We start from the raw sequence: 288,358 nt of genomic DNA, 5'->3' as shown, positions 1-288,358 counted from the left end.
CTTCTTCCTCACACAAGTTTCGGAGGGAATGGAAAGGGCCCTATCAGGTCATAGAGGTACTCGGAAACACCACGTATAGACTCCAGATATCACCGGCTAGGAAACAATGTTTCCACATCAACCTATTAAAGAAGTTGTTGGGGCCTATACCCAGAAACACCCATTTCGGTTTGCCTTCTACCTTGGAGTCCTCTACCTCGAGTACTTCACCGGTAAACGCCGAGCTGTCACCAGAAATGAAACTAGAACTGGACTCTACTCTTAGTAACTTTTCGGAAATGTTCTCTGACCGCCCAGGACGCACGACCTTGACAGAACACAGGATCGACACTGAACCTGGAAAACATGTAAAGATAAGACCATACAGGATCCCACCTGCGCGACGCGCAGAGGTACAAAAAGAGGTACAAGACATGTTGTGATTACCACCCCGCAGTAGCTGGTCATCTCCTATTGTGATGGTGCCAAAACCTGACGGTACCACCAGGTTTTGCATGGACTTTCGCGCCCTCGTCTCCATATCGTCCTTTGATGCCTATCCCATCCCAAGGGTGGATGAGCTGATAAAGCGCATAGGGGAGGCACATTTTATAACAACGCTAGACCTTACCAAAGGATACTGGCAAGTGCCTCTCCGAGAGGAGGACCGATGCAAAACGGCTTTCTCGACGGATGACGGTCTCTTTGAATTTAATGTACTGCCGTTTGGGCTTCATGGGGCCCCAGCCACCTTTCAGAGGTTGATGCATGAAATACTCCACACGTACCGCTCCTTCTGCTCAGTGTATTTGGACGACATTGTCATATTTAGCGGATCATGGCAAGAACATTTAAGCGGGTAAGTTGTGTGATAGTATTATCACAAAGGGCGCGCTCCTTTAACATGAAACTCAATGGTTTCTTTAATAGCTTTCTTGTGAAGATATATTCATCAATCAAAGTCAATCATTTGATGTTTATACCTATTCTTTCTTTATTCAATCACTTGGTATTTATCAATTCAAAGATTTTGATAATTCATTCTGATCATGAATTCATAAATTGCGTTTCATTATACCCAATGCATTTCGGGTTATCCAACTAACCCTTCATCAGAGGTCTGGGGGAAAAACATATAGGACCTTAGTATTCAGAACATAACATATAAATATCATGCATACATTCTGATTTAGAAAAACAATACAGGTCATATTATTTGCATTCTTAATAAGTCCAGTCGTATGATGCAATCAAAATTAAAGTGATTCTGTAAAATTTACATACACAGTGTGGTAGTCTACGTGAGTTATAGAATTTTGCCTCTGTTCATGAGTGGTAATGGTGGAAACATGGAGCAAGCCTAAAAGTATTGCTTAAGATGAACGCGAGGTTAAGCTGAAGGATGTGGCTGAGATATGAGACGAAACCATGTTAAGCGAAAGCGAACCTGAATTGGAGTGTGAATGCTGGCGATATTATTGTTGCGGAAATCACTGCATTAAAACGAAGTTAACGATAATGCAGATACGGGGAAATCTACATTTGTAAATCGAGCTGGTTACGCTGGTTTTCTACACAATAACAAAATTCAATTGTCCCTCAAGGAATCATTTGATTCAATATAATTATTCAAAACAATGTCACCTTCGTGATCAACATTTAACTTTGAGCAGGAAACAATCAACCAATGCCAATAGTATCAAAAAACAAGTTTTATTCTTGTATTCACTTTTTTCTCGTTATATTTTCTTTATACAAGGCAACACACACATAACTGAAAATTACAATTGATTACAGTAGTGTGAGATCACCTTTTGCCAAAACTGTGGACTTTTGAAATACCACAATATGTGAGAAAATCACAGTCATACGTGTATTTGTGTGCACTCCAATTACAACATATTAGCAAAATGGTGATAGAGTGTCGACGTTTCTGTCCTCCGTTGGTCTATACGATCCATAGGACTATCATCAGGACGATGTAGTTGCACATGTATATATCTAATGAAAAAACAAGCTTCAACTTTAGTAATTCACCTGCATATCAATATATAATTATGTTGCTTCACACAGCAGGACAACAAATGAAACCACGTAAACCGGACTACCCAGTGGGTGAGATAGACAAAAACACTCCAGTGTCACACACCAAACCAGGTGAAAAACCACGTGAAAGCTTATTACACACTGATTAAAAACGTATTAAAAACATGTCATCTGAACTTAATGTAACGTGTATTCACCTTATCCTTAGTAGTCCTATCCCAATGGAAAACCGGGATTAGTTACCTCGGCAAAGCTTCTCAGATATAGTTCTGCAACATAACATATTGTAATTAGAATCAAACTGATCCCATATTTTGTTTGATACCGTGGGAATACATAAAACCTCACAGATTCAGAGGGTACTTACACCAAGGATTCACAAATCATCCGTGACATACAGGGACATGAATCAAGGCGGAACTCCAGGTGGAGAAGCTGCCTAGAGAAACGCTTCTCAAATCATCAATTCAAGTGGCCACACAGAAAACAGTGTGCGCATTCAAATATTCAACAGCGTCCCAAAGGTTCAAAAAAGCAATCAATCGACATTGGGATTTAATCAAAACTGAACCCGATCTACAAAACCTATACAATGAACGTGTTATATTTGCTTTTCAAAGATCTAAAAACCTGAAAGAGATTTCTATCCACCAAAAAAGGAAGCAAAGCCACTATTTAAAGGAATGGTCAAATGCCAAAATTGCATCCATTGCAATAATGTAATTACTGGCAACGTTTTCATGCACCCAACTAAAGGCCACAAAATTGATTTGCAGTATTCAGGAACAAGTGACTCTACCAATGTTATTTACGCAATCAAATGCCCTTGTGGCAAGATTTATGTTGGACAGACAGAACGCAAAATCAAAGTGAGAATGTCAGAACACAAAAGCAATATCCGAACCTTCAACAAGAAACCTACTGTAGCTATGCATTGGCTCCAAGCTAACCACCAAATATCGCAGTTGAGATTCACAATACTTGAGATACTCCCACATCGCTGCAACATGGATCCCATTAAACAACGTTTAAAGGCTGAATTTGTCTGGATCAAAAAATTGAATTCCTTGCAGCCTGCAGGGATGAACGATCGAATCTAATTTTCATGTTTCCTATGATGTATCTCTTAACCATGACTGTACAGTACCACCACAGCTAAGGCCTCTGGCCCTTCTCAGCCCAATATACTCACTATCGGACCCCTTCAAGTAATGGTGAACAGCACCCAGGATGTGCCACTATTATAATCATTCATTTTGGTTACATTATGATGCATTTTTATTAACAATTTTGTAATTTTTTTTTTCATTTGGAAACCTTTCACCATCCGTTACTTAGTGATAAATTTGTGTTGAGAATGTACACACAATATGTAAAAGTATACCGCATTTTGTTTAGTCACATGAGCTTCTGACATACGGGTTATTGCTTGAAATAGACAGCGTTGCAATCTTTATTATCCCCTCGACCGGTGACACGCAATATCACGTGACCGGAGCTCAAACAGTGCCATCCAATCAGAACGCGTCTCCCAGTCTCGAAGGAAACGCAGCTTGACAACAGCACCGACTGAACGTGGCTAGTTACTATTACAGGGCGTAATATGTGTTTGGTAGCAATATGCAGTTGTAATACCACCAATATTTTTTAATCATGTACCCTTACAGATTAACAGGGTCATGATACACTTACCACACTATCGCATGTCGTCATAGCACGTGACACATACCGCTTTTAGAAGAAGCACCGTGATTGGCTTCTTGTTTAACCAGCCAACACCGATCTTGAGGTTCTGTAAATTGCGAATTCGTTCGTGCTCAGCCTCCATTTTGTGTTGCCCTCACTCAGGCTCTTGATTTGCATATAGCCAGTGTCTGACCTAGGGTGGTGTGGAGAGCAAAAAATCGATGGATTTAGGCTCAGATCTTTGTACTGGGGTGAATGTAAGACATTGTTCTGCATTCTGTCCATCAACTGTGTTTTTTGCAGCCCTCACTCAGGCAGCACGGCTAGCGCCATGTTCTTGTTGTTTCTGCATTTACGTGTCAGGTGGTTTCTTCGCCCTTGTTTACTAACGAGTGTCAGGGTCTGGCCGAGTACACTAATTCCCGTCTGGGCTGATTAATCCCTGTCCGTACTATTTGTTGGTTCGCACCATTCTTTCCTGTAGATTATCTTATCTGCTGTCCTTCGCTACACATCTCATGCATTCTCCTGTTTCATGACAGTCCTTCTAGAGAATACAACTGTGTTTTCTCTACTTGTAAACTGAATTGTGCGGATTCATTTGTAATTTACTTAAGGGGTTGAGTGACAAACATAACCACGGGAACTTGGGTTACTTTAGACTTAAAGTATTGTCTATAACATTTGCCTATGCCTCGTGCTTTTGTGTGTTTGTATTCTGCATTGTATCGTACCATATATAAGCCTGTGCGCCACGGAGTTAAGTGGCAGTCTCTTTTGAACCTCGTTATATCAACGACTTCTAAGACCACTGTACTAGCTGCAGCTAATAAATACGATCTTCTATGCCAGACGAAGAGTCTGTGTCTCTGTATTTGACAAGGCAGGTGAATTCCGGAGATTTCAGGCGTACCCTGTGCCGCCGAGCCTTAAGGCTATGGTTCTCCAACTGGCGCCCAATGTGGGGCGACTTCAGCGGTAGCAGTTGAGCCAGAGGGTCGTGAGGAGCCCCGCAAGAAAATTCCGGAGGAAGCGCACCATGTGATCGAGCCCTGTATGACCGAATGTCATTTACAGCGCGGCTACTCCTTTCTGACGACTGCTGCCCTGACTGTCGCCCTGCCTTGGACCCTTTGATGAAGTTTGGTAAAGCGAGACGATAGACAGACCTCCGCTGGTGTAGGACGATTCTTATTTAAGTATTTGGTGGGTCGCTCCCACAAACTTTGTTTTGTTTTTGGGTTTTTATTCAGTTATTGCAATACCTGAAGCCAAGGGGTGAGTAAGTTTGTGCGGTTTTAATAATTTATACCCCTTGTTGTTTGTGAGCAGTCTAGAGAAGTAACGATGCCTGGACTGAGTAAGTTTAAAAAAAATTCTTGTTTAGGTTGTACTAGGGATTCCCAGTTGAAGGATTCATGTCCGATTCCTCCAGTTGGAACTCCCACTTATGAGCGATATTCGAAACATGGTATTGGCCCCATTACCTTTAATAAGACATGGGTCCGATACACGAAAAATAGTGGAGTTTTAAGATGGCCCCAAAATGGTAGTTTTGACCCAGCCATATTAGATAATTTGGAAGCGATTCTATTTAGGAGGAAAGCCCGGCCGGCAATGTTGGACTCTTTTCGCCTTTGGCGTAAGGAAGCCAAACAGAAAGAAATTAAGCAAGCAAAAAAAGATAAGAAAGCACAAGACATGTCAATTATACAGGCTGCGCAGCAGTTTAAAAATAATGAAGTAGATGGTGCGAATGAGATATTGGAAAGACAACATCGCATGGCGATAGATAGATGCTATCCGATGTTGCCTACTTCTCCTTTAGATAAAAGTAAGGAATTGGAAGAAGATTCCCTAAGGTCTTGTTTATTGAATTCACCTCCGCCCTATGTCCAAACTCCTAGTGTACCTTCATTACCCCCTCCTGTTGCTCAACAAGTGGTTGCTCCATTTCCGGTTGTTCAGCAACTGGCTCAACCTACAAATGATCCTTTGCCTGCCTCTGCTTCGCCTTCACACTCTGTAATTCAGCCCCCACCTTCTCTACAATCCCCTGTTCCTGTTCCTCGATCGGCTACGTCTCAGTCTCCGTTGCCTTATACATCTGTTATGTCTCTTGTTCTTTTTAGGGATTCTCCTACCTCACAGAGGAGAATAGCAGATGCTGTCTCGAACTTCATCTCTCCTTTTCTTGGGTCCTTGAATATGTCTCCAGCTTTTTCTAGACGACAATCTCGCTGTCAACTTACTCTTACGGACGAGAAAGTAGTTTTGGGATCTCTTGCTCGTAAATGGATTGAGAAAGGACTAGAATATAGTACAGAGGACATTATGAGTTCTTTTCATCAGTGGGTGGAGCCAACACAGATAGGTTTTTAATGTTATGTGTCAAACTCTTATTAAAGGATGGGAAGATATGGAGCTAGATTCAGTTCCTTCGGAGCTACTGAAGTTGCAAGCTGATTTTGATAAAGGTTTTATTGTAGGACTACAAGTTGCAGACGCAGTGAATAAACTTGTTGTGTTTTGGGCCATGTTTTTGTGACTCTTTCTGAGACTGATTCTGTTCATAAACCGGGTATTAAGAATTATCCGATGCGTGAAGTTCCTCCCGTATGGAGAGAAGAGGTAGTTGGTCCACCACAGATACCTGCCCATTTCCAGCGTATATGGGTCCACGAACCCTGGAAAAGGTCTGAAGTATTGGAGCTTAAACAGTCTCTTCCGGACCCCCGTAAAAATCCTGCTGGGTATTATAAAGAATTGTCTCAAACAGTTGAGGCTTTTATCATGAATTTGGCTGATATTGATATGTTATTTGGGAATGTTGTTCCGCAAGCATTATGGGCACGGATTCGTAGAGAGAATCATGTTGCTGAATTAGGTGGTGATTGGGCTGCTCTTGGAGCCGCCGATTAAGGTCAAGTGGGTGGTGCGAAGCCCGATGATCTGATTACGGTCTTACCTGGCAGAATAATCGAATTGATGAAGACAACGATGTCTGCGGTGCGAGTAAATTGGGATAAGCTGGCCGCATGCAAGCAGAAGAAAGACGAAAGCGTTTCGGATTTCTTCACTCGTTTTGAAGAGACGTTTATTGACCATAGTGGTCAGGATCAGCGATTGTTTGTGGATAAGTTTGTATATAATCTGCTTCCTGAATTATCGAATAAATTAAAGAGTTCTGAAAGTGCATGGGCCGTTTCTTCCCCTGCCAAAATATTGGCTACTGCACAGTATTATGAGAATAGAGATAAGGAGGAGAAAGAGAAACAAGAGAAGAAAAATAAAGATTTGAAAACGAAGGTTCTTTTGCAGCAGGCTTATCCTCCACGTCCTGCACAGTCTCAGTTTTCTCAACCTCCACAGTTTCAGAAGGTGTTCCAGAAGCCTGAGCCTTTTGTACCGCGATCTTTGGTAGGTCCTAATCAATGTGCGTACTGTAAGGAAGAAGGACATTTTAGGAATAGTTGTCCGGTTTTATTACAGCGTAATAATGGGACATCTGCTCCACGAGTTCGTGGTAATTTTCAGTCAGGATCTAGAGGTAAAGGACGAGGTGTGTCCTCTCAGGAGCAGCGTTCTTTCCCTCCATCTGCTTCACATTTCTTTGATCAGCAGAGAGTTCAGTCTGCGCAGTATTATAATGATGATTATCGTGTTGAAGATAGGATTGAAGATTTCCATACTGAATAGGACAGCCAAGGATGAAGCAAGGGAGTTGTGTCGATTCCAGTAGATCAAAAAGGACTGTATGTTACTGTCAATGCAATGGGTGTTTCAGAGCCGTTTCTTTTGGATACTGGTGCAATGAGAAGTTCTATTCTTCATTCTAAACTCCCTGGGGCACCTTTGGCTTAATAAATACTTCTTTAGGATTTTCTGGCGCCCCAGTTCGTAACCCAGTTTCTTGTCCCTTACCTGTTTCGATTGGTCCCTATGAATTGGATGCTTCACTTATTCTGACAACTGGTTGTGGTGAGCATTTATTGGGTCTGGATTTCTTGAAAAGGCTACATGCAACATTGTATTGTTCTCCTTCTGGTGTGCATCTTACGTTAGGGAAGAAATTGACATCTTCTATGTGTTGATCCCAAGATCAGTTTCCACCTGAGTTGCTCTCTCTTCCTGAAAGTCTTTGGGCTACGGGTTCAAATGATGTGGGTTGTCTTGCGATCCCACCGTATGTTGTCACAGTTAAAGAAAACGTTAGAATGCCACGCATTCCCCAGTACCATATTTCTAGCGATGGTGAGAGACCGCTTTTGGCTATTGTTGATGACTTTATTCAGAAGGGCGTGGTCGAAGAAACTAGAGGCAATGTTTGTAATAGTACTGTTCTCCTAATTCTTAAGAGAACTGATCCTTCACAGCCCCCTGTTTATCGATTTGTTATTGACCTTAGGGAAGTCAATAAAATTGTTGTGCCACGGTTTCCTGTTGTCCCAGATATTACAGCCTTTTGACGATGATTCCTGCTTCGGCAGCTTGGTTTTCAGTGATAGACCTCAAGAATGCTTTCTTTAGTATTCCTATTGCTAAAGAAAGTAGGGATATTTTTGGTTTCTCTCTAGGTGGCCGAAGTTTCCGATTCAAAAGAGCACCTCAAGGTTATTGTGAAAGCTCCTCCATCTATAGCAAGGCTCTTAAGTCACAACTTGATGCTTTTTCCTTGCCTCCAGGTGCTACGCTCATTCAGTATGTGGATGATTTGTTGGTGGCTGCTGATACGGAAGATGTGTGTAAGAGTGTGACTGTTGCATTGTTACATCATTTGTCTGCTCTAAATCATAAGGTGTCGCCCTCTAAGTTGCAATATGCCTGCCAAGAGGTTACCTATTTAGGTATCTCTTGTCGAAGGAGGGACGGCGATTGACCCCAGAACGTATTCAGACTATTTCTCAGATGTCTGTACCTACTACGCAGAGAGAAGTGCGTGCCTTTTTGGGTATCACTTCCTACTGTAGACAATGGATTCCTAATTTTTTACTCTAGGCCAAATCATTGTTGGCACTTATGTTGAAAGACACGCCCCATCCGCTCCCTTGGACGGATGAATGTCAGAAAAGTTTTGTTGACCTACGTACTGCTCTGTGTTCTGCTCCGGTGTTGGGTACCCCAGATTATTGTAAGTCCTTTACACTGTACGTTCACGAGAGAGAGGGTTGCGCATTGTCAGTCCTGACACAGCAATTTGGAGATAAGCAGAGGCTTTGCGCCTATTTCTCCGCTACATTAGACCCAGTAGCTAAAGCTTTGCCCAGTTGTCTCAGAGCTACAGCAGCTGCGGCGATTTCTATTAGACAGTCTGCTGGATTAGTGTTAGATAACACACTCATTGTCATGGTTCCACATGCAGTGGATACCCTGTTGAATAGAACAAGAACACAGCATCTCATGAGTGCTTGGTTGTCTGGATACGAGCTGACACTCTTAGCGAGTCATGTGCATATCAAAAGATGTAATACATTAAATCCAGCTACACTGTTGCCACTCCCAGATGAGAAAGACGTTCAGGAAAAACATGATTGTTTTCTTCGTACGGAAGAAGAAACGAAGGGTAGGATTGATTTGAAGGATACTCCGCTCAAGGATCCGGATGGAATCCTATGGTTGGACGGTTCTTGTTTCAAGCTTCCAAATGGGGAAACTACTTCTGCCGTCACCACATTATGCACAATTGTTGAAACGGCACGTATCGGACATAATTCAGCCCAAGCAGCTGAATTAAGAGCCTTGACTAGAGCGTGTGTGTTATCAAAGGGAAAGAGAGTGAATGTGTACACTGATAGCCAATATGCTTTTGGCGTTGCACATAGTTTCGGTAGATTATGGAGGGAGAGAGGATTCTTTACCTCTCACGGGACAAAGATCCAGCATTGTCAGTTGGTGACTGATCTTCTTGAGTCACTTACTTTACCTATACAGATAGCAATCATAAAGTGCAGTGCACATAAGAAAGTTATAGATGATGTTGGTCGTGGAAATGCGTTTGCAGATGAGGCAGCAAAAACTACAGCTAGACACTACTAGTCGAATGTATGTGGCAGGTCCTGCGAATTGGGTTAAGGAAATTGGAATGTGTGAAGACACGATTGAAAGCGTGAAAACGATTCAGGGAGAGGCTACTGAGAAGGAATTGAGTACGTGGAAAGAAAGTACAGGAATGTTAGATTCAATGGGTTGTTGGGACAGAGTTGTCGGAACATCAGCGATGGTTATTACCGGACACTTACGTGTTTAAAGGCATATGTAAGCTTTAGGCTCCTGTGTGGCAGAATGAAGGAATTCCGAAATGTGCTGAGAATGTGGTTAAGCATTGCATTGTTTGTTTAATGCATAACCCAGGAAAGGGTACCCCAACTGCGGCAGGTCATTTTGCTCCCCGTCATATCGTTTTGAGGTGTTGCAGATCGAATACATTCATATGGATCGATGCAACAACCTCAAGTATGTTCTGGTGGTGGTATGTACCTTTTCCCGTTGGATAGAGGCCTACCTCTTGAAAGATAACACTGCTTTGTCCACTGCTAAGGTTCTACTTAAAGAGTTCTTTCCCAGATTTGGTTTGCCGCGAATTGTCTGGAGTGACAATGGAAGTGAATTTGTGGGTCAAATCATGCAAACAGTGTGTTCTGGTCTAGGTATCAGACAGAAGTTCCATGCGGCAAACCATCCACAGTCAGCGGGTTTGGTTGAGTACTACAATGGTACACTCAAGCTTAAACTAGCTAAGATTCAAGCTAGCACAGGTCTTGCCTGGCCTGATGCCTTGCCCCTAGCTCTTTTGTCAACCAGAACTACTGTGGACTTAGCCCATCTGAAGTGGTATTCGGACGCCCAGATAATGTTGGGGGTGTCCCTCGTCCCAGGAAATATTCAGATATACCATATCCTTTGTTAATTGACTACTTGCATGACTTGACTGCTAAACTGAGTGTTATTCGCCAACAGGTACAAAGTGCTTTGCCAGAGGCTTCCACTGACCCAGATCACACCATCTTGCCCGGCGACTGGGTCTGCGTCAAGAATTTTCAGCGGGCTAAGAACTTAGAGCCTCGCTGGTCAACGCCTAGACAAGTTCTGCTTGTCACTCACACAGCTGTGAAAGTGGTCGGCAAGAAAAATTGGGTTCATGGCATGCACTGTAAGAAAGTGCCTCTGCCATTACCCTTTGATCAGTGGATCCGCAGAGGCATAAGAGAATACGAATCTGCAGCGATTCCTTGTTTTGTGCCTTTCAGTGATGCTCAAATTTATGGAACCCAGTCTGAGAAAGTTGATGACGACATTCTTCAAGCCGCTGTGCCTGCGCATCTTCGAATAGACACTACCAATCTAGAGACTCTGTTTAAGGACCAGACTGTGTCGAGCAAAACACGCTACAATCTGAGGTCGAAAATTGGCCAGAAGAATTTGACACTTTGACATTTCCTTTTTACCCAGAGACATTTCTTTTTTATCTTTTTGCTCCCTTGTTTCTTATGTGATATTTAGTATTAGATGTGCCATCCGTCTCCGTCGTAGTGTCACGGTAGGAGACTCAGACTGTAACCTGGTTTTTGTTCTTTTAGTAAGTGGCTAGTGCCTCAGGATATACAGAAGTGAGTAGCTGAGTGATTGAGGAAGATTGCCGTGAGCGACATTTTTTTTAGACAAAGATGGATGGTGCAATAATTGTAGGTAGGGAAAATAGGAAGCATGAAATGAGATTGAAGTATTGTAAATTATTACGTAGTCGTTTTGGCGTAACTTTGTGTGTTTTTATGCTTTTGTGTATTTTATTAGCTTGCACAGGTTGGAACGTAGATGCTCTGCAGCAGAAAAATGTTGTTAATTCTACGACTTCTTTGTCTACTCATCTTTCTGTCCTTTCACATAAAATGCATACTCTACCTCCGCATGAGCAGATAAGGAGAGCTGAATATATGAACAATACGTTTGTCCAGCTGTTACACCAGCATCAGTTGGCTATTAATACGACTGATTGTTGGGTGTGCGGACTTATGTCACACAATGCACATAAGGGAATGCCATATCTGGTTCTTCCTTTTTCATATGAGGGTTCAGCTTGGACCTCCCTGGCTATGTTTTCGGCCGCATACCACAACAGACTTAGAAGTTCCGTTAAACCTTTTGGGAATGGATTGGATTTTAGCCACAGCTCTTTGATTAAGGGTATAGTGGTGATGGCTAAGATCGTAGAGAAGAACAAGATTCCATTAGACGAGAGGAGAGCTTATGAGGGATGGAATGTTACCCATTATGTTTCTAGACTTGGCGACAAAACTAGAAAGGGTGGGTCTTCTCCAGTATGGACCGTACCCCATCAAGGTAATTTTTGTCTCCAAGTTAATGATAAAAAGACTGACAGCAAACAGAGTTGTCTGTACACTTACATTTTCTCGTCTCCTGACTTCCCTCCGTTGGTTCAGTCTCAAGGAACATATTTTGTCTGAAATGATAGAGCTTATACGTGGCTCTCTTCTAACTTTTCTGGAACTTGTTATATAGCTTTTCTCCTTCCCCCTACATATATGGCTCGGTCAGACCATCACAGAATTAGATATAGCCGAGGTATATTTGATGCCAAAGACACAGCAGAATAAGAGGGAGGAGACTTTCTTAAAGGATTCCTTCCCTTTTGGGGTCCAATAGCCAAAGCAGACACATCAGACAATTGGTTCGCGTGGTTGAGACCACCATTAATGTTACTGCAGGTGCGCTAGGTAACATTACAGCAGAGCTTCAGGCTCACCGTCTTATGACATTGCAGAATCGAATTGCGCTAGATATGATCTTAGCAGACCGAGGAGGTGTCTGTAGATTGATCGGATCTAGTTGCTGCATTTATATTCCAGATGATGCTTCAACAATATACCAGGCCATTTCCAGATTGCATACCGTCTCCGGGTCGATTCATCAGGACGAAGGAGATTGGTCTTTTATGGGATGGTTTTGGGGAATATTGTCAATTTGGGGATAGAAGATCCTAACGTTCCTTGGAGCAATTTGAAGTACCGGGTTTTAAGAACCCAGCGGTGCCAGGGTACACGCCCGAAGACTTCGAGTCATTCCTGTTTCAGACTACAGAAACACAGAGTCTTCTAGGTGAAGTCAAAGATCGTATTTATTGGCTACAGCCAGTAACAGGTATCCTAGAAGTACAACACAGTGTATGTTCTCAGGAGACTGCTCAATCTTACAAAGCCAGCCTTCTCTTTTTATACAAAATATTATGCTTTAGGCAAACATTCCTTATTTTACAGTTGACCATTCACATATTTCTACCACAAAGAAAAAGCAGAGTCATGATGACAAGCCCATATTTCAGTTTGTCCAACCCAGAATCAACTATCCGGCAAGACCCAGTATTTCCATCAGATATCGACGGACCCCTAATAAAAATGGACACCTCCTCATCGTAAAGCAAGCCATAAAAAAAAAAACAGAGACAGGTGTGTGTGAGATTAGACATAGCTTGTGTGCGATGAAAGGTTTATGACATGTTGTGCTTCAATGCTAATCTCATTCGGCCACTGGGAAAGGAACTGGCCGAACAGGTTTGGCTTCAGGCAGTGAACTCAGCTCGCCCAGGTCACAGAGGAGTCAGCGAAGGTATACGTGTCCTTCTGACTCGATCTCGGCTTCAGTCATTGAGCCTAGGTGAGGGCAATCACAAAATGGCTGCCGTTCACAAAATGGAACCCGAGGGTTCAAGACGGAAACTCCGATTTCGAGGTGATTTCGTCACTCAAATATGATGGAAATGCTTGTGCATAGTATCTCAATCACAACCGGTCTGCCGATACCAAAATCGTCATTATAACACGGGTCCAGAATCTTCAGTACTACAAACCCTCCTTTTGCCCTTACATAGGCAATAACCTATACTCACGCTAATCTGAGCCCAGGTCTGTATTCATAAAGTCATTGAGATGCTGCTGTAGCATCATCCTATTACTTAGCTCGTTTCTTGATACAGGTTTCCTTACACACGATGTAGCACAGAGGCCACACATTGCAGGAGCACACTGTACACACAGACAGAACAGAAAAAGAATGGCTAAGATCATCCCAATGACTATCAGAATCATCCATCCCCAGGCGGATATCAGTTCCCAGAACCACCCCATCAATGACCAATCCCCTTTATCCATGTGGATAGATTCGGAGATCTTATGCAATTTGGAAATGGCCTGGTAAACCGTCGGAGCGTTGTCGGGGATGAAAATACAGCAACTTGATTGGATCACTTTACATACCCCACCTCGGTCTGCAAGTATGACATCTAATACGACCCTATTCTGAAGAGTCATAAGGCGATCCGACTGGAGCTCAGCCATCAAATTACTAAGGGCACCAGCAGTTTCAACTACGGTGGATTCAACCACCCTTGTCAACTGCCTTATGTTCCTGCTGTTAACCATAGGTCCCCAAAACGGCAGAAAACCCTTCAAGAAATCTCCAAATTCTTGTCCTGCAGTGTCTTCTTTACTCATGACACCTCTAACTATCCTTGTCCTGTGGTAAACTGCTGTAGCCGTGTAGGTGGGAGGCAACAGGAACGAAACAAAACATGTGCCCGAGAAGTCAGGGGGCAACCATGTATAGGCTCCATCATGGCAGATGAAATAGGTACCCTTAATTGCTAAAAACGGAGGGGAAGTCTGAGACGCAAAAACATATGTCTCAGTACAGATACTTTTCCCTAACTGAGCTCTGGGATTCTTGACATTACCTTGCAGACATAGGTGACCCTGATGGGGTACGATCCAAATCGAGGAGGATCTCTTCGCTTGCTGGTTCTCACTCAAACCAACTCCATATTTTGTCACATTCCATCTAACGTACGCTTGCAACTCCTCTCTAGGAATTGTTCTGCTCATATTTGCGATTCCTACTACCAATGCTTTGTGGCTCGAGTTACTTCTAGTGGAACGCGGAGGATATGGTTCGATAGCATATGTGAACATCGTCTGAAACGCCCACAAAGAACCATTGTAGCTAAATGGTAGGACCAAGTATGGGATACCTTTATCCGTTGTATGTGGCATAAGACAACACACCCAACAATTAGTTGTGTTCACTACCAATTGGTGTTGGTGCAAAAGCTGGATGAAAGAGTTATTGATAAACTCTAGTCTTCTAGTGGACTCATGCTCAGGCAGAGGGTGAAAAGAATGCGAAGAAACAGTCGGAGGAGGTATGGGCTGTGTAGTGGATGCAAAGGTCACTTGAAGAGAATAAAACATATCCTATTAAAAACATCATTACACTAAGCAACATAAAAATGCATAATATCAAAAATCTTTTCTTTGTCATTATTGTACACATTCTGGCTTTAAAGTTCATCTGTTTGGCAGGTCTCTTCATCTCGAAAAACTCCATCCTCTCTAAATAGCTGCCCGCGGCGGTAGGGTGTTCCATGCTGAGGAATGCTTCTGTCAGTCCAGGGCAACTCCCTTAGACCAACCAGAACTGTCGACTTAACGTCTTCAGCTGCACTCCAAAGACTTAAACAACCGCGACCCTAGCAGCTGAACCCGGATGGTGGTTCGAAAATCAAAAATAAGCACGTTTCTCAGATGAGAGCGCTGCAAATTTCAAAAATAGAAAAAAAATAATTTTTATTTGTCCATAGTTCTCGGCCTCAAATTATAGCGGCTTCTTCCAGGTACTGTCTGGTTCTGAAACAAAAGTTCAGGCTCTGTAGTGTTCAATTAACTTGACGGTGGCAAGGCTTCTTGCAAGATATTGACGCTTTCTTGTTCAGAAATTGTTCCTTTTACACGTGCATCGCTAAAGGGCAGAAAACGAAGCACAGTCTCAGTTTCAGAGTCAGCGATACTCTCCTGGATCCTACGGTCGTACGGGAGAGGCAGTGGGACCCTCTTACAGTGTACCCCGTGGATCCAGTGCTTTTTTCCTTCTACTCGAACAGCTGATCTCGTTGAGAGAAGAACAAGGTGAGGTCCGGTCCAACGGGGCTGGTCATTCTTTGTCTGCTGGAAGTTCCGGATCAGCACCCATGATCCAGGATCAATAGGATGTCCTGGAGCATCAGAAACCGGAGGCAGAGTATCATGAACCTGTTGGTGTAAAACACGCAATTTAGCCGTCAATTCGTACAAATAATCAAGCAGTACAGGATGTTCGAGTTCACTATATTTTTTCGGCCTTGGCACTCCCCATATATTGGCCGGACGGCCTATCACAATCTCATAGGGACTAAGTCCCACTCTCGAGTGAATAGTCATTCTCGTTGACAGGAATGCTAAAGGCAGAGCGTCAGGCCATTTAAGACCAGAACTCGCTTGAATCTTTGCCAACTTCAATTTCAATGTGCCATTATAGCATTCTACTAATCCAGCTGATTGGGGGGGATTTGCAGCGTGGAATTTCTGTTGGATGCCTAGCCCCTCACATACTTTCTTCATCACTCGACCCACAAACTCACTTCCATTGTCACTCCAGACCATTCTTGGCATTCTAAATCTACGGAAGAATTCCTTGACAAGGGCTTTAGCTGTGGATATGGCAGTGTTGTCTTTTAAAGGATATGCTTCCACCCATCTCGAAAAGGCACAAACAACAACCAGTACGTATTTCAAATTGTTGCACCTTTCCATATGAATAAAATCTAGCTGCAAAACCTCGAACGGATACGTTGGAGCCGCAAAATGACCAGCTGGAGTTGGAGTTCCCCTACCAGGATTGTATTTCAGACACTCCATACAATTCTTCACCAAGTTCTCTGCACATTTTGGAATTCTGGCATTCTGCCAAACCGGAGCCAACAACTTACAAATCCCTTTCACACTAATATGTGCCATTCCATGAGCCATCGTCACCACTGCAAGCACATACGCATCTGGTAACAACCATCTCTGATGCTCTGACAAATCAGTCCAACAACTATTCAAATCCAATCTACCCTTACTTTCTCTCCATTGATTCAACTCTTTCTCTGTAGCTTCAGCTTGAATGGATTTCACGCTCTCAATCGTATCTTCACACATTCCAACATCACCAACCCATCTTGCAGGGCCTGCTACATACATTCGATTCATTACATCTTTTGCTGTTTCTTTTGCGATCTCATCAGCAAATGCATTACCACGACCAACATGATCAGTAACCTTTTTGTGTGCACTGCATTTCACAATCACAACTTGTAACAGTAAGATCAGTGACTCAAGAAGCTCATTCACCAACTGTCCATGCTATGAGCTAAATAATAATAATAGAGAGCTTATAGAGCGCTCAGTAACGCCATCTCGGCGTGTCCCCGCGCTAAAGCTACCAGCGATCACCATGAGAGCCTATGACCTACACAGTGTATAGTTGTGTTTTAAGCTTGGCCCTGAACATCGCTTCACTGCTCTCCAGTCTCAGAGCAGGAGGAAGTTTGTTCCATTGTTGAGCTGCTTGGAACGCAAAAGATCGTCCACCCATTCTAGCCTTCCTTATCCTGGGGACTGTCAGCAGCCCGGCACCCTCCGACCGGAGGGTCCTTGTTGGTTCGTAGCGGCTGACTAAATCCCTAAGGTAGGCGGGCGACCTGCCCCAGACAATTCGGTGACAGAAGAGGAGGCACTTAAACAGCACACGTTTCTTCACAGGCAGCCAGTGAAGCGCATCCAGCGCCATTTGAGAATTAGCCCTCCTAGGTCTTCTTAGCACCAATCTAGCGGCGGAATTCTGGATAACTTGCAGGCGGCCCAGGCAGCCCTCGGTGGCCCCTAGGAACAAGATGTTTCCATAGTCCATCCGAGAGGTCACCAATGCCTGCGTCAGTGTCCTTCTGGCCGCTATGGGTAGGAGGTCTAAAGTTTTGTTTAGGGTCTTTAGTACTCCAAAACATTTGCCCACAAGACGCCTTATGTGGCCATCATAGGAGAGAGAGGGGTTAATCCAGACTCCTAGATTCTTAGCCTCCTCACAAGGTATGGGGGTAGGGCCAAGGCATGGAGGCCACCACTCGGCTGACTAGTTTTTGTTTTTTCCCCCCACCACCAACACCTCTGTCTTAGAGCCATTGAGTTTTAGGCAGTGGGAGTCCATCCACTCAGCTAGTGCCTGCATACAGGACTTAAAGTTGGTGGGGGTGTTGGCGGTGTTCTGCGATAGGGAGATCAGCAGCTGGGTGTCGTCGGCGTAAGACACCAATTCCACCCCAAATGATTGTACAACCTTCGCCAGGGAGGCCATGTAAAGATTAAAAAGAGTAGGGCTCAAAGCTGAGCCCTGAGGCACTCCCTGATCTAGTGGCATCTCGACCGAACGACATGTCCCTTGCTGTACCTGGAAACATCTTTCAGTGAGAAACGACTGTAACCAGTACAGCGCAGGACCAACGACCCCAGCTTCGCTCAGACACCGTAGCAGGATGGAATGCGCTACGGTGTCAAAAGCCGCGCTGAGGTCGAGCATGATCAGGGCCATTGTATGTCCTGCATCCGCCCCTGCTCTTAAAGTCTCAGTGGCCCGTAGGAGAGCTGTCTCCGTAGAGTAGCCCGCCCTAAATCCTGATTGTGAGGGATGAAGTAAGTTCCCTCTCTCCAGGTGCTCAAAAGCGTATTGGCTGTCAGTATATATGGTCACTCTCATACCTTTTGACAACACGCACGCTCTCGTAAGTGCAATCAATTCTGCTGCTTGTGCTGAATTATTTGGAATATGTGCAGTTTCAACAATCGTATGCAAAGTCGTAACTGCATATGCCGCAGTCATATCACCATTCGGCAACTTAAAGCACGAACCATCAACCCACAAAGTACCATCACATTCAGGAAGAGGAGTATCCCTAAGATCTATTCTCCCTTTCGTTTCTTCTTCAGTTCTCAGAAAACAGTCATGCTGTTGTTCATTATCATCATCTGTCTCAACTGAGATCGGCAACAACGTGGCTGGATTCAACGTGTTGCATCGTTTAATGTGCACATGACTCGCTAACAACGTCAACTCATAACCTGACAACCGAGCACTAGTTAAATGCTGTGTCTTCGTACTGTTCAACAAGGTATCCACTGCATGTGGAACCATAACAACTAACGTGTTATCCATAACCAAACCAGCAGACTGTCGAATTGAAACAGCCGCTGCCGCCGTAGCTCTCAAGCAACTCGACAACGCTCTAGCTACCGGATCTAAAGTCGACGAAAAGTACGCACATGGACGTTGCTTATCGCCAAACTGTTGAGTCAAGACTGACAATGCACATCCCTCTCTCTCGTGGACATACAATGTGAAAATCTTACTGTAGTCGGGAGTACCCAACACAGGAGCCGAACACAACGCATTGCGTAATTCAGAAAAACTCGTTTGACATTCGTCAGGCCAAGGAATAGGATATGGAGTATACTTAACAGTAAGAGCTACCAAAGGCTTCGCTAACAAAGACAAATCAGGAATCCACTGTTTACAGTACGACGTAATACCCAAACACGCACGTACTTCTCTCTGTGTCGTAGGCACACTCATTTTTGCAATAGCTTGAATTCTTTCTGGGGTCAGTTTCCTTCCCTCCTTCGATAAGAGGTGACCTAAGTAGGTTACTTCTTGTCGACAAAATTGCAACTTCGAGAGAGAAACTTTGTGATGGCAATCAGACAAATGATGTAGTAACGACAAAGTGGCTTCCCTGCAAATCTCCTCAGTGTCAGCAGCGACTAGTAAATCATCTACGTATTGAATAAGGGCTCCACCATCAGGTAAAATCAACAGATCAAGTTGTGTCTTCAAAGCTAGACTATAGATCGATGGACTCTCGCAATAGCCTTGAGGAGCGCGTTTAAAGCGAAAACTGCGACCTCCTAAAGAGAATCCAAAAATGTCCCTACTCTCCATGGCAATCGGGATGCTGAAGAAAGCATTCTTCAAGCCAATCACCGAAAACCATGTGGCAGTAGCTGGAATCAGAGTCAACAAGGCTGTAATGTCAGGCACAACTGGAAATTGGGGAACAACAATCTTGTTTACTTCGCGAAGATCAATGACAAACCTATATACAGGAGGCTGTGAAGGATCAGTTCTCTTCAGAACAGGCAAAACAGGACTATTGCACACATTACCTCTCGTTTCCTCAATGACACCCTTTTCGATCAGATCATAAATAATCGCTAAAAGTGCACGCTCACCATCACTCGAGATGCGATATTGTGGAATGCGCGGTAACTTAGCATTCGCCTTCAGTGTCACGACATATGGAGGAATGTCCAATAGACCCACATCATTCGGACCAGTAGCCCACAATGAATCTGGTAAGACAGATAATTCAGATGGAAGACAATCTTTCGACACATACATCAGAGAGATCACTCTCTTACCTAAAGTAAGATGTACTCCTGATGGAGAACAGTACAATGTCGCATACAATCTCTTCAACAAATCCAATCCCAACAAATTCTCATTACAACCTGTAGTCAAAAGAAGGGGTGCTTCGATTTTACACATACCAACAGAAAGAGACAATGGAGCAGAAACCGGATTCGTAACGGTGAGGAAATAAAAAAATGTAGGTAGCCAGTGTGACCCCCACTCACACCCTATCCATGCACCCGTGCCCCATGTATGTCATGTAATTCCCTTCCCGTGCCCGTCATGATAATGCTTCTGCATTTCCGTCCAAAGTTAGCATGTCAGTTACTAGGCCCTTCATGGTTCTAATGTCAATTCCGCATCCAGGCCTACGTTTCCAATGCATTTACATGGTGCACTTTTAAATATTGCAAAGCTCACGTTTTCCACGTTTTCTGGCTCAGTCGAACCAGGCCCTTAATTGAGGCTCCGAGCCTCTTCTGTCTCTGAAAGCTGCAGTCTAGGTATGCATCCCTGACCTCTACCTTACTTCCTGCTCAGCCGAGCGGTGCCCGGCTCGGCCTGGCCTGCCTGCCAAGACGGTATTTTGCCTACAGTTATCTGCTCAGCCTCCGCAAAAACACATTCCAGTCTAGTGAAATAGGTAAACATATTCCAGCCTGCAGAGCAAAGGGCCCGGCCTTCCTGTCTCCTTACAAGTAATTTACTGCACCCGTTACCATGGTAGGCCCATGGCCCCCGCGCATTGCACCAAGACACGTATGCACCCACTAGCATTCAGTGATGTACGGCCTCTGCCCGAGAGACCTTTTACTTCAGACAACACATCCTCCAAACACAAGATATCAGATATGCTATAGGTGCAGGTCGTTCTGACATCCCAGACACCAGACTCCTCTACTAGTGCTAAAGTCAAGCCCCCAGCTCTCCCCAGTTGCACGTCAATACCACGTCACGTTCAGTTGCGCACGCATCCATGGTACCGGTTTCTGCTGACCCTGCAGAATTTCTCTTTGCATCCACCCACCTCTGACACTTCTGTGACGTTTCCAGCACACACCTCCGTGTACGCCTCTGTACACGCCTTCTTTTACGCCCATGTGTTCTTATCTCTTCTCTTTTTCACTGGTTACGCCTACTGTATTCAATGCAACTGTTCAGTTTTACTATATATAATGTGTGATGTTAATAAAACGTTGAATATCCCTTCCTGAACCTTAGTGGTGATGGAACTCGATGTCCAGTGTCTCGAGCCACTTAATTAAAGCCCGTATGACTCAGATACCACGGACTCTGCCTCTCATTTTATCGAGCTATCCTTATTGTCATTTAATGTATAGAAAAATAGTCCCCGTAATTTTATTTACCACATAATCTGGCGCCCGAATAGGGACCCCTCCCCTTCCCCACGCGCCGGCGATGTAACGCAGGCCCCTGACCCCTTCAACAGCCGTGACGGACTCCTGTGTACACCTGCGGGTTTTCCTGCTATCTCCCTCAGGCCCACGGAGGAGACGGAGACTGCGGTCCGGCATCCAGACGAGGCGGTGAGGAATGCGGAGAGTCCCGACCAGAGCCCACGCCGAGAGAGCAAGGTCCGAGGTATCCGGAGGCCCACCTGTTCCGAAGCGCATGCGTAGTAGCAGCCAGACGCCGTAGCAGTCCAGTCCAGTCCAGTGTCGAGTTTCCAAGGCCTTCAGTTTTGCTTCCCGGTGAGTACCGTTGTTGGGAACGCATCTAGACGGGTTCATTAATTTGTGCCCGGTCCAGACGGGTCTGGGTACGCAGACCCGGTCCAGACGTGTTCACTTAGGTGGATACGGTATGACGTGTCTCTTTATGGGACCGGTATGTCTGTACTGTTTTAGCAGTGCATCCAGTAATTCAGTATTCTAGTATTGTTTTTCAGATTTGTGTTATTCCATGTACCAGGTAGTATCTGTCCGAAATGTTTTAATGTATTAATGTCGTGGTATGAATGACTGTTTGCAGTTTATTATTGTGTTTAATGTGTTCTTGTTCAAGCCAATTCAAATATGCCGCTGTTTTCGAAATTACGTCAGATAGGAACCAGGAAAGGGATACTCGAAGAAGCAGTTCCCGTCCCGCCTAGGGACACTCCCGGACATTTTATGTATCATAAACATGGCTTAGATGCCATACTGTACTTAGACTTATGGGTTGACTATACCAGAGATCTGGAAGAGAAATATAGATGGCCTGTCTCAGGGACATGGGATGCTGATTGCATCATGAGAGTAGAGGAAGCATTGTGGAAAAAGAAAGCCAGACAATCCCAGAAAGATGCCATAGAATTGTGGCGTAAAGAAGCCCATAGAAGAACAGAGAAAGAAATCAGGAAAGCAGAAAAAAGTAGAGAATCATCAGAAAAAGCCCAAGAAAAAGAACTACTAGAAGAAGGTGAACAAGTTAGAGCAGAACAGTTAGACCGACAAAGAAATGCCCTTATGAAAGGCATGTACCCCCTTCTCGCCGAGGGCCTACCTAAGGCTACCCCGGAAGTACCCCGTAATTTACCGCCACCACTGGTTCCAACTAAACTCCGTCATAAACAGACCGCAGCGGAAATTTTCCTTTCTTCCTATTTAGATGACAGTGTCCCAGAGTATGCAAATACAAATCCTCCTCCAAATATTAATCCTCACAACCCTGTTAATGACACGATGCCCCCCACTGTCTCTCCTGGCACTGGTCCTGGCAATCCTTTTAATGCACCTGTAACCCAGAACCAACCTACATTACCTACACCTACTTTACCAGCTACACTACCACCAGCGACAGCACAGCCAGTAATAGTTGATGATCACATTTCAGGAGGAGCAGTAGGAGGTATCCCTATCACCCCGCCTCAAGTAAAACGAATAACACTAAGAGAAGCAGCATTACAACGCACACCAAAAGTAACTACATACGCAGCCCTTAAACAGTACCTCACTGATTGCAGATATGATCCAGTACCAGGCGAAGACCAGATGATATTATATTCCATACGTCTACGACGTGTTACAAACTATTGGACTATTTTACCAGACATGAGGGAACATTTAGACAACATATATCACTTTATCAGAACGGGGGAGAGACCAGAAAGTATTCACGAGGCCATGGCACACAGGAAGGTGGACACTCAAAATATGATCTTACAGTTTTTGATAAATTGTTTGATAAGGGAACAAGACCAGCCAGGTAAAAGCAAAGAAGAGATGAAAGTCCTGACAAAATGGAGTGACAACATGGCTGATGGAAAACATAGTAAACAAGGTTGTTTAGAATCCATGTATAGAAAGATTCGTAAAGAAATTCTAGACATACACGACAGGGAAAGAGCAACGAGAGAAGCCGAGAAAGCGGATGATGAAGTCTCAGAAGACGATGATGTAGAAACTGGGAGTGCAGGTAGAATAGCATACGTAGGTAGGGCGAGACCCTTTGACAAACCCATACGTCCAGAATATAAGAAAAGTATTCTTTCTCCCATACCAGAACAATGTTCTCTTGAACATCTATTCCAAGCCACTGATAAAGTACTGAAACAACGAATAGGTTATAGTGAACTTAGTACCATGCATGAACAGGAACTAGCCCGGTCAGCAGTACAATGGGCTGGCAATACTAGCGTATATAAAGATGACATAGTAGCACAAACATTTCTGAATCTTTCCCCAGACGAACAGCGACTAGCTGGTATGTACATGATTCAACATCTCATTACACTGTATGAAAGTCAGCATTCTGATCCAGGTCCCCTATATAATATATTGGAAGAGTTACTCCTAGGTAGATGGAGAGGCCTAGGTACCGATTTAATTAATGTCATTCTAGAACAGCGACACAAATACAGGACTTTCCTGACTCCACATTTCGTTCCTGTTCCACCCCCAGTAAGGAAAACATTTTACATAGACAGACAGAATCCCTTACGAGAAGTTCACCCTGTCCGGACAACAGGGGGTGAGCTTGAACGAGTATTCGTATACACACCTTTGACCATAATGGAATTATTGGAAATGAAAAAATTAGTGCCCTGTCATGATAAAGATCCAGCAGGGTTCCACCGTGAATTGAAAGACATGCTCCGCACGGGGGAGTATACGTATCCCGATATTATTAAAATGTTAAAGGTACTGTTGCCAGCCGGCATTTACGAAAAACTTAAAGAAAAAGAATGGGAGGTGGGAGAGAAAAAGATTGATTGGGCAGAATTAGAACACGAAGAAAATACACGAGTCCCTGGTACTGGTCTTGGGGAAAAAGCTAAAGCATTACCAGAGTTATTAGTACAGGTCCTGCCGAGGTTATTGACAACTAAAAAGGAAGACTGGGATGCTATCTCAGCCTGCAAACAGAAACAAGACGAAGACACTAGCGATTTTTATTCCAGATTCGAAAAATGTTTCATTATTAATAGCGGTCTGAAAACAAGTAGTGAATCGTATCCACATCTGTTTGTGACCAAATTAGTAGAGAATTCCTTACCACAAGTTAAAAATAGAGTACTTAAAGTTGAGAGTACCTGGCAAGCTAATACCCCTTCCCAAATGTTACAAATGTTACAGTACCACCAGAACCGAATTAGAGAAGAACACGAACATGAACAGAGACGCATGAAAGACACGAAAATGAAAGTACTAGTTGCTCAGTCTGTCCCAGCTGATGGTCAGAAGAGAGGTATGGCACCGACCAGTCAATCTACGGCTCCTGTTAAAGGGACGTGCAATTATTGTAAACAGCCAGGTCACTATATAAACGAATGTGCCGTCCTGAAACACAATATAGCTACCGGCAAAACGAAAGAAAGACCGCGTCCACCTAGACAAGAACATGTTCCACAAAATGTTCCGCAGAACACGCAACCTCCTCAGAACACACAACAGACAGTAGCCGTACCCCAACCCATCGCCGCCACACAACACGTTACACAGCAAATGTACCAGTATGCAGTCAGATTACCCCGATTATCAACAGTATTCATGAAACAGCCTGGAGAGGGAGGTTGGCTTGCCCCTTATCGAGGTTCCTGTAGATCAAGAGGGTCCCTATGTACATAGTCAGGTATTAGGGAAAGATAGAAAATTTTTGATTGACACAGGGGCGAGCAGAACTACCATCAGTCATGACGAGATTCCAGGGGCACCCCTCTCAGGCTCACGAAATGTTTCCCTGGGATTTTCAGGAAAGCCTATTGTTAACGAAGTGTCAAAGCCAGTTTCCCTAGAAGTTGGTCCATTGTCCCGCACTACTGACTTGTTACTTACGAAATGATGTCCAGAAAACTTGCTTGGTATAAAAACATTGAAAGAATTAGGAGCAGTGATTTGTTGTTCTCCGGAAGGAGTGAGATTGTTTTTACGTGATTTTAAAGGACATTATGTGTTAAGAGATTTTGATCCAAGATTGCAGAATGTACCACAGCATTTATGGGCGCAAGGTCCAACTGATGTAGGTTGTATGCACATTACACCTTATCGTGTTAATCTCAAACAAGGAGTTGTACTGCCCCGAATCCGACAATACAAGTTACCACCTGAGGCTGTAGTGGCCTTACTGAAAATTATTGACGAGCTCATTGCTCAAGGAGTGGTTGTAGAAACTGACTCCAATGTGTGTAATTCTCTAATCATCCCGATTCTTAAACGAACTGACCCGAATGCACCGCCGGTCTACAGACTGGTGATCGACCTTTGAGAATTAAACAAATGTATAATACCCCAATACCCAGTGGTCCCAGACATTTCTTCCCTATTGACTGCCATTGATTCCGAAGCTGCGTTCTTCACTGTAATCAATCTCAAGAACGCCTTCTTTAGTGTCCCCATTCATCCGGAAAGCCAGTATCATTTTGGATTCTGTTTGAATGGTCGAAGCTTCAAATTTGCACGTGCTCCTCAAGGGTTCACAGAAAGCCCTAGTATTTACAGTCAAGCACTGAAACAACAACTAGACAGCATTCACATGCCTACTGACACTGCCCTACTCCAGTATGTCGATGATCTATTGATCACAGCACGAACAGAACGTGATTGCGAACGTGCATCACTGACAGTCTTGTATTTTCTGGCCGAAAAGGGGCATAAAGTGTCCCCTTCGAAGCTACAATTCTGTGCTCAGCAAGTGGTTTACCTTGGACACTTGCTGTCCAAGTGGGGTAGACAGCTGACACCTGATCGTATTCAGTTAATTGCACATCTTCCACAACCCAAGACACAAAAGGAAGTACGGGCCTTCATTGGCCTCACCTCTTACTGTAGACAATGGATTCCCCAGTACGCATATCTAGCAAAACCACTCATACAGTTGACAACACAGGAGGCAGCGACTTTGACTGTCCTCCCTTGGACTCAGGAACATACACTTGCTTTTGATGAACTGAAGAAAGCCCTATGTCAAGCACCTGTTTTAGCGACACCATGTTACAGCAAACCTTTTACACTTTTTGTCACTGAACGCGATGGCACAGCATTATCTGTTCTCACACAAGATCAAGCAGGAAAACACAAGCCTTGTGCTTATTTTTCTAGTACATTGGATCCAGTAGCCCAGGCTCTGCCTGCGTGCCTAAAATCAGTTGCAGCAACAGCTCTAGCTATCAGACAAAGCAACTCTATAGTGTTAGGACATCCCCTGACAGTACAGGTTCCACACTCCGTGGAAGTTCTCTTAAACAGGACACAGACTCAGCACTTGACTATAGCACGACTGACAGGATATGAACTGACACTGTTCCAGCCACACATAGAGATCAGACGTTGTAACATATTAAACCCTGCTACTTTGTTACCCTCAATAACAGCAGACCCTGCACCACATGACTGTGTGGATGCCATTAATACCATGACGAAGCCAAGACAAGACTTGACAGACATCGCATTACCCGACCCAGACCTGACACTTTATGTGGATGGTTCATGCATGAGAACAAGTACAGGAGAGTTAGTGGCCGCATATGCAGTGACCACTGAAACTGAAGTCATAGAAACACATCGTATTGACACATTGTCTGCTCAAGCAGCAGAGCTCATCGCTCTGACCCAAGCCTGCATACGAGCCAAGAACCTGAAAGTAAATATATACACAGATTCACAGTATGCATTCGGAGTCGTTCACGACTTCGGTGTCCTCTGGCAGGAGAGAGGTTATTTGACTTCTCATGGAGCCAAGATACAGCATGGTCCCTTCATTCAAGCTCTGTTAGACGGAATACACTTGCCTACAGCCATAGCCATCATGAAGTGCAAAGCACATACTAAAGTCACGGACACTATTTCCCAGGGTAACGACCTGGCAGATCGAACAGCCAAGCTTACAGCTCAGACTAATACAGACATTCCTGCTAACACGACAAACACCGAGGTACCATCACTGACGCATTGCATGACCGTCAAGGATCCCACACAAGACGTACTCGACATACAGGCACATGCTACTCCAGACGAAATCAAGAAATGGACTGAACAAGGAGGGGTCCAGACAGATCAGGGATGGATGACGAAGGGAAAAGCCACATGGTTTCTCCCCGACTCTATGGTTCAAGTTATCATTAATACAGCACATAGTCCCGCACACTTAGGAGAAAAAGCCATGTTAGACAGTATCCAGAACCTTTGGTCCAACAAACATTTACGTGCAGCAGCAAAACAGAAAGTACGTACCTGTATGATCTGTTGTCAGTTCAATCCAGGAAAAGGCATTCCCGTGGAACAAGGTGGACTTCATCCTCCTGACCATCCTTTCGAAGTCCTCCAGATGGATTATATCCAGATGGACAGATGCCGAGGATTCAAGTATGTCCTCGTAGTTGTATGTGCCCTATCCAGATGGACAGAAGCTTACCCAGTCCCAGATTACACTGCCGTGACCACTGCCAAACAGTTGGTTCGTGAATTCTTCCCGCGATACGGCTTGCCCCGTGTCGTGTATTCAGATAATGGACAGCCATTCTCGTCCGAGCTCATGAAACAGGTATCACTCCTGTTAGGGTACCAATGGAAATTTCACTGTGTACGACACCCCGAAGCAGCTGGTCTCGTTGTGAGACATAATCAGACTCTGAAAACATGGTTAGCGAAGGTCTGTGCAGAAAAAGGAGTAGATTGGATGGTAGCCCTGCCGGTTGCCCTCTTTTACATGCGTATGGTAGCTCATTCCAGAACTGGACTACCCCCATACGAAGTGGTCTTTGGAAGACCACCGAATATGTGGGGTACGCCTATGTCGCGAAAGATCACTGATGTTGATAGTAATATGCTGACAGATTACCTGGCTTCCTTGATGTCTGCACTATTCTCTTGTCGTTCACAGGTCGCGGCTGCCTTCCCGGACAACACCCAAGTGAAACCGCATGAAATCGTTCCGGGTGACCTGGTATGCATAAGGAACTTCGACCGCTCAAGCCCTCTGGAGCCCAGGTGGAGGGAACCGAAACTGGTGTTGATGACCACGAGGACCGCAGTGAAGGTTGAGGGAAGAAAAGGGTGGCTCCATTCCAGCCACATCAAGCGTTTTCATGGACTGTGTCCAGAGACATTTCCCAAGGACTGCCCCGATACTGATACCGACACTAAACTCCCTCTGTTAGAGAAAAGTCCACAACAGGAGTATAAAGCAAAGTTAAGGTCTAGTAAGTCAGACAGCGTTTAATTGTTTAAGTCCCCCTCGGGTGAAGCGGTTAGACAGGTTTCTGACATGTATGAGATAGACCCAAATAGTGAGAGAGATAGACAGAAAGTCAAGAAAAACAAATACTGTAAAAATCTACGTAGTAGATGTATCATTACACTGCTTTTTATGTTTTTTCTGAGTATTATGATCATATGTATAAGCTGGACGTTACATGTTTTCTTTCCTCCTCTTGGTTCACATGTACATTCTTCTTTCAATGACACCATAGAGCACACATTCAGTGACCTGCCCCCTCACGAACTATCCTATCGACTAGCACTGCGCAACAACACTTTTATCCGTATGTTACACCATTCTCACCAGACCAGCAATGTCACGAATTGCTGGGTATGTGGCCGACTCTCCCCTTACCAGAAAATGAAGGGAGCTCTGCCCCTCTTTCCCTATCCGTTTACACATAATGGTTCGTGCGGAGCATGGTTTACTTTAATGTCCTCACTAGGCAGTAAGTCCACAGTTTCCCAAGGCAATTGGATATGGGGGAACTTGAATACAGTTATGAATCAAGCATGTTTCCCAGACAAGGACGGTCTTCCCCAAAGGACAGGGACCGATCTAGAAAATGAAGTGTATGGACTAGGAAATTTTACCCTTAACCTCATGATTCTGAACGTTCAGTCGGAGACTAATTCGGACTTGCCGTTTATAACAGTTTTACCAGTGAAAGGTGAATTATGCGTCAGGAAAAATGGTTCAGTACACCTAGGACACAGTGATTGTAATACTGTGGTTGTATTCAGTGATAAAGGAAAGTCTACTTTCAAAGCTCCCCGCCATTCTTATTTTATTTGTGGTCAGACCGCTTATGTACGTCTGCCAGTAGATTGGGATGTAACGTGTTATATTGCGTTCCTACTGCCACCTGTTTTTCTAGCCCCATCCAATTATCATCGAGATACCCGTCTTGTGCATGTTAAACATAAACAAGACCTTCCCCCCGTTATCGACTATTCTGAGTCAGCGTGGGACCAGTATAAAGATTACATTAAAGGATACTTCTGGTTCATAGGTCCCGTCCAAAACAGTAAGATAATACGAAGATTGACCAGAACTCTTGAAGCAGTAGTGAATGAGACTACTTTTGCCTTAGGAAACCTGACCGAAGAGCAGTCTGCTATGAGACTTGTTGTTCTTCAAAACCGCCTTGTTCTTGACGTCATCCTGGCCGATAGGGGCGGGGCTTGTAGAGTGATCGGCTCCAGTTGTTGTGTGTTTATTCCTAATAACGCACCATCAGTATATAAGGCAATAACAAGGCTTCATAAAATAGCTCACCAGATACACCAGAATCCTGGCACCTGGACTTGGTCCGGTTGGCTCTGGAGTGTAATATCCGCCTGGGGATGGAAAGTACTGTCATTCCTAGGAATAATACTGCTTGTAGTATTCAGTTGTTGTCTCTGTCTGCAATGTGGGCCAGCGATTTGCGGCTTGTGCGCCACAGCCTGTATTCCCCATCCACGTTCACGTTCCCGAATGAAAAAAGATGAGCAAATGATGTTATACGAACAAATAGATGGTCTCATGAAAAAAGATATATCCTAAAGGGCGCCGTAGGGGCCAAGGAGGGAATGAGGAAATAGAAATTTTTAGGTAGCCAGTGTGACCCCCACTCGCACCCTATCCATGCACCCGTGCCCCATGTATGTCATGTAATTCCCTTCCCGTGCCCGTCATGATAATGCTTCTGCATTTCCGTCCAAAGTTAGCATGTCAGTTACTAGGCCCTTCATGGTTCTAATGTCAATTCCGCATCCAGGCCTACGTTTCCAATGCATTTACATGGTGCACTTTTAAATATTGCAAAGCTCACGTTTTCCACGTTTTCTGGCTCAGTCGAGCTAGGCCCTTAATTGAGGCTCCGAGCCTCTTCTGTCTCTGAAAGCTGCAGTCTAGGTATGCATCCCTGACCTCTACCTTACTTCCTGCTCAGCCGAGCGGTGCCCGGCTTGGCCTGGCCTGCCTGCCAAGACGGTATTTTGCCTACAGTTATCTGCTCAGCCTCCACAAAAACACATTCCAGTCTAGTGAAATAGGTAAACATATTCCAGCCTGCAGAGCAAAGGGCCCGGCCTTCCTGTCTCCTTACAAGTAATTTACTGCACCCGTTACCATGGTAGGCCCATGGCCCCCGCGCATTGCACCAAGACACGTATGCACCCACTAGCATTCAGTGATGTACGGCCTCTGCCCGAGAGACCTTTTACTTCAGACAACACATCCTCCAAACACAAGATAGCAGATATGCTATAGGTGCAGGTCGTTCTGACATCCCAGACACCAGACTCCTCTACTAGTGCTAAAGTCAAGCCCCCAGCTCTCCCCAGTTGCACGTCAATACCACGTCACGTTCAGTTGCGCACGCATCCATGGTACCGGTTTCTGCTGACCTGCAGAATTTCTCTTTGCATCCACCCACCTATGACACTTCTGTGACGTTTCCAGCACACACCTCCGTGTACGCCTCTGTACACGCCTTCTTTTACGCCCATGTGTTCTTATCTCTTCTCTTTTTCACTGGTTACGCCTACTGTATTCAATGCAACTGTTCAGTTTTACTATATATAAAATGTGATGTTAATAAAACGTTGAATATCCCTTCCTGAACCTTAGTGGTGATGGAACCCGATGTCCAGTGTCTCGAGCCACTTAATTAAAGCCCGTATGACTCAGATACCACGGACTCTGCCTCTCATTTTATCGAGCTATCCTTATTGTCATTTAATGTATAGAAAAATAGTCCCGGTAATTTTATTTACCACAACGGGGGCGCCAGAAAAACCAACAGAAACATTATCAAAGCCAGACAAAAGTGCGCCAGGGAGTTTAGAATGCATAATAGAACTCTTTGTAGCACCAGTATCCATCAGAAAAGGCTCTGACACACCTGATGTAATCACTTCAACATAAGGTCCACTCTGATCTACTGGAACTGAAACAACTCCCTCTCTTTGTCCATGGCTGTCCTAACAATCATTACCGTTTGCTCCATCACCTTCAACATAGTAATCATCCACATAGTACTGTGCTGTCCTACCAGACGAACTCTGCTGTTGATCAAAACTATTCATCGAGTTCTGCGGAGGCAAAGGACGTATATTCTGTCCACGACCCCTACCTCTAGGCACTTGTTGAGCACCTCTACCTCTCACACCAGAAACACCATTTGTGCGTTGTAACAAAACCGGACAACTATTCTTGTAATGGCCCTCTTCTTTACAATATGCACACTGATTAGGCCCATACGGAAAACGCTGTTGAGACGACTCATTTCTTTGCGAGTTTCTCGAATACTGCTGAGGCTGCTGATAATCGCGCTGACTAGTAATACGGGGTGGATAAGCTTGCTGTAGAAGAACTTTAGTCTTCAATTCCTTACTCTTCTTATCCACTTTCTCTAACTCATCTTTGCGCCTATTTTCATAGTACTGGGCAGTAGCCAAAATTTGGGCTGACATGGAAACAGCCCAAGCACTTTCAGAATCCTTCATTTTATTGCATAATTCAGGAAGCAAATTATGTACAAACTTGTCAACAAACAATCTCTGACCACCCTCGGTAGCCATATCCTGACCACTATGATCTACGAAGGTCTCTTCGAACCTCGTGAAAAAGTCAGACACCGTTTTGTCTTTCTTCTGCTTACATGCAGACAATTTGTCCCAATTGACACGCAATTCGGGCATTAAAGTCTTCATATACGTAATAATTCTCTCAGGAAGTTCAGTAATCAAATTCTCAGGCTTAGCACCGCCTACTTGTCTATTGTCGGCGTCTCTAAGATTAACCCATGTATCACCTAATTCAACCGCATGATCCGCATGACGAATCTTACTCCAAATAGGTTGCGGAACGACATTGCCAAATAACATGTCGATGTCCGCCAAATTCATAATACACGAACTCACAGTTTGAGTCAACTCTTTATAGTACCCTGCTGGATTTTTGCGTGGATCGGGCAAAGACTGCTTAATAGCTAAAACTTCAGCACGTTTCCCCGGAACATGTACCCAAACACGCTGAAAATGAGGCGGTACAGCTGGCGGATTATTACCTACACCAGCAGGCACTTCTTCCTTCCACACCGGAGGAACTTCTCTCATTGGATATTGTCGTGCCTTTCTCCCAACTGAAGAATCAGACTCAAACAATTGTTGAGAAGGAGACTCACTCCTAAATGACAACGTTGCAACCGCTTTCTCAACATCAGATGGACTCCCAATCGTTCCTTTCGCAAATTCGGAATGTATGTTATACAACTTGTCAGGAGCTTGCCCTACGTCCTCATCCCATTTCTCAACGAGAAAAGCACACATCGTATCGAAAACGTACCGTTGCTTCGGTGCTTCCCATTGAAGGAAAACATGCATAACACCCTCAAGATCATACCGCGTATCGTACATAATCCATTACACGCTACATGGTCCAAAATTGTACACTCATCCATATTCGGCAACTGACTACATGACTGTCTACGCTCCATAACAGGGGACATACCCAACTGTCCCAACAAAGGAGAAAAGAAACCCGTAACTGCAGTTGTCATTCATTGTCTAGCAGAAGGAGAAGTTGAAAGAATAAGAGAAGACTGAACAGTAGCAGAGGAATTTAAAGTTGGAATGGAGGAAACATTAAGAACAGGCGCAGAAGTAGCAGACAGAAAAGGAGACAAAGGTGGCGGCCCCGGAGGAGGCTGCGCCAAAGGAAGAGTAGCCAACGGAAAAGGAGCTGGCTGTGGTGGAATCACAGGTGGCACAACAACTGGGGGTTGTGCAATCACAACTGGTGGCGGTGGTGCCGTAGCACTCTGTGCATAAGGGGGTGGTGAACTCAAGAGATGTGACATTAAAGGATCTTTCTCAAGATCTCCCCTTTCTTCCTGCTCTTTACGGGGCAAAACTGGGTAGCATCTGTCTACCGCTAACTTCTTCATCCTAAGCATTTGTTCGCTTTCTTGCTCTTCCTCATTATCCCTAAACGCAACCGCTGCTTGTACCATAGACATACCTTGTTCTCGTTTATTTTTCTTCGCTAACTTAATTTCTCTCTGTTTGGCTTCTTTGCGCCACATGCGAAAAGAGTCAAACATTGCCGGCCGGGCTTTCTTCTTAAAAAGTTTAACCTCTAAATTATCGAAAATCTCCGTATCAAAACTAAGATATTGAGGCCATTTTAAAACACCGTCTTTCCTGGTGTATCGGATCCATACTTCATTATATGCGATAGGGCCTACCCCATGTTTCACATAGAGTTCATAGGTTGGAGTTTCAATTGGAGGAACCGGACACGAGTCCTCCAATCGGGAATCCTTACTACAGCCAAAACAAAACATATTTCCAAGTCTGCTAAAACCAGGCATCTACGCTCTATAGTCTAGCTTCAAACTTCAAAGGAATATCGAATACGATAGTCTCGCGAATACACAAGTCCTTCTGCTTTGGGATTTGCAAATTCCAAATCAAAGCGATCCTGGAAGGATACCAAAACTAAGAACCAAACTAAGGAATGGGAGACGCTCCACTCATACTTAACTGAAGGTCTCGATGACGTCACCAGAAGACTCGTCTACCGTTTTGCTCTACCAATCATCAAGGGTCCAAAAAAGGGCGATAGTCAGGGCAGCAGTCCTTCGTAGCCGTTGGGAAGCGGGGAACCTCGCAGCAAAGACTTTCGGACCACGTCGACATACAGGGGTCGATGAAGTGGCTGGCCTTCCTTCAGAATTTTCACACGAAGCTCCTCACGAACCTCTGGCTTGGACCAGTACCGCTGAAATCGCCCCACATGGGGCGCCAAACTGAAGTACCGGGTTTTAAAAACCCAGCGGTGCCAGGGTACACACCCGAAGACTTCGAGTCCTTCCTGTTTCAGACTACAGAAACACAGAGTCTTCTAGGTGAAGTCAAAGATCGTATTTATTGGCTGCAGCCAGTAACAGGTATCCTTCCTAGAAGTACAACACGGTGTATGTTCTCAGGAGACTGCTCAATCTTACAAAGCCAGCCTTCTCTTTTTATACAAAATATTATGCTTTAGGCAAACATTCCTTATTTTACAGTTGACCATTCACATATTTCTACCACAAAGAAAAAGCAGAGTCATGATGAGAAGCCCATATTTCAGTTTGTCCAACCCACAATCAAGTATCGAAGGACCCCTAATAAAAACGGGCACGTCCTCATCGTAAAGCAAGCCATAAAGAAAGAAACAGAGACAGGTGTGTGTGAGATTAGACATAGCTTGTGTGCGATGAAAGGTTTATGACATGTTGTGCTTCGATGCTAATCTTATTCGGCTACTGGGAAAGGAACTGGCCGAACAGGTTTGGCTTCAGGCAGTGGACTCAGCTCGCCCAGGTCACAGAGGAGTCAGCGAAGGTATACGTGTCCTTCTGACTATCTCGGCTTCAGTCATTGAGCCTAGGTGAGGGCAATCACAAAATGGCTGCCGTTCACAAAATGGAACCCGAGGGTTCAAGACGGAAACTCCGATTTCGAGGTGATTTCGTCACTCAAATATGACGGAAATGCTTGTGCATAGTATCTCAATCATTACCGGTCTGCCGATACCAAAATCGTCATGATACGACGATGTTTATAACACGGGTCCAGAATCTTCAGTACTACAAATTTTGGCCATCATATTCTCTTGTTGTTTGTGTATTCAATGTGGTCCTGCAGTTTGTGGCCTACTGGCTACTCTATGTGTTCCACAGTCCATAACTCCAAAGACAGAGAATATTAGGATGATGGTGCAGCAACAGCTTGAGGATTTTATGAACATTGACGTTGATTCCGACTCAGATTAGCATCAGTTGGTTTGTCTTTGCCTGAGTAATGGCAAAAGGAAGGTCTGAGGTTCTGTAAATTGCGAATTCGTTCATGCTCAGCCTCCATGTTGTAGCCGCCTCTATTTTGTGTTGCTCTAACTCAGGCAGCACGGCGAGCGCGATGTTCTTGTCGTTTCTGCATTTACGTGTTTCTTCGCCCTTGTTTACTAACGAGTGTCAGGGTCTGGCCGAGTACACTAATTCCCGTCTGAGCTGATTAATCCCCGTCCGGACTATTTGTTGGTTTGCACCATTCTTTCCTGTAGGTTATCTTATTTGCTGTCGTTCGCTACACGTCTCATGCATTCTCCTGTTTCACGACTGTCCTTCTAGAGCATACAACTGTTTTCTCTACTTGTAAACTGAATTGTGTGGATTCATTTGTAATTTACTTAAGGGGTCGAGTGACAAACATTCCCACTGGAACTTGGGTTACTTTAGACTTAAATTATTGTCTATAACATTTGCCTATGCCTCGTGCTTTTGTGTGTTTGTATTCTGCATTGTATCGTACCATATATAAGCCTGTGCGCCACGGAGTTAAGTGGCAGTCTCTTTTGAACCTCGTTATATCAACGACTTCTAAGACCACTGTACTAGCTGCAGCTAATAAATACGATCTTCTATGCCAGAGGAAGAGTCCGTGTCTCTGTATTTGACAAGGCAGGTGAATTCCGGGGATTTCAGGCGTACCCTGCGCCGCCGAGCCTTAAGGCTACATTTCTCCAATCTCGGAAACCTTCAGCGCGTTTTATGAAGTAAGTTCGCCCCGTGTCTGTCCCGACTCTAACAAACTTTAACGACTTGTGTAGAAAACCAGCGCAACCAGCTTGATTCACGAATGTAGATTTCCCCGTATCTGCATTATCGTTAACTTGGTTTTAATGCAGTGATTTCCGCAACGATAATATCACGAGCATTCACACTCCAATTCAGGTTTGCTTTCACTTAACATGGTTTCCGCTCATATCTCAGCCACATCCTTCAGCTTAACCTCACGTTCATCTTAAGCAATACTTTTAGGCTTGCTCCATGTTTCCACCATTATCACTCATGAACAGAGGCAAAATACTATAACTCACATAGACTACCACACTGTGTATGTATATTTTACAGAATCACTTTAATTTTGATTGCATCATACGACTGGACTTATTAAGAATGCAAATAATATGAGCTGTATTGTTTTTCTAAATCAGAATGTATGCATGATATTTATATGTTATGTTCTGAATTCTAAGGTCCTGTATGTGTTTCCCACAGACCCCTGATGAAGGGTTAGTTGGATAACCCGAAATGCATTGGGTATAATGAAACGCAATTTATGAATTCATGATGAGAATGAATTATCAAATTCTTTGAATTGATAAATACCAAGTGATTGAATAAAGAAAGAACGGTATAAACATCAAATGATTGACTTTGATTAATGAATATATCTTCACAAGAGAGCTAGTAAAGAAACAATTGAGTATCATGTTAAAGGAGCGCCCTTTGTGATAATACTATCACTCAACTTACTCATTATATGAAGGCACTGAGAGACACAGTGCGTCAAGGACAGCGCCAAAATTAATTGATCTATAAATGACACAGCTGAAATAGGTGTGCACGGAGACAATAAATTTATACAAGAACATTTAAGCCACATACAAACCATCCTATCCGCCTTGAGAACAGCAGGCCTGCACATAAATGCAGCCTTCTCCAAGGTTAAATACCTGGGGTTCATGTTAGGAGACGGGGCAATCGCTCCACAAGATGAGAAAGTAAAAGCCATTAGGGAGACCCCCTTCCCTGCTACCAAAAAGGACCTACGAGCCTTTTTAGGCCTCATAGGGTATTATAGGCGGTTCCTCCCCAACTTCGCAGAAGTAACCAGTCCCCTAACCAATCTCCTCAAGAAGGATGTGAGCCCAAAACAGCTAAAAAAAACAAATGGCCAGACAGGCTTTTGAGAAATTGAAGAAGGACCTCACCACCAGTCTAGTGTTGATTGCTCCAGACTTTGACTAACCCTTTATAGTGGCCACAGACGCATCAGACATTGGGATTGGCGCAGTCTTGTCTCAAATAGGCAATGATGGGCTTGAGCATCTCATATTGTTTATAAGCAGGAAGCTATACCCAAGAGAGAGGAAATACCCCACAATTGAAAGGGAATGTCTGGCCATACGCTGGGCAATAGAGAAACTGAAATACTATCTGGAAGGAAAACCCTTCACCCTCCTGACAGACCACGCACCGCTGCAGTAGATGTATAGGCAAAAATCGCAAAATCCCAGAGTATTGCGATGGTTCTTGTTTTTGCAACCCTACTCCTTTACCATCCAACATAAAAAGGGCAGGGACCACTGTAATGCCGATTACCTCTCTAGGGCCTATCCTCTCCACGATCGGAAGAAACCAAGGGGGGAGGAGTGTGGCCGGATGACGGGACCTGATGAGGGTACGAACAATTGTAATGACTGGCGGATATCTGACGTACGTTCCATCCCCTCTCTTCTACCGTATCAGGGTGCATGGGAAACCGAGTCCAACGAATAGTGGAACCAGCATCGACAAGGAATGGAGGTCGGCGCGTTTTAACAGTGTCAACAGCGAGGACGGGAATACGCCCCTTAATGACACGCTGCTCTGCGGATTGGACATAAGCCCGGAAGAAGGACCGGTGTGTTCCTACACCGGGAGGAGTAGAGAGAAGAGTGAAGAGCGAGCGGAATACGGAGAAGACGAAGCGAGAAGGAGAAGACCTGAAGCGGAGGGGACGAGAACGGAGAGAGCTGTGCCTGGAGGCCAACTGTACCACGAACCTCCCAGCCACGCTCACAGAGGAGTGTGGCTCAGCCAGGTACGTCAGAGGGTATCGGGCTGGCTGGGGAGGAGAGGTGACGCTGTGTAAAAAGTGTAAATACCCCTCTGGCCCCTTTTTACCCTTCCTCCCCATTTACCTCCTTCCCTCACAAACTACTCCCTCACGTTGTAACTCACTGAAGAGGATTGTATATACACCAGCACCGGTTTCCTCACTACCCGGGTACCCATTGGGATTTAGATTCAAGAGAACACTCCACTAATAGAGTCTTCTTTCCTCCGCATGTGGCACTGGGACGCGACGAGGGGAGGAGTAGCAGCAGTCCGCGAAGACCCCGGACAAAGACCGACAAGCCCTAGAAGAACCCGCTCCCTACAAACTTCGGTAGATCCGGCTGCAGCATCACGAGAAAGGCAGTCTTTACGGAAGAAAAAGACATTTGTAAAAATATAGCCTTATATACCACGTACCTGTCTCCGTGCCCCTTCATGAACCCCGCCACATATGTAGTGCCTGGAAGCCTTTGATGGGGTGTGACGTTACCGTCCACGTTTCTTGTAGGCATAGGATAGCTTCTGTTTTGAGCAGATTCGTGGCTTCCTTATTTGCCAAGAACGATTTGAGGCCTTCCACTTTCCAGCTTATTAGTCTGAGGTTTGTTCTTGCTTCTTGTATGCTAGGGATTTTTCTTCCTATTGTTGTGCAGAGCCGTTGGTCAGTCTTCTGAGATAAGTGTCCTGGGGTGCTCTTGTCTCCATGCATTGTCTGGTAACGTCCCCCTTCATGAGCTTAATTTTGATGTTATTGCAATGTAGACTCGGGATTGATTTTATTCCCCTTAGAATGCTTTTCTGTGATGCTTTTGCAGGTTGTTTATGCAGCCTCTGTAGTAGTATTTAAGGATACTTATCAATTGACTTTTGTCTACGCGGATCCCCAATCCCTGAGGAGATCTTTTTCTGCCATCATGTTTTGAATATACTGTTTGTTGGCCCACTTTGGGTTGACTCCCTATGACTTTTCCAGGGGTAAATTTTTGAAGTGCACCGATTCAAGATGGGCCGATTTTAGGTAGGCCAATGAGGATATGCATGACAGGAGATATAGTATGTTTGGCGATTTAAGATGTCGCCTCGGCCTCTTGTCTCAAATTCAGGCGTGAGGATCACTGTATACTCCGTGTATCAGACAGGTGACCATTTCCAGGGTTGTTTCCCTTATACTCATTACTTTGCTCATCATACGCAGCTGTTTGATCAGGGAGCCCTGTTTGGCCTTTTGGCCTTTATTCCAGCAAGAGTGGCTTGTGTTTTCCCATCCAGGTCGTTGTTAAAGGGTTGCTCAGAGGTCTGACGTTGGTTGTCCAGTCCATGCTAATGTGGATTGAGAAGTTGCTGTGTTTTGGCCAGGCCATTGCATTGTGTTTCTGTTACGGGTGGGTGTACTTTCAAGGAGGAAGACTTCTCTATCTTCTCGCACGGTTGTATTTCCGCGGCCTTATGTTCTATCGCTGGGCTGTTTGTTTTTTCGGTGGTCTTGAGTGGATGCTTTGCCTTTCAGCCTTCTTCTCTTTGGATGACGTTATAATGGTTGGCATTCACCACCTCAGCATAAGTTTCTATTTGGGGATAGGTAGCGGTATGGGTTTTGTGTAACGTGATAGTCACCTTAAGAATGCTTTATTATTGACTATTATGCATTTACTAATATGAAAATGATCTTATATTCATGTGCCTGTTTGAATATTAGGTGATCTTTGTGGAAACATAACTTAGGTTGTAGAATAGCACTTGAGTTAAGTACATATTGATTTGTGTCAGATTGATTTAAATTGATGTGTAGAAATAATGCTATGTAAGAAATAAGTATATGCTTTTGATATAAAGCGTAGATTTTGATTATTGCTCGTTAGGGAGAATTTTCCTGGCTATTGTTCGCCGGTGAAACCTCGGCTATGGTGCTGTTTCTCATTTTAAAAATGGAATAGATCATTGGGCTCTTGTCGGGGCTGACTGTGCCCATGTCTGGCATATTGCACGTTTGTCTGTATATGGTAGGCCTTTCATTCTTTTATTGTATGGATGTCATTGCACTTTTCCTTTTGTTTGTTTTCAGAGATTTTCGTATTTTTGCTTTTGCCGTCTGGAGAGCTGTCCTTCAATTGGTCTTTGATCTGGTATCCTGCCATCATGTCTGATCTCAGAGCCGGTTGCTGGACTCCAGCTCTTGTCCGGAGACATTTTGTTGATTGTAGTTGCTGTGCCATCTATTGCTTCTGGTACATTAGGTGCTGTTGCTAGTCCAAAATGTAGTTCCCTTTTAAGGTTTTTCCTGTTTTGTATGTTGCTCGTTCGGGCTAGACTGCATTTGTTTATTAAAGTTTTTAATAAGTCAGGCAGGGTGGCACATTTTTCCACTATTGATTCACTAAAGTTTTTAGTTAGACTTGTGGTCCCCCTTGACCTTTTTCTCTGGTAGACCACTGGTCCATTTTTGAGTTTATCATGTCCTCTCATCCTATACATCTATAGATATATCCTCTACATCCACCTTCTCATTTATCCCAAACCCCATACCACTACTATGATCCCCCCAAAAAACTTTCTAGACTCTCTCTAACTCTACCCCTCCTTGCATCATCTGACACCTTTTTTACTATACCGATCCCCTAACACAAATCTTTCTAAACTCTTCCCTCTGACTCCTCCCCTCCAAAACTCATTTTTACTCATCGAAAAGCCTCCTCCTACTGCCAAGTCCTAAAAAAAAAAAAAAATCACCCTTCACTCGTTTATCCCTCAACTATCCTTTTCAATCAAAATTAACAGACTAACATGTTCACTTCTCAAATTTCATATTCAAATATACTAATTCACCACTAATCCTTTATGGGTTACAGAGTAGTGTGCTACTCGCCAATAAAATGTCTCAATACCCAATCAGGGTTACAAGCGTTATATAAATGTAAACCGTTTCACTTTTCTACCCCTCCCCAACCCTTTTCAATCCAAATAACTGACTAACATATCCACCACTAACATTACTTTCATGTTTCACCATTCTAATTCAACACTAATCTTTATGGGTTCCAGAGTAGCATGCTACTTGCGCTTCAAAACCCCATCAGGGGTAGCAAGCTCTTTATAAATACAAACCTCTTTCCCTCTTCTATCCAGCCACCTACTCTTCTCTACCCAAATAACTGAATAACCTATCCACTACTCAAATTACTTCATATTTTACTATACTAATTTTCAACACTAATCCTTTATGGGTTCCGAAGTGGCGTACTACTCGCCAGAAAAGCGCTTCAACATCCATCAGGCGTAACAAGTACTATATGAATGCAAACCTTTCTTCCCATTTTATCCCTCTGCTATCCTTCTCACTCCAAATAACTGACTAATATCCACCACTGAAATTACTTTCATATTTCAACTTATTAATTCACCACTAATCTTTTATAGGCTTCCTGAATAGCGTGCTTCAACACCCCATCAGGGGTAACAAGCGCTATATAAATACAAACCTTTTTTCCTCCTCTATCCTTCTGCTATCATTCCAAATCCAAATAACTGATTAACCTATCCACCACATGAAATGTACTTGCATGTTTCAATTTACTAATTCAATACTAATCCTCGATTAAGGGATTCTTCACTTAGCGGAGGTCTGGGATAGTTCCCTTTTATCTCTGTATGGCACCTCTTGCCAAAAGCACTACCTCTCAGAGACCCCTCTGAGAGAGTCCACTGCATAAAGGGAACCTCTCGCAACAGAGATGGGAAAATTATACCACTTCCCCTGGGATCACAACTTACTGGACTTCGGACGCAGCTTTGCCTAGTCTACCGGTTTGTGTCCCCGTCACTCTCCCCCTCCTCTTTCCATGCTGTGTCTCTCACCCTCCCCTCCTCTTTCCCTCCTTCACTCTATGTCTACCTCCCCTGCTCCTACCCCCCTCCCCGTGCCTGCCTTTTCCCTTATGTATATGTCATTATTGTCTATCTCGCCCTTACATGTAACTATGTTGCCATGTTCTAACAACTGTGTAACCTTTATAACAATGTAACCAGCAACTATGGTCTGATACTCATGTAAAGCGCTCTGATACCTCGGGGTCTAGCCAGCGCTATATAAAAGCTTTTTAAATAAAATAAAAATAAAAAAGTTTACTGCTTCTGGAACAAAGTCGGAGAACAATGGTATTATCACACTTTCAGGTAAAAAAAAAAAACTTCCCTTGGTGGCTGTTTCTCAAATCATTCAACCCCTAGTCACCTAGTCACTCTTACTCAATTCACAGTCAAAATTCTGTATACCCCCGGTTGCATAGATGTTTGAGTACCACAAATATGTAATATAAAAAGTTCTTGTCGCTTTATTTATTATAACCAGTAACTCTAATCTAAAACATCTCATGAAAATATCACAGACAGGAGATCTGGACACAATCTTCTATCGGACAATAGACACGAGAAGAAAGCACTGGCCAGAAGTAGTGACAACAGATGTGGAGAACGACAAAAAGGTCAGTGATGGTAAAGGGGAAAGTGATCAATTTGTAAAGTAATGGGTGAGGTGTGTTGTGATGGAAAAGGGGGACACTGACGTGCCGACTGGATTCTTATGGATGAAGTACTGGGAGAGGTGAACAATGATGCAAAAAGTGTTCTACTCTTCATTAATTTTGTTTTAGGTATCCCCCTTTGAATTATGCATGTTTGTTTATTCATGTGTGTTATATACATCAATGCATAATTATGAATTTGTTATTCAGTACAATGTGATAGATAATTCAGCTTACCCAAATATATTTAACTTTATTTTTGCATGGTTCTGAATTGCTTTTCCTGCTATTGTTTTAAATAATGAACAAGGATTCATAGAAATAGACATCTTGATTTCTCAGTTACTGTTTTTAAGTAATAAGAAATATTTCTCAATAAATAAAAAACTTAAGGGACTTAAATATTGTTTATTTTGAAAAAGGTCAAATATGTTCAGACAGAATATATACACTGGAGCTAAGTGTTATTAAAAAGAAAATATATCTTATCAGGAATCAGAGACTGAGGCTCATCCAGTAGCCCTAAATAGCTTTCTTTGTCGAAGGCTACTTGGAAAATAAATCTATTTCTCAGATCGGCTTATCTGTTTACTTGAGGACACAGTCCCTGAGACGCAGATAGGAAAAGCAGCTGCTGTTACTTACTTCTGTAATGATATATTTGTAAGAAACATAGGTTAGCTATAGTTTCCTTACTTTAGAAGAATCCCTTGTCGTCAGACTGGATCCAGAAAATTTTTAGTCAGCAGTACCCCTGCACGTCGGTAGGTGGCATCGGTCGACTCTGCGTCCATTGTCGTGGTCACCGTGATGACGTCGCGGAGGTTACTTAGACGCCGCCCTCGCGTGCTGACGTCAGTTCTGTATACGACTTTCCGTGCCAGGAACGCAGGGCCATGCAAGACACTGACCACTGGTGCACAAAACTAGGGCCCTGAAAGGATGTCCTTAACCCTAGAAATCAGTTCACAGAATAGGGAGGATGGGTGGGCGGTAAAGAATCTATAACTAACTTACGTTTCTTACTGATATATCATTACCAAAGGTAAGGAACTTGTTCATTTGAAAGCAACAGCTGTTTATAGATTCCCTATCTTAGAATAGATACCCCAGCAATACCAACCCTGGAGGTGGGTCCGCGAACCAAGTTCACACTGGAAAGTCCTGGAGAACAGAATGGCCAAAGAAGCAGTCTCTCACAACTTGGCTGTCCAGGCAGTAGTGCTTGGTGAACGTGTGCAGTGATGCCCACGTAGCTGCCTGACCGATGTCATTTAGGGGGACTCCTCGTCCCAAAGCAGTAGTAGTTGCCGTCTCCCTGGTGGAATGGGCGTGCAGCCCCACTGGAGGTTCGTTCTTTGCCAAAGAATAGGAGGCCTTGATGCACAGAACGGCCCACCTGGAGAACGTTTGTTTATGCACGGCCAAACCTTTTTTGCCACCGACGTAGCCAACAAAGAGCTGGTCATCCACCCAGAATTACTTTGTGCGATCCAAATAAAAAGAAAGCGCATGTTTTGGGTCCAGACGGTGGAGCCTCTCTTCCTCTTTTGAAGGATGTGGAGGCGGAAAGAAGGTGGGCAAAGTGATGGTTTGGCCAATATGAAAAGAAGTGACCACCTTTGGAAGAAAGGAAGGTTGAGTTCTGAGGAAGACCTTGTCTGGATGAACAGCCAGGAAAAGAGGCTTGAAAGAGAGCTTGTAGCTCACTCAAACTGCACGAAGACGTGATGGCCACCAGAAAAGCAGTTTTTAGAGTGAGGAGTCTGAGAGGACAGTTATGTAGCGACTCAAAGTGAGCGCACATCAGAAAAGTAAGAACCAAGTTAAAATACCACTGATGCATTACGAAGGTAACAGGAGCAAAAAGATGAGTAATGCCCTAGAGAAATCTATTTACAACAGGGTACTTGAAAAGTCTGATCAAGGAGCCTGACTAAGGCTGAAATGGCAGAGAGGTAGCCTTTAAGAGTGCCCACAGCAGAGCCCTGCTGGGCCAAAGACAGAAGGAACAAGAGAACCTCAGAAAGAGGGTCAGAAAGGGGATACACAGCCTTTGCTGTGCACCATGCCACAAGTTTATTCCATCTGCAGATGTATACAGTCTTAGCGGAGGTACGCCTTGCTGCCAAGATTACATCACAGACTTCGGGGGGCAAGTCAAATGACATCAACCGCCGTCCTCAATCTCCTCGCAAGGAGGTGGAGGCTGGACAGGTTTGGGTAGAGGACCGTCCCCTGCTGCTGCGACAGAAGATCCTCCTGACGAGGCAGTCGGATCGGGGGATCGATGGCCATGTTGAGCAGCTCGGGATACCAGACTCTGTGCCCAATCCGGAGCCACAAGACTGACTTGGGCCCGGTCGCGCTTGATCGTTCTCAGAACTCTGGGCAGAAGTGGTATAGACAGAAGGGCGTATAGAAGACCGAAACTCCACTGGCGACGAAAAGCGTTGCCTAGCGACTGCTGCCTTGGAATTGCTGATATTGCGCCTTCTCTTCACTGGCAAATAGATCTAACAAGGCTCTCCCCAATGTTAAGAGACCTTGCACCACTTCTGAGTGAAGACGCCATTTATGATCTATCATGCATTCGCGGCTGAGTTTGTCCGCCATGGCGTTCAGTGAACCTGCCAGGTGTTGAACCACCAGGGATATGCCCTGATGTTCCAGCTAAGTCCAGAGACGGAAGGCCTCTTGACATAGGGTCCATGATCCCACCCCGCCTTGTTTGCTGCAGTACCACATGGCGATGTGGTTGTCCATGAACACCTGCACTAATCTTCCCTTGGACAGAGGGAAAGAATGCTTTTAGTGCCAGACAGATCGCCCGATGCTCAAGAAGGTTGCTGTGGAGCTCGGACTCGGACTGAGACCAGGGGCCTCTGATATCCGCCTCTCCCATGTGGCCGCCCCATCCCAGAAAGGATGGGTCTGTCACCACTGTGTGGTCTGGTTGGAGAAGGGAGAGGGATCTGCATTTGACCCAATCCTGGTTCGTGAGCCACCACTAGAATTGACATGCAGTGCCCTCCGAGATCTGGACATAATCGGACAGCTACTTTGAGGCCTACTCCTCTCATAGCCTAGCATTGGGAATTCTTTAAAACAATTTTTAACTGTAATTCCTGATTTGGAACGAGTAGCTAAATCAGGTTTCATATTTTTGGAATGGAAATGACAAATCCTCTTTAGTGGTAAAGGTGGATTTGACATTACTATTTTAGAAATGCCACTTTTAGAAAGTGTAATCACAAAAGGGGATAGGCCCAAACTGGACAGGGTCAGGTAGGGCCGTTTTTAAAGTACAAACACAATAAAGTACCAAGCCCTGTTCTGCTTTATGCTCTTCAATTTAAAGAGCTTCAAACAGACAAGCACCCTATTTATTTGCATGGATTATTTATGTATCCACTTCTGTTCAATTTATTTATTTTTAAATTCTTTTACGAAAATTCAATGTACAGAAAAGAAAATGCTTCAATTTCTAAAAACATCTCATCAATCATCAAAAACATTTTTGTTAACACAAATTACATAAATACAAACAATAATTCACAACCCACACTGGCTCATTTCACTCATAACCATCATCCACCCTACAGCTACTCTACCTAACCTCTACCACTCACTCTCTTAAATACGGGGAAATATTCTTTAGTGCAACTGGGGGATAAAACTCATCACCATCCCTCTCAGAATACACAGATTAATTAGTATTTTTTTAAATTCTCTGTGGAAAAATTGCCAACGTGTTTCCAGACCCGGGCAACAGCTGCCGGGACTCTCCTCAGGGCTCCCTCTTAGTGGAAATCAACGTTTTCTGGGAACCGGCCTGTAGGTCCGACTCGACTCAGAGGTTATTAGAAAAAACAATAAGAACTACATTCCATGTAAGCTTTTTTGAAAGCTGCTCATCAAGCACACTCTGTATTTGGAACACAGCCGCACCTTAACTTAGAGTGGCTTCCTGTACGGTCAGTGCCTGTACGTCACCACGCAATCTTGCACCCTAATCCTCTGTACTGCGTAGTCTTCCTCGCCACATGACTAACAAAGTGAGCACATACCAAAGCCAAGCGGTTTGATGGAAACTCAAAAGAAACCAATGGACTAGGAGGAGACACTCCATGGAAGAGGGCAAAATCCAACAGGTCAGTGAGTGGAAGAACCACCCTAGAGAGAGGCAACCACGAGCAGGAAGACCAGCCCGGGACAGAAAGACACCAGGAGGGACGAAAACCGGACCCCAAAGACACGAAATGTCAACAGAAAACGTGCCCAAACCAAAGAACAAAGGAGGACAGAGAAGGCACGACACCAGACCACACGGAGCAAAAAAGCAACCGCCAACAGGCCCTTGAACAGAAAGCAGCAAGCAGGACCCAACAAGCCAAAACCGCCCAAAGGACAGCCCAGAGCGAGAGGGGAGCAAAAACCCAAACAGACCATGAGCCACCGGGGTACCATAGGAACAGAAGAAACAGTGGGCAACCTCACCACAGCGACCCAACAAAAAGGCTACAGCAGCAAGAGACACTGCCCGACCAAAGTCCAACCACACGCACGGCGTACTACCAACAGCGAGAGCCTCGAACCACCCCAAACCAAAGACCGGAGGGGAGAAGAAAATAAAAACCACCAGAACCGGCGGCAATCAGGGGCAGAAGCAAAAGGAACCAGAGGGAACCCAGATCAGAGTTGCAGAAGGGAAACCAGCACCCCACCCGAACAACATAAACGAAGGGCACCCAAGCCCCACCCGCAAGGAGAGGCAGGTGGGAAACGGATCACAGCCGCCCAAAGGATCCAAAGGACGGGAGCAAGACAGCAACGTGAGAGCCCAGGAAGATGCAAGGTCAAACAGACATTGGGGCCCGCAGGAAACCTCAGCAAAGCAACACCGACAGCAAGGGCACTGAAGAGGACCCGGGCCAAGGACAAGCCCCAAACAGGAAGGCTATCACCCACCAGGGGACCCACGCAAAGGAAAGCATAATGAACCCGGAAGGAAGGGGAATGCAGAACGAATGAGCGAGACAGCCCAGCGCAGGGGACAAGTAAACCGCCCGCAACATTCCACATGCAACAAAGGAGCAGCCAGGAGGCAAAAACCAACCAACCTCGGGACACGAACCCATGTGGAAGAGCCTGCCAACATAAACACTAGGCCACAGTGATACAAACCCGCACCCAGGACCGACCCAGACGAAAAACGGAGATCCGACAGTAACCGGAGGGAACACGGGGGAAGGCCACAGGCAGAAACCCAACAAAGGCAAGAAAGACAGAATAGTCTGGCGGAACGAGCCCTGAGAAAGCCAACACCCCCAGGGAGAAAACCCGAGCCGGAAGGATCCAGTACCCCCAGAAGGGAAAAAGAAGAACAGGACCCAATCCGCACAAGGAGCGTCGGGCCCTGACCGGGGAAGAGAACCGGGAAAACCAGCAGCCCCGTAAAAATACAAGCATAGCGTGAACCTAAAGCCCCAAGGGGTAAGAAAGAACTGCGGCAGGACATGAAACCCCAGAACCTAGGGTGCCAGAGCCCACTAAGGCCCAACACGGACCACGGAGCAAACCCGGAGCCACCATCCGCAGGAGCAGAATCGAGAAGCACCTAGGCGAGCCCCACCAACAGGATGAACATCCTGGACAGGCCCACAAGCACAGGCGTGAATCAGGGAGCCCGGACAAGAAGGCATAAAAAAAACAGCAACACAAACCGGAAGAGAGTGACTGAGGCAAACCCGCAAACCCCACAGGGAACGAGGCAGAGCACAAACCGCCCAGGAGAGCAACAAGAAGCCCCCGTGAGGCAGGGGCAGAAACAAGGAAACCAGGAAACGGCCAACAGAAGGCAGACGAGATACTGCCAACAAACGCACCAACCGACCCAGCACAGACCCAAGTACTCCCCATAGGCTTAGAGGTCGCCAACCCCCGGGAAGGGGAGCCACAGAGCACAGGACCAACCAGACGGGGAGGACCACCAAAGGACAGATCGGGCAAGCAGTCACCCAGGCACAAGGAGCCCAAAACCCACCCGACGGAAGGACACACCCAGGGAGGACAACCCAGCCAGGGGGCCACACAAACCTAGACGAAGAGGGAAAGCTATCCAAGGCCGGAGATCAACCTCAAGAATGGAGAAGACCGAAGGAAGGACCCCAGCTCGCGCATGCGGCCAGCTGAGACAAAGGTGACCAAGAAAAACCACCTTGAAGGTGAGGAATACCGGATACACCAACAGAAGAGGCACAAAGGGAGGGCCCAGCAGAGCAAGCAGGACCAAGGGAAGATCCCAAGGAGGAGCCAGGCACACAGCCCAAGGCCGTCACAGAGAACAGTACTGCAGAAAGGGACCAGACCCATGCCGCCAGGAATGCTGGAAACCAGTGGCAAGGAGAGCACAGAAGATGGACAGCAATCAGAAGAACAACATGCATACACTCCAGTACAAGAGAACTAGGTCTAAATCCTCTGTACACATTTGCACACCATGCCATTCCAGCGAGGAACAGCAAAACACCACCAGGTCACACCAGCCATGTGCACGGGAGCGTGTGGGGAAAACAACATTGCACACCACTCGCAAACTAGCATCCCCAGAGCCCTCAGGAGAAAGCAGAAGCGAACACGCACCATGTGCACCCGCTGAGAACCTTGAACCACACAACAAGGAAGAGGGTGCAAGGGACGCCCCCCGAGCTATGGAGCAGGAGGAGGAGGTGATACCACTGCCACTGTCCATGGAAGAAAAGCTAGACAGCAACAGGAGCAGAAGCCAAAAGCCAACCCAGAGACCATGGAAGCAGCCCGAGAAGGAAGACCAGGGGCAAACAGAGGACCGCCCCCATCAGACATGCAGGCACACACAGCCCCCGGAAAACCCTAAGGCCACACCAACCAGGACCGACCAGGAACCACCATGGAGAGCAGGCGGCTACAGGAGAACACAGGAAGGAAGGACGGCCCAAAACCCGGAAGTGAAGCCTTGGAAAGGGAAACACACTCCCCACCGGGCCCAAGGCCCAAGAATGCGCGGAGAACCAGCACATATATGGCAAAAAACACAGCTCAGCAAGAGGAACTGAGAACCACCATGTCGACAGCATCAGGGACACCAGGCGGAGTCCCATCCAGGAACCAACCAGCCCTGACCATGCCTAACATCTGAGAACAGACGAGAATAGGTGCATACAGGGTGGCATGGCCGAAGTGAAACGGCGGAAGACAGACCGCCCGGAAGAGCCCAACACTATGTCAAGAAGTGCACGTAACACGTCATCAAACCCGGGAAAACTGAAGACCACAGCATCCCAAAGTCCCACAATCAACACAGTATTGGCAAGATAAGAACCCTGGCCTGTGAGGGCAGGACAGACTAAAGAAACGCTGAGTGTCGCCAAGAGGAGAGCCCGAGACCCAAGAACACAGGCCTCCACAGCGGAACACTGGGAGAAAAAGTGAAGTGCACAGAGACATGGAATGTCAAGCACTGGAGCCGAGATGGGAAACCTAGTCACTCTGCGACAATAACGCCCAGTGCAGACATCACAAAACAAAGTATCAATATATAATATTATTTAATGAATTTATTCATATTCTTTTTGTAAATAAATACACTGTTTGAAAATGAACCACCTGGGGACACGAATACAGCATTGGCAGGATACGAATCCTGGCCTAAGAGAGCTGGAGCCACCAAAGGCACACGACTTCCCTTTGAGCCATAGCACCTTCAAACGAGCGAGGTACTGGCACGGCAAACGAGTATATGGAACCACAACCGCTACCAGCCCCAAACAGCGCGAACTTGACCTGAAGGAAACAAAGTGCATAGCATCAGCCTAGACCGCAGTGAGTCGCCCAGAATCATAAACTCAAAGTGACAAGCAGCACACAGAACACAGGGCCACCACGACCCCAAAAAAAACAACGTAAACGTGGGGCCCCTGCACGCCACCATTGCAGTCGCCCAAAAAAACAAGCAGTTGCAATGCAATAGGCCCCGCATTACGAAAGTTTGAGCTATTGGTATTGTAAATGACACATTTTTATTTATGTTTTGTTTTTGAAAAAAGCGAAATTATTAGCTTTGTCATTTACAATGCCACTAGTTATAACTTTCGCAAATGTGACACCTATTGAATTTGTAATGCAATGTGTTGTATTTACGTGACTTACATGTATTGATATTACAAGTAACAATGGCTTTTAATTTTTTTTCAATAATTAATACTTAAATAAAAGTTATTGTAATTTTTAATGGCAATAGCTTAAAGTTTTGTAAATACCTTTTGTGAAGATTATGTTCAGTGTATTTTATTGTGACGAAAATCCAAGAACAGAAGTGAAATATCAACATCTTTTTGCTACATTTGTAATAAAGCTTGAAACATACAGAGAACATACTTGAACCAGGTGTTGTTGAATGGTTGCACAGATTGATGCTGTGGTGGCGCTGAGTGATGTTGTGATGGAGAACGAGTGATGCTGTGGCGTTCAGTGATGCTGTGGTAGAACATAGTGATGTTGTGGTGCCCCTGAGTGATGCTGTGGTGGTGCGGAGTGATGCTGTATGCTATGCTATTCTTTGTTTTGGTATCCTATGTTTTGTTTTGTTATGCTAGGTTTTGTTGTGTTTTGCTATGCTTGAGAGGGTGAGTGAGGGTGTGCGAGGGTGAGGGTGTGTGAGGGCAAATGGGTGTGTAAGGGTGAGAGGGTGTGTAAGGGTGAGGGTGTGTGAGGGTGAGAGGGTGTGTGAGGGTGAGAGGGTGTGTGAGGGTGTGTGAGGGGGTATGAGAGTGAGGGTGTGTGTGTGGGTGAGAGTGAGGGTGTGTGTGTGGGTGAGGGTGAGGGGGTGTGAGGGTGAGGGGATGTGAGGGTGGGTGTGAGGGTGTGTGGGGGTGAAAGGGTGTGTGAGGGTGAAAGGGTGTGTGAGGGTGAAAGTGTGTGTGAGGGTGAAAGTGTGTGTGAGGGTGAGAGGGTGGGTGAGGGTGAGAGGGTGAGTGAGGGTGAGGGGGTGTGAGGGGATGTGACGGTGAGGGGATGCGAGGGTGAGGGGGTGCGGATGTAGCATTGCAGCTAGCAAGTAGAGTGTTTTCAAGCTGAGTGTCCCTAGAGAGATGGCCACACAGCAACAGCATTTGAGGAGGTAGGCTTTCACTTTCGTCCAGAAAAAAAACAACGAGAAAGGTACAGAGAACGCCGAACAAAACACAGCTTCCCCGCGAAATGGATGCAAAAAAACCCACGCTCTCGGCATTGCTGTGGCTGGGGAGCGGGAGCGCATTCCTTTGAAGTCTGATGCCGAGGCTCAGACAAATCGTGGTGTGCGATGTGCATGCGGGCGGGGGAGCGGCAGCCTTTGAACTCTGATGCTCAGGCACAGACACATGGTGGTGTGTGATGTGGCTGGCTCTGTGCACGCGAATAGCTCACATGAACTGTACGGGATTCGCAGGCTAGGTAGACTTTTCTTTTCTGCATACTATAATCTCGCCTATTCATCCCTGCAGGATGTAATAGGCGAGACGTAAACAGTCAGGCTCCCGGATCCGCCGCACTTGAAGGAAAACAGCCCCGAGCAAAGCCGGGGGAGCCAGGCCCCGACCCCGGAGGCCGACCAGCGAGGAACGCCCGCTGCCGATGGCCGAACCAGGAGGAGAAGCCAACAGCCTGAACTCAACCCTCGGAGACATCGGGAAATGCACCTGCTGTGCCGCAGACACATGGAGGAGCTCCGTCGCCAACAGGAAGCCGGCATGCAAGGGAAAACCCAGAACGGTCCGCCGAGCGTGACGGAGCGGGAGAAATGGAGCGCCGCCACCCGCCCGTGCAGGAAGCCTGGGCGGGCAGAGAGGGAAGCGATGTGCGGAACGGCACTGGGAACTGCCACCGTCCCGGACGCCGACTCAGGAGGGAAGGCCAGGACCCGTGAGGTCCATGCTCAAACACGGCCCCTCACCGCAATCTCCAACCAGCAGCAGAAAAAACGCCCGCGAGCACTCTACCATATTGAGTGCATCTGGAGGCCGGTTGACACTACTACCAGAAGCCCATTGCAGGGCAGGACGAAACGCAGTCAACCCCAGAAGGGAAAAAAATGCAACCGCACCCCCGGAAACCAGGCAGGAAGCCTCCACGGCTGCAGGGGACAAGACGGGAAATCAGAGCCCAAGTCCCCCGCGGCCGCCCCGTATTGACCCGTGACTCGCTACAGCAGAGCCTAACCGCCCCCAAGCAAGTGGAAACAGGGGAAGGAAGGGGTGAGGATCCACACGCCATGGGCCCGCTAGAGCAGGGCCTCCACCCAGGGACCCATGCTCCGTGCTAAAGCAGGAACACACTTACCTGAACACGCCTCAGAGTCTGCGCAGAACTAAAAAAACAGGCTGAAGGGTTGGGCCGGCCCTCCTCTTATAGAGGTCAGGGTATAATCGGTCGGCCATATTGGGAAGGGATGGGAGACATGGGAGGTTGACTTTTTGCTTTGGAGGGTTCTGGTGTGGAGCTGAAGCTCACTCTGTTAGTCATGTGGCAAGGAAGACTAACAAGGAGGTAATATGTATCCAATTATCAATCTTCAACTCAATGCTAGTAAGACAGAGGTCATCCTCTTTGGTAAGGCACTCGAACTTTGTTCTAAAAACTGGTGGCCCCAGAGTCTTGGTACCTGTCCCTCTCCTAAGCCTATGGTGCGGAACCTTGGAGTAAAGATTGACAACCAGCTGTCCATTAAAAAATCACATAAATCATATAACTGGTACTTGCTACGGATTAATGCGTAGCTTAAATAAAATCTTTCAATCGAATCAAGGAAGCCGCTGGTCCAGGGACTAACCATAAATCGGCTCGACTACAGAAATGCCCTACTGGCATCTATTAAAGAGGAGCTCTATTCCCAGACTTCAAGTCCTGCTGAATATTGCTGCTAGGCTGGTACTAAATCTCCCATTGAGATCCCCATTTGCGTCCAGTTTGAAGACTCTCCACTGGCTCGCCATCAGGAAACAAATTATTTTTAAAGTCCTCTGTCTGGTATACAAGAACATGTATGGGAATGGGCCAAGCTACTTTGCCAAAAAACTCAGTTGGTATCAGCCTAACAGGACACTTCGGGCGAGCACCAAATTTCTCCTTACCCCTCGTAGGATCCACACTGCCAGGAATGGTGGTGGATCTTTTTTCTACCTGGCTCCTGCTTTTTGGAATGAGCTTCCATTACAGCTCCGCACTATCACAGGCCACAAGTTGTTCCGCAGGGAATAAAAAAGCTGGTAATTTGATCATCTATAATGGCCCTCTCCGTTTCAGTTGGTTTTCAGCCTTTACCCCTTTTACCGTGGCTCAAATTCCACTGCGGTGCGGGTGAAATAAAGAGTGGGCGTGGTTCAGACAGCCAGGGGCCATCCTCCGGTCTCGTCCACCGTGACGTTAGATGGCCGGGGCCGTCCGATGCATCGAATGGGTTAAAGGAGATTCACGCTAGCGCCATGAGACCCATGGGTGATATGTGAGCTCAATATATCTGTTTGACTTGACTACATCAGTACACTACTGGACTTAAGGACAGCTGTACTACAAGGATTCCCATTCTGCTTCCCTGACTGTTCCAAGGAACTGCTTTACTGCTGTTCTGAGCTGCCCCCGCTGATCTCTGCCCTGCCTAGGACAAGGACTAGACCCATTTCACTTGAACCTACAGTGACTCCAAGTGCTTACCTCATGTTATTTGAAGTTTCAGGGTCATAAAAGACTTCCTATAACTTTGCTGGACTCTGCCATCTGAGAGTCATACCCTTGCCTCAGGTGCTCCTCCAATCATGGGCTGAAAAAGTGGTTACTTCCGCGATACAGCAGTGACTTTGCACCGATCAGAACCAACACATCCCCTTCAACACCAAAACAGTGGCTGCTTGACTACAGCGATCCTACAGATAGCGCAGCTCGATGCCAACAGGCAGCGCAGCTCGACGGCGATGCAGCACCTGCATCACAAAGGTGTTCGACACCGAAGCTTCCATCTATGGCAGAGATTGACATGGACGCTCACCTCTATCCACAAATTGGCAACACTGTGCCTAGTCAATACCTTGCTCCATCCAAGGTACTTTGTTAGCAGGACCTGTCTGAGTCCTGTAGCCGGTCTGCCCTTCATCGAGGACATACTGAAGTTTGGATTTACCCCAGTCTAGCCCGACCTAAAGTAACCTTTCTGTGCCATTGATTTTTAAGCATTATTGTTGGTTTATACTTAAAAAAATTCATAACACCGGTTCTACTTATTGGCTTTTGTTGTTTTGGCCTGGATTTACTCAGTTACACATTGCTGGTTTCGATAAGCCCGATTGCTCTGTGCCAAGTTATCAAAGAGTGAGCAAAGGTTATCATTTAGTGTGTATCTAGCTTACCCTTACTAGGATATTGTCCCTACTTGGGCAGGGTGCATGCATACCTGTGTCAACTAGCGATCGAATTTCTAATAGGTCCCTTCTTGGTGGTTAGATTAACTTTGTTAACCTAGGGAAAGGAGGGTTTGGGGATACGGATGTAAAAAAATCCTATAATCATCATAATGTTACAACATTTTATAGGATTCTGCCTTCTAGCAAGTATCATGCCCACTATATATTCCATTTACTTTTATAATAGTTACTATTAATATTATGTGCACTAGGATAGAATTTTGACTTAAATCATTCTTGAAAATATAGATTGTGCCCCTACATGATGAAAGGAGGCTGGGGTTCCCTAACTATCCCCTGTGAAACCTTACATTATCATTATCTAAAACGCACATCACTCAAGTAATGCCCAGTAGATTGTGGGCTAGTTGTTATCCAATGGATTCTGTGTTTCATGTTTGTACATTGACCTTTGTTCCAGATGCTCTGGAAACCCAACTCCAGGCTGTGTTCTGGGGAAAAAAAAAGTCTAGAAAAAAATTCAAGAAGGGTAGTGTGCAGTGATGTAAGAGTGACAGGAACGGTATACTGTCACTCATGATAGGACTGTGACCGGAGAGGGGGCCCAGGTGTGGCGTGAACATGAGAGCAATGGAGGAACGAGAGAAGACGACACAGAATGTAAAGGTGGAGCAAGATGAGAAGAAGGCCTCCGTCCTGTATCCTGTATGTATGTGTCAGATTTGTATCCTTTAACCTAACTAGCAGGGGCGGATTGGAAAGGCGGGCATTCGGGAATGGGCCGAAGGGCCGGTGCCTCAGTGCCCTCTGTGGGCCGTTTTTTTTCTCCCCTGTCCCAGTCCACAGAGAGTGGACTAGGAAAGGGGAGAAGAAAAACCGGCCCACAGAGTGCACGGAGAGAGAGACAGAGACGATTGTCAGCTGTGGCCTCTCCTTCACCCCTGCCCTGCCAAGCAATCAAGCTGAGGCTGGGCTGGGGAGGGGTGATTGTTTGCAATAATCGGTCTCCCTGGGGGCCAGGTGTTTCTCAGGCCTTTGAGCCATTTGCACCTCGGCCCCCTGGCGCCCATGCAGCCCAGAAACGGTGTTAGTCTTAACACCTCGCCCACAGCCCTTCACATTCAGGGCATAGTGGGCGAGGAAGAATGGGTCTTGCTGTGGGGGCCTGGTGATGTTTGGAATTTTTTTGTTTTATTTATTTATTTATGCGATTTTATATAGCGCGGACTTTACCCGAAGGTGTCAGAGCGCTTCACACTAGGAACAGCAATAATACATGAGGAGAAAATTACAAGTGGACAAATTACAAAAGCAAACGTTAAGTTACATGAATCAAAAGTGACAATAGTGAGCAACCAAAATACAAGAGGAGCAAACGATACATTACAGGAGGAAAAAGAGATATGTGTGCAGGTTACAAAAGCGTACAAAATACAAGTAGAGGTATAATACTGCAATTAATGGCAGACACTCCAGCACAAGAACAAACGTTACGTAGGCAATGGTGGCACTTGTGCAAGTATCTAAAGCAAACAAAAGTGAGAGGTAGCAAACAGTGTGTTACAAGAGAAAAGTGACTTGTGCAAGTTACAAAAGGGTACCATACACAGGTACAAGGGTAATACTACAGTAAATGGTAAATACTCAAACTGCCAGAACACACTGGGAAGGCACTTCCCATGCACCAGCTTCACCTCAGCCTCCCCCTGGCTACCTGGCTACCTTGGATGGCCCAGAAAGCTGTGTTTAGTGCTCCCCTGCCAGGACATTTTCCCAAGGGTTGGAGGGTTGATTAATTTACTAATTGCAGGGGCCTTACCTCTGTTCATGTGCTCCTGAGCTGAAGATCTGGGGAGGGCTGAATAGGTTAGTAATAGCAGGGGCTTTGCTGCTTTTCAGGTGCTCCTGTGCTGGAGGGCTGGAATAATTTTGTGACAAAAAGGGGCCTTGCTATTTTTTTTAGTTGCTCAGCATGTAGGCCATTGTCACCTTGGCCATGTGTCGTGTGCAAGAACAGTATCCTCCCACTTTCATTCCTTGTCTGTGCAAATGGTGTTTCATGAAAGGGCACGCCCCTTGAATGCGGGCCACACCCCTTAAATATGGGCCACGCCTCTTGAAGGTGGGCCACTTTTTTCGTCAGTGCCCGGGCCGAATTGTGATCCCAATCCGACCCTGCTAACTAGTACCCCTTAGACTAGATGTCCACAGGCTGCTGGTCTTCTACTATATTGTGGGAACCTAGGTTGCAGCGCAGTAATACATTTTAATGGCTATTACAGGGGGTGAAACTTTATTTGAACTTCTCATTCCACAAAAGAGGTAATAAATCAGATCCTAAAAGCAAAATAAATAGAACTGGTGGTTGTAAAGGATTATAAACACACTCAGGCAATAGTGAATTCTCAGATAATTTTTCCATGCTTGAGAAACCCATTTTGCACAACACATTGCTGCTCCGTAGTATTTTTGGGGTAAAACTGGTGCTAGGGTGTATTCGTTTGCTCAATTAAATGAGTGCTGACTCATAACTGCTAAAGAAGATTAAATGTTACAAACCTCTATTCTTCACTGTTGACATTTTACAAAACGAACAGGGGCAAAACTAAAGTCATAGCGTGTTCCAATGCGCAATAACTAGATAATATCAATAAAATTCTTACTGAGGAGTCAGTGGACATGACTACTTTTTTAGTGTTATTTTGCCCACACACTCAGAAAACCAAACGTCAATGGCAGTAATGTCTGGGGAATTTATTGTACATTAAGTATGTTACAGTACATGAACAGCAAATCCAGGGACATTTAAATAATTTTAATAAAAAAAAAAAACAACCATGCACCATAGGTATAATAACAAAAGATTAGTATAAACTGGCTATTTGTATGAAATACATATATCCCTTGTTTTGAAATCGAAGTCTTGGTAATACATTCAATTAAAATTCTGAGGGCACACCTCCTTTAAATAATGGTAATCCGATAAAGAACTTCAATTAATTCTTAAACCTGGCAAAGTGTTCACGGGCAATAATTAATCTTTGGATTTGAGCGGTACCTTCATAGATCTAAAAGAAATTATAAAAAAAACAATGTTAATAGAACACACATTTAAATAAAATTAATATTGTGAATTTAAGTCATACAAAAACAAAATGTTGCTTGGTTTCTTGATAACACTTTACATAGTTGAGAATCCCTACACAAAATACATCTATTTGTACTTTTACATACTACTGTTCAGAAATATATCAAACACCAAATAAAAAGAACTTTTATACTAATGTAAGCATGCTTCCTCGATGACCTGCCGCTCCCATGCCTTATGGAGGTGCAGGCAGATGGACTGAGTGAGGAACTCAGACTTGATAAGTTGCAGGAAGCGATTCGGACCATAGCACATTGTAAGAACCCGGGGCCGGATAGTCTTCAGGTAGAGTTCTTCCAGATGTATGCCAAACTCCTCCCTTCCCCCTTATTGGAGACCTAAGCGAGCAGGAGTTCTGCCACCATCAATGCAAGAAGCTCAGATTCTTATGCTACCCAAGCAGGGAAAAGACCCACTTGACCCTGGCTCTTATCGACCTTGTTCTATGCTGGGGTGGATGCCAAATTGCTGGCAAAGGTGTTAGTGACGCGTCTGGGCAAGGTAGTAACACATTTGGCTCACAAAGACCACTGCGGGTACATGCTGGGCAGAGGGACACACATGAATCTGCGACAGCACTCATGTGCTGCATTTGGTCAGGGATGCCGATATGCAGGCAGTAGTAGTTGCTTGGGATATCGGAGAAGCCTTCGACTCCCTATGCTAGGAGGTCCTGGGGAAGCTGGGTCTGGGCAGAGTCTCATCTTGGGTCCATCTCCTTTACTGTCAACCAGTGGCCCGTGTCCGCAGTGGCGAACTGATCTCAGCAGGTCTTCCTATTAAGAGGGGCACAGTGCAGGGCTGCCTGTTGTCCCCGCTCCTCTTTGCCCTGGCGATGGAGCCTCAGGCAATTCCGCTGAGGAGGGACATGGTCCGATGGGTTAGAATGAGGATTCTTTATACGCGGATGATGCATTGCTGTATATCCGTTACCCGGAGATGGCGCTGCCTGCACTCCCGGTCCCATTTGGAGTGGCGTCAGGGCTATATGTTAACTGCCAGAAGTCGGGTATGTTCCCATTGGCGGCTCTGGCTAAGGGGGATGCAGCGGCCCTTCCGATTGCTGAATTCCGGTGGGAGTGTGACCATTTTAGTTACTTGGGCGTTCAGTTGGCCCACGCCCCCGCTACACAGTACGTCCTGAACATGGGAGCGGTCATTACAGGTCTGGAGGCATCTATACGGTTCAGGAACCACCTGCCCCTCTCTGTCTTGGGACGCGTTGCGCTGGCTAGGATGGTTATGCTCCCCCGCTGTCTGTATTCTCCCTAGAGGACCTTTTGCAATATCACCAAATCCAGGTTTGATGCCCTAAACTGTCTCCTGATCTCCTTGGTGTGGGCTGGGAAGGGTATCAGGGTAAAACTGGAGGTGGTCAAACTGAACATGGACGCTGTGGGTCTGGATCTGCCAAACCTTGGTATCTATTATCTTGCAAGATTTCTGCAGTATCCGTCGCAGTGGTGTGCGGAGAGTCCGAATGCTGAGAAAACACTATTGGGGGACTGGGGTGTGGGGGTGGGGCTCCCGAGAATCCTCATGATGGGCTTGTGGACCCCCCTCAGTTGCCCTTTTGTGGCCAGTCAGGTCGCATGGGCCTGGGAGCCGTAGTCACCCTGGTTCTGTGCAGGGCTCCCTAAGCTTGGTTGCTCCCCCTCCGTTGGATTCAGGGGTTCCTTCAAATACAGACCTCAGGAGGTAGCATGAAGGGGTCTGCGTGACAGCGGGTGACCTATACCATAATGGGACCTTCCTTTCCTTTAATCACGCAAAGAAGTGCTTTTAGGTGGCTGATGGCCACTTCCTGCAGTACTCTAAAATATAACCCACAGTCCACTAGATATGGACAACGTCCCCAGATGAGCTCAAGGAGACACAGATCTGGTTATTGCTGGACCCGGGCTCCTCCAGAGGGCTAATGTCCTGCATGTATAAGGCCATGAAGGAAGATCGGAGAGTCGTTATATAAAAAATGTGTGATAGATAGGAGGATGATCTGCCATTGCCACTCATGGAGTGGGAGTGGAAACAGGCATTCGCACAGGTCTGGGAGGTTGTCAGCAACACATGCTTTTCAACTCACGCTGTTAATTTTACCAACATCACACATAACGGACACCCCAGAGGCCGTCTTGATTTAATGGTGCACCCCAATTGGCATGCCCCTGGTGCAGTGTGGAACCTGTGAAGTTCCTGCATATCACTAGCAACTGTGCCTGACTCCGGATATATTGGACCGAGCTATTGGGCGTGCTGCGTGAGGTTCCAATCAAACAAGTTAAAGCGGCGGTCAAACGCGGTCTCCTGGGCCTACTTCCAAACCCTGAATCGGGGGCTCACATGTGCCATATATTTACTCTCCTGCGACTCGTGCTAGCTATGCACCACATTGCCTTTCACTGGACGCACCCCATGCCCCCCTCTCCCGTCTGGACATGGAGGGCTGACCAGAGTGAGTGCGGAGTAGCTGAGGAACCCCGTTTGCAACAATGAAAATGCAGAACGCTACTTGGCCTAGGGAGGCATGTCGGGAGTGCCTGCTGTCTACTGGGGAGTCGGATGGGGAGACTGGGGCTTTCCTGTGCATGGTGGACTCCGCTACCCCCACGTCGAAACAGTGGGGTAGGCGATTTATGTGGCGAGGAGCAAACGTAGACCGCACAGAGTGTGGGATGGGTCGTGTGTCTCAGTTGAGCATCGGGGGGATGTATGTGAGTTGCTTTACCATTATCCCCTAGCAGTCACTGCGGCCAGATGGGTTGCTTGTCAACCTCTGCAGCTTCAGTTGCCAACACTTACCGCCTCACACATGCATTACACATGCTCCCGACCCAGGCGTCACATCCTCCCAACCCAGGCGTGATGGCACCTAGCTCAAAGGCTAGGGGCTTCAACCAAGCACATGGTTGATCCCTGACCACTGTTTAAGGATCTCTTGAGGGAACACCGCCCATTTGCCTGCTGCTTCCAAGTTTGTAGGTTTATTGTTATGTCTTTCGTTTGTGCATAACTCACTCATACTGGAGCGGTCTTGTTTGTTGGCCATAGTGATTTATGCCTTGCCACGTCATTCGTTGTTGAGCACGAGGACAAATAATTGAGATTATTTACTATTCGGCACCGAAGACCTGTAATGCAAGGTACCATGAGATTCTAATTCCACTGCTTTGGGATTCTGTGGGCCAATCTGTATTGTGCTTTTTCTGCAATCTTTGAATAAAAACGTTAAAAAATTAAGCTAGCTAAGCACCGGATCTGCATATCTCACATTCTTCTTCTGCTTAGACATGTAAGAGAATGGGATTGTACAGAATAAGTTACTCACCTTTGGTAATGTTCTTTTTGATGGATACTCTATATAAGCATAGATTCATCACTTTGTGAATATTCCCAGGTGTCAGACAGAATGTGGAAACTTGCAACAGCTCCTGCTTGCCGACAGGTTGTATTATCAACCTCGATCGAGACTCATTATGGTCATATCTGGACATGGTAGAGTGACAGGACGTCACTTTATCATTAGACATTTGTGGCCAAGGACGGCTAGCTTAGCTAACAGGATTGATTATTCACTGGCAGTGTGTGACAGCCAGATGATCAACAGCTCCAGAAGATTTATGGAATGACATGGTGCATCTGAGGCCACAGACATCTGATCTCCACCTCGTTTAGGTCACCTTCTCAGCCTAGAGATGAGAAATCTATCACCAGAGTCAGCTCAGAAAGAGGCAAGGAAAACAGTTTGCTGCATGTCCAACTGGCAACTGTCAGCAATCAACTAAGACCGTGGGGAACTTAGTCAGAGATGCAGATTCTGCCCAAAGGCATCTCCATTGCTGAGCAGACTACAGCTGTAGATTCTCATGAGGGTCCCACATATGCCGAAGAACGTGCAGTACCAGCTCCAGGATGCTTAATGCCAAGAGTTCTAGCAGCATCAGAAACACCAAGACTGGAACAGATGTTCTTAACCATACATCAAGATCAGAGCTTGACGTGGAAGTGCCTACTGTGAGACTTGTATATGAAAGTGCACATCATGCAGGTTTAAAAACACTGCCCCGTCGCACGGAACAAAGGCTTGCAAACCTGAGCAGGGGTCAACTTTTACTCCTTCTTAAAGTCTAGAATCTGTTCATAGTCTCAAGTTATTTTTGGGGGATCAGAAAGTACTGGAACATTCAGACCTCTCTCCACCTCTGGTACCAGTGCCACTGCCCCTTTGGTGAGCAAGATCATCACTTGCTGTAACAGAATCACGGCTGTATCAATCAGTGTCGGAGTAAAATGAAGGAATGTAAGAAAGGTGCATCCAAAAGTGTTACGCTGCAACCAACTTAATTAATGTGAAAGACCGATTGGTCTTATATGATGGAGCACCAGTAAGTAGACTATGTTGGGTTCTGTCACTAACTGGTTATCACAATGGATAGGAGGGTGAACTGAAAAGGTTTCGTGACAGTAACAGGATAACAGTAGCACGAGGTGTGTTTCTGCTGTTGGACTAGTCCCTTGGAACTTTCCCAACCGTTGTATCCTTGCGAACAGGGGAAAGTAACCTCAGTAAGCAGGCCATAGCTCAGTGGTTTTAAATGTCTCCAAGGCTGAACCAGTCATCTCACTAATAAACTTAGACCTATCAATTAGCTTGTCGGTTAGGGAAACCAAGATGCAACCAGGCATCTAAAAAACACACTGTATCCAACTGAGTAAAATATACTTTGGAGCATCTTGGCCATCATTAACGGTCTGATCAAAAGCACTAAATATATCCTCTGGTAAGTCTAGCAACACTTCAAATATTCCAAAGCCCAAAAGGCGTGAGCGCAATGACCATGAGACCAACTGCCTTGAGGGCATAACGGTAAACTAGCTGAAGAAAAAGCTTTACTTCCCACAGCATCAATTTTTTTACACTGTCCGGTCAGGAAGCATGAAAAAAAAAATCAGATTTACTTTGCTCATCGACGTCTGCACCACAACGCTAGCCAGGCTGAATTGTTTGTCAAAACGTTTGATCATCTTGAGCTGGCCTGAGACGCCTTGCTGTGGCAGGGCTCTACTGGGGCCCAAAATGGCTAATAACGGTCTGACAATCTTGAAAGGCATGAAGGGCTCAGAGGTCGACAATCCACGTTACATAATTTGTATGAGGAGATTAAACTTGGTCTCCTAACTGGAGAGGTGGAAACTCAGGACCTCTGCAGCCCTCTGAACCAGAACTGCAAAAGTAGGAACTTTCCTCCATAAGAGAGGTCAAAGGGAAATCCAACAGGCTTCAGAGAGGTGTCCAAGGCACTGGCATTCTGAAAATCAAGATATAGGCCAGCATCTGTGTAATGAGGTAGAAGGAATTTTCTTGCCCTCTCATTGTGTGAGACATGCTGAAGGTCTGAGCAGTCTTCAAACATTTTCTCTATCTTCTGGAAGTCTTGCTGCCGAGGCAGGGGATCTGAAGGACAACCCTCTCACAGTTGTTGAATTTGTTATGGTAATTGTGCACCTCCGCTTCGGACTGGCTGTAGCTGAAGATGGTTTTAAAATGGAGATCAGATCCAGTGACTTACCTGTAGCTAGCACTGAAGGTATTGTAGCGGGGGCAGACAGAAAACCAGAAGGCATAGCCTGCAGCACAAGGGGGAGGCACAGTCTAGTGTGATCGGCAGAACTTCCAAACTTCAACCGAGTTCAGTCAGTTCCTGGGGTCTACTGGCAGAAGTCCACCTAAAGACCCTATGGTTCCATGGAGTCAGAAGGTGCACAAGTGGGGACTAGAAGGAGCTCGGAACGCTGCAGCATGGCCTCCCTAAGGGCCGTAACCTGCTGCAGAGTGGACAATGGCCCTAGGAAAATCAGGGAACATGGTCTCCAAAGTTGGTATGGGATAGAATACTATGTCATACTCTAAGTACTTCCATGCCCAACCATGTCACATCCAGGGGATAGTCGCCTCCTGGTTTTAGAGCACTTTGTCCTTAGACGTGTCTTTTCACTTTTTACAAGTACCAGACATGGGAAACTTTGACTAGGACTATTTAGGCATGGAAAAAGAGGAACTGATATCCATGCACATGAGTGGGACCTTTATGTGGTTCTTTGTCCTCCTGTTTGGAGGTAGGATGGAGACTTAATGAAAGATGATAGCACCACCTGCCAGCATGCAGGCCCTGTTGCAAGAATTTGCGGTACCAGTCTGGAGTCTGAGAAAGTAACAAAGTGACTAATATTCAATTAGGAGTATCCATCAGAAATAAGGGTTCTAAAAACTGACAGTCTGCACCCCTTTGTTGGTTACGAAGAACTGTGATCGGAATCATTTACTAGTGCAGAGTAGCGAATGTTTTTTCCCAACCAACTTGAGAATGTTGAAAATTGAGGTGGGGGTGGGTTTGTCAGTGGAACATTTGACACGTCACTCTCGATCTGGATTTAATGAAGGTGAATGGGGCCACATCAATGAATAGGATGGTTTAGCTTAACATTTTTAATCTGCCAATACTTCAATTGGTATTGGAATCAGCAACATAAAAGAGTACATATACTACATGCAAATTTGACACAATCAAACTCCCACCTTGTTTTAATGGCGATTCACATCTAAGCATTAGACTCTCCACTGAAATCATGATGGAAAGATAGAGCTGCCACTGTTGATTCGGATTTAATAAATGAAAGTCTCCAGTTTACAAACTAAAACAAGGAAGTGTCTTGAACACTAGAATTAGGACACTTGCAATAACAAAGCCAACTGTGTTGGCGTTATTATTGTGAACAGATTTTAGGAGAGGAAGAGCATCTTTAACAGCAATGCAAAATTCCATAATAAAAGAAAAAGTACCAAATAAGCTCAGCAATAATATGTACCACACATACACAAGCAGCTGCTGGACAAACTTTATATATGTGTACATAAACATATTTTCACGTTTGTCTAGCTGCTCAAGAAGTTATGATGATAATAATAAAAGGTACTGTATGTGGCAGAAATAACAAAAAAAAATACCAAATTGTGCACGATCTGGAGTGAAAGTTTGTTCTAGCCATTTGGAAAAACAATATGAAAGTGCTTTGCCTCCGATCGTATTTTGTGCATAGAAGGAACTTCAAGCCTAAATCTGAAATTCTTAAAGGCAAGGATTCATGTATTTTTGACTGCAGAAAGACTGGCCATTTTTATGTTTGGCCATGTGACAAATGAAAATCCATACAGTGTCACTCAGCACCTCAATTGTTAGAAGGCCCTCCCCACTACACTTCCATCAGGCATGTTGGGATATTTCTTCTATCTTCAGGCAAGATGGCAGTCTGCTCAAAACTGCATATATCCTCTCTGGCAGGTGGTATAAAAGACAGATGCAAGACAGGTAAACAAAGTCAGACATGAAAGAAGTAAAACAAGCACTGGCGAAGTCAAAAGGTCGGTCACTAGCTGCCAGCCTTTGGCTTGGAGAATGCTTCTTATGTTTTGTCGCACAAGCTACTTACCTTCAGTAACGATATATCTGTAAGAAACAGTAGTTAGTACTAGATTCCTTACCTTAGAATATCCCCAGGCATCAGACTGGATCTGGAAAATGTTGCTTAGCAGTACCCCTGCGCGTCGGTAGGCGTCGTCTGCGGCTCCGCGTCCGTCGTCGTCGTTGGGATGACGTCAAAGTACTTAGACGCCGCCCTCGCGCGCTGACGTCAGTTCTTATACACAGCTTTTCCGCGCCAGAAACGCAGAGCCATGATCAAAACTAACACTGGCGCCATGAAACTAGGGCCCTGAAAGGGGATGACCTTAACCCTAGATATCGGTTCGCAGAATGGGGAGGATAGGTGGGGTGGTAAGGAATCCAATACTAACTACTGTTTCTTACAGATATATCGTTACCGAAGTTAAGTAACTTGTGCATCTGAAAGAAAAAGGTTAGTATTAGATTTGTTACCTTAGAGTAGATACCCCAGCAATACCAACCCCAGTGGTGGGTCTGCGAACCAATGACCACACCAGAAAGTCCTGGAGAACAGAACGGCCGAAAAAGCCATCTCTCCGGACTTGGCTGTCCAGGCAGTAGTGTCTTGCGAACGTGTGCAGCGAGGCCCACGTAGCTGCCTGACAGATGTCCTGCAAGGGGACTCCCCTACCCAGGGCAGCAGTAGCCGCCGTGGCCCGAGTGGAATGGGCACGTAGCCCCACAGGAGGCTCCTTTTTAGCCAGAGAATAACAAGCCTTGATGCAAAAGACGACCCATCGAGAAATGGTCCGTTTGTGCACCGACCATCCCTTCTTAACACCCATGTAACCAACAAAGAGCTGGTCATCCACCCGGAACTGGCAGATAGTAAGAGAACGCACGTTTTGGGTCCAGACGGTGGAGACTCTCTTCCTCTTTCGAGGGATGCGGAGGCAGAAAGAAAGTGGGCAAGGTGATGGACTGCCCGATGTGGAATGCTGTGACTACTTTGGGCAGGAAAGAGGGTCGCGTCCGCAACACAACCTTGTCCGGGTGGACAGAAAGGAAAGGAGGTTGAGAAGAAAGAGCTTGGAGCTCACTCACTCTCCTGACAGAGGTGATGGCAACCAGGAATGCAGTCTTAAGAGTAAGGAGACGAAGAGGACAGTTATGAAGTGGCTCGAAGGGAGCGCACATCAGATAAGTCAGAACAAGCTTCAAGTCCCACTGAGGCATCACGAAAGGAACAGGAGGAAACATATGAGTGATGCCCTTCAAGAACCTATTTACAACTGGGGACTTAAACAAAGAGGTCTGATCAGGGAGCCTTAAGAAGGCGGAAATGGCAGAGAGGTAGCCCTTGATAGTGCCCAGAGCAGAGCCCTGCTGGGCAAGAGAAAGAAGAAAGAGGAGAACCTCAGAAAGGGGGGCAGAAAGCGGATCACAGCTTTTGCTTTGCACCATGATACAAATTAGTTCCACCTGCAGGCGCATACCGATTTTGTGGAGGGACGCCTGGCTGCCAGAATCACATCATAGACTTCAGGAGGCAAGTCAAATGGCTTCAACTGTCGCCGCTCAATCTCCAAGCATGGAGGTGGAGGCTGGACAGGTTCGGGTGGAGGATCGTCCCCTGCTGCTGCGACAGAAGGTCCTCCTGAAGAGGCAGACTAATCGGGGGATTGACTGGCAAGCTGAGTAGCTCAGTATCTTCCTGCCCAGTCCGGAGCCACAAGGATGACCTGGGTCAGGTCGGGCATGATCTTCTTCAGCACTCTGGGCAGAAGCAGTGTAGGCAGAAAGGCGTACAATAGACCGCAACTCCACTCGCGACGAAAAGCGTCTCAGAGCGAGTGCCGCCTTGGAAATTCCAACACGCAGAACTGATGACATTGCGCATTCTCTTCGGTGGCGAATAGATCTAACCAAGGCGTCTCCCCACTGCTGAAAGAGACGTTGCGCCACGTCCGAGTTCAGACGCCATTCGTGATCCATCATGCACCGACGGCTGAGTTCGTTCACCCTGGCGTTCAGGGAACATGCCAGGTGTTGAACCACCAGGGTCACGACCTGATGTTCCAGCCACTGCCAGAGGCCCCAGCCTCCCCGCCCTGTTTGTTGGAGTACCACATGGCGGTGGTGTTGTCCGTGAACACCTGCACTACACTCCCCCGAACAGAGGGGAGGAATGCCTTCAGTGCAAGCTGGATCGCCCACAGGTCCAGAAGGTTGATGTGGAGCCGGGACTCCGCCGGAGACCAGAGGCCTCTGATCTCTGCTTCGCCCATGTGGCCCCCCCAGCCCTCGAGGGACGCGCCCGTCACAACTACGTGCTCCGGTTGGGGTAGGGAGAGGGATCTGCCGCTAACCCAATCGCGGTCCGTGAGCCACCTCTGCAACTGTCTTGCAATACCCTCCGAGATCAAGACATGGTCGGACAAGTTGCCCTGATGCTGGGCCCACTGAAACTTCAGGTCTCACTGCAGAGCCCGCATCAGCCACCTGGCGTGATGCACCAGAAGGATGCAGAAGGCCATCAACCCCAGAAGCCGCAGCGTCAACCTGACCGAGACTCGGGATAACGGCTGAAAGATCGGAATCAGAGCCTGAATATCCCGAACCCGCTGTTCCGGAGGATAAACCCGAAACTGGGCCGAGTCTAGAACCACTCCGATGAAGAGGAGCTTCTGAGAGGGACACAGGTGCGACTTCGGCAAATTGATCGGAGAACCCCAGCAGGTACAGGAGGTCGGCCATAGTCTGGAGGTGGCTGACGACTGTCTGGGGCGAGCCCGCATTCAACGACCAGTCGTCGAGGTAGGGGAAGACTGAAACCCCTAACCTGCGCAGATGAGCTGCGACCACCTCCATCACTTTCGTGAACACCCGTGGGGCGCTGGTAAGGCCTAAGGGGAGCACGGTAAACTGAAAGTGCTCGTGGCCTACTGTGAACCGCAGGTAGCGCCAGTGGGCCGGAAGGACGGGTATGTGAAAGTATGCGTCCTGCAAGTCCAACGCTACTATCCAGTCTTCTGGGACCAGGGCAGCTAAGACCTGAGCCAAAGTCAGAATCTTGAACTTCTCTTTCCGGAGGAAGCCGTTGACGTTCCGTAGGTCCAAGATAGGGCGTAGGCCCCCTTTGCCCTTCCTGGGAACCAGAAAGTAGTGGGAGTAACAACCACGTCCTACTTCTGGCCCAGGAACGCGCTCGATAGCCCCCTTGGCCAAGAGGGCCGAAACTTCCTCTTGCAGAAGTTGCAAGTGATCCCCCGACACCCGGTGGTACTGTGGTGGCAGGGCTGGAGTGGTCGCCATGAAGGACAATTTCAAGCACCCACCTGTCCGATGTGATGGTGCGCCAGTGGAGGAGGAGATGGCGAACCCTGCCCCCACTGGCGTCAAATGGGCCTGAAAGCTCTGACTAGGAAGGCTTTGACATGGATGCTGCGGGGGTAGATGTGGACTGGCCGCGCCGTTGTCTCCCGTTACCGCCGCAATGGTAACCACGTCTGCCACCATGCTGAATGTTAGTCTGCGGCCCGTGGCTGGCGGGACGTGTGGGGGCGCTCCTCCCGTGGCCACCAAAGGAGCGCTGGGCAGAAGATTGCTGGCGCGGGGCCTACAGGTCCAAGGACTTGGCCGTAGCCCTGGAGTCCTTAAAGTGTTCCAGCGCACTATCTGCCATGCCACCGAATGGCAAGTCCATAAGGGTGTTCTGGACATCTACCGAAAAGTTGGCGGACCTCAGCCAGGCATGGCGGCGAACAGCCACAGATGTGGAAATCGCTCTTCCTAGCGAGTCCGTTGTATCCAGCCCACATCTTATTGAATACCGCGCTGTGTCTCTTCCCTCTGCGAGGGCTTGAGTGAGTTTCGCCCGGGCTCCCTCCGGGCACTCAGGCAGCACGGCCGCAATCGTATTCCACAGAGAGTGGGTGTAACGGCCCAAGAAGCACGCGGTGTTGACCAACCACAACCCCAAACTAATGGTGGAGAACATCATCTTGCCGAATTGTTCATACTTCTTGGATTCCCGATCTGGTGGAGCAGTCGGGAATGCGGATTGGGAAGTAGAGGCCTGGATAACCAGGCTCTCGGGGTGATGTGGGTGGACAAGAAACTAGGGTCGCCCGGGGCAGGGCGGTGGCGCCTAGCGACGTTCCTATCTACAGGGGGACCTGTAGTGGGCCTGGACCAAGTGCCCAACAGGACGTCCGTGAGAGCCTCATTCAACGGCAGTAGAGGCTCTGGGGAGCTTATCTGTGGTTTAAGGACCTCCGTGAGGATGTTAGACCTCACCGTTTCGACAGGGAGCTCAAGAGCCAAGGCCTTAGCTGCCCTCATCAGCACCACACTATAAGCAGCCCCCTCCTCCTTAGCCTTGGTAGGAGGGGAGACAAAACCAGTGTCTGGGGAGGCATCTAGGCCACTGGCTTCCCCTAGTTCCTGTGTCCAGTCCTGAAATGACTGGCACTCACGTGCCAGGGGGTCCTCAGAACCCCCCCCAGTCTGCCTCGTCGTCCATGTCCTGAAATTCAGGGATAAAGGATGGACCTAGATCTTCGAAGAATTCCTCTTCGGCCGGCGCCGAATGAGTCGGGCGGGGACAACGACGGGGATGACACCCTAGGGGCCGACGCCAGCGGGGTCGTAAGGTCGACCAGCGGCGACCCAGATCTGGAACCGGATCCAGTGGGGCCTTGCAGCGTCGAAGTCGCCAGGGCTGAAGCACCCGACGTCGCCAGGGCTGAAGCACCCGACGGCGCCGGGGCCAAAGCACTCGGCCCGCTTGGGCTCCGAGTCGGGCCGCGGAACCCAACGGAGAAGAGAGTGACCTCCTGGCCACGAGGAAGGCTTCGATCTCCTCCGGTGTTGCATGATGCCCAGGAACCGGTGGGTATGGAGCAGGCCCGACGCCTGCGGCTTCGGCGGAGTCGCGTGGGCGGTGTCACCCAAAATCCCGGCCGCACTGCACGAGCGTCTACGGGAGTCAGAAGAGCGATGTCGCCTCTTCGACTTCTTGTGCCTTTTACCTGAAGACTTGGAGTCTGACGAGTGTTGTCGACTCGCCGAGCTGTGATGACTCCGGCCCCGCGACCGGTCCCTCGACCTCCTTCTGGGCCGGGACCTCGGACGGCGCAGGGCTGACTGCCAGAGCTCGAGGCGCTTACGGGACCGCTCCCGCCTAGCCTTCGACATAGAGGCCCGACAGTCGGGGCATGACTTGTCATCGTGGTCGGGCCCCAGGCAATGTAGGCACCGGCGATGGGGTCGGTTGGAGTCGGCACAGAGCTTGAACCCAGGCATCCCTACCGGCACCAATGGAGTCGTACGACTCGAAACGGATCCAAAAAGGATCCAAAAAGCTTAGTCAAAAAGTGACTAAAGGGTACCACTTTCTCCGGACCTGCGCTTGCTGGCACAGAAAAAAGAAGAACTGACGTCAGCGCCCGAGGGCGGCGTCTAAGTACTCCGACGACGTCATCCCGGCGCCAACGACGCCGCCGACGGACGCGGAGCCGCAGATGACGCCTACCGACACGCAGGGGTACTGCTACGCAAAAGTTTCCGGATCCAGTCTGACGCCTGGGGATATTCTAAGGTAAGATATCTAATACTAACCTTTTTCTTTCAGATATGGCTTTTACAAACCTTATTGTTGGGAAAGCTGCTGGGCCATCATTGAACAAAAGCGCGCACTTCCATTGTAGCCTTTGACTCTTAGGGGAACTATTTAGTGTGTATGTATACTCTTTGCGTAGGAGCAAAATGCTGTTACAATTAAGTAAGTCAAAAGCTCAAGTGGGCTGAACCATTACCCTATGCTGTATGCTATAGTGGAAGGAAGAAAAATGTGAATGACAATAACAGACTCATGGATGGAGAGAGCTGACTGAAAGTGTCTATAAATATATTATGAACACAATTTTAGTAAAATCAAAATGTCTTTCCTAACAATAGACCTAAAAAAGTCACTGCCGTCACGGATTGCTGCCCTGACGCAATTTGCTGAAGCCTCCGGGCTTTACATTAATAAAGCAAAATCACAACTATACACAATTGGATCGGAGCGCGGATGGGACGGAGTCCAGCTCCCAGAGATGGAACTTCCACGGGCAGGGGTCACACTGCGCTATTTGGGGGTAGGGATCTGTAGGAATGAGACCACCTTTTACCAACACAACATGGGGAGGATACTCCGGGTTCTCCGGGGCAATGTTGCCTTCTGGAATACACAAACTCTTACGGATGGGAAAGATCGCCTTGATAAAGATGGTGGTCCTGCCTCGATGTCTCTCCACAATGCAGTGTTCCTTCTTTGAACTCCTGCATCGGGTATTTAGGGAATTGGATGAACTGCTCAGCCTACTGCTATGGAACAGGAAGCAATGTCGGATTAGTCTAGAGGTCACGAAGCGTAGGTGGGGCAAAGGAGGTTTAGAGATCCCAGATCTGGAACTTTATTACTTTGCCTCACAACTGCAACATGCTATAGCATGGTTGGACACAGACCCCTACTGGGAAAGGTCATTGCTGGCCGACACCTATTGAGACCGACAGTTAGGAGCACTTCTCTGGCAGGGAGTGGAGGTGGCATCGGGAATACATTGGTGCGGCTATGAGCTGCAATGTAGAACAGAGTGGACCGAAGATTTATCCAGGAACGTCCGTTTGCCCCAGAGGCGGATTTCTGGCTTATGCCGCCCTTCGCTCAAACTGAACAGGTTATGTCAACTGACAAATGGAAATATGGGGGCTGCCTTATGCTGTCTGACCTCTATGGGCTCTAGGGGCGGGGGGGGGGGGGAACCACCCCCCTCCCCCCCAGGTTATACTGGAAAACCTCCACAGACGCGAGTAAAGGTTTAGTTCCCTGAGTTTATTGTTGGAATTTTCACTGCCTCAGCTGAGGTAGATGAGATGTATAATTGTTTATGTACATGGTCTGCAGATTTGGAGGAACAAACTAATAAAGAAATTTATAATAAAAAAAAACAAAAAACAATGGACCTAAAAAGTTATAAAGAGAAATTAAGAGAGAAAGGGTGCGAGTCTTATAAGAAAGCACTATTTTTCAGGTGTTCATATCCTCAAAATGTTGTGGGCTTATACCAACAGTGATGGGCAGCAATCTTTAGCCAATGCCTAAAGTCAGATGAACTGGAGAGGCCAATGGCTGAAAGAGGCCATCCAAAAGTCCCCTTTCTGTGTATTAAATAGAAAAAAAGTTTATATACAAGTATTGCGTTGTGAAATATTTTGTGCGATGACTGTAGGCTCCTGCACACTGCGAAGGTAGTCTATAGGAGAGACATAAAATGAGTTACAAGCTGCACCATGTGAAATTAAAGTAAGCGTATTCTCAAAAGCCCTTATGTTAGATATCAGTACAGCTGTTTCGAACAGGACGTTGAGCCATAAACAGGCCTAAAAGTTTGTCGTACTTTGGATTCTAAAGCTAATGTTTGCAAATTTCTCTTATAACCTTTCAAAGAAGAGTTATATAGAACTGAGGGCTAGGTGTGCCCAACTCTATGTACTTAGGACAGAACTATAAAAGACCAGGTGAAAGGTTTGTTTAATTTAACCTGGTTCTGGTGATCTAAACCCTGTTCAGGCAAATCCTCTATTGACTATCGAATGCTTTATCAAATTATCATCTACATACCTTGCTCCACATGCCTGAAAAGCCCACTGGAAAACGTGTGACAAAGAGAATATACCATTTTATGACTATACATAATCTTTGCCTGTTGCAGGATTTCTTTCTATCCACACCGCAGAGACAGAAGTTCAATTAGCAGCTCAATTTGTTTACCGCACAATGAATGGTGGAGGTACTTTATTTTTATTTCATGGAATTTTTCAGTGGTTTTTGATACAACGGACCATCAAAATTCAAGACCACATGGCATTGAAGGACCAAGGTGCCTGCCAGTTTTCTTTATTACCCTTTCAGTTGGGAGAAGAGGCAGGCAGGTACAAATATATAAAACCCCACTAGGAACTAGGTGTGGACAGCTCATTCTCAATGTAGAATCGGACTCCGCCAATTGTCACACACAGAATCTAGGCATGGAAACAGAGGACATAATCGGAGCATGTAGCACATACCATTTGATATGTGAACAACATAATTCTTTTAAATTGAAAATTAAGGCAAAGCTGTCTGCCCAGATGACCTTGCTTTACCAAGGGATCTTCCCAGGCTCACATTTGGTTCTATTTGTAAATGGAGATAAGAGTTCCCAATTCAAGGCATATTCATGCACCCATGTGGACCTCACTCAATTAAATGACTACCTCAAAAGCTATACCTGCTTGGCTTCTTTTTTGTTTTTAACTGTATCCAGCAAAGATTGTTTCTTCAACTTGACGAGATGTTGTGCACATTGTCAGACTAGCTCTGGTTTAATCAAGCTACCCTGCATGGACCATTCATCTGTCTCTTCCGTGAAATCTTCGGGGCCCAGCCCAGACCGTACACCCAGCCTATAATCAAGCACCTAAAGGACACTATCAACTTCCCTTCCTTTGAATAGTGGTACAGGCCTTGCTTTTAAGATCTTGCTGAGCCAGCGCATGCACTGCGAGACATTTAGTGTGTGCGCTTTTAAAAGTCCTCCATAACAAAAGAGGAAGCATAGAGGCGCTGATAGAATCACCCTCCTAGCAGTATTATATAAACAATGAGATTCTATCAATGTGAAGTGGTGATAATTTTTAGGTGTTTTTATTTTTGGGTCTAGTGAGATACTAGGCTCTCTCTTAGGTCTAGAAAGACAAGAGCACTATGTGCTTTTTAAAATACCCCTCACACACTAAAAAGTCCTTTAGTGTCATGCTTCATCATAGGGGTCTTCCCGTCCCTATAACGGGGCGGGGCGTGCTACGACCAAACGGACTACGCGGGAGAACTTATGTTGTGACAGAGGCTAGGTGTAGGGGTGTCAGTGAAGTGTAGGGACCTAACAAGTGAGTGCAAAAATACAAAAAGGTTAAAAATTCCCTGGCTAGTAGAAAAAATACATGTTATTCACTTCTCTAGCTGGGAACATTAAGAAGGGGATTTTGAGGTAGAGCAATAGCTTGCTACCAAGTCGACATGTTTCGTAAGCAGTCCCCTACTGCTTACTCATCAGGACCATATAGTGATCCCTACTACAGATAGCTCAGTTCTAAAGTGGTAAGCCTACTGTCCTACAAACAAGGCAGCAAAAATAGGCTGACTGTTTGAGCTTCAGGGCATGAGCTGGCCCAAGTGAAGCGTGGTAATTTACAATGAATACCGAAAATATTGACCTATTGCGGTCTTCTTTTCATAAGTGTTCAATGCCCCATGAGCTTGCAGGCGAAGGGTGTTCAGCGCGGTAGAATCACCGGCACAAGAACGTTTCCTTATTCCTACCCCCATGCTGCTCCGAAGACACTTCACTGACACCCCTACACCTACACATAGCCTCTGTCACAACATAAGTGCTCCCGCGTAGTCCGTTTGGTCGTAGCACGCCCCGCTATAGGGACGGGAAGACCCCTATAATGAAGCATGACACTAAAGGACTTTTTAGTGTGTGAGGTATTTTAAAAAGCACATAGTGCTCTTGTCTTGCTAGACCTAAGAGAGAGCCTTTTAAAAGTCCTACCACACGCTTTTGGCTGGCATCGAGCGTGCGGTTACAAGCACAATGACTAGCAGAGGCGCCATATGGCTTTACTCTCTCATCATGGTGCGTGCACACCACTCGCCAGCTTGCGTGTTTTTTTTAAATTTCCTTTTTCTTGCACACGCGTGCACACAACTCCCAGTAGCGGCCGCACGTCTTGCTCGCGATCACTTTCGCGTGCACCATTTGCTTGTTTGTTTGTGCTATACTTCCTACTGACTTTGTTTAAAAAAAAATCATACTTCCGAAACATTTTCAGATGATTCTGGATTAAATTAAGTTGTAACAAAATATTTACATTTTAATTGTTTTTATACAGTTAATTTACTGTGCATTCGAGGAACTGCAGTCATCTACGCATAAAACAGCCCTGAAAGGTTATCACAAGAGCCACCACTGCTTATTACATCATTTCTCTTTTTCAAAATCTCCATTGGCTGCCGGACAATGCCATCTAGTGGCCAAGCAATGAATGTTTCAACACTGCAAAAGTTGAAATAAGCACTAGAAAAGCCAATAGGCATCGGGCTCCAATACGGAGTTATTGGCTTTGCTAGTGCTTTTCGCTGTTGTCTAACTGCGCAGGCATATAGACGTGTGCTCCCAGGGCAGCCAATTTTAGCAAGAATTATCTTTAACCCCTTCGAGGCTAATGACGAGCTGGGCTCGTCATGGCGCTTACCTGCCGTGCGCGGATGACAAGGCCAGCTCGTCATAAAACAATGAAAAATAATAAAACCCAGCGCAGGACGGGAAAACGCCTAGCAGCCATGGGGTTAATAGAACGAATGCCGCCGATGCTGATTAAGGTGTTGTGACACTTGCAAGCGCCCTGCAACGTGCATGATATGAGACGCTGTAGATACTAAAAATCAAACCACACGGTTCATAGGTTCAGGGGCGCGTCTACAGGCAACAAAAAAAAAACATCTAAAGCAGCTCCATCCACCCCGTGTAGCTGACAGCTCATTTACGCTCCGTCAATAACTGGAGCCGCTTTGCGAGAAAATTGTTTTTAAACTAACACGGATTTGCCAGAGTCCTACCACTCCAACCTCTTATGCATTCATTGTTCTTTCTACAAAATGTTACTAGCACGTACTAGTCTAGTCCTACTACTTGGCCGTCCGGTGTAGACTCGTCCTCTTTCGATGTCCATGCCTCTCCCACAGAGCCTGGGTTTCACGCCCCAGCTCCACTTCCTCGCCCACAGGACCTGGTTGCGGTTCGGCCTGCAGGGATGGCTCATTCGCCGTCCCCCGAACCTCTGGCCCCTCCTCCTTGAGGGTCCTCCGCTTCGTCAGAGGAGGATTCCTCTACACCTGCACTTTCCATGCCTGTTCTAAACATGACGGAACATTTACTTTTCAGTGTTCCGCGTACGTCACTTTCTGTATTACATACCCTAATTATGCATAAGTGATGGGCTCATATTGCCCTTAAATCTCTACCCGTGTCCAATACCTGTCCGGAAGTGTCAGTGTCGCACAGCTCTCTTTTGTGACTGGACTTTTACATAGTGCGACTGCTAAGGGTTGCGCAAAGAAACTCGAGAAGAGTTCATCTGAATTATATGATTTTGAGACCAGGGATGTGTCTGGCCGCTGCTAGTGTTATAATACAGGTACTAGTTCCCAACCTTCACCCTCCAATTGTTTATGCCCCCTCAAAAAAAAAAAAAGCTTTAACAAACAACCATTTGAATAGGCAGAAACAAGTTGCTAGCATTGCAGAAACAAAAGAAAACTGAGGACATTTTTTATTGTAAATAATTTTTGTAATATGGTCGTTCAGTTGTAGATAATGCCTTCTTGGTCATAAATAAGGTAACCAAAATGACTGACACTTTTTTATTAAAACTTTTCAGCATGCTGCACAGCAGCCACACTTCTCTACAGCACAGCTTAAAGACATTGGCAAAATCAATAGCTCTGCCTAAACACTTATAAGGCCCCAAAGGCGAGACTTATTGGCTATGCCAATACTTGTTCAATAGGGTTATATATGATTTAATAGAAAAAGGTTTCATGGGTTACCATTACCGAGAACCCATTTACCCAAACCTATTTAATGGATGAATGGCATTTGCCATTTCATTGAAAACAATTTATAGAACTTTTTTCCCCTAGAAATTGGCTTTGCGTGCATATTTTTTTAAGGTTTAAATGCAATGCTTGCAGGTCTAACTTTCAGATTTTTTTTGTCAGAGGTGTTTATGTCAGTGCTTTACTTCAGTGTATGTTATTTCGGATGTATATTTTTTATGCTGTCAAGCAATTACTTTGGATGCTTTAAAGTCGCGGACCCCTCTCCACCCCTAAATACCATCCATCCAGACCACATCATATAACCATAAGCAAGCCCCAATTTTGGCTATCATCGAGAAAACAGGTTTGTACTCAAAAGGTTTTGTCTAGCAATAAAACTGTTCATAATCACTTTACATGCTGGATATGGGAAGGAACTCCATTGCTGCAAAAGCCAAGTTGGGTCCTCTGTAGTTCTGGCTGAGGATGAAGTCGACACCCAAACTACCTCCTTATGTTTGGGCTCTAGAGGATTGGAGTCGTATGGATAGATCTAAAAGTCAACTGGCAAGGAAATACAAAGAGCCTGCTATGCGACATTGAGCTAGTAAATATCTGGGAAGAAAATGATCTCTCTTTGCTCCCCCAGTAAAATCAAGTAAAAGAACTCTATTGGGGGTGGGTAGTGCAAGGTGAGCTTGGTAGTGGATCCAGTAAGAAGCTCACTCTACATTTTATGGCCCATGAATTAGACTGGTCCTTGGAAGGTTACCTAGACTTCATAAAAACACCGAAGGATAGGAAACTATATTTCCAATGCAAGTACTACATTTTGCCCCTACCCGACTTTACAGGTAGATGGAATAGCGATTTAGTGCCAATCCAGTGTTGCCCTAGATTTAAAACCCCCAAGGAATCCCTAGCCCAAGTAATGTTTGCCTGCCTGATGTATGTGATACTCAGAACTAACTGGCTGAGTCCAATCTGCAAACAGTTTGGGACTAAAAACCATAAGAAAGCATAACAAATCTTGAAGTCTGATGCTTGACTATTGTTTGCACGTGCTGTGGCCAAGTTTCTAGGCCAAATGTGGGGTATCAGGAAAACAGCACAAAGGGTGGTATACACCTGTTACAACGCAACTTTTACAACTACCTACCATTACAACGCAACTTTTACAACGCATACCATTACAACGCATTGCGCTGGGGGGCGCTCTAGGATAGGGAATAAGTTTAATTTACTATCCAACACCTTCCCTAGTGTCCACGGGGACTGGAGTTGGAATAGTAAATTATACTTACCACTATCCAGCACCTCTAAGCGCTATGCGTTGTAATGGTATGCGTTGTAATGGTCGCGTTGTAATGGTAGGTAGTTGTAATGGTATGCGTTGTAACATGGTACATCCCAAAGGGTATACAACTGATTGTATATAATGGTTTTAACCAGTTTGTGCCCTTCGTCACCTGAGTAAGGGCGACTTATATGAATTTAAATGTAATATATCAAATCGTATATTTTTAGTATTCATATGTATATGTTTATTGATTTTTTTTATATATTCTTGCAAATAGTTTTATGGCATTGTTTTTAAATCTGTGTTTAAAATATGGACTTTTTCATTGAACTGTGAGTGTTGTACAATCCACATTGCATGGTCATTTTTAGCGGAACTTTTATGACAAGCATGTCGAAATAAAGTATACAACAACAGCACTCTACATGCAGTGACTACTATATAGGTCCACATGAGGAACCCATTTCACACAATTGCAGTGGCTAGAACACCTTCCCCTTGTATGTTCCTCCCAATGAAAGAGTGTCTGTGCCACTGAGAATCTCTGTAAAAGAGTTCTGCATTAATCCTCAGCTATGTGCTTGCTCGTTACATCTGTCAGCCTTGAGGTGGTCTACCCCCAACGGTTTTGCCCTCACCCCTACCACATAATATTGCTGAATTTGTTTTTGCTGCAAACAGTGCTAAAGTGCTTGTGCTCACTCTGTAAATCATGGGACAATTGGCTTCCACCTGAATGGCTTATTTACTTTACTTATAAGTCCTTAGTACCCTAGTGGTATACCATATACCCAGGATCCATAAATGTAAATGATACTAGAGTGCCTGAGCACCTATTGTGCCACCCACACATCTAAAAAAAACCTGAGTGCCGTCTTAAACTGCCAATTCAACTTGGCAAAATAACCATTTTTGCCAAATGTTTAAACTCATTTTATTACATTTAAGTCACTTCAACGGTAGGCCCTCGGTAGCCCAAAGGACAGGGAACATGGTCATTAAAAGGTTGGACATATACTTCAAGTATTACATGTCCTGGTAGGGAAAAGCTCCTAAATTTGTTTTTCACTACTGTGAGGCATACCTCTCCCATAGGAAAGCATTGGTTTGCCTCATTATCTTTAATAAGTGCTAACTTTTGATTAGGTACTGGTCAACATTTCATGTTAGGAGTCTGAAAAATTGTAATGTGAAAACCCTCTTTAATGGTAAAGTTCGATATTAAATAAAAATTCGAAAAACACCACTTTTAAAAGAAGTTGGCAACTTCCTGCCCAATTTGATGCCTGCAGCCTGTTCCTGGGTCACCTGACTGGGTGTAGTTGGCAGCTGGGCTTTGTTTATTGCTCCCAGACAGAAATAAATTAAAAGGATTAGGTGTGCCTGGATGGGCAATCACAGGCAGGATTGGGGGTGGGGGCAGATGGAGTGCATTTAAATAGGCTTTGCCTTGCCTTTACACAAATTACATGTCGCTACTGTATTGTTCATGCAGCCAGCTTGTAGCCAAGTCAGGTGAGGCAGGAAACTTCAAGCACCAGGCATAAAAACGGGACCCTGAGACTCACTCTGGAGTTCACTTTCTGGACTTGCTAAAGGACTCTTAGGCTTGCCTGCTGCTGTGTACTTAGGGAGACTGCTTTGCCACACCTGGAGGACAACTTTGTAGCCTGAAGTCTGCCTTGAACCCACAGGGAAGGCCAGACCTACTGCTTGAGCCCTGTTCCACAGCGTGAACCCAGGACTACCAAAGTGACACCAAGTGCTAGTTGTCTGGCCTCCAGATCAGAGTCTCAGGGACAGAAAAGACACAAACCCTTTTGAACCCGCACCAGGACCCAACCTGAGTAAGTTCTATCCCTCCCCTCGATTCGCACCCCCCCCCCCTCCCACCTCGACCCCCTGCCAAAGTGGTGCCCCTCCAGCCCTGGATCCTCGTGGTAGTGCTAAAGGTGCCAAAATCCTAAACTATGGACTCAGAACATTTTTTTGCTAAATAGTGCTGTGAGAACTGAGAGGATCTGGAGACCAACCTGCTCACCTATCGCCCAAGGTGCATTGCCGGTTGGCCTGACTTTGTGGCTGCTCCCGCTATGTTCTCTGCAGCAGCAAATCCTGTTCAGTGGTCCTTCGCCCGAGGAGTATCTTGTCTTGTAAAACTCATCGGCTGCTGCCTCCAGCTTGGTCCCGCTGGAGACTTCCAAAATAGAATCTAAATACGAACATAGAAATCTTTACCGGAACTTCATCCAGCGCCACCCAGATGACACCGCCTCCTACTCTTTGAACATCGCTGGCAGCCTTGCCCTGTTGAAGTTTTAACTTCTCAGAGACTTTTGCACAGATAGGGCCCAATCCACTCTTTGTAACCAACTCACGCTCGATCACGGGCGAACATATTTTTTTACTTTGACAATTGGCGCTTTGATCTTTTAGGCAGGCATTTTTGCCTTAAACTTTAAAAATTCATAATTTTGGTTCTACTGATTGGATTTTTGTCCTCTTGATGTCAAATAATTTATTAATATGCGCTCCAATTTTCTAAATTGGTGAGGGATTTTTCTTGTGATTAGTTTTCACTTTATTGCTGTTAGTGTACTGCATAAATACTTTACACATTGCCTCTAGGTTAAGCCTGACTGCTTTCATGCCGAGCTACCAAGGGGCAAGCACAGATTAATTTGGTGACTTTTGTAGTTCATCTTGGCAGGGACTATGGCTGTTGCTCGAGCAGGGTTAACACTCCACTCAGCCAACAACCACATTTCTCACATGGGTTGAAAGTGAGACTGTGACAAACACTACGAGAGGGACAGTGCAGATGGTGAAAAGTGGAGGTTGTGTCCACCTACATTTCAAGACGTTATGTTGCCATGATTCTCTCCTGGAACTACAGGTTTCCAAGACAAATACTTTTTTGTACAACCTTACTGTAAACAAAAGAAGAAACAAACAAATATTTTCATAGACTAAAAATGAAGGACAGGCTGCACAGCTTTAGTCCACGGATATGCTCTCAGGCTTCACGCTGTCCGATTTGATGACACCCCTTTGGATTCCTACACTTTGGAACGGAGAGATTAGTGTACCCCACAATCTAGTAAAGCTGCAATGCCTGTTGCAGAGTCTTCCAGCTCTTGTGACTAAAAGAATCAAGAGGTGCAAAACTTAGTGAGCTGTGTCAATTGATGACTGGATAGTGGAATGTCATCTCTTGTACTTTTGGAAACAACTTTCTTCTGCATATCGGAAAGAGAAAAATCAGGTCAAAAATATCTGGGGGGCTACACATGGCATTTTCATTTGTTCTTCAAGTCCAACACAGAAATTCTGAGGTTCATTTTTAGCGCCTCATATACATTTCATTTTCTCTAGTCGAACGTATCTTAGTCCGTATTCTAATACTGTTTGAGTTATGATTAGAAGCATACATCCGGTTCATTCTACTTAGATGTGTTAATTTCACTTTGGAATGTTCTATGGTTAATTTGATAATTAAGTTATTGCATAACTCAATTGATTTGTACATTAAACTCTTCCACCCCTCTAGAAGAAACTATTAATAATAAAATTGAATTAAAAAAAGGTTTTAGACCACCCAAAGGGAGTTTGTATCGTCATTCAGACTGGCTCCCAGGTATTCTTGAGTCAAAGCAGGGCCAGCAAGCACAAGCCAAGATGTCTCTAGCTTGATTCTAGAACAGTGAAAGATGAGTGGTATCCGTTCTTAAAATTTCACCCAAGAATTAGGCGACAACTTGGAATAAATGTGATGCAGGAGGCTCAGATTGTAAAGCAGGAGACAGACTTGAAGCACAATGTCTGGATACTAAGGACTGCACAGTACGGACCAGATATCCGCCAATTAAGAAACTTCAAAAGGTTTATTCCTTCATTCTTCATTGGTGGATGACCTACCCTCTACAGCATGAGCATGCTTGTTCCCAGGTCCTTAACCAGGAGTCCGCTGCAAAGCTATTACCAACCTTAGAGTTTAATTGGTTGCATACAGCATTGCCACAACATTGGGGTAAGGGAAACGTCTTAAAGGACCTCACTGGCTGAATAGCTCGAGTAGGAGCCCCACCTCATCTAAAACAAGAACACTGGTTATTAAAAAGGGTTAGTGAGATCAAAAACGAATACAACCTTTATTTTTAAACAGAACTCCACTGTGGACTCCGATTTTACAAGGAAGTCAAATTAAGGGTTTGTTTAGCAAGGCAGATTAGCATATTGAACGATTTAAAATGACCAGTAACAGAATTACACCAGTTAAAGCCTGCATAGCGTTGAACCCATACAATGTGGGGTTTAAACAGTACTTAAGCTGAAGCCGGGGTGTAATACAAAGGAGTGCCCTGTATAACATGTAAACAATATAATGGCTAAAGTGCGTAATGTCAATGATATTTGCTAGACCCAACAGCCTTAGGGTAGTCTTTCCCCCTAACATTTTGACTACCTCCTCCACTTTTCTGACCTCGTTTTTGCTTGCTTTAGGACTCTAGCACTGGTAAGCAGTGGTAAAGTTCACAAAGTACTTGCGCTCTCGCCCCTAAACATGCTAATATTGGTTCAACCCCGAATCCGCATATTTAATTTACTAATAAACCACTAGTAAAGTGGTAACCCCTTTACCCAGGGCCTGTAAATAAATTTCAGGGCCTGCAGCACTGATTGTGCCACCCACTGAAGTTGTGCTTTAACCTTGTCTGAGGCTCACCACTGCAGAGCCCGTGTGCGCCGTTTTACACAGCCATGACGGCCTGGCAAAATAAACTGCCAGGCCCAAACCTTCTCTCTTTATACATATATGACACCTAAGGTAGGCCCTGGAGAACCCAGAGGTCAGTGTGCAATGTATTTAAAAGGCAGGACATGTACCTTTATGTTTTACATGTCCTGGTAATGTAAAACTCTCATTTTTTCACTACTGCAAGGCCTATCTCTCCGATGGGAAAATGTTGGGATTACCTGATTACATTTTATAAGCATCATTTCCAATTGGGAAGAGATAAGACCCCAAGTCTGGTGTCTCTGGAATCCTAATTTAAAATCCTTACTTATGGCGAAGTCAGATTTTAAATTACAATTTGGGAAATACGCTTTGTGAAAGTTTACATTTTCTTACTGTAGCCATTTGGTGCCTGTTGCCGGTCTCCGATCAATTTGGGGTAGATGACAGCCGGCTTTGTGTATGCCCCCAATACAGACACACACACATATAGGAAGCTTCAGTGTGAACTGATGGGCTATCCTGGGAGGATAGGAGGGAAGAGAATGACCCAGACTCACTTACACGTGAACAGGCAGTCTCCTGTCCCAACACAAAGGGCTGCATACCCCCTGCAGTGAGTCTGGAGCCAGGGCAGTAATGGAGGACCTCTTTGCAAGTCAAACACTTGTCTTTGAGGATTCCGCCACTTCAAAGGCCCAATGGAACTCTGACACCATCACTTCAGTACACTTCTTGACCTGTGAAGACTGCCAGGATGAAGGACTGATGTGCTGCTGAAGCCCTACCACTCTGCTGGACTGCTGCTTTGTTGGATTCCTGTCTTATTGTGCTGCCTGGACTTTGAAGGGTCCAGGACTATGGTGGCAACACTTGGCAGGGCAGACTCACAGATGACATAGTCCAGCTGCAGAAGCAGAGTGGTTGGTAGTCTTTTATATCCCTGAGGCTTCAGATTAGGAGGCCAGTCAGCTAGCCCATGGAGTCAATCTAGGTTCAAGTGAAGCATGTTCCGTCCTTCTCACCCAGACAGGAGAACAATAGAAAACACAGATGCATAACTTCTGCTGGTTTCGTTTCTCTAATCAAACACAAGGAGATGATGGACGCAGTGCTGAAACTTTACAGGTACTGACTCCCAGTCACAGACCTGGGTTGAATCCATCATCATTCTATGCTGCCTGGGATATATCGATTTTGAGGGTCACCTGAGGGCTTGTAATCATTCTGCGAATTCAAACGATATGAGTTTTTTCCCACAATTACGAAAACTAGATAATCCCTGCACTATGTCTGTGTTGCCTGGAGTCATTAGGGGGAATGGCAGGTCTGCCCTCAAGAAAAGCAAATTGTTTGGAAACGACTACTTGACACAAATAAAACCGGCAGCTATAACAGCGCCATTGTTAGATTAGGTTGGTGATGGAAATTGTGAAAGAGTGTTAAACTGTACTACTTAATTCAGGAACCGATTTAAAATGCACTGCTCCCACAAACGTTAATGACACTCTCGACACAGACTTAATGATGAATGGCAGAACAGTATGCTTCACTGAGAAAAATAAGAGATTATGGGTGGAATGTTTTTAATTAATCCTTGCTAATATTATTTACTCTGGGCTGTATTCCAGTTCACTTTTTCTGTTCGCTTTGCAGCTACAGGCAAGGAACAATCATGCAAAACAGTCTTGGCTTTGCTCCCAAAGAACAGCTGAGCCCCAGACTATCAGGCCATGTGCAATGAGTAGGGGAACACTAGCAACCCCGTAAACACTTTGGGCCAGATGTACCATCCTTGCAATTTGTTTCGCGACTTTTAATTTGTGAATCGCAAAATGTAATTTACAACAGAGTCTCAGACACTGTTTGAGGTTCCCAATGGGGTCGCAAATTGAATGCCTCATTAGAATTCACGAGGCAGGTGCAATTTGCAACCCCATTAGGGATGGCTAGCACTCCCAGGGATAGTGGCCTGCTCGGGTCAGCAGACCACCATGTCTGTGACTGCTTTTTAAATAAAGCATTTTTTTTAATGCAGCCCGTTTTCATTGCAGGAAAACTGGATGCATTTACAAACGATAAATTAAAAGTTTTCTGTTTCATTTTTTAAGCGAAGGCAATGGTCCGTGGGACCACTGCCTGCTCTTAAAAAATATTTTGCATACATTTACAATAGGGAAGGGGTCCCCTGTGCACCTCTTCCAGAGTGGCTTATCACCTACTTGAAGTAGGTGGTAAACTGTGAGTGTTTTACAACTGCATTTGCAGTCGCAAAACAATCTTACATTGAAGTGCGACTTACAATTAAGAATGGACGCCCTTGGCACGCCCCTTCCTAATAGCGAGTAGCAAACCCTACTTTGCGAGTCGATAATAGGTTTCAGAGTCACAAAATAGGGTTTGTACGTGGGGCAAACCTATTTTACAGTCACAAACGGGACGATTTCCCATTTGCAACTGCAAAAAAACGGTAGTACATCTGGCCCTTCAACCTTTATGGGCACAGAGATACACAACACCTAAGTTTGGTAACTGCAAGCCGAGCTTAGTGCAGCTGACGGTGCCAAGGCCAAAACACGACCAGAGCGGCTTGTGTACCCATTCAGTGGGCATACGCCAGTGCTTATTGGGTAAAAGTATAAGTGCCAGGGCCCCAAGGTATTCCACTATAGCTGGCACCACCCACAGATCCCGCCAATGCAGGATCACACTTAGGCAGCTATGACATTATGGAGTACTGCATACCACCCCAAACTGTAGGGAAGGCCAGGAATAGCAAGTCTTAGCACTTTTCACACAATGTATAGCTATACACACGTGCTGGGCTTAAAAATAAATATGTTGAGAGCGCCACCATGTGGTGGACTCTCAAACAAGTGTGCTTGTCTAAAAAATAAGTAGCGGTGCCGAGCACAGATTAAGCACGGGCATACAGTGCCTTTTTGGGTTTCGGTGAGCCTACATTGATTATAGTTCGTTCAAGTCTGCAATGCTGCAAATTAGCTACAATGTCTAAATTAAAAATACTCAGATAGGATGAATTACGCGGGAAACAACTACATCCATCACGTTTTGCTGTAAACAGTTTTCCCACGTGCTGCTTGTCCATGGAGTGTAACAGCCGATGCTGGTAATCGTCTCCGATTCCCCGCATGGTCTTGCAGCAAAGTTAGGACGCGCACTGTAGTTACCTCCAAATGCAGGCTGCCAAAAGAACCCTTTAAGATACTTGCACGGCGGCTCTTTTAGGATTGCTATTGTACCTTTCTAGAGATGGGCTGTGATCTTCTACTACAGAAAGCATGTTCTGGTCGGGTGTTTGTCTTTCTTGGCGGTGATGGTGGTTGTCTCCAACTTTATGCAGTAGGCCACTGTCCTAAAGACTCTATCGGATGTTATTTCTTCCCACCAATATAGAAATCGCCGCAACTGTTGCTTGACAAGTCAGGCGAATGCATGCCACATCCTGCAGGGTTTGCTGGTGCCATCGCCTCTTTCCTGGGGTCCTAGCATGGGACAGGATATTGCTACAAATGCACCCCATTTTTGGGCTCCACAATGCAGCCATCATTTAGTCTAATGCATACAGGTCTGCTGCTCCAGAAACAGTATTCTTTGATTTTCCTTTGGGCATTACGTGTGACTTGTGAATAAGAGGACTCAAGTACAATTATTTTTGTGATTGAATGAAGCAAATTTTCAAGGAGGTCTGCGACCTCCTCCCATTGAAATCCGGCATTTCTGCTTAAAAGAGGCTAAAGGTCCAGACACAATTGACGCCTTCATTCCAGTGGCCTCTAATTTTTTGCTATGCTTTTCTGAGGGTTGTCTATCTGGAAGATAAACATTTGGAGATATTTTACTAGTCGAACAGCTTACTTCTGAGTCTCCATCTACAGGGACTATAATGTATAAAGAATCCTGTAGCATGGCTTTATAGTTGGGCTATATGAACAGAATTAAGTTACATGTTTTTCCCTGGGTTTTTAAAAGTTTTATCTTTGTATGGAAATTGCCCTCCTCTAGGGAAAGAATTGAATTAGGCTTTCTGCTAATCACTATTTCAATGAAACCATAGCCATCTTCTACCTGCAAGGATATCCAATAACGGTGGGTCGCTCTCTGAAGAACTGCACTGTATGCTGACATTTTATCCGACAGGAACATTCTCACTAAATAGTGAATAGCTCCAACCTCCTCAGTTCCTTCCCATAGGTCACAGATGCCAGATGCAGCAGGTTCAGTCTGCCAGGTATCCTTTTGCAAGTTCAACAATGGTGTGAGGAAGGCTGGGTGAGGGTCCAGCTTTGTAGTGTTCAACAGCCTGTGGGTGTTGGTATGGCCAAAGACACTCCTGGTTTCTCTATGAACAATGGAGTAAATATTCACAGGCTCTGACCTACCTACTTTTGCAGTAGTTCCTTTTTAATTTACTGCAAACATACTCAAAATGCAAAGCGTCAGAAAATGGCAAAAGACATCTGACACACTAAAATTGAACTTTAAGGGGTGGGTGTACTATGATAATCATTGTGTCCTTCCACATCCAACACTAAAATCCAGATTATATCAGGCACTGTACCCACAACAAACCAGCAACATCTGTCTGATAGGACAAAAGCAGCTTTCTTCAGCAATCAGACAGACCTATTCTACCGTTTGCTCACTTTAAGAATACAACATCTTTACATGTGCTTCAGACAGACATGACCTGCAGGATTTGAAATGGGTGTCAACAAGAGGGGCACACCTCAACCTGCATATTCTACTGAATTCAGAGGAATTAGCTCTGCCCATTTAGGTCAGTCTATTATGATACCATATTCAAGGCTGAGCACTGGCTGGGAGTAGGCCGGCTAGCAAATGTATAGGCATTTATATAGCGCACTACTTACCCGTAGGGTCCCAAGGCGCTTCGACCGCTGCGAAACCCTTCCTTGGCTTCCCTGAGAGATGGTCCCTTAATGGGTATCTCCAGGGTGAGACCAGGCATCCCCGGCGGTCTGGTGGGGCCGTTAGTGAAGATGAGGCAAGCTAATGCCCAGAGTTGCCGAGTGTGATTGCTGATCAGAGTGGGCACCGAGGCGAGAGAATTATCGAGTCCGCTGACCCTGGTCCAGAAACCTGCCGCGTCGGGAATCGAACCCTGGTCCCGGGCCAAATTAGTCTTCTGAAATAAAGGGTAACTTTCTCAAATGTACTTTTCCTTAATATTTCCAGCAAAGCTGACTTCCCTATTAAATTCTAATGTTAATACTATTACAAATAATGATTTACCCATTTTTTAACACATTTTTCTAGCTGGATTCCAGAGCTAGCGGTATAAGAACTTTAGTCTGCACCCTGGTTTTCTACACAGGACAGCAAGCCCTGCCACAGGGGAAATAGCTTTTTGGGCCAGGTCACTGTAGGGACATGTTAACGTTAATGTTCTTTACATGTCCTACTTTAAATTCTATTCACTCAAACTTGTGGGCTCCAAAGGCTACCTAATGGTGACTTACTAATATTTAAAACCGAGGTGTTTACTTGTCACAAAGGGCTATTTTACCAGGTCGCACTGCATGTCTAAACTGCAGCAGTCAGGCTACAACGGTAGACCTGAAGTCCTGTTTCCCTTGTCACACTAAAGGATGGCACACAGGTGACATTTGAGCTTCCATGCCATAGGTGCAGTTTCAACACTATATATATACTACGGTCTTATAGGAGGATATAATACACCAATTAGGGATTAGTGAATGTCTACATGTTTTAGGGGGTCAAGCACAACACTGGCCACTGTACAGCAGTGCCCCAATAGTCTAAAAACAAGCAAAAAATATTCAGCAAAAAATGGAGACGACTACGCAGAAAGGGCACTTTCTCACAAGCATCAATTTTGTTTTTGAATAAATTGATGGAATTCTAAAGCACATGTTATCATAGGGTGACCGGTTTTTCAGTAGGCCTTGGTATAATCGACAGTAATACCACATATATGTTTTAGAAGCTAACTGACCCGAAAAAAAATGGTACTTACCTGTATACCCTTGTTTTCCAGTATTAATATCTTTAATAGATTCACAAGTTTGACTCTTCCCTGTCGTTATGGTGGGAGTCCCACAGTATTTAATGCAAGTACATTAACAGAATAGAGAAAGCAATTGACATGGTTAACCAATTCACATTCCTTTAATAGACCCAAACTTCAGCCAATCAAAAGGTAAGACCCTGAACCACTTTAACCTTGCAGAGCCACCACACCTTGGATATCGAGCCCAAGTGTGAAAGTGAAGAGTATATGAATGAGGTATCAGAGTAGTGCGCCCAGACAGGGAGGCTGGCGGTTAGCATGTGAATCTATGAAAGATATCAATACTGGAGAACCATAGTGTACAGGTTTGTAACTTGTTTTTCCCCCAGTATTGAATCTTTGATAGATTCAAACACTTGAATCAGAATAGCTAGTAGTAAGAAAACAATAATTGTTGGTGGGTTAGTCGATACGACTCTTCAAAGAGATACATAGATTAACCAGTGGAACAGATAGACATATTGGAAAAAACAAGGATGATACAAGCAAAAAATACAACATAACAAGATACGCAGAAAAAGAAGGGAAAAACACTATATACTTTATTGAAAAATGTGATGTAAAACTCCCTGCCTAACAGCGGCATCCACTTTCCATGCTGGATACAAACAATGTCTGGTAAATGTATGTGCATTCGACCACGTTGCTGCTCTGCAAATATCTCGAAGTAAGACTCCAGCAAACCAGGCCGTGGATTTAGCAATTCTTCTGGTTAAATGTGCTGTGACTCGCAGACAGTGGGCTTCCTACTTTTTTGTGGCAAAACGCAATTGCTGCGGACACCCAACGGGCTATGCTGCTTCCTGAAAGTGCTTAACCCTTCCTGAGTGGAGCAGAAGAGAAGCGCAGCTGATCCAATTTCATGAACGATTTTGTTCTGTGAATATAGAATTTTAAGCAACGTTTGATATCCAGCGAATGGAGAGCCATTTCTGCAGTGAAGGAAGGGTTTTGGAAATATGCTGATAGACCATCGGTTCAATAAAGTGAAAGATGTCGGGAAATTCAGGATAAACTTTGGATTTGCTCTTAACAACACTTTATCCTCTCTGAATGGTAAGAAAGGCTCCATGATTGTAAATGCCTGAATTTCACTGACCCTTCTGGCTTTTGTAAGGGCCAATAGACAAGCTGTTTTCTATGAGACATATTTCAAATCAGCTTGGTTCAAATGGGGGTTTTTACTGGTGAAAGAGCCCTGAATAAGCCTATCATGGATGCTTTTACTAGTCTAGTAGACCAGAGAGAACTTTCACCTGTTTTCCTCCACAATCTTGAGATTGCAGCTAAATGCAATTTTAAGAGTGTGCCAATCCGGACTATGCAAGGTGTAGGAGATATGGCAATAGCTGTTCCGGCGAAAAGGATGTGTATTATTTTAAAGACACCAGTAACGAACCATATTTTATTATGCCACATGAGATTTATTAGTGGAAAAAGCATGAGATTGTTCTAGGATAGACTTGCATTCCACGGGGATACTCAGCGATCCAAACTCATGGTCATGAGGTGCCATTTCCACAAACTGAGAGACTATGAGGATGCAACACATGACTGCTGTTCATGGAAATGAATCCTCCATTGGTTGAAACTGTATGGGTGAAAACACAGGATAAGAAGGTCTCTGCACTGACATTGTCTTGGCCATGCAGGGGATATGCGAATGAGACGGCATGGTTCCAACTTCATTTTGCAAATCACCCTGGAGATGAGAGAAAGGGAAGAAAACGCATACGCGAACATTCCTGTGATTGTATATTAAAAGCATTTCCCAAAGACCCTCTCTGTGGGAACCTGCTTGCGAACAGTTTGTTGCATTTCTTGCTGCCCAGAGTTGCAAAGAGACCCCATTGTTTGAAGATTTGAAACAACTGTGTCAGATTTATTTCCGATTTGTGGCTGAGATTGTCTATCCCTGGGACTTCCAGAGAGATACTGTGCACTGGTAACCAGTTCCATATTTGCTGGGCTCTTGATGAGAGGCAAAATTCTCAGAGTTTGGCAAGATAAAACAAGTTGGTAGTGTTCTCCATTCTCACCAGGACAGAGGAATTTTGAATTCTGGGTAGGAACAATTGCAGGCCAGGAATGCAGCCTTTAGTTCTGTGTATCTTGAACAGACCATTTTCTGTGAATTTCAAGCTCCTGAAGATGAGGCCGCCAACCTTCCATGAAAGCATCCGTTGTCATTATGAAGCATGGTTGTGCTACCTCAAAAGAGACCCGGAGAGATATTGACTTATTTTACCCATCATGGCAAAGTTTGCTTCATCGTAGGGATGATGTCGATCATATTGTCGCATGAACTGTGCACATGTATCCATTGAGCATCTAATTATTCTGCAGCGGTCTTATGTGCAGACACGTTGGTATTAATGGAATACATTTAGACAGCACTCCCAACATGGACTTGAACATTCTTACTGAAGTTGACTTCCTTTTTGCAAGGTAAGTAGCCGTCTCCGTTATTTTTTTAACTCTCTCTGTGGTCAGGTAAGCTTTGGGGACTGGTGTCCAGAATGGAACCTAGAAACACCAGCTATTGGAATGGTATCATGGGTGATTTGCTATGTTCAATTTCAGCCCGAGAGACTGAAAGAGCTGCAGACAGGGCCAAGGTGGATCTTTTTGCAGAGGGGAATGTGGGACCCTTGACCTACCGGTCATCCTCGTATGGGAATACCTAGTGCCCGGATCATCTTAAGAAGGCAGCCACTGGTACCATGCACTTGGTGAAGACACTGGGAGCCAATCATAGATCAAACGGGAGAACCCTGAACTGATAGTGGCACCCTGCAATCTCTAATTCAGGAGTCGCCTATGTTTCATGTGAATGTGGAAATACGCATCTAAGATCGAGAGACATCATGAAATCTCCTTTGTAGACCAGCAATAGGATCGCTAGCAGAAACTGCATTTTAAAAGGTTTTCTTAATATACCCGTTGAGCTGCATTAGATCCATAACCTGTCTCCAGTTACTAGACTTTTTTCCTGATGAGGAAAAGGTTTGAATATAAACCCTTGCCACGCTGCTGTAAAGGACCATCTTCTATAGCCTCCTTTGAGAGAAGCAGAGATATCGCTTGCTTTAAGAGAGTGAGATGTTGATGCGTTTTCTTGGGAGCAGGATGACTGGGAGGCTTTTGAACGAATTCCAGGGTGTGACTATGGTGACCGTTTTTCTGAAGAGATACTCTCCCATTGACCGTAGTAGGTGGACAGATAGTGGCTCAATAGTTCGTCATGGGGTGGCGAGGTGACAAGAGCCTGAAAACTATCACTGTTTTCTAGTAGTGTCTTGGGATTTCCCCAAGCTGGGGGCCAACTTCGAGTTGGTTGTCTTGAGTAACCAGAAGTGGTGCAGTCCCTGTAAGATTGCTGCCCAGTGTATTATGTGTGGGAGGTTGGGGGGGGGGCGATAACCCTGCTGTGAATATGGCTGATATCGTTAGGACTTAAAACGAAGGCCTTTGACCATATTGTCCTCTTCCTCTACCAAAGGACTGGATCACACAGTATTTGTATCAGCTTTGATGGCCTGCAGAGCGTAGTCCACATGTTTTCTGAAAAGATTCTCCCCATCGAAGGGCAAATCCAGAACTTTGGATTCTACTTCAGGTGGTAGGAGATCGCTTTCAGCCAGACCCGGCCGTCGGTGTAATCCTGACACATGCCTAAATGAGCTGGAGGAGATGTCCATGGCAGTGTCTATAATTTCAGACGACCCTCTAGCCCCTTCTTGCAAGATGTCCTTTGACTTTTTTTTCTTGGCACCCGCTAGGAACGCCAAAAAAGCTGACAGAACTGACCTACATTTGACGGTCGTAATGATCCACAATGACCAGCGCATTTGAAGCCCTGATGGATGCAGCTGCCTTGATGTGAAACATTTGCTGGTGTTATCTAGCCTCCTGCCTTCCTTATATGGCGCTACTTAACAGGGAGCCAAAGGATTTCTGTAGAGTTTCTGGGCAGCCTGCAGGACCACGGAATCTGGTCACGAATGACTGATAAAACAGGCAGCTATATATTTTTTGTCCAGCTGGGGAATAACTGCAGTGACAGATGCTGGGGTCTTCATAAGTTTAAGGCCTTCTTCCAAAATATGGTTGACACGGGTAATAGAGCGGATGAATTTTCTGGCAGAGTATTTAAAATTATACAAAAGGCATTCAGTCTAGTTTTACTGCGAAAGGCAGGTCAAACCTTTGGAAGCACGTTGCAGTAATTCATGAAAACTTCTGATGTCCTCTGGAGAAGAACTTGCTGGGGACGATGACGAAGGAGCAATGTAAACATCCCATTCCTTATCTGATGCTGCTGGATCCTGAAATAGTTCCCCCTACTCATGTTGTTCATAAGTATAGCTATCTATGTTATTATCTCTGATGGTGATAGGCCGTGGTACTGACATGTGCTCTTGCGTGTGAACAGGTACCGGAGTTTTAGGTTTGGGTATTGTGTTGGGTGTCTCTCAGAGACATGGAGTGAGTGGTAATGGCACACTTGCTTCTGGGAAGTGCTTACGGTAATCAATTAAGCATATGCCTCAAGTCAGTGACCAAAGAAATAGGCACCGAGATGGTATCCTACATTGCAACCTAGTGTTCCTCATAAGGGCTGTGTTCTTGAAATGAGCCTTAATGGGGGGCGTGGCCGAGCGCGAAGCGAGATGGCCGCCTAGTTTGTGAGCTCCGCTCGCCACGGCAAACATCCTTCACACATCCTGCTTTCCCCCGCCTGCACAGGCTCGGGGTCGACCTGCTGCGACTTCTGAAGAGGCGAGGACCGATTTAATGCAACTCCCAAGTCTAGAGGTGCTCGGCAACCCTTCTTTCTGATCCTCTCCGCCCGGACCGGGACTGAGCTCGTTTGCAGTCCGAGGAGCCGGAGACTGCGGCCGGTGACGGAGTTCACTAGAGGGCGGTGCTCTACGGGTCGGGACCCCCGACGCTTGGAATCGCGAGGGGCGGCATTTCATCTGCTTGGGCGGCTGTGCCGGATTAGCGCTGCCGAGGAAGCGGCCGCATTTGAAGGTTTACCACCATCGGCCAGTAAGACTTTTCCTTTGTCCTGGGGCTGCTTGTTTGTATCAGTTGGACGGGCGGAGGGGCGCCATTTTGGACCGGGTGCAACTCTATACGGACTTGTGGACATGGCGCAGACCTGCTTTCCTTTGTGAGTCCGAGCGCTATAGAGATCAGCAATATGATGTGCTACCGGCGGAACTACCGATGTTGATGAGCCTTATGCAGCCCAGCGTGGCCACTACATGCTCTCCCTACCAGTCGCCCTCGACAGAAGTGCTTTCTACTGCCACTGCAGACTGGCCGGTCGCAACTGCTTGCTCTGTGCTGTGGCCACCCGTTTGCCACTTCCACAGCTCACCTTGTGATCGGATGCGACTGTGTGTGCTGCTGGCGCTGGATGGGGCAGACAATTCACTGAGTGCAGGCGAGTTTGTGCTAGATGAGCGCTATGGAACCCACGGTTCGAGATCTTATTGTTGCTTTGGGTTCCCTACGCCTTGCCTGGGGAAGGGAGTCCAGGAAACTCGGGCGTAAACTGGACGCCATGTTAGCCTCCTCTATTGCTGGGGACTTGGATGGTCCGAGGGAGATGGCTGCCGCAAGTGTTTCCCCACCGGCTGTACCTGTTGCGTGCCTACAGAAGGGTCCGTGGGAGGACCTGCCCATTGTAGAGGACGTGACACAGTGGATTGACTGTATGCAGGAGACATTGGGGCCTGACGACGGCGAGCATCTGGATCGCCATTTCTACGCTGCTCCTTTGCCCACCCACCTTAAGTAGCTTGCACGGTGTTGTGGCTTGAAAGATTGGCCCGGTGCCTTCCCGCAGCGCCTCTGCTTTTGGACTTGCAGTCCTCTTGGTCCCCAGATGATGGAGTTTCCCAGGCCGTTGGATCTGACTGGTTCGCATGCCTACTCTGTCTTTTTGGGGTTGTACTGTGCTGCGGCATATTTGAGTCCACGTATTGATGGCAGGGTTAAGACGGGCCAGGGGTGAACTTCTTTTTCTTGGTTTGCAGGATGGATATCAGGGTTGCAACTGTGCTGTGGACGTTTTCTGATCTGTGCTATGCCGCCTTTGCTGTTTGGTGACTTATGGGTCTTTTGTACTCGAGCCTGAGCCAGAAGGTGTAGGTGGGGGGGGGGGGTGGGATTTGGTATCCATGACTTTCCCCCCGGGTTTTTTCCCTTTCATTGGGACTCTTGGGGTGATAGGCACGTTAGTAGGGGGGTGGGCCGTAGCCTCTTCAACGTGCGGGTGGGGTGGGTTATTTTCTCCTTCTGTTCTATGGCCCATTTCTTGACCGAGTCTTTTTCTACATTCCCTCTTGTGGGTTTTCTGGGGTACCAAGCATGCCTATGGGGGGGGCCGTGGCCTTCCGCTGCATGTAGGGTGGGGGGTTGGGGTGCAACGTGTTTTTTTTGTGTTTCTTTGTCTCTATGGCCCTACTTTTCTTCCTTCTTGTCTTTCTCTTATATCATTTCTCTAGTGGGATTGGGTTTTGCGTGATCTGGAAGGGTGTCCACTGTGTAACATTGCGGACTGGATATATTCGTAGCCATTTGGAGGTGGACCATTGTGTTTTGAGTATCAACTGTGGTTCGCTTTGCTTCCTAATCTGCGCCCTTTCCATGACGATTTCTAACTGTGGCGATAAGTGGTTCTGGTGACATTCTGCATAGCATACTGTTCAATCCTGTTTGCACGTACTCGGAACCGATGGTTTGTTTTTGCTATCCTGATGCCAACTATCCTTCAGACTTTAAATTTTAAATTAGACCACAATGCTCCTGTCTTTGATCCTGATGGACTAGCCTTATTGGCCTGTATTGTATTTTGGAGCCTTCGGGCTGTGCTTATGCTTGTATGTTCACCTTCTTGTCAATAAAGGTCTTCCAAAAAAAAAAATAAAAAAAAAAAATGAGCCTTAATGATGAGACTCTGCCTGCTGGCGAGTAGCAAAAGAGTAGTCACCTTTTCTAGTAGGTGGAAGTGTCTATGTTAAGGTCTTTCTCCTCCTCCATCTCCTGGCCCTTTACCCTCAGTTGTGATGGGCGGTATGCTGTACCGAAAAGTCCTTCATCTCCCTATTCCTCTGTGTCAAGGAGACGAGATGGAGGCAACTGGGAAACTGTTTAGTGACGACTGGTCTAGAGCCAAGAACGCAGCTTTTTTTCCGCCTCTTTGACTTGCTTGTTGATAAAGGAGTCAACGATGAAGGGTATGATCTTACTTATGGTTATGTCCGCCGATACTGGTATAAACGCCATCAATGGGGTGGTCATCGTCACGGCTTACGTCAACGAAACGGTTATCGTTGACGTTGTTGAAGTCACTGTCAACGCTGTTACTGGAAGGGACCCTACTGTCGCCGATGTTCTCGTTGACGCCGCCACAGAAGGATCCGTTACTGATCTTATTTTCGTCTACGATGACTTTTTTGAGAGGAGTGACAGGCACAGAAGAAAAGACAGAACATTTCTTATGAGAGGAACCTGGAAAGGAGTCTTTAGTGCCCCATTTTACAGACTAGGACGTTTTTGCACTAGCCTTATGTCTTTTTAGATCTTTGTAACCGGAGGTAGAGCCCACATTTTTGCGCTCACGTTCAGATAGAGAGCTACTTGGACCTGGATTTTTTATTCTGGAGGCATAGGATCAGCCTGGCTTCCTTGTCCTTTTGATGCTTTGGCAAAAAGTGTTTGACAGTGTTTACAGTTGTTGGGTCTGTGATGATGATTTAAACAATAGGGACATTCCTTATGGGTCTCTTCTGAGAAAAGTCTTTTCTTGGATCCCTCTGCCATGATGCCCAAATACTGAAGGAAAATAGTACCTCAGAGGCTGGAGCAGTAGAATGGTCCCTTTCTTGAGAGAAGGCAAAGGTCAAAAGTTGACAAACTAAAACAACAGAGCAAAGCTCTGGAAGACTCCCCCACAAACAACGTGTGGTTAGAAATCTGAGTTACGGTAGCTGTGCATGGTAGAGTGGTTCAGGGTCTTGCCTCTGATTGGCTGAAGTTTGAGTCTATTAAAACAATGTGAATTAGTTAACCATGTCAATTACTTTCTCTACTGTGAACTTACATAGTACTGTTTGTTTTAAATACTGTGCGACTCCCACCATGACGAATGAAAAGAATCAAGCATGTGAATACTGAATGATTACGCTTATTCACTTACTTCTATTCAGATTTAGAAATGTGTGTTTGTCTCCACTTACCAATGCAGCAACACTGCTTCCCATTTGAACCAATGTGGACAAAATGGATGAAAGGTGAAGTTTGTATCCAAATGTATTATAAAGTTCAGAGAGCTAGTATTTATCCCTGTCCCCATAGTCAAAACCTAATGCAAATTATGAGAGAACCAGATTAATAGTATAAATCCAACAGGAGACAGAGACATTGGGCTTCTATAGCACTCTGCACAATCTAATTGCTTCTTCAGAAAGTCACCTTCAATGGTTGGGGTGTTGTGGCTATAATGACAGGTCCAAACCTAGGGGAAGCATCAGGAAATCACAGTTGCAATTATATCAGTAGCAAGGTGAATGAGATTTTGCAATACAGTAGTTATATTCAAGGCTTGTGGGGGCTAAGTGGTGTGCTCAGTGTAGCCTGGCAGAAGGCTGTGGGGAAGGGATCGCAAGCAAAGTTCCTGCGCTCTGGCTGAGAGGGAAGGAGAAGGGTATGCAAGTAACTGAAAAGGTGCAGTTTAAGTCTGAATCTGGAGGGTGTTTGAGAGCACAGCCTTCCACAAACATTTTACTAATTAGAAATAATGCCTAATTTAAACATGTTTCAGTTAGTATGATTAGGCCACAGTCCGCTTACACTGACAGCTATTCATACTTGCAGAATAGAGGGAGTGAGTCTCGCTCTCTTTTCTGTGCTTTTGTGATTATCTGTTGCACGAGAATCGAAAAAGAAGCCAGATCTGTGATGTCTGCAATGTAATATTTGTGCTCTCTCAAGGAAGCAGTGTGCAGGGTGTTTATTTTGTAACTTCCCAATGTTTCCTGCTAACCTTCTGTGTATGTTATGAATTAGTTTAACAACCAATTGTTTTGCTGATTTACATAAAATAACTATTTGCTTCCTTAACTAGTTATGCATAGCCTAACCAATGAACCAAGAAGTAGGTATTTCTAAAAGTATCTTGTTCACCACAATATTGATTAGTCTATGTGTTTCCAACGTTGCCAATTCAACCCGGTTATGTAATTTCATCCCATAAAACGTGCGTGGCTTTAGTACACTGATTTTGTATTAAACAACAGGAGTAAGACCCATAAACCGCGTTGAGTTCTGGGTAGGTACTGTAAGAAAGCAACAATATCTCAACTGGTATTATTCAACAGGACAGTTAGATACGCATATAAAATACATTACATGAAAAGAAAAAGGAGACTCTCGGTGAGAAGTATCCTGGTGAGGGACGGCGTGAGACTCTGCGTCTTGCAGAGTCTCACGCCGTCCCTCACCAGGATACTTCCGTACTTCTCAGATCGGAGGCGTACACTATTCTCTGTGTCTCCAAGTTACCACCGCTCTGCCGTTGTCCTCAGAGACACGGCTGCCATTCAGCAATTCCTAACGCCGGTTCAGATTCAGAGCACGCCAAATTGACTGTGCCTTCCACACACCCATTGCGCCGATGTCCTTTGGGACACGGCATTCCCGCAGCTTTTGAAATTTTTTCCAGCACCGTTTAAACCCTCCAACCCGGTCCTGAAGATGATCCTAAGTCATTGGATTGAAACGTCGTCGACCTGTCAGGGCAACTGATTGTGCACCCCGCTAGTGGTTCAAAAGAAACTGGTAACAAACTGTGTAATAAGATTGTGAATTATTGACTTGAACCACCCTATTCACTGTACATATCTTCTCAAGTTTGCACCGTTCCTAGCTGATCACATATTGTCACTTGCGTTGCCACCCTTTGTGTCACGTACACAATCAAGTCCAATTCGGGTTGCTTACTGAATTTTTTACCTACAGTGCTGTCACACCTGTATTTCTCTTTATTGTAAATTGTATCCGAATATATAATGCCATGTGCACATTTCTATAAAACAATCACAGAGAGTCTCCTTTTCTTTTCATGTAATGTATTCTACATGTGTATCTAACTGTCCTGTCGAATAATACCAGTTGAGATATTGTTGCTTTCTTTTAGTACGCTGAAGCACTACAAAAGGTGCCTTACTTTGGAAAATTGGCAGTTCTTTCTGGAATTCCTTATAAGGCAGACTCTGAGCTAGCCTGTTTGCGGACTTATACTTACAATGTTTCCATGTCTTTCTAACTGAACAACCAGACATTCCCAGTCTGTTTACAGATTGGTTTTTAGGCTTTCCTTGGGTTTACTTAAAAAACCAGCATGATGTTAGTCTGGCTGATGAGGGCTGAAAGCCCGAAACCGGTCCTAGAATGCTTGTTTTCAGTCCAGAGAGGACCTGGCCTGGCAGTTCTGGCTGGACTGTTCCCATTGGGTGCAGGGTCAAAACTGATTTACATATGACTGGGCCCAAACTGGATTGGCATTGTGAGCAACAATACGACAGCTATAGGCCCAGATCTCTGTACTGGGGTGAATGTATGACATTGTTCTGCATTCTGTCCATCAATTGTTCTTTTTGCATGATGTTAGTCTTGTAGCAGAATTATACTTTAATGCATACTCTGAATTGACTAATTACTTTTTGCTTTCTGTAAAGATCATATTTTTTTAAAAACCCATGAGGTTTTAACCAGAAATCTTTTCTTGTGCTGGTGCGTTCACTAGCCTTTGACTAAGTCTTACAAAGACCCAGAAAGTCCGACAAAAAGACTCAGACAGTCCATATCTTGTGCATCAACCCTGTTAATCAGTGTCGACACACATGTAGGTCATGACTTCAAATGCATTTTTTTCCTGCACGAAGCCCCAGGAGGTTTTTTTAGTTGGCTTCTATAGATTTTTAGTCTTTGCATAAAGCGCCCAGCTGCATTTTGAGCTGCATATAGTGTTTTGATCTGGTATATCAGGAGACAGGCGTTTCCATTGTCTAATTTGGAGCTAAGAAGTAGGTCTCCCACCATGTCATGGTTGTCTAGTGTGATGTAAGGGAAGGTGTTTTCTTTTTTGAGTAGTTTTTTTTTTTCAAATGAGACCCTTACTACAGGTCATATCTGTGACTGAAGGGTGGTATACTTAGCAACCTAAATGACTCCCAGGTTTCTTTCTTTTGACTTGACTGTGCGTAGTGGGCGAGGGAGGAGGAGTTCGGACTATAAACATTGGTTTGGGTTATGGAGAGTCCATTTGTTTGAAGGGTTCTGGGAAAATTGACCTTTGGCAGGAAATATTTGGCTATCATAATTTGATTAAAGGCCTTTCGTAAGGATGGCAGGATAAGAAATGTATGAGTTGGAGGGTGTGTTGGTGTGTTAATTGGGTTTTGGAAGTTGTTGCCAAACCTCCATTTTCTGAACAATTAGAAGCATCTAGTTGCAAGGCCCCAAATTAAGTCTCTCGGAAATAGGGGTCCTAAAATGAGATAAAAATACTTTTAATCTATTCCATGATCAGCTGGAGTTCTGGTAAGACAACAGAAGCATGTACAGTCTTGTTCACTCTAGTAGTGCTTGTTTATGTTTATTGTTAAAATGCGTGTGTCCTTTTACTCAATCTCATTCCCTACCATATAAGTAAAATTGAACATTTCTGATAAGGAACATCAGTAGGATAGGAGGATACAGACTCCCTTACCTTGCCCAGCCAGGGATATCTGGGTTATGAAGAAAGCTTTAGACTTTTAAGAAGGACTGAGCAGTCTGTGATGGGAAGCACACCCCTTCTATTTCAACTTGATATTTGCAGGGTGCCACTGTGGCTATGGTTTGAGGCATGATTGACAGGGACTCTGACCCTCTGCTCAAAACTATCCTATCTCAGCCAACATGGAAGAATTAAAATCCACATTTTCAATAGTTTGAAAAGGTCCTTATGCTACCACCTTTGAATGCCACCCCAATTTATCCCATACTTTTGGAGAAGGTGTACAGGATTAGGCAGCATCCATCTCTCCAAGATGTTGCATAGTGTCTCCTCAGTTAATGATCTTGACTGCTGGGGAAAACTGCCATAACAGTGATTTATAGCAAATACTAAAGGATTCGGTTTCCTTAAGGTCAAATGGGAAATGTAAACATTTCTCACCAAAAAATAATGAATGCCTCAACACAAATGGCAACAAATCACTCCATAAGACAGCAAACACAACGGTACTTTCATGCAACTACAACACTCATTCACACAATTACCACAGAGCTGAGGGTCATGGGTCATGGGTAATGGGTCCCTTTGCCAAACACAAACTGTACATTGCATAAATGAAGGGCAGATCACATGCAAGCGGCCTGGCAAAACGAAATCATATCGAAACCCTACTCTGGACAATCAAACACCACATACATCATGCTTTGACCTACAGTAAACTAACTCCAAGTGGACGACGCAGACAAACCAATCCAAAGGGCCATATCAGCGGTCACCGCAAGCTATCTGAAAGCTAGTTAACAGAACAACTGCACAATGTATTTACCTGGTAAATTTTGGCATCCCTCATCAGCTTCTCTACTGGATAGTCACTATTAAATCCATTGCCGCCAAAAATTTGAACCGCGTCAGCCGCATTCTGATTCGCAATGTCTCCAGCATATGCCTTAGCAATAGATGCATAATATGTATTCCGTCGTCCAGCATCAATCTCCCAAGCCGACCTCTGATACGCCAATCTAGCAATTTCTACTTTCATCGCCATTTCTGCTAGCATAAAGGACACCACTTGATGCTGTGATACAAATAAAAACACATTTTGAGTTACTTTACAATTAAATATAATTTCTTCACATAAACATATGTTAACATAATGAATTTTGCCTTAAAGAACTGCAATAAAATGCGCTAAACAAGTGGCTCACAAACAGAGGGAATATCAACAATAACGTAGGAGCAATAAACTAGAATATTCCAACAGTCCAGATTGGGAGGGAGAGTGAGGTTTGGTACATAGTCCTTGTGATAATCATGGCACCAGTGCTAGTTTCAGCTCTAAGTGGCCAACTTGAAAGCAACAAAGCACAGCAGAAAGCAAGATTGATCAGTGAGTTAACACTCACCTCTCACATCTGGAGGCCAGATGTTTGAATCCCAGATAAGCCAACTCTTCGTAACATCCTTAATGAGATCGTAAATAGTGTGCCAATGGATTAGAACAAGTTACTCAAAGCATTTTGAAAAGATTCAAGTGTGGTGTAAGGTACCAAATATAAAGCAAGTTATTACTGGTTATTGCAAAATACCAGAGGTATAGAGGAAGAGCCAGGGTAAGATGTACATATAACTAAAAAGAAAAAGAAAAAAAGAAAATCAGTCAAAAACTCTGTTTAAGGGAAGCTGTGGTGCTTTGCTCAAAGAAAATGCAATTCACCTAAAAACCTCAGCTGAATAAATGTTATGATTGTAAAAAAAACATAAAAGCCACCAAAGTGTGACAGTCATGACGAAGTTTATAATCCGGTTTATATTTGTATTTCTGCATTAGTCAGCGAGAGCCTTTGCAAATAATAGAAACATTCATGGATACATATAAAAAGAGAAGTAGGAGCAGGCAGATGTAAGTCTAATAGGGTTCTGAGGTAAGGGAGCAAGGCTTTAAGGCAAGATGAGGACTATACACACGGTATTCACACAGCAGTGAGTTTCTTTCTTCATCCTACTAAGTGTTCATTTATAGACAATTAATTACGACCTCCTATCCATAAGCAGTTCGTTTTTTGATCAAGCTAGGGTGCAAGTCAACTATACCAATGAGCACAATCTATCAGAACAAGCATTTGCAATGCAATAGGTCTCGGATATTAAAGTTTGAGCTATTAGCATTGCAACTGGAGCTCATGTCAAGCGCTTTGATAACTTTGGGGCGAGTTTGCGCTATATAAAACTGCAAAACAAAAAAATAAGCATTTGCATTTCAATATGTCTCGCTTTACTGAATGTTTGAGCTATTGGCCATGTTATTATCAACGCCAATAGCTCAAACTTTTAGTAATGCGAGACCTATTGCATTGCAAATGCTTGTTCTCCCTTGGAGCAAGCTTGGGGGCCGGGCTGGCGAGTTGGGAACTGAAAGAGTGGACAGTGCGACATGTTGCACAAGAGGTGACAAAAGAGAGAGGAGAGAAAAAGGTGATGGCAAACTGGAGGTTTCTGAGCCAACAGGTGACACGGACAAGGAAAATAGATGAATTGAAAGGGCCACGGCATGGGGACAGGCAAAACCAGAGACCAGAGAAGAAAGAAGCAACAGAAAAGGGAACTGGGCTTATAGGAAGAAGAGAGGGAAGGAAGGATTTGCGAATGACAGACAAGAAGTTGATGGGATATTGAGTTGGATGGGCAAAGATGGCAGCAGACACTTCATTTCAGGGAGTGGAATGAAAAAAGATAGAAGCAGCTAAGGGCAAGCATCCCAAGAAGGACATGAATACATTCGACGTTGCTATACACTCAAATTAACAGAATGAGCAGGATAGCAGTGTGTCCCTCCCTTGAGAGACAAGACATAAGGAGAAGTAATGGAGGAGAGCAGGGAAAAGGAGCAGTGAATGAAGACAATAGAGAGGGTGTTACCAATGATTGTTGGGGGTGGGGTAAGGGTGACAGAGTGAGAAATGTGATAAGGAGAGAGACAAGTGCCAATTACAATGAGTGACAGGTGACAAAGAGGCATTACAGGGCATACTCCGCTGTACGTGTGGAAGATCGTGGTGACTCGCGGGGATGAAGCCAAAGGGAAAGCCATGGGACTAGGAGGGGGAGAAGTTGTGGGGACTCATGGTAAAGATGGCCAAAGGGTTGCCCTAGACTGGTGGAGGAAACAGAGTGGCAGAGACAATGCGGGGAGAGAGAGGAACAAGATCAGAGAAAGGACAGGGGTGTAGCTCCAAGGGGGGTGTTTGGGTTGTTACACCCCCCCAAAAAAAATGTATTCTGTGGTAATGGTAAGTGTTTGATTTCACCTGGGACTTTTTCATGCTCCCACTGACAAAAACACACACATTGTCCCGCTTTTATGTTTCAAGTATATTGTGTACCCCTAACAACGGGCACCCCTCCCTTTTTTCTACTGCTCCTTAAAGCCCCCCTCAAGTCTCGCTTCTCATTTAATGTACTTTAACAAGATGTTCCAGCGTGAGTGTTAAGAAATCTGAACCCCCCTCCCCCCAAATCATAGTGACACCCCTGGGTCTGGGGAGACCCAAGAGGTAGCTTGAGAGGTTTCAGAAGGGAGGAAGAGGAGTTTGAGGGGGTAAAGACAGATCAGAATGTAGAGAGAAACAAGAGACAGACAGTCACATGTTTTGGAAGTAGAGCCAGGGAAAATGAAGGAAGACTGGCAGTGAGATTGGGTATGTGAAAGACTATAGAAGGGGTGGACGAATTTGACAGATATATAGGATGGTTATAAAGGATGTACTCGAAAACTTGGAAAGTGTGTGGGCTTGGACGATAAAACAAATGAAGACTGTACAAGGTTGAGACCCGTGAAGACAACGTTAGTGGGAGTGCCAACGATGGCACCAGAAAAAAACGATCCCACAGGATAATTTATAGCTCATATGTCCCCCATACATCACTGCTCTAAGGAAACAGGCCTTTTCGTTCTACTGGTCATTCAGCAACTGCCAAACTGAACAGGCTGTACCGGTCGAAACCACGTTTTTCTTCAAAATGGCATCCTGAAGTCTACTGTAGTGGTTTCCTTGAAGGCACAGCCCGAGATCACAAGGTCAATACACAATTGGATTTAGTCGAACTCAAACTGCAACATCACAACGCGTGCATTAGTGGGTGTGCCACAAACAGATCCTCACTGGAGGGTTTTAGCAGAGACTAGAAAAAGGAAGATACCATTCATTCATGCGGCTCATCGCCCAACCTTTCACTCCTCTTTCCTTCACAACGTGAAAGGAGAGTTGGGTTAGCATACTGCTGTGATGTAGGGTTTATAGTGTGAGTCCAATCAGACATTTTTTTTTTAAGTTTTAGATTGCGTGCAAACTCGACCTAAAGGTTTCAAAGTGCTTTAAATGGGCACCAGTTGCGTAACAGACGGAAACATTCATTACTTTTTTTAGGGGGGGTTAAGTGATTTGCCAAGAATCACAGGATGATGAGTGTCCCCGCCGAGACTAGAATCTGGATCGAGGTTGACCGACCTCGAAGCGTTACCTAGCAGTGTTACCCATTATAAGGTATTCGGAGGCCGCTTCACTATAATTTAGTCTGTCTTTTAATTCCCAACGTAGGCTTAAGGGGGCTGTACGTTTTACTTACATTACCGACCATGCGCACTTGCTAAATCGCAGTTCGAAGGATTTCAAACAAATGAAAACAAGGTGATTATCCACATTTAAATAGCATCTCAGCAGCAACAAATGGGGCAATCTACAACCCTCAGGAGGCAGAGCACCTCCACAGGAACTGCGCCTGGGGGGGCAGATTAATAGGTGGCAGTGCCCCCGCAGCACGGGAGAATCTCAGGAGCAGAGCGGGAGCAGCCTACAACCCCCAGGAGGCAGAGTGCCACCAACGTAACCCTGTCCGAAAGTGCAGATTAAAATGCGAGAGAGTCCCCACAGCTTTGAACGCGCCCGGGAGAAGACCAGGCCCGTCAGCACCGGTCCGAGCCTGGGCTTGGCCCCCTCTTTGAGTCCCCGGTTCGACTGATAGACTCATCGTGTACAACCACGCGGACTTCACTCGCTGGACTTAAGGTACTTAAAAACATTCAATTAAAACTTTTATTATTAATAACAAGAGAAAGACGGAGGGAAAGGAAAGAAAGAGAGGATTGGAGTGCTTATTTCTCTATTCTCAACAGCAGGCACCAGTCACACATTTTAAGATTGCTGTTAAAATCTAGAACATCCTCCGTCTTGGTAGGAGACAAACTGCTGCTGGCATCTCAGGACAGAAAGCAACTTGTAAACAGGTCTTTGATTTGCGGCTAAGAACGACACAACAAATACATGGAAACAAATCATGCAAATCATTTTGGAAACTCTTGCAATAATCAAATCTTACTACAGTCTGCACATAAAAGCACTAAAAGGCAAAAAGAACAAGCACCTACCTCTCTCAGTGCCCTCACTGCGTTGCGAAACTTCTTGATGCAGGCCAGGAAGAGAGCAGTGATCGCCGCGCAGCGGGGACGCTGGCGCCGTGAGTGTGTGCGCGACTGAATCCGCGTGTGGCCAGCACTTGTCGCTCCCTCTCCCATTAGGATTGCTGGGCGCGTGCCCAGCTCCTGTCTCCTTTTGTCGGCTGACATGATTACAATAGTTCTCTGCCGAGAAAGCGCTTCGCGCGTCTCTAGGCCGAGACCTAAAAACACCTTAGCGGAAAAATCACTAAACAGGACATTCAGGAGGTTCTTCCTTAACCGAGACAGTGACTTCAGGGGACCTTACTCGTTTTCTTTAAAAATATTATTTTCTCTCACTTCTGTTAGCAGACGGTGTGTTGCTCTTCCTATGGGATGTTTTCTATGCAACGGTTATTTTTTGTTTTCTTGCTGCATTCATCAATGTTCACACTTTAAGGGTTAGATTTGAAAGCTATTAGTCTTCCAGTGGGCCAAAATGGGTAAGGATCCCACTGCACCAGGTGCAACCAGTGGACATGTTGCCTAGAGTTTACACTGTTGACTTGCTGCATTTGTGGATCTCGGATTGTCCACAGAAGCAATGATTCTTTCTTTCATGTTGGTTTCAGATTGGCTTTCGCCATCATGAATGTACCACTACCACTACCAGCGTCTACATATTCCTTCCACAACACTGTTTAAATTGGGCATACCTTTTGTTTGGCAAAATCTTTGTACCTGAAATTGGATGACAATTTTCAATTGACCAGACCCACTCTATCAAGATCACTATCAAAGCTATTTATGCCCGATGGTTTCAATGGACCTAGAAATTCACCCTTGAACCCTCCCTCCAATCATACCTAATCCTAATGCACACAATGTCATAGAAAACATAAAATAACACTAATGGAAGAAATAAATATGAACATTACTGAGTGCATTACTAAGGGCGTTCCTCCCCTCTACATCACAGAATATATTCTGCTCAGCCGAGAAGCTTCTGGGGATAGAGAATGGCAATCACCCAAGCCCCCGGATTTGATTGAGAGGGGTTACTGATCAAAGGGGCCAGTTCAGCAGAGATCAGCCAGTTCAGGGTTTGGATTCTGACCTAGTCCTATTCTCAACCTTGTATCCAAAGGATTCAGCAGTCAAGGTATAAAACTAATAGGATAGGTCGAGATTGCAAATTCTCTCTTGGATTACTTCCATTTTCCTGAACTTTCAAGGAGTCAGTGGACCCTAATGGCTGGATTGGCTACTACAACCAAGACACATTTGTTGAGTCAACCCCTTTCTAGAAGATCCACAAATCTCAGGCTGGAATAAATTGTGGGAGTGGGAGTAAATCAGAACATAGTGCACACAAGTCGACTCAAAGAAGAATCAGGGGGCATCCAGAAGGGCCTAACCTTCTCTTTCAAATGTAGCAGACAGTGGAATCTGGCTGCAGGGGGTGGACATACTCCTCGACATGTCCTACTTTAGGTCAAAAATAGTTTACTCTTTACTAGTGTTAGTGAGGAAGTTGAAAATGTTTACAAAATATTTACCACATAATATAGAAACGTGCTTAAACGTGAACATAGAAATGTATAATAAAGTAAACATTAGAAATTGTGCTTTTATTAAATGTGCAAAAGTGAAAGTGCTGCTTAAATTCTGCAGAAAGCTCTAATTTCTATTGCTTTTCAAACACCCTTGGCGTCACTATTCTTTTATTCTTCTCTATCCCTTTAAAAGAATAAATGCCTTTCATGAATAGTGACTTAACATAACTCAACTGTAGAGCCTGACCTTTCTGTGAAATGTGCCATTTGTTTTCCTCACACCATATGACAACTGTATTTAAATGGTTTTATTTGCCACCTATTCATAATGAACAAGCATATGAATGAAAAGAAAATGCTTACTGCAGCTTACAGTTTGTGATCTAACCTGGACATACCAGGATTCAAATGTTTCATTCCATAGAGCAGCTCATAATTACCCGATGGGATACTAAACAGTTAATAGAGTAGGCTTGCAAAAGGTTCTCATGAGAACCTTCTTATTTTTTTTTTTAATGTATTTATTGAGCAGCATCACATATTCACAGTCATAACATAATCATCCATATAAGCAGCTTAAAATATATACAAAACAGAAAACAAATACAAGTTCCAGAGACGGGAAAGTAAAGTACTAGAAGCATAGGAAAATCAAAAAAGGCAATATAACACTGCTCAGACATAATAGTTTTACCTGCATACTTTGCTAGATTAAGTATATTTAATACTAAACAGTATAACTCATAATCAAGCGGTTCGACCCTTAACCCCGTGCATCCATCTCTCAACCGGTTCCCAAATCTTCTGACCCCGCATTCGAGATCGCGTTCCTTTAGATGAATAGATTGCTGTTTCGTGATTATATATAGCCAAAAACCTTGCCTGCCACATTTGGAAAGTTGGGGAGTCTGCATCCTTCCAGCGAGCCACTAATAAAATCTTATATACAGTTACCCCAATACATAAACATGATTCCTGTGTTTTATTCAATCCAAGTATATTATCGTAGCCCAGCATGTATAGCATAGCTGACACCGGGAGCTGATGTCCAAATAATTCTTCCCAGAATTTATTCAAATCATTTTTAAGTGGGGTTAACATCCGGCATCCATAAAACATATGAATTAGATCTGCTGGGCCCTGTGTGCATCTTGGACAGAGATCATCCGATCTTTTACCCCATTTAAATAATTTTGCTGGGGTAAAATATAAATTGAAAATCGTTTTATATGACTGAGCTTTTAAATTTGAAGACATAATTATCTTAGATAATAATAACAAACTATAATCAATATCTACATTTGGATCATTAAGCCTAGTAGCCCATGATCTTTCAGTATGTTCTATATCATCATTTATTTTTTTCTAGAAGTAAATCATATATTTTCCCTATTTTTACTGTTTTAATTGTCAAAATATCTAGAATAGGAATTGTTTCATTGAAATCTTAGGGATTTTAGCATTCATGATCGCTGTAATTTGATGACATTTTAATTGGTGGCTATTGGGAATATTATATCTCTTCTGTAGGTAAGAGAATTGAAGGTCTACAAAATTTTCGCATAGATCCAAGACCGTTCTTATACCTGCTCTATTCCATATTTTGGCCATATCGTCATTTACTAGCCGGGGAAGAAGGAAGGAGTCCCAAAGGGGAATATATTTATTATGTTTTGGGATTCATAAAAATTTTGAAATTTTTAGCCAGACTTTCCTAGAACTAACAATTATTTTGAATGTAATTTTTTTAAAATAACTTGGTTCTATCTATTTTATTAAGAGACCTTGGTGTTTATTCCCTAATAGCAATTCATATATAGAGGGTATTATTGGTGATATTATACTGGACTCGGTTGTTTTTGTATAGAGCATGGGAGCCATTTGTTGAAGAAAGACTGCCCAGTGGTACAGTAAAATATTAGGAAGGGCTAAACCGCCTCTATGCTGTGGTAATGATAGATATTTAACAGACCTCCTAATTTTCCCGTATTGCCACATAAAAGATGAAATTTTAATTTTTACAAAACTACTCCTACCAATAATTGATAAACGTAAACTATCAACTCTTAAGTTCTTTTTCTAAAGTTTTAATTAGCGGATCAAAATTTAAATTATTAATCCTTTCAACTTTTGGTGTTAAACATATCCCTAATATGTAGCACTTTCTACTCTCCTAGAATCATTGTAGTTTGTATTTTCAGTACAGATAATAATTGTTTTGGCTTTATTAAGTGAATAACCTGAAAATGAACCGAATTGTTGAGTTATTGTTTCAATTTGTTCAATTGCCTCCGTGGGATCCGGTGTTCCAATTGCCACATCATCGGCATAGGCTAGAAAGTTGCCTATGGAGATAGGTTTGATATTTCTATTATGAAGTAGTTTCCTAATTAAAGGGTTAATGCATAGAGCGAAAAGAAGCGGTGAGCAAGGACATCCCTGCCTTGTCCCCCTGGACACCTTTATTGCCTTTGATTCCTTCCCCATAATCTGAAGCCTAGCTCTAGGTTGACAGTACATAGCTTGAATAGATCTAATAAAGTTAACTCCAAAATTCTTTAAGCGTAGAATGGTCCACAAAAACATGCATGATACCCGATGAAAAGCCTTTTTGGCATCGAGGAGTATCATTGACATCTGGCCCCCCCTCTGCAGACACGAAATCAAATATTGCAATGGTACCCGATGAAAAGCCTTTTTGGCATCGAGGAGTATCATTGACATCTGGCCCCCCCTCTGCAGACACGAAATCAAATAGTGCAATGGTTCCCGTCTATACCTTGGGATATCGTTAAAACATGCTCTTCTTCAGCTTGAATTAGATCACGAGGTAACTAAGTTTTTAGCTTCTTGCACTTTCTTAGTACGAGAAACGTAGCTTATAGTTTCGCCTCTAAGTGCTGCCTTAAAACAATCCCATACAACCAATCTAGAAGCGCTATACGGATTCATATAAAAAAAATCTCCTACCCATTTTTTTTATAAAACTTACATATTCTACATTAACCAAAAGCAAGATGGCGGTCATGCTCTAGACCGCGGTGCAGCACAGGCTGAGGCTCCCAAGATGAGAAGATAGAAACGCCGAGCTAAGAAAGCTAGCTAGTCCCCCTTTCGTCAGACAATACCAGGCAGTGTCAAACTCTACGTCTATTATGGATTTTAGGGTGAATACGATATATACAGAGTACTGAAAATGCACCAGCATATATATTCCATTAGCACCTACATCGGACTGACGGTACTTCGTGCTCTAATGAGCAGAGCCTACCCCTCAGCAGATCTAGCGCACACCAAAGAGACTCAAGGAAAAAAAACGGGTTCAAGCACTCACCTGCACAGGACACGCGATCCTGACATACCCGGCAGTAGCAGTAGCCTGAAACATCCGGACATGGCTCCTAAGACAGCGGCGGCTCCAAAGACCATACCGAAGCCAGGGCGGCAACTCCTGCGCCGGTTGTCGGCGGCCGCCAAAGCCAGAGCAGCGAAAATGGCGAAACAAGAAGATATCCTGGGTGCTGGTTCTGGGTCATTGAAAGCTCCCCTACCGGAGTCCTCTAGCTTGAAGAGAAAGGGCGCTGTTTCCCGTGTTACTGGTCCTACTGTGGTGGATCTGTTTCGGGAGGCAGGGAAACCGGTTCCTGTTCCGGGGCACCGCCAGCAGAGTGAGCTAGCTCCTGCGGTCGCTACACAGCATGGAATAATTCCGGGGCATCAGCGGCAGAGTTAGCCAGCTCTCGCAGCGGTGGAAACACAGAAAGAAGCCACCCCCCCTTGTGGGACATGAGGCAGAGACACCAGAGCAATGTCGGGAGGACGCTGTTGCCGAGGTGAGAGCGGAGAGTACTACTGCAATGCTAAAAACTAATAGTAAAATAAATATAATAGTAGAAAACCAAGATAATAATGTTGGTTTAGGTGTACCAACTACTGACAATACAATAGCAGCCTGCCCTGCTGAGAGCTCGAGCTTTCCCTGTGACTTGTTGCAAGAAGCGGGGGCAGCAAGCAGGGAGCCTCAAACCACAGGTTTAATGGTAGAGGAAGGCTTGACAAATATAGTGGATCTTGAGGCAGAAAAAGATCTAAGTGATTTTTTTTCATTCTCTGAGAGGGGTGAATGGTCGGATGAAGAAGAGGATATCTCCGCTACTACCGATGAAAGTCCCAGCGAGCAATCAGACACCCCAAATTCCAGAGCTAAGACTGTTCTAAGAAAAAGAGCCAAGAGACAGGGCTCGAAAGACTTAATATGGGATCATTCAATTAATCCACTCAACACTCCGCTTGAAACTCTCTCGAATTATCAATCGCATATATCATCAGCCTCGGCAGTAGGTACTATTTTACAGGCAATCGCTACACATCCAGAAGAAACACGACAGAATGCACGCAAAACCAAGCCGTAATGCGTAAAATGCAGGGGGTAGTGCGCAAACTGGCCAAAACGTGTAACTCTTTTGGGGATAGGCTCACAGAAGCGGAGTCCCGAATTATGATTAATGAAACAGAGTTAGCTACCCATCAGGGCAGCGTAGATTCCCACGAAGAGCAACTAACGGATATTAAATGGAAGCTGGAAGAATTTGAGAATCTGCAGCGAAGGAATAACCTACGAGTTTTAGGGGTCTCGGAGGGGAGGAAGGGGGGGACGCCCGATTGTATGTCATTGATCTTTTGCGTGACACTCTTCCCGAACTAACTGGCTGGAACTGGGCAGCTGAGATCCAGAGAGCCCATCGAGTACCTCTCACGATGAAACATCCACAGAACCCCCGGGGGTACCCTCGGGCCATTTTGGTTTATTTTGGAAACTTTTTGCTACGCCAATCAGTATTTGAGAAAGCCCGACCCGAGGCTAAAAGAATCAGGAATGAGGTGTCATATTTTGTCCGCCCGGATTTTTGCCACACTACAGTGGAAAGACGCTGGAGGCTCCGCCAACTCAAGCCATTTCAGGATATAAAGGCCCAAGCATACCTCAACAATCCTGCTCGATTAAAAGTGATTTGGGAAGGACAATCTAAGTTTTTTACTTCAGAAATAAAAGCCAAAGAATTTCTGGATGAAATATCACTTAAGCGTTAGCAGTGGAGAACTTTCAGGCTTTAATTAAGCTTATGCTATTTAGACTAGGCTGTAGGCAACATATGCAAAATACCTGACAGAGCTACTGTCTAGAAACTGTCAGAGTATGGTGGATGCATACAGATTAAAGAATGGGTGGTGGATTATTAAGGGGACTTTGATGTTCTAAATGGATTATAGGAGGGTGGACTAGTTAGCCATTTGGCTTCTAAAAGTTTTGTTTTTTTGTTGATAAATGTGTAGCTCGGCATTTATTCGAATTATTATGATATGATAAAGGAGCCTGAGTCGCACGCTGCATGCTCATCACTACGGACTCTTACAGAGTCTGTTGTCTCACTTGGGTGGGAAGGGCAGGGGGGGGGGTGGAGGGGTGGTTTTGAGGGTAGGGGGTGGAAGGAAAAATCAAAAAAATGTCAGCATCACTATTAAATTCACAGATATATGTTTAAAGCTAGCAGTAAGGATATTACTAAATTTATGGAACTCAGCAGAAAGCTATATTCAGATCAGCTTAGTAAAACTATTTAAAATGTTAGAGGATTGTATAGAATATCTTCCAAAACTGCAATGGGGAAGCTAACAATATGCTCATGGAACGTAGCTGGTCTAAATGATAAAACTAAGCGGACTCGCTTGAGCAAGATTATTAGGCAAGGCTCCTTTGATATAATTTGCCTACAAGAAACCCATCTTCCTTGGGATAAAAGAGATCTCCTAAAATTGTTTGGTTACAATCTATGTCTTTGTACATCTCAAACATCTAATACCCGTGGAGTTGCGATTGTTACCAAGTTATACTTAGGGGAACCTACTCAGAAGCTCGGAGATTCTCAAGGAAGATGGGTTATAGCAACTCTATCTTCTGGCATAACCGTTTGTTCAATCTATGGCTCGAATTATGACGAACCCGCAACTATCGAAAAACTAGAGATAGAGCTTGCATCTTGGTCTAAAACACTCATAGTATGTGGTGATATGAATATTTCATTAGGGCCAGGTTGCCAAAACTTTGGGCAAAATACTTATGTTGGTCGAAAACCTAAGGTATATAGAGCCTTTAACCATCTGATGCAGAGTCATGATCTGACGGATATATGGGACCTAAAGAAACATAACGATCCTGGCTACACATATTTCTCATATCCAAATAACAAATATGTGAGATTAGACTACTTTTTAGTAGTACGGGATCTGACAAATAAAGCTGAGATCAAAAAACTCCCAGAGATCCTGTCAGATCACAACCCACTAGTCCTAACATTAGATATATCCAACTTTGTTAGACCAGCTACTAAATGGACTTTTGATAGAGAACCTTCTTAGGTGTAACTTTCTGTAATACGTTGTAGCCACCTCTGAATGATTTAATGCCGACATGGACATTTACCAAGGGAATCGAGGAAGATGACGACAGACCATGGGAAGATCTTTCCCGATTGTATGATTATAACAGTCACCTGTTTTTACAATAGGTTTAGTGGCTTTTCGATATAGTACGTGTTCCTAGCGATTGAGCCAAGACATTCTATGTACTCCTACCCTGCAATGCACTTTATTGAACTTGCCTGAATTGCCATAAGCTACTGCTGATTTCCTTGATTTATCCTTATACAAAAGAGGAGACTTTATCTTTATGCTGAACATAGCTACTGCTGTTTAAAGAGTTGCTACGGCAACTGTCCAGAGTACTCGGCTGAGACTCCAGAACTACCTGTTATGTGAAGTTTGATCTTTTACTTCATTATCTGACTTTGCTCCACAACGTACTTGATCTTTCCAGAAGGAACACTTTATGAGTTCTTGTTAGTATAGGATAGGTCCTTTAGTTTACAACAGGGCCTCTATTGTAAATGGAATACGCTGTTATTTTCTATGCTTGTTCTAATGACTCTTATTTTGATTATTTCTGTAACTGATTTGACTAATCCGAATAAAAGGAACAAACACACTTATCTATTAAATGGAAAATACACTTTTGAACCTCTCCTTATTGCTTGAACATCAAATGCAAATAATGATGACTATGTTGTGAAATGCTCCATTCTAAAACGGTGGCAAAGATTAACAGGTAGATTCATCATTGAAAAATCGGCTCGCAAAGGGCCATATTCTGAGACTCTGGCCCTTTGTGAGCGCAATTTTTGCATTTGGGATTCATCATCCCAACTGCAAAAATCGGTAATTGCAAATTCGCTAAATTGTGAGGAATTACATTTAAGGAATCTCTATTTGAGATTCCTTAAATGCAATTCATTAACCAATTTTAAATTGCGAAATCGCAATTTCGGGCCGCTATTTACCGCGAGGTCAAACCTTGTGGTAAATAGCGAAAACTTAGAAAAATGCTTTTAAATGCATTTTTCTAAGTTGCATGCTGCACACACATGTCCTTTGGACATGTGTGTGCGCAACACCAATGTAGATTACATTTCAGCGGTGCTTCAGGGTGTCCTTTGGACACCCCTAGCTCCCTTGAAATCACATCCTCATTTGCGATTAGCCTAAGGCCCATAGGAATGAATGGGGAGTTATTCCTTATTTGCGATTAGCAATTTGCTAATCGCAAATAAGGATGTGATTTCAAGGGAGCTAGGGGTGTCCAAAGGACACCCTATAGCACCCCTGAAATGTAATCTACATTGGTGTTGCGCACACACATGTCCAAAGGACATGTGTGTGTGCAACATGCAACTTAGAAAAATGCATTTAAAAGCATTTTTCTAAGTTTTCTAAGCCTTTAGGCCCATAGGAATGAATGGGGAGTTATTCCTTATTTGCGATTAGCAATTTGCTAATCGCAAATAAGGAATGTGTAGGAATCGCAATTTATTTAGCGATTCCTACATGAATCCCGTTTTGCAAGTCCTTAATAGCGAGGACTCGCAAAACGGGACTTTGATGAATCTAGGGGTAATTGTCCTAGGAAGGCGCAGAACTTTCAGGTTCGGGAAGTTTAAAGTGACGTAATTTGTTAAAGTATTGATAAGATGTATGTTCTTGCATTAGTAACACATTAATGGTGCTGACATTTGGAATATAGTGGCGTTTCTTGAAAAAGAAAAAAAAAAAGGTTTGTAGTAGTTAGGGGCACTTCAAAAACACATACACTATTCCAGGCTGCTATTTCTACTAGCACACAAACTACTACATGGTGAAAACCTCATCACTGGTCACTTTCTCCTAATTCATATTTTCATCTACCAGATGTACATATCAATTTATTAGTGAATGAGCAAGGAAATTTATTTTAGTATCTTTGTTAAATCTGCACATGTGCATAATTGAAAAACCAAATAAAAAAGAAAGTGAAATTATAATCAGTCATGGATTGTGATGTGTGATTTTGCAGCCATTGCCAGAATTGCATACAAGGATCATTTGTTTCAGGATTTTGGCACACTTTCCTTTCAGAGTACAATATGCCCTGATACTATGTAGGACAGCATATTTTTTAAAAAAAACATTTGTGCAAAAGCACCACCTCATGTCTCTAATAAGAGTGTACATCTTGTTTGAGGTTGTAATATGTAATGGTGTCAAAGAGTGGCACTTCCCATGAGTGTTTGAGACCACAGTTACATGCGAAAACAACATACACAAGTATTAGAAATGCCAACAGGTCTGGCAGTAAACAGTATGGCAACGTGAAGCATTACCAGCAAATAACATGGGAATTGATAAAATATTGTAAACAATATTGTTAAAAGTTCTTATATCGTCTTTATTTCCTTCTAAATATGGCTTCTGTTCTTATAAAAAAAAATCACAGCCTCAGTCAACATGTTTCATTCAATTAACAAACTTCTTCAGGGCTGCAAAAATGATCTATAAAATACATATATTTGAAACCCATAAATACACGTCATATTTTACAAACCTTTACATCCAAAACTCACAACCCAGTATCATTATATAAGCACCATAATGTATATACACATTTCTCTTATTTTTCTTTTGTTTTGGAGTTTGACGTTGCAGAATATTTTATGGGTTATGAAGTCTTTATCGGGTATATTGAATATTTACTTACTTGCTCTTCAAATATATGCTTTCCTTTGACCGGAATCTTTTAGAAAAAGTATTTTAGTTTTTTAAAGGATTGTTTGAATTCATATACATTATGGTGCTCATATATGGAAGTTGGGTTGTGGGTTTTGGATGTAAATGTTTCTAAAATAGGGCATGCGTTTTTATGGGTTTAATACATGTGCATTTTATATATTACTAGCAGCCCGTCCCAGCGTTGCCCGGGGCAGAAGGGGGCTGGGGGCAGCATTTCAGGCTTGCGTGCACTCCCGCCCCCGCCCGCCACGACATTGTCTGTGGACCGGACAATGTCGTGGCTGCCGGGCGCCGGGGCGGGAGTGCACGCAAGCCTGAAATGCTGCCCCCAGACCCTGAGCCTTACCGCAGTTGTTGCGGGCCAACCTCCCGCACCGGCTCCCTCCCGTCCAGTGTCCCAGAGCCTTACATGAGCTGCCGCTCCTCCCCGAGCTCCTCACTTCACCGTCGCTCCTCCTCGTCATCACGTACGTTGCGGCCAGCGCTACGTCGTGGCCGTCAGCGTCGCGGCCAGCGCTACTTTCAGGGCACAACTTTTTTTTTAAAGTTATATTTTTAAATTTACGTTTTTTTTAATTTTCTATAGCCTATGTCCATCTGCAGACCCTGAGGATTACAACAATGTATTGGGTGTGTGGATTAGCGCTGTGGTTCCGGAGTTTACCTTGCCAAAAGGTTTGTGTTCTCTCTTTATAATAGTAGTACAGATTTTTGCAGCCCTGAAGATCAGTATTTGTGGCTGAGGCAGTGTGTGATTTATATAGTACAATTAGACTTCTGTGGATTAATATCTAGCGTGCATCACGATATTTAGGTTTTTGTCTACTTAGAGGAGGTACACTTAAAAGTGGGTACTATATGGAGTGTGCACCTGATTTGACAGTCGGTGACCGCTGCAGATGTGCGATTAGTAGGGGCCCAACACAAAGTCATTCCTTGGGCTTGTATTCATGTATTGAGAAGATTGGACACTACAACATTACTGCTTGTACGGGTTACCTTTTTGTATAATTTATGTACAGCACTATTTTCACCTGTCACCACAAAGTCACTTTTGCACTTTAATCACTTTATTAGCCTGCATTTCGTTGTTTGATGGACAGCCATGTTCATTAATTTGTGTATATAATATTCATTTAATACAACTTGCCATTTTTGACCAAAAAATAATTGTCCTTGTGGTGTGTTTAAGCATTAGGAATTGGTTCTCTAAATTGTAGCGGTGAACCTTTAAAAATTGTAAATGTCTTTCACAAAAATTGAATGTTGAGGATGCATTGATTTCATTGAACAAAGCAATTGACGCTTTCCTGACGAGTTCACAGAAAGAGCCTGAAACTCACTCACCTGTATAGCCGTTGACATGGCAATGAATGAATACGCACTTGTATAGCGCATGGCTACCCAAGGGCATCCCAGTACTTCCTTTGACACCTTACCATTCACCCCCATCATGGAAAGAGGAAAGTCTTCAACTGCTTCCTGAACCTAAGATAATCAGATTCAAGACGGATGTCGTCTGGTAGCTGGTTCCAGAACTTGGCCGCGTTGTATGGAAACCGTCAGCTTCAAGTCCGTGACCGTTTGATCCTAGGGACCACAAGTAGTCGCTTATTGTTGGATCTGAGAGTTCTGTTGGTGTGATATAATTGCACCATGGACTGAATCAGAAGGGGGCCATTACCAGCAATGGATTGAGGGCCAGCTTAGCAGAATTACATTTTGGCACCTTCATTAAGAGACGTGCCGCACAGTTCTGGACAATCTGCAGGATCTTTGTAATTCTTTGTGGTGCACCCAAGTAAACTGCATTTGTGTAGTCCAACCGGGATAGAATGAGAGCCTGGACCAACATGCGCCTGGCTTCAAACGGAAGAAGAGGGAGAATCCACCTTATCAACCTGAAAAGCATCTTGAAATGTGGATATTTCTATTTACCATTTCACTAATTCCTTTTGTTCGATCAAGTTCTTAGAATCAGATCAACACAAAGTTTGTGTATATATTTTTGAATATATTTTTTAATACAATGAGTTTGTTTAAAAATTTTAATTGTGTCATAACTTTATTAGAAAACGTTGTTGACTCGGACATAAGCATATTTGATCATCTAGAAAACTTAGGGACATAGTTGAGCATCTCACAGACCTGGGTGCCCTCAGGGGAGTACCACGTCGCAAGGGACCTCATGAAGATATTAAACATGGTGGAACTCAAAGAAGATCCCTGGGGAACTCCATACTGTAAAGGAATCTGCTTCGAGAGAACATCTTCTTCAAAGACCGCAAATGATCTACGTGCCAGAAAGGACTGCAACCATTTTAGGGCAGTGCCAGCTACCCCAACCTCCCTGAGTCTTTGGATCAAAATTTGATGGTTTACAGTATCAAAGGCTGTGCTGAGATCTAACAAAATAATAGCAGTGCAGCCTCCATTGTACAAGATTTTCCTAGACGCTTCGACCACGGCAATGCAAAAGAGTCTTCAAAGTCAGGAGATTCAAATGAAAACTGTGCAGTGGTTTAAAAGGAATGCTAATCAAGAAATTGAGGACTAAGTTCAGGTACCACTGAAGCATCACAAATGGTTTTGGTAAAACAATATGTTGCAAACCTTTTAAAAATCCTATTACAATAGGTGATTTAAATAATGAAGGCTGATGGCGAGATAGAAGACCTTCCTGAAGCAGTAGCTTGATTGGAGGACCAATGCTCATGCCCAGAGGTATGGTTACCACACTCTCCTGGCCCAATCCGGAGCCGCTGGGATGACTTAGCCAAGTTGTTCCTGATCTTCACAACATGGGGCAGGAGAGGCAGTGGCGAGAAAGCACAGATAGCAGGCATCTCAGATTGAGGCATCTGAGGTGAGTTTCTGGTACACCACAATTCACTGATGTCCTGGGTCTCTGTGAACAGTTCTCTGTAGGAGCAGGAACCTTGCAACATGGCGCACTTAACGTAGTGGTCTTATTGTGAGACTCCAGACACCCTCACTATTGTTTCCGGTTGACAGTGGTGACGGATAAAACCTACCTATAGTTAAATAGGTCTTTTCAAGCTTGATCTTTTAAAATGGTTTCTATTGAATTACTACCCAGTTGTGCTTCATGTTATTGCATTGTACTTAGCTCTTTCTGTGTCGTTATGGCTGCCGTTGATATTCCGGTACACAGTAGTTTGGCTGTGAACACTCACTTGCAGGATTTCAACGTTTCCTTGGAAGGCATGACAGTGGTTTTTGTTGTATCTACTGACGCAGCGCACCCGTTTGAGCTGTTTTACTCATGGGTTACATTTCCTGCGGTTGATGCTAATACTAATGAGTTTCATTCTTACACTCCAACTGCAGTGCCTGCAAAATATGCTCCATATAGAACACAGGAAGTTCAGATTTCTGCTTGGCAGCACAGCGTTTGGTTTAACGCAGCCCTCCCCCACACAATCACAGTGGTTAGAATGGGACCGTTGTCGATTCCAGGCGCTTCTTGGCCTGTTTTAGCTGGTTCACCCCGCACCCTGCTGCGGCGCGAGCTACAGCTGTTGAATTAAGGCCCCTTTATGCCTCTGCAGTAGCAGTAATAAGTGGCCTAGTTCATTATATTTCCCGCAACCTCCCGGGTGGGGCCCCAGGTGGTGCGGCGCATCCAGTTGGACCGAAAGGGCTGAAGCTTAGTCCCGTTATGGTTAATGCGGTTATGTGCAAGCGTCCCCAGGATAAGGATGAGATGTCTTTCCGTCTTGCCGAGAAATTTGACCAACTGGAGGCAGTCTTTCCTAATACCACTCCTGTGGAAAAGCACAGGATCCTTACCATAAGTTTGCAGAAAGACTTAGAACCGGACGTAAATTACTGTACTACATGGAGTGTGATTTTTGCAGCAGTCTATACTAGGTGCTTCGGCACTCCGTCAATGGCTGTCCTGTCCTCCGACATTAAATGCGTTCAAGATGAACGCGGGCCGGAGGCGGCTGTCGAGTTGGGAATGCGCCTCGTGGAAGAGTTTGCAATCTCATCCTTGCTAATGTTAAGGGAGATGCGGTAAGCTTCCAGGTGTTTAGTGCTTTGCGCGATGTTCCCAAAGCTGAGAAACTCCGTCAGTTACCGAAAATTATTATGGAGGCTTATAAGACCTTTGGCCGTAATAGTTTGGGTGTTAAGCCTTTTGCTAAAAAACAAGCACAGCAGCAAACTCAGTTGGCGAATTCTGATAAAGATGATCGCCAAAATGTTCAGAAACAAAATTGGAATAAGAATAAAAAATAGGGGAAACAGCAACAGAAACAGGGGTCCCGTCCTGCTCGCCCATACCTACGCCTGCTGAGCGTACATATGAGTTGCGCGACCGCACTACGATTAAGTCACCTGATAGATTTCAGGATCCTGATCAACGTTCTCCTCGCTCTTTGCAGGAAACATCGGTCCCACCCATCGGTGGAGGAGGCAGCGGCAGAGGTCAAGGTGCCCAACAGAGCCGTGAACAGCCTCGTAAAGCTGACGGAAGAGGCAAGCAGGACGAGTCACCGCGTCAACGGCCCCATTTTCAAAAGAAGAAAGTTGCTGCTTTAACAGCGAGATATGCCACAGATAGTGAGAACGCAACTTCGGAATCTGACATGGGCACTGAGGCTGTTGGACAGCGCAGCGGAGATTACCATAGCACGAGAGACGCTGCGTCCACTACTGAAGGTGAACGCGACTGACACCTTTGTTGTTGTCGAGACAGCTGACACTAGAGTGGCTCCCCCCAGATAGGCTTTTTGAAATCTGTGTTGCGTTGAACGCATAATTTGTCGATTTGTGGACTTCGGTTACAAATTTAACTTTGCAAAGTCTCACATTGCAGTTTACAGTGTTGTTCCTGGGCTATGAGCTCAATAATGAAGGTCGAGGTTTAGCGCCTCACTTTCTGGAGAAGTGAGCGCGGCTGCGCGCACCGACAACACTGAAGAACCTACAGTCTTTCTGAATATCGGGCGTTCTCACATTCCTGAATATGCTCACCGTATCAAGCCTCTATATGCTTTGGTATAACCTACTTTCTCCAAATCGTGCTGGCTGCCTGAACATTCAGCCATCTTGCGATTCTTGCAGGCTGATCTTCTAGAATATAAACTCTTGTTGACTCGTGATAACCACACCAACAAGGTGATAAGAATTGTCCCTGGGGCGGTGGGTTTCACTTACCTGACTTTTAATGAGGGTGACACAGTCCCTATCGCTTACAAGTCACACTTGTACACTTCAGCTAAGTTGCGGTTTTCCACTGTGGAAAAAGTCTTGACAGCAGTGCAGATGGCGATTCTTAAGGAACGTGCGCTGTCGCAGGGAAAACGCATTTTGGTGGTAACCCAGTATCCTGCCCTTGAAGCAGTGACGAAAGCCAGTGTATCTCATTCAAAAGCTTTGCACCCACGTTGGGTACAATGGGCTACGTCCTTGACATCACCAGATGTCACGTTTATTTTTGACGCCTCTCTGCAGACACAGGAGTTTTTACAGAATGAATTTGTTTATCCAGCTCCTCTGACCATGCGCCCTTTAGAGGATTTCCATTGCATCATTTACACTGATGGGTCAGTGCAGCCCGCGACCAGGTGAAAGCACGCATTTTCTGTGGCCTGCGCAATTGTGGTGGGTACTATGGTGAACGGTGAGTTCAAGTCCGATGTCGTGCATATGCAGACCTTAGCGGACTGTACCGCCCAGTTGACAGAGCTTCGCGCTCTGATGATTGCATTGGAGTACGCAGATCCTAGTGTGACTACTCTGGTCGTAAGTGACTCTTATTACTGTGTTCAATCATACAATGACAATCTGTACTTTTGGACTCAAAACGACTATCGTGATTCCAAAGGCAGCACAATAAAACATAAAATTATCGGGGTACGAGTGGCTGAACTTAAAGAAAGGCTCCCACTCGTGTTTGTAATTCATACTCTTCGTCACCAGCGTTACGGAGTTCACGCTGTGGGCAACAGTCTTGCCGACGAGGCCGCCAAGACAGCGGTAATTACCCGAAAGGTTTCCCTTCTAAATACTCTTATCATTTAAGCCCTGATAAAGTTTTTTATGCGAGAATTAACAATGTTGGTGACAGGTTAATCCCAAACGTAGACCGCAAGCAGACATTGATTACAGCAGCCCACGCGGGGATAGCCTCCACGCATGCCGGCGTGTCAGCTACTGTATCTCTCCTAAAACAGCGTTACTGGTGGCGTGGATTGTACAAACAAACAAGTGATTATGTCCTTCAATGTGACATTTGCCAGCAGATTAAACTTTCTACTGCTGGGCGCCCGCCCCAGACTCAGTTGTACATATCTAATAGACCACTTGGTTGTGTCCACTTAGATCACTGCAGTACTTTCTTATCTGATACTGTGTATAAGTACATCTTGGTTGCAGTTGATTCTTGCAAGCGCTTTGTGTGGGTGTGTCCACAACGCAGTGGTGATTCCTGAACGGTCGTAAGAGATTTGCGTGTCTTTGTGGGAATTTTTGCATGTGGCACCTTCCATTCGGATCAGGGTCCAGCATTTGCCTCTAAGGCTTACAAGGATGCCATGAGTTATTTGGGGGTCTAGGTAAAATTTTCGTCTCCAATCAGCCTGAGGGTAATAGTGTTGTGGAGCGGATGAACCGTGACTTAAAGCAATCCTTGACAGCAAAGGTATTAGGTACAGGCCGGAACTGGCTAGCCCACCTCAATAGCGTACAGCGTGCACTTAATTATCTCCCTACAAGGTCTCTGGGTAGGTGGACCCATACGAAATACTCTTTGGCATTAGAATGTTTTATCCGGACCTTGAGGGTCTAGACATTGTGGCGCTAGCCGCATCCTTTGACTTAGATGAACAATCTGATGTTTTACAGAAACTACAAAAGACCAGAGACAGTCTTGCAAAGGAACATTTGCCATCCATGTTTAATGCTGCGTTGCAGATTCCGGTAGTTGGCTGGCTACCCAGAGTTGGAGAACTGGTCGGAGAGAAGGTCGAGAACAAGAAGGAATTTGGCCCCTCCTATCGAGGTCCAGTTCCTGTGCTTGGCGTGCAGGGTACAAGAACAGTCATTTTACCTCCTCTTCCTGGACGAAAGGGGGACAGGTACATCTCCATTGGCTAGTGTAAGGCCCTGCAGCTGGCAGATCAAAAAGATGGGTCTATGCGGTTTACAACTAGATCTGGAAGATGTCTCAAATTGAAGCTGCTTGTAGGCTCAGAGCTATTGATCAAGCCAATTTGGAAAAAGTGCTTGCAGTTGTAGATAACAGCATTAACACCCTTTCTTCCCGTATTTACACGTTAGATAATATTGTTTCATCTGTTGTGGATATTTTACACAAGAGGTTGCTGCTCTGTACCTTGGTCAAAATCAATTGCGTTCTAATATGCAGTTTGCATGGACTCGTCATACGTTAAAGTCTGGGAAGGTGCCTTGGGATTACATGAACACGACTTCGCTATTTTTGCCTTTTAATCTGACTGTTAAACAACAATTTATGTCAATGAAAGATGGCACGTTTTCTCCGTTACATATCAAAAAGTTAGAACCGTTACCCTTTTCTGTGGCCAAAACGAATTCTGCAGTTTGGCTTATCCATGGGTTAATAACTCTACCTTTCCCTCTGTTCAAATTTGAGGCATGCATGAAACACTATGCCATAGGCAGAATTGGGCCCTTGGGTAGCGCTTTCCTCACATTTACATATAGGTGCTTGAGGGAAGGAAAATAAGTTTATTTAAAGGGTGAAGACTGCACTTCCACTTCTGATCATTCATTAGTCTGTCGAAATTTGCAATTGCACGGTTCGTGAAATAGGACAGCACCAAATCTGGCGAGTGTTTTAAAAGGCACACCCGCCCCGGCTATTACACCAGCTTTCACGTTGTTAGCAAACAGTAGTTATTTGTTATTGAATAATGAAGGTTGCTGTGGTATGCTAGTGGGAATTCCGTACATCGTTACTGTTTCCCAACGTGTTGTTTGCTGTAAGAATGTTCTGTTTCCTCCTCCACATGGGAGGTTCGATGTATCCATCTGGCCTTCTATTCTGTCCTTGAAAGCAGAGTTCAACAAGATGATTCGAATAAGGGCTCTTTTGTCCCAGAAAGAAGTCGAACTACACAGAGTGGCTGATTCTTCTTAGTATGACACCGGAAGTCTTGTGTCCAGCAATGCTGCGAAACTCTGTTTTGGCCCAGGATCCTGCCATTCGGGCTGATGTTGCCATTGAGATAAATACAGTTATGAATCCTTTATTGAATCCACCGGCTGGTGTTCCTCTTAATGATACTGAATATACTTACCCGACTGACTTGTCTATGCCTGATTTGTGGCTAATCAATCATGTTTTTCATTTGACACTGGCTCTACCACATCAAAGTCCCCTTCAAAAGTTTCTAATTTTGCTACTAGGTTTAAAAAACATTTTTTAACTCCCCCTTGGACTTACATTTGGCTGGTGCTTTTTTCAACAAAAAAAAATTCATATCCATTGGATTTGTGGTATATCTTTTCCATCTTGTAAACGGACACTATGTTAAAGAAAGAAATACAATTAGACTAATTGATGGAACTTTGGCGCCCCACTCCTCTTCACACAGAATGAAGAGGGACCAGGCTTTTGTTAACATAACTGCTTGGCCTGTTTTAGATGGAATTGTCGGGATGCTGTAAAGTTCCTGATTCATGGACCCACAGAGGTTATTAATGACCCTAATGTACTTCATGTTTCCATGGGGGATGTGGTAAAACAAAATATACGCTCTGATGATTGGGATGGCTAAGCTGTAGAGGCTCTATTTTCTGATTTGAAATATTATGCTGCCTTTGATGCTGAAGATTTGTATCTAGATTCTGCTGATTATGCAGATTTACTCTGTTACCAGCACTATTGAAATCCCTTTCTGCACAAAGTAAATACGCTTAGAAATATGGTTATTTAGAAATATGGTTAATTACACTCAATGGGAACATTGTCCCGCACCTGTTCAAGGCAGCTCCAAAACTCTTTTAAAAAAGTTTTCTTACTTTACTGATTTTAATCAATTCCAAACCAGATGCATTTTATTTTAGGATGTCTAAGAAGACCTCTTCTAAGGTTAGACTTGCCCGCACAAAATTACTGTATTCAAAGTTCTTTATTGACCAGATGGCTGTAGGGGGTTATGAGCTGTGGAAAGGTACTGTTGTTCTTAAATCTGTTTGGGATTCTAAAAGTTGGCAAGTGCAAGACACCGAGGCTTTGCATTGTGCAGGTCTCATCCCGAACCATATGTTGTTTCTGAATGCTACTAATTCACAAACCACCTGCTTTGGATTGGCTACTTCTAAAAAATTAAATGCTCCTCCATTTCCTGATTTGGGTGAATACCCCCAATGGAATAATTACACCAGTACTTCCCTTAGTGATTTACAGTCCCTGTTGCAAAACTTCTCTTTCAATGTTTCCAGCATGAATACCGAAGGTTGGCTGCTGTGGCAAAAAAGTGCAGATTCTTGCCGACACCGCTTTCTGGGTCTGACCCCTGGCTATACAGAGGTTAGAGTAGATCACTGTTTTGAAAATGGCCATTCTGTCACTACCTATTCTGTGGGTAAGTTATGTCAAGAGTTGGCTTAAACACTCCACCTTGGCGTCAGTTAAATCTCACTTATCCAAATTAACGGACACCGTCGATTTGAATGATTTTGTGTAAGGCCCTGCAGCTGGCAGATCAAAAAGATGGGTCTATGCGGTTTACAACTAGATCTGGAAGCTGTCTCAAATTGAAGCTGCTTGTAGGCTCAGAGCTATTGATCAAGCCAATTTGGAAAAAGTGCTTGCAGTTTTAGATAACAGCATTAACACCCTTTCTTCCCGTATTTACACGTTAGATAATATTGTTTCATCTGTTGTGGATATTTTACACAAGAGGTTGCTGCTCTGTACCATGGTCAAAATCAATTGCGTTCTAATATTTAGTTTGCATGGACTCGTCATACGTTAAAGTCTGGGAAGGTGCCTTGGGATTACATGAACACGACTTCGCTATTTTTGCCTTTTAATCTGACTGTTAAACAACAATTTATGTCAATGAAAGATGGCACGTTTTCTCCGTTACATATCAAAAAGTTAGAACCGTTACCCTTTTCTGTGGCCAAAACGAATTCTGCAGTTTGGCTTATCCATGGGTTAATAACTCTACCTTTCCCTCTGTTCAAATTTGAGGCATGCATGAAACACTATGCCATAGGCAGAATTGAGCCCTTGGGTAGCGCTTTCCTCACATTTACATATAGGTGCTTGAGGGAAGGAAAATACGTTTATTTAAAGGGTGAAGACTGCACTTCCACTTCTGATCATTCATTAGTCTGTCGTAATTTGCAATTGCACGGTTCGTGAAATATGACAGCACCAAATCTGGCGTGTGTTTTAAAAGGCACACCCGCCCCGGCTATTACACCAGCTTTCACGTTGTTAGCAAACAGTAGTTATTTGTTATTGAATAATGAAGGTTGCTGTGGTATGCTAGCGGGAATTCCGTACATCGTTACTGTTTCCCAACGTGTTGTTTGCTGTAAGAATGTTCTGTTTCCTCCTCCACATGGGAGGTTCGATGTATCCATCTGGCCTTCTATTCCGTCCTTGAAAGCAGAGTTCAACAAGATGATTCGAATAAGGGCTCTTTTGAGCTGTGCGTGAAACATTCGTCCTTCACGTTGCTAACACTCTTAATGAGGTGCATGCCTTATTAAATACTGATCTGCCCGGCACTTCGGTGCTTTGATTCACACAATATTCAATGCCTCTTCCACCTCGGGCTTGGCACACTTTTTTTTAAAATAGTAAGTTCTGGCCTTGTGACCTCGCTCCAAACTATATTTGGTGTGATACTGGCATTTTTTCATTTTATTTTTTCCAGCCTCTTTGAGAATTCCCGTTAATTCTCGCTCTGGGAGCCGGTGTACTACTGTTGATTCTCTTGCTGAAAAACGGTTGCACATCCTGTGCCCCTCGACAACCTGCCTGGCCGCTCCAGCTTCGTAACCGGATGCTTAACATACTATGGATCACTACCTCTAGCTACTTTGAGTGTGGCATACGGTGTATCCTTCCGGTTTTATATTTTACATGCGTGCATCCAGTTTTCTACTGCGTGGATTGCGATTTTGAATGGGCTCTGGATTCGTCTCTCTGCAATACGGTGTCTCCCTACCCTGATTATGATTTACTAATGAGCCCCTTAGTGGCTCATCAACTACATTGTTCTGGTATCGGGATTATGGCTTGCGCAGCGGCTCATGGGGTCCTAGGCAATTGGAATATATGGTCTGCACCCATGACTTCTTGCCACACAGTTATCTCGAAGAACACCAGAGTTGTCCTCTGATGGTGCTAGAGGCTCCGGCTGTTTAAGAACATGTGTGTTCCTTTCCATTACTGAATTGGATGGCTGAAATGTTCACGGCTGATAACGACTTCCTGTTGGAGGCAGTTGCAACATACTATGCCTATACGATGTTAAATTCAATTAACACTTTTTCTACTTCATAGACACGTACTGGAATCGGGATTTTTTTCACTGATACATTCTTTTTTCTTCCATCTTTTTAACTTGAAGTTTTCTTCACACCAGGGTCACCCAGGCATGTTTTGATACGTTTAATAATTATTGATTCGGATTTTTACTTCCAATTATCATGTTTGGCAAAATTTCTGAAGCTTGGTTCTGTCTCATTTGAACTTGAACTCTGCGTTCTACAAATATTGCCCCCTTTTTTGTGCGTTCTCCGATCAAGGCAGGGTGTAGTGTGGGCTAGGCCTGGTTTGCACACGGTATGTTAGCATGGCTTATTAGAAGTTTAAATGCCATTTTGCCTTTTGCTGCTTTTGCACACAACACTGCATATGGCTGTTTTCGTAAGTTGGGCTGCGCACATGTCTTCACATGGGAAAGGCTTGTTTTCGACATCCCTAGACTTACATCGTGACCCTAGTCTGCACAGTGAGTGCTGAAGCCGTCAAGGTTATCATCACATGGTAGCTGTTGTTCGAACTGATCGCCAACGTTTTTTAGACGCAACAAATGGCAGCTGAGAGCCAACTGAAATCCAGGTGCCTTTATTATTACACTGCAGCCATGATTTCACACACTTGGAAGATTTTTCGTTTCCAGGGATGCAGAGAGCTTTTTCTGATCCTGATGCGATTCACTCTTGCTGAGCTGAAAGGTAAACAAGCCTAAGAGACCTTCTTTAGTTTATAAAGCATTGCTCCACATTGTTCCTAGATAGGGAGGGTGTTATAACTAGTCACTATATAACCTGTTTTCACCATTATTGTAATATGATTTCTCCCTTTGTGTTTTATGGAATTGTAACAATGCTGACCATAATATTTCTAATCATATGTCTGCTTATGTTGGCAAAGATAATGCACCTGAGAGCACGTCGGTAAAATAAATATTTTAACCTTACCCGGGTCTCTTTATTTATTCCGGTTGTGGACTGGTATGAGAGTATAATGAAAGAGTGTTCTCCCTTCTCACCATTCCTGAGTTGGTCCTAAGTCGCATGTTCTAGGTTGTCTAATCATTGGTTACTGTGCTATAGGACGAAGAGCTAATGTGACACTGATGCTAGCTGGTTGGGGTTTTCTAGGTACTGAGGTGAGTTTCTGGTACACCACAATTCACTGATGTCCTGGGTCTCTGTGCACAGTTCTGTGTAGGAGCAAGATCCTTGCAACACATCTGTCGGCCATTGCACCCCAGGGTTGCCCTGAATCTGCAGCAATAGGCTCAGCATGCTGAGGGGATCATCAGCAGCTTTCCTTAAAATGTCCACATCTGGCAGCCATGAGAAGTGTCAAGGAGCACACATATCCAACCGTGCCTGTGGTAGCTCTGCGAACAATTATCTGTGAAGAATCTTGGGAGCAGCGTTTGCTTTGGAGACCCCAAACAAGAGACATGTATGTATTCTTTTATCCAGTTTGCTATGGTTTAACTGCTGCAACTTTAATGGTGCCCTGGGCCGGGCAAGTTAGGAAACTGCTGACATGCCGGCCAATGAAGATCAGCCAAATGCCACCCAAAGTAGTGGGCGATTAGATTCACCGGCGGCATCCATGTTTTCCTACGCAGTTTTACTGGGAGTTACTAAAGCAAGAAAAGCAAGGAGAGAATACGGACCTGACAAGAGTATCCTCAACATATGTCTCACCACCCTATTAGCATCCACAATGGCGAACCGTTGAAGACACACAAAGGACTTCTTTCAGACAAAGGTGGGCAAGGATGTGAAAGAACAGGAAAGAGAATATTAAAATCCCAATGCGGAAGTGAATATAAAACTTGGTGAAAAAGCCCTCATACTCTTTTGTAGCACTGTATTCGAACGTGGCTAGGAAAACAGAGACCTCTGAATATCTGTTGTCTATGGAGTGGAAGGGAAATTAAAAGGTCTGGTGCAGAAGATACAGGCTATGGAGCAGGAACAGAGGTCAAACAAACATACATGGGACAGGGTAAAGTGTAAAGGTGGCTTTGAGACATGCCAGAATGCAGTATTTTGGTTCATTACAAAATATGGCGACAGAAGAGTTCACCATAATTGAGAGGAAAATTGAACAACTGGATAATCTGCTGAAAGGGCACCTTCTGCAGATCTTAAGGTACTGTCTGCTATCCTAATATAGCAGCCACAGAATAAGTGATAGAAGCAATGATTGAATTACTAGAAATAGAAAATAGCCCATGTGGTAAGAAATAGTATCCCCCAAGATGCGTTGCACAAAAGAGGTGTAACGGGACACAGTCATGTTTGTCCTACAGCTTGCAGATAATGCAGGCGATAACAAAGAAGGAGCAGGAGCTTGATGGTAGTTCTCTTTTGTTCTTCTCAGATCTAAACTCACATACCCTAGACAGGAAAAAAGTCCTAATGAGCTTTAAGAAAGAATGATAGCAAGAGGAATGGACGCATCTGTGGGTCATCCTGCCCACATAAGAGTGACTCATGGTGAAAAGCTATATACAGTTAAGCAGCTGCAATCTGCCAGTGTCTTTCTAGCTATCCTCCCGAATGACACTGAGCAAAAGATTGGAAATGTTTTTTGGGGACTCAGATATTGGCAGTATAATTGGACATTTTGTGGGCTAAGAGTGACCCTGCAGGAGAGGAGGCTCACAAGCATTTTAATCATTCCTCCTTATTAAGTTTTAGTTTTGATCTTCATGCTTTTGTCTCCCTGCTCTCTCCTCCTGTAGGCCTGTAGGACTAGCAGTAGCTATATTCTGAGTGTGAAATAGGACATTGTATATGTATGCAATGAAATACTTCTTTTTTTTTTTGATTGAGGCAATTTTCACTAAGGCCTTTAATAAACAGATTTAAACCTTAGAATGTGTACAAAGATGATACAACGAAAGTTGTATGAAGAGGCACAAGCAAGAAATTATCTTTGAAGGTCTTTATTCTTTGTACATTTATAGTCCAATGCTTGCAAGACTTTTCTTTTGCCTTTTTCTTAACACTTCCGACTCATCTCACATAGGACTTCAGGCTTAGAAGGTCTGGGACTAATGTTCCATTAGTGTCCAAATTTTGGGTTGCTATGTCTAGAGTTGTTGTTTCTTCTGAATGGTTACACAGAGAGAGGGTCACCTGCTGTCTTTAACAACATGGTGTTAGTTTGCATCTTTGCCACAAGTTTCTTGAAGCAGAATTTCAGAGCATGACTTTATAAGAAAGGTCTCAAATGTGTGCAACAAATCTAAAGCACGTGTGCCAGGCTTAAGGGAAAGACCCAGGGGCTTCATATTATTATGCCAGCATAAATCCAAGCAGATCAATAGTCCAAGCGTTGTGAGAGGGTCACAAACTAGATATAAGGTTAGGATGGTAAAAGCCATACAAGCTACAAAGAAACAAAAGAAACGGGGAATAGCTTACCTTAATCTGGGATGAACACAATGCACTTGCATTAATTTTTGTGCATTTAAAAAGAAAATATTCAAAAATAGATTTCAAATTTCTTATGGCAATGACTTCATTTAGCACTAAAAATGTCAAATAGCATTACATAAAAGACTCACAGCTGTATTGAACACCCCCACCCCCTATCAAGATACATTTAAACTCATCAACCATACTAACTCATACCCAACATCACTCAGACCATACACATATTACTATCATCTAACACACCATATAAAGAATATCTTACTTGTAATCCACCTTGCACATGTGGAAGGTTACACACACAGGAACAAAAGCCGAAAAAACAACACACAGATTCGGAATACAACAGTACAATTTTGCAATGCTGGTGTTATACAATATAAATTGGACACAACTTCTTTTAAATATGTAGAGATAAGGAACTAATTAATAAATATCTTCATCGAATGCTACAAATATTGTATGCATTCAAATAATTCTCTCTATATAAGTATAATGTCCAGGCGTTCCTGCTGTAACCAGCGCGGACGTGTGTTTCGGTGACCACCCAACTATGGGTTACACCTTCTTCAGGGGCGCTAAGGCAAGATGTTGCCGGATTAAAAGTGGCGTGAAGTACAGGTGAGAAAACCAGCAAAGGTAGTAATCCTACAAATAGACTGATAGCTCGGTCAAAAACTATGAAAGAACTAATTAACATACAGTAATTGGAGCTCATATCAGCCATCAGTCAAAAGCCTGCTACATGGTCGATAATTCTATGTTAAAGTGACAAGTGCAATATATACAGATCCTCTTGCAAAAGGTGAGACAGAACAGTCCCAATCCAAAGATTCACTATGCACTGAAACATGTGTCCACGAAAAATAGATAAAGGATTACAAATAAAAACCACCAAGAATCTATGGAACAAATGAAAAACAGAGATCGCATGAGCATGCCAGGCAGACCATTCGTGGTAGATAGAACCAAATACCAAGTGGATAAAAAAAACAAATAACCAGATGGTATACACAGCTCACATGTATATTCGTCTAAAGAAGAGATCATACACCGCCAGTAAGATAGATAGGCAATCCCAAGGGCCCTAACTGTATGACAATACCTCAACTCTAAAGGGAGAAGGCAGAACAAAATAATCAGAAATCACAAGACCAAGAAGAAATATTTCAACAAGTATGGACACCTTTTCTCAGAGTTCCTTAAATAATTCCCTTTCATTGATTTTCTTCCCTTCCTATTTTCCGCTTTCCTTTTTTACTCCTCAAGTCCTATTTCTATCTTCCTGGGTGAGGAGGTCTCACTTCTTGCCCCCCCGCCCCCCTAATTTCTTTATCTATCCATTTTTCCATTTCCTTATTCACTTTTTTACTCATCTACTCTCTCAAATATGTATTCACTTATGTATGTATCCATTTATTTACCCATTATTCATTTATCTACTTAATTATTTAGCTATTCTTTACCCTTCATGAACTTCCATCACTCATATGTATATATAGATCATTCTTCATATTATATACACAACATATTTTACTATTTCTAAATTATATTTACCCGTCCCATTATTTACTTTGTCTTACTTTTTCCCATGATTCAATCTAGCTAGAGTTAGATTTCCTAACATACAATGTCCACTATTCTCCTTTTCTCTTCTTTACACTTTTTTATTTCATTTCTCCTATTTCATCCCCTTTCCTTTATTATATGCACGTTTTTTCTTCTTCATATTGTACTATATATGTTAAATACCTAGATTTTTTTATGGGTCTACTATAATGTATAATACTTTTATTAATGTATATACCTTTAATCTCTCAATAAAGAATTACGACACAGAAAGGAAAATGCTACTTACCAGTATGCATCTGTTCTTGGCATGTTGAGCTGCAGAGTTGTACACTATGTATTAGATCGCCACCTGCGGATGATTGCAGGTTGTTGTCTTCTTGAAAGAAGTCTTTGTAGTCAGGAGATAGGAGACTCCTCCCTTGGACAATACTGCGCATGGGCATCGACTCCATCCTTAGATTGTTTTTCGCCATGATGGGAAATGATGGAGTTAGTAGAAGTAAAGAAAATAGGATGTCCATGCTTTTTCGCCATGATGGGAAATGATGGAGTTAGTAGAAGTAAAGAAAATAGGATGTCCATGCTTGTGCATCTAAGTAAGATGAAAAACTGGAACGGATACAAGTCCTGGGGAGGCCGGAGAGCGTGTACAACTCTGCAGCTCTACATGCCAAGAACAGATGCATACTGGTAAGTAGCATTTTCCGTTCGAGGCATAAGAGCTGCAGATTGTACACTATGCATTGATTGTGCAGCAGTGTCTCCCCTAGCGGTGGTCACCTGTATCCGTTGCAGTAGTTTGAAAGAGTTCTAAGGACAGCTTGGCCTACTGCAGCTTGCTGCTTGGCTTGCACGTCAACACAATAGTGTTTTGTGAAGGTGTGAGGTGTAGACCATGTTGATGCCTTGCATATGTCCTCTAGGGGTATGTTTCCTAAGAAAGCCATAGAGGCTCCTAGTTTGCGAGTGGAGTGCGCTCTAGGAGGAACTGTTAATGTACGTTTAGCTTTAATATAGCATATTTGTATACACTTTACAATCCACCTCACAATCCCACCTTTAGAGATGGGGTTGCCTTTGTGTGGAGGCGAGAAAGATACAAGCAGTTCTGTTTTTCGAAAGGATTTAGTTTTATCAATATAGTATAAGAGAGCCCTTTTAACATCCAATGTGTGTAAAGCTCTTTCCGCTACAGAGTCTGTGTTTTGTAAAAACACAGGTAACTCTACGGATTGATTTAGGTTAAAAAGAGTGATGACCTTTGGAAGAAATTTCGGATTAGGTCGAAGAACCACTTTGTTAGGATGTATCTGAAAAAATGGTTCTTGTATAGTGAAACTTGTATCTCACTTACTCTTCTGAGAGAAGTAATGGCAACAAGGAAAGCTGTTTTCCATGTTAGGAATGGCAGTTCACATTTATGTAGAGGCTCGGAAGGAGGTCCCATGAGTCTTATAACGACAAGATTAAGGTTTCACACAGGAGAAAGTGGTAATCTAGGTGGGATTATTCTTTGTAATCCTTCCATGAATGCTTTGATTGTAGGTACTCTGAAGAGAGACAGATGCTGCCTGTTTTGTAAATAGGCTGCAATAGCTGCCAGGTGCAAGCGTATGGAGGACTATGCCAAGTTAGACCTTTGTAAATGTAAAAGGTAGCCAATGATATTCTGGATGGAAGCATCCAGGGGATCAATTTGGTTATATTGCAATAAATGGCAAATCTTTTCCATTTAGCGGCATAACACACTCTGGTAGTAGGTCTCCTAGCCTCTTTAATGATGTTCATACAGTCTGGTGGTAGGTTCAGATAACCAAACTCTAAGACTTCAGGAGCCAGATCGCCAAATTTGGGTCTGGGTGTCTGATTTCTCCATGGTTCTGTGTTAACAGGGAGGGTGTGAGCCGAAGCTTTTGATATGGAACCAGAGCGAGATCTAGTAGTGTAGTGAACCACGGTTGGCGTGCCCTTGTGGGAGCTACTAGGATCAATGTGAGAGACTGTTGTCTGAGCTTGCGCACTACTAATGGAATGAGTGGGAGGCGGAAAAGCGTACGCAAATCTGCCAGACCAGTTCATCCATATCGCATTGCCTTCGGACAGTGGGTGTGGAAACCTGGCGGCGAAGACTGGGCATTTTGAATTTTCGTGGGTGGAAAACAGATCTATGTGTGGGTGCCCCCACCTTTGGAAGAATGGTTGAAGAACTTGCGGATGTAGTTCCCATTACTGAATCTGTTGTGACTGCCGACTTAACAGATCTGCTATCTGATTGTGAACTCCTGGAAGGTGTTCCGCTAACAGATGTACGTTTTGAGGAATGGCCCATCTCCAAATGTTCTGTGCAAGCTGGGACAGTTGCAGAGAGTGTGCCCCCCCCCTGTTTTTGTATATAGTACATAGCTGTCATATTGTCCGTCCGGATTAGGACAGCTTTGAGCTGTGAGGGATGCATCTGTTGTGACCACTACTTGTGGAACAGGCTTGAGGAACGGCCACCCCTTTGTCAAGTTCTTGGTGTTCCACCACTGCAGAGAGCGATGCGTGCGGCTGTCGACCAACTCCAGGTCTTTGAGCTGACCTTGAGCTTGGTTCCACTGTTGTGCTAGGCACTCTTGTAGTGGACGCATTTGCAATCTTGCGTGCGGTACTATGAAGATGCAAGATGCCATCATGCCTATTAGTCTCATGAACATCCTGGCTTGCAGAGACTGTTGATGTTGGAAAGTGTTGACTAAGGCTTGAATGCTTTGTATCCTGGCTGGACTGGGATACACTAGGGCTGTAGACGTGTTTAGTGTAGGCGTAGGCCCTAGATACTGGTGTACATGCGAAGGCTGCAGGTGCGACTTGGTGTAGTTTATCGTAAACCCTAAGTTGTGCAACGTTTGAACTGTTTGATGTGTGTGTTGGACACACTGATTGAATGACTTGGCTTTTATGAGCCAGTCGTCTAGATAAGGGAAAACATCTATTTGTTGTCGTCTGAGATGTGCTGCTACCACTGCCAGGCACTTTGTTAATACACATGGTGCCGTTGTCACTCCGAATGGAAGGACTTTGAACTGATAATGTTGTCCTTCCAGTACAAACCTGAGATACTTTCAGTGAGCAGGATGTATGGGGATATGGAAGTATGCGTCCTTTAAATCTAGTGTTGTAAGGACGTCGCCTTGTTGCAGCAGTGGAAGCACTTGTTGTAGAGTGATCATATGAAAATTATCTGGTTGTATATAATGGTTGAGGGGCCTGAGGTCTAGAATAGTGTCCCATCCTTCTTGGGAATAAGAAAGTACAGCGAGTAAACCCCTGTTCCTTGTTCTTCTAAAGGGACTATTTGAATAGCATCTTTTTGTAGAAGTGATAGAACCTCCTGTCGAAGCAGAGTTAGATGGTCTGTAGACATTGGACGCTGCCTGGGAGGGATGATTGGGGGAGTTGCTGTAAGTTCTAGGTAGTAGCCATGTTGGATAATCTGTCTTACCCACTTGCCTGTTGTAATGGAGTTCCAGACAGGCAGGAACTGTGTTAATCTGCCCCCTACAGGAGTGGAATGCTGTGGGGGGAGCAGAGGGAAGTCACTGTTTTGTGGTGGAAGAGGATCGGTTGTTATTGTTACTGCGACCTCTTCTTTTGTTATTATTGCCTCTGTATCCTCCTCTAAAGTATCCTTTGTTAGAGGACGTTTGTGATTTGAAAGATGTTGTAGTGTCTGCTCCAGTTTGTTTGGAGCCTCCTCTGTAGAAGGAGCGACAAAAGTAGCTTCTAGCCGGTGTAGACTGTAAAGCCCCCATAGACTTTGCGGTGTCGGTATCTTTCTTCATTTTTTCCAGTGTAGTGTCTACTTCTGGGCCAAATAATTGGTTCTGGTTAAATGGTTGGTTTGAAATGGTGGTTTGCACTTCTTGTTTAAACTCTGAAATGCATAACCACGCATGTCTCTTAAGTATGACACTGGTATTTACAGCCCTGGATGCTGTGTCTGCGGCATCTAGCGCGCCTTTTATAGAGGCATTGGAGATTAGCTTGCCTTCCTGTATAAGATCCTTTGCTTGATCCATGTACTGATCTGGTAGATGCTCAAGTAGTTTTTCTAATTGATCATAATGAGCCCTATCGTAGCGAGAGAGGAGGGCTTGTGTATGTGCTATACGCCAAATGTTTGTAGCTTGTCCAGCTATTCTTTTACCGGACGCATCAATCACTTTTGATTCCTTGTCAGGTGGGGGTGCTTCTCCAGAAGTCTGAGAATTTGCCCTCTTTCTAGCATTGGCCACAATTAATGAGTCTAGTGGTAGGTGCCTTTAATGTAGACTGGATCTGGGGGTGCTAGTTTATATTTTTCTCAATTCTAGGGTTTATAATCCTAGTGCGGACAGGGTCTTTAAATACTTCTGGAGCGTGTTTTATGACCCCTTTATCATGGGAAGAATTTGAGCAGACCAGTGAGACTGCTCAAAGTTATTTAGGAGAAAATCTTCCTCAATGTCATCGGAATGCATAGGGACCCCATGGTAAACAGCAGCCCTGTTTAACAGATGACCAAAACCAATGGTATCTTCTGGAGGGGAAGGTTTTTGATGGGTATGACTGCGGTTCAGGAATGTCAGGCACATTTTGGTTTGTAAAGGAATGTGATGATAATGGGGAATGTACAGGAGAGATTTGCTGTCATATGTGAGGGGGAACAGTAGAAGAAGAGAAGGAAGAGAAGTTATAGGAGTGGAAGGGTGCATAGGAGATGTTGCACAGTCCTTTTTCTTGGCAGGAACCAAAGGTGTGGGTGGTGCATCTGCTGGTCTCTTCTTGTGAGGTGTAGCACCTACATGACCTGTCTTTGGGTCGATGTAGATCTTCTTTTGTCGAGGATCTGGTCTAAAAAGTTCCTCCTGCTCTACAACCTTCTTGGGCATCGATCTTTTCGGTACCAGGGGAGGTTGTCGAGTGTCTTTAGCCTTGGGAGGCGCTATAACGTCCTGTGGCGTAGTTTTCGGTGCCGAAGGTGTAGTTTTCGGCTTCGTAGGCATGTTCAAGGATTTGGCCCCCTCGGAATTAGGATTTGTGTTCTTCGGCACCGAGGATTTAGAAGTGGACGGCTTTGGAGCCGGTGCTTCTTTTGGTTTCGGTACCGGTACGTCTTTATGTTTCAGTGCCGGTACTATTTTAGGCTTTGGTGCCGAAGGGTCTTTTGGCTTTGGCGCAGAGGCATCTTTATTTTCCAGTGCCGATGGAAGAGGCTTGCTCGGTGTCGAGGCACTAGAAGGCTTAGCTGTTTTCTTCGGAGCCGGGCTGGAAGGCGGGGCTTTCGAAGCAGGCATTTGGTCTCGACTGGGCCCTTTGGGCAGAGTGCTGACCTTTGCCTTCAGTTTGGGCAGAATATGTGGTGCAGGGGCAGAAGTACTCACACACTGGCCCGATGGAATGGAGTCATCGGAGTCGTATGCCTCTGATACGATCTGGAGATCAGGTAAGTCTTCTTCGGGGACGAGGGGAACCTCTTCATCGAAGATGTCTTCCGTTGCTGGAGCGGACCTCCTCATTTCGTATCGACGGGCTCTCAGATTGTTTTCTTCGATCGGAAGGACGCACAAACTGTGCAGGTCGACTCTTTGTGTTCCAGCGATAGACAGGGATGCAGACCTCGTGGTGGTCGCTATGTGGGAACTTTGCTCGACATAACGGGCATTTTTTGAACGGAGTTCTTTCCATGTGGTGTAGGACGCACAGCCCGCGTCGATGACGTCGAAAGTATCGTAGTCTATGTCGAAGGTAGTTTGTAGAAGTTTGAGGAATTTCTGAGCTTCGAAGTTACTGAAAAGTCTTTTTCTAGCCGGAGAGGAGAAACTTTCATCCGAACCCAGTGGCGGAAAAAAACAATTTAAGGATGGAGTTGATGCGCATGCGCAGTATTGTCCAAGGGAGGAGTCACCCATCTCGTGACTACAAAGACTTCTTCCAAGAAGACAACAACCTGCAATCATCCGAGCCCAACACCAGGTGGCGATCTAATGCATAGTGAACAATCTGCAGCTCATATGCCTTGAACACAAGCTTTCCTTGAGGAGCTGGTCATGGAATATCTAGTGCCAAAGAAGAAACCCTACCTTCGAACGGGATCATCTGTTTCTGGGCGGATATGTATATATAAATGTTTTCCCAAGGCCCTAAAGCTCTAGACCAATCGTGATGTGGATAATCATTCTGAGCCACTACCTGGCGTCAAAGTGAGAACCTCAGAGATGAAGCTAACAGAAGGGGTAAACAAGGAACAACTGTGAATACCACAGATACAACAGACGCCCACTAAGCAGGCATAAAATAATCATGTCTTAATAATAGAAGATGTTATGCAGCACATAGGGGCAAAAAAACAAAGTTCACAGCGTATATCGAATGTAAATGTAAATGTGTTTCGATTTATATAACGCACTTTAACCCAGGGGTCCCAAGGCGCTTGCTTAGGGAACCCGTCCTGGTATTCCCCTGTGAGATATCCCGGCTGGGAATCCACAAGGTGAAAGCCAGGCATCCCGCCGCGAGGGGCCGTAGTGGAGATTAAGCAAGCTATTGCCCAGAGTCGCAGAGTGTGACCCCGTGAGTCGAGTAGGCACCAGAGCGAGAATTGTCGACTCCGTGGAATTTTTGAGCCCGAGACCCGCCGAGGCGGGGAATCGAACCCTGGTCCACGGCCGATCTCAGCTTCCGGGTCTGCCGCCTCTAACCACTGAGCCATGCTACTTACCAGTATGCATCTGTTCTTGGCATGTAGGGCTGCTGACATTCATATCTGTGCATAGATCGCCGCCTAGTGTTGGGTCCAGATGATCGCACATTGTTGTCCTGGAAGAGTCTTCGAAGTATCACGAGATAGGTGGCTCCTCCCCTGGACTACAGTGCGCATGGGCATCGACTCCATCCTCAGATTGTTTTTAGCCATTGTGGCAAAGATTGAGTGAAACTTTGTGAATGATGACCATGCTAGAAGTATTTCTGAGTGCTGCATCCGCTACAGGCGCCGGGGAGGAGGGCGGGCGATATGAATGTCAGCAGCCCTACATGCCAAGAACAGATGCATACAGGTAAGTAGCATATTCGGTTCGAGGCATGTGGGCTGCTGAATTCAAATCTGTGCATAGAATACATAGCAGTCCCTCCATTAACGGCGGCCGCCTGTGCCAGCTGCAGCAGTTTGGAAAAGTGTTTTTATAACAGCCTGCCCTACAGCTGCCTGCTGTTTGGAGTGCACATCTACACAGTAGTTTTGTAAATGTGTGTGTGGTAGACCATGTGGCTGCTCTACATATGTCTTCTAAAGGAATATTTCCAAGGAAAGCCATGGAGGCCCCCAACTTCCGGGTGGAGTGGGCCCGCGGGGGAATCGTTAGAGTGCGCTTGGCTGTCTGATAGCAGATCTGAATACACTTAACGATCTAAGTGGCTATAACAGCCTTGGAAATGGGGTTGCCTTTGTGTTGTGGCGAAAAGGCAACAAATAGTTGTTTCGTCTTCCGAAAATCTTTGGTCCTATCAATGTAGTACATCAAGGCTCTCTTGACGTCAAGCGTGTGGAGCATTCTCTCCGCAACTGACTCAGGATTTTGGAAGAACACATGCAGTTCTATAGTCTGGTTGATATGGAACTGTGAAACCACCTTCGGAAGGAACTTAGGGTTAGTGCCAAGCACCACCTTGTTGGAATGAATCTGTATGAATGGCTCTTGGATAGTTAGTGCTTGGAGTTCACTAATGCGTCGTAGCGACGTAATCGCTATCAGGAAAGCCACTTTCCATGTTAAGAACTGAATCTGGCATGAATGCAGTCGCTCAAAAGGTGGACCCATCAGTCTTGTGAGGACCACATTTAGGTTCCATTCAGGAGCTGGTGGGGGTCCGTGGAGGAATGAATCGTTTGAGTCCTTCCAGAAAAGCTTTGATGGCAGGCACTCTGAAAAGGGAGAGATGCTGCCTGTTTTGGAGATAAGCCGCCATTGCGGATAAATGTATATGAATGGAAGCATAGGCCAGATTACATTTGTATAGATGTAACAGATAAGAAATGATGTTTTGAATAGACGCATCTAGCGGGTTAATGTTGTGGTCTGCACAATAAATGACAAACCGCTTCCATTTCGCCGCATAGCATGCTCTGGTGGGGGGCTTCCTTGCTTCCCTGATGTTGTCCATACAGTCAGGAGGCAAGTTGAGGTAGCCAAACTCTAAGACCTCAGGAGCCAGATCGCCAGGTTGAGCTGTTGCGGATCTGGATGCTGAATGTCACCATGGCTCTGCGTCAAAAGCCTGGGTGTGAGGCGCAGCCTTTGATCCGGTACCACGGCTAGTTCTAGAAACGTGGTGTACCATGGTTGGCGTGCCCACGTCGGAGCAACCAGGATGATAGTCATCGAGTGTCGCTTCAGCTTGCGTGCCACCAGCGGTATTAGAGGTGCTGGGGGAAAAGCGTACGCAAATTTGCCTGAACAGTTCATCCATATCGCATTGCCCTGCGACTGTGGGTGTGGAAACCTGGCGGCAAAGCTTCGGCATTTAGCGTTTTCCTTGGTGGCGAACAGGTCTATCTCTGGATGACCTCACCTTTGGAAGTACGGGTGGAGTACCGATGGATGTATCTCCCACTCGTGCATTTGGTGGCTGTACCTGCTGAGCAGGTCCACCATCTTATTGTCCTTGCCCGGGAGGTGTTCCGCCATGAGGAAGATGTTCCTTTGAATGGCCCACTTCCACATGCTCTGAGCCAGATGAGACAACTGTGGAGAGTGTGTACCTCCCTGCTTCTGAATGTAGTACATGGACGTCATGTTGTCCGTCCGGTTCAACACGACCTTGTTGCACAGATGTGCTTTGAATGCTTTCATCGCCATGAAGATAGCCATCAGTTCTAGAAAGTTGATGTGCATCTTTTTCAGCTGCGTTGTCCACAGTCCGTGCACCGTGTAGTGGAGAACATGAGCTCCCCAACCTTGGAGAGATGCGTCCGTCGTCAGAATGATCTGTGGCACAGGCTCCTGGAACGGTCGTCCCTTGCAAAGGTTTTGTGGATTCCGCCAATGCAGATAGTTGTATGCACAACCAGTTACCAACACTAGGTCTTTCAACTGTCCGTGAGCCTGATTCCACTGACGTGCTAAGCACTCCTGAAGCAGACGCATATGCAGTCTTGCGTGCGCGACTATTAAGATGCAGGAGGCCATCATGCCTATCAACTGCATGAACACTCATGCCTGAAGCGAGTGTTGAGGTCTGAATTTCTGTATCAGCGATTGAATGCTACTGATCCTCACTGAATTTGGCTGTGCTTTGGCTGCCAGAGTGTCTATCGTCGCACCCAGATACTGCTGTATGTGGGCGGGTTGCAGGTGGGACTTTGGGTAATTCAGTGAGAATCCCAGATCGTGAAGAAGGTGAATGGTGTGGGACATGTGGGCGGCACACTGCTGGGCCGACTTTGCCTGGATAAGCCAGTCGTCCAGATAAGGGTAGACGTGAATGTTCTGTCTCCGTAGGTGTGCCGCCACTGTCGCCAGGCACTTTGTTAACACCCTGGGTGCCGTGGTGACTCCGAAAGGTAGGACCTTGAACTGGTAATGTTGATTTTGGATGGTGAACCTGAGGTATTTTCTGTGTGACGGGTGCAGTGGAATATGAAAATATGCATCCTTCAGATCTAATGTTGCGAGAAAATCTCCCTGAGTGAGCAACGGTAGGACTTTCTGCAGTGTTAGCATGTGAAAGTGCTCTGACAGAATGTACTGATTGAGGGGTCTGAGGTCCAGTATGGGTCTGAGGGACCCGTCCTTCTTTGGTATCAAGAAGTACAGTGAGTAAACTCCTGTGCCTCTTTCATCCACAGGCACGAGCTCGATTGCTCCTTTTTGCAGCATGACGAGTACCTCCTGCTGCAATAAGTGCAAATGCTCTGTGGACATAGGACGGTGTCTTGGGGGTATGTTGGGTGAAGTGGACTCTAACTCCAGACAATAACCGTTCTGGATAAGCTTTGTGACCCACCTGTTTGTGGTGATGGACTTCCAGACTGGCAGGAACTGTTGAAGTCTCCCCCCGACAGGTGTTGTATGGTCGGGGGCAGTGACAAGGCGTCACTGTTTGTTAGTGGCGGAGGACCTGGAGCGGTTGTTTCCACGACCTCTGCCCTTGGCGCTGTTTCCACGATAACCACCTCTACTTTGTTTGGTGTATGCGGTTTGCGCGCCACCTTTATTGTACTGTGTTTGCTGGGACAGCTGGCCTCTGGAAACCCCTCTATTGCTTGAGCGACGAAAAGAACCACCCCTGAACTGCTGCGACTGTAGAGCCCTCATAGACTTTGCAGTCTCAGTGTCTTTCTGGATTTTCTCCAAGGTGGTGTCCACCTCTGGGCCAAATAGATGATCAGGGTTTACTGGCTGATTCAGAATGGTGGTCTGTATCTCTGGCTTGAACCCGGAGATTCTGAGCCAGGCATGTCGTCTCAACATGACACTAGTGTTAATGGCTCTGGCCGCGGTGTCTGCTGCGTCCAGTGCACATTTCATAGAAGCATTTGATATGAGCTTCCATTCCTATATGAGCATCTCAGCTGCCTCCTTATATTCATCTGGTAGGTGCTGTAACAGGGTCTCCAGTTTGTCGTAATGGGCCCTGTGATACCTGGCTAAGAGTGCCTGAGTGTTTGAAATGCGCCAGATTTTGGCCGCTTGAGCTGCCACACTTTTCCCTGATGCCTCTAACACCTTAGATTCCTTATCTGGGGGAGGAGCATCACTCGTTGTTTGTGAATTAGCCCTCTTTCGGGCATTAGAAACAACAAGAGAGTCGAACGACAACTGTCCCTTAATGTAAGTAGGGTCCCCAGGCGCCGGTTTGTACTTCTTTTCAATCCTGGGGTTTATCACCCTGGCTCTTGTAGGCTCCTTAAAATATTTCCCCAGCATGTTTCAAGACACCCCTTCAACATAGGCAGAGTCTTGACAGTCCTCTCTGAGGTGGAAAAGGCATCGAAAATAAAGTCTACTTCAATAGGGTCAGCATGGAGCTGGGCGTCATGATTCTTGGCTGCCCTTTCAATGAGTGCATTAAACGCTGCTGAATCCTCAGTAGGCGACGTTTTCACAGCATACACATGAGTGTCTGGAGCAGTGTGTGGATTTCCAGGGTCAGCAGCATCTGCCCAAGGTTCATTAGTATCATCTGGATCAGTGTCCACAGGATAGCTGAATTCGTCATTATCACCTTCCCCAGTTTCCACATCTGAATAAGTGGGCGAGACATCATGGCCACGTGGAGATACAGGTTCTACAAGAACAGGTGTTGTAGTAGAATCCTTCTTCTTTTTTAGTGGGATTTTATAGGACTCCATTGGCTGTTCCGGGGCGATCTTTTGTTTATAAAGAGAAAGTCTGCCTGTCTCGGCATCGATAAACTGTTCCTGTTGCTCTTCCAACGAGGACTGTCGATGCTTTGTGGCTGGGACCACAGTTGTCGGCTTCGGCACCGTGGACACCTTCTTGGGCACGTCGACTGCCATTTTAGGAACAAAAGCCTTCGGCACCACTTTCGGTGGCAGTGTGAAGTGGATGGGCGCCGATGTCTTTTGAGGCTTATCGGCAGGCTTCGAAGGTGGAGGATCCTTAGGCCCGACAGCCGAAGCCTTGTCCTTGATGCGCTTTAGGGATTCTGCCACCTGCTTTGAGAAGGAGGCGGACGGCTGCATCGACGCGACAGAATCCTTCGAGGCACCACCAGGCGTGGACTCGGGGGTTGTACCGCTCTTGGCCTTGTCCGGCCGACGCGGAGGCTCGAGAACCTTCTGATCACCGAGTCCTTTGTCGGTGTCGACTGTCTTCGGCACTGATTTGTTCAGGTCGACGGCCTTGACCTTTGCCTTCGGCGTGCCAGACTTTGTCTTGACGCCCTTTAGCGGCCTCTTCGGGTCGATAACGCTCTTCTGCTTCGTCGGTGCCGAAAGGTCAGAGGACTTTGAGCCGACCAAAGCAATACGCAATTTCGGTTTCGATGTAGTCTCAAGTGCTTTTGTTTGCGTCTACACCAGAGCTTTCACTTTCGGTTTCGATTTCGCTATTTGCGGCTTTGTAGACATGTTCGAAGCCGAGCCCGAAGGCGGGCCGTAGAACTTATTGGAAGATCTTGGGTAAGGCCTTGTGGCGATCCCTCGACCTGAGCCTTATGAAGCGTTTTGGCCCCAGTGTCAGTTTGTGGGCATAGCTCCTCGCTCGAGCTATCTTCCATGGCCCCAAAGACCCCATCGTCGTCTCCTACCTCGTCGACGACGTCTTCCGCATCGAGCATCTCAACATCAGCATCGTAGCTGGAGTCAACCTCCGATGCGGGATCCGACAAGTTTTCTCGAACCTCCCGCTCTGCTCCATCATCCCCGGCATCGAAGATGTCCACTGGTTCAGGTGCAGTCTGCTGGGCTTCCTTGCGCGCAACGCGCCGATGCAGAAGTGTCTTCTTGAATCGAAAACGGGAACAAGCCATACAGCTGGCTTCATCATGATCCGGCGACAGATACTTGTTGCACACCGGGTGGACGTCGATGTGGGGATATTTCGAGTTGCACACGGGACATCTCTTGAACGGGCTCCGTTCCATGATGGGTCGCCTATAAGGCCTCTGGCGTCAACCAGGCCTTCAGCGTCGAAAAGCACGCGCCTCTTCTGGATATCCGGCTCGGGAACTGAGCTGGAACAGAACTGGGCACCGATCGCAAGACAATACCGACGAAAAAAATAAAGGCCTTTCGGCCTAAAGAAACTTTTATATCGATTCCGACCTGAGTGAACCAATATGCATCCGAACCGAATGGCGGAAAAAAACAATCTGAGGAAGGAGTCGATGCCCATGCGCACTGTAGTCCAGGGGAGGAGCAATCTATCTCGTGATACTTCGAAGACTCTTCCAGGACAACAATGTGCGATCATCCGGACCCAACACTAGGCGGCGATCTATGCACAGTTATGAATTCAGCAGCCCATATGCCTCGAACACAGCGATAGGCGCCCATGCCTAAATGGAATTGTGAAAGCAAAAGAGAACAATTTGAGCTTGAGAATTAAAAAGACATCCCTGCTCACAGACAAGGATCCGCTGCCGGAGGGTACTAGTTCAATCGTAGCAATACCTCATTGCACCAGGGTACACACTTCAAAGTCGGACATGAAAAGACCAGATTTGAGGTATATCACTAAGCCAGAGCTGTCAAAGCAATGGAAACTCGTGGTGATTCACGTTGGAGCATGCTCAAGTGAAATGTTTCTCAGAAGGCCTCTGACAGAAGGCTGGGGATGCTCAAGGTGGATCTTCAACAGGGGCCTGAGGGCCGGAGACCATGCAGTCAGTAGATTTTTTTTTTTTTTAAAGCGCCACAGGCGCCACAACTTGACTCTACAACTCACTCCGTGGCGCTCCCTCCAAACTAAACTATGGAACGCCCTAGACGCATCCATCCTTGTTTTCAAACCCTCATGAAGTAGAGGTGAAAGGTCCCAAGTTCTACGCCTCCCTTATTGTCAGGGAATCCATGGAACCATGTTAGAATTAATTATTAATGCATCCCCTTGTTGAGAACTGACCACTATGGCTGCTCCCCACATTTCTCCTGGTCAATTCCCTCGTTGATTCAATTTTAATTGAACGTCTTCATTTACTTTTGGGTAGAAGAACTACAAAACTCCTACAAGAAGTTAATGACAAAGCAATTAAAAATCATACCAGGCAATAGCTAGGCTTCAAGGATCACGGTTAGCTGATAGCCACCACTGATTAAAATGTAGGGATAATGCCATGTACAACAGTCACAATCCGTTTATGTAAACAATAATTTGGATGTTAATGCCAAGTGTCGACAAGCATGGATGATACTCGTTCTAATGGGAGGTGTAATACCTGAGGTCAATCTGTATTTTGGTTGTATTTCTAATAAAATTACCCAATAAAAATGATTTGAAATCAAAAAGTGCACAAGGTCTTTTGGAGCACAGAAAGCCTGGCCTCTGACACCTTTCCACACAAGAACAGTACTGGTGAACAGACTAGCCATTTTCACAGGTCACAAAACCTCTAATGCTATAGTGACTGTTCATGCACGTTTTCTCTGGTACCCCGGTTTAGGACAATAAACTCATGGCCTGGCTCACTGGTGTCTATGCTTGTAAGGAGGATTAGGTACACATTACACCTCGTGCAACTGCCTGGAGAAACAAAACATCAGCCTATCATGGATATTCCTGATAAAAGGTCAGGCCACCCCTGGGTTCTTTCATGGGGAAAGGAAAAGCTTGCATTGTACCCCAATACCATGGTCTGCATTATGTCCAAATAGTTGGGCCCTGGATGACAGCCTGAGAATACGGCTACATGACACTCGGATCAAAGGAGTTTACATACTTTATTATTCCTTCCTCCAAAATCACAAAAATTCCTGAGGAAGACCACACCAGCAATTTCAGTGTAATAAATCACATGATGCATTATGGCCCTAACTAAAAGAGATGCAGAGGGTACAAGCGCATGGGAGAATTTTCTGCCAAGCAATCGTGTTCTTGTAGGGGTTCAGTGTGTGAGAAATGGAACACACACAAATTCCATGAAGCTGCCTCTCCAAGCGTAGAGTCCAGAGTGTGAGGGTACTGCCAATGTATAACAAAACTACCCTCTTGACAGGCAAAGAAAACACAATGAAACAATGAAGAATAAAGATCCATGCAAAAATAGCCAGCTCTAAGCAAAAGAGTGGTCTTCCCTCACTGGGGAGATAACGTTTGGGGACCCTGAAAATTGAGTTTACAGTCAGGACTTCCATGGAGATTACATGAACCAACCTTGAGTATGGAAAGCTGATCCCATTCTTTTATGACCGGAGGCAATATTACATGAGAGTGGAGTAGGGGGACTGTATGTACCAGTAAACACTCTTCCACTCCTGTAAATGCTTTAATCATTAGGAAAAGGACCAAAAACTGCATCAAATATGATCTGTTCAACTTGGAAAACTGATGATTTAGGCCAAATGATATTTGAATGAACTGGTGACTGCTCTATCAATCATTAATAGAAGATCTCTATCAATAACAATAGCAAATACAAATCTGCCAACATTTCTCTTGGTCTGCAGTTGCTTACAGTACCTCTGCAATTGTTTTTCCAAATGTCTTCCTTTCCAAGGCATATTTTGTAGCTTCATCCAATGCCCTCTGTGCCAATCCAACAGCACCAGCTGCAACCTGAAATTATGATCAGAGTTGAAAAAGCAGACACTTTCCTGATAACAAATATTAGAGAAAAAAAGTAGGTGTTACTCACTGGAGGCCTGGTTTTATCAAAGGCTCCCATAGCAATTTTAAAGCCAGATCCCTCAGCAATTAGGACATTCTCTGCTGGAACTCTCACATCTTCAAAGACAATCCCTCGAGTATCTGAGCATCGCTGTCCCATATTCAGCTCCTGAAAGACATTTTAAACAGTTGATTTTTGAAGGATTGTAGGACAATCTGGTTCAATTTCCATTATGATGATGTTTTAAAAAAAATCTTTATTATTTTTATTGTTAGCATTTGCAAAAACTCTATGTTGTTCTTTTAAATTATATTGGATTTTCTCAGGGGTTAAATAAAAACATTTATTTAAAACAACAAGTCCCAATTCATGGAGTTTATGCAGTTTTCACATCAAATATCAGAGGAGTAAATACAGAGAAGGCTGGTTTAGAGTCATTCAATGGCTTCAGTGCAGCATTCTTATAGTAAGTACCTACAGATCTGTACACAATAATTTATTTGCCATAGAAAGTGGAGCTATGTCATAATGCCCAAGCTGATGGAAAATCCAGCGTTAAAAAAAAACAAAAAAAGAACTTATAGTATAGTCATAGTGTGTTCTATTTCAAGCCAATACATCATTTGCCAGCAATTTCCAGCGTAATAAGTTTAGTATTCAGCTTGTTTTTCAGTTTTGAAAGTATGAGTCACAATAACTAATTATTCATAATTCTGGAGTGCACCTTGAAACTTCCAAAGGAAATTATTCAGTTCTCCCCAAAAAGTATGGGTTACCAGGCCCTCCCACCTTGTGTTAAAAAACGATCCCTGTACACTACCACATTCTGGGCATTCAGTACTACCCATGGTCTATATTATTCATGATCAAGAGGGTCAAGCATACTGTAGTAAAGTGGGCTTCTGTTGCAGTAACCCCCACTTTTTGCCAGATTACTGATGCACTTTCACTTGATGTGCCCAGGGTCCCTGCCAATCAGGTTCCCTGGATCTGTGTTCTTTACCCAAAACTAACCCAATTGACATCTCTGGCCACAGGTCAGCCCCTGGTAACTTGTACGACAGGTTCCAAGGGCACTGTGACCAAGGAAGACCTCTAAGGGCTGCAGCACTTATTGTGCCACCTTTAAAGGCCCCACCCCCCCCCCCCACTGCCAATGCCTACTGAATGACAACCAGGTAGGAGTTAATTTATAAATCAGACGAGTAGTCTCAACCTGGCAGATGTAAAGTTCACCGCCAGGCAAAGGAGAATACACCATTCACCAGGTAATAAATCTGGCCCTTAGTTGGCAAGTAAAACTTATTTAGCTGCCTTCATTCAATAGGCCCACATAGCGATGTAGATTTGAGACTCAAATGCAGGACCCCGACCTGTTCCCATCCTAATGTGAAAGCATGATTGGAGGACACATGATCAGGCCCCATAATTGGAGGACAAATGTCCAGGCCCTCAATGTACCACACTCTTATGGCCTAGTCCGGGGCAATTCGAATGACATGGGCCAAGTCTGACTTGATCTTCCTCAAACTCGAGATAGGAGAGGTAGCAGTGAAAAGAAGCCCTTCCATCCATTTGGCCAAAATAAGTCTCCTAGTGGGTGTTTTGGTTGACACTGTTGTCTAGTCAAGGTGTACCCCACTGCTCCATGATGTCCTGCGCCACCTAGAGACGAAGATACAACACATGGCCTACCAGATGATGCCTCTTCAAATCGTAGGCTCCAACATTCATAATCCTGACCTGGTGGCTGGGGACCAGGAAGGTGTTCTGCTGGTCCAGTCACCTCCAAAGGTATAGCGTCTACTGACCCTGGATTCAGGTTCCTACTTTACACTGCTTGCAAGGACTTGCACAGCAAGACTGTCTTGTGCAGAAAGATTGCAGACGCTCCAGAACTGGATTTGGAGTTGGCCTCAAGTTTGAGACTGACCAAGCCAGCAAATAGGGTGAAACCTGTGCTTAAATACAACCTCTTCTTGTGCTCTGCAATGTATAGTTTTGCTTCCTGGTCCTCTATTTACTTGGGATGCACGAGAAACATGAGTATAATTGCTGTACGAGCTATGTCTAGAGCCGAAGCACCACAGACACCTCGAGCGGCCTTGTGACTGATCTCGGCTTCCTGCAGTGTGTGCACAGTTTCAATCCTGTCATTTGTGGTGGGCACATCATTCCCCAGCACAATGATCCATGTCAAAGGGTGCAGGAACAAAGCTACTGACATCAGTGTGCATGGGTGTCACTATATGCGGCTCCGGTCCTTCTCGGGTGGTTTGAAGCGCCACCTACTGGCACAGGAGCATTGCTGAAGAACTGTCTAGATCCAGTCTAATGGCTGGGGGTTTTCTAAAGGTGAGAAACCTACAGTTAGAAGTAGCAGTCAGAACATTTGTTTCAGTTGCAGGTTGGAAGAGGCAATATCTCTGGGACATGTAGCATCTGGATTTGAATAGTTTCTTTAAGGATGTAATTGTAAACTTCACTACAGACTGTTTTAGCTACCTGGCAGGTCTCATGTCACAACATATATTTACAAAAGGGACTTTAGTCAGCCCTCTATTGCACTGGCTAGTTTGAATGAATTTCATTGTAGACAGCGTTAATGTCATACCTCTGATGTTAAAAAAATTAATTAAAAAAATGAAGCATATTTGTATTTGTATAATATATATATCACTATTATCTGTATCTCTCTCTCTAATATATTACCTACTGGCGGTCCTATATAGGTATATATAGTTAGGACCTAGTTACCATAGGAAATTCCGAACATTCTATTGGGAATAACTTTGGCGCCGATTGAGGGATCTGCCTGTAATGTTCCTTAAATTTGCCTCGCTGCGCTCCGCTCCTTCCCTGAAAGTTTCGGGGAATGTGTGTGTAGACCTAGGAATCAGTGAGTGCGTATGTAGTAACTGGTATTGGTGTGTCAATGGTTTCAAGAATGGTAGTCTGTATTTAACACAGGGTGTATCAAATTTTATATTGGAGTGTGAGGATGTGCATCATATTATCACATGAATGATATCATCAGTGATGTCATCTGAGATCTCATCAGTGATGTCATCAGTGATGTCACTGACCATGTCATGAATGATGTAATATGTGACATCATCAGCAGTGGATTGCTGGTGCGCGAAATATAGTTAGTACAACTAACTATATAGGAGCAATTTCAATGGTTTTTTAAATGCTAATTCCTAACTATATAAGGCCTGAAACCTATGTTTTTTTAAGTGAATATAGATATATCCTACTGGCGGTCGCCAATAGTTAGTTGTAGTTAGGACTTTTTATCCATAGGAAAAGCGTTTTTTGATTGGCAAATATATTTGGCGCCGCTTGACGTATCCGCGTAATTTTCAAAACTGGTGGCCCGCTCTAGTCAGCTCCTGTCCTGAAAGTTTCGGGGTGATTTGTCAAGCGGGGGCCGAGAAAAAAGGGGGTCCCAAAGCGCGTTTTCCCCATGTTAATTTCCATAGGATTGTTTGGAACAGGCTACAACCGGAACTGCTGAAAGGAATTACTCCAAACTAGGTAAAAAGGTAGCTCTTGGGCCAGAAAGCGCCTCTTTTTTAATAAATGGTGATAATCCGTTCAGTAGTCCCTGAGAAATTAAAAAAAGAAAATTTTATATATCTGAGCACAGAGTACACAGTGATTACCTTCTACTTGTGTGAGTGTGAGTCAAGTTTCCAATCAGCTGGCATGACACCTGAAGATAAGGATTTAATATTCTATTAATTATAAGAATAATTACATCTGCCGCCGTGATCATCAAAGCAGGAGGACAAGCATCCAGGAAGGATCGCGTAAAATGGCTTAATTAGATTGCTCCAAAGAGATTGGCCAAAACTGGTCAAGCTTACAAATCACAACATCCAATCTAATGGGCAACAGGTACTCCTTAAGAGCAGAAACAGTCTTTTGGATGTCGGCAATCTTAGTTTCAAACAACGCCGCAAACCCTTTGGACAGTTTGTGGGAGTGCGCAATCGCCCTATGGCAATTTGGGAAAGAGGAAAGATTTAGCAATCTGAAAGATTGAGAGAATGAATGCAGTATTGCAATCTGAGAGAATGCAGCATTGCATTAATCCTCAAAATAGGAAATCTGTGGCTGATTAACAGAGACATGGTAAGATACATGAGCAGTTTTATAGGTATATTTACTATAAAGAGAATAGTCCCTGCGCCAAGTTCTTTTGCTCCTCTTTGTCACTTGAGGGTAGGGAGGGAGGGTGGGTAATGCATGTGGAGTCCCAACAAGCCAAGTACTAACAATTTGAATTCAGTGGTCAACATCTCAAGTAGTCAAGGGAGAAGTGTTAGCTAAAAGTTCCACCCACTGCACAATCGTTAACTTTTCTCAGGCCCAAAAGGTAGACCGGTCAGAAAGACCAGCATGCCGAATAAGCTCCTTTGTCTTCCACTTATAAATGGAATCAAAAAATGATAGGAATCAAAGAATGGACACATGAGGGCTGATTATCAAAGGGCAGTTAGAAAACACCAGATCAATGGTGTGACCGGCATAATGAATGAGTAAAGTTACCAGCAGCTGCAAATTGAAGGAAATCATGGACTCTATTAGAGTGGCAACCGGCTGATCTAACAAATGCGAAACTTAAAATCCCCCAGCAGAGTAATATTAGCTCGGCGCAACAGGAGAGGTGCCAAAGATGCCTTCCTTGCCAGCATAGCTCTGAGGATAGTAAATCTGGGCGCCTGAAAAAGAAAGTTGCCCTGTGAGCGAGAGATGAAAACAGAGGCTCTCAGAATCTTGGAGTTCTGAAGGGGAGCACAGCATAGGATGCCCTAAGGCAATTGCTAGTTCCCACTCACCCCCTTTTTGGGTGTTCTACCTCAATAATTCAAAGAGTAGCCCTCGGTGATAGCCAGAGCACAGTTTGAAGTGAAATACTCATTCTTACAGGTCTCGGTAAAAAAACCACATCTAATTTACAGCTATCTAACAAGTTAAAGATATTAAGGGTGTTTTTATGAAGGGAGCACATGTTAATCAGTAGAGCATGCATTTCCTTGGTTGCGTTAACTTTGCCCAGACAATTAATACCAGTCTCTGCCGATAACTGTGTTCTCAGAGGTGAGCCTCGTGAGGCAAACAGGACAGGAGACAGAGCCCGAACATGCTTCTGCTTCCAACTTTAGAGGGCAGAGAGAAGGCGACACAAGGGCCCTCGGCTCCCTAGCAGAGTTCTAGATATGAGCTGCACCAGCCAGAATGCCACAGGCAGCATAGCTGGTGCTGGCCGCGGTCCGGAAGTGAATGGGCACAGACAGGCTTGCCTTTGGCGCACCAGTGGCGCAACCATGACATGATTCTACTTAAGTAGCAAGACAGTATCCACCTGATGCTGAGAATTCTCATGGCCAATAAAACTGACAGAGACCTGTACAGTAATTGTTGACCACCGACTGGACCTTCACAGACCGTGTTTGTGTGCGTTTGGGTTAAAGAGGGGCGGTCTTCTGAAACTCTAGTTTATTTAATTTTGTATGGACACTAAAGGAAGGCAAATGTTTCTTTGAGACACTTCTGGGTAAGATTCTAGGCTAAGAGCTTTTTTATTTTAAACATGACCAGAAGCTCCAGCATTCAGCTCAGAAACGCACTAATATCGAGATATCTTATTTAACGTGCAATTTAGTTTTGTTAAGCTGGGATGAAGTACATCCTATAAGACTATGTGCTTATCTTACCTTTCTTCCAATCTGAATTCCTGGAGTATCTGCTTCCACAATAAAACCGGTAAAAGCTTTTCCAGAAGATGCTTTAGGATCAGGATTGGTGCGAGCCAACAAGAAATACCTAAAAGAAAGACAAATGAGTTGTCATACACTCTTCCCATCCAACTGTGTCATCAATATAATGACATACACCAAGATGACAAAATTCCATCCGGAAGATCATTTTATAGTCTTTTCCTCCAAAGTATATATCCAGGAATCCGAATTTAAAATATATGTTCTAAATAAGTTAGGTGCGTGCACCAAGATGTTAATTTAGTAATGCGAGATCGCTCAAAAAGCAAAAGGACCTGTTAAGATATGACTATTACCAAGGCAGTTATGTAACTAGAGCAGTGCTGAATTGCGCTACAGTGCCTGCTTCTTTCACCACTATAAAAAATCTAAAGCTGCCATTAGTAACTTCTAAATAAAATTTCTATTGAGACAAATATTTTTGAAGATGCTGTGTTATACAGTTTTTTATTTGATCGACATAAATGTTCTTTGTTACTCTGATTGAAGCCTTTAGTTAAAAAGGCATCCCATGCATAAGGACACCAATAACGGATAACTGCTATAGAATGCAGCACCTTTCGTTGTGGGACTCCAATGACAAAAGTAATTCCATTTCAAAAAAGTTTAAGAACTCAATGAGGGCATCACGCGTCCATTCAGAACAAGAACTGTCCACAACCAACTCCTTTTATTATCCATTTGTACAGACTTTCCTACCAGTTCCCAATCAAACGTTATCACTTATTAAATGCAAGAAGGTAACCCAGTGCTATCCTATGGGAGAGATAGTTCTCACAGTAGTAGAAAAATAAATGGAGTTTTTCACTACTGGGACATCTAAAACTTAAAAGTACATGTCTAATTTTTATTTTTAAATGCAATCCACCCTGGCCTATGCGGGACTTGTATATATTAAAAAGTGAGGTTTACGCCTGGCAAAAGGTTTTTTGTGAGTGTGCCGAGCCAGCTCCTTTTAAAGATAAATGGGGCAAGAAACTTCTCTGCCCCTCCCATCCTGCTGACACCTATGCTTCCTTTATCTCATTGTCTTGGAGGAATGCTCAAAGGATAACTGCTACTCTAATCAGTTATGTGACCCAGGACAGAATGCAGGAGATCCGCTGTAGTCTGGGATGAGGATGCCTTCAACAGCCAGTCATCGAGGTAGGGGAAAGACTGAAACCCCTAACCTGCGCAGAGGAGCTGCAACTACCACCATCACCTTGGTGAACACCCGGGGTGCAAGTAAGGCCAAAGAGTAGCACAGTGAACTCAAAAAGCTTGTGACCAACCTTGAACCGTAGGCAACACCTGTGGGACGGCAGAATGGGGATGTGAAAATACACATCCTGCAAACCAACGCTACCAGCCCGTCTCCTTGGTCTAGGACAGACCAGACTTGAGCATCTCACACTTCTCCTTTTTGAGGAAGAGATGGACTGTTCGGAGGTCTAGAATAGGATGAAGACGCTTGTTCTTTTTGGGTATCAGAAAGTAGCTGGAATAACAACCACTGCCTACTTCTGTTAGCTGAACACTTTCTATAGCCCCCTTGTTTAGGAGAGTTGAAACTTCCTATCGGAGAAAGATAAGATGATCCTGCGTCAGCCTTTCTTGAGATGGCGGTAAGGCGTGGGGGGGAGATTGGAAAGGGAGGGAGTAACTCCTCCGAACTATCTGCAAGATCCATTCTTCGTCCAATGTTATGGACTACAAGTGGAGGAGATAATATTGGATGTTCCCTCCAACTGGACATTCATGCTCTTGTAGAACCAAACTAGGAGGACTTAAAGCCCGCGGCTGCCGGGGGCTGGTGGCAGATGACTTCTGGCTACCTTTTCCACGAGGTTGGAATACACCGTGGCAACATCCTCACACAACTGGGGAAGCCTGTGCTGGACTGTGGCTGACATGTTTGAAAGCCCCTTCCATTGCCAAGAATGGGGCGAAAGGCAGACTGGAAGCAAGGATGCAACAAGAGTTCCAAGGATCTGGCTGCAGCCTGCTAGTCTTGAAGTGCTTCAGGGCAGAGACTGCATTCTCTCTGAAGAGATGAGACCAATCGAAGCTCATGTCCATGTGGTTAGCCTGGACATCCCTCAGAAAGCTAGATGTTCTCAAACATGAGTGGCACCGCAATGCCATGGTCGGTGAAACCGCTCTGCTCAGCAAGTTAGTTGTATACAGACCATACCTAATGGTGAACTTTGCTGCATCACTCCCATCTCTCACTGTTGGGAGAGCACAGCCGAGACTCCTCCAGGAGCTGTGGTAGCAGTGTTCACTGACTATAATGCAAGGCTGGCGAAAGACAACATCTTCCCGAGTGCGTCTCACTCTTAGATTCCCTGTCCCTAGGAGTAGAAGGTACCGTGTAATGGGATGTTGAGGTCTGAACTATCAAGCTCTCAGGAGTAGGATGTTGGCTGAGGAAACTTGCATCACCCGGGGCATGGCGACGCCAGTGTGCTGTTGTCCTGTTCACAGGAGTGCCCAGAAGAACATCCGTCAATGCTTCATTGAGGGGCAAAAGAGGTTTGGATGAGGAAGCCCCAGGCTTAAGCACTTCGGCCAAAAGGTTAGTCTTGACCTGCACAGAGAGCAGCTCCAGATCAAGGACCACCACTGCCCTCACCACCATAGGATAAGACACTCCCTCCTCCGTAGCTAAAGTAGGTGGAGACAGCTTACCAGCATTGGAAGAGGTGTCCAGTCCTCAGGCTTCCACAAGCTCCTCATACCAGTCCGGTTCTTCACCAGGAGTGTCTACTGGTGTTCTATAGGGGCCATGACCCCTCCTACTCTTTTCCAATGCCTGTAACAACCTCAAAACGTTCAGGAATGATCTAGAGCCCCAGGGCTCCATCTGCGCCGGAAACTGCATTGATTGATGCCATTCTGCCTCCAAAGTCGTCGGGAATCAGACTGGGGCTGGTGGTGCCAATGGGTGCACCACCAGCGTGGTCAGGGTAGGCCACGCTGGCATGACCGGTGCTGATCCGGAATTGGGTCCATGACACCCCACTGGAGCCATTGGTTTAACTTGGTGGGGCCTCTTCTGACACTGCAGGCTCGGAGGTGCACCAGAGAGGTAGGCTCACTCAAATACTTGGCACATGGCCTCGTAAAACTCCAATTTGATTGGGGTCCCTCTGGCTTTCGGAAATGGGGAGAGGCACAGGGTCAGACCTGGCAATGGCTTCCAAGAAGTGCATAGAACGTCGATGTTCCTCACTCACTCTTCACTATTGCCAATCGTCGATGGACGAGGTGAAGTCAAAGTCAGTCTAGACTTCTTCCCAGATTGTCCCCAACGACCTGGAGTGCGGTGAAGACGACTTGGGGCTCCTAGAGCAGTCCTACAATCTTCTCTTGTTCAATCGGACTGAGTCCTCCTAGGAGTCACGCTATGTGGCGTCGACTGCGGGGCTGCAAACAGCTTTAGGCACCACTCCCTCAAAGCCTTTGTCACCAAGGCCCAGCAGTCCATGCACAACTTCGAGAAACCATAAGCACACAAGGTGCGGGTCAGTAACCAACATGGTGCGGTGACAGGTGCCACACGGCTTAAACCCTACCTTTCTAGAAGTCATCTCTCGCTCACAAGGAAAACATTTTGAAAAAAAGTGTCAAAAAGAACTGATGTCCGCACGCCTGGGTGGCGCCTATATAGGTGACCGCAGTGTCACATCCGGTGCTGGAATCGCCATGCGGAACTGAACTGAGCCACTTGACAGCATGCAGGGGTACTGCTCTCGCAAACATATCCAGCTCCAGTCTGATGCTTGGGAAATTCAAATGTAAGGAATGCAATGTAAAAGCATGCTATATTCCTCAGATTGTTTATCACATTTGGTGTCTGGAAAGGGACTATACGAAGGGGAGGTTGAGACCCCAAAAAAGTTCATCTGACAGGGGGAGGGGAAACTCTGCAAGACTTCTGCCTATGGGCAGGACTGGGGGGCAAATCCTGCTAGTCTCCCTGCTGAGTGAGGGGATCTCCCCCAGGAAACAAAAACCACCTGCTGTGGTCTTGGTTTCCAATTGCCTGCCTGCTTAGGCAGGAGTCAAGAACAAACTATACATGTTGAGATATACTATGAATACAGCAAGTACTCATGACAGCACATACTGCAAGTAAATGGACTGCTTTTCAGCACATTTACCAATATTCAATGGAAGCACTGGGAATAGGGCTAGTAGTCAATGTATGTCTCCAACATACTGAAAGCTGGTGCATGTAATGTTTAACAAGGATGGGACATCCCCAGCTATTCACAAGGTGCTCTCAGGTAAGCACTCACATTCTTGTGAAGTTATTATTTTTGCACTTAAAAGGTTTTAGGTATGTTTTTTTTCAATCACAGTTTGTTCACATGTGGATAATTTCTACGGATATGTTGGTGAATAGGTCACCAAAGTGGTGATGGTTTGCATGGGGCAGTAAACAACCATCACTTGGTCCTCTTGTAGACTTTAACAGAATGACTGTCCTCAAAGTAAAACTGTTCTGGGGCGGGTGAGAAGTTAACATGGTCACTAAAATTATAAGCTTGCAAGCCAGAGTTGAACAACCAGGATCGTTCTTCATTTTCTGGTTAGTAATTTGAGAAGGGATGCACCAGTTTCAGAAAGCTTTATAGAACGTTGTTTTATTGATAACCTGGAACTAGAACTGGATGTATTACACCAAGCATCAACTAGGAGCTGTACAGGGTACTTTGGGTATGATAAGACAAGTCTGGTCCAGGCTGGTGCTGCAACATGCACAGACATAATGAACCTAGGATTGCAGCAACAACATTATAAGTCGGAATGTGTCCGGCATATCAACTGTTGTATCAAAATAGATCCTGATGGCAAAGAGTTCAAAACCACTAAAGGACTTATTTTGTGTTCACTCACTGTTGCTCTTACAATTAAATGTTAGTACCCAATGGATGCATATTTCAAGTCACTAAAGCCACATATTATGGGCCAAACTAACGGGGCACATGCGAGATAAACCAGATATGCCCTCTGGTTTTCAGTGCGCTGCAAAAGCCCCTTGAGGAATTCACTCCAACTAAGGTCAAGTCTCACTAACCTATACCACTATTGCACTCTAGTAATTTTAGAAACCCTGGTCGAAAACCCACATTAGCTTTATGTACTGCACTTTATGGACTCCAGTTTTTCATGTGAAGTTATTGCCCATGTCTAAATAATGGCTGTGCTTCATCCTACAATGAATAACACTTAAAACATGTGAGGTGAGAGGAAAGAACACAGCCTAAGAAGTCACCTTTCAAGGAAATAAAGAGGCACTCCTAAAAGTAAACTGATTTGTAAATGGAGGTCTGTGGATTACACATGAGGCTCACTGATCCTTCTAGCAGATATGATCACGAATACGGATGCAAGGCTTCCAAACACTATAGGTTCTCATCTAAGGTTGAACAAGAAATCCTTCTCTTTGAATCATTCAGAACTGCTTCTTGGTTAACTTCTTTATCAGATATCCTTAAAGGTGCCCACACCTTAAGGGGATCCATCTATGTATTTGGTTCACGGTTTTAGTGACAAAGCACTTTACAATGTGAAAGAGAAAATAAATACATGTAATCAAGAGCAACACAAAAAGAGAATTGGAAACAGATAAGTGTAAAAAAAAACTAGTATTTGTATAAAGAGTAAGGGTAGGATAATGACAAAATACTATAAATGAATAGGCAAGTCATTACATTACATTCTATATATGAAGTAACAAAGTACAGGAATGTGATAAGTATTTAAAATGTTCCCTGGAAAGGTGATAGGGTAGATAAATTGCCAGACTATTTTCACATGGCCCATGGGGACATTGTAGTCTTCTCTGAGTTAGCATGAGCATGCTGCAGACTGTTCGCTGCTTTGTGCACGTTAATGCACAAGTTTATTTAGCAAATGCCTTTTTTGCCATTTTCAAATTAGAACCTATCGCTGTGTTCATACTCTTCAGGTTCCTGGGATTTAGTCTGAACATTGTGAGCAAGGTCAATCAACAATGCCCCTTGTTATTCTGTTCTGGTCAGGCCATAGCACCTAGACAAAACACACCGATGCAGCTGTTTGGGAATACATACTTTGGTCTTAATGGAATACACTAGTAGGGAGCACACACTTGGAGAGGGACCTTTCCAGGGAGAAGAGCAAGACAGCACCTATGATGTAGAACTACCATCTATAGACTGAGGTACGGGGTCTGCAGATAACGCCCAGAGATCTTCTAAATATATAATCATTCTGCGTCAATACAAAGGGAGGGGGGTTAGGCTACACATAAAGACAGCTTCCTTCATGATTTACGGACTACTTGCTATGCAGGCTGTATTTGTATTATGCATTTTCCTACTTATTATGGAATGTATGCTGTATATTACAGCACATTCTTTAAAGTAAATATTTTAAACTAGTTTGTGCATCTGTCAGATCTTATTGTGGACTAGTACAGGACTGTGAGCGAATGGGTTGTGTTTTGCAACCGCGATTCCTTAGAGAGTTGGGAGTGTTGTGTTCTGGGGTGTTAAATCACTTGTTTCTCTGCGAGTGATTAGGAGACAAAATAAGTTACTTACCTGTAACTGCAGTTATCCAGTATTGGCATTTTTTCATAGATTCACATGCTTGAATCATTCTACGTCGAAGTGGGAATCCCACGGTAATAATACATAAAGCAATAATTAAAACTTTCCATACCTATTTTTTCTAAAAAAGGACCAAACTAAGTACAACCAATCAGTAACCAGCACCCTCTAGAACCTTCCCAAGCGAGGCTGAGTCCCTCAGATTTTCCTGCACAAGCGTGGATAGGAATACCAAAGTATATGGGGAGCATCTCGGGGGCGGAGGCTCTCGTTGCATGGGAATCTATGAAAGATACCAATACTGGATAACTGCAGTAACAGTTAAGTAACTTATTTCTTACCCAGTATTGGGGTATCTTTCATAGATTCACATGCTTGAATCAGAGTAACAAGCCGTAATCTAAACAAGTAAACTTAGTGGATGGTGGGTAGTACCAATAGCATATCAAAATGTATTCACAAAGGAATGTTCTGTGAAAGTGCTGGTATATAACTATATGCATATAAACACATGGACATGTAGAGTAAACATTTCTACCATAAGCTTAAACCAGTATACCATCTTCTATAAACAATTGTGGCACATTTCAAAATGTAGCTCACTATTGAAAACAGAAAATAAATCCTCTAATTAAAAACAAATGAAGTAGCACTGCCTGTCCCACTGCTGCATCAGCACTTTGAGTGGACTCCAGACAGTAATGCTGCGGGAAAGTTTTCCATGTCGCAGCTCTGCAATTTTTTCTAGTAGCACTCCAGTTGACATAGCAGCCAATGTAGAGACTGCTCTTGTGGAGTGTGCTCTCACTGTTTTTGTCAAAAGCTTGCCTGCCATGTTGTAGCAAAACTGAATTGTGGCTGCTTTCTATCTTGCGATGGTAGTTTTAGAACAGTGCACTGACACCTTGCCCATAGGCTACGACCAGTTGATCTGTTTTACTCAGTGATTCGTAGGTAGAATTTACGACACCTCTTGATGTCTAGAGTGTTTGAAGTTCGCTCCACAGGCGTAGAAGGATCAGAAATAAAAAGTTCTGAGAATGACAGGTTTGTTTAAATGGAACTGTGAAGGAACCTTAGTGATGAATGTGGGATTCGTCCAGAGGATAACCATTTATTTGAAGAAAGAAAAAAAAAAGGATGATTTATCGTGAATGCTTGAATTTCACTAACCCTCGTCGGGTATTTGATGTCAGCCCTATGGATTAGAAATAAACGGATGCAGGTTGTTTTGATGGCACCAGAGACAGAATTACTTACATTTCAGTCTGCAAGTCTTTTTGGTGCTATCCGCACAAGACCTGGCAATAATGTCTTTATACTCCTGGTAATGGTCAAATCCTTACGTAGAAAGAATTCAGGAGCCACCCATGAAATTAGTGGGGGCTATCAAGATGAGAGAACCCCACTCAGCTTTCCTGTTGCTGAGAAGTTGAGAACCTTATGTATTAAAGGTATCAGGGGAAAAGTTAAACCGAGATCCTGGCCCATGTGTCGAAAAGTTTTCCTTCATGATCCTGGATGTGGATGACAAGTTGCATAGAATTGGCATTTGCGGGTTTCGTTTGTTGCAAATAAATCTAGTGCGCGTTTGCCCCATAATGAGAAGATCATATTTGGTCCCAACCTATCACACTTTTATTCGTGGAGTCTGCTTCATTGCATGCTGGTGGTATTGCCTGGGCGAACTAACACCGAAGCCTCTGCTAGCATTAGCAGGAAAGTTTGGAGACAGAGTTAGATGGATTTGAGCTCCAGGTCATTGATGTACATGCTCTTTTGGAGCGGAGAACACTTTCCTTGAATTTGTAGTGTCTATAGATGACCCCCCCAGCTCTTCAGGGAGGCATCCATAGTCATTACGAAGTGAGGTATTTAGGGTAAGAGTGTGAGGTCCTCTAATAGGTGGGAGATTTTGGACCACCAGTCTAGTGCTTTTATCATACATGTGCAAAGATCATCAGGCCCAAGAACGATTCTTTTGTTTGAATCCATTGTTTTGTAGCTGTTCCTGTAAGAGTATCATTTTCAGGTGCGCAAGAGGGATCATATTGATCGCCGAGGACATGATGCCCAGAAGCTATTTGAACCAACACACTGATTTATTTGTTAAACTTTGAGAGCCAATACCTACAGCGTTAGATGCTTGGCTTAGGATATAAAGTCCTTTGTCTTGGACAGTTTCAATTGTTGCGGCCTAGGAACAGAAACTTCTGAGATGAAGAAGTTGATGGTCTTAGATAATTCAAAAGGGGACCTAGTTTGAGAAACAACTTTAGGCAAGCTTCTGTGGCGGTGGACGATTAAAATGCCTTTGCTACTTTAATCAACCAGTTGCAGAGGTAGGGTAATACCCGATGACCCCGCATCCCGAAAAAAACCTGCTACAGGGCTATGCAGTAGGTTAAATGCAGGAAATTGAACTGAAGCCAAATGGGAGGGTTTTAATGCATGGGAGGAAATGTGGAAGTATGAATCCTGTAAATTCAGAGCTGTCATGTGGTGTCAGAGGGGGTGACCACATAACAGTATTGGTTTCAGAAATACTTGTTTAATTTCCAGAGGTCTTCGATAGATAGCCAATTCTTTATGTTCGTGAAGAAAAAAACAAGAATAGAAGCCTGTTTGCTTAAAATGTACTCCTTTCTCCATGTCCTCTGGTTAGCGTAGCTATCACTCGCTTTCCAAGCAGATGCAGATAAGGGGGGGGGGGGGGGGAGGGTAACCCTCATTTTGGTGGAGTAGTGGGCGGAATCTTAGTGAACTCTAAAGTCTGACCATATGTTTTGAGAGCCAGGACTTATTTGTCCAAAACTCTTCCGCCATAGATGACACCATTTTGGAATATGCCAAATGGGAATAAGCCAATGCTACCATGTTAAGGAGTGGTAAAGTGTGCAGTGTCCTGAAAACAGCAAAGATTAGTTCAGAAAAATTGTGGGAGGCAGGCAAAAAATTGGGAGAAGACCACTTGGCTGTCGGGTCTAACAGTGCAGAAAGTGATCCAGCTGGTGTTGGCATGGGGATAAAGGTCCCCATAAAGGAGGAGACAATGATGAAAGGTCCTATTTCCAACTCAATCGCAAATTAGAATGGTAGGCTTGCCCCGAGTCAATAATTTATTTCACCTTACCGGTTAACAGGGTCAACGCCAAGGGGTTTGGACTGCATCAACAGAACTGCAAGAATCTGCGGGTTGTCATAGTGAACAACAGAATAGCTGAAAGTAGTGGGGACCCTAATTGGGAGCAGAATAATAGATTTGGTCCCATGATGCAGTTTGGAGATATGTGATAGTGGGACAATTGAGTAAATGCTCCATAGAGGGCGAAGCCCTCTCCCAATCTGAGAATCCCAACCTGCGATTCTCAGATTCTCTTCTCTCTTTCCTCTGCGGAACGTGACAATCCTTCCTCCTTAAAATTAGGACTGAGTAAGATTGCAGAGTGGATGCAAGAAAACTTTCTTAAACTGAACGGTGATAAGACCGAGTTAATTGTCCTGGGGAAAAATAAAGAGCTTTGGGGACCCCAACATTGGCCATCTGAAACGGGCACTCTTCCGGTTCCGCCCACGCAGGCTCGTAATTTGGGTGTCATTGTTGATGATTCCCCGAATATGCACCAGCAAGTTGTGAAGACTTCGGTCACCTGCTTCGCAATACTAAAATGGCTCAAAAAGATATGCTGGATGCTGCCGAACACACTAAGAAAACAGTCATCAACGCCTCAATAACATCTAGGCTTGATTATGGCAACGTTTTATACTTAGGGGCAAAAAAGGCCACGATCCGCAGATTGCAGACGGTGCAAAATGCAGCAGCTAGACTGTTGTGGAAAATCCCCATTAACACATCAACGTCCAAATATATCCGAGAGTTGCATTGGTTGAGAATTGAGAATCGGCTCAAATTTAAATCCCTTTGCTTTATGCATAAGATCTCCACTAAGAATGCCCCAAAGTACTTGCAAAATCTAGTATGTCCCTGTCATCCCTCCCGGACCCTGCGATCAGCAACACTTTGTGATCCCCAAAATAAAATTGTCGCGCATGGGCGGTAAATCCTTCTAGTTTCTTGTACCCTCACTTTGGAACGCTTTGCCACACGCACTATGCAATGAGACGAGTTATATGAAATTCAGGAAAGCCTTAAAAACATGGCTGTTCAACATCTGAAATGCCTTGCCCCGAAACCTATCACTGGATCTTTAGCGCCGGGAAACCCTTTGTTGGGTAGCTTTTGCGCTATACAAATGAAATAAATAAATAAATAAATAAAATAAATAAAACCTGCAACCTTGAAAGATTTGATAGGTCTGGTAATTTGGAACAAAGAATAAATCCATTCCATGTAGTATTCCTGCAGACATCCAGGTTTAGAGAGGACAAAATGGTGAAAGGCTTTTCAGCTATAAATAGTAAGGGTTTCAAGCGAGGGAAGGGAAGAGCTTCAGCAGGGGTGGTTACCCTAGTTTCTACTGATGTAATTAAAAATACTCTTGATGAAGTGAAATACAGATTTAAGTAGTAGAGTTAGGGTTGAAGAACGGATCATACAGGCAATTCATATTATTAAATACTTATATCCATTTAGAGGAATATTGTTGGATGAATAACTGGCTGGATGTCCAGGAGTAATATTTTCAGAATGTTTTGAGAAAGTTCTTGGTAGCCATTGTAATAATGGACGGTGATTTTAATGCACGTTTGTATCCTTAACAGTTGGATGAACAATTGCAAGAGGTATTGGAATGTTATAATATTCCACCAGCTTCTTTCCTACTGGACATGACCAACAAAGAGGACAAGGCATTGGGTCAATGGCTGGAAAACAATGGGTAGTTATGTTTAAATGGATGTTTTGAAAATGACATTTCAGCTGCTGCATCGTCCCACCATGGCTGCCTATAGAGTGTCCTATTGAATATATGTTTATCCCATTCTGGCAGCGTGGACTTTACCAGGATTCTAAAGTAATGAATTACCAAGGTTGCAATCATTGGGCTACCGCAAGAGTCTTCTGTTTCCAGGAACCAGACGCATTCACAATGGTTTTGTCATGGGGTATATAAATTCACAACTAGTCTTGATGTGTCGCACCTCCAGCATCTGGCCACGTATCAAATTTTAGAAAATATCTGTTTTCTCTGTGTGGAACAAAAATAGAACTGTGTAGTTTAACATGATGTTAGAAAATGTGACGGATTGTATACGTGTGAACCTTAAAACGTGTGGGGTATGGTCAGAGGGCCAGGGTAATGGCAAAGTTTGGTTTGAGTGTGCCTGTCAGAAAATGAAAAGGCTTTTGAAAAAAGTATCTAAACAAGTTAGGCTGGAACCAGAGAGAGTTTTTAAACAGGAAGTTGATAGTTTAAAGTCTCAGTACAGGAAGCCAACTAAAGAGAAAAAAATACTTTCCATTATAGCCAGTGGAATGAAATGCAGGAGATCAGAGTGTTCTGGCAGCCAGTAAATTAAACCTGTAAGTCCTACAAGGGGGTGTTTACCTGTATGATTGAGGGTGTTAACTGGGTTACGGACCTGTGGGCCCTTTGAGAGCATGGAGAGTAGGAGCCCATTTGGTTCTCGGTAAAGGAGTGGCATATCCCAGGCCTGCTGTATGCGGATGATTTGATTCTGTGAAACTATACCCCTCTTGGTTTGCAAAGGAAATTGGACTCTCCTGATGCATACAGTAAACTGAATTGCCTGAAAACTAATTTAGAGAATACATAGATAATGTTTTTTGAGGCAAAAGTAAATCATTTTAAATGGGTTTTGAATTGATTTGCGGTGGACTCCTACAAGTACTTGGGGTTGACATTTTATAGGAATTTATGTTCACATGGGGAGTGTCAAGGCCAGATCCATGTTACAAGCTGGATGCCCTATCAAATTTAACCAGTAGCTTGGCACTCACTTCTCTTACGAAAGCCTATGAAGGGAAAATGTCCCCCCTCCACCCCGGTGCTTCAAGGGGCAGTGATTCTTGCACAGGCCCTTCCTGGAACTGGTTAACAGTGGAGGTGGCGGTCCTCAAGAGATTACGGTCACTTACTCCAGGAACCATGACACAGAGTATAAGGAAGGAACAGAATGTGTTTCCTTGGCAGACTAATTCCCATGTTTTGAGGTTTCTCAATAAGCTACCCCTAGATAATGATACTTTAAAGGTTTACAAATTATGCTGGGAAGAAATACTTGCTAGTGGGAGGAAGTGGGCCAGAGATGTTCGGTTTAGGATAATAGATCTTAAAAATATGCATTTCTGATAGGGCACAGCTGGAATATGAACTCAGCTTCCAAGCAAACATGGCGTAGAGAATTATCTGTGCAAGTAGGCTATACATTAGATATGGCCTACTTAGGGAGAAACCTTCCATAAGCTGCACAATTAAGTCTTTTGGCCAGGAGGATGCTTTTCCGTACTAGGGTCATTTACCTGACCCCAGGCTATGTAATGAGATTATAAAATTGAGATGGGGTGCAAACCAATTTTCTCAAATGTTAAATGGTATAATGATGTACAGGACGAAAACGTTCCTGTATGTGTCCCCTGAATGTTGAGTGTTCCTTGGGTTATGTTCTCATGGAATGCGTTTTATTAAGTCTGCCCACATTAAGTATTTAAGACTCTTATTTTCAAAGAATCAAACATATTTTAGATCAGATGCAATGGGGTAAGTGTCCAAGATGAGTTTTATAGATGTTGCAGTAGGAACTGCATGATTCATGCGGTCAGGCATGGTTTTAAAAATGATTTAGAATAAGTGTTTTTTTTAATTGCATGTATTTGTGGTTTTAGAATGTTTTATTATGTAACTGTTTTTATTTTATTGGATTTTTAATGGACAAGAGGAGATATTATTATACTCGATAAGGTAGTCTAGGATCTAATGAAGAGAATAAAAAAAAAAAAAAAGATAATTAACACCATCTGAGACATCAATATTCCCAGTCTAAATGAAAAGTGGTGTTCTTCAAAGTTAAAATCCTTCAAGACTTCAATGAATGAATCCTCTACAGGCAATTCAAAATGGGGGCAGGGTATATCCGAGTGGGTGCTAGGGAGAAATTCCAATTCTCTTAGATTTTTCAGAGGCTGAATACTTTGCATGATGCAAAAAGAGTCTCACTTTTCAGTGCACATCTTCACATCTCATCGCTGGTTGTTCCTGTTTCAATGGAACAGCCAAAGATTGACCTAATTCATCTTCTGTTCAGCTGCTCATGTTCCGATGTTTTAATAATAATAATAATAATAATAATAATAATAATACCACTTATATAGCGCCTGGTTACACTAGACAACAGTGTGTCCCCGCGCTCAAAACTAATTGCCAACACAAAGCCCCGGGAAAGGCCGCTGAAGGAAAGGGCGCAGAACCTCAGAGTTTAGGAAAGAGGTGAGTTTTCAGTTTGCGTCTAAAATTTCTCTCAGATGGCTCCATCCGGAGCTCAATGGGGAGGTCATTCCACTGTTTGCTGGCCAAGTATCTAAAGGACCTACCACCCATCTGTGCTCGCTGGATTCTGGGCACCTGAAAGAGCATACGGCCCTGAGATCGTAGATAGCGGTTAGGGTGGTACTTGGTAAGCAATTTTTGAAGATATACGGGACCACTATCATAGGCAATGCGATGGGTTATACACATGCTTTTGAATATAATGCGCTCTCGCATGGGGAGCCAGTGGAGGAGCGTTAAGGCTTGTTTCCCTGAAGATCTTCTAGGGAGGTTAAGAGCCAATCTGGCTGCTGCGTTTTGAACGCACTGGAGCCTATGAAGACCCTTCCTACTCAGACCTAGATACAAAGCGTTACCATAGTTGAGATGGGGTGTCACCAGGGTATGAATAAGCGTTTTTCTGCTAACTGCAGGAAGCGAGTCCAGGGTCTTGCGTAGGGTCTTAAGGATCCCATAGCATTTCCCTGCTATCCCTCTAGTGTGGTGTTCAAAGGACAGAGTCTTGTCCAGTTTGACCCCCAAATTCTTAACCTGTTCCAATGGTATGGGAACAGTGCCAAGTTCTTTGGGCCACCAAGGCGACGACCAAATGGATGGGGATTTCCCCAAAACCAAAAGTTCAGTTTTATTAGCATTGAGGCGTAAACAATTAGTGTTCATCCAACCCGCTAGTCCGCTCAGACAGGCTGTGAAGTTGGCTGAAGCCTCTTCCGGAGGCTGAGACAGTGTCACTACCAGCTGGGTGTCATCAGCATATGACACTATCTCAACCCCGTATGTAACAATCAACTTGGCTAGGGGCGCCATATAAAGATTAAACAAAGTCAGGCTCAAAATAGAACCCTGAAGCACCCCATGTTTGAGCAAACGCACCTTAGATTTAAAAGGTGGACAGCACACTTGAAATTGCCTGTTCGCCAGGAATGCACGCATCCACTCGAGAGCCAGCCCCTCAATACCAACCTCGCTAAAATGAGAGAGTAACAGGGGATGGGAGACAGTGTCAAATGCCGTGCTCAGGTCTAATAAAAGGAGCGCGGTTGTCTTCCCCTCGTCAACTCTACTCCTTAATAGCTCCGTGGAAAAAAGGAGGGCTGATTCAGTCGAGTGGAGCGCTCTAAATCCTGATTGCGAGGGATGCAAATGTGATCCCTTTTCCAAATATTCAGAAAGCTGCTTATTAACTATTTTTTCAACCACCTTAGCGCAGAAAGGAAGCAGCGATATAGGTCGATAATTATCCAACTGCGTAGCACTCAAATGAGGTTTTTTCTTTAAAGGGATGACTTGTGCTACTTTCCAATCTTGAGGGATGTGGCTTGTTGAAAAAGACAGTTTTGCATGTGGCCTATATGAGTTAAGCTATGGAAACCAGTAACTAGGTTTGTGCGAACTAGAGGGATTCAGGATGATCATCAATGTAAAAAGCCATGATTCTAAGGTCACAGAAGAGTCCCTTTTCATTAAACATCTTCAGATTACTATCTCTATGCAAGACCATGGTTTCATCCACAATGTGGACAGGTCACACAGTACTTGGATGGAAAGTTTGAGCTTCTCAATAGACTCAGTCACCACTTCCCTGCATCTTTCTTGGAGAAAACTGAAACTCACGAGAGAAGTGAAAAGGGTTTTCCTAGGGTACTGCTTTCTTTGAGAATGCCGGCATGTGCTGTAGGTCTCCAGGCTTGGTCTATTCAGGCCATTTTTTCAGGTCCTAATTTTATTTTTATTTGCTCCAGGGGCAGTCTTACTTGTTTAATGGACGATCTTCCAGGAATTAAAATAGTGTCCAAGTCATAGAGATCCATAATTGGCTGGTGCCTTTAAAAAGGGTTGATTGTTGTGGTGACTTCTCCACTAGTAAAAGACGATCCTCTAAGAAGTGCATGCACATTGTCTGGAACTTTTGTCAGAATCTCATTATGTGCTCCCTAACCCATCAACATACTCACTGCTGCATCATATTGCAGAGAAACACCTCAGTAGAACCATATATAAATTATCTAGGGGGCTGACATATCAGAAATTACTTTTTGGGACTATAATCTCTCAGTTACAGGAGAGTATCTACTGGGAAAGAAGAATCTACTAGCAGACTTGTTTTCTTTTTTCCACAGATCGACTCCATCGATCGGCTCCTGTACAAGAAACATTTGATGCTAATGCACACTTGGGGTCTATGCAAAGTGCTTATGTTTGCCTGTTATAAATGAGCCACTTCTGTGATTTTGGCTCCCTAAGATGACCCTCACCACCACCATTTTCATTGACTTTAGTGTGTTCCTTAATGTAGGATGGTCCTGCATTTGCCTGCTCCTCCTCTGTTCTGTAATCTTGCTGTCTTTCAGAGGGAGCTGTTACGGAGTGGAACAGTCTTGCCAAGAGCAGAGCGTGTGGGATGTGTATTTGAAGGCGTTCAGTTGTGCAGGAATGTGTATTGTATTGTGCATTGATAGGAATTATGGGTTCTTACTATTGGCTTTGACCATTCTGTTTTCTGACTTTACCTTGCTTTATGGACTATTGCCTTTGACATGCTCTCATGTCATCCTGCTTTTCAATTCCATCTTGCTTTGGGCCTTTCAGTGTGCATGGCTTAACTAACTCCATTTTCATGACTGAAGCCATTTTCTGTGCCTGCACAAAGCTGTAGAGCTGAAAAGAGCATGCTTTGCTTTCCTCCTGTTTTTCACACTATTCTGACTGGAGAAAACCGGTTCTTATCAGAGGAATGTACATGGTCCGTCTCGAAGCCATAGCAAAGGCCTGATCAACCGATGCCGTGGCCTTGGAGCAGACTTGTACGGGTTCTCATGAGAATGAGGGGGGCGAGGTTTGCTAGAAGCTTTGTTATGTTTGGATTTGTGTCGGGTGCGGTTCTGGCCTGGCTGTCTTCGTTTCTGTCTGAGCGGTCGCAGCAAGTATGGATGCCCCCATTTGCCTCATCACCCAAGAAGCTCACCACCGGGGTACCACAGGGCTCGACGCTAAGCCCACTGCTGTTCAACGTTTATATGACCCCGTTGATCTATCTGGCTGAGCAGTGGGGAGCCAAAATAATGTCATACGCCGATGACACGCAGCTGTTGTTTACCTGTCCTAAGGACTGCTTAGACGCTCGGGCTGTCTGTTCTTGTTTGACCCATGTTTTCCGATGGCTTGTCTCAGCCCAGCTCAAATGCAACGAGGACAAGTCAGAGCTACTATTTTATGGCAATTTTCCGGCCAATTTTAGGGAGCTTATTTGGCCGACTGATTTTGCATGTCCTAGCTATTACGGAGGCCCGGCCAAAAACCTGGGGGTCTGGTTTGGACAGGATCTTAAGTTTGAAGCTCATCTAAAAAAAACTTACTGCGACCTGTTTTGCGACCCTCAAGTCACTCAAGAGATTCCTTCCACTTCTCCACAGGGAGGCGAAGGAGACTGTTTTGCGTGCTTTGATCCTGTCAAGGCTCGATTATGCCAATGCTCTCTACAGTGGTCTCCCTAAATACCTGATAAAGCGAATGCAGATCATTCAGAATGCGGCCGTGCGACTTCTGTTCCATCTTCCACGAAGAACTAGTGCACGTGCCCATCTTCGAGAGCTCCACTGGCTCCCAGTGGCCCATCGCATTATGTTCAAATCATTGGTTCTGGCCTTTCGGGCCTTGCATCAGCAAGGCCCACAATACTTGCACAAGAGGTTTACCTTTTACACTCCTCATCGTGCTCTTCGATCGGCCAATCTCCGTCTGATGTCTATGTCCAAAGTCAGATATGCGAGACTGGGTGGTCAGTCAATTTCTGTCCAAACAGCACGGTCCTGGAATGCCCTGCCGCTTTTTCTGAGATCATCAGCTACATTAGCGGGATTTAAGAAAGGGCTAAAAACCCATCTTTTTAATCTCAGTATTTAGTTCTCTGTTTCTTTCTTTTTGGATTGGGTCAGTGTGAGAAGTTGGCCTGGTATATAATGCTCACTAGTTCTAGTGATCACTTTGTACCATGCCAAGCAACCCTTATGATGATGGTTGTAATTCAACCTTGTAGACCAGTTATCCTAGTGGTAACGTGGACAAAGCAGTCTTAGGCTAAACTCTGAAAGGCATGTGAAGCCAGCTGTTATACCATACACAACCCCCTTGAATACCAAATGAAAGGGACACCACACAGATATATATTGAAAATATATATTGATTTATTAACTATTAAAATCCCCTGGACTCTTTATGAGCACAGAAGCACAAGCGTTAAATCACAAGACAGTTTAAAATACACAAAAGTTGCACAATATGGATGAGCCCTAGGGGCCACCTAAACCATATACTAAATAAGTGGTATAAGAGATACCTAAAGGAAAGTGAAGAGGCCTAGGGCCTTGGGAATCGCTGGAGCTATTCGAGACTGGAGTTAACTAAGTCGGGAAAGGCCCACGGGACTCGGGTGCAGTGTTCAAAGTGCACGCACTTCTCAATACAAAGTCTATGGTGCGTAAAAAGCACAAAGTTAGAAAGTTAGGAACCTTCCGAGTGACCTACGGAGCTGAAACTTAAAACACAGGCCCTTGGGATGTGTACCAGTGCAGGAGCACCGGCGGAGCTGAGTTACCTCACCCACAGGAAGCGGGTGCACAGGGTCGAAGATGTGTCGGGTTTCGTCACGCTGGTCGATGGTGCTTGGAGCAGGAGATGCTGCAGGCGGCTCGATGAGAAGAGTTCCGGTGGATCCAAGGGTGGATCTGTAGATGTGAAGACCTGAAAGCAGAGGGGACAGTGTTCAAAGTCACTAGCCAGTGACTGCCGTGGAACCAGAGTGGAACCAGGTGATGTCGGGTGCAAACAGGCGTTGTCGGGTAGCTTCTTTCAGCAGCCACGTGGATACCCGGGGTCGAGGACGTCCAGGAGTCGGTCACGAGCTGTCCCACGTAGGCTTCTCGCTGTTGGCGGTGTCGGCGACCTGATCGGAGCAAACAGGCCTTGGCAAATGCAAGCCACGCAGAAGTTGAAAGATGCTGTTCACTCGGACCAGTAAGGTCAGAGCGGGTGCTCCTTTTCACAGGAGCTTGGGTAGGTCTGGAGCAACCAGACCTGCTGTTTAAATCTTCGGGTTCGTCGCCAAGATGGCCGCTGGCCGCGTGGCTAGTGGCCGGGATGGCGCGTCGAGTGGCACAGTGCAAAAGGGCCCCACGCAGATCGTGGAGATGCTGGGGGGCTGATCTTCGGTGCAAGGGCTGCTCGGTGGTGGGGGTTCTCAGTCCCCAAAGCACAACGTCGAGGATGCCTCAGAAGCTGCGCAGTCAGCTTTACGAGTGTCTTCCAAGAGGTCCGGTCCCACGTCGCTCGGTGCCTCCACGGGTCCCTTCTTCGCAGGGACTGTGGATCGGGCTCTGAGAGGTCTGGGAGTCTGGTTCTTGTCGGGCTCTGGGCTCGGTCTCCGGCGGGAGGCGGCGGCAAAGCAGACGTCGAGTCGCTGGTTGGTACCTGTGTTCACAGGGTGGTCACTCCTTGGCCACAAGGGAGATTCTTCTTCAGTCTTCTGTGCAGCAGAATGTCGAAGTCCAGTCTTCTTCTTAGTTTTAAGTTGATTTCGGGATGATCTGCTGTGCAATGGCACTGCTCCCCCTCTTATTCCAATCTAGGGGGTGGATCACCTACTAGGTCCCTCCTCTGGGAGGAACCAGGAAGGGGGGCGGTTACACCCCCTTTCCTTTGTCCAGCTCCGCGCCAGGACTGGGGCTGGAAGGCCCCAGAACCGGTTTGGACTGGCCTATGCACGGGGACACCTTGTGTGCCCCGGGCATGTCTGATTCTTTTCAGCCCTGTCCTACCTAATACACAAAATCCTGTCTGGGGTGGTGCTCGCACCTCCCAAGGCAGGAAACCCTTTGTCCAGGCCACCATCTGCCGAGTTTCGGTCAGCAGCAGGAGGCCAGACTTGTGTCTGTGGTGGCAGCGTCCATTTTGTGAAGCTGAGGCTCTGTTTAACTTTAACCGGGGTTAAGGCTACACACATGTCGTGTCCCTCTAGAAGGGTGGAATGCTATCCCCGTCGCCAGAATTGGCGAGGGGATAGTATTCCAATTCGTATGACACCTTACTCGACATGTTTTGATAAAGCCAAACCAAAGATAGCATTTAACCGCGAGGATTATAATGCACTTAAGAGTATATGGTATGGCAATATCCCGGAACAGCTTAGGGAGTTGTTCCCGACAGCTGCAGACAGGCTCAGCTCATGCTAGAGCACCATCTCACATATTTCCAAGCACTCTGCCTCCAGGATTGATGAGGCCTTCCATAGGAGTGGCTGATAGGAACATATGTGTCCAGTTTAGGGTTAGGCACAGACATACTGTACCTAAGTAAGAGGTGGTTACACCGACTTACCCCAGCTGAGTGATCAGCCAGTTGTGTCAAATATGGAGGCCAGGCCAGGGGTGGCATAATATATGCTGCAGCCCCTGGTAGGCCTTGGATACACCTATGCCCTGGGCACCTAGGGTGCACTTATACAGGGGCTCATAAGGTGAACCAGTTCCAATTCGTAATGCACCTAGAGTGCATTGGCAGTAATTTAGAGAGAGAACAGCAGGCTGTGGGTCTGATTAGCAGGCCCACAGCCACATTAAGTCAGAAACCAGTGAAGCAAAAAGCAAAAATTTGGGGTGACCATAGGATAGCAGACCCTACTCTCCTACATAACCCCCCCCCAAACGCAGGGACATTAGACTAACCTTGACCAGTTGTGTCTTCATGTTCTAAGTGGAAGTACCTGGAGAGACCATCTGCGTTGCCATGGTCAGTCCCTGGGCGGTGCTCCACTGTAAAGTCCATCCCCTGTAGGGAAATGGACCACCTGAGTAGTTTGGGGTTTTCACCCTTCATCTGATTAAGCCATAGGAGGGGCTTATGGTCGGTCTGAATCTTGAAGTGAGTGCCAAATAAGTATGGTCTCAACTTCTTCAGGGCCCACACCACAGCAAAGGCCTCCCTCTCTATAGCTGACCAACGTTTCTCTCTGGGGGTCAGCCTTCTGCTAATGAAAGCAATGGGCTGGTCCTGGCCATCTACATTAAGCTGTGAAAGCACTGCTCCCACTCCCAACTCAGAAGCATCTGTTTGGACAATGAACTCTCTTGAGTAGTCAGGACTCTTCAGGATAGGTGCAGAGCACATGGCCTTCTTCAGGTCATCAAATGCCTTTTGACAGATTTCTGTCCACTGAACCTTTTTGGGCATCTTCTTGGATGTTAGATCATTAAGAGGAGTCACAATGGACCCATAGTTCTTAACAAACTTCCTGTAGTACCCAGTCAGGCCCAAGAAAGCTCTGACCTGAGTCTGGGTAGTTGGAGGGGACCAGTCCTTGATGGTCTGGATCTTACTCTCCAGTGGTTGAACTTGGCCTCCACCTACAAGGTGGCCCAGGTATACAACCTTGCTCTGCCCTATCTGGCACTTTGTTGCCTTGATAGTGAGGCCTGCCTTCTGCAGAGCCTCAAGCACTTCCTTCAGGTGGATCAGGTGATCCTCCCAGGTGGAGCTAAAGACAGCAATATCGTCCAGATAAGCTGCACAAAAGTCATCCAACCCAGTGAGGACTTGGTTCACCAACCTTTGGAAGGTGGCAGGTGCATTTTTCAAACCAAAGGGCATCACCACAAACTGATAATGCCCACTAGGGGTAGAAAATGCTGTCTTGGCTTTAGACTCCTCAGCTAACCTGATTTGCCAGTAGCCAGCTGTCAAGTCAAATGTGCTCAAATATTTGGCAGAAGCCAACTTGTCAATGAGCTCATCTGCCCTTGGAATAGGGTGTGCATCTGTCCTGGTGACAGCATTGAGTCCTCTGTAATCCACACAGAACCTCATCTCTCTCTTGCCATCTTTGGTGTGAGGTTTGGGGACCAGAACCACTGGGCTAGCCCAGGGGCTCTCTGAAGGCTCAATGACACCTAATTCCAGCATCTTTTGCACCTCAGTCTTTATACAGTCCCTGACGTGGTCAGGTTGCCTGTAAATCTTGCTCTTTACAGGAAGACTGTCACCAGTGTCCACCACATGGGTACACCAGTTAGTCTGACTGGGGGTCAAGGAGAACATATGCCTGTATGCCTGTAGAACTTGTCTGCAGTCATGTTGCTGATGTTCAGTGAGGCTGCCACCTAAGGCCACACCATCAACTGAGCCATCCTCAGGGTTCTGAGTGAGCAGGTCTGGGAGAGGGTCACTCTCTTCCTCCTGTCCCTCATCTGTAGCCATGAGCAAGCCCATGTCTGCCCTGCTGACATATGCCTTCAATCTGTTCACATGGAGCACCCTGTGGGGGCTCCTGGGAGTTCCTAGGTCCACCAAGTAGGTAACCTCTCCCTTCTTTTCCAGAATTGTATGGGGTCCAGACCATTTGTCTTGGAGTGCTGCTGGGGCCACTGGCTCCAACACCCATACCTTCTGTCCAGGCTGAAATTCAACAAGGACAGCCTTTTGGTCATGCCAAGCTTTTTGTAATTCTTGGCTAGCCTCAAGGTTTTTGGATGCCTTTTCCATGTACTCTGCCATCCTGGAGCGGAGACCAAGTACATAGTCCACTATGTCCTGTTTAGGCTTTTTGAGAGGTAACTCCCATCCTTCCTTCACAAGACACAGGGGTCCTCTTACAGGGTGCCCAAACAACAATTCAAAGGGGCTGAAGCCAACCCCCTTTTGAGGGACCTCTCTGTAAGCGAACAAAAGGCAGGGCAGAAGGATGTCCCATCTTCGCCTGAGCTTTTCAGGTAATCCTTTAATCATGCCCTTTAGGGTCTTGTTAAATCTCTCAACAAGCCCATTGCATTGTGGGTGATAAGGAGTGGTGAACTTGTAGTTTACACCACATTCCTTCCACATAGCTGTCAAATATCCAGACATGAAGTTGGTACCTCTATCTGATATTACCTCCTTAGGAAACCCCACTCTGGAGAAAACTCCAAGTAGGGCCCTGGCCACAACAGGAGCTGTTGTGGTCCTAAGGGGAATTGCCTCTGGGTACCTGGTGGCATGATCCACTACCACCAGTATGAATCTGTGCCCAGATGCTGTAGGGGGATCCATTGGACCAACAATATCAATCCCCACTCTCTCAAAGGGAACCCCCACCACAGGTAGTGGTATCAGGGGGGCCTTTGTTGTTCCACCTGCTTTACCACTGGCTTGGCAGGTTTCACAGGAGCGACAAAACTCCTTGGTGTCTTCAGACATGTGAGGCCAGTGAAAGTGAGGGACAAGCCTGTCCCAAGTCTTGTTCTGGCCTAGGTGTCCTGCTAAAGGAATATCATGGGCCAAGGTGAGTAGGAAGCCCCTAAATTGCAGAGGTATAACCAACCTCCTGGTAGCACCAGGCTTGGGGTCTCTAGCCTCTGAATAAAGGAGTCCATCGTCCCAATATACTTTATGGGCACCTTGAGCATTCCCAGCAGCCTCAGCAGCAGCCTGCTGTCTGAGGGGTTCAAGAGAAGGACAGGTTAACTGAGCCTGCCCCAAGTCTGCCCTAGAAGGTCCCCCTGTCCCCAGAAACTCAACCTGATCAGGTTCAAGTTCTTCAGGGACAGTTCCTTCAGGGGTCTCTAGATCAGTTTCCTGTGAAGCCTGATCCTCACTTGTAGGCAGTTGGGAAGGCACAGCCTTAACCCTCCTGTTCTTCTTCTTGGGAGGTACTTGGTCCATTGTTCCAGGATCCAAGACCTGAGGTTCAGAGAGGCACTTTTTGGCCTGTGACCTGGTCACAGCAAGGACATGTGATGATATCCCTAACATCTCTGCATGAGTCCTGTACTCAACTTCTGACCATAGAGAGTTCTCCAGGTCATTGCCCAACAAACATTCTACTGGGAGATCAGCACTAACCACAACTTTCTTTAGGCCAGTTACCCCTCCCCAGGAAAAGTTAACAAGTGCCACACTATGTGTAGTAGTGACATTGCTGGCATTGGTCACCAGGTAATCATCGCCTGGCATGTATTGTCCAGGGTCCACAAAGTTAGGTGTCACCATAGTGACACTGGCACATGTGTCCCTGTAAGCTTGAGCCACTTTGTTGTTAATCAAAGGTGTCTGTCTGTATTTGCCCAGGTTACTGGGACTTATGTCAGGGGTCAAATCTATGTCCCCTTCACAAACCAGAACAGCCTGTGTAAGGGTTCTGACTAGGTCAGAATCTCCTTCAGTTCCCAAAGTGATTCCCACTAAACCCTTGGCTTGAGGACCAACACTGCTAACTGTACTAGTGGGTGCAGGTGCCTTAGGGGCTGCAGTGCTGGGGGCTCCACCCTTTTTACACTCACTTGTCCAGTGAGAGGTGTTCTTACAAGTTTTACACCAGGGTTTCTTCTGACCTTCTTTCTTCTTCTTCTTGGAAGTTTGGGACCCACCCTCTGTCTCAGTTTGGGGCCCTGTTGAAGACTTCTGGTCTTTAGCTTTCTGCTCCCCACCCTTCTGGTCTGTTTTCTTCTGGTCACCACCCTGGTTCTGGTTCTGGTTCTTTTGCTTAACTCTGGTTCTTACCCATTTATCTGCCCTCTTTCCCAATTCTTGGGGAGAGGTCAAATCTGAGTCAACCAAATGTTGATGCAACTGTTGGTTCTGACAATTATTTAAAATTTGTTCTCTCATCAGCAAATTGTACAATCCTTCATAGTCTGTAACCTTGCTTCCCAGCAACCATCCCTCCAGAGCCTTAGTGGCACACTCAACAAATTCAGACCAGTCCTGAGTCTGTGTCTTCTGGGTATCTCTGAACATTAACCTGTACTGTTCAGTGGTTAAGCCTAACCCATCAATCAGAGCACTCTTCAGGACCAGGTAGTTTCTAGAATCCCCATCACTAACTGTGAGGAGTCTGTCTCGGCCTCTACCTTCAAAGGAGAGCCACAAGATTGCTGCCCACTGCTCCTGAGGGATCTGCTGTACTCTGCAGGCTCTCTCCATTGCAGTAATCCATTTATGGATGTCATCCCCAGCTTTGTAGGGGGGCACAATCTTACTCAGGTTTCTATTATCAAAAGACCTGTCTTTATCCTTGTGGATATTGCTGCCACCAGTGGGTTCTATTACCCCACTCTCTCTAGGCTGTCTTGCTCTAGCAAGTTTCTCCTTAGCCAGGGCAACCTCTAACTCTTGCCTCTGGATCCTAAGCTCAGCCTCTCTCATCTTGGCCTCATGCTCCCTTCTCTGAGGGCTAGTCATCTCCTTTCTGGAGTGACCATGAGAGCCTCTAGAGACATGGGAGGTGTTGGATTCACCTGAGTGATGCCTTCTCCTCCTATGGCCCTGGTTAAGTCCACCTGGGGGTCTGAATGGGTTGTTACCTGATTCATTCCCAAGTTGACTTAAGTTAGCCTGGTTCAGTCTACTGACCAGCACCTGACTATCTCTGTCATCATCTGACTCACTGCTTTCCACCTCCTCCTCCTCTTCTTCTTCTTCCTCTTCATCTACCTGAGGAGCTCCAGTGGTGGAGGCTTCCTCATCTACTAGGATGATAGGGGTAGGGGTGTCTACAGTGTCATCCTCTGAAGGATGGCCTCCTTCAGCATTCCCTGTGGGGTTTGCTTTAGAGGTCTTTAGAGCCTCAGACTGATCCAAGAGCTCTCTTAGGTGGTCTGTAGTAGGGGTAGGCCCTGTCTTCAGACCCCTTAAGACACAAAGCTGTCTTAATTCCTTAAAGGGAAAAATAGCAAACTGGGATGGTGCCCTTGGAGGGTCACTCTCAACAGGAGTAAGTCCACTGGACCCCTCTGTTCCAGACATTGCTCTAGTGTGGGTGGATGTGTTGCAATCTACCTACACTGGTGTTTACCTACTAAACCTATCTAGTAGTTGTAGCTAGGGTGTGCTACTCCCTTTGCTCTACAACAACTAAGTTCAGTAGAACTTAAGTATACTAGTCTTGTTTTATATGTACCTAGCAGGTACCTGTATGATCTTTCAAATGATAATCTCAAAGATTGTAATGGTAAAACAACAGCAAGCTCAGATCCCAATCCGCTGCTCACCAATGTGAGAAGTTGGCCTGGTATATAATGCTCACTAGTTCTAGTGATCACTTTGTACCATGCCAAGCAACCCTTATGATGATGGTTGTAATTCAACCTTGTAGACCAGTTATCCTAGTGGTAACGTGGACAAAGCAGTCTTAGGCTAAACTCTGAAAGGCATGTGAAGCCAGCTGTTATACCATACACAACCCCCTTGAATACCAAATGAAAGGGACACCACACAGATATATATTGAAAATATATATTGATTTATTAACTATTAAAATCCCCTGGACTCTTTATGAGCACAGAAGCACAAGCGTTAAATCACAAGACAGTTTAAAATACACAAAAGTTGCACAATATGGATGAGCCCTAGGGGCCACCTAAACCATATACTAAATAAGTGGTATAAGAGATACCTAAAGGAAAGTGAAGAGGCCTAGGGCCTTGGGAATCGCTGGAGCTATTCGAGACTGGAGTTAACTAAGTCGGGAAAGGCCCACGGGACTCGGGTGCAGTGTTCAAAGTGCACGCACTTCTCAATACAAAGTCTATGGTGCGTAAAAAGCACAAAGTTAGAAAGTTAGGAACCTTCCGAGTGACCTACGGAGCTGAAACTTAAAACACAGGCCCTTGGGATGTGTACCAGTGCAGGAGCACCGGCGGAGCTGAGTTACCTCACCCACAGGAAGCGGGTGCACAGGGTCGAAGATGTGTCGGGTTTCGTCACGCTGGTCGATGGTGCTTGGAGCAGGAGATGCTGCAGGCGGCTCGATGAGAAGAGTTCCGGTGGATCCAAGGGTGGATCTGTAGATGTGAAGACCTGAAAGCAGAGGGGACAGTGTTCAAAGTCACTAGCCAGTGACTGCCGTGGAACCAGAGTGGAACCAGGTGATGTCGGGTGCAAACAGGCGTTGTCGGGTAGCTTCTTTCAGCAGCCACGTGGATACCCGGGGTCGAGGACGTCCAGGAGTCGGTCACGAGCTGTCCCACGTAGGCTTCTCGCTGTTGGCGGTGTCGGCGACCTGATCGGAGCAAACAGGCCTTGGCAAATGCAAGCCACGCAGAAGTTGAAAGATGCTGTTCACTCGGACCAGTAAGGTCAGAGCGGGTGCTCCTTTTCACAGGAGCTTGGGTAGGTCTGGAGCAACCAGACCTGCTGTTTAAATCTTCGGGTTCGTCGCCAAGATGGCCGCTGGCCGCGTGGCTAGTGGCCGGGATGGCGCGTCGAGTGGCACAGTGCAAAAGGGCCCCACGCAGATCGTGGAGATGCTGGGGGGCTGATCTTCGGTGCAAGGGCTGCTCGGTGGTGGGGGTTCTCAGTCCCCAAAGCACAACGTCGAGGATGCCTCAGAAGCTGCGCAGTCAGCTTTACGAGTGTCTTCCAAGAGGTCCGGTCCCACGTCGCTCGGTGCCTCCACGGGTCCCTTCTTCGCAGGGACTGTGGATCGGGCTCTGAGAGGTCTGGGAGTCTGGTTCTTGTCGGGCTCTGGGCTCGGTCTCCGGCGGGAGGCGGCGGCAAAGCAGACGTCGAGTCGCTGGTTGGTACCTGTGTTCACAGGGTGGTCACTCCTTGGCCACAAGGGAGATTCTTCTTCAGTCTTCTGTGCAGCAGAATGTCGAAGTCCAGTCTTCTTCTTAGTTTTAAGTTGATTTCGGGATGATCTGCTGTGCAATGGCACTGCTCCCCCTCTTATTCCAATCTAGGGGGTGGATCACCTACTAGGTCCCTCCTCTGGGAGGAACCAGGAAGGGGGGCGGTTACACCCCCTTTCCTTTGTCCAGCTCCGCGCCAGGACTGGGGCTGGAAGGCCCCAGAACCGGTTTGGACTGGCCTATGCACGGGGACACCTTGTGTGCCCCGGGCATGTCTGATTCTTTTCAGCCCTGTCCTACCTAATACACAAAATCCTGTCTGGGGTGGTGCTCGCACCTCCCAAGGCAGGAAACCCTTTGTCCAGGCCACCATCTGCCGAGTTTCGGTCAGCAGCAGGAGGCCAGACTTGTGTCTGTGGTGGCAGCGTCCATTTTGTGAAGCTGAGGCTCTGTTTAACTTTAACCGGGGTTAAGGCTACACACATGTCGTGTCCCTCTAGAAGGGTGGAATGCTATCCCCGTCGCCAGAATTGGCGAGGGGATAGTATTCCAATTCGTATGACACCTTACTCGACATGTTTTGATAAAGCCAAACCAAAGATAGCATTTAACCGCGAGGATTATAATGCACTTAAGAGTATATGGTATGGCAATATCCCGGAACAGCTTAGGGAGTTGTTCCCGACAGCTGCAGACAGGCTCAGCTCATGCTAGAGCACCATCTCACATATTTCCAAGCACTCTGCCTCCAGGATTGATGAGGCCTTCCATAGGAGTGGCTGATAGGAACATATGTGTCCAGTTTAGGGTTAGGCACAGACATACTGTACCTAAGTAAGAGGTGGTTACACCGACTTACCCCAGCTGAGTGATCAGCCAGTTGTGTCAAATATGGAGGCCAGGCCAGGGGTGGCATAATATATGCTGCAGCCCCTGGTAGGCCTTGGATACACCTATGCCCTGGGCACCTAGGGTGCACTTATACAGGGGCTCATAAGGTGAACCAGTTCCAATTCGTAATGCACCTAGAGTGCATTGGCAGTAATTTAGAGAGAGAACAGCAGGCTGTGGGTCTGATTAGCAGGCCCACAGCCACATTAAGTCAGAAACCAGTGAAGCAAAAAGCAAAAATTTGGGGTGACCATAGGATAGCAGACCCTACTCTCCTACAGTCAGCTTAGTGCTTACATATCGCGCCAGGATACTCTGTAGTAGCAGAGCGCGTAATAAAATGTTTTATAACATAACATTTGTATTAAAAGGGGGAGCCTTCACTGGTCTGGTGGAAATTTGGTGGATTCCGAGTGAGGGCAGACATGTCTATCTCGGATTGAACCCTGATCTCTGATCCCCGGCTGTGTGAAGACTTCCCCTGGCCAGAAGTGGGCAGTGTAAGCATCAGGTGATGTATTGAGTTTTGTGGTTATTGCCATTGTGATGTGAGCCAGTGGCTGTGATCATTTGAGGTGATATATATCTTTCTGATCTTATGCAGGACGTCCAGTGTATCTTATCTTATATCAGTTCAGTATTATAGTTTGCTCAGTTATTGATTCAGGCCTTTAGATTATAAGTCTGCTCCATATATTTGAATTTAATGCATTTCGTATCTGAGACACCCTTTCTTTAGAGAGTTTTATGTAATAAACCCCAAGCCTTATTCTAAAAGTGATAGTCTTTGCATTTTGTTAAATAAAACTCCATTTCAAAAGGTGCTGTTTTTTTGTGTTGAAGTCTTGCTGTGCCAGGGGTGGTAAGACATGTTCAAAAGTGTATATTATTCAAAGGTGCAGTGGTATATTTGCCTCCCAGGTGGGAGTGCAGTGATTGGGTGTGGCATATTGGTGAAAACCACATTCAAAACATTGCCTCATGTTGTTAATGCAAATCTCCCTAAATTGTTCAGTAGGAAACTAGATCCACCAGCAATGGATGCTTTCATGCATGACTGGAGAGTAGGTCAGTATTGTTTTCTGACCTCCTCTCCAAACTCGAGGAAGTTGATCTAATTTTGACAACTGCTCCCTGGAGAGTAGAAATAGGGTTCACAATCCTACTGGAACTTTCTTCAGTTCCTCTAATAATTCTCCCCCATTTCCATCCACCAAGCTCACTCAGGCCTTCATTTGTTTGTGGCTTGGAAACTTTCTGGAGCTGGCTGGCAAGTTCCATGACTTTCAGGATGATTTGCCTACTACAATTCAACAGGCCTGGTCTGAAGATTCACCAGAGATAAGCCTTGACTTAGTGCAGATGAGCAAGTTTGTGTCTGAAACGAGAACTGAATCTGTGGGGACCAATATTCAAAATGTCTTAAATTAAACAATTCTGGCTGAAGTAGGTCTATGTTAGAAAACCATAAATTGAACTCACTACTTTCCCTCTGCTGTTATCTGTATGAAATGGCGTAGATTTTTCCTTATGCAGATCTCTGAAAGCATCCTGAACATCATAACTGGGGCATTAGGCTACGTACAGAGTAAAGACCTACTAACCTATACCCTACTCAAATGGAAGAGTAGTCAATTAATCAGATCCAAATCAAACACTGTGTTTCAGTACAGAATCCAACATGCACCATTGAAAGCACAATTTGGATTGTACGTGCTCATCCAATGCTGCCTTTTTAATTTGAAAGTGGTGCTCCACTTGATGGCCGAATCCATGCAATTACTAGTATACTATTATGCAGCTAGTTTTGCAATACCAAATTACCACACTTCAAAATAACATACACTAATGGCCAACTATGAATCCATGTTAAGCTAGACCGAATAACATAAGAACTATCCAGAAGCTTTTAAGAATATTATACTAAGTCCCTCCTCAAGTAACTAAACAATACTGTGGCTGACAGCTGCACACACTCCACAGCTTCTACATGTTGCAGTAATCCATTTCAAACAAAACTCAAACCCGTCAACCAAACATTTTAGATTGCATGACAAAGTAGAGGCAACTTTGAAGAAGAGTGCTGTAAAATTTGTATATTATATAGGTCTAGCCTTCCTCCATATGAGAAACCAAAAGAGTTGGGTCTTTCTGTTAGAACCCTCCTCTTCTAGTTAAATGCATACTGATTGCATTCATTGCTGTGTGACGGTGATGAACAATTGTATTTTTATGCAAATGAGTACCAGTTAGCTTTGCCACCATTGGTGATCCACATTTTTTGTCCATTAATGATATATTCATCTCCCTTCTTCTCTGCTCTTGTTTTTAAGCCAGCGACATCAGATCCTGCCCCAGGCTCTGTGACACAGTATGCCTTGAAGAAGAAAAAACACAATACAAACCAAGTTAATGTGATTAATCGAAATAACATGGTTAACGGAAAAACTATTTTACTTTTCAATTTAACCATTTGATTTAAAAAAGCAACTATTAAAAAAAATATGCAAGGTTTATGGAAACACAATTATCTTGTGATAATGGAAAATAAACCTAATTAACATGACATTAGTTATTACATTTTCAGCTATGGCACAGTCTCAGAACGAACATCATCAATCTAGTCTTATCGTACTGCAAACTGAAGCATATTCAAATTTCTCAAGAGTAGTCACAGAAGTTGAGAGCCCCGGATTGTCAATTCTTAACCAATCTTCAAGTTCACTTCACATATATGAAGGATGATTAAGGTGATGTTAAGCATAGTAGATTAGGGTGTGAGTGAGTTTAAGCAATCTCCTTTGCCAATCTGAATCTTAACCCTTCTTTGGTTTGCTTGGCAACTCTTTCACTTTCTCTGATGTCAATTAATGCCCACTGCAACACACCATCTAGATAAATGGAACAGGTACGGGTCTTACTGTATACCCACTAAATACCTCTGTTTCCCCACTAATAAATATATAATTCTTTAACTCAGAACAAATTACCTCTCTACAACTCGAAAAAAGAAGCCTGACCGCGTTATCCTACATTGTAACTGCTTTTTAAGGCTTTGTCTAGTCCATTTTATGGTTAACATTGGAAGTTATTCCTATAACGGGTTGTCTCTTGCAGGATTTCCCTGCTCTTCTCAGCAGGCAAGGACACAGAATATTGGCCTGCCCTGAATACCTGGGCTGGCAGCTAAAGTGAGTGGACTAATCTGAAAGGATGGTGGTCATGCTAGGATCTTCAACTTGGAAAACTGTAAACTATTTTTTTAAATAAACCTACACCATTCATCTACATGACCTGGAAGTGTGACGTATGCTTACCAAAACGTAGCATCTATTTTTATGTTATTACATTTTTATTGTCAACCATGAAAAAACACAAAGAATCATTAATGTATCAACTGTAGATAGTAACCATTAATATTTATTAATATTTGAGATCAAGATTTCCAGCCCACTTTAATTCCATTGATGATATAGATAAACTTGTACTTAAAATAAAACGTCCATCATTAAGATCATATATAGGTTTAAAAAAAAAAATGAATGCACGTCAGAAGTCATTCTTCACCAGCCCCCCAACTGTAGAGTTATCTTGCTTATAAATGCATTCCCAGTCTCTCCTCTGTCTTCAGAGTTGCGGTCACTGGACAAAGTCCCATTCTGTCCCTGATGTTTTGAATTGAAAAAGGACTTTATCTGGTTTTCAAAGAAAGTGCTTACCCGTAGGGCAAGTCTATCATTTCTGAGCTGGTGATTTAAAGCAGAAAAATGTGCCATATTTAAATACTGTTACACTGTAATAATGTGCCTTGTACCACATAATACATACTGGTGAACAGCATAATAAAATCAAATTAGTACCTTTGATAGAAAAACTTGATGTTTCCATAAGTCTATTCTGTTGTTTTGTCGATTGTTGGTCGTTTTTGACCTTCCAAACATGGTTTGCTAAATTGACCAACCTGGGAGTAGAGGCAAGCATGTTGGAAGGATGCATTTCTGTAGGATTGAAGGACAATGGAGGGGGAGGCATACAAGACAGTAGCTGGAAAGAGTAGATGCTTTCGTCTACTGCTTTTCAAGTAGGGACACTTTTATGGCAGCATTGAAGCACAAGTTACTACTTGTAACAATATATCTGTAAGAGACATTAGTTACTACTTGTAACAATATATCTGTAAGTGACATTAGTTAGTGATAGATTCCTTACCGTAGAATATCCCCAGGCGTCAGACTGGATCCTGAAGGTTTTGCTTAGTAGTACCCCTGCACGTCAGTAGGTGGCGTCCTGCGGTTCTGCGCCCATCACTGGCATCGTCAGCACCGCAATGACGTCACGGAGAGTACTTAGGCACCACCCATGCGCGCTGACCTCATTTCTGTACACGACTTTCCGCGCCAGGAACATAGAGCCATGCAAGATACTGACCATTGGTGCAGATAACTAGGGCCCTGAAAGGGATGACCTTAACCCTAGTAATCAGTTTGCAGAACAGGGAGGATGGGTGGGGCGGTAAAGAATCTATCATGAACTAATGTCTCTTACAGATATATTGTTACACAAGTAGTAACTTGTGCATCTGAAAGAGACACGTTAGTGATAGATTCTTTACCTTAGAATAAATACCCCAGCAATACCAACCGCGGTGGAGGGTCTGCGAACATGATTACACCAGAAAGTCCAAAGAAGCCATCTCTCCGGACCGGACTGTCGAGGCAGTAGTGCTTGGTAAACGTGTGCAGCGAGGCCCACGTAGTTGCCTGACAAATGTCCTGCAAGAGAAAGCTGTGTCCCAAGGCAGTAGTAGCTGCCGTGCACGCAGCCCCAGAGGAGGCTCCTTCTTAGCCACGGAGTAACATGCTTTGATACACAGAACGACCCACCGGTAGATGGTCCGCTTGTGCACTGCCCGACCTTTTTTGGCGCCCACATATCCAACAAAGAGCTGGTCATCCATCTGGAACTGTTGTGTACGCTGCAAATAGAAGCGAGCGCCCGTTTTGGGTCCAGACGGTGGACCCTCTCCTCCCTAGAGGGATGCTGAGGCGGAAAGAAGGTGGGCAAAGTGATGGTCTGCCCGATGTGGAAGGGCGTGCCAACCTTTGGCAAGAAATAAGGACTGGTCCTCAGAACCACCTTGCCGGGTGAACAGAGAGGAAAGGAGGTTTAGAAGAGAGAGCCTGAAGCTCACTCACCCTTCTGGCAGAGGTGATCGCTACCAGGAAAGCCGTCTTGAGAGTGAGAAGACACAAGGGACAGTTATGAAGGAGCTCAAATAGAGCGCAAATCAGAAAGGTCAAGACAAGATTCAAGTCCCACTGAGGGATTATGAAGGCAAGGGTAGAAACGTATGTGTATTGCCTTTGAGGAAACGGTTAACATCCGGGGACTTAAAAAGAGAAGGCTGATCTGGAAGCCGTAGAATGGCAGAGATGGCCGAAAGATAACCTTTGATAGTGCCCAGAGCAAAGCCCTGCTGGGCCAAAAATAGAAGGAACAGAAGGACCTCAGAAAGAGGATCCACAGCCTTTGCCGTGCACCATACCATAAATTTGTTCCACCTGCAGGAGTATACCGTTTTAGTGGAGGAATGCCTGGCTGCCAAAATAACATCACAGACTTTGGGAGGAAGGTCGAAAGCTGTGAACTGTTTTCGCTCAATCTCCACGCATGGAGGTGGAGGCTAGACAGGTTCGGGTGAAGGACAGTCCCCTGCTGCTGCGTGCGAAAGATCCTCCCGAAGAGTCAGACGGATCGGGGGATCGACCACAATGCCTAGGATACCAGTATCTTTGTGCCCAATCCGGAGTCACAAGGATGACTTGGGCCGGGATGCGCCGGATTTTCTTCAGCACTCTGGGCAGAAGTGGTATATGCAGAAAGGCGTACCACAGACCGCAAGTCTACTCGCGACGAAAAGCGTCGCCGAGCGCGTGCCGCCTTTGAAATTCCCCCGCGCAAAACTGATGACATTGCGCGTTCTCTTTGGTGGCGAATAGATCTAACCAAGGCTCTCCCCACTGCACTGTTGTCCGTGAACATCTGCACCACGCATCCCTGGACAGAGGGAAGGAATGCATAAACCACAGGTGATGGACAGAATGCAGAACAATGTCATACATTCACCCCAGTACAGAGATCTGGGCCCGAATCCATCGTTTTTTTGCACTCCACATCACCCCAGTTCAGACATGGCCATATGCAAATCAGTCTGACCCTGTGCCTCATGGGAACAGTCCAGCCCGAACTGCCAAGCCATGCCTTCCCTGAACCAGAAACAAGCTACCGAGGACCGGTTTCTGGCATTCCAGCCGTCTTCAGCCCGGCTTGCTTGAATCCAGTGGTGTGTTCTGCGTTCTGTCCATCAACTGTGGTTTTTGCAGAGGGAAGGAATGCCTTCAGTGCAAGTCAGATCGCCCACAGCTCCAAAAGGTTGATATGGAGCAGGGACTCCGCCAGAGACCAGAGGCCTCTGATCTCCGCCTCTCCCAAGTGGCCTCCCCATCCCAGGAAGGACGCGTCTGTCACCACTGTGTGCTCCGGTTGGGGAAGGGAGAGGGATCTGCCACTGTCCCAATCTCGATTCGTGAGCCACCACTGCAATTGTTGAGCATGCAGTCCGAGATCTGGACATGATCAGACAGGTTGCACTGATGCTGTGCCCACTGGAACTTCAGGTCCCACTGGAGAGCCCACATATGCCATCTGGCATGTTGCACTAGCAGGATGCAGGAGGCCATCAGGACCTGGAGGGTCATCCTGACTGAAACCCGGGATGTAGGCTGAAAGATCGGAATCATAGCCTGAATATCCCGGACTCGCTGCTCAGGAGAATAAACCCGAAAAAGTGTCGAATCCAGAACCGCTCCAATGAGGGGGAGCTTCTGAGAGGGACTCAGGTGCAACTTCGGCATATTGATGGAAAACCCCAACAGATGCAGGAGGTCGGCCGTAGTCTGAAGGTGGCTAACGACCGTTTGGGGCGAACCTGCCTTCAACAACCAGTCATCGAGGTAGGGGAAGACAGAGACCCCAGACCTGCGCAGATAAGCTGCGACCACCTCCATCACTTTTGTGAACACCCGAGGGGTGCTGGTAAGGCCGAAGGGGAACATGGCAAACTGAAAATGCTCCTGGCCCAACATGAACCGCAGGTAACACCGGTGGGCCGGCAGGACAGGGATGTGAAAATAAGCGTACTGTAAGTCCAACGCTACCATCCAGTCTCCGGGGTCTAGGGCAGCAAAGCCCTGAGCCAGAGTCAGATTTTTGAACTTCTCCTTCCGGAGGAAGTGATTGACGTCCCGGAGGTCCAAGATGGAGCGCAGGCCCCCCTTGTCCTTCTTGGGACCAGAAAGTAGTGGGAATAACAACCACTCCCTACTTCCTGCCCGGGAACACACTCGATGGCCCCCTTGGCCAAGAGGGCTGTAACTTCCTGCCAAAAAAGCGCAAGTTGATCCCCAGACATGAAGTGGCATGGCCGGAGGGGAGGACTGAAAGGGGAAGGAATAACTCTTATTATTTGCAGCACCCATTATTCCGACGTAATATTGCGCCTGTGGGGGAGGTGGGGGTGGATCCTGCCCCCTACCGGCGTGAAGTGCTCCACAAAGCACAGACTAGGAAGGTTTGGCGGAAGGAGGTGGAGGTGGACTGACCCGTGGGCGGATTCCCTGCCCCGGCAGAAGCTGCGGCCACGGCCGCGCTGGCGCTGGGTCTGCACAGGCTTGTTGGAGGAAAGTACCTGGGTACCTCTGCCCTGGCCACGAAAGGAACGAACACCAGGAGTGGCCGGGTTCTTAACAGAAAGACCCAAAAAGACTTGGTAATGGCCCGCGAGTCCTTAAAACGCTCCAAGGCACTGTCGGCCTTATCGCCAAACAAGCGGGTGCCGAAGGGCATATCAATGAGCAAGCCCTGGACATGGGGCGAGAACCCAGTCGAACGAAACCAGGCGTGGCATCGCAACGCCACCGTTGTAGACATCGCCATGCCCAACGAGTCTGCTGTGTCCAAACCACACCGAATGGCGAACTTAGCCGCATCCTTTCCTTCAGCAATCGCTTGAGAAACGACAGCCTGGACTTCCTCAAAACACTGAGGCAACACTTGAGCAACAGTATCCTACACTGCGTGAGAGTAGCGGCCCAACAAGCAGGCGGTGTTCACTAACCGCAGCCCCAAGCTGGCCGAAGAGAACAACCGCTTACCAAACTGATCCAGTTTCTTGGAGTCCTTATCCAGCGGAGCCGTGGGAAAAGCACTCTGCAACATTGAGGACTGGATGACAAGACTCTCAGGAGTGGGATGGGTGGTCAGAAAGGCAGGGTCGCCGGGCGGTGGTGTCTGGCAACGTTTTTATCCACAGGAGCCCTGTGGCTGGTTGCAACCAAGTGCCCAAGAGCCTAAATAAAACCGGAATTAGAGAAATTGCCTCAAAGGGAAGGTGAGGCTCAGCGCGAGTCCTGCAATGGCAGAGGGACGGGTGACCCGCTCTACAAAAGGGTCAATTAGGAATTATTTTCGGGCTACCAATGTGCCATTGGATTTGTCCACAGACAACAGTGCCCTGGTCACGGTTTCGTACTAGTCTAGGCCCCTCTTCATCTCTGGAGTCTATCTTGCACAGCACCTTTCATAACTTACCTTTGGCAGCGGGCACTAAAACCAGCGTTAATAATCATGCCTAGAGTTGACAGATGAAGTTTCAATAGGGGGTATATCAAGTTTCCATCAAGTGGAGCAGAACACCTCGAACCCTGCCACGGCTTCCAGCCGAATTCACATTGGGGATAAAGTGGACCAAGTACTCACCTCACTGTCCCGGTTTTCTAAGATCGGCGATAACGTATCAACTAATAATAAAATCTTGTGTTTGCCCAAGTGTTGCAAGGTAATGATTCAGGAAATCAATTTGCTTCACCTTTAGCCACAAAAGTGGAAGCCTCCCCAGAAACGAATTTATTGGTAAATACAGCTACAAACTCTTCACCTTTTATTGCAGCTACGATTGGAAGTGAAAATGCTATAGCTCAAGAGCAAGGAAATCTTTCAAATCAGTTTTTAGCTGCCATGGTAGAGCAAATAGAGGATACACTTAGCAAAACTCCAATGATGGGACGGAGGGTATGTAATTACTCCCCCGTTTCAGATTTGGTCCCTGAAAAGTTCTCAATGTTGGGGGATAAAAGCGCCTGGCAGGATACAATGGCCAGGGCGCTTCTTTGGTAGTCTACAAAAATGGAACTTCGGATAGATTTGCCTCACTCATTTGCAACACACCTAGCAGATATAAGGGGCAAATTAATGCTTTGCCCACGTTTCCCTATTATTAATAAGCTCAGTGCTCTTCCAGACGTATTGAGAGCATTGGTGAAGGGTATTAATGATAATATTTCCAGGGCGGATATATCCTCTCTGTAAATAAGTTTTATGCCAGAGGAGCTGATGTGCAATGAACGGGGGACAGGGGGATGGATCATTAAGGTTCCAATCTAAGACAGTTTGCACACAGTTAGAGACAGATGGGATTACTCAACAGGGTAAGTCTGATCAAGAAAGTAGCTCGATGCTTGGAGAACCTCTAATTGTAAGTGACCAAGGCCTGGGATTTCAAACCTGTAGTTCTGCAGAGACCACCGCAGGGATAAGTCTTTCAAGGAGGGCAAAAAAAGAAACTAAAAAGCAAACAAAAAAACGACGCTAATTCCTAAACTATCATTAAATAACCCTACTACTGCATACCCAATATTCGAGTTGACTAAGATGGTTAAGGATCAGCAAATAGTTCCTAAAGACATGAAACCACCTAGACAGTTAGGTGATAATGAAATAAATATACAGGTTGATCTGCCTACCAAATTGCCTTTGGGGAAAGCAGTTATTAATGTGGACTGGAGGGCTGAAACACTTGGGCAGCAGCAAGAAGAATTCTGAATGGTTAAGGAGGCAAGCACACAAGCAGTACGGGTGGGCCAAGAGCCTATAATTGGGGATCCCATCACAGGCGCTCAGTGGGTGGAATCAAGTATAGGATATTCTGGGCTGCACTTTAGGATCGGATATCTGGATCCCCCCAAAAGAGAGCAACATCTCTGGATCCCCAAAAGTAATTTGGGGAAAAAATAACGCCAGGGATCTGGATTCTGGAGCAGGTGAATCTAAGCAGCATTCAAGATTAGTCACCTACAAAGGGTCCCGAATAAGGATCTTCTATACAATTGTAATACAGCAGAGGAAACAATGGAGTAGGAGGATCCCCTACCAATTCAACCGGTGGTGTCTAGCTCTGTTCACTTGGGCAATAAATGGGTGATTGACAGCAAGCTCCAGGAATTGGTATGTATTCCCAGGTTCTGCCCCAGGGGTCCTTCGGGATACGCTTAATATACGGAATGTGTTGAGACTGTGTACCCATATCCCAGCTCCTAACCATATTACCTTGGAGGATTTGTTATGGGTACAATTTGATCTTCTAGGTTTGAATGCCACAGGGGAAGTCTCGAGAACTTCATGGAGGAGTGGTACTTTGAGAGATGCAGTGTGGGGGTGAAAAAGAAATGTTTGCAGATTGGGGGATCAAACTAGTGAAATCTACTCCCCCTTTAGTATATATATGTTTTACTAAACCAGCCCATAGGTCAGCTAACTCAAAGTATTCTTAAGGGCACATCAGGCAGAAGCAGGTGGTGGGAATCGGAGGAAATAAAGAGAGCAAGAGCACTGATGATCATATATTCACGGATCCAGAGAAAGGTGAGATTTAGTTAAAAAAAAACAGCATTGGGCAGGAGGCAGGGTGATTGAGGAATGTCACATATAGATCACTGGGCCTTATGCCTCAGTTCTGATGGGAGTATACGTCAACCAAACTGGAAATTGAACTGAAGGGCCTTAATAAACCATGAGGCCCAAGACAACCTCAATAAACTTATGCAAACGTGACGTGGCTCCAAAAACGTATGGGAAGCAAAGGATAGTGTCTTTATTTGGGTACTGGTGACACCCTCTGTGTTCAAGAAACATGGGCACAGGCCCCCACTGCTCTACCTGGTTTCTATGATATTTTTTCTACTGCTTCTCGCCCAAGTCCTTTTGGCCGTCCTTCAGGGGGTCTATCAATTTTTATCAAGGATACAGCCAACCTAACAGGGGTCGTTCTGGACAGCAATTGTTTGGCAGCCCAGGCGGTTTGTAAATATGGTCGGAAAGCCAACACAAAACAAATGGTCCTGGTAGTGGTTGTTATTTGAAAGCACCTAGGAAAGCAAGAATAGAGGTGGTAAATCATTTCCTTGAAAGCGTTTAAGACCTCCTTCTAGATCATCCGCACTGTGAATTTATAAATCGCCAGAGATTTCAATATCAGGGGGCTGGAGGAGAACATTGTTGGAGTTTCCGATGCAAATGTTGACTATGGAATTAATAATTTTACGAACTCCACAACTTAGTATCTGCTCAGTAGGAATTGGAGGTGAGAAATAAGGAGTTGATTTTCCCACCAACCTGTAAAAATGTATTAACCATTGATAATAGCTTTTGATCAACAGGTCTGGCCGCTCGATTAGGTCATTTTGACATCTCTATAAAGCATAAAGTGACCACAATCCATTAGGGAGCACGCTGAGTCTTGCATTAAAACCAGCTGACAAATCCATCAAAGTGGGTACCTCAACAGGGGAAGAGTCTGTGAAGTTAAATAGAAGAATTAAGTGGCTATCTGAATATAAACCTATGGTGTGTACCTGGTTAAAAGAACTGGAGTTCATTTTAACTATAAATCATCTAGAAGGTGCTTAGCAAGAGTGGGGAAGACTGATGGACAACCTACGAAAGCATCTATTAGAACAGTAGGGTAGGCCCAAAATTCAACAGGGAGGGCACAAACCAGCAAGGCCCGGTAATTTTTGCAAGGCAATCATTGTTTTTAAAAGAACGCAGCGTAAAGTGCAGCGTGTCCACAGGTGTAATCCATCTAAAACCTTAGCCGCAGCAGTTCAATTAGCAAAATGGTTACACAAAAATATTGTTTGGGAGCAACAGAAGAAAATAAATGATAAAGAATGGGCCACAATCTTCCAGTTATTAAAGGATTCTAATGAAACCAAATTTAGGGCGAACATAAATAAATTAAAAGACAGTAACTCGATCAGGGAAAATGGAGTTTCTGAAGCAGCTTTGGCGCGCCATATTGTTGAGCTGTACCTGGAGAAGATTGTAGTGGCAGACGGTCCAGCCTCTATTGGATTATCAATTTTACCCTCTAAAGGAAATTTGGTAGGATTTGAACCAAGTCTAGAACATCAAGAGGATCCGGAAGCTGGCTGGGACAGCCAGAGGAAGAGACCCAGTTGGTTCAGTGCAAATTAACAAACAGTCTGGAGATGGCAAAAGTATTAAAACAGCTGAAATCCAATGGAGCCCCTGGCCAGAACAGCCTGCCAGCCAGCATTTTTAAGGAGGCGCATATAGGTACACAACTGCAGCCACTTAGATGTGCCACTAGAAATTCAGTTGGGACTGAGTACATGAACAAACAAGCATTTACAATGCAACGGTCTCGCCTTTGAAAAAGTTGGAGCTATTGGCATTGTAAATGACAACATTTTTATTTATGTGTTGGTTTTGAAAACAGATAAATAAATGGCATTGTCATTTACAATGCCAATAGCTTAATCTCTCGCAAATGCCACACACAACACACAGACTCCCACACACATACATACATACCTACACACATCAAATTCCTACATCGCGCACATAATTACAAAGCACACATAAGCAGTAATTGGAGCCGATCAGACACGAGTTTATGGTGTAAACAAGCTCAACTTTTTTGCCAGTTATCTTTGAAGAGTACCGAGGCACTTAAAAAGATGTTGTACTTTCATGCCCTGTTTAAATGTCTAACGCGCGAAACCTGAGCTCAGTGAAATAGATTGTTGGGAAAGGAGCATAAATAAACTTGAATGGAGAGATTCCCGTTAGCCTGGCGCGGACAGAGGCTGGGAGGGTGAACTGGGCATCAAAAGGGCGCAGTGCTTTCAAACGTCTTGGCCAGACACCCGCTGTGTTAGTTTTGTAGTCTGCCCCGGCTGCCGTAGAGGAAGTGGCAGCACGCTTTAGTGTATGCTCCAAGGAGCCTTGTTGTTCACTCATTCATATAGTGGGGAAGGGATGAATACAAAATTAAACAAGTGCCCTCCCTTCCTTTTGATGCTGCCCGGGAACTACCTACCCACGGTCCCTGCTTTCTCTATCCTTAAGTGAAAGCACTTGGTCCCTGCGCTAATAAGTAATTGTATGTTCAGGGAGGAGTGCAAAGTAGTACCACTCTCTGGGAACAGAAGTACGGATCCGCATGAGGTCTCAGGCAGAAGAGGATGGGTGGCATAAACGCCGCTATGGGGCAAAGGTCTGCTGTCGGGGGAGGAGGGCTCATATGCGAGCCTCTCTCTGAGCGGGGGCGTTGCGGTTAAGTTGGGAAGGTGGGGTGAGGGGAGTAGAAGGCATTCCCCCCGCTATGTACTTAAGAACAGAACCCACGTTATCGCCTTCGGCCACCCACTGCGTCAATACCTTAGGTAAGCGCAAGTCTGCATTTGAGCTACAGAATGTGAATCTTAAAAAATCTGAAAAGACTCGGGTGAGGAACGCAGGATATGAGCTAACTCTGGTCGGTGCAGCTGTGAGCAGCACATATGTAAGGGTAAAGGCCCAGGCAAAAAATACAAAGTCTGACAAAAACAGGAAAAAAGGGGACACACCATAAGGAGAAAAGATACTCAAAAGAAGATACTATATGATAAAGTACAAAGTTTAATTACATTGATAAAAAGTCAATATGAACATATTCATTGATACACATAGTTAAAATTGAAAGGATAAAAGTTGATTTTTATAAAATAAGCTGTTACTCCAAAAGAAATATACATGAATCACAACAGAATAATAATGCCCAATGATTGTTGAGGATGCTGATTTCTGTCAGCAGCACAGCCTTCTCAAGGTTCAAAAATCGTCGTTAAACGTGATCCGCATTATCAACCCTGCGGGAACGGAAAGGGTGGAGCTCGGCTCGCCCTGGACATATCTGATAACGTCTCTCCTTCCCTCCACGACTTGCCCCCTCAACCCCAGACAGGATATGGGTGTGGAGGCGCCCATCACGCAGCACAGAGGGAAAAGGTTAAGTTAAGTGTAGGGGGGATGAGGTGAGGGCCATGACTTCACCCCGTGCTGGCAAAGGAGAATCCCCCTACGAGCTCCGAGCCGCGCCTGATAAGGGGGTGATTGATAGCAACTGTTTCACAGGCCGACCACCAGCTATCGGACACTGAGCAGTGCCCACGCTGCGCCACAACAACCGCACCAGGCAACTATCAGAAGCCAAGTAACATTAGACGGCCATTGGCAGAAGAGTCCAAAGTACTGTCACAGTGCGGGAAGTCAGCTGGGCAATGATATTTGAAGTTGGCCCATAGAGCAGAACAATGGGGTGCGGGAGAGGCTTCAGAGGGGACCGGGACCGAGCTGGCACAGACTAACGAAAAAACAGCCCTGGAAAAAAAAAAAGGAAACACCTCTGCATGACGTAAAAAAAGGGGTGGGGCTTAAAAAAAAAAGACAGAAACGCCCACGAATCTGCTCAAGCCGGGGACAAACACTAATTGACACACATCTCTTCCAATGGCTAGCCTCCATTTATGGAGCTAGCCAATGGAAGAGAGAGGCGGGTTAAAGCCCCACTGTTGAAGTCATAAAATCTTCGGCTTCGCCCACTGCTTCGCAGTGCGACGGTAGCCTCGACCTAAAAACTTCAATGACCATAACTGAAGGATTGGGAGCACTGTATAGAGTTTGAAATGTCTTAATTCACCAGAATCTTTTTATATGGAAGTTTAGTGCCCACAAAACAACTGTTTCAAAGACAAGAGGTAAGGTTTTTGCAAAAATATGCAAAATAAGTTTGTTCTTTCGGAAACATGCGTATGTATATGCGGTTTGTAGATGTCGCCTCAATTCATTGTTCACTACATTCCACGATGCGTTCTGAGGTCGTTAATAATCTATTGTAAAATAAATAGGGAAAGCACACTTACACACATTAGAGGTTCTTCTGTCATTCTCCCAAGATACTTTTTTTGCTGCATTTCGTTTCCAGCAAGGATGACTGGCATTTGCTATAAAAGAACATTGCATATTATTTCTATTGAGTAACCAGCATTCCATGATTTTCAACCATGTTATGATAGAGAGAGAAAAATTCTACTTGCCCCGAGAGAATTTGCTTCAATGGCAGTTTGAATCCCTGTGCATCCATAAGCTATTTCTTCAGTGATGAGGCAAGAGTCAAATATACCGAGACCAAGGCCACCTATTAAAGAGAACAAAAGCACATTTGTGGTGAATTGTATCTCTGGTTTAAGTATGACATCATGACAAGTTTGTTGGTCTAACTAAACTTCTGCTCTTGTTATACCAATCTGGCAATTGTTCAAATGTGAAAAGCAAGCACAACACATTCCTAATAGTGCTGACATGTAAGCATAACCTTGTGGAGTTTTGAAAGGTAGACTTATTGGGAAATCTCTCTTCTTTAGTCAGTCCATTACCAACTAGTGGAGACTTCCTAGAAGCAAGTGTGGGGAGACCGAAAACAAATGGCAGATGCTTTGAAGTTAAAATACATATGGTTAGTTAAAACAGTGCAATTAAAATAGCTTAAATACCAAAGTTTTAAGTATTCCAAACTACAGTCCAAAGAGCACGCTACTCTGTATTTTCAAGCACGTCGGTGTGTTCCCCCTTTTCACCAGGTACACTTATCACAGTGCACACTTGACAGATTCAGTACCTTGACAAATAACTACAGAGTAGCCAGCAGATGAAGCTTTGGGAGCCAGAAGGTTAAGCCAAAGACTAACTTCAAAGAAACGCAATACACAAAACCACTTAAATGAAATGTGCATCGTTTTGGGAATAAGGCCTTTAATACTGCTCACAGAACCAAAAAGCAATTACTTACCTATCTGCCATATTGATTTGAGCAGGAAACCCCCTCAAAATCCCAAAGACCCAGCCTAGACTCTGGTGGAAAGAATTCATTTCATAAAAGGCTGCATATCCATAAGGAAATAGAAATCTTGAATCCTGGCCCACTTTGGTCACTTTCACCATCATTAAAACAGAGGAATGAAGAAAAGTATTTCTCACTTTCTCTAAATGGCCATTTAGCGGATTATGAAGAACCTTGGGGATACATAATGAATGTCCAAGCCATACCCACTTATCTTGGGTAAACAGAAGGCTCGAAATTAAAAACATTCTGAAGTTCCAGGCTCCAAGTTTCGTAGATGGCCATTTAAGATAAGTAGCCTTCCAAGTGAGTAGGTCCATCTAACAGGCTGTCATGGTTTGACATGGTGTGTACATTAACATTGGCAAATCCAGCTTTAGATCATATTGATGTGTAGGAAGCATGAATATGATGCTGACAAAATGTCATTTGTGTGACTCTCCTGAATAAAAAATAAACTGCAACTCGAACATGTTTCTTATGCAAGAATCATAGATAATTATTTTAGGAGACAACCTAAAGAAAAGTGTTATCCAGCTGAAAGGGGGTGGGCATTACTCAAATTCCATAATCTGTAGATTACTGTGCGCCTGATCAGCAACTGTATGAAGGGAAGAAACATTCTGCCACTAAAGCCTATTTTCAGTGGAATGGTGAGGCGGCACTCTGTACTTTGACAGACAAAGGCAGCTCAGGAATAATGGGGTCAAGACTGATTTGCGTATGGCCAGGTCTACACTGGGGTGCAATAGTGAGCACAAGAATGATGGATTTAACCCAGATATCTTGACTAGGGGTGAATGTTTTGTTAAGCATTCCGTCCATCAATTGTGTGTCTTTTGCTTTCTCGCCCCAAGTGCGCTGGGTATGTCCAGACGTGGGTCGCGGGCTCACTGTGCCACTGGATTCAAGCTATCCTGGCTGAGGGGTGAAAGCCCAGTACGGTACTAGGATGCTTGTTTCCGGTCCAGGGAGGACCTGGCTTGGCAGTTTGGGCTGGACTGTTCCCATGAGGCAAAGGGTCAAGACTGATTTGCATTAGGCCAGGTCTAAACTGGGGTGGCCTGGTGATCAAAAGAATGACGGATTTAACCCAGATCTCTTGACTTGGGGTGGATGGTTTGATTTGCTCTGCATTCGATCCATCAATTGTGTGTCTTTTGTAGGAATATCAACTGTCATGTTAAACTAAAGTATTATTAGAAATCAATTAGAGGCTGGGGTTTCTCTTTAATTTCAGTAGTATGTTATGAACCGGACAAAAGAATATATTTTCTTCTGAACCAATTGATGTTATTGAATAAACATCACAAGCAGCCCCAACCACAGACCACCAATAAGCAAAACTAAACTAAAAGTAATTTGGAGTATCCTTTGGTGAGGTAGAGTTGGTCTTATTTCTATTCACCTCTTCTTGAGAAAAATTGTATCAGTGTCATGTCACCCTTCCTGTTCTATAGTTTCTTCTATTTAGGCAGTTTGAGGTCCTGGCATCTTGTGGCCGGGAAGGTGTAGCTCTTCGCTTGGGAGTAAACTGCTGCTGACGCAACCTTCCAAATTCTCATTATGCTAGGAGCATTATTAAACCCGAGAAGGAATTGTGCTGTCCTCTGATAAACGTTCAAGAGGATTTGGTCAGAGCGTTTTCAACCCCTGTGTTCCTTTGAGATAAACTATCCACTGACTACACAAGATCAGAAATAAAGTTACAAAAATTCAATTTTTCCATGTTTGCAACTCCACCTATGGGGCTAGGAAATCGCACAAACACTTGCAATTTGAATGACCATGGAAGCCTTGTTAAACTGTGCAATAGGTTACTTTAAGAATGATGTGAATGACAATGTATTCTCTAAATCATGTTCCAACTCGTCAAACAAGACAGAAAACAGATTTACCGCAGCTTTCTGGAATGTGACTATTCATCAGACCAAGTTCCCAAGCCCGTCTTATCAGAGGCACCGGATACTAAAAAACAAAGAAAAAAAAACATTGCTTTTCTTGATTTTGTCAGATATTCAACGGGATGATGTACAACAAAACTTACTTCTCCAGTTTTATCATATTGGGCTGCCATTGGAATGACTTCTTCTCTTGCAAATTTACGAGCAGTTGCTTGAAACTCTTTCTGCTGCTCAGTGAACTCTAAAGTAAACAATAGTAAAAAAAATGCTAGAATTAAAGATTTGATGGCTCTTTTATCAGCCCCACTTGCACACTACTTTTCAATCCATATTTTTAAAAAAAATCTGTTTTGCATAATAAACTCTGTCCTACAGGAACTTCTTTCCAGTAAGAAAGTTCTGCTGAACAATTGACACAAGGTCTGGCTTACAGTATAGACAGCCTATGGTGATGTGTGTATAAACAAATTAAGACCCGCTATACATGCTCATAATCATCAGACTATCAACAGTTTATACCACATGCATACAACATATCGAATAGCCCTTAATCAGGATTTCTTCAGATTTCCATCAGTACTTTAGAGGCAAGCATAACATCATTTACCACTGTGACAGACACCTACGAAAGGGAACAAACAAAAACACAAAAGCACTCCAATATCATCATGCACACAACCTAGATGACCAACTACAGCCAAACCAACACTACTGTCATGCACCTCAGCAACATACATCGTTGAATATCTTCAATAAATCTGGCATAAGCAAACCACCCCTAAAGTACACACTGTATCATAAGTATCTACCAGGACTCTAATAAACGAGGCGTATTACACTGACTGGACAATGGACAAAAAACATTTCAATGAAGAAAAACGTAACTCCTACTGCACACCCAACATAAAGCTTGAAACAAAAGAAAGATCTCACATGAGCAAACATAATTTACCTGGATACAAACTTACACAAACCACTTAAAAACAAAACATGGGACACATATTTAAAATTTCTCATCAGACATGATTGATGGGCTTTCCAGTTATGTACCTAAAGGCGCCCAGTCCAAACTAATTACAATGCCAGGAAAATAGTTACTGGTACTATAAAAGTAGATACAAATGTAAAGCAGGGCTTTAGTGCTCTTACTCTAGTGGTAAAATCAGGGGCCACAAAGAGAAACATATTGGATCTCCAACATAAAAGAGATTATCGCATTGAAATGTCCTTTATTGTTGGCTATTCAACATTCATCTGTTATACAAGCTGAACAGTACTTGAATTGAGTCAGGAGGAAAAACAAGTTTCTTGCATTTTTTGCCATACCATGGCTTGAAGTACACTTTTTATATTTCCTAAGCTTACGTTCAGGTATAGTTATGGATCTAATCCTAGCCCTTAAAAGGGAGGAGACTCGACCATCTACTTCGCAGTACCATGCAGAGCTGCAATATCCTCCTTCCTTAGTAAATCTAACAAATTCATCATTACCGGAGATCACATTGAGGGATCACGTTTAAAGATGGAGGTTACAGAAAAACCGTAAAACAGGTTTTCTTGGGCTGTTGGCAAGATATTGCAGATAAAGCCACAATGAATTTCCTTGGCATAAACTTGGCCCTGGCAAAATGGGTACACTTGCTCCTAGCCATCGGCCACGGCAGACCTCTCCTCAGCTGAAAGTAAGGCGGTCAGATATTCCAGGGGGGAAACTAGTCCAGAAGGGAAGAATAAGGCCATACCCTTAAGGTGCACAAGAAGTGGGACCAGGAAACTAGACAAGGGGCTCAAAAAAAAAAAAAAACTACAGCTCCAAGGGTGCTCCACAAGATCGGGGCAGTAGGCAACCAGAAGTGCAGCTGTGGGGGAGGAGCATACTTCAGTGACAGGGGAAGCGAAAAGCACTGTTCCTAGGGAGTTGGTTAAAGATATAAAGCAAAAGGGAACAAGAAATAGACACCCAAAGAGCTCTAGCAGCATAACTCCATCCTTACACTCATTTTGTAAAGTGCTGCCCCAAGTATTGGATATTTCATCGGGGACGGTGGCTGCTATGGCAGGGGCTCCACAGACAGCTCTGACCTCTGTAGCTGCACCTACATCCAGTCTAGTTCCCAGGCCGACGGAGGTATCAGCTCCTTTAGTGTCATCACCCCCACTAGCCATCCCTGTACCTAACACACTAGCTAAGGTAGTAAATGGATCAGTAGAGTCCTCCGTGCCTGCTACTGAAGCTGAGGCAACTCCTGCATATAACCGGCAGTCAGGTGAAGGGTCCCAAGGGGGACACATATCAGATAAGGAAGCGACGCCTGATGGTGATCGGGGCAATTTGGAGGACCCAGGAGTTGGCAATACACTTGAGACTCTGGTAAAATCAATAACTGCAATGAGGGAGGAAATCCGTGCTGACTTTGCAGTCTCTAAAACAAATCAGAACGAAATCAGAGCATCCTGTGAGATACTCAATCAAAAGGTGGATGGCCTACATGCAAGGACGGATGTATTGGAAAGCTCTGTGGGGTCGCTGACATCCAACCTAGAGATAGCTAGATCTAAAATTCAAGCACTACAAAGGGATGGGGAGAGTATGCGAGAGCGAGTTGAAGGTTTGGAAAATTATTCCCGAAGGAACAATCTGCGACTTCTAAAGATCCCGGAAGGGAAGGAGGGCACAAAACTCAAAAGTTTTGTAATTAAGATTCTAAAAGACTCCCTTAACTTAGAGGAGTCAGTTGAGGAACTAGATAATGACATCCAGCGAATTCACCTGGACCCATTTCGCCTAAAACTGGGAAGAGACAACCCCAGAAAGGTTTTGATCAACTTCTTGATTTATTCACTTAAGGATAAGATCTTGAACCTCGCACTGAAAGCCAGATCATTGCAGGGCCCGGACCTTTCCTTTGAGGTCCGGTCAGATTTATCTAAGACCAACCTTGATAGACAGTGGAAGTTGGGGCAGTGCATGGACAAATTTAGATCTCTAGGCGCCACTGTCATAGGGTGGTTTACCCAGTTTTAGGAGTGGTACTAACAGGGCCTCACTTGCAGAGCTGGAGAGGCATCCCATTGTAGCGTAGGTGACGTAAAACTCCAGTGTACCCAGGTTTTACCCCTACCCAGTCCCATAATTGCTGCCTTTGATTGCTATATGGTGACATTCTCACCCAGCATCTCCACCTCTTCAGCCCAATTGGTGGCAGCAAATAACAGTGGGTGGGGCCACCAAGCTGGTCCTGGCCATTTAATGCCAGTTGCAGCGGGGGTGCGTAGCAGACCCGCGCAGCGTAGGCACCAAAGGCAAGCCCATCTGCACCCATCCAGGGCTAGGGCTAGCCACCATGCCCAAATTCTACCTTATTCCATAACTCAAACAGTACTCCAAAGATTATCCCCTAAATCCAGAGATCCATGCTAGACTTATTTACCTGGGGATCATGAATGCATGAGACAACCGCCCTGAACTAAACTCGCCGGCCCCCATAGGAAACTTTACACGGAAAAAATAACCATAAACACAGGGCACCTGACCTAACCTTGATATATCTGAACACTCGGTCCCTGACAAAACAACAATTGGAAATATTCCATCTCTTGGACTCCGCCAAACCAGATACACTGTTCTTAACCTTAACTTGATTTTCTCAGGAGTCCAACCCAGACATTCTTGCTGCTCTTCCTAGCTACTACTACATTGTTCAGGCCAATCGGCCTGTAGGGAAAAATGGGGAAGGGGTACAGCTATAATTCGTGAAGGAGTTGAAGTTCACTACCCTCACATTGATAGATATCACCTCTGTGGAAAGCCTAGTCAATAAACTGGACTCTTCCCTCACCCCCCTGATCTGTGCATCGTTGTAAAGACCCACTCACAACAGGTCTCTCTTCCCCCAACTATTGGCAGAACAAATATCTCACTTAGTAATCCACCATGCCTAAATATTATTAATTGGGGATTTTAATTATCAGGATAATAAGGAGTTGGGTGACCCACACGGAACAGAAATGACCGACCTTCTCAGCGCGTCAATTTCACCCAACATGTGACCCTGCCCACTCATACAAAAGGCCATATCATTGACCAAATTTAGACCATTAATCTTACAGTGTCCAATCTGACAGTGTGCTCTTGCACCTGGTCCAACCACTTTTTACTAAACTTTTCCCTGAACGACTGAATTATAACTAAACCCTCTGTCAAGACGAGTTTGAAGACACGGTCCTGGAATCATATTAATATCAGTGTCTTCTGTAACTCGTTGAAAACTACTGCACCCATACATCAGCCCTCTGTCAACCAAAGTGAACAAAATATTAGATCCTGGCTGACAGCCACCAGTAACTCCTACGCCCCTCTGAGGAAAGGTAAAACAGTCAGATGCCGTGAGGCTCAGAGGTGGTCCTCGAATGATTTAAAAGCCCAAAATCCAAAAACTAGCCCTAAGTTGGTCAGAACGTACTTGGAGACGAAATTACAGTCCTGATAAAAAAAGACAACTTAAACAATATAAAAAATGTCATTCTACAAAGTAAAGCCACTTATTTCTCTAACAAGATTCTGAATTCTATCAACAAATCGAAAGATATATTTGCGATTGTGAATGGAGTCATCAAACCCAGGAAGAATCAGTGCAAAATGAGTCTCTACCCAGGCATTGTGCAACTCCACGAACACTATTCACTGACAAAATCAGCTCTATTAAAGCAAGTATTCCGATAAATCCAGCCTAGGGCGAACAGAACAGACTGTATCATCTGTGAACCCCCATTCTTTACATCAGTTCCCAGCCTTCAGCAGAGAAGACTTCCCGGACCTGTTAACCAAAGTCAAACCAGACTCCCTGACCGATAGTGCACCCTGCCCCATGTCTTGAGAGAAATCTACCATGCATGCCCTAAGGTGGCCCTATCTCTTCTAAATGACTCACTAAATCAGGGCTTCATCCCTAGATTTTTCAAAGAAGCTGTGATAGTCCCACTAATTAAGAAAATTAGGCTAATAGTTCCAGGGGACGGAGGTGTCTACTCCATTGTATTGCTTCTTTACCTGGCTAAGGTGTTGGAAGCCCATGTGGCCAACTGTCTCTGCTCTTTCATTGAACAATCTCAATGTTTACATCCTCACCAAGCAAGCTTTTGCCCCCTCACTCTACTGAGATGGTAATCCTGACTGTATTGGATGAAATAAGGAAAGAGGCTGAAAAAAGGTACCACCCAGGCCCTAGTGCTCATAGACATCTCAGCCGCCTTTGACACGGTCGGCCATAAAATCCTGATGAACCGTGTCAGGGACGCAGGGGTCTAGGGTTCCACCCTCCAATGGCGGACATCCTTTTTAGATGACCGCCTCCAATCAGTTCGCCTCTCCCAATACATAGCTCCCAGAGTTGAACAAACCTGTGGGGTCCCGCAAGGTTCCTCTCTGTCCCCGCACCTGTTTAATTTGTATCCCCTTCCTCCTATTCAGTCCCTGGGTGAAAGTAAGATGTGTACATTCAACCTTGCAGATGATCTGACACTGATTTTCACCATCGTAAACACCCCAGACTCTATCCTGAATTTTCAGACCACTGTTACACATCCGCAATTGGATGAATAATAACAACTTAAAATTAAATCCTGATAAAAACAGAACTGACCTAACCGGTGGTTCCCGGAATCCCTGGACCTCAAACTTTTGGCCACCACATCCTTCCTCCTCAGCCAAGAGCCTTGGTGTCACAATTGATAGGGATTTCACACTGAAGACCCAGATCGGAAAAGTAGTCTCGTCCTGCTTTTTTCAACTTCGGAAGATCAGGTAAATCAGTAGATTCCTCACAACGAAAGTGGTTATTCAGATCATCCTATCTTTGGTAATTGCACATCATGACTAGGCTAACTCTACCTTCTTTGGCCTCCCAGGGTAATTAATGAAAAGACTGCAACTAGTGCAAAACTCAGGAAGCGAGACTGATCTATCACCAGCCGAAATGGCACCACGTCACTCCCTTCATGAGGAAATTACATTGGCTCCTGGTAACTCAACGCTGTGCATTTGAGGTGAGATGCCTTATATTTAAATCTCTGGAATGCCTGGAATGTATTTCACCCTCATTCAGAGGTATGCCCCTGTCCAGGGCCTTAGGTCATCCCACTAGATCCTGTTGGCCAACCCCACTTTTAAACAGAAAAGACTTGGCGGATCCCGTTTCATGGTATAGGCCCCCAACTTTTGGAATTCACTTCCTTTTAACATCAGATCTTCTACATGCTACTCTCATTTTAGGAGACAATTAAAAACTTGTTTTTCTCAGGCATATGAATGAATGATCTAAACAGCAGCTGACCACCCCTCTTTATAAAGTGCCATGAAACCGAATGGTGAACGTGCACTCTACAAATACTTTTAACATAACATACCTACACTTAAAAGTCCCTCCCAGTCTTCAATTTAGACAATGGCCAAGCCGCACTTTTTTGGGGGTTGCTTGCCAAGATAATAAGGATCCAGTGAGGTCCCTCTCGACAAGAGCTTGCTCCATGTAGAGCTTGTAATCAAAGCATCGCAGATCTCGCTCTGGACTGCCATGCTCTTTAGTCTCCATTAAGGTCTCTGCATTTCTGGGTGCCTCGGTCTGTTTTTCTAGGTCCCTCAATTCCTGTTCCTCCTCTTCTACCTCCGCTAACAGTTTTCCTTCCCCTTCATCGACCTGGCTATGCAACGGCCCTTAATCACCATCTTGAAGGCATCCCACTCCAGCTTGGAGGAAGATGCCCTGTCAGTATTGTCTGTAAAATATTGTAAGATATTCTCCCTAATCTCCTCTAGGTCTACCTGGTCTTCCAGGGATTCTGGCTTGAGTGCAAGGTAGAAATATGAGGGTGGGGGACTGTCCCGCCTCTGCTGCAAAAGGACTGGATTATGGTCAGACAGCATATGTTTCAAGAATTCTAAGTTGGACACTAGGCGGTCTGTGCTGGGGGTGCATAGAAATGTGTCTAGGCATACGTGCAGCTCATGTATCCATGAGAAGGAGTAAACTTGGAGCTGTGGATGTTTTTCTTCATGTATCTATTAACCCGCCAATCTTGCCTACCAGTCCTTAAATGTAGGTGCCATCCGCTGTGCCGGTGATTTTCTCAATTGGGAGTGTGATCAGTTAAAGTCTCCCCCCATAGTAGTTGAGTGGATCAGATATGGGGCAAGGGTCTCGATAGCCCTGTCAAGAAAGTGCCTTGCTCTACATTGGGACCATACACATTTATTATAGCCTCATCTTGGCCGTCTAGTCTGCCCATCACCAGTAAGTGTCTACCCTCTGGGTCTATTAAATCCCCCATGTGCTGGAAGAGGACACCCACTCGAATCCAATCCAGTGCTCCTCTGGCATATGCATAGTAGGTTGTGTGATAAGCCTGACCCCTCCTTGGCTAGCAGGTGAGTCTCTTGTAAGAGAGCTATGTGGATAATTTACTTTAGGAAAGAAGGATCTGCTCCTATGGTTACCTTGTTTTTTTACTTGATGTGCTGCTGTTTTTGACTAGTCTGACTGGGATCCTGCTAATCAGGACCCCAGTCTATCTGCTTTCTCCCTAAATTGTTATGTTCAGTACTTAAGAACCTCCCCAGATAGGATACTAGGGTACCCTTATAAGTCCCTCATATATGGTACCCATGTACCCAGGGCATAGGTACCCCAGAGGTCTCCCATGGGCTGAAGCATGCATTATGCCACCCATGAGAGACCCTTCAAAGTGGAACTACAGGCCTGCCATTGTCGCCTATGTAAATTTGTGCTTTCACCACTTACTAAAGATACAGGTTTCCTATAGCTAGGGTCACTGCACTTAAAACCTATAAGTCACCCTTCTAGCAGGCCTATGCAATCCTGAATGCAAAAATAACAGTTGAAGGACAAAATGCAGAACAATGTCATACATTCACCCCAGTACAGAGATCTGGGCCTAAATCCAATGTTTTTCTGCTCACCATGCCATTCCAGTTTGAACCCAGCCATATGCAAATCAGTCTTGACCCAGTGCCTCATGGGAACAGTCCAGCCCGAACTGCCAAGCCTGGTTCTCCCTGGACTGGAAGCAAGCATCCTAGGACCGGTTTCGGGGTTTCATCCCTCTTCAGCCAGGATAGCTTGATTCCAGTGGCATGGAGAGTACGGGACCCACGCCTGGGCACCGTACCTGAAGTGCCCTCCTCTCCATCATCCTACATGGTCGGGTCTAGCTGTGGGCCACCATTTACCAGCAGTTACGCCAGCTCTCCACGTCCGGCTGACCCCCGAGTGCCCCCTTTGGATGCATGTCACCTAGGTGAAGTTCCTGTACGCCAGAGCCTGCTCATTTCCTTCCCCGCTCTCTTCCAGTGCTGTGCTACTGCTGGCCCATGACCCAGTTGGGTCCACAAGCCACAACACTGAAGCCTCCCGGACAGTAGTGCTCTCCTGCTCCTCACCGCTGTCTGGTAATACTTGTGGCTCAACCTCCGGCAGGATCTGAGCTGCCCCCTCGGCCGCAATGTTGGGTTCTCTCCCATGCAATGTGGCTTACAGCCTAGCAGAGATTTGCGGCCGCCTAAACGACTGACCTCTCAATCGTCGTTTTGATGTCCTTCTTCAGCTTAACAATGGCATCCCCAGGTACTGAAGGTCTTTTAGAGCTGTTATGACGCCAGAGTCCATCGCATTTCGTCAGGATGGCACTGGATAGGGCTTCACCGACAGAAGCACTGGTTAGTGCTCCCTACTCCATTGGCGCCAAGCCATGCATGGCATCCCCCCACCCTTCCTTGAAACCATCTTTCCCTTAGCTTTACGTTGTTTTGTTGCAGAGGTGTTTTCAGGTGCCAATATAGAATACAGCGGTACTCAGTGGTGGATCCTCCGCTATGGTGGAGGACCATCGCCCCACTGCTTTTGAGTAGTGCAAAGCACGAAACATAAAATTATAATAGCGGAGATATTTTATTCTTCGTGCTGCTTTGTGGGCGGGAGTATGGGGCTGCTGTGCTCTGGGAGCAGGGGAGGAGTGATTTGCCCACTTCTAAGTGTGCAATGACTATTGGGTCAGCCCTCTCGGGCAGACCACGCCGGTCTTGTGCACTTTCCCTGTTCTCCATGCAGGCTGCAGTACAGCCAGCATGGAGACATGCTCACCCCTTCAGCCCCTGGCTGAGCGCTTTGTTACATCGCTCAGACCAATCACAACGCTGCATTGCAGCGTTGTGATTGCGAAGCACCCAGACGCCCCTGACCAATCACAGCACTACATTGCAGCGGTGATGGTTGGTCAGGGAAGCCTGGGTGCTAATGAATCACAACACTGAATTGCAGCATTGTGGTTGTTCAGTCGGGCCGACGCAAGGTACATTTTTTTCTTTTTTAAAGGTGCACTCAAGCCCCCCCTCAACCCCTCCCCCACTGTCCCCCCCCACTCACGAGCCGTTTCGGGAGCCACTGAAGATTTGTGGTACTTGTGGAAGGCAGCCATCATAGCAGGATTCCTTTAGCAATCGAACAGCATATAATATTCCCAATCACTGTGGATGGTCAACTCTGACCTCCGCCTTAGAAGTTGCGGTCAAGTGGGAATTTAATTCCGCACCATATAAGTCTGCCAAAGTTACGAGGATTTTCAGAAAGCGCTATCAACTACCTAACTAAAATAATGGAAAATAAGCAGATAGAAGGGCAAAATTATTTATTCTGGGAATATGGATTACAACTGCACTGTCACAATATTATACCAGTTCGCGACTTGGGTTAAAAGTGTCAAACAGTGATGTAGCTAGACCGTGGGATAGCTAAGAGGTCACAACAGAGGCAGAATGGTTAGTAAACATGGATCGGAGCCTTATGGCTTAAAAACCTGCATACAACAGTAGGAATTTCAAAAGGAGATGTTCTACTCCAAATACTTCAATTGATTTTTTTATGCCAGATGGAGATTAACAATGTAGCTGTAAAACATTCCTCATCATTGTACATTTTAAACTCAAGCATCAGAAGAGACATTAAAACCAAATTTTCTAACAGGGGTTGTAAGAGGCACAATTTAGAGAAAGGGCTATGTTCTGTCCCGTTTGATGATTTTATCAAATAAACCTGGTTTAATGATACGATTTCAGTGATCAGCCTAAATTAAAATTTTGTTGAAAACTGAATTTCTTTTATTAGGTTCCAGCTTTCTATGTCATGTGTGCTTTTCCGTACCTTAGTTACCATGGAAACATAGGAGTTTTACGTGAAATGAGAATAAAATTACAAATTATTTATATCCAAATCCCAAGATGCCCTCATAGAGGAGAGGAAAAATCAACACTGCAGCTAGAACCAAGGGTCTAGTGTACCAAAATCTTGACAGCAAATTTTACACCAACTTTTTGTGAACAATTTTTTTTTTTATCCAACCCATTTCTAAGATCTTTTCTCAAAATAAGGAGGTGCGCGGTGGTTGGGAGGGGGGAGGGAAGGCGCAGAATGACCAAACTACATAGTATACATTAGGCAGGTTACAATTTGGCTACAATCATAAGGAGGATGTCCTGCAAGGGGCAACAGACCACCATCCCTTCAACTGCATTGTAAAACTGTTTTATCTTTTTTATTCTGGCCCAGTGCATGCTCCTCTGGGCTGCCACCCTGATTTAACAAGGAGAAGGGGTAAAAAAGGAATCCTTTGCAAATCAATTACCCCCCCCCCCCCCCACCCCCCAACTTGGTAGTCGGTGACTGATCAATGGTCCATGAATGCAATTATGATTGCAAAGCATTGATATTTTTCATACTGAATCGCAATTTGGAAGGCAAGTTCTTACGTTCTACTTCTAACTTCTGATTCAGTATGGGTTGGTAGCTCCATTTTGCTATTCAGAAAACCTTTTAGAAAAGGGGAACTCTGAGATAGAAAACTATAGGATTTTGAAAACTGCAGAGTTTTGGCAGCAAAATTCTACATTACAAATGGTCCCACCTCTCAACCTGCTTATAAGAATGAAAAAGTTAGACTTTGTCCATGGTGATTCATAATGGGTTTATAATTTATTTTTTTGCATCGTAAACTCTATTGGACTAATTGACAGAAACATGAAAAATCTGTCATGTATCCGCTCTCCAACATACAGGTGCAAATGTTCTACTTATAGGAATTTAAAAATTAGATCACCAGTAGGCCTATGTTTGTGGCCGAAAATACGTTTGTGAATTGCTCCTTTTGATGCGATGTTGAACATGAACCTAATTGCTTCAAAGTCCAAACCTTCAATCTAAATTTCTGGGTTTTCTCAGATAGTGGGGCGGTCTTATAGGAGTCCAATACAGAGGAGGCTGTTTTGCCTGCTGGTTTTTTTCTAGTGATTTTTTTCAACGAGGTATGGTTTAGCTAGGCATACAGGTTTAACTGTGAAGAGGCACAAGATATTGTATTTGCAGGTAAACACATCCAGAGGCAAGGTATGCATACTGAAAAACAGAAATAAATTTGATAACGACAGCTTTCCTGGTCAGTTTAGATTTTCTTCAGCAGTGGTTCTAAACTGGTGGTCCAGGGACCCCTGCCGAAGCCTACTCAAGGGGTCTGCAACGGATTCGAAAATTAAATGATTAACAGATTAAGTGTATACAAATAAAGAAGCAAAATGTACAGTTGGAAATTTTAAACCATTCTGTAAATGAAACGGAATTGGAGGCTAAAAATTAAGTTAGTGTCCTCAGATTGATTTGTGGGAGTAGTGCAAGGGCATCAGACAAAATTTAGTATGGATGACGAGAAATGCTCCCTACTGCCCCTGCAATTTTGTTATATTAAAATATTTGTTAGTGAACTATATTAGATTTCATCTTTTGTGTATTTGTTTGAGGATTGATGTTTTTTGTGTATTGTTTTGCACTTTGAATCATTGAAAATAGTTTGGCCGGGGTCCCCTACTTCCTGTAATGACTCAGTGGGGATCCCTGGATTCCAATAATGATTCAGTGGGGGTTCTGGTAATGATTACGTTGGGGTGGTGGGGAGGGGAGTGACAGAAGTCAAAATGTTAAGAATCTATGGACCACAGAACCAAAAAGAACTCAGATATAATTTAGGAATACTAATCTAACATGGTACGAACAAATTAGAGCGCGATTAGAGGTTTAGCTGGTAATGATGCGTGAAAATTATAAAACATAGGTTATGTTCAGGGGTAAAGTCCAGAATGATATTGAAGGGCTCGAATTAAGAGGCAGCAGCTCTTCTCTCACTAACTATGACTGACAACGAAGAGGCTTTTTCTTTATACTAACAACTTCATACTCTGTTCCAAGAATTGTAGAGTATGCTATTTTCAGGCAGTAAATGTTGCTCTAACAGACTCCTTCATGAAATCAATTTTTAGACCGCTTCATACTTACCGAAATTAAAGCCGGTTCCTGAATGATCGCTTTGAGAAGCTGCATCTAATTGAGGAGAAGTGGACTGTGCTCTCCAACTAGTCCGTACAATGCCTTTCAGCACCTACAAAATAACAAGCACAGTTTCAAAATATACAGTTTAGGACTACTGCGGTCATTTGCTGGGCCTCCCTAAGACTAATGGGGTTAATGAGGAGACAGGTCTGAATCATAAACAACATGGAAGCACTACAAGAGACAATGCACAGACTACACAGAAAACATGCGTAGTGCAGATGAACCATTACACATTCCCTACACAATGTCGTAAACTGATTCAAGCACCAGGTCTGGCGGGATTAAGAGATGTAGGGTGCCAGTAAACAACACAAAATGTAAGTGGGTGGAAGCCTCCAGCTATGCCCACATCACGAGTCCTAGATACCTCATTGTCGGTGATACCAAACGCACGACTGAAGATACCAGCTGTATTGATATTTCCCAAATGCAGAATTCAGAGGCAATTAGAAGTGATCCCCTAGGCACCTATAGTATTAGGGGGAAAACTGTAAATCAGCACCATTGCGTCAGTTTCTAAAAGTTTTCCTTAATTCCAGGCCTTGTTGTTGGCACAAAAGCCTCCAGGTTTAACTGAGGGATTGGTATTTGGAAAACAATGCATTTTACCGAACTTTCTGTTTTCCAGATCCTTTTGGCATGGTTTTAAAAATCTAACTTGTTGACATGTTGGCAAGTAAGACACATTTGAAATCCTATATCCAACAAATTTCTTCTAGAACATTATTTTTGTATTTATGTTGAACTTTGTATTAGACAACGGTCTTATGCTCTCTCTCCTTCCACACATCTGAGGATTCACATGAGTGAAATGCATTTCGGAAAATACAACAGGGAATTTGTTTTCAGAAACCTAAAGCAGTAGTATATTTATTGGCTATAGACATTCCAAAAGAGCAGCGAGGTGGCATAGCAGCTATAATGCTTATATACGTGGACTAATTAATGCCGCCATGGGAGATGAATTAAATTAAAAACAGACATCTTGTTTAGTGCTAAGTTAATTTGGAACATCAGTAGATCGACTCCTTTGTAATACCTACTATTCCTTTTCTTTGCAAAATTATTTGAGCTACTGGTAGTAGATAAGAGATTCACCTTTAAAATCAAGAAATATGCTCCTTTAGTAGTATCAATGCCTTCTGAGTGTAATACGTCCTGTATCACCTGGTCGATTGGGCTTTATCAGGTGCTCCCCATGTTCTTTTCATGGAAGAGGTGAGCTGGCTTGAATAGGGAGCGCGCTTTAAACTATTTTGGTGGAATAACTATTTGTCAAAAGATTATTGCTAGTAGCCTCTAACGGGTTAGAGAAGGGAGTACCATCTTCAGTAAAGTAGTTCAAGGTTCATCAACACAGAGGTTGCACTAGTTCTTGCTGAAATAAAGCCTTAAGGAATTGATCTTCGGTTTATGAATTAATGTGTGCCCAGCTTATTGATGGACTGGTCTGTAACGTACATGTATTAAACCAGGAAGAAGATCCAATCCTGACCTTGTTCATTGACAACAGGATTGAAGACATGAACTTAATTTTATTATTTGGTAGAACAATGAAAAAGAATGGCTAACTCATGGCAGGTCACCCAGGTAAATGTATTTCAGTCTTGACTTTTGGATTTGGATCCAATTAATTCTGTATGTTTTTTTTTTTTTTTGTTTTTTCTTAACACCTTTATTTTGCATTTCAACAAATTAAAATAATACATAGTACGGTTCCAGTGAAAATTCAATGTTTACAAAAACCTTGGGGGTAATGTTCACATACAAGTAAGTTCAAGTTCAAGTTCGGGCATTTGTATAGCGCACTACTCACGCAGAGGGTCTCAAGGCACTTGGTGAGGGGGTTCATTATTTGTCGAATAGCCAGGTTTTAAGTTCTTTTCTGAAGGAGATGTGGTTCTGAGTAAGGCGAAGGTGAGTGGGGAGTGAGTTCCAGGTCTTGGCAGCAAGGAAGGAGAAGGATCTGCCACCCATGGTGGATTTTCGGATGCGCGGGACTGCGGCGAGGGCTAGATTGGACGATCTAAGTTGGCGGGTGGGTTTGTAGAAGGACAGTCGAGTGTTGAGGCATTCAGGTCCAAGATTGTAGAGGGCCTTGTGTGTGTGGGTGAGAAGGCGGAATGTAATTCTTTTGTTGACGGGAAGCCAGTGGAGGTCTTTTAGGTGACCGGTGATGTGATCTTGGCGAGGGATGTCTAATATAAGTCTCGCTGATGCGTTTTGGATGCGTTGGAGTTTTTTCTGTAATTTTGCTGTGATTCCGGAGTATAGTGTGTTACCATAATCCAGTCGACTCGTCACCAGTGCGTGGGTGACAGTCTTTCTTGTCTCGAGGGGGATCCAGCGGAAGATCTTTTTGAGAATGCGAAGTACGTTGAAGCAGGAGGATGAGACTGCGTTGACTTGTCTGGACATCGAGAGAGAGGAGTCTAGGATGAAGCCAAGGTTGCGTGCATGGTCTGTGGGTGTGGGTGCTGTGCCCAGAGCGGAAGGCCACCAAGAGTCGTCCCAGGCAGAGGGGGAAGATCCTAGGATGAGCACCTCCGTTTTGTCTGAGTTGAGTTTGAGGCGGCTAGGTTTCATCCATTCGGCTACTTCTTTCATGCCTTCGTGGAGATTGGTTTTGGCGGTGTTGGGGTCTTTGGTGAAAGAGAGGATTAACTGGGTGTCGTCGGCGTAAGAGATGATGTTGAGGTTGTGTTGACGTGCGATGGAAGCGAGTGGACTCATGTAAACGTTGAAGAGGGTGGGACTGAGTGAAGATCCTTGAGGTACACCACAGATGACTTCAGTGGCCACTGAGTTGAATGGGGGAAGTCGGACTCTTTGAGTTCTACCGGCGAGGAATGAGATGATCCAGTCCAAGGCTTTTCCTTGTATGCCGATGTTGCTAAGGCGTTATGTAAGGGTGCTGTGGCAGACTGTGTCGAAAGCGGCGGAGAGGTCGAGTAGAATGAGGGCCACTGTTTCTCCGTTGTCCAGAAGTGTTCGGATGTCGTCGGTCGCTGCAATGAGGGCGGTTTCGGTGCTGTGTTTGGCTCGAAACCCGGATTGAGATGGATCGAGGGGGTTGTTGCATTCAAGGAAGGCGGTGAGCTGGCTGTTGACGGCTTTCTCAATGACTTTGGCCGGGAATGGGAGGAGGGATATGGGTCGGTAGTTTTTAAGTTCGGAGGGGTCTGCTGTGGATTTCTTCAGAAGGGCGCTGAGTTCGGCAAGTTTCCAGCTTTCTGGGAAGGTGGCCGAGTTGAACGAGCAGTTGATGACGTCCCGGAGATGGGGTGCGATGATGGAGTCAGCTTTGTTGAAGATGTGGTGGGGGCAGGGGTCGGTTGGCGAGCCAGAGTGGATTGAGTTCATTAGGCGGATGGTGTCTTCAGTGGTGATTGGGTTCCAGGCGCTAAGGTTGTTAGTTGGCGGAGCGGGATCTGAGGGGGGTGGGGAGGGTTGATCGCTGGGAGTATTCTCGAAGCTGTTGTGAATGTCGGCAATTTTGTTGTAGAAGAAGGAGGATAGCGCATCGCAGAGGTCTTGGGAGGGAATGATGTCGCTAGATGCTGCGGTGGGGTTGGTGAATTCTTTGAGAATGTTGAAAAGTTCCTTGCTGTTGTGAGTGTTGTTGTCGAGACGATCCTTGAGTGCTGATTTCTTGGCGGATCGAATCAGTTGGTGGTGTTTGCGGGTGGCTGCCTTGAGGGTGGCCATGTTGTCGGTGGTTGGGTTTTTTCTCCATGTTTTCTCCAGGGTGCGGCATAGCTTCTTGGATTTTTTAAGGTCATCATTGAACCAGGGAGTCTTTTTGCTCGTTGATTTGATCTGGTGCTTTTTCAGGGGTGCTAATTCGTCAGCACTGTGGGTAATCCATTGCTTGAGATTGGTGGCCGCTTGGTTTGGGTCCAATGAGAGGGCGGGAGGGTTTAGGTTGAGTTATGTGAGGACTTGATCGGAGGTGATTTTGTTCCAGTTTCTCATAGGAATAGGTTGTGGGCGATTGTGGTTCAGGGTGGTTTTGTAGCTGAAGTGAACGCAGCAGTGATCCGTCCAATGGAGAGCTGTGGTGCGATCGAAGGAGATGTGTTTGCTGGAGGTGAAGATAGGGTCGAGCGTGTGTCCGGCTGTATGGGTGGGGGTGTCAACAAGTTGTTTGAGTCCGAGATTGGCCATGTTGTCCAGAAGGGTGGTGGTGTTGCTGTTGTGTTTGTTTTCAAGGTGGTAGTTGAGGTCTCCTAAAAGAATGTAGTTCTCGGAGGCGAGGGCATGTGGGCTGACGAAGTCCGTGATGTCATCACTGAATTGAGTGAGGGTACCTGGAGGCCTGTAGATGAGGTAAGATGGTAAGAATTCCCCGTTTTACAGACATGCAAGATAAGGAATGAAAAACAAAAATAAGAGGGAGGAAATATGGCCCAAATCCCCTCTTGGTATGGCATGGGAGTGTAAGGTTATCATTCAGAATGTGGGTCCCTTGGCGAGCCACTCCATTAGTCTACAGGGGACATAACATGAATATCAGCCACTAACAATGTTCTAGACATAGTCAGGCAGAGTCTACCCTCCTTCTGTTGTCTCCATATATATGTAGTGAATGGGCGCTAGGTTGTATCGAATTTGGCCACCCTATCCCTGATGATTGCCGTTAATGTCTCTATGGTGTAGATGACCACACCCTCCCCCACCACATGTTCATGGACTGTGCCTGTAGGATTTGCTTCTTATGGTTACCCCCACTTTTTTGCTTGCGGTCTCACCATTTTGACTAGTCTTGCTGGGATCCTGCTAATCAGGCCCCAGCCTATCTGCTTTCTCCCTTAAATTGACATACATTTACTTTGGTACTCTCCAGATTGGATACTGGGGTACCTTTATAAGTCCCTAGTATATGGTACACCATGTACCCAGAGCATAGGTACCCCAGTGGCCTCCCATGGACTGAAGCATGTAATATGCCCCCCATTAGAGGCCATGGAAAATGGAACTCTAGGTCTGCTACTGCAGCCTGTGTAAGAGGGTGCTTGCACCCCTTACTTTAGATATAGGTTCACTATATCTAATGGTCACTACACTTAACAGTTATAAGTCATCCTATAGCAGGCCTTATCAATCCTCAAGGCAGGGTGCTGGGTGTTATGTGAGAGCGTTCCCCTGCATGATCAGAGCCCCTCTGTAGCCTTCGGAGACCATTCTCCCGGGTTGTCTGTGACTCAGCCGGACATATAGGTAGAGGTGCATTATAACCTTGCGGTAAATGCGATCTCAAAACAGATGCATAGAAACATGTCGTATTTGGTATCAAACATCTTGGAATCATACCTCCCACACCAGTAACTGGTGTGGGAGGTATGATTCCACCCTTTTGAAGCGAGCTTCGTGGGGTCAACGGTCTACACGGTGCCAGCCTTCTCGACCCGGACAGCACAAAATGGATGCTGCCAGCCAGAGACACATTTCTGCCCTCCAGCTGCTGGGGTAAGCTCGGGCAAAGGAAGGCAGTACAATAGGCATCCTTTCACGGGGAGGTGTGACCACCTCCCAGACAGGGTTTAGTGTATTGGAGGAGGGTGGGTGCACTCTGAGAATGCCTGAAAGTCTGCACAGGGGGCACATTTGGGGTCCCTGTGCATAGCTCAGCTCAAACCAGTTCTGGGAGCCGTTGGCTTCTGCTCTGGCACAAAACTGGACAAAGGACATGGGTGTTGCCACCCCTCTGTCCTGCCCCTCCCCTAGGAGGGTCACCTGAATCTGTCCAACCCTCTCCCTTGGGTAAAAAATGGGTTGCCTGGCTACTGGGCATTAGATTTTACAAAGACATGATTCTACAAGAGGAAACCACTGGCCTTCGACCATCTGGACACCGTGAACTTCGACAGAGCTGGACTTTGTCCCCCTTTCCGTCCGAAGCAGAGTTGGTGCCGTAAATCCATATAGATTCTGTGAAGGACCTGTGGAGCACTTACATCAACAGAAGAATCTCCCTTGGAGTGAAGGAGTCACTCCCCTGCTTCGCAGGTACCTAAAGCACAACTGACCGGTAGCTGCTCTTGAGCTCCTGCGGCTTCCGAAGATTTCAGCAACACAGGTGGGCTCTTTAATGGTCCCCAAGGTCGATCTACCCTCTCACCGAGTTTGAGGCTTGTATCCCTCGTGGGGGCTGCGTAACCTTAACCCCTGTGCATCGCGTCCAATTGCAAGTGCATATGCTTGTTGGCAATTCCTGAGCTTGTGCACTGGACTCCGTGTAGTCCTGACCTTGAACAGAATTTGCACCAAAGAACTCATGCTTCCTCGCACCGAGGGCCCCGTGGGCTGGTGCTTTGCAATCTTGCTCGAGGTCCCCTTGGGACTCCTGGTCCTTAGGCCTGTGGTTCCCCTGGAGGGTCATCTTGATTGTTCTTGGGCTTTACTGGTTGCTCCAGACGTGCGCTGACTTTCCATTGCTTGGCGAGTCCCCTGGACCTTGCTGGTCCACACCGTAACCTGTTTGTCCCTCCTGAATGGGTTGCTGTTGCTAAGGCTTGTTGTTGCTGACGCCGGAGGCCGACCCCTCAGCACTCGACATCCGTCGTGGGACAGCTCACTTCCGGCTCCTTGTCGTCCTAGACGCCTCCGGGACCTCGTGGCTGCAAAGAGAAGCATCCCTTCTTCGCACCTGAAACACCCTACATTAGTGGGCATTTGTCTACCGAGCACTCTGTCCCCTCTGCTTTCAGGTTCCTTCCATCCAGAATCCAGGCTTGGATTCCACCGGACCCTTTTCACCTTCATGGCAGCACTACTTGTTCACTTCCTTCCATACAGAACAACAAGAGTTTCCGACGCCACTTCAGCCCTATGCACCCGGCTTACCTGGGATAGGTAACTCTGATACTACGGTATCCCCGAGTGGGGTGGCTATTTAAACTCTTAAGTTCTGAAGGGTTTGCTCGAAGTCCTCCTAGAAGGGTCCTTAAACTTTAACTTTGCAGCCATGACTTTCCCATAGATTTGACGGAGCATGCAGTTGTGTTTCCTCACTGCACCTGTGGAATTTTAGTTTGCGATCTGAACATCACCTGCGCCAGCTTGTCACCTATGTACTACGTGCACGGCAGCCATTTTAGGTCACCTATGTACTACTTGCACGGCAGCCATTTTAGATATCATGGTCTCCCTGTCCACGATCGATGGCCAGCGCGCCCCTCTGACCCAGCAAGCATCCTCCGCGCACCCTGGCTCCCCTTCCCTCCCCCTCATGAGCATGACCCTTCTGCATGACCCTGTCCTTGGGAGTCACGCCAGCGCCTGACCAACACCTCCTCTCCTCCCATGAATGCCCCTCTGTTGATAAACCTTCCCTCCGCATTGGATTGTCCACGCAGCATGAATACCACTCCATTGATGGCCCCTCACCCCGTGTCCGACTGTCCACACAGGTCGAGGCCATTGCCTAAGCCGGGAGATACCATTTACTGCCTCTCATTGTATGGAATCGTCCCTCTTCAAAGGACACACTGTTGATCAGGGCCTCCCCACCCCCTGGGATATGATCAGGCGCACACACCTTAAGACTTGGCGAAACACTCAGCTGCGTGATGACCCCCTCCTCTTATCAGCAGGTTGAGGACCTCTATTGTGAAGGTATATCGGGGTGGGATTGACACAAGGATCACGGGGATGTCTTTTCCTTGCTTTACAAAGTTCTGATTGTAATAAAGAAAGGTCACATGCCATAAACCAGTGTATAAGAGGCCAGGCCTCCGAGAGGCTGTTAGAGCACCTCGAGACGATACCTTGTTGTCTGATCTGATGTGTTCTGCTCCGTCGGAATAAACTTCTGTTTTCCTGCCTTCTGGTCTCCGGCGCCTGCCTCATTGCTTGGTAATTTGAATGGTACAAGGGCGGTTAGCGCCGGGCAAATCTTGAGAAAGGTCCTAGCCCTACCTTTTTCCACAATTGGCGTCCCAAAGCGTGGGGCCCATCAGCGACACGTGGATCCAGTGGGAGAGGTCCCGACGACAGAGTGAACGACTGCAACGATCGGGAAGAGCTCGTGTCCGATAGACCCTCGTCTGACAGCCGATCATCCGACCTTCACTAGTTCTGAACAGACCTCTCTCGAGTGATCTACGGTCCTGACTGGGAACCATCAGGAGTGCCACGGGCATCACGAAGGAGAGAGGACGATCGGGCGCTGGATCCAGAGGACAGGAAACCGTCCATGCGGTCCGGGTAAGGTCGTGTAAACACGACGAATTGAGAAAAGATTGTTTTGTTTGGATAATACTAGTATTACGCTTTGTTGAAACCTCTGGAGATTCGCTGTCTGCAAACGGAGAAAACAACAGGCTCTCTCTTTGCAAACAGTGAAGGATAGGTAACGCAGACTTTTGTCCCCGTTGTAATCCGTCGTGCCTATCTTCCTCCCCCACTGTTTCCCGAACTGTCGTTCGTGGATTATTGTCTGGAGATTCTTTGTCTGCAAACAGGGAAGAACAAGGTCTCTCTTTGCAGGTAGAGAAAGAGTGGGTAACGATAACTTTTCGTGCCCACTTATTCTCCCCACTGAATTGTTTTGATTGACCGATTATTCGGTATTGGTTCGTTTGAGGTATTCACCGCCGGCAAACAACGGAGAATAGAAATATTCTGTCTAGTCTTTGCCCGCCGTGATAAGATAGGTAGTGCAGACTTTTGTCCCCGTTGTAATCCGTCATGCCTATCTTCTCCCCACTGGTTGGTAGCCTGTTTAGCCCGGACCGCTTATTAGAGATGAACCATCCAGCTCCACTGGAGGGCACCCCTAATAAGGACATGTTCACTAAGTATGGACTAGTCGCTATAGCTTACACTAAACTATGGCATAAATATACAAAAAAGAACCCTGAAAGTCAGTGGCCACTGATAGGTTCCTTTAATGAAAATAAAATAAAAACATTAGAAATAGCGCTCCAGAAAAATAAAACTACGCCCACTAGGCTCGACAGTATCGGCATGTGGCGCAAAGAAACGGAACAACGAAAGAAAAGAGAAGAAGCAAAAATAGGGAAAGAATTACGAAAGGCAGCTCACCTAGCCGCAAAGCAACTAGAAGAGGAAATAAAAGAAAGAAAGGAAGCTACGCAAAACCAAGAATCAGGGTCGACAGGCCAATGTCCTGTTAGGACCCCCTCTGCGCTCTACCCTGAATTGCCCTCCAAACAGCGGGTGAATGATGAGTTACTACTAGGTCCCCCAATCATCTACATGCCCCCGCCGTATGCCCCCTGCCAACAACACCCGCAGGCCCTAAGTGCAAACGAGAACGATCTTGGCGCTAGTGCACCGGCCCTCACGGCCTCCGCACCAACCACATTAACAACTTCGTCAGACGATCCCGAGGCTAGCAAACAATCACCAGCCAGACTAAACAGGTTGAGCAGAGATGAACGGGATGGGATCGACAAAATAGCAAAGACATTAGTAGAACGAAGGGAGAGCGAAGATTATACAATGAGCATATATAATTCACATGCCGACAGCCACAGACGGCATTTCATCTTGCGATTCAGCTACTACACCCTGAACGCATATGAAGATAGGTATCAGAGTAAGGGTCCCGCTAAACTAACAACGCTGTATAGGAAGATTGATGTTGGAGATGGGACTGAACGTGAGGCGACGGAGCTCTTCATGCAAATGCTTGAGGTCTTCCGCCACCTCACGGAACAGAAACCAGAAGCCAAGGTTACGGTCCCTGAAACAACCTCGGTAGAAGTAGCCAATACTATGATGCCTATCAGAGAAGCGGCCCCTTACTGGATCCCGCCACGGGGCCAGGGAACAAGCGATGATATTAATAATGAAAATGCAAAAGGGAGGGTTGTGTACAATTGGGTTTACCAACCATGGGACCGACAAGATATCCTAACCTTTAAGCAAACTCTGCCCGATTTAAGAAAGAACCCGACAGCATTTTATACCGAATTAGGCACAGCCTTGGGTTCGACAATAATGACTTTAGCAGATATTGACTTGTTCTTTGGGTTATGCCTGCCAGCTGACGTGTGGAAGCAAATCCGGAAGGCTGACCACACGGATCTGTTTGGACATACCTGGGACCAACTCGGTAAACTAGATGGACAAAGAGAGCCTGGAAGGAAATCAGTAAAAGACATACTGGAACTCCCAGACAAACTAGTTCAGAAGTTAAAAACACTGATCCCGGAAAGAAAGGTAGACTGGTCGATAGTCACGGCCTGTCGACAGAAACCCCAGGAAGATGTGTCAGAATACTTCTCCCGATTTGAGACAGTGTTCTCCGACTACAGTGGCCAAGACATGACCACCGCAACCGGACAACACCTGTTTGTACAAAATTATGTAAAGGGCCTAACACAAGAAGTCTCCCAAAAACTGCAGACGAGTGAGAGTAGTTGGGGGGCCTCCAAACCCGCAGCTATCCTTCAGATGGCTCAGTATTACGAGCACCAAAAGAATGAGAATGATAGGGCGTCCGAGAAAAAGAAGAAAGATTTAAAGGAAAGGGTAATGATAGCCCAGATACAGGGTATAGCGGTAGGACGGGAACACCAAAGGGGGAACTACCAATCAACCACCCCCAGAGATCACACCCCAACACCCCACACTGGACGAAGAGACATTAGCAATGACCAATGCGCCTTCTGCAAAGGGTTCGGCCATTGGAAATCCCAGTGTCCGGTTCTGCTAGAGATGAATAGAAATAGGGATTCCAGGGATGTGGCAGGTGGTCCGAGGAATAGAGTGCAGGGACGAGGGAACCCCAACGACACCAACAATGACAGATCAGGGAGACTGAACACCTTTGACCGTCCCCGACAGAACCAATATCAGCTGTCCGAAGGTGAAAATGCCCCCGACTTTGCATAGGACTGCCAGGGGCAAGGGAGGGATCCAGTCGAGCTCTGTGTTGACCAGCAAGGTCCTTATGTCACCGCTAAGGTCCTGGGTACAGAGTCTCCATTCTTGGTAGACACTGGGGCGACACGTAGTGTGTTATCAAAACGACTGATTCCAAGGGCACCCTTGTCTGGCTCACACATAACGTCGATAGGTTTCGATGGAACGCCCTCCACTAACCCCCTGTCCGTACCTATTACCTTTGACCTGGAAAACAACACCACTGACGCGACATTTCTGCTTTCCTCCAACTCCCCTGACGCCATTATGGGCATTGACTTACTGAAACATTTTCGAGCTACCATTAGGTGTTCCCCAGATGGAATACGAGTCATCCTGTACGACAACCCAGACCTGTCCAGATCCCGTCCCCCACGACACATGTGCTCCATAACTGACGCTGACATGTCCTTGCTTGACACCCTGCCTCCGTACCTATGGGCCAAAAATGACTCTGATGTGGGGCGAATGATGATTGATCCTATTCACATAACTGTACGACAGGACGCTATGCTCCCGAAACTCCCGCAATATCGGATATCGCCAGAGGGTGAGAAGGCACTGGTAGCGATCATTCAGTCTCTGGTAAATGCAGGAGTGGTTGAAGAGGTGGTTAGCAAAGTCTGCAACAGCCCAATCCTACCTATTGTTAAGAAGCAAGGTGAAGGAGATGAGAAAGCGTACCGCTTCATCATCGACTTGCGAGAGATTAACAAAGTGGTTGTACCCCAATATCCTGTAGTCTCTGATATCACCACCATTCTGACCCTCATCCCGTCCACTGCCACCACCTTCACTGTTATCGACCTTAAGAACGCGTTTTTCTCTATCCCCATCCATCCAGACAGCCGTTATCTCTTCGGCTTCACTTTAAAATCCCGCTCGTACCGATTTTGTAGAGCTCCCCAGGGGTACACTGAAAGCCCCAGCATTTACAGCCAGGCCCTCAAAAGACAGCTGGATGCCTTCCAGCTACCAGAGGGAGTGGTGTTGATCCAATATGTCGATGATATCCTTTTGGCGGCCGACACCACCCCGCTCGCAACAACAGCCACCGTCCAACTCCTACACTTTCTTGCAGAAAATGGCCATAAAGTCTCCAAAAAGAAGTTACAGTTCTGCCAGCCACAAGTGACTTACCTAGGCCATCTTCTGTCCAAAGAAGGGAGGAAACTTACACCCGACCGAATCCAAACCATCCTAGACACCCCCATCCCAAAAACACAAAAGCAGGTCCGCTCTTTGGTTGGCCTAACCTCTTTTTGCAGACAGTGGTTGCCTAATTACAGCCTCATTGTGAAACCATTACTTGCCCTGCTGACCAAAGATGTCCCCTCCCCGCTTCCTTGGACCACTGAGTGTCAAGCCTCCTTTAAGGAATTACGGGATGCACTCTGCTCAGCACCCGTCCTCGGAACGCCGGATTACTCCAAACCCTTCTCCCTCTTCACCCACGAAAGGGAGGGATGTGCATTGTCTGTCCTAACTCAATCAATTGGTCCTAAGCAACGCCCTTGTGCCTACTTCTCCGCCACTCTTGATCCTGTAGCCAGAGCTTTGCCTGCCTGCCTTCGAGCAGTAGCTGCCGCTGCTGTCTCTATCCGTCAGAGCGAGGGAATCGTACTTTCCAACTCCCTCACAGTATTAGTACCCCATGCAGTCGACACCCTTTTGAACCAGACAAAGACCCAACACCTGACTAGCGCACGACTGACAGGGTACGAGTTGACTCTGCTTGCACCCCACATCACACTAAAGAGATGCACGACTTTGAATCCTGCCACATTGTTACCCCTGCCTGAAAATGACCCCGACATTCCTCCCATCCACGACTGTGTGACCCTCACGGACGAACAAACTAGGAGTAGGGTTGACCTCCGAGACACTGCTTTTTCTGACCCCGATGGAGAGCTATGGGTAGACGGCTCATGCATCAAACTCCCAGATGGCACCACTTCAGCTGCCTATGCAGTAACGACAGCCCGAACAGTAGTTGAGACAGCCTGCATCACACAACGATCTGCCCAGGCAGCAGAGCTGATAGCCCTCACACGAGCATGCATCATAGCCACAGGGACCACCGCGAACGTATATACAGACAGCCAGTATGCCTTCGGAGTGGTCCATCATTTTGGACTCCTGTGGAGGGAGAGGGGATTCCTGACGTCCCACGGCACCCCGATCCTCCACGGAGATCTAGTCTCCGCTCTGATTGAAGCAGTTCTCCTCCCTAAACGATTAGCGGTGATCAAATGTCAGGCACACAAAAGGGTGACAGACTTAGTCGGACAAGGGAATGCATTGGCCGACATCACTGCACGAACCACAGCTGAGAATAGGACGGTAACACGCATGTATGTGACCAGGTCACAAGCAGAAAAATGGAGTGACACAAGGGTAATGATCAGAGACATACAGTCGGCCAGTACCCCTCACGAGCTGACTAAGTGGGCAAGGGTGGGTTTAAAGGATGAGGAGGGCTGCTGGCGAACGAAGGATGCAAACAAATGGTTGCTGCCCGACTCATATCTGATCCCCATACTGACGATGGCACACTCCCCCGCACACATAGGATCTGCACCCATGATCGAACTCATTTCCAAAGTCTGGCACAACGACAAAATCCCTGACTCGGCCAGACGCCTAGTTCAGCAGTGCCTTATCTGTCTGCAACACAACCCCGGGAAAGGAACTGTGGTACCACGGGGAGGGTTTGGGACCCCCAATCACCCCTTTGAGGTCCTCCAGATGGACTACATCCAACTAGAGAGATGCCAAAGCCTGAAGTATGTACTAGTCATCGTATGTGCCTTCAGCAAATGGGTAGAGGCCTATCCAACCCGTGACAACACTGCCATGACTACTGCCAAAGTACTACTGAAGGAATTCTTCCCTCGCTATGGCCTTTGTCGAATTCTATGGAGCGACAATGGCCCCCACTTCATAGCTGAGGTCATCCAACTAATCCTAAAGGGGTTGGGGGTGAAGCAAAGGTTCCATGCGGTCTTCCACCCCCAATCCGCCGGTCTAGTGGAACGCCATAATGCCACACTGAAGCTGAAATTGTCAAAAATAGTGGCCACCACTGGACTTAACTGGCCGGATGCCCTCCCACTGGCCTTGTTATCGATGCGCTCCACTCCCACCAAGCACCATTTGACCCCCTACGAGGTCGTGTTTGGGCGACCGATGAATCTCTGGACTGCTCCCAAACCGACCTCCATTCATGACGTCCCAGACGTCCTACTATCTGATTATTTGTGCAAATTAACTAAAACGTTGTCTGTCATTCATCAACAGGTGCAGCAGGCCATCCCCGATGCTTCCAGGGGCCCCGGCCATGACATCCAACCGGGAGATTTCGTGTTGATACGAAATTTCCAGCGGACCAAGAGTCTGGAACCGCGGTGGACGGGCCCCTGGCAAGTGCTGATTACCACCCGAACGGCACTTCGAGTGGAGGGGAAGAAGCACTGGCTGCACGCACATCATTGCCGGAAGGTCTCTGCAAACCTGGCCACGACAGAAAACGTCAGCGCCCAAGAAGAGCTCCTGAGCAAAGACCGACCGATATTGGACTGTTATCCCGATACTGAGGCACTCGAACTTGCAAAATTCTCTGATCCCACTGTGCCATCCAGAGAAGGGTATTTCCTGCGTCGAAAGGAGGGAGTTTCGGCTAAGTAGGCCACGGACTAAGTTAAATCTCAGAACGGTGACCTAAACACAATCAAGGGTTACCGGGAGAGAAGCTAAACGAAGTCTGTGGTTCTGCCCACTACCGAGCCCCCTTGAAGGTGATGGAAGCGCCAGATAAGAAGATGATGGAAGCGCCAGACAAGAAGATGATGGAAGCAACAGGAAATACCCAGTATAGAAACCCAAAGACTGACAACTTGCACAAATCAAAGACAATTGCACTCTTCATTGTCTTCCTCTTCTGCCTCCTCCTCATGACCTCCTTCTGGATTCTGGAGGAAAGCACACCGGCTCATGAGGCATTGCTACCTACTGCACAACCAACTCCCCTGAAAGAGCATCACCTAATCTCTCTGTCACCTCAGCTCCGAGAAAGGCGCAGGGAATTCTGGAACAATTCCTTCGTGCAACTGTTGCACCAACACAACCTTGCTGCAAATGCTACGAACTGCTGGATCTGCGGGTTGCTCCCGCATGCCACAGGACACTCCATCCCCTTCATCCCTTCTCCTTTCTCAGTTCACGGCTCCTGCCTCGCCTGGTTGATCCTCATGCAAGAGAGCCACAAGGACAACGCCACCTCCAGCCGGACAGTGTCACACTTCTACTCTGGGTTCTGGCTGAACAGAACCGGAAAGACCCCTACTGCCCTGTGTCCTGCGCTCGCAGGCGCCACCTTCCTCAAAGACATTCCAGCCAAAGAACGAGTCGAAGTACAGGTACTCCACAATCCAGCCAGAACCACCTTCTCTCATCTGCAAAAACAAACTACCGCCACCCTGACTGTGGCTCTGTCTGTTATCAATTTCACCGGTCTTGTGTGCCTAGAAGGCCAGGGAACGCAACTGGTGGGTCACAGCTCCTGCCGAATCACCAGAACATTGGACTCAGTTGACCCCCCTTCCTTTGTTGCTTCTCCGAACATGTACTTTGTGTGCGGCACCAAAGCTTACACCTGGCTCCCGAAAGGTTGGAAGGGTACCTGCTACATTGCCTTCATCCTTCCCCCCACGTATGTAGCCCCGGCTAACCATCACCGGCAGAGGCGTGCAGATGACATGGAACAAGCCGACTCCACTGGAGCTCAGTTCCTAGATGCAGCAAAGGGACTTGTTCCTCTGTGGGGCCCACTGGCAAACAGCCGCGCTATCCGACACCTGACCCAGGCAGTAGAAACAACGATCAACATCACGGCCGGCATCCTCGCCAACAACACGGCGGAGCTTCAGGCGGTCCGCCTTGTGACCCTCCAAAATCGTCTTGTCCTGGATGTGGTCCTAGCCGACCGAGGAGGAGCATGCCGCATCATCGGATCTAGCTGCTGCACCTACGTGCCAGATAACTCGCCTTCAGTCTACAAAGCCATTGAGCACCTCCACAGACTTTCCTCGGAGGTTCACCAAGAACAAGAAGGATGGTCGCTCGGGAGCTGGTTTTGGGACACTTTGAAGAATTGGGGTTGGAAGTTGTTTTCCTTCGTGTTGATACCTGTTGTGATATTATGTGGCTGTTGCTTAGGTATCCAATGTCTGCCACCTTTGTGCGGCCTTGTTTGTAACTGTATGTGCCCAAAGACTTTGGACTTCCGAAATGAGCACATGAGCCCCCTCTATGAAGTAGAAATACGTGGCCTTATGGGGATAAATCCAAACTGACAAGTTGGCGAGACATGTTAAAAGGGAGGACTGTGGAATTTTAGTTTGCGATCTGAACATCATCTGCGCCAGCTTGTCACCTATGTACTACGTGCACGGCAGCCATTTTAGGTCACCTATGTACTACGTGCACGGCAGCCATTTTAGATATCATGGTCTCCCTGTCCACGATCGATCGCCAGCGCGCCCCTCTGACCCAGCAAGCATCCTCCGCGCACCCTGGCTCCCCTTCCCTCCCCCTCATGAGCATGACCCTTCTGCATGACCTTGTCCTTGGGAGTCACGCCAGCGCCTGACCAACACCTCCTCTCCTCCCATGAATGCCCCTCTGTTGATAAACCTTCCCTCCGCATTGGATTGTCCACGCAGCATGAATACCACTCCATTGATGGCCCCTCACCCCGTGTCCGACTGTCCACACAGGTCCGAGGCCATTGCCTAAGCCGGGAGATACCATTTACTGCCTCTCATTGTATGGAATCGTCCCTCTTCAAAGGACACACTGTTGATCAGGGCCTCCCCACCCCCTGGGATATGATCAGGCGCACACACCTTAAGACTTGGCGAAACACTCAGCTGCGTGATGACCCCCTCCTCTTATCAGCAGGTTGAGGACCTCTATTGTGAAGGTATATGGGGGTGGGATTGACACAAGGATTACGGGGATGTCTTTTCCTTGCTTTACAAAGTTCTGATTGTAATAAAGAAAGGTCACATGCCATAAACCAGTGTATAAGAGGCCAGGCCTCCGAGAGGCTGTTAGAGCACCTCGAGACGATACCTTGTTGTCTGATCTGATGTGTTCTGCTCCGTCGGAATAAACTTCTGTTTTCCTGCCTTCTGGTCTCCGGCGCCTGCCTCATTGCTTGGTAATTTGAATGGTACAAGGGCGGTTAGCGCCGGGCAAATCTTGAGAAAGGTCCTAGCCCTACCTTTTTCCACACACCCTTCCTCCGTGGGTCTCCTGTGTCATCACCTTGGGTGGGTACGATTCTACGTCTACTAGGCACTGTGTCTAGTCAAGTCGTGATTGTTATACCACTATTTTAGTGTATGGTTCGGTCTCCCCCTGGAGTCTGCTGTGTATTGTGCTACTTACAACTGTCCTATTAAGCCAATATTGTGTGCGTTGTGTTCTAACATTGTGTAGAGGGAAGTAGAGAGTGTTATATAAATAAATAGTTATTTTTATACAACTACTTTGTGGTTCTCCTTCATTTAGTCATTCAGGAGGTGATATTCTGGTAAAACAAGCTGCTTTACATTCCTTACAGATAAAGCCTGAAGGCTGTTCTCCATAGATACCACTAGGATAGCTTTCATAAATGAATCTTTGACCACATACATCATAAGGGTCGTGTGAATTGGTACAGGGTGCCCACTTTATCTAGTGGACAGCATATACCAAGCCACCGTGCCTGCAGGTGCTTCAACACCTGAGCAATGTTCAATCTGGCGGCCAAGAGGAGATGGGAAATCAAACCCCTCTGGAGGTTGATTGTAGGATAAATTCTATCCGCACTCTGATTCCCCCCCCACCAGAAGGGGGATAAAAGGGAAGTAAATGTTAGTTATGTGTATTGTGCTAAGAACTTCACACCAGAACGGCTGAACACTGGGACAAGTCCGCCAGGTATGGAGGAACTTGCCTCGTTCTGCACACCCCTTTAACATAGATCAGAGCCCCCCAAACATCTTGGAAAGTCGTACGGGAGTGGAGTACCACTGTGCCAATATCTTTCATGCATTCTCTTTATATCGGAGGCAAATGGAGGATGTGGCGGCTCTATGCCACAATCCCATGTTTCGTCTGGGATGTCCTTGATAAGCTCCTTCTCCCATTGTTGAGATATAGCGTCCGGCCTCCCAGCCCAGTGAAGCGTCGGAGTAAGTTTATAAGAATCCCTCTGAGTGAGTGTGAATTTCTCTGCTAGGTCTTCCCTCAGTCTTAAGCCCCCATTGGAATAAAAATTACGTAGTAAGGTTGAACAGCCCCGAGTCCAGCAGAAGGATCAGGGGAAGTCAGTCCTGGGGGAAAGTCTGGGTTGTGCGTTAGAGAGGTGAGCGGGAAAGAATAGAGCGGGAGGGTATGTTACATTCATGTTTTCTGAAATGAGTAAGGCAAGATGTTAACTAAACAAATGATCACAAAGAATATGGATAACTGTTGATAACCAGACTAATAAATGTTCAGCTAGCAACACTTGAAACGTAGCACAAGGGTATCTGAAATAAATATTTTGCACTGAACCCCCCCCCCCCCCCCCCAAAAAAAAAACACACAACAACCACTGGTTAATATGTTTATATTATTATTGACTTCGGGCCACAAAGGCGAAAACCCTTGTCACGAAAAGTGATGGCATATTGCAAACTATTGGCTACCAGACTTATTTTGCAATGCAACCCCTATGTACTAATACATCACATTGCAAAATGGCCTGTCACAGAATATTATATTAGACTTGTCGCTGTTTGCAAACCTCTTTGATTGGCTACAAACTCAGGGACGGTGGTCTGCAAAGAATAGCAGACCATCACTCCCATGTTTGCATTCAAATACGGTATTTTTGTAAGCAGCCTAAGCTCCCTAAAGAAACGTGCTGATTTTTTAAAAAATCTGTTTCGGTACACTTTAGGGTTTTTCCAGAATCAAGCAGTGTGGTTCCATGGACCACTGTCCTCCTCCTCCTCCCCACAAGTCACCAGACAAGATTCCCCAAGAAGAAGCTGTCCAACAGGAACAGCTTATTCTATCCAAATACACTGCCACCTCTTTTCAGAAATAATGTTTTTAATGGGTTGCAACCACAAACCACAGATACGTACTATTATGAACTACAATTGAAAAAAGAAAGCCCATTTCATTCACTTTCTACTTGTGATTTGGAATGAGTTGGAAAACCGCCTTAGCACGTCTGAAAAAGCTTGTCCGACTCACAGAATGGTTTAATATATAGCAAAAGGCCTTTTTTTTGCCCACAAACACTACGATTTTTGTGACTTTAATGAGTTGGGCCCATAAAGTAGCTTGTGCATTTGAGACGTCATTATCTGCAATGCTTTCAAACATAATGAACACTAAAAATGTTTTCTTTTCCACAGGCATTCATACAGTCTTAGTGAATTTAGAGACGGACTACAAGAAGAGTGATGAACTAGCTCCTTCACAGGCTATGTTCACTTTCTGGTGGCACTCTCATAACTCTGGTTAAACAAAGCGTTTCTGAGATAATCTGCCTGCTTACCTGAGCTGTTACACAGAGAGTTAATTGCAAACCATGACGGACGTGCCAAGGTTTTACAATGGACATTACATTATCGAATTGCCACCAGATGCAAATATCATACGTGGCAATTACTGCAGGAGTCATATTGCTTTATTTCTTATTGTAAGCCAATATCAACAAGGATCAATGTACTGATTGATGATCATAACATTTAAATTTAGTGGCAGCATAAACCACTCATGGATCATTAGAGTGTTTAGTGACCACAAGTCAAGTACAGAACCAAACTGCTCAGCTGGTGACAAGTTTCTGCCTTTTTAAGACTATATCAGCGCTCATCTTGTATCAGCAAGGATGTTCCCTAATTTTTGCATAACAATTTGTTCTGCTAAGGGGTGGTAATACATTTACCATTGTGTTATAATTTTCCATCTGTAATGGGCTGGATTTTACGGATGGATGTTAAGTATCCATTTCTGAAATAAGGTCTAACATTTCCAGATGTGATTTTAATCTCGGCTATAGAAGGAAACATGCTTGCAAGCTGGAATACCTCTGGGAGCCTTTCTGTCATTTCCTCATCATCACAGTATAGATTATTTTGCCAAAATGTTTCTCTAAACAAGCATTTGCAATGCAATAGGTCTCGCATTAGGACATTTTGAGCTATTGGTATTGTAAATGACAATTTTTTTATTTCTGTGTTGGTTTTGAAAATAGCTAAATTAATAGCTTTGTCATTTACAATGCCAATAGTTATAACTTTCGCAAATGTGACACCTATAGCATTTGTAATGCAATATGTGTTGTATTTACGTGACTTAGATGTATTACTATTACAAAAAACAAGGGCTTTTCATTTCTTTAAATGATTAATACTTAAATAAAAGTTCTTGTAATTTATAATAGCAATAGCTTACATTTTTGTAAATAACTTTTGTGAAGATTATGTTAAGTGTATTTTATTGTGACAAAAATCCAAGAACAGAAGTGAAATATTAACATCTTTTTGTGACATTTGTAATAAAGTTTGAGACATTGAGAGAACATATTTGAACCAGTTGTTGTTGAATGGTTGCACAGATTGATGCTGTGGTGCCCCTGAGTGGTGGTGCGGAGTGAGTGCGATAGATAGAGTGAGTGCGATAGATAGATAGATAGAGTGAGGCCGATAGATAGAGTGAGTGCGATAGATAGATAGAGTGAGGGCGATAGATAGATAGAGTGAGGGCGATAGATAGATAGATAGATAGATAGATAGATAGATAGATAGATAGAAAGTGCCTATAAATAAACCCATCAAAAACATAAACACCTAATAAACAAAAATGCCTTATTATTGAAAAGGAATAGACCAAGATATTAGATTTGTGCAAATACAATAAACAGAAGCAAGACAGTGAAGGGGCAGGAGAGAGTGAGACGGAAATAGAGGAAGAGTGGAGAGGCCAAGACAGCGAAGGGGCAGGAGAGAGTGAGACAGAAATAGAAGAGTGGAGAGGCCAAGACAGTGAAGGGTCAGGAGAGAGTGAGGCGGAAACTGAGGAAGAGTGGAGAGGCCAAGACAGTGAAGGGGCAGGAGAGCGAGAGACAGAAATCGAGGAAGAGTGGAGAGGCCAAGATAGTGAAGGGGCAGGAGAGAGAGACGGAAATAGTGGAAGAGTGGAGAGGCCAAGACAGTGAAGGGGCAGGAGAGAGGGAGGCGGAAACTGAGGAAGAGTGGAGAGGCCAAGACAGTGAAGGGGCAGGAGAGAGAGGCGGAAACTGAGAAAGAGTGGAGAGGCCAAGACAGTGAAGGGGCAGGAGAGAGTGAAACAGAAATATAGGCAGAGTAGAGAGGCCAAGACAGTAAAGGGGTAGGAGAGAGTGAAACAGCAACGAAAGGCGCATGGCGAATTGCGAACAAATGTGAACATTAACAATGCAAAAATACAACAAAGCAAGGAGAAGTTGTGGTGTGCATGGACCTAAGAACAAACTGCAGGAAGAAACTACCTCAGCCATGTCTGGAGGATGTAAGAAGGGGTCGACAGAAGGCCATTCCTGGCGAGGCAGCTATTGTTCCAGTGTCATCCCCTTTACATGGTCAGTAGTAGCAAGCGGGAGGAGGGAGTGGGAGAGGGGTGTGAGGTAGATCAACGTCTTTACTGTGATCAGTGGCCGCAGGCTGCCAGTGGGAGGGAACGAGCATATGGCGAACGGCGGGGGAGTCTGGTGCGCGGCGTGCGGGGGAGGGGGAGCAGGAATATGTGGTGTGAGTGAGGCCAAGCGCACACCTGGGAAGCTTTTACGCTCCAGTACACAACATGCATTGTAGGAAATCCGGCTTGTTCAAGAGAGTTTGGTCACTTGTAATAGGTTTCGAGCAATAAATTACTCGACCTAAAAACTGCCCATCTGTTTTGATTTTTTACCTAACGGGCCTGAGCATACATTTTGCAAAACATTTTCACTTCAGAGAACATACAGAAAAGCAGTCGTTTTTGTCATTATTTACACACTGTTACAGAAAACGGTTACAAATATTGCCCATATAAATTATGCATTACAATAAAAAGTAATGAGGGGGGCAGCTACACATACTTGTGGCCAACCAATGAGTGCATGGGCATTCTATCAGCAGGGTTGCACCACAAAATATAGCTTTGAAACCATTTGTTAAATTTAAAAATTTCCCACGTATGAAGAAATAGCCAACAGAAAGATTTTCATGTCAGCCAAACACCTAAAGAGGCCGAGCGAATTATGGCCATTACTGGGTATTCGAGACTTTGAAAGGGAAAGCACTGTTTCGGTTTTGCACTACATAGGATCAAAATCATTTTTTTTATTAGAAAGAGGTCTGATTGTTGGAGTTCTATTAAAGGGATGTTTAAAGGCCTGCAATCCCAAATATGCTAGCAAAGAAACAGGGGGAAAATATCACAATTGTGATGCTCAAATTGCTTAATTGTCTTGTTAAAATGTAGTACATTTTACAGACGGTACTGGGAGAAGAACGGTGTGACTACAAACATTTTTTTTTTTAAAGAAGAACTCCCTTATTAGTAAAAGTCACGTAAAGTCACTAAAATAAAGCTTCTGAAATTCTCTAGAGCCAGCATGGCCCTGCTCCCATAATAAGCTTGAAATCATACCAAAAATCACACAATTCCCATTTCAAAAAGTTTAAGGTAACATCATTTACACAAAGGCTGATCATTGGCCTTATATTTAAGTATATGTTTGAATAATGTGCTGTGACTTAAATAACTAGACAAATGATAACCTCTTGCAATCCGAAAATGCATGAGAGAGGCTAGTTTGAAGTATAAAATCATGCTGTTAATAGCAAGCAACCTTGTTATATCTTTTTTTCGATCAATAGATGGTGATACTGTTTCTCCTTGAAATCAAACTCTTACCACAGACACGGGTGCGGAAGCGGAAGTGGGGCAGACGTGTGATCAATTTGAGACCGGAACGTGCTTCCATGGTATTTAATTATGTCTCATTTTTAAACACTGGAGAGAATGAGTTAAATTAATTGCCCATCTCGTACAATGATTTTTACATTTTTAAATGTGTGATGTGAACAGTTAATAGGCAATTTGGACCATTTTGTTGAAATTAGTCGTGTGATTTCAGAAGAGTTTTGGGTAATGTATAAAAAGAGCTTGAGAGTTATTTTCACGGGCTGATCACTTATGTACGAGGTCTAGCCCCGTAAACTCGTGAGAAACGGACAGTTAAGTGCCCGAAACACGTAGTGGCATGGAAGATGCTGCCATGACAAACGTGCTTTAATGAAATCGAATAAAAAAAGAGGACTCCTCTTTAGAGGATATATAAAAATAAGTGCCTTCCAAGTGGGAACACCATTGTGGAGTGGAACCCTTTTCTGATGAATGAGGAGTTTTCAGCTTTGCTTTGGATGCTTGCCATCTGTTGATACATGCTTAACATACCAAGAGTGCAGACTGAACCAGTCTGCGTATCTGAGAATCTGGAGGTGCTGAGGAACAACTTTAAAAGTGGTTGAGGCAAATTTCTACTAAGTTGGAATGCAGTGGTAATGCTGGAGGCAATGTCAACAAGGTGATAAGGCCGGACGCTTACTAGCTTGGCTGGTAAACAGAAACTACAGAGCAGTAATGGCTCTACCGGATGATGCAGGGCAGGGATCAAATAGCTATCACTAAAAGATTTAAATATTTTAATACTATCCTATATTCCCAGAAAGCACATTATGACAACGGGCTGATTGAGGACATAGAGGACGAGGTACAACTAACATGGTGAGCAAGAGAACTGAATGAGGAACTCAGTGCTACAGGCCATCATCAAGGATTAATTTTAAACCAAAATACAGAGGATCAGGGTGGATCTGTAGAGCACCATCACTCACAGCAAGAAAGCGTTTGTAATATTGGAGCAGGTTAGACAGTAGAGAGGTGGCACTAGCTACTTTGGATGCCCACAAAGCATTGGACACTGTGAATCGGCAATTCATGAATAAGGCACAAGAGCGACATGAGATGCGGAAAATTAATTCTTAAAATGGGTTACACTCCTCTGTAAGGATACCGCAGCACAAGTGAGAACTAAGAAATATGGGTCAGACAGAAGGGAGATCGGAGGAGAGAACTGTAGGGGTGCCATTTGTTCCCTTCTTGTTTTGTACCGGATTTTGGTTAATTATCACGCTTGTTGTATCATAAGAAGATGACATATTGCCAACCTTGAAAGACTGGACTGACATCTGGGACAAGTTTGAGAGAACACTGTAAAAGGTGGGATCATCCTCTGGTTTTATATTGAATTTAACAAAATCATTGATGAATCCCCTCAATGGAGTAGATCTAACCTAGCCCTGCAGCTGCAAGCAATGCGATTCAGATACTTGGGTTTACGAATGAGCAAAGAGCCACAAGATAGTCTTTTATCTACATTGTATTTAAATACTGACAGAACTTGAAGCCACAATAGATTGGTGGTTGAAATTTCCAATATCACTAATCAGACAAATTGCTTTAAGCAAAATGACAGTCACACCATGAGAATTAGATTTCCTGCAACAAATGTGTTTCCACAACTTAGATGAACGTCTTAGGACGCTGTACTGGAGCAATGAAGAGTAAGAATAGCATTAGATATATTGAGCTTGCCTTGGGAGGAAAGAGGCATGTCCACCTGACTTTTAGGGCATATTATCCAGATACAAAATTAAAACTTGCAGTTCCATGCCTTAACACAGATGCGAAAGATCCAGTATGAGAAATTCTTCAAATACTAATGCAACCAACAGAACTGATGGTGCTTCCATTATTGTCAGGTAAAGAGCTTAATAAATGATAACACACATACAGACAGTGGTGAAGGTATGCCAGTGTCCGGTGAAGCATGCCTCTGTTGGTTATGTGGTGCACAGCAGGGCTCTAAGTGGGCTGGGTCTCACTGGTGCTGAGCACCGGCAGTTTTTAAAGGGGTAAACACACACAGGGGATGCCAAGGGTCTCAAGAAGACTCTAACTATTTTATTCAAACACTCATTAAGTAGTGTGTAAAGAGAAATATATATGTGTTACAAAGAGAGAGTATATAGGAATGAATATGAGCCCACCCATTGGCGGAGTCTCGTCATCTGTTTTTTTTTTGTATGAACTGATACTGTCCAGAAATCCCACTGTATGGTATTGTGGGATTCTGGTATAGGGTCAACCAGTGAGAAAAAGTTGTTACAGCTGAAGGTTCAAATAGTTGCAGTGCTCAAAAAGTGTAGGTAAGTGAGAAAATAGTGATTAAAATTGCCTGTTGTGATGCCAAAAGCGAAATTTTAATAGGGAGGTCATCATAACGGCAAGGTTAAAAACAGAGAGTGGTGATAGTATAACAACAAATATTACTATCAATAGATGTCTACGTGGTCAACATGTTTCAGCCTTAATGGCTTTCGTCGGGACCTATATGTATAAAACCACTACTGCAACAGCGAAAAATAATAATGGTGTAAAGTTATATTCAAACCAGACAACATTCAAAACATACCGTGAGCAGTATACTTAACGGTGATATGAAGTCGTGGTTGTGAGGAATATCTCTCCTGTAACACAAGGACATATTGCATCGAAACAAATGTAAACAACAGTGCCAACAGTGTAGGTGTCTAGTGACATATCAGGCAATGTTAATTAAACTGTCAGCCAAACATAAACTCACCCATAAATTTTATGGAGAACACCTCACCTGGCACTCGCTCAGGTTAGTAAAGGCCACGCACTATGGATATGAAAGAGAAAAATTATTCATGATGTAATATAGTAAAGGTATATTCTTATAAATTCTTATTGTATTCTACCAGATTACTGGTAATCACTCTGTTGTAAATGGAAAGGATAGCAAGGAAATCCCCAGCCTAAAACTGACAATGAAGATCAAGTTGTTTTGAAAAGGCCTTCATGTTTAAAATTTAAGTTACAATGTGTATCAGAGGCCTACATAGTCCATATTCCTAGCATGAACCATAAGCAGGCTAAGTATAGCATATACTCATCCTCCTGCTAACAGTGTAACATGGATGAATTCAAATGGATTCAACAGACTAACCAAACTTATAGTCTTAACCCTTCTACAAATCTAAGCTATTCTCCTACGTTAAAAGCGCTTCGTTCGCGGGTCTGCAACAAAGAAGGCATCGTCACCCACCTATCCGTCGTTGCCTCGAGCTTCCCACTGAGCCGAGGGGAAGGAGACGAATAATCCAGCCTCGCCAGATAAATACGGAGGTTAGCGGACCAGAAAGGAGACGGGTCCTATTCATTGGTTGATTGGTTAGCACTATTGTAATCGTATACCGTGCTAAAATTACTGTTTCAAATTATTAATTCTTGCCAGAATGATGTTAGGTAGACCAAAGACAGAGTAATAAACCAATGTTATGTATCCGAAGGTAAATCGCCGTCATTGTTTCTATGGCGAACAAAATACATAACAATTACTCTCTATTGGATTTGGCCATTTCAAGTTTGAACATGAACATATTAAAATAATCGCCCTATGTTTTTAGCACGGTATACGATTACAATAGTGCTAACTATGAAGGAATACTTTAAACTCCGGGTTTCGGTTTGTGTTTCACACGTCTCAGACCCCAACGAGTGTCAAATCAACAATCGGGAAATAGCCGTTCCCTATTGGTCCGCTACTTGTTTACAGCGGAAGTCCGTTTCTGGATTCTGATATGCGTGCGCTTCTAACAGCTTCCGCTTTCCGGTCCTCTGACTGACCAATCACCATACGAGAGACTCCTGTCTCCTCTCTGGTCCACCGTTGAAACTCAGTACAGCTGAGAAACCTTGCAGGTTCTCTTCCGGTTTTCGGCTAATTCAGCTCACGCAATCTTAACCAATCAAAAAAATGAATAGGACCCGTCTCCTTTCTGGTCCGCTAACCTCCGTATTTATCTGGCGAGGCTGGATTATTCGTCTCCTTCCCCTCGGCTCAGTGGGAAGCTTGAGGCAACGACGGATAGGTGGGTGACGATGCCTTCTTTGTTGCAGACCAGCGAACGAAGCGCTTTTAACGTAGGAGAATAGCTTAGATTTGTAGAAGGGTTAAGACTATAAGTTTGGTTAGTCTGTTGAATCCATTTGAATTCATCCATGTTACACTGTTAGCAGGAGGACGAGTATATGCTATACTTAGCCTGCTTATGGTTCATGCTAGGAATATGGACTATGTAGGCCTCTGATACACATTGTAACTTAAATTTTAAACATGAAGGCCTTTTCAAAACAACTTGATCTTCATTGTCAGTCTTATGCTGGGGATTTCCTTGCTATCCTTTCCATTTACAACAGAGTGATTACCTGTAATCGGGTAGAATACAATAAGAATTTATAAGAATATACAGTTACTATATTACATCATTAATAATTTTTCTCCCTCATATCCATAGTGCGTGGCCTTTACTAACCAGAGCGAGTGCCATGCGAGGGGAGGTGTTCTCCATAAAATTTATGGGTGAGTTTATGTTTGGCTGACAGTTTAATTAACATTGCCTGATATGTCACTAGACACCTACACTGTTGGCACTGTTGTTTACATTTGTTTCGATGCAATATGTCCTTGTGTTACAGGAGAGCTATTCCTCACAACCACGACTTCATACCACCGTTAAGTATCCTGCTCACGGTATGTTTTGAATGTTGTCTGGTTTGAATATAACTTTACACCATTATTATTTTTCACTGTTGCAGTAGTGGTTTATATATGTATATATATATATATGTCCTGACGAAAGCCATTAAGGCTGAAACATGTTGACCACATAGACATCTATTGATAGTAATATTTGTTGTTATACTATCACCACTCTCTATTTTTAAGCTTGCCGTTATGATGAGCTCCCTATTAAAATTTCGGTTTTGGCATCAAAAACAGCCAATTTTAGTCACTATTTTCTCACTTACCTACACTTTTTGAGCACTGCAACTATTTGACCCTTCAGCTGTGACAACGTTTTCTCACTGGTTGACCCTATACCAGAATCCCACAATACCATACAGTGGGATTTCTGGACGGTACCAGTTCATACAAAAAAAAAAACCAGATGACGAGACTCCGCCAATGGGTGGGCTGATGGGTTCATATTCATTCCTATATACTCTCTCTTTGTAACACATATATTTCTCTCAACACACTACTTAATGAGTGTTTAAATAAAATAGTTAGAGTCCTCTTGAGACCCTTGGCATCCCTTGTGTGTGTTTACCAGTTTAATTGGGGGATAGGATACAAGCAGGTCTTTAAAAGGTTCCCCTTTGACCCTTTCTCACGGTTAGTGTTTTGTGAGTTTTTAAAGGGGGCCTTGAAACAGGTCTCCCTGGCACAGGCGGTCCGTTTTTTCCCCGGACTGCAGTGACAGCAGGCACATCGATGTGCGCTGCACACAATGCTCACTTCGCACTAGTGTGGGCATGCTCACACTGCTCATTTCTCACTCTGTGGAGAAGTTACGGCATGACGTCATGCCAGGTGAGCATTGTAGGGGAAGGGAAATGCTTTAAAGAGAGTCGTTTTCTCCCTGGATTTCCCTTCTCTTTTTGAATCTCTGGAGCAGCAACATTATCTTGGTGTCACCAGGGTGTAAGTGGAAGCTTTATCAATATTATATACAAGCCATAGTTGCAGCTTATTTACCTTAAGCAACTAAGCACCATTGACAAAGCCAATAGTCCTGACTTGTTATAGCTATGATATTACTTGTTGTACCATATATCTGGATGCAATGACAGAAACGGCTAAATACAAGTCGGGCGGCACACTATGCTAAGCACAGATTTTTAGCTTACGTGTTTTTAAGTCACGCCCTTAATTACACTGGCCATGCCCCTTTGAAAGACCCCTCAGTTTTTTCATCCCACTTAAAGCCCTGGTGCACGGTATAATTATGCCCACATACCCCAAGATAAGGTTTGTTTGACAGGAAACCTACACAACTGGGGGATGTACAAGAAGAAAGTAGAATGCTGGGATTCACTGTCTTTTGCGACAGATGTGGGTTAACAACACAAACCTTCTTACTAATGTCCAGATAGCTGGGGCCATTTGTGAGAATTGGCCTAATTTCTCACAAGAATTAGAGGGGCACAATCGTAATCAAACAAATATAGGAATTAGGAAATAGATATCCGGGATGACAAAAGACCAGGAAACCTGAGCGCATGATGGAATGTAAATAATGATTTGTTTATGATCATAGGATGGCACGAAGTGTCTTGAATAACTTCATGTGAATTACGATTGTTGCTTAGCTGGATATAATCTCACACTGTTTACATACACTGACATTCCAACTCTTATAACTATGGCTGAATGGATATTCCCGTACGTTTGTACGGGAATCTCCTCTAATCACAACCCTTTTAATTCTGAACTGGAGTACCGGCTTTCTGATTTTATCTCCAACATTCTAGCATTGCCTCACAAATCTCACTTTTCCATCTTTACAAACACCCATTTCAGGATCATTCTCTCCACTTCTCTACGCATTCCAAGATGTTGCCTGTACTCTACTGATATGGTATTTTTGGGATTTCCATGCTGCCACACACCTGAATTTCTCTATTTACATGGGTTAATAGACCTAACTTTGCAGCGCAGACAGCATTTTTTTTTATATGCCTCACCATTTGGAGACTACGCTAATAGTTTATATTGGCTATACGTTTTACCCCAGTAGACATATGCATGTGCTCTACCATGCTTTGTTTGTAACTCTTATGTGTACTTGAACTGATTCAGACTTTTCCCACAGCGTTTCGCTTTTCTAATTTTATTCACTAAGCATTGCTCAGTAATTTTACACTTCAGCCCCCTGCATTTTCACTCTAGTCTTTTAACTCACCTAATAGTATTTTAAGGGAGCTGGCATACTTGCCACTGCCCTATCCCCTTGCTCAATTTGGGCAATTTTAGTCTGCTACTCATTGAAATAAATATTTTCTTCGGTCAGGTAGTGACCTTTTTATTGCAAGTCTGCACAAACACTTATGGGGCAACTACTACCTTGCTACTTATTCTTGGGTCTAAAACATACACCGTGTAACCAACCGCACTTCTTATTTGAAAGATTAGTCAATTTGCAGTGCAGCCCCCTATCCCCTGCATATATACCACCTTCTAAATAAAATATTGATACTTACATATTTGTATTCCCAGATTGACTGCTCAATAAAAATAGTTTGCTCTTACTTGTTTACTAAATGGCTAAAGGTAGTAAAATTAAGTTGAATAATTCATTTTGTTATTTAGACACAGGGTGAGGTTTATGAGAACATGTCTCATGATACCCTGACTACTTTTTTTTCTTTGTTTTTCATTAAACCAACACAAACAGTGCGAGAAGAAAAAAAGCTCCAGCTACATTCTTTACACTACATATATTATTAATATATTACTCTCTGATGAGAAGCATCCCAAGTCCTCAGGGCGGAAAATCATGCGGGCAGGGAAGTATACATACAGCATAGCTTATGCAAAGATTTAGAGCCCAACTAACATGCAATTATCAAAAGTACCTCCACACCTGCAGCCACGACTTAAGCAAAATCCATATCTTCACCTCCAGTCCCCAGATCCAGAATCAGAGTCTGGGCCATCAGCACCATTGAATCTACCCAGTAATAACCCCCAGCCAGTAAATCATCAGCAGCCTTGTCATCTGTGCGGGATGAATGTAAATTATGCTCTTCTGCCTCTCTCCATTCAAGGACATTTCTAATCCAGGACGATACCCTACCTACTTACCAGGGGCTTAAGATGAATACCAGCACTACTGGTGTATGGAGACGCTTACATTCAGTTCTGAGCACAATATAGTTAGCCAGAATTTAAACCCAAATTAACTTTAGGAAAGGCTTTTCTCTTACCATCTGACTGAACACTATTCTGTAGATAACCACTTGTCCGTTTTCTCTTTATACACAACTCCCGGGGACCGTACACTGCATCTCACTTTCACCTTATGTTATTTTTATTTATTTATTTATAGAGCGCCAGAATCAACCCCCGTAGGGGTATCTCTGCGCTATAGACAGTCACAGTGAAAAAGCCTTACATGTAAGAATCGAGGGGGAACAGATGGGTCTTAAGCTGTTTCCTAAATAGACGGTGTTCTGTGCATTGTTTTAATTGGGCAGAAGTCTATTCCAGTGATGGGGACCCAGGTAAGATATGGCCTTTCCACCTTGTCTGGCTCGTTTTATTCTGAGTACTGCAAGAAGATGTTTTCCTGATTAGCGAAGGTACCTCTGGGGGGACATAGGGAGTAAATGACCTGGATTGAAAAGGGTCTTATGAATGATACAGCACACCTTGAACAGTACCCGCTTCCGAATCGGAAGCCAGTGGAGAGAGGCCAACAGAGGCTGAGAGGCCGTCCTCGGGGGCGCATTTGAAATCAGGTGAGCAGCCGTATTCTGGACGACCTGTAGTCTGTCCACTGCAGCCTCATTGGCAGACAGCAATAGGCTGTTGCAATAATCTAGGCGACTTAATATAAGTGCCTGGGTTAACATCTTCCTAGAGGAGTCCGGTAGCAAGGGGAGAATGAGACGTAAAAGGCCCAACACATGGTAGCATGAGCCAGCTGTATGGGTGGCATGCTCTCTCATGGTGAGGGTCTGTTCAAGACGAACGCCAGGGTTTTTTACACAAGTTTTGGGAGCTGGGGGGGAACTGAAATCTGAGGGCCACCAGTCGGAAGACAATAAGCGGGCTTCACCGAAAAGCATTATTTCGGTTTTCCCCACATTACATTGTAAAAAAATGAGTCCTCATCCATTGAGAGATGTTCCTCATGCCCTCGGAGAAGGCGGCCTGTACAGAGGGGGTAAACTTGGCAAAAGGAAAAAGCAGTTGAGTATCGTCTGCGTAGGAGACAGGGGTAAACTCACTGTTCCTCAACAGATTGGCCAAGGGAGCCACGTAGATATTAAACAAAGTAGGGCTAAAACAAGAGCCCTGTGGGACTCCCTTGGACAACTCTGTTGTAGCTGAATGATAGGGTCCAAGGTTAATCGCATGAGAGCGGGAAGATAAAAAACGTGTCAGCCACTGAAGGGCCGAGTCTCTGAGTCCAACCTCTGCCAATCTCTTGAGCAGGATACCATGGGACACCGTGTCGAACGCGCCGGACAGATCCAACAGCACTTGAATCGTAGAATCGCCTCTATCTAGGGTCATCCTTATGTTATCGGTTACCTCTAGTAGGGCTGATTCTGTGCTGTGTTTAGGGCGAAAGCCAGATTGAGATGGATCAAGACTGCCCGTCCGCTCGACATGGTTGGAGAGATGAGTGTTAACATGCTTCTCCAGGAGTTTACCCAGGTATGGGAGGAGAGAGATGGGACGCAGGTTGGAGAACTCAGTTAATGGGGCCTTAGAGTTCTTCCGAATAGGCATAACCTGCGCTGCCTTCCATTCCAGTGGGACCAAGCCTTCTCACAAGGAAAGATTGAGGAGATGAGTGATGGAGGGGGACAAATGGCTGGCCAGAGAAATGGTAATTTTTGCCGGTAGGAGGTCCCGAGGCGAACCTGATTTTACAGAGCAAATCAGTAACTCCGTCTCCTATTGCGACACTAGGGGGAAACTCCTTAACAAATGAGAAGTTGACTGACCGGCTTCAACAGGAGTCATAACGGAAGCTGAGTGATCTCCTGATCGAACAATGCTGTCGTATATGGATTCTATTATTTCAGAGAGAAAAAATGCCAATGTCATCGAATAGTTTTTGTGAGGGAACCGTCGGGTTCTCACATGACCTAGGGTCCGTGAAAGATTTTTAGATGCGGTATAGTATCTTAGGGTCATTATTGGCCTGGGCTAATTGTAGAGCGATATAATCTCTACGTGCAGCTCTAATTTTTCCATGGTACTCAACTAGGGCCATATGGAAACAAACTTTGTCCTCCTTCTCATGAGTGAGGCGCCACCGCTTTTCATGTTTCCTACAAATACATTTTTGCTTACGAAGTAGGGGGGAATACCAGGCATTCTGTACCGACCTTGAGTCAACTATAATACTTGTGTATATTTTACCGCCTTAAAAAAGTTGCACAGACTAAACACATGTCAGCTGTATCTCTCTTAACAGAAGTCTTCAACTGTATATACACCGGGTCACACAAATTATATTTGTATTTTAATAAGTCTTCGATTTACATCCTGTCGCTGTATTGAATTAGTGGTTCTGTTTACAAACTATTTTACTGTAAATATAGTTCCATCATCTATGGATACTGAACTTATTTGAAACCACTGTTTATTAGGAACTTGAATCAAAGACTAAACAGATACTTTGTGTGGACAGATAATGCGTTTCCAATACCCCTACTCTGGATTTTTAATTCAGTGTGCTCCAGGCAATCTTATAATTATTGAGTCTGGCATCAGACGATCCTATGGTTCATACCCTGTAGGTAGCAATTGTATGGCCTGAGCAATTCCCCATCTACATATGGTTCTTTACTATCATCCTTTATGTTCTTTTTGGTACAGCCTTACAGTCGATTGGATGTTCGGTCAACATAAACCACTGCTAGGAAGGGGAGTGGAGAAGTCCAGAGGTGCGCAGCCTGGGGATCTGCCCAGAGTAAGGAAGAGGGAGCTGTAAAAGAAACGGGTGCATGGCAACTAGACTGTCGGAGGCTTTAAAGAGCCAGGAGCAGCAGGAAGGCAGCATAATATGCAGTAGCCATTTATATGTCTCCATGGTGGCTCTAAGGTGTTTTCAAAAGTGGCTGTCACTAAATTGATGCAGCTTCTGTGCAAAAATATGTTTAATTGATTTTTTTTTTATTTCAAATTTGTTTTATTGAGTTTAAGAACGACAGTAGACACTACAGTACAAGAGAAATGCATCAGGCATAGAATGCGGACGATACAGATAAGTATGTCTTCTCTACTGATCAAATAGCAGGCTAGGTTTAGTTGACATAACAGAGGTGCAGTGCCAAGGCTGCAAATGGCAAGTGTAGTGAGGTAACAAAATTGTAGGAATACAAACCAGAACTCCCGCCCCGATCCTTGCCTCCAACCACCCCTCCCACCCCACCCAGTGTGCCGTACTCGTGGAACAATCATGGATGCATTCGTGGTGTAAGTATCGCAGTTATCCATGGGATCACGGAGGTTCATGTGTGGTCTCCGTAAGTCGCAGTAAGCGAAGATACCTGGGGCAGGTGATCTCGTTAAATTCTTTGGATAAGAGGGAAAGTAACGGGAGCCAGACTTTCCGATAAACAGTCGTGGAATGTGTGAGCGTGGCGTGGATACGTTCCATCCCCAAGGTGAACCAGATTTTATGCAGCCATCCTGTGTGAGTGGGCCTGGTGGTCGAGCCCCAGAGTGACAGAATGGGTTGTGTTGTAGCCTGCATGGCAATTCCCATTTGGCGACCTCTGAGGGATCGAAGGGGAAAGGTGAGTGCATTAGGTAGACCTAAAATGGTGTAAGCAGGGAGTCTAGGGATTTCAGTATCAAAGGTAGAGTCAATTACATCCAGGACCGCCTTCCAGTAGTCCTGGATTTCACAGCACTCTCAGAGGAGAGGAGTCAAGGTGCCCCTTTCCCCGCAACCTCTCCAGCACAGCGCGCTACATGTAGGATTGCCCTTGTTGAGCCGGACCGGGGTGAGATGCCAGTACATGGACAATTTAGTCGCGGTTTCTCTACCTGCGGTGTTGCGGGTGGTATGAGAGGCTCTATAGTATACATAACTCCATTCCTTAGCTGACAGGGCCCTCCCAAATTCTGCCTCCCAGCGTTTCTGGCCAGCCGACTTGTCCGAAGCTGCAGGGGGTGTAAGCATTTTGTAAAGGTCTGATATGAGATGCCTATCCGAGTCCTTCGTCACCAGACACTTCTCAAAATCTGTCATAGGTCTACCAACCAGGGGGGCAATGTCTGGTTATGTGAGCCAGTGTCGGAGTTGGAAGTATTGAAATAGGTGGGGTGAGATCACATCGTAGCCCTGAGTGATGTCCACGAGGGGGAGAAAGCCCCGTAGGTCGAAAAGATGACCGGCGGAGAAGCAGCTAATATCACGCCATTGCGGAAATGCATGAGGAGCAGTGCCTGGTGGAAACTCGGGGTTATCCAAGATAGGGGTAAGTGGGGAGGGGAAGGTAGTCAACCCTTTCTTTACAGCGACCGCGTTCCAGACTTGCATGATGGTGAGAGTGATGGGGGAATCGCAAGAGATAGCGTTGCTGGTGTTGCCGGGGGAGGAATGGAACTTTCCAGAGGGATGTCTGGGCCATTGCCCTGTCCTGGAATAGCCAACGTTTCTCGGATTCCGGTCTGAACCACTCCACCAGATATCGGAGTTGTGAGGCCTGAAAGTACTGCAACAGAATGGGGATCCCAAGGCCCCCTTCATCCGTAGTTCTGTATGCTAGTCGTTTATGCAAGCGTGCACGCTTACCTTCCCAGATAAAATGATGGAGGGCGTCTTGTAGGCGCGCGATTGTGCCAGCCGGAGGAAACACCGGAAGGGTCTGGAAAATGTAAAGAATTTTGGACAAGGCTGACATTTTCACCGTCGCTACCCGTCCTAGCAAGGAGAGGGGTTGCTTGGACCAGCGCGCCAGATGGGTTTGGATTTAGGTGGTAAGGGCTGCATAGTTAAGAGCTACCGTCGACTCCGTAGACGAGGTGAGATTCACCCCCAAGTATGAGAGTTGCGCGGTCGACGATAGTCCTCCCCCATACGCAGGTATGCTTGCCCGCGGTTGGGCATTTTTGCCCAGTGGCAGTAGGAGGGTTTTCCCCCTTTTGATTTTGAAGCCGGAGACAGCTCCAAAAGATTCCAATTCTGCAAGAAAGGCGGGAACGGAGCGGTCCGGGTAATCCAGAGCAGCTAGGATATGGCGTAAAGGCCGATTACATGAGGTTCCCGGCCGAAGGTGATGCCGTGAATGGCAGGGTTGTCGCGAATCCTTTGCGCGAGAGGCTCTATAAATTGAATTTAAAAAAAAAAAAAAATGTAATGCAAAAATTTCCCTTTTGAAAATATGTCGTCCATACATAAATAGTATTTTATAGGATAAGCAATTAATGCACACATGTATGCACGGTTTGTGAAGCACTAGATATAAAGGGGCTTCCAGTGCAGAGAAAAACACAAAGCCTTATTTCCCCAGTTCGCAACCTCTAACAACCACCAACATCAGACATAGTAGAATTATTTTGTGATGTCTGATGCAGCTTTGAACTGCTCAGTGAAATATCTCACTGGATTAGGTAGGTCACTAAACAAGTGCTCCTTTAAATGTCCTGTAATTTATATGCGTGGATACAGCTGAAGTACACTGTCTGTTCTACACAACCACTGCCCCTCAAGCTGTGGAAAGTAGAATGTGTGCATTTTTATATGCACCAACTTTAAATGGGCACGCATGAAAGATTATGAGTGACACTATCCTACGAGCAAAATCAAGCAATATAGACAACAAAAACATATATAAATAATAGAAATTACACCTTTTTGAGCAACAAGAAACTCTAAGATATTAAAACTGCGTAAGCAAGCACCAGAAATGCAAGGGCACTAACCTAGACTGCTGCCCGGGGGCTGTGCGTCGTTGCAGCCAGGCCCCACTGGATCTGACTGATTAACTTCTCCAGCAATTCCACTGTGGCGTTGACCGGCTGCGCACTGATCTTAGAGCATTGGGTGCCAATGGCGGCTGCAATCGGGGGGGCACCAGAAGCTCAGCACTGCGGCCAGGCAAAAAAAAAAAACACTCTTCTGTCACAGTCGGGCTGGCATGTCCTGAAAGTGCTGTGTTGCGTGGCTCCACTTGTTTGGGCAGCTAACTGCTAGTTAACGTAACATTCAGGTTATGCTGCCCATTGCAGTCCACCTGGCCCAATCATGTCAGCCTGCCGTGTGGTGCCCGAACGCAACAAAAAATGTTAGATGTTGCTGTGCATTCACAATAGGTCGGGAGCAGGACAGCAGAAAAGAAAAGCACATTTAGAAGCTGGGGAAGAAAGGAGCATGCTGCATGTGGGCAGTGACAGTGCACAGAGGCGGTACATGGAGGAGTGGGCACGTAGCGAAGCTGCGCCCACCCAGGGAGTCCGGCACAGGACAGGCATGGGTAAAGCACCAGCACTTTCAGAGAGCGGGAGGAAGTAACAACGGCACTTATTGAAGAAGAAAAAACAATGCTATGGAGGCCAACACAGCCGCGTGTGATGTCATTAACACGTACAGCGCGGTGTCCTTCCAAAAAATGTTGCGTTTAAATACAGCTACCTTCTTTCTGCTTCCAAAAAATAAAGTTTTTCTAGTTGATTTTCAACGGCGAACCTGAGCATGGCTCGTTCTAACTCAGCTATGAACCAATAAAGTTTATTCTCACCAAGCCTCATACCTGACTGTATTGTATTGTATTGTAATTGCATTTATATAGCCCTTACTACCCCATACGAGGCGTCAAAGCGCTTTTTCGGAGAGTAGCATGCTACTCCGGGATCCATTGAGGATTAGTGTTGAATTAGTATGGTGAAACATGCAAGTACATTTTGTGGTGGATAGGTTAGTCAGTTATTTGGATTCGGAATGATAGCACAAGGATAGAGGAGGAAAAAAAGTTTTTATTTATATACCGGTTGTCACCCCTGATGGGGTGTTGAAGCACGCTACTCCAGAAGCCCATAAAGGTTTAGTGGTGAATTAGTATGGTGAAATATGAAAGTAATTTCCGTAATGGATATTAGTCCGTTATTTGGAGTGAGAAGGGTAGCAGAAGGATAAAAGGGGAAGAAAGGTTTGCATTCATTTATCGCCATGAGGGTTATTTGGACTGGTGCAAGGTGCCCACTTTAATTAGTGGACAGCATATACCAGTCCAACTTCTCACAACACGTAATGGCCGGCATGAGCCCAGATACAACACAAAGGTAGGACAGATAAAGTAACAACACTAAAAAGATATAGGAAATGGAGGCAAAATAAGTAAAAATTATATTCCAAAGATCAGAAATGTTGGTTAAGTGAAAATAAACCTCCTGGTTTGCAACTTAGCCTTTAGAGCACATCTTCTCCCTGCGAGATTCCTGTGTGTTTAATGCATGTATGAAGGTAAGGACGAAAGTGCATAACATGGAACCTATAAACCTGAATAGGATGAAAAATGTGTTCTACAATAGCAAAAGGAAAAATGAAGAACAAAGCACCATAGAGGGTGAGGTGACAAATTTGGTACTTAGATTACTAAGAAATCAAAAGATGAACAGTTCATATTCTTAGTTAAATCTCTGACCCAGAAGACAAGATCACAAACGGACCTCGATAAAATTGTAGTTTTACCAAGATTAAGAACTAGGGAAATATTTGGGCAATTTTAACAATTGGAAATGTTCTTTATTGACATTTATCACACCCTGGTGAAATCACCACACACTGTGCCAGGGATGGTTTTAGTGCGGTACAACCGGTGCAGCCATACCGGACGCTGAGCTCGGGGGCACTATGTTAGAAATAACTTATGGGTTTAAAAGCACCTGCTACAGAGTTCCTTGTGTGCCCAGCAGTTTTCAGGCAACAATATAAAGGTCAACATTACTCTAGTGATTAATGTTTCTACTGGAGAAGATGGATCTTTGTCTAGTGGCAGTCTGACTCATCACTTATTTACCCAACCCCCCAAACTAGCCTGCAGCTTCCATCCGTCAGCCCCAGTCCCGTGCTCACCCGCTAGACGTAGAAGCGCAGCTCGTCGGTGCGAGTCCAGGTTGTCTGTATGCCCTCGTGCCGAACCAGTGCCGTCAGCAAGTTCCGCAGCAGGTCCAGGCGCGAGCGGGCCCCTGCCCCATGCGGCGAGCTACGCGGCCATGGGAAATCACTAGAGCAGGAAACAGCCGCATGGCGCCCGGAATCGGTGCGTTGGGTGAGAGTAAAAGCGGCCGATCTTCAATGTGTCCAGAGCTGCATAATAGAAGTGAACGATACCACCGGAAGTGAACTGTGACACTGCTGCTTCTGGCTTCTGCTGCCGAGTAGTAGGGTCGGGGTCAGGGGGTGTTATCTGAGTCCGGGGACGCAGCAGCGCTTCCGATACAAAGAAAGGTGCCCTCGCTCGCGAAAGTGGGAGCGCGAGAAGATACCCGCACGGTCACAGCCCATGTCTCCAAAACTGCAAGGTAACAGCCATGGTTTACAAGCTCGTGTACCTCTCCTGTCCCACTTCGCTAAGCTACCCGGCAACAATAAGTCTTGCTTACGTGAGCAGAGCATGGCACGGCATCGGTACGCGAGACCTAAAAACTAGCATTTGCAAAGCGTTTCAAAAAACCTGCAAGCAGTGCATGAACACGCACTATGTACTTATAATCGTTGCTTATGAGAAGCAAAGCTGGCAGTAACTGTATCTCTTTTACTGCCAGCCTTGCTTCTCATAAGCAAGGACTATAAGTACAAAGTGCTTGTTTACGCACCGCTTGCAGGTTTTCAAAACACATCAATAAAAGGCATTGTCATTTACAAAGCCATAGCGCAAATGCGAGACCTATTGCACTGCAATTGTTTTTTTTTCAGTACTTAAGTCTTGTTTAGTGAATTTTAAATCCACATTTACAAGTTTAGAATGTAAAGTAAAAACTCTTGACTGGATGAGATATTCCATGGACGCATGAGAGTTATGGTTGCCACTTACAATATGACTTCTGTTCTGAACCCAGAGAAGTGTGACTCGAACATCAAGGCGAAGGTGACCTCCTTACGCACATACAGGTGGCAGGGAGGGTGTGGAAGTCTGAGGGAAAGCAGTAGGGCAAAGAAAAGCAAGCAGGTCTGGTTCACAAGGACGGGGAAGATGACGATGACCCGAGAGGTTAGAGGGCAAGGCTAGAGGCGACTGGACCGGGCAAACTGGAATTTATTATTAAATAAATTGGACAGTATTTACGATCAGCGATTAGAAACTGTGAACCAGACCAGTAAAGCCAGCAGACCCGAACTATGAAACTATGAAAGCAGGACGGTTTAACTAAAGAAAGCAGGCAGTTATTTATATATTACCCTTGAGAGAGGCCAGCAAAGTTTGAACACTCTAAAGGGTAGGAATAGTTTCATTTTTCTGTTTGCTCGAATGAAATGGTGGTGATATTTTTCTTACTCTCACCAACAGTGTGATGTTTCTATGAGCATGTAGTGAATGTATGGCATATATAAAGGTTGAGAGCAAAAAGCCTCTCATATATTCAATAAATATATTAATGTAGATACCAAACAACAAACAGTCTTCTCTGTGCTGTATTGCAATGCATTCACCGGTACCTATTACGCACCGGCAGCGTACTTCCTGTTAAAGTAGGTGATCCTCTGATAACCATTCTCAGCCCCTGTGCCATGACCCTTGATAGGGTTCCTTTAAATTACTTCCTCCTTGAAAACTAGCATTGCCCATTTGGTGCCTGTGGTGTCACTATATGTTTGAGTGCTGTGTTATCTATGTGACTAACTGTGGAGAAAAAGAAAAGTGAAAACATAGAGTGCAAATCCCTTACAATAGTTTCCTAATACTCAACTTCTTACAGTTTATAAAAAACTTCCCTTACAATGTTTAACCTGTACTAGACATTGTGGTATTTATAAAAAACATAGCAGTTCATAATAGTCATTTAATCCCCCTGGGTGGACGGTCCCCAAAATGTTGATCCAATACGTTTCCCTCCGTGCCAAAGAGGTATTTACATCCGAACCTGGTTCAGAATGAATTTTCTCTAAGATTGTGAATCTTAATTGGGGAATAGTATGTGCTGCCTCTAGCCAGTGAGCTACTAAAGGGGATGTGGTACATTGATTCCTAATTCTACTTGTGTTCCACAATTCTTGTTTTTATTTTTCTGCTTGTTCTACCCACGTACACTGAACCACAGGGACACTTAATGGCGTAAATGACCCCCTCTGTGTTACAATCTGATGTATGTTGTAATTTGATCTTGCGACCTGTGTGAGGATGCATAAACGTATCTCCAAGAATAACATTCCCACATTGTCCGCAGTTATGACATCTTTTCATGCCCATGTGGCCCTGTTTGTATATGGTCTTTTTTGTTTTTAGAAGACGTTCTCTTAAGTTCTGGGCTCTATTGTGTGCAAACAAAGGTACACCTTGGAATAGTCCTGCGAAATCTAGTTCTTGCTCGATTATATCCCAAAGCTTCCTTATGATGGCTTTCATCCTGGGTGCTTGCGTGGAATGCTTCAATGCAAATACTTGCTGCTTATCTGTTGTTTTTAATGATTTCTTGAAAAGATCTTCCCTTTTCCTCTGCATGACCTTATGTTTGGCTTCTTCCAAGATGTCATCTGGATAGCCTCTGGCCTTGTACTTGTCCAGTTGATCTTGCATCAAAATTTCACAGGTATTGGTATCTGAAGTTATACGTTTTATCCTTGTGAGTTGTGACACTGATAAGTGTTGCTTTAGGGAAGTGGGATGCGCACTTAAATAGTGAAGTGCATTATTAACATCTGTTGGTTTAGAATATACCCTTGTATCTAACCCAATGTTTGTCTTGCATATTTGAATGTCCAGAAAGGGAATTTTTTCACACTGAATGTTATGCGTAAATTGTATCCTTGGATTGTGCCTGTTCAAATGCACAATGCACTCTTCAAGCATCACTTTTGTTCCCTTCCACAATACCAAGACATCATCTATGTAACGTAGAAACATCACAGCGTTCTCCATCCATGTAGGGTCACTGAGAATATATTGCTGTTCGAAATGCGCCATGAATGTATTTGCATAGGCTGGGGCTCCGGGAAAGCCCATGGAAGTACCCATTTTCTGTAAATAAAATTGGTCTTGCCAACTAAAATAACTGTGGTAAAGTGCAAAATGTAGTAGTTCAAGCAGAAAAACACTTCTGTCCTCAGGTATAGTTGATTGTAAGAGTCTCCACTCCACGGCTTCTAACCCTTCATTGTGGGCGATAGATGTGTATAGCCCAACCACATCAATGGTGCATAGAAGGATTTCTTCATCAAAATGTTGCGGTATCGCCTCCAGTTTCAGTAAACAGTCTGTTGTATCTCTAATGTATGTTACCCAAGATTGTATCAACGGTTATAAGTGATGATCAAGAAAGTATCCAACCGGTTCATGCAACGAACCACATCCTGCCACGATGGGACGAAAAGGAGGGTGCAGTCTGTCCTTATGCACTTTGGGTAACATATACATATGTGGAACCTTAGGTGTCTGATTCATCAAGAATTTGCCTGTACTCTCGTCAATGGTGCCATTAGAAACACCTTAAAGCAGCCATCATTTCTTTTTTAGGATCATGATCCAAAGGAACAGAAGTCTCCAAATCCTGCACGTGTGCATTCACACAATTTGTATAGTATGTTGTGTCCATGACTACCAGGGCCCTTGTCGGCTGGTTGAAAGGTGATAGACTACTCCTGGCGTAGTGCATTCAGTACTCTTAGTTCTTTCTTATACAAATTAGGTCTGGTCGCTGCATTGTATTTGATTTGTTCGAGATCTTTTTTTTACAAGAACCTAAAACGTATCCAGCGTTTTATGAGAGAATGGTGGCATGAACTTACTCTTAGGGCAAAAGGGTTGCACTTCATGTGGTTGTTCCTCCATTTGTTGATTAACAGGAAAAAACATCTTAATAGCAATTTTCTCATAAACTTAAAAAGTGATACTTCTGTTTCTAGACTGTTGGACGTATACGATGGTACAAAGGAGATTCTTTTATCAACATTTTTTTATTCTTCTGTGCTCAATTGCCTGTGTGAAATGTTCATTACCAGGGAACCTATTTTTTGAGGTTCCTCTGGGGTCTGCTGGACTCTGGTGCCTTTTTTGTTTTGTCCCCTGCGGGTATGCTTTTGGATGCTCCTATTCTGTCTGGAGGTGCCTTTGAAGATGGGCCTTCCACTAAAAAAAGACGGTTGGTTGCTCGATGTTGTGGCTGCATCCTCTGTCCTCCCCCCTGTTTGTTGTAAAGCTACCCCTGCTGCAGGACGTTGAAGTGTTGGATCCTGATCATTGACTACGCTTTCCTCTGATGAAGTCGCTCCTGGTTTCTTAAAAAATCGTTTTTGGGCGTAGGCTTCTGCCCACGAGTATACTTCATCCAATTTGTAGTCGATCGTATCCCTACGGAATTTTTGGATCTTTCGTTCATGCACTTCTCTTGCATGTATATCCAAGTTCTAATGGATGTCTTCCAGGATTTTATCCCAATCTTCTTCCTCCGTTTTTTGAGAGATCTCTTCCTGTAGTTTTCCAATGTCATGTGCCAGTTCTTTGAGAATAGATGAAATGTCCTCGACTATTAAAGGGATCATATCCAGCGAACACTTTTTGAGTATCAAGTACCAACGTGACATGAACCCTTTGTTGAATTTAAATAACATTGGTCGCAGGGCAATCCTAAGTCCTGAAGTAATCCTCTTAACCTTGTGGTACTCAGAGTCGTAGCACGGAGACGCTGGTTAACTTCTTTCTTCATCATGTATTCTAACTGTCTTAATTGTTGCATTGTAGCCCCAGTTGAGGAACGAAATTGTCGTACCTCCTGCACTAAGGAGTAGATGGACTCTGCTTCATCTAAAGAATAAGCCTTAGTTTCCGCCTGATTTGTTGTTAAATCTGCGGTCTTTCCAAGACATTCTGTGTGGATGCTGGTCCACAGGGGGCTACACTAATATTGACCAATGAGAGTGGCGGGCCTGCACACCAGTGTAATCCTATGATTCTATTACGAGACTCTTAAGTTATCTTAAACCTAAATGTGTGTGCTATCACGTGTGTGGGATTTAGCCCAAAAACCCAAAAGCTATAAGACAATGAGAGGAAGTGGAAACCACTTCCTGCGTGATGCACTGCTCTGGACACCTAGTGTCTTCAGTAATATTCAATACTCCTTATGGTTTGTGAATCATATGTTTATGATTATTTCATCATTATTCAAACCAGCTTTATACAGAATTATAAATAAAAAATTATATAATTTCCCGAATTGTTATTCATTCGCGTTTCAATAAAAATATCACCATTGTAAATTACATCTACAAAACCGCTCAATGTTTTAACACAAGTGTATAAATTAATTTGTTAACAAAACTCCCAATGCATTTCGGGTTTCTCTGAACCCTTCTTCAGGGGAATAGTAGTACTCTCATGACAAACATAATATTCAAATTTTCATGATCTTCTTCTGGACCTACAACACAATATGGAAAGCCATGACTAAGAATAGTCAATATATTAACAGTCAATACAATATATAAGAATCTGATAGGATTTGCACTGTAGATAAAAGAAATGTGCGAAGAATTAAGTATTGTGACTCTACCATCAATCCGTGTGCTGTTAAGGTGGCCCCATCTCCTATCAGTCCTCAACCGATGCTCCAAATGCATATCCTATATCGAAGCATTCCTTTAAAAATTTGACTGGTTGGTTTCTTTATTTCAGGTTTGCTCTCCATTTTAACCTTTTACTTTTTTACTTAATATATTATCTTCTGTCTGAACACACATTTCTTTAGACATTCATTTTTTCTCTCAACTGCTGTTGACATGCTTTGAACATACCTCGTAACCACGCCACCTTATGCAGGAATAGCCTTTCGTTTACCTCGACTACATAAGCCAAGGACACGTCAAGAAGCTGTGGTTTGCCTCTTACATGGATAAGATGAGCAGGAGACTTTCCGGACATCATCATCCAACACAAAGATGAATCATGTAACAGATAGAGTTATGGGTTCTCACCAGGTAGTTTTCATTAGGGAAATGTTACTGTGACTGTATCCCGTCTAGCCTGAATCAGCTAATAGAGCAAGTCACAAAGTATTTGATAAGTGCATGTGCTAGTGCTCAATAGTGTAATAAACTTAACTTTGTCTTAAGGAAAAAAAAGTAGTCAGATTTTGATTAACAAAGCGTCGTCTATTCTTGCATTCCAGTAAGGTAGTAAGGCCAGTTCTATGAGCAAATACAAAAGTAACAAAGAGCTGAATATCAGAGCTCACCTAGAAGGTAAAGAATAGTGATAATACTTCTGTGCTGTGATCCACTGTCTAAGAGTTGTCAGAGATGAGGACTGATGAATCATTCTGATCACGAAAGACCTGCTGGGTAATAAGAGGTCCAAGCATTCAAACCTGCTATTGCAGAGCAGCATCTTTTAGTACAGCTTTAGCAGACACTAGAGGACTATAAAACATCAGGCCACTCAAGGGCAACACTACACGCAGATTAGTTACATAGCAGGCAGAAGAACAGAATGGGTGGCAACTAGGACTTTGTTCAGGACACACTTCTCGGTAAACTTTTACGAGAAGGCAGGTATGGTTGCTCTTGTCGAGATTATCATGTACTTATTCAGCTTATGAGGAATCACAGAATGTAGATGCCTTGTGCAGAGAAACTTAAGTTGTGCAGATCACTTTGGCTTCAAAACCAACTTGGGATATAATGTCTTTATATCAGCCATCGGAAGACTGCATAGTTTTGACATTAAATGAATAACAACAACAATGCCAGTTAGCAACTGTAAAGTAATGACAAAATTCAGAAGCTCATTTAATGAGAGCCCGCTTTGTATGGCGTCTTTGACGATATGTTCTGAAAGCTGTAATTACATGCAAGCATGCTTATATAAAGAGAAATACTCCATCAACTTCGCCCCAAATTTTTGAGAGCCCGATTTGTATGGCGTCTTTGACGATATGTTCGAAAGCTGCAATTACATGCAAGCATGTTTATAAAAAGAGAGATTCTCCATTAACCCCGCCCAAAAAAAATCTCAACAGGATGCAACATGCTCAGAACCAGGTCTCCAACTTGTGTCAAACGTGGACAGCTAGAGCACACACACCTTAAACTGAGCTACCGGCGGAGTCTGGGATAAAATGTAATGACTACTGCAAAATGCTCAAAATCTTCTACAACAAGGACCCTGCGTAACAGCAGAAGATGCATCCATGACCCACATCTGATGCTGAGAAACTGCCCTGAGAGAAGTACACACTTCAAAAGAAAAAGAATGAGTCACTAGGAGACCAGGGCCTATGCACTTTGTAAAAGCTCAACCAAACAACCTGCTCTTATCGGTAGGTGAGCCAAGGTAGGCCTACGCCAAATATCTTGCACTGACTTGGCAATCTTCAGTTTCTCCCGTTTAATTTAGATGTGTACGGATTAAAAAAGACAAAGAAAAGAAGGAAAAAAAGGACAGTATCCAGCTAATTGAAGGATTGTTGCTGTTAGGCATAAAAACAAATCACTTGTGTATGTTCCTCTCCCCTCGAAATAAATGAATATTAAGAAAGTAGAAATGTGTCTCACAGACTCTAGTCAAGATGAACTTCTCAAATGTGTCCCTTTCAAAATAAGCGCCAGGCCACTTGTGACTTTATTGTTATATTAATACAACTTTCTGAATCCTTTAAAGTGCAGAGTTTCTTCAGAAATTGCTTTATTTGTTAGGTCATGCCCCAGCCATTCATATTAACAAAGAGAGATTGCTCTCTTTTACTTAAGCAAAAATCTGACTTTTTTTTTTAATACATGGTATGTGCTGGATTTCTTTGGAGCGAACTATGACGCTCTACATTTCATTTTGTATTCTTCGGCCCGTTTTTGAAGGAATTGCCTTCGATTTAGCTATCATTGTTCCAGAAAGACTTTTCACAAAGTGCTTGGTAGATGCACCACATAATCATACTTCGAAAGTCAAAGTCATTGATCGGTGTGTAGTAATGTTGTGTTTGAAAGATAACTATGCACTAACAATTTGCTGTTCCTGTACAACTCTAGAGATGACCACTGTGGCTGAACTGGAAACTCTGATCATGAAACCTGGGCTCAAAGCGGCATGGTAACTAGTCACCCAGACTGATCAGGGGAAAAAAGATTTGGCCCACTGTATTTCGCTTTCCGTAACTGCAAAATCTGCACGCATGTAGAAGCGATACAATTCATAGTGAGCCCAAAACAAATGAAACATACGTTGTGTGCAGCTTAATAGACTAAAATATTGTAATATTATTGACAAATTGTGCATACTAAAAATGTATGCCCCTTGGCTTTATTAGACGAAGTGTGTTTTGTTACAAAAATAAAAAAACAAAAGAAAACCGAAGTAATGTTAGTAAAATTATAACTGAATAAATGTTACTTATTGCAGAAATCTATGGCAATATTAAAATTAAACAAATGTCAAACATACTCAACTGTTCTTGAACTTTAAAGAAACCCGCCATGGTTTTTTTTTATATGTAGCATGATTCACGTCTACATGTCCCCTCACTTATGATGAATGGACCATTTGTTATCCACGTTAGCTAGTCCCCCAAACATGGGAATCATACAAACCAGAGTCACCTGTGGACTGTGTTACTACCACGCTATAGTACTAAAAGTAAAACTAAAGCAAATTAGCACGCCTTTGCCATTACCCACCAATGGGCCAGTAAGTCAACGTGCAAAGGAAAGGAAACAGAGTCATGGGACTTCTGGTACTAGATCAAATCAGTTTAGCACATATTTCCACTCACTCATTCCCCCCCACCCGACCTCCCCAAAAAAGGTTCTTGTTCCTTATAACGTAAGCAATATGATAGCGGAAATTCGAGAAAAGCACCAGGCCGTGTGTAACAGTACAGCAGGTACAATGCAATGATCAATAAAACACGTGGCAGACTGAAACACTCTGGAATACAAAGTTAGTTGCCATTGCAGCTGTTTAATGGCCCAGTGACGTCGGTGTCACCTTCAGCAAGTCATGGCCTGGTTTTTAGCAAAGAGCAATGTCAATATTACATACAAGATGCCACACTATAGAATATGCAACAGTCAGTTGGCTAAAAATCCAGAAATGACTGAAGGTGTTACATATTATGTGGGGACACTTCGAAGTTGCCAGCTGTGAAGTTTGACCAGTGACCAAACTTACGTTGTTTTTTTTTAAATATTTTTATTTGCTTTTGTATAATGCATAAACATAACAGGCATGTCACATATAACCATCTTCCATACCCCATCTCCCTTCCACCCTCCTCCCTCCAACCCATACTCCCATTGTCATCCTCACAGGACTATATACTACTTTCTCATGATTCTGTAAAGTGCAAAAATCGTTCTGAATCTGCCCCTCCTGCAGCCTGTTCAGCCGGGTACCTCCTCCTCTCCTATTCACAGTCTCCCATCTAGGCCATGGTATCGTCTCCATTTCCCCCATACTCTATTGACGTTCTTAGTGCACCCTCTTGCCTTGTATGTGACCCTCTCTGCAGCATTATATAAATCCATGCCCCTTCTCCATTCGTCTATCCACGGAGGCATGGGGGCCCCCCACGCCCGGGCCACGTCCCTCTTAGCCACCACCAGTGAGTGCTAGAACTACAAATGTTAGGAGAGGGCGATTTAAGTCTTTATCATTTGTCATGCCCAACAGCACCAATTTGGGGTCTACCGGTAGACAGACCTCAAGCACCTCACTCAGCTCCCCCAAAACCTCAACCCAGTATGTCTGAAACCAAGCTTACATTGTTGAACCCAATTGCTTGACATGCATCCCTTCTCTTCAGCTTTTTGTACTTTTCTGATGGCTTCAGGCAAGCTATTTGGCGCAAAATGGCCACGTGGTTAAAGAAAAGAAAGGGATCACAGCCTACTCGGTCTTATTTAGCACAGTACTGCCCTAGAGCAGACGTCAAAAGTCAACACAACTGAATATATTATACTTAGCCTCCAGAATCAACAGGCAATCAAAAGAAACAACAAATATACACTATGCCAGCAACCAGGCCAAGAGATCAATCCTTATGACAGTTCTAGTTTTAAAATGTCCCCAAAAAACATAAGAGTTCCAAAGAAAATGTGTGTGATAATATCAGAAAAACAGGGAGAGAACAGGCAGCAATTACTTTATTTAAGGTGTGTTGATATCTGCCTAAAGCATAAGCAACAAAACTAATAGGCCAATTCAATGCACGCTATAAACTTTAATTGCCACCTATTAAAAGTAAACATATTTTAATGTTGGTCAATATGAAAGCAGTTAAACAATATCCAACTCAGTGATACTTATTTGTTTTTATCGACATAAGTATTAAAGTTTGAGACAGTTGTCCAAAGACTAAGCTTTATGTAGTAGTTTACATTAGATTACCGGCACATCTTGTTTAAATATTTACATAACTTGAAACGAGTCTTCCAGATATAATTATGAAATCTGCCTAAACATACAATAAGTGTTACTTTGTTCTGCAGCACACGCAATTCCCGTCATAGTTAGTTCAGGATGATTCAGATCTACTGACATCTGAACCCAATTGACTACAGTAAGTGAACCAACGGCTTGCCAAATTCACTGACGACTTGCCAATATCATACCGACTTTGCAATATCATGCCGAATTGCTCAACATCTATAGTGTTGCATCAGGTGCCCTAACATCCACAGCAATTTTTCTAGCAAATTCACACGACCAGCCTAGATGCTGCAACGATAGTTAGGTGCTTACAGCTCCTGTGCCAGCTCCCCCTGCGACAGTCCTGTCCAGCTTGCCGTATTCCGCAGCCTTCTGCGGTCCTTCTATCTGCCACCCTCATTTTCTGCCTCCTCTGCTTGCTTCATGCTTTGTTTTGTCTTTCTGCTCATTTTTCTGCACTCCATTTTGCCTTTTCTGCTTATTTTCTGCCCTGTTTTGTCTTCTGCTCGGTGTAGCATTTTCTACTTCTTTTTCTGCCCTGTTTTGCTTTTTCCACTCGTTTTTCTGCCCTCTTCTGCTCTGTTTTGCCTTTTATGCTTGTTTTTCTGCCTAGTTTGCCTTTACTGCTTTTCTGCCTTCCCTCTTCCAGCCATTCACTCCTCCCACCACCCAGCGCCACGCCCTCGCCAGGACCAACTTAATAGAGGCATGCAGCACGACCCCCATTGACCAGGTCCTCATGCAAACTCCCCATGCGACAGCTCTCCTGCCCAGCTTGCCCAGTCTGCTACCTGTCTACCTTCTGCCCTGTTTGTGCCTCCGCTGCTCGTCTCTGGCTCTGTTTTACCTCTTTCTGTTCCCTTTTCTGCCCTTCGTTGTGCCTTTTCTGCTTGTTTTTCTGCCCTTCGTTTTGTATTTTCTGCTTGTTTTTCTGACCTCCATTTTGCCTTTTCTGATTGCTTTTCTGTCTATTATTTTTGTCCTATGTTTTGCCATCTCTTCTACTCTGTTTTGCCTTTTCTGCTCATTTTCTGCTTGTTTTTTTCACCCTTGGTTTGGCCTTTTCTGCCCATTATTCTTCCTTCTGTTTGGCCCTCTTCTGCTGTTTAGCCTTTTCTGCCTTCCATTTTCCCTTTTATGCTTGTTTTTCTGCCCCGTTTTGTCTTTTCTGCTTGCTCATTTTTCTGCCTTTTGTTTTGCCTTTTCTGCTCATTTCTTCCCATCGTTTCCTCATGACCAGGCTTTTTGACAGACCTTCCACCCCAGTGACCGATAACCCCAGGGGTGACCGTTCCACGCTCTCCAAATGCTGATTACATGATGTCAATAATAAGAAGGCAATCTTAAGATCACAGGTTCGAGCCTTTTTTTTATGTCTCGCCTATTCCATCCCGTAGGGATGATAGGCGAGATTTACAGTAAGCGTTCCGAAAAGTCTACCCAGCTGCGGATCATGTACAGTTCATGTGAGCCAGGCGTGTGCACAGGAATTCGCTCCCCCTACTCCTCCCACAAAGTAAGACAAGAACATCAAAGCGATTTTCATTATTATCTGCCAGTGTAACTTTGTCTGTGTTTGCGCGTTATCCCCCAGCGCTCCGCTGCCATTTTGTTTGTTGTTGTGCTCATAGTGAACCCGCCCCGCCTCCCAGCTGAGCCGCCCTCCCACAGACTACTTCCAGCGCTCCATTACCTCTAAGCGCTGTGACTCGCTCTTAGCTCTCGAGCCGAGTGGTCGCTCCCCAGTGTCTGGTATCGTTGTGCAGCGCTTCCTCGTTATTATTGCCTGCAATCTGCCTCGCTTGCCGCTTTTTGCTCTGCTTCATTTAAATTCTCCGCTTTAGCTCTGTTTTCATTTTCATTATTATCTGCCAGTGTAACTTTGTCTGTGTTTGCGCGTTATCCCCCAGCGCTCCGCTGCCATTTTGTTTGTTGTTGTGCTCATAGTGAACCCGCCCGCCTCCCAGCTGAGCCGCCCTCGCCCCTCCCCCTCCACTATCCATATATGACAGCTGTTCCCGCGCGCAGCGTTCGCGCCCAATTCGCGCCGAAGGTGCGCCAAAGGTAAGCCCGTCTACGCCCGTCCGCGCCTGGACCGCGCCCAGCGCCAGAGCCCCTGGTCCTCGTAAAGTCCATCCCTCCCGCATTACTTACGATGCCACCACCCTCCTAGCCCTCAACCCCGGCCGCTCCCTCAACTGCGTCCAAGCCGCTCCTGGACACACCCATGGACCCTTTTCCTGCTACTCCTGCAAGTTCGACGGCACCAAGAACAACTCCTCATCTACGAACTCCCAACAGATATCCGATCCCAACCACCTACAATGTATCCTGCTCAACACCCGCTCGGTCCACAGACACGCCATTGACCTCTGGAATCTACTCGACACCATTTCTCCGGACGTCGCCTTCCTAACAGAAACATGGATGAATGCCTCTTCAGCCCCAGACATCACCATTGCCATCCCGGAAGGCTATAAGATCATTCGCAAGGACCGTACCGGCCACACAGGAGGAGGCATCGCTATCGTCCATAAGAAATCCATCCGCATCTCAACCAGCTCAGACGTCAATCTCGCCAACTCTGAACACCTTCACTTCCAGATCCACATCGACCCCAAGACCACACTCAGAGGCACCCTCCTTTACAGGCCACCAGGACCCCGCGCACAATTTAGTGAAGACATCACCGACTTTATCACTCCACACGCGCTCCCCTCCGAGGACTACATCCTTCTGGGAGACCTCAACTTTCACCTTGAAAAGAACAACGACCGCAACACCACCACCCTTTTGGACAACCTCGCAAACCTCGGACTTAAACAACTTGTCACTACCCCCACCCACATCGCAGGTCACACACTCGACCCTATCTTCACCTCCAGCAAGCATGTTTCCTTCAGCCACACCACAGCTCTCCTTTGGACTGACCACAGCTGCGTTCACTTCACCTACAACAAGCCCACATCCAACACCACCCCCAACCCACTCTGCAAAGAAACTGTAACAAAATCACCATCGACCAGATCTCCTCATCGCTTCTTCAAAAGCCCCCCGCCCACTCCTCAAACCCAGACCAAGCAGCCACCAACCTCACCCAATGGTTATCCAACAGCGCCGACATCCTAGCACCACTGAAAAAACGACAAATCAAACTAGGCAGCAAGAAGGCCTCCTGGTTCAACGATGACCTTAAGAAATCCAAGAAACTCTGTCGCTCCCTCGAGAAGGCCTGGAAAAAAGACCCAACCACCAGCACCAAGGACGCCTTCAAAAACGCCACCCGCATACACCACCAACTAATCCGAAATGCCAAGAAAACAGCCTTCAAGGACCGTCTTGATAACAACGCCCACAACAGCAAGGAATTATTCAACATCGTCAAGGAATTTACCAACCCCTCAGCCAACTCCAACGACATCACCCCCTCTCAAGCCCTCTGCGACTCCCTAGCCTCATTCTTCCACAACAAAATTGCAGACATCCACAACAGCTTCGACAACCAACCCGGAGACCAACCCACCCAATCCCCTGCAGGACCCCCACCTCCCCTGAACATCCTCAATGACTGGAAACCAATCTCCACTGAGGACACCATCCGTCTGATGAACTCTATCCACTCAGGATCCCCCACGGACCCTTGCCCTCACCACATCTTTAACAAAGCAGACTCCATTATTGCACCGCACCTCCGAGACGTCATCAACTGCTCCCTCAACTCCGCAACCTTCCCGGAAAGCTGGAAACATGCCGAACTCAGCGCCCTCCTGAAGAAATCCACAGCTGACCCCACCAAACTCAAAAACTATCGCCCTATCTCACTCCTTCCTTTCCCGGCCAAGTCATCAAGAAAGCTGTCAACAACCAGCTCGCCGCATTCCTCGAAACCAACAAATCCCTCGACTCCTCACAGTCTGGCTTCCGGGCCAAGCACAGCACCGAAACAGCCCTCATCGCAGCAACAGACGACATTCGAACTCTACTGGACAATGGAGACACAGTCGCCCTCATCCTCCTCGACCTCTCCGCAGCCTTCGACACAGTCTGCCATAGCACCCTTCTACAGCGCCTCAAAAACATCGGAATCCAAGGAAAAGCACTGGAATGGATCACCTCGTTCCTCTCCGGAAGAACCCAGAGAGTCCGCCTTCCACCATTCAAGTCAGAGGCTACTGAAGTCATCTGTGGCGTACCTCAAGGGTCCTCACTCAGTCCCACCCTCTTCAACGTGTACATGAGCCCCCTCGCGGCCATCGCACGCCAACATAACCTCAACATCATCTCCTACGCCGACGACACTCAACTGATCCTATCACTCACCAGAGACCCTAACACGGCCAAAACCAACCTACACGATGGAATGAAAGAAGTAGCCGAATGGATGAAGCACAGCCGTCTGAAACTGAACTCAGACAAAACAGAAGTCCTCATCTTAGGTACCTCCCCCTCCGCCTGGGACGACTCTTGGTGGCCAGAGGCCCTTGGAAAAGCACCCATCCCGACGGACCACGCACGGAACCTGGGCGTCATCCTGGATTCCTCACTCTCGATGAACAGACAAGTCAACGCCGTTTCTTCATCTTGCTTCAACATTCTTCGCATGCTCAAAAAAACATTTCGCTGGATCCCTACCGAAACTAGAAAAACAGTCACCCACGCTCTGGTCACGAGCCGACTGGACTACGGAAACACCCTCTACGCCGGCACCACCGCAAAACTCCAGAAAAAACTACAACGCATCCAGAACGCCTCAGCCAGGCTCATATTAGACATCCCGCGTAAAGAACACATCTCTGATCACCTGAAAAACCTCCACTGGCTTCCCGTCAACAAGAGGATCACTTTCCGGCTCCTAACCCACGCACACAAAGCACTCTACGAGATCGGACCCGAATGCCTCAACACACGACTATCCTTCTACACCCCCTCCCGCCAGCTACGATCCTCCAACCAAGCCCTTGCCACTGTACCTCGCATCAACAAAACCACCATGGGAGGTAGATCCTTCTCCTACCTAGCAGCTAAAACTTGGAACTCACTTCCCACTCACCTCCGCCTTACCCAGAACCACCTAGCATTCAGAAAGCAACTCAAAACATAGATATTCGACAAGTAACTCCCCACCCTTCTTCAAGCGCCTTGAGACCCTCGGGGTATGTAGCGCGCTATACAAATCTTTTGACTTGACTTGACTCGTGATTCGGAATGCTGGCATGGTTGCCCAGCCCCCCTCCCAGCGCTGCCTTTCCTCTGCCATTCTATGGTTTCCAATATGTCTTACAAAAAACCTAGTTATCTATGCTGAAGTTTTTTTTTCTTTTTTAGGGGACATGTTTTGACGTGGCTGAGTGGGAAACAAATCGTTTCTCTTTTATTGCAGAAGCAACCTTTCAAATATGTGTTCCTGCTATCCACAGGAGTTGGAACTTACGTAAAACATGCTTTTTCTGTGAGAAGGGCAGTGGTTAGGCTTCGACTCTAGATTTCTTCTCCATGGTTTCTTACAACATTTAACAGTTTAAAAGTAGCACTCTACCGCCATCGCTCTACCACTCTACCGCCCTCCCTCTACCACTCTACCGCCCTCACTTTACCACTCTACCGCCCTCACTCTACCACTCTACCGCCCTCCCTCTACCGCCCTCACTCTACAACTCTATCGCCCTCACTCTACCACTCTACCGCCCTCACTCTACCACTCTACCACTCTACCGCCCTCACTCTACCACTCTACCGCCCTCACTCTACCACTCTACCGCCCTCACTCTACCACTCTACCGCCCTCACTCTACCAGCCTCACTCTACCATTCTACCAGCCTCACTTTACCATTCTACCGGCCTCACTCTACCATTCTACCGCCCTCTCAACCGCCCTCACTCTACCACTACCGCCCTCACTCTACCGTCCTCACTCTACCGCCCTCACTCTACCGCCCTCACTCTACCACTCTACCGCCCTCACTCTACCACCCTCACTCTACCACTCTACCGCCCTTACTCTACCACTCTACCGCCCTCACTCTACCGCCCTCACTCTAGCACCCTCACTCTACCACTCTACCGCCCTCACTCTACCACTCTACCGCCCTCACTCTACCACTCTACCAGCCTCACTCTACCAGCCTCACTCTACCATTCTACCAGCCTCACTTTACCATTCTACCGGCCTCACTCTACCATTCTACCGCCCTCTCAACCGCCCTCACTCTACCACTACCGCCCTCACTCTACCGTCCTCACTCTACCGCCCTCACTCTACCGCCCTCACTCTACCACCCTAGCGGCCTCACTCTACCGCCCTCACTCTACCACTCTAGCGCCCTCACTCTACCGCCCTCACTCTACCGCCCTCACTCTACCACTCTACTGCCCTCACGCTACCACTCTACCACTCTGCCGCCCTCACTCTACCACTCTGCCGCCCTCACTCTACCACCCTCACTCTAGCACCCTCACTCTACCACTCTAGCGCCCTCACTCTACCAATCTACTGCCCTCACTCTACCACTCTACTGCCCTCACTTCCTCACTCTACCTCCCTCTACCACTCTACCGCCCTCTCGCCCTCACTCTACCGCCCTAACTCTACCACTCTACTGCCCTCACGCCATCACTCCACCGCCCACACTCTACCACTCTTCCGCCCTCACTCTACCGCCCTCACGCTACCACTCTACCGCCCTCACTCTACCACTCTACCGCCCTCACTACCACCCTCACTCTACCACTCTACCGCCCTCACTGCCTCCCACACTCTACCACTCTACCGCCCTCACTCTACCACCCTAACTCTACCACTGGACCGCCCTCACACCATCACTCTACCGCCCTCACTCTACCACTCTTCCACCCTCACTCTACCGCCCTCACTCTTCCGCCCTCACTACCGCCCTCACTCTACCACTCTCACTCTACTGCCCTCACTCTACCATTCTACCGCCCTCACTCTACCACTCGACCGCCTTCACTACCACCCTCACTCTACCTCCCTCACTCTACCACCCTAACTCTACCACTAGACCGCCTTCACGCCATCACTCTACCGCCCTCACTCTACCACTCTTCCGCCATCACTACCGCCCTCACTACCACCCTCACTCTATCGCCCTCACTCTACCACCCTCACTCTACTGCCCTCACTCTACCGCCCTCACTCTACCACTCTACCGCCCTCACTCTACCACTCTACCGCCCTCACTCCCTCACTCTACCGCCCTCACTCTACCAGTCTACCATCCTCACTCTACCGCCCTCACGTCCTCACTCTACGACCCTCACTCTACCAATCTCCCGCCCTCACTCTACCGCCCTTACTCTACCACTCGCCCGCCCTCACTCTACCACTTTACCGCCCTCTACCACCCTCGCGCCCTCACTCTACCACCCTCACTCTACCGCCCTCACTCACTCTACCGCCCTCACTCTACCACCCTCCCTCCCTTTATCGATCACCCTCCCTCCTCCCTCTATCTATCGCCCTCCTCTATCTATCTATCGCCCTCCCTCTATCTACCTATCGCACTCACTCTACCGATCGCACTCACTCTACCTATCGCACTCACTCTACCTATCGCACTCACTCTACCTATCGCACTCACTCTACCTATCGCACTCACTCTATCTATCGCACTCACTCTATCGCATCACCACAGCATTACTCAGCACCACCACAGCATCACTCAGCACCACCACAGCATCACTCAGGGGCACAACATCACTATGCGCTACAACAGCATCACGGAACGCCACAGCATCACTCGTCGCCACCACAGCATTAATCTGTGCAACCATTCAACAACTGGTTCAAATATGTTCTCTCAATGTTTCAAGCTTTATTACAAATGTCACAAAAAGATGTTAATATTTCACTTCTGTTCTTTGATTTTCGACACAATAAAATACACTGAACATAATCTTCACTAAAGTTATTTACAAAAGTTAAAGCTATTGCCATTATAAAATTACAATACCTTTTATTTAAGTATTAATTATTTTAAAATATGTAAAGCCATTGTTATTTGTAATATCAATACATCTAAGTCACGTAAACACAACACATATTGCATTACAAATGCTGTAGGTGTCACATTTGCGAAAGTTAAAACTATTGGAATTGTAAATGACAAAGCTATTAATTTAGCTATTTTCAAAACCAGCACATAAATAAAAAAAATTGTCATTTACAATACCAATAGCTCAAACTTTCCTAATGCGAGACCTATTGCATTGCAAAAGCTTGTCTTATATAAGCGAAGATTCCAATTCAAGGGCGCTTGACAAGTATGTTGTAGAGAACAATTTGTTTTATAAAGTTACCCATGCTTGTTCTCAAAGTAAACAACACATACATTTGCCCTAAACTAAACTTCTAACCCACTCGTAGATTTATGTGGCCACTTGTGCGCTAGTAAAAACTACATATATTGAATTTAAAGCCAAATTTCCTTCACTTTGCTTTAGTAATCTTGAAAAAAAATCGATTTAGCAGAAGCAGCTTGATTCTGCGATTAAAACGTTAAAAGCGATGACAGGACAATGGGGGTGACGTCGCCGACCTTTGCCCTAGTAACGCACGAGACAGGCCTTCAAGTCTGCAGGCACAGAGGTCAAATTAAAAATTAAAGTAACACTCAGAATCGGAAGATTGTGTGATAGCAGTGCCAAGTGCGATTGAGAGAGTCACCCCTTCCCTGAACTCTGCGCTCGCCCTCCTTACCCTGCCACTCGCTCTCAGTGCCATAGCTGCAGCTCCTGTACTGTACCCTGCAGTCCGCTTACTTCGTATGTAAACTAGACGATACCGCTCCTTGGATCGGAGACCCCGCCCTTTTGGTTTTAGACACCACCCATAAGAGACAGAGTGGGCGGGCTTGTGCAATGTGCTACCAGCTCCTTGTACTCAAGATGGCAGACTCAGAGGGGACTGCGCACGTTTTTCAATCGGAGACGAGCTTTAAAAGCGGTGGAAAACGTTTTACTATAAATAGAAAATACAGCATTACAGAAAACCCATTAAAATACTGATTAATATTTTTGCATAGTTTTTTTATATTCTCCGTTCATCATAGAAATTTTAACTTTTAAATCATAATTTACGAGTGATCAGTGAAAACAGTAGCTATTATTTGTAAAATTGCGTTTTAAACTGGCATTGTGTTGACCTAATAATGTTTTTGTTCCTGTTCTAAGATGGCCACACATCGATCGAGTTAAGGGCGGAGCATTCACTTCTTACCAACTAGGGAAGACAGTGGGCGACGTTGGTGTGGAACTCTTTTAAGTTTTTAATCTTCTGCGGTTTTCACTCATGTGAATTGTTAAAATATAAAAAAGTAAGCAGCTTTATCGTGCTCCACCCCCCCCCTCGAAAATATGTAAGTTTGATACAGGTCTTGAAGAATCTGTACATAGTTGATGTTCTCTTTAAGAGCTGCTATAGTTTTTGTAGTGAAAATTGGGTTATGGAAACGCATAACATACCCTTAGTATATTTTTTTCATTTTTTCTCTCCATTTAATGCGATTTTATATAGCGCGAACATTACCCAGAGGTGTCAGAGCGCTTTACAAAAGAACCAGTTGCGTTACATAAGGACTTTGGATTACATAAACTACATAAGAGATACAAACAGAAACAATTGCAAATGTACAAGGTGTAAAGTCACTCAAGGAAGAGATAAAACAGGAAAAAATTGCACATGTACAAGTTGAAAGTCACTCAAGAAAGAGATACAAACAGATAAACTCTAAAATCACATAGGAATGGTAGTAAGTACACAAGCCTACTACATATACAAGTGGTTAGAGTTCTAAATATACAAACAGTAAATTCACACAGGATTACATTTTAACAGCAATTAGGCTTGGACAATTATATAATACATATTTACATATACATATATATTTAAGGCCGCGCAGCAAAAAAAGTAAAACGATCAGGAGGAGGAGTCCCGAGGGAAGAAGGAACGGAACAAAGGTCAGACATAATGGTGGGTATAGACGGAAACCATAAAAAATTGGTTTTTTTTTAAACGCGGGAAGCACAAAAGTCACCAAAGTCAAGAATCCAGAAGAAGAACACAGAGAGCAGGATTCCATTGAGTAGCGTCAGAGGGGGGACGCAGCATAAGAAAGGATTCCCTGGCGAGGGACTGGATGTTGAGATGGTCCGGAGTTATCAGGAGGCATTATGTCCTCTGCAGGCTCTATTTTTGAGTCAAGCAGTGCCAATTTCTGAGTGTGGGGGCGTTGGTATACAAACATTGTCCTGCATAACTCCCCCGTTTCTGGGCCCGCCGCCGACCCCAGATAGCCGCCTCAATGCCTACCAGGGCAGTCCGCTCCTCTCCCCACGCTGTGCGGCATCAAGGGGAAATGGCGACCGCGTTTTCCCGTTTTGCGCCTCGGCATCATAGGTCGCCTTCACCACAGGCACCGCTCACCAGTCCGCGGCGCCTGCATGCATCAACTCGGGCACACACAGGAGTGGCGATTTACCCACTCCCCTAGCACCTCTCAAGTTGTCTGTGGCTTCACACTACAGACTCACCGCTCGAGGCAGCAGAGTCCTCCCTATCTCCACCACAGCTCAAGGCACTCTCAATGGCATGTCCGCCCGCTCCGCCTCCCTCCACCTGTGGTCACGGACCTCCTCAGCACCGCCGGTCCCATTGTGAGTGTTGGTCAGACCTCAGTCCGTCTCTCCTGTCGATCTCTCTCAGCAGGGTCCGGTCGTTCTGAGACACGGCGGTCCTGCTTCACCTGCCGCCAACTTGCCTCCCAGCTCGTTCTCACCCTAGCAACCGCCCAAGATGGGCAAACTCCCGGGAATTAGATAGTAATTCCCAATAATCCCGCAGCTGGGGAGCTCTTGGACGGAGCTCCTATCTGGCGGCCATCTTATCTTTGCAGGGCTTTATGTGGCATGGAAAAACTGGGGGAAGGGGGGGTCTCTCAAAGAGGCGTGGATATTTAATTAAGATTGTGGCTTAAAAACACATACATTGAAAATCTGTGCTCATCATAGTGTGGTAAGCACAGAGTTTCACCATCAGAAGGCATCTTGACAGACAAAGACAAGACTCTGCGATAAAACTTGCTGACATTTCTGCAAACCCACTTGACCGCTACCCACGGCCCATCACAGCGCTGACCTTGTGAACCAACTTCAAATGTGACATAGTGTCATACATCAATACGAAACAGCCATTTAAAAACTCAAAATGAATGTGGAGTAATGAGGCTACCGCATCGGTATCCAAAAACTCATCACTGTCATCAGGCATCTGTCAGACGAAGATAAGACTCTCTCAGCAATGTGTGCCGCACGCCTGGTATTTTGCTGCTCTGTCATTGCATCCATAATATAACGAGTAGCATTTCACCTACAACAAGCCAGGACTATTGGCTTTGTCAATGGTTGTTAGTTGCATAAGATAAATAAGCAACAACTATAGCTTCCTTGCACAGAAAATTAAAAATGTCATCAAAGGCAATGAAGGGTGGTACTGCTGCAGAGTTAAGATTTATTTTCTTTACCCTGAGGGTGAGGGTAAAAATGGATAGCCGATAGGGACCCGTTTCAGCACCTGCATTTTAGAACTGCCGATGTTGAGCCCAGGCAGGACCCAGCCCACTTAAAGCCCTCGCACTAGATATCATTTGTATCTTTGGTTGCTAGGCTGTGCTGTTGAAACAACTTAGAATGGGATAGGGTAACAAAACAAGGTATTAATCTGAATGCGCATTGCAAGATGTTCTCAGTACGTGCAAAATAACTCATTTTATTGAGTGAAATAATCTTTAATGCAGAACTCTAGGGGAATATCATTAAATGAGACTCTTCATTAAAGAATACATCTGCGCCATCTCCCCTTGTGCAGAGTATAGAGCTTGTTCCAAGCTTGTGATATTCTAGATTATGTTTAGCAAAGGGCCTGTAGGACTCCAGCTCCAACGTGCCCCTGCCTGGTTCGGGTAGCAAAATGCGTAAGGCATCACTCAGTGTGGGTATCAAATTAGCCACTACCAAGAATTCATCGCAGAACATTACTAAATGTGGCGCCAGTAACATAGTGAAGTACCGAAAATTATTTACCACCTCCCAATTATAGTTATATTCACAAACAATCCCATTCCCATTACCAATGATTAGTCAGTTGGCAGTGTAGAAGGTCCAAGCATTTATTAGACAAACAAAACTCTGCCAGAGGAGCTCCTTGCGACCTAACCCCACGAGGTCCGCCAAGAAGACTGCTGGCACATTGTCAGAACATCACATATATACAGTTGCAGTTGCAGAATCATGGCCCAACATGGAAAAATACAAGTTAGTACAGGTTGGTACAGAAAGAAAAAAAGGCCATATATGGCACACAAAGCACTCTTGGTTTAGGTCATCCCAGATTAGCAAGGTCGAACGGGTGACTCCCTTCTGCCAGCTCCGAGACAGCCCGCCCCGCTCCCCTCCTGGAATGTGCTTATCGGGCCTTCTTCTGCTACCTACAACCTTGACAGGCCCAACGAGCTGAAACAGCAATTCTGCAACAGTTGGGTTATTTCTCAGGAGAACGCTTTTAGCAGAACAAAATGAATGGGGTCTGTTCATGCAAAGCATCGAGCGAGGCCACAAAATGGCACTGGTTAGGCTAAGGAAGTGGGAATTGCGGGGAATGGTGTAAGTTCTGAGGGATGACAGGTGAGTTTATGCTAATGTTTGCGTCTACATGCTAAAGCATTTAGATACATCATGCTAATTATGAAGTATCGATTATCGATACTGTATAGTCGAAAATCGATGCCAGTTCCTCAATAGCATACGTTTTTTAAAATTCAAATGGCAATCCGTCATGCCCGGGAGTCAGATGAGGTGGGGCGCCCGGCGGGGGTCTCCATGACGGGACTCTGGGGCGCATCCCAAAAAAAAAAAAGGGTGAAAATGTCTCGGCAGGGACAAAGCCTTGAATCCAGGTTTCAATGATATGACTCTACATCATGGCCCGCCACATTTTCAGGGAGGCCTACCAGCTGTATGTTATTCTGCCGTGACCTCCCTCAGAATCCTCCGCACATTCCTCAAGGATACAGACCTTCTCCTGAAATGTATGTAGACTGGTCTGTGTATCCTGTATTTGTGGTTGGATAGTTGTCAGTGATTGTTCTGTTAAATGGACCCTGTCGGATAATTTCTGATGATCATCTCGCAGTAGTGTAAGATCTGTGGTGACAACGTCTGTCTTTGCTTCTAATGTTAATTGTTAATTCTATTGCTGAAAGTACCAGTCATAGGACCGGCTTGAAGGGTCCATAGTCTGATGAGTTCCCAAAGGCCATGTCAACAGTTATGAGAGAGTGGAGTGGATACCTGATCTTAAGGGCCCTATTGTTGAGTCTGTAGTAAAGGTGTTATCCAGAGGGTAGTGACATGTCCTGGATATGGGCCCGCTTGTGAGTGTCCGTTCCACTCCGCTCCCGCCTCCCAGCTGACCCTCCCTCCCACAAACAGTAATACACAGGCACCCCCTTCCCCGCGCTGTGACTTTCCTGACCCACTCAGAAGAAGTCGCTTCCCCACGCTCCCAAGGCTTGCTGACCTGGTGACTCCAGAGCGCCCTGAAGCAGATAGCGGTATCGTAGCTGACTCATATCACCGTGTCCGCGCTCCGCTCGTTCTGCTGCCTCTAATTAGCCCTTTTGACCACCGCATTGCTGACGCTGCCTGCATTGCGCAATTGACTTCTGTAGCGCCGCTGCATATTTCTATCAGCGCATTGTCTGCTCGCATTGGTTTCTGTAATTAACTTTATGCGCGATTGAGCCCCAGTCTTGCCCAGTTCCGATTTATTCCTGTGCAGCCATTTTGTTGTTTGTTGTGCTCCCTAGCCCGTAGTTCCACCCCGCTCCCGCCTCCCAGCTGACCCTCCCTCGCCTCGCCCCTCCCCTACCATTACCCATATATGACAGATGCTTTTGCGCGCAGCGTTCACGCGCAGCGATCGCGCCCCAGTGGCGCCGAAGGTGTGCCAAAGGTAAGCCCGTCTACGTCCGTCGGCGCCTGGACCGCGCCCAGCGCCATACCCCCTGGTTCTCGCAAAACCCATTCCACCCGCATTACTTATGCCGCCGCTACTCTCCTTGCCCTCAACCCCTGTCGCATGCCACAATGCTGCGTAGCTACCCCAGGAAACTCCCATGGCCCTTTCTCCTGCCACTCATGCAAGTTTGCCTGCATCAGGACTCATGCCAAATCCTCCCCCCCCAAACACATCTCCGATTCTAACCACCTGAAATGCATCCTGCTGAACACCCGCTCGGTCCACAAACATGCCACCGAACTCTGGGACCTACTCGACACTACTTCACCGGACGTCTCCTTCCTTACAGAAACCTGGATGAACACATCATCAGCACCCGACATCGCCATAGCCATCCCGGACACCTTTAAGATCATCCGAAAGGACCGCATCAACCAAACAGGAGGAGGCTTCGCCATCGTTCATAAGAACACCATCCGAATCACGACCAGCTCCGACGACAACCTCGCTACCGCCGAACACCTTCACTTCCAGATCCACGCCTACCCCAGAACACACTTAGAGGCACCCTCATCTACAGACCACCAGCATCCCGCACTCAATTCAACGAAGACATCACCGACTTCATCAGCCCACATGCCCTCACCTCTGAGAATTACATTCTACTGGGAGACCTCAACTTCCACCTGGAAATCAAAAATGACAACAATACCATCACCCTTCTGGACAACCTGGCCAACCTCGGACTCAATCAACTTGTTGACACCCCCACCCACTCAGCCGGACACACGCTCGATCCTATTTTCACCTCCAGCAAGCACATCTCCTTCGATCGCACCACAGCTCTCCATTGGACGGACCACAGCTGCATCCATTTCAGCTTCAAAAAGACCACGACCCACATCCCGCCTCAACCTATTCCTCGAAGAAACTGGAACAAAATCACCACTGACCAACTCCTCACATCGCTCAACCAAAACCCCCCCGCCATACCATTGGACCCAAACCAAGCTGCCACTAATCTCACACAATGGATCACCCGCAGCGCTGACGAATTAGCACCCTTTAAACACCGTCAGATCAAACCAGGAAACAAAAAGGCCCCTTGATTCAACGATGACCTTAAGAAATCCAAGAAGTTATGCGGCACCCTCGAGAAAACCTGGAGAAAAAACCCAACCACTGACAATCTGATCGCCTTCAAGGACTCGATCCTCAAACACCACCAATTGATCCGCTCCTCCAAGAAATCAGCATTCAAGGATCGACTCGACAACAATGCCCACAACAGCAAGGAACTATTCAGCATTGTCAAAGAATTTACCAACCCCACCGCCGGCAACAATGACATCACTCCTTCCCAGGACCTCTGCGACTCCCTATCATCTTTCTTCCACAACAAAATAGCCGACATTCATACCAGCTTTGTAAACCTGTCCGAGGAACAACCCATCCCACCCAACTGCGAACCTAAACAACGCTCTCACAACCTTTGCGCCTGGAACCCAATCACGACTGAAGACACCATCCGCCTGATGAACTCCATCCACTCGGGATCGCCAACTGACCCTTGCCCCCACCACATTTTCAACAAAGCAGACTCCATTATCGCACCCCACCTCCCCGATGTCATCAACTGTTCCTTCAACTCCGCCACCTTCCCGGAAAGCTGGAAACACGCCGAACTCAGCGCCCTTCTGAAGAAACCCACAGCGACCCCTCTGAACTTAAGAACTACCGCCCCATCTCACTCCTCCCCTTCCCGGCTAAAGTCATCGAGAAAGCCATCAATAATCAACTCGCTGCCTTCCTTTAAGCCAACAACTCTCGACCCTTCACAGTCCGGTTTCCGAGCCAAACACAGCACCGAAACCGCCCTCATCACAGCTACAGACGACATCCGAAAACTACTGGACGACGGAGAAACAGTAGCCCTCATCTTACTTGACCTCTCCGCCGCCTTCGACACAGTATGTCATAGCACCCTCATGCAACGACTTAACAACATCGGTATACAAGGAAAAGCTCTGGATTGGATCATCTCATTCCTCGCTGGAATAACTCAAAGAGTCCGCCTACCCCCATTCAAATCAGAGGCCACCGAAGTCATCTGTGGTGTACCACAAGGATCTTCACTTCAACGTATACATGAGCCCCCTCGCATCCATCGCACGCCAACACAACCTCAACATCATCTCCTAAACAGATGACACCCAGCTGATCCTTTCCCTCACCAAAGACTCAAATACCGCCAAAACCAGTCTACACGAAGGAATGAAAGAAGTTGCCGAAGGAATGAAAAACAGCCGTTTAAAACTCAACTCGGACAAAACGGAAGTCCTCATCTTAGGATCCTCCCCCTCCGCCTGGGACGACTCGTGGTGGCCACCTGCCCTAGGTACAGCACCCATTCCTACCGATCACGCATGTAACCTGGGCTTCATCCTAGACTCCACACTCTCCATGACCAGACAAGTCAACGCCGTTACATCATCATGCTTCAACATCCTACGCATGCTCAAAAATATCTTCCGCTGGATCCCGACCGAAACAAGAGAAACAGTCACCCACGCACTGGTCACCAGCAGACTGGACTATGGAAACACCCTGTACGCCGGGACCACAGCCAAACTACAGAAAAAACTACAACTCATCCAAAACGCCTCAGCCAAACTCATTCTGGACATTCCCCGTCATGCTCACATTTCTGCCCACCTGAAGTATCTCCACTGGCTCCCCGTCAACAATAGAATAACGTTCCGCCTCCTCACCCACGGACACAAGGCCATCCACGACCTAGGACCAGAATGCCTCAACACAAGACTGTCCTTCTACACACCCACCCGCCAGCTGCGATCATCCAATCAAGCCCTCGCCGCAATTCCCCGCATCCACAGAGCTACTATGGGAGGAAGATCCTTCTCCTACTTAGCGGCCAAAACCTGGAATTCTCTCCCCACTCACCTCCGACTTACACAGAACCACCTCTCCTTCAGAAAGCAACTCAAAACCTGGCTATTCGATAAGTAACGCACCCACCTCCCTCAAGCGCCTTGAGACCCTCTGGGTGAGTAGTGCGCTATACAAATTCTCGAACTTGAACTTGAGCAGCTAGCATTGGATCACAGGAGTAGCTTTGTGACCTGCCCTTTGGGAAGGCAGTAATGGCATCAGTCTCCAACTGCATTCCCATATTGCTACTCCCATAATGCTCGCACGAGGGCTGTTAAAGGGCCTAAGAAAGGTTCAACTGCATAGTTCATAATAATCATGTCATGCCTTTAACACGTCCCTGTTGGCAAGCTATGCCAGGAGGAGGCGCCAGGCATAGACAACAAACAAAATGGCCTCTGCTTGCCTCCAGACCCAGTGTCAGCTTGAGTTCAGTATGGGCAAAGAAGTTGTAAAAGCAGGCACTCACTCAGGGCCACGAGGACGAATCCGCTTGCCCGGGACGTTGCTTGTTGTTTCACCCCAGCGGCGATGAGATATCTCGCATCTGCACTAGACGAGGATCTGTGTTGTCGGTCTATCCTGCCCCGCAGGCCACGTCGGGCGTGTTTCCAGGCGCACCAAGCCCTGAGCCCCAGGCAGCAGGTCTTCCCTCCTCCCGCCATGAGATGGCGGCAGGAGAAGTATAGGGCTGAGGATCTCCAAGCGGGAGGCGGCGGGCTGCGCCTGGCAGTGTTCCCAGCAGTCGGCATGCCTTTCCAGTCAACAATAAGCCACAGATCTGGAGTTGGCCACTGCCCAGAGGTCTCCATTCACAGGTCCCACATGGACTGCACACGGTGCAGCCGAGTCCCCAGTGCCGACCACAGCTTCAGCGATCAACCAGGGGAACCAATGGATGCCTGGCCAAGGATAACAGCATGGATGACAGTGTTGTGGCACGGAGCTCCTTCAATTCACTTCTGCCATCTTGGCATCCTTGGCCATGCCCCATTTCATCAGCTTTTTATTGCAAAAAAATGAAAAACATATATTTAGACAGTCCCTGGTACCGTCCCACCTTAGGATCAGTCCTCTAGCACCAGGAAAAAGAATTTGACGATAGAGCACTTTGTAAATAGTCCTTCACTCATCATCACCTTTGTTGGGTTCTTTGAAAAAGTTCAAGCCCACATGCTTTGTTAAGGTGGACAGTGGGAACAGTACAAATACACATAACTATAACACTAGAGGGCAACAATAAGTATACATGTCTACATCTTGTTGGATTAGTTGGGAGGCTTTGGGAAAAAGATACTAATTTCAGCAGACGGAAACAAACTGCCATGCAGCTGATGCCTCTGCATTGATGACCAGCACCTTCATGCTTGGATCAGGAATTTGGTGGCAACGAATATCTTCACATTTGAATCCTTTAGGAAACATGGTCTTGAAAGGCTATATCTGCAGTCAGAAATGACATACTGTTTTGTTTCTAATAACTATGACAAATTGAATTGTTCTTGTATATAGCAAGCCAATGATGTTTAATGAGTTTGTCACCTCCTGTTGGGAATAGCAGAGTCCTCATCCTGTCTCATCCTGTCAGATGTGCTTTGTTTCCAAGTAATCACTCAACATGCACAATACTGGAGTTTGTTTTAACAAGGAGCTGACGATTTACTATGAGATTTATTTTACATTTACTTTTGAGGTTGTATACACCACAGACCACATCATTGAAGACAAACGTGCTTTACATCGGAGAATGCATTTAAGCATGGAATATAGTGGAAATTATTTATATTTGGCAGGCAACCTTTATAATAGCAGAAAAGCATCAATATTTGCCCAGCCGCTGGCTAAATAATAGAGATTCTGCATTGTTTGGCCTACAGCCTTGCAAATAGCAGAAAAACGTCACTGTTTACCCGGGCACCTCTTCCCCCGCCTCATCAGGCTGTCAACATCATGTCCTAAAGGGACCCCTTCCCTTTTGCAAATTAGTTATCACCCCAACTCGGGGTCATTAGCTCATCAATGGCTTGCCACAGCAGTTGCATTCAGAAATTATCATTACATTCCCTTCAAATTTGTATTTGCCATTCAGAAACAATTGTAAAAGTCCTTTTACTAATATAAAGAAATTTTCAACTCATAAAAAGTGTTTTGTACGTAATGATAAATACTTTTGTGATCACAAACCTTGTGATTTTGTGACATGAGATCTTAGTGCTAAAAGTGGCTTAGATGCAGACAGTAGCTTATAGGTCTAAAGGTCCCAAATGTTTGAATGTTTCCAAGTTAATTTGACAGACATGGCACAGAATGCCACTCCATTTCACCATAACCCAAGAAATAGCGACTTGGGAGGCACTTTATTGAGCAGTCTATTGCTCCATAAATGCTTCTACTCTTCTACATTTACCTGAAGATGTGACTAATGATAAAGATGATTAGAACCTTTGCAAGCCTTGGTAAAGCGGTTTACTCTTCTAAAGCTATATACTCACTCTTACTCACAAAGCCATGGGAATGCATTAGGGCTAGATATAGGGTCACCAAAAGACTACATGTTATGGAAACACCTCTTTCTCTGCAGGAAATCAGTGCCTTCTGGAATTAACAATTCTGGTTTGGTTTAACTAAACAAAACAAATAAAAAATCTGAAAACAATGATTTGTAAAAGCAAAACCCGGAAATGGAAATGTTGTATACCAGTAACATACAGTCTTCTAATAATTAGTGTGATTTTATCAAAATATAAAACTCATGCCTTAACCCCTTGACTGCAGAGTTAATTTTTCCACGGTGCGGCGGGGGGAGGGGGGGGGGGGGTCGGGGGTGCGTGTGGGTGTGGGCGCAGTGCCGCGGTGCTCAGGATGACTCCTGACCGTCATGAGTCCCGGTAGTCATGTGCTCATGACGGGCGGGAGTCGTCCGAACTCCGCCCACTGATTAATTGGCCCGCACAGGTGGGGAATTAATCGCGCGTGGGCGGAGCAGCAACGTTCGGATGGCTCCCGGCCGTCATGACCACATGACTACCGTGACTCATGATGGCCGGGAGCCGTCCTGAGCACGGAACGAGTTAACAATGCATGCCTTAACAATGCGGTCTAAACCCGACCTGCGTCTTTACCATGCATGCCTTTACCACGCAAATTTGTGGTAAAGACATGTTTAGTAAATGGGCATGTGTGGTACAGATCACACTCCTGTCCCTCTGCCCTAAACCCTAAAGACACCCTAAGCTTAAATTCCCTACTTCCCACCTAACCCAGCCCAATTGTCCCCTCGATCTGAGCCCTAAAACCAGCCCCACCCCTTAAAACCTAACCCCACCTACCCCCGCCCCAGCCCAACTGCCCTGTCAGCCTTAAAGCTGCCTTTGTCGTGTCCCCTGCCCTAAGCCCTAAAACTCACCAGCCCCGCCCTGAAAACTACCATGATCCCCAACCCCCAAAATAAGCCCAACCCAAATAATCAACCCCACCTCCGTCCCCTGCCCTGTGCCCTAAAACTCCCAACTGCCCTTCCACCTGAAAACTGCCCCTTTCCTGTCTCCTCCTCTGAGACCTAAAACTCCTGCCCCCCCCAGCCCTGAAAACTACCCTGACCCCCTCCCAGCCATGAAAACTACCCCACAACCCCTATAAACTACCCCCCTTCTAAACCCGTCTTACCTCTCCTCCTTTTCCCGATCCTTCCTCTTCCTGCTTCCGGCATCAGCAGAACCTAGACTGCGCATATGCCTTAACCACAAATATGCGTGGTTAAGGCATATTCGTGGTTTAGACGTATGTGCTTCCACCTGCGTGGTTCAGCCCTGTGTAGCTCATGCTGCGTGGTTAAGGCTGTTTCCCCTTATGAAGTGACCAACGCAGTATAATTGGGAGGCTTAATTCCAATATCAGGACAGAAGTAAAGAAAACTATGGGCCTGATTTAGAGTTTCAAGTAAGGAGTTAACTCCATCAGAATGGGGAGGACAATTTCGCCAACATCCTGAGGGACCTCTGTCGGCCAGATTAAGATTTGTCCTCTGGTTGTCATTGTGGTTCCTTCTTTATGCACAAAGTATTTGTAGGGGAGTATAGTTCGACATGATGGCTTGCTAGTAATTTTTTTTTATTAAGTTCGTTTTTTTTGTAAAACAAACACCTAAAGCAGGAGTTTTATTTTGAAAAACCAAAAACCTAATGGTCCCACACGCTAGGAGTTTTCTCACAGCATCACTGGGTCATTACTTTTTTTCCCTGTCCCCAGGGTTTTCTTTAAATAGGGTTTGTTTTTTATAGTTTTTTTATTTTTCAAAAACCTTTATTGATCAGTTGGCATGTTACATACATAATGTTGATCGAGGTTTGCGACACATTCTGCAATAATCACATAGCCTGACACTTATACATAGAGTTACAGTAATGCACGCTATAGAACAGGCTAGCAGGTGAAGATATGTGAAAGTCAGAAGAGGCATGTGCATTTATGTGGCTTGCAAAAGGACAGCGAGGTGTCCAGGGCTGCAGTTGTTGGGATCAGCGTTATTGGCATGATCGATGACCAGGGGGGAACCCTCAGTTGGTGTATCTAGATTTGCAAGACAATGAAGGTAGGATGATAAACAGACATAATATCGAATCAAAAATATAGACAGGACATAATATTGAGTAAAAAATATCGACTACACAAAATATCGACCAGACATAATATCGACTACAAAAATATTGAGTTATATCGATATTAATAGCCAAAATATCGAATCAAAAATATAGACTAGACATAATATCGACTATCTAAAATATAGACAAAAGAAAAAGGAAAATAAGGTACGTTTTGACTACTTTTTAATAATTGTGTAATATAAATCTGTAGCGGGTAGTGGGTTTATAGGGGAATAGGGTGGGAAGTAATTTAAATAGAATTAAATAATTATGTAATTATTAATAATAATTGTCAAATAATTATTAATTGGTAATTAAATAAAAAATAATAGGTAATTAATATTAATTGATTAATTGATAAATAATTAATTTATAGTAAATTAGTATCAGTAGCGGGTAGTGGGTTTATAGGGGAATAGGGTGGGAAGTAATTTAAATAGAATTAAATAATTATGTAATTATTAATAATAATTGTCAAATAAATAATAATTGGTAATTGAATAAAAAATAATAGTTAATTAATATTAATTGATTAATTGATAAATAATTAATTTATAGTAAATTAGTATCAGTATCCGGTAGTGGGTTTATAGGGGAATAGGGTGGGTAGTAATTTAAATATAATTAATTAATTATGTAAATTATAATTAATTGTAAATTAATTATTAATAGGTAATTAAATAAAAAATAATTGCTAATTCATAATAATTGCTTAATTGATAAATAATTAATTTATAGTACATTAGTTTCAGTACTGGGTTGTGGGTTTATAGGGGAATAGGGTGGGAAGTAAATCAATAAATAATTAATTAATTAAGTTAGTTAATAAAATTGTTTAATTAATTAATAATTGTCCATGAAAAAAAAATTGGTAAATAAAAGTAATTGGTATAGGAAAATAAATTTACTTGGTACTAATTTTTCTATAAATTATAATTAATTATGAACTTTTGCCTATTTATACTGTTGTACTCACTGGAGTGGAAATAGTAATTTTAACCCCTACGCTATCCAACGTTTTCCCTACTGTTGCACCCACTGGAGTGGGAATAGTAATTTTAACCCCTACGCTATCCAACGCTTTCCCTTCTGTAGCACCCACTGGAGTGGGAATAGTAATTCTAACCCCTACGCTATCCAACGCTTTCCCTACTGTAGCACCCACTGGAGTGGGAATAGTAATTTTAACCCCTACGCTATCCAACGCTTTCCCTACTGTAGCACCCTCTGGAGTGGGAATAGTAATTTTAACCCCTACGCTATCCAACGCTTTCCCTACTTTTGCACCCACTGGAGTGGGAATAGTAATTTTTACCCCTACGCTATCCAGCGCTTTCCCTACTGTTGCACCCACTGGAGTGGGAATAGTAATTTTAACCCCTACGCTATCCAACGCTTTCCCTACTGTTGCACCCACAGGAGTGGGAATAGTAAATTTTACTCCTACGCTATCCAACGCTTTCCCTACTGTTGCACCCACTGGAGTGGGAATAGTAAATTTTACCCCTACGCTATCCAGCGCTTTCCCTACTGTTGCACCCACTGGAGTGGGAATAGTAAATTTTACCCCTACGCTATCCAATGCTTTCCCTACTGTTGCACCCACTGGAGTGGGAATAGTAATTTTTACCCCTACGCTATCCAACGTTTTAGCTATTGTAGAATTCACTACAGTTGTTACAATAATTGTTAACTATTTTGCTATGTAAAATAAAATTATATAAATATATATGTAATATTTTTTTATATTTATTTTTAATTTAATAGAACATTATTTTAATAATTTAAAGTACGTTTAGAATAAATATATTTATTATTACATTAGTATTAACTTAATTTAAAGACATTTAAAAAAACAATATTTTTTACAGTCTATATTTTAGTAACTCGATATTTTAGAGTCGATATTTTTGTACTTACCTGTTTAAAGATAGCCAGTCGATATTTTGTCCATCGATATTTTGTCAACGATATTTTGGCAACTCGATATTTTTGAGGTCGATATTATTTCAGTGATCCAGGTAGGATATGAGGGGGCCCGATATGTCAGGGGATCTGTTTGCAGCTGGTATCAGTTCCCAGAATTCACCCTGGAGCATCTGGCAGTGTGCAGAGTCGTTAAGCAAATGTTTAATAGGTGATTCAACCATGGTGAGCGCATATAGTCTAGTGACTAATTTACACGGAGACGTGGAGGAGTGTACATATTCTAGTGCTATGCTGGTGCGGTGGCTAAGGGAAAGGTTCGATTGGCGTTTTTGTAGGTGGCACTAATCTGGTAGTAAAGCAGTTTGTGAAGTGATGCAGTATCTTCCGGCAGTGTAAAAAAGGTGTTATTGGGATATATGTCGGCATTGGTGTGGATTCCTAGGTCAGCGGCATTGAGGGTGCAAAAAGTATTTTTCGGCAGATGTACCTGCGCAGCCCATCCCAAGCCCAGCACACACACTCCACAGTGTCTATCTCTTCCCTGGGAATTTTGTGCGGTAGGAAGAGCACCGTTTGCAGGGACCAAGGTTAAGCCAGGTCAGTTTTGACCGCAATGTGTGGCGGGAAAGGCATGGGGTGAATCCAAAAAATGAAGAAAGCTGGCTTGGGCACACAGTGTATAGAGTCAGAGATCGGGGCTCCCATTCCACCACTTGTTAGGGGTAGTGCTAAGATGTCATAGGAAATGCGGGGCCGACGCCCTGTCCAGATTAATGCAATAATGTTAGATTTCAGTTTTTTGAAAAATTGTAAGGTGAGTGGGATTGGGATGTTTGTGAATAAGTACAGGAGTTTTGTAAGCACAATCATTTTTGTAATGGCTATGCGCCCGCCAGCGCTTGTATTTTACCTTCCAGCCAGTCCATCACTCTACCAAAATTTGCTCTCCATAACGTGTCCAAATCTCTGGACAACCAGATGCCTAGATATCTTGTAGAGTCAGTTGCCCAACTGAAAGGGTAATCAGTGGGGAATTATTTTGTGGCGTCTGTAAGGGGGAATAGAACAGAATTGCCGCAGTTGACCCGGACGCTGGATAAGCAGCCAAAACGAACAGCCCCCCTGGTCATGGTGGCCAGATTCTCTTGTGGTTCGCGTATGTAAAGCGTGAGATCGTTAGCATACATAGATGTAACCAGGGAACCGGATGACAAACCAATGCCGTGTTGAGTGTGGTGCAGGTGAAGGCGCGCCACCA

General features: G+C 45.2%; 1 protein-coding gene across 1 annotated transcript; it reads right to left on the bottom strand.

The window, feature by feature from the left end:
• Positions 1-58,118: 58,118 nt before the first annotated feature.
• Positions 58,119-272,369, bottom strand: ACADM (acyl-CoA dehydrogenase medium chain). Its single transcript, XM_086953883.1, has 12 exons — positions 272,261-272,369; positions 214,257-214,359; positions 202,011-202,108; positions 201,862-201,931; positions 199,161-199,261; positions 198,987-199,067; positions 186,129-186,259; positions 155,281-155,389; positions 149,582-149,722; positions 149,407-149,502; positions 102,402-102,650; positions 58,119-58,453 (listed from the first exon to the last, which is right to left on the bottom strand). Exons 1-12 carry the CDS (start codon positions 272,282-272,284, stop codon positions 58,382-58,384), a joined length of 1,275 nt encoding a protein of 424 aa, XP_086810009.1. The 5' UTR covers positions 272,285-272,369; the 3' UTR covers positions 58,119-58,381.
• Between the last annotated feature and the right edge of the window lie 15,989 nt (positions 272,370-288,358).

The sequence above is a fragment of the Lissotriton vulgaris genome, chromosome 1_1 (genome assembly GCF_964263255.1).
Source record: "Lissotriton vulgaris chromosome 1_1, aLisVul1.2, whole genome shotgun sequence".
NCBI classification, from domain to species: domain Eukaryota; kingdom Metazoa; phylum Chordata; class Amphibia; order Caudata; family Salamandridae; genus Lissotriton; species Lissotriton vulgaris.
Note: the sequence above shows the minus strand (reverse complement) of the source record. Positions and strands in the feature narration are given on the sequence as shown.

Coding starts and splice junctions, on each gene's coding strand:
- ACADM (XM_086953883.1), bottom strand. CDS start 272,284: ATGGCACTGAGAGCGAGTGGCAGG. Junction 199,262..201,861: donor TCACATTCCAGAAAGCTGCG/GTAAATCTGTTT, acceptor TCTCTTTAATAG/GTGGCCTTGGTCTCGGTATA. Junction 58,454..102,401: donor GGGATGCCAAAATTTACCAG/GTAAATACATTG, acceptor AATTTCTTTTAG/ATCTATGAAGGTACCGCTCA.